The sequence below is a fragment of the Mauremys mutica genome, chromosome 3 (assembly GCF_020497125.1).
Source record: "Mauremys mutica isolate MM-2020 ecotype Southern chromosome 3, ASM2049712v1, whole genome shotgun sequence".
In the NCBI taxonomy this organism is placed as follows: domain Eukaryota; kingdom Metazoa; phylum Chordata; order Testudines; family Geoemydidae; genus Mauremys; species Mauremys mutica.
In genome coordinates this window covers 206,221,693-206,510,050 of record NC_059074.1, presented here as the reverse complement: position 1 = coordinate 206,510,050, position 288,358 = coordinate 206,221,693, and the positions used below count along the sequence as shown (strand labels likewise).

At 43.0% G+C, this 288,358-nt stretch overlaps 3 protein-coding genes across 6 annotated transcripts; 1 reads left to right on the top strand and 2 right to left on the bottom strand.

Annotated features, from left to right (window-relative positions):
• The first annotated feature begins 47,440 nt into the window (after window positions 1–47,440).
• Window positions 47,441–49,335, top strand: NKX2-4 (NK2 homeobox 4). Its single transcript, XM_045011617.1, has 3 exons — window positions 47,441–47,825; window positions 48,656–49,116; window positions 49,195–49,335. The coding sequence occupies exons 1-3, from the start codon at window positions 47,441–47,443 to the stop codon at window positions 49,333–49,335; spliced, it is 987 nt and encodes a 328-aa protein (XP_044867552.1).
• A 6,737-nt stretch (window positions 49,336–56,072) lies between these two features.
• XRN2 (5'-3' exoribonuclease 2) lies at window positions 56,073–144,384 on the bottom strand. 2 transcript variants are annotated; one of them, XM_045010820.1, is made up of 30 exons: window positions 144,239–144,384; window positions 129,864–129,991; window positions 129,669–129,780; window positions 125,472–125,583; window positions 123,914–123,972; window positions 123,745–123,834; window positions 122,505–122,577; window positions 122,338–122,388; window positions 121,804–121,961; window positions 121,260–121,334; window positions 121,030–121,163; window positions 120,844–120,901; window positions 120,639–120,746; window positions 118,006–118,050; window positions 116,355–116,492; window positions 112,104–112,222; window positions 109,472–109,607; window positions 94,861–94,968; window positions 94,690–94,779; window positions 94,123–94,195; window positions 90,548–90,631; window positions 88,176–88,273; window positions 88,008–88,087; window positions 86,151–86,207; window positions 81,783–81,851; window positions 81,563–81,697; window positions 79,911–80,044; window positions 69,208–69,277; window positions 62,535–62,679; window positions 56,073–56,666 (listed from the first exon to the last, which is right to left on the bottom strand). In XM_045010820.1, the coding sequence occupies exons 1-30, from the start codon at window positions 144,311–144,313 to the stop codon at window positions 56,604–56,606; spliced, it is 2,877 nt and encodes a 958-aa protein (XP_044866755.1). In that variant the 5' UTR covers window positions 144,314–144,384; the 3' UTR covers window positions 56,073–56,603. The 2 variants fall into 2 exon arrangements, with proteins under 2 accessions (XP_044866755.1, XP_044866756.1); XM_045010821.1 differs by lacking the exons at window positions 129,669–129,780; window positions 129,864–129,991; window positions 144,239–144,384 and adding an exon at window positions 127,988–128,125.
• Window positions 144,385–164,907: 20,523 nt separating this feature from the next.
• Window positions 164,908–259,158, bottom strand: KIZ (kizuna centrosomal protein). Of its 3 annotated transcripts, XR_006578501.1 has the most exons (15): window positions 259,037–259,158; window positions 245,855–245,917; window positions 242,704–242,863; window positions 235,849–235,938; window positions 227,594–228,221; window positions 222,202–222,493; window positions 213,439–213,573; window positions 209,618–209,782; window positions 204,488–204,638; window positions 196,525–196,690; window positions 195,385–195,450; window positions 181,106–181,205; window positions 177,930–177,965; window positions 169,679–169,719; window positions 165,102–165,177 (listed from the first exon to the last, which is right to left on the bottom strand). XR_006578501.1 is itself a non-coding variant. In XM_045011795.1 (14 exons), exons 1-14 carry the CDS (start codon window positions 259,141–259,143, stop codon window positions 165,074–165,076), a joined length of 2,268 nt encoding a protein of 755 aa, XP_044867730.1. In that variant the 5' UTR covers window positions 259,144–259,158; the 3' UTR covers window positions 164,908–165,073. The 3 variants fall into 3 exon arrangements, 2 of the variants coding, with proteins under 2 accessions (XP_044867730.1, XP_044867731.1); XM_045011795.1 differs by lacking the exon at window positions 177,930–177,965 and having other exon boundaries at window positions 164,908–165,177; XM_045011796.1 differs by lacking the exons at window positions 177,930–177,965; window positions 235,849–235,938 and having other exon boundaries at window positions 164,908–165,177.
• Between the last annotated feature and the right edge of the window lie 29,200 nt (window positions 259,159–288,358).

Sequence of the window (288,358 nt, the reverse complement as noted above, 5' to 3'; positions counted from 1 at the left end):
AGTAAGCCTAGCGGTCCCAACCAGGATAAAGGACCTACTGTGCTGGACTTTGTATGCAGCCCGGAAGAGTTTACTATCTAAGATCCTGATTCAGTATTCACTGAAATCAGTGGAAAGATTCCCCAGGACTTCAATGGACATTGAAACGGGTCCTAATTAAAAGACATGACACAACCAGTGAACTGGTAAGTATGTAGCTATAGCTTAGTTCTATAGACAGCCCTGTATTTTTACATTCATTGGCCCCTAGCGATGTAACCAGTTATTCTCTCAAGTCATGAGGATAAACTCAACAATAGAACCCAGCAACATGATATAAAATCAAGTGGAGCGAACAACAGCTGTAGCCCAGAGTACTTCCAGTGGTACTTATTATATAACTACGAGTTAGGGTTGAAAGGGACAAGAACAGAGTTATATTGAACAATATTGTTAGCTCTGTAAGGATTCAGCCTTTGGGACAGTTGGGGCACTGCTCCACTGAAAAAAGAGAAAACAAAATCAGAGTAAAAGAGATGTACCTTCAGCCCAACCTCATTTGCCATTCAGTGGTCATTTTTTACAGCAGGATAGCTCTTCCAATGGAAGGCTCCATATACCCTAAATGGGCACTTCCCAGTACAGGATTCTAAAACCTGGCATTCACGGTACAGAACAGGAGGCGGGAGGGGGGAGGTTCAAAGGTGTCTTTAATGAAGCTACTTGAAGCCAACATGAGTAAGGGTGGGCAGCACCTCAGAGGAGCAGCCCCTCCCCCCAAATATGCATAGTTACAGCTAAGTTGTGTCCGATCCCAAATTCTGACCAAGAGTGACCATTAAATTAAACAGCACAGTCAGGTGGACTGAAATAGATCCTCGACTGAGCATATCCAAGAAGTTATTCATGATACACATGACTCTCTTGAGCCTGGGGGGAGAAGTCTTAGCAGTGGGGAACTCTATATCTGTGAAATCATCTTCTTTGTCCAATCTTTATGGTGCCATTTTCCACATATTGCTATTTTTAGCATCAGCTCAATCCCAGTCAGGGGCAGCTCCAGACCCCAGCACACCAAGCGCGTGCTTCGGGCAGCATGCCGCGGGGGGCGCTCTGCCGGTCGCCGGGAGGGCGGCAGGTGGCTCCGGTGGACCTCCCGCAGGCGTGCCTGCGGAGGGTCCACTGGTCCCACGCGGCCTCAGGACGGCGAAATGTCTAGAGCCTGCTTGGGGCAGCGAAATGTCTAGAGCCGCCCCTGATCCCAGTTTCCACAGCAGGTGAATTGGGCGGGCCTGGCTGATTTTAGCACCGTGCCCTTTCGAAGTGCTCCTTTCTGCATATTGATAATGTTTGGGGATAGTAAATAATGAACAGCTAAGAGTTATATAGCACCTTTCCAACCATACCCCCCACTATTATCATTCCACTGTTTCCTATCTGCTGTGGGTCTTCGGTAAAACTTTGAAGGCCTGTTGGCTGTAGTCATCTTCCTGTATCTTTAGCATTCTATCATCATTAGCAATAGTCCGGTCTTCTCTTTCCCCAAGCATCTTCTAAGGTGGACTTCTGGGTCAACTCCCCACAGACAGCAAAAATGGGGCAGTCTGGTGAATTTGTTTCTTCCTCAGACAATGTCCTCAATGAGCAGCCCGGTGAATTCATTTTGCTAATCCATTCTAGCATTATCATTGCACAATGATTTCCTCCCCTATCCTGCACCAGCAGGACCTGCTGCAACAGCTGTTTGGAAACAGAGATTTCCATTCTGCAGGAAATGTCCACTTTCTAATGTGGGGGTGTGTTCTGAATCAGAATGACAAGCTGAAATTTCAAAATTTCTTGTGAAATGAACATTCCAAACCACTGCCACTATCCTCATCTTGTTTCGTTTTGAGAAGGTAAAACATGTCATTTTGATTTTATCATTTCAATTCCTTTCAGTTTTACATTATATGAACATAGAGAATATTTAATATACTATGAATGACTAAATTAATCAAATGATAAAGTCAAAACCATGCTTTTATGTCACCGGAATGAAACATTGACATCAAACCAAAATGAGACACAGTTTGCGTCAACTTTTTCCTATAAAAACTTTCAGCAAAATAGACACGTTCCTGGGAAATGTTTTGAGTTCAACAAAATTGCAGTTTTTGGCAGAAAGCTGTTCCACTGAAAAAAAATTGGCCCAGCATTAGCTGCTAACGCCTCTTGCATGTGGCACTGATCTGGTGCTTCAAAAGCAAAATGACAATCTGGAGCTTGGGTTGTGAATTTCTTACAAGCTTGTCCCTCCCATGTAAGGACAGCAGAGCATTGCAATGGAAATACAAATGTACATTTTAGCTCCTTCATCATTTCATACAGAATGCTGAACTATAGATTATAGTGTATATGTCAGAAACCAGGCTGTAACTGAAGGGGGTTAAGCAAAGGGCTGGGGCAGGTAACCCCAAAACTGTTTCTGAAACCTTTCTCTGAGGCACCTGGCACAAGCCACTTTTGGAGACAGGCTACTGAACCAGATGATTCCACTGGTCTGATCCAGCTTGACAGTTCCTATGTTCCTGTGAATATCATTCATTCGTTGTTGTGTTGTGTAAATACTTCTGCCTTATTTCCATATGCTGGAGGGAAAAACAATATTTGAAAACTGTAGTGATTAAAATAGATAATATCAGAAACTGACTCCCAAAGATCGCTAATAGGTGAATGGGAGAAGTTGTTTTATTTATTGAATGGCATTTTGGGCACAATGGTTTACATATTAGATAATCCAGCCTATCACCTGTGCAACAAAAGGAGTTCAACAATGCCATTGTCGATCTTTGAGCAGAATGGATCTTAATTGCCACAGAGGCATTTTTGCCTCCATATCTTTGGATCTGCACTTCTTGATTTCATTCTTTGAGCCTCAGAAAATTGCAGCTGCTTCCTGATTAAGTGCTTAATTGTGGTCAGTGCTTTTCAAAGTCTTTCAGCACTTACTTTAAGTTCCACTTCAGACACAGCGCTATCGACGTCTTTATCAACTCGCACCATTTCCCCGCATCAAATGTTTTCTGAAGGATACTTGGTGGACCTTGATCACATCACTGTTTCATAGAGACTTGAGTGGAGAGGCACATGACCAAAGTGCTGGACAGGGCTTGATGGGCAGGCTTCCAATGATACATTTTTCTATTAGACGACACAGAAATTCCTTTAAGGCCTTTTTTCCCCCACTCTTCTTAAGTAGCAGAGTTACACTTCACCTTGTAAATAATTGACAGGCAGCTCTCTAACCAAGCTGAAATCCCAGCATGCCAATCCATACAATTTAAATGTCCATCAACTGGTTTTCTGCACTCTTGGGAAACACAATACAATAGAAATTATCTCCACACTGGCCTTTCCCATCTATTTAATATGGGGAAGCCCCAGTTTTCCACTTAACACCTGCTGTAATTTATTACGCTTTTCATCATGAGATTTGTCCTAATGCAGTATTTTCTCTGAAGCCGAGAGGAAGACAGGTCTTGTGGTTAAAGCATTAGAGTGGGACTCAGTAGCCCTGAGCACTTCTTGGCTCTGCCTAGGCTTCCTGTGTGACCTTGGTCAAGTCACTTAACCCTGTCTTTGTCCCTACATTCCCAATCTGTTAAATGGAGCTATTAACACTCCATTTCTGTTCTCCCCACCACTTCGTTCAGAGCTGATATTCTTTGGGGAGTGGGGACTGTCTTTTCCTATGAGTATGTACAGAACCTAGCACATTGGCCCACCGATCTTCGTTGGGAGCATGTATCAGTTACTGTAATATAACTAATCATAAGGGCCTGTTACTTTAAGGGGTTCTGAGAGGGGCTGAGCTCAGTTCAGTGGGCACTGAGGACACGCTTACAAGATCAGGCTTGTAGTGAAACCTAGAGCCTTTCCCTTTTCCCAAGCGTCTAAATGCCCCCAGACCTTTAGTAGGGTATGGAAATAGCGAAGCTCTATAGATACTGTACCTGCTAGAGGCCTTGCTCTAACAAAGAGCACATGTGCATGTTGTTAAGGGCGGATGTAATGACATGCACAAAGGAAGCCATTTGCTATGCACAACAAGTTTAATTGGTCCTACAAAACCCCAGAAACTATGCTATGTACTTTTGAGCACCATCAGCTGGCACCTTCTCTATTCTCTATTTACACAGATGTAGACATAGAATCATAGCATCATAGAATATCAGGGTTGGAAGGGAGCTTAGGAGGTCATCTAGTCCAACCCCCTGCTCAAAGCAGGACCAATCCCCAACTAAATGATCCCAGCCAGGGCTTTGTCAAGCTGGCCTTAAAAACCTCTAAGGAAGGAAATTCCATCCCTGCCCTAGGTAACCCATTCCAGTGCTTCACCACCCTCCTAGTGAAAAAGTTTTTCCTAATATCCAACCTAAACCTCCCCCACTGAAACTTGAGACCATTACTCCTTGTTCTGTCATCTTCTACCACTGAGAACAGTCTAGATCCATCCTCTTTGGAACCCCCTTTCAGGTAGTTGAAAGCAGCTATCAAATCCCCCCTCATTCTTCTCTTCTGCAGGCTAAACAATCCCAGTTCCCTCAGCCTCTCCTCATAAGTCATGTGCTCCAGCCCCCTGATCATTTTTGTTGCCCTCCGCTGGACTCTTTCCAATTTTTCCACATCCTTCTTTTGTGTGGGGCCCAAAACTGGACACAGTACTCCAGATGAGGCCTCATCAATGTCGAATAGAGGGGAATGATCACGTCCCTCGATCTGCTGGCAATACCCCTTCTTATACAGCCCAAAATGCTGTTAGCCTTCTTGGCAACGGAGCACACTGTTGACTCATATCCAGCTTCTCATCCACTGTAACCCCTAGGTCCTTTTCTGCAGAACTGTTGCCTAGCCACTGGGTCCATAGCAGCGCATGGGATTCTTCCATCCTAGGTGCAGGACTCTGCACTTGTCCTTGTTGAACCTCATCAGGTTTCTTTTGGCTCAATCCTCTAATTTGTCTAGGCCCCTCTGTATCCTATCCCTACCTTCCAGCATATCTATCGCTCCTCCCAGTTTAGTGTCATCTGCAAACTTGCTGAGAGTGCAGCCCATGCCATCCTCCAGATCATTAATAAAGATATTGAACAAAACCAGCCCCAGAACCGACCCTTGGGGCACTCTGCTTGATACCAGCTGCCAACTAGACATGGACATCTGTTATAACAAGGAGATCCTTCAAAGCTCCTAAGGTTTCTTCAACTAACTTTGGGGTGGGGGTGGGAATTATGAAATGCAAGCCTCTGAGCTGCCCTGCAATTAATGTTTCTACACTGGGTGAATTCAAAAGAGCTCCTAAAATAAAAATCAAGTATGTGTGTTTTAGTAGGGAGTGAAGCATGGCTTACGGTAACATTTTCAGAAGAGACTAAGGCCCATATTTTAAGAGTTGCTTCACTCAGCGGTACAAGGCCTAACTGACTAAAGAGCCTAAGTCTCAATGTCAAAGGTGACTTGGGCACTTGGGTTGAGTTTCATGGGGTGGGGAGGGGGGCTTAGAGCCCTGCACCCAGTGGAATTCACACCCCTGAATTAGGCACTCAGGCTCCCAGCCCAATACATGGGAAGACTAAGAATGGGAGTCACAAAAGCCAGCAACCTGAATGGGGAGCCACCTAAAATGGCTACTAGGAGAAGCAAAGGAGATGGGTATTGGCTTAAGCTCCACCCCTCAAAGGGACTATAGTGTCTAACTCCAGGCTGGAGGGAGGTGCCTAACTCTGCTCAGGATTCCCAGCCAGGGTTCCTCTCCTGGAGTTGGGTGCTTAAGCCAGGTCAGCCATTTTTCAAGAAATATTGAGGCGATTCTTCCCACCCACCATTATAACTTTCTGTGGCTAGAGAATTAATCCAGGATGTGGAAAAACGGGTTTGCATCTCCCCCACATACCTGATGTGGAGCAGGGATTCAAGCCCAAGCCTCCCATTATTATGGCCACTGGACTATAGGGTACTCTGGGGAAAGGGGGTGGGTAGCTTCAGTCTTTCCTGGTGCAGTTGTTCCACTCTGTAGAAAATAAATAGTCATTGGAGCAAGAACTTGCATCTTCTACACCCCAGATGAGTGCTCTAAGCACTGGTTATAGAGTTACTCTCTTGTTCCCCCGTCTAACCCAAGCAGACATAGGTCCCTATTCAAGAAGGCACTTCAGCACGGGGCTAAATTTGACTTCAATAGGATTACTTGCATACTTAAAGTTAGGCCCATGCTTAAGTACCTTGCTGAGTCAGTGCCTTAGGCAAGGAGACCTTTAGCAGGTATCTATTGTCACTGGTGGATTAAATGTACATGCAGTTGCTCCAGAGCAACACAGTTGCCTGTCCTAGTTATAATTCCAGTTACCAGGGCCACCAGAGAAATCTCTATTGACCCCATTTGATCCCAAAGACCTTCATGATTATCTTTTTTCTGGGTTTATTGTCAAATGCCTGATTGTGTTTGTAACTATAAAGCTGAACATAAAGTGCATGGCCAGAAGCAGGGCAGGGGAGGAACAAGGTTCTTAAGAATTTGTTAAATTCAATGCTTAAAAGATAAAGTTTTATAGCTAAGATTTCTTAACATTTTCTACCTATATAGCTGTACATACAGATGCTTTCTAAAGAAGAATCAGGTTCGTTATGTGCAGAAGCTGTGGCTGGCTCTGACCTATGTTCCAAACAGAAATATCTTTGTCAACAAGCACAAAACGGGCCTGCATAGACAAAGCCTAACAGAAGGGGACTCTTCGGATTGGTGGACGCTGCATCATGCTAAGGCTTTTTTGGTTTTTTTTCCCCTTGAACAAGAAAACTGGGCATGGATTAACCCCTTGGCCACTGGCTTCTCTATGCCTGCAGCTGGGCTGCCAGTCATGTTCTGTTGATGTTCCATTGAATTCCATCATGGCAGGCCTAGTGCAAAGGTAGCCCTGAGGGTGAACTTTGCCTCATATGCCTGGAAATATGGCTAATGCAGCCTTTGGGCATTATGGGCGAGATTGCGATTGGAGCTGCACATCCTCACAGGGGAATAAGAACCTCCTTCTCACCCCTACACAGGAGTAAATAGATTCTGTGTAGCCACTTCCTCCTTCCGTGGAGCCGGTGGGTGAGGAGAAGGCAGGGAGTCTTGGCTCCACACACCCCTATTAGCTGGCCTGTGCATCTGCACTGGGGCTGGAGCTGTTGTAATCTACCGTTGCCCCAAAATTACCACCTTCCCCTCACTTCTCCACTCCCCTGGACACAAAGGGGAAGCCGGGCAGGGGCTGTTCCTCAGTGGTATGCCCAAGTCACCTTGCCTCTGGGGATGTGACTGAGCGACTTCTGCAGCCCTGTGCCCAAAGTCACAACTGAGCCCACAACCCGGGGGGGGGCAAACTGTTTGGCCCGAGGGCCACATTGGGGTTGCAAAATTGTATGGAGGGCCAGGTAGGGAAGGCTCTGCCTCCCCAAACAGCCTGGCCCCTGCCCCCTATCTACCACCTCCCACTTCCTGCCCCCTGACTGCCTCCCTCAGAACCCTTAACCTATCCAACCCCCCCTCCCCTGCTCCCTGCCCCCGATAGGCCCCCCAGGACTCCTATGCTTATCCAACCCCCCCATTCCCCATCCCCTGACCGCCCCCCCTCCCGAACCTCTACCCCTTATCCAACCCCACGGCACCGGCCCCCTTACCATGCCGCTCAGAGCCGCACTTCTGGCAGCTGCGCCACCCGGCCAGAGCCAGACATGCTGCCGCGCTGCTCTGCAGGAGCTCGCAGTCCCGCTGCCCAGAGCGCTGCCCGTGCGGCTGCATGGCTGCTGGGGAGGGAGGACAGCGGGGAACGGGCCAGGGGCTAACCTCCCCAGCCGGGAGCTCAGGGGCCGGGCAGGACGGGCCTGTGGGCCGGATGTGGCCCACGGTCCACAGTTTGCTCACCTCTGCCATAATGTTTTACCAGGAATTTCAGCCACAGGCAGATGGCTTTAAAAAGAAAAAAAAAACAACAATGAGGGCCATCATTTGCCTCTGTCTGGATAAAAACCCGTGTATTCCTGAGAATGACATGTTACCTACAAAGACTTTGCAGTTAGCACCACGCAAATGCCATTTTTCCTCCTACGATAGACTGAAGCCGTCCTTTATCTAATTTATTTCATGTCGTAGCTGTGAAAGACGACAACATACAACCAGCTCCACAAGTGGAGCTATGCAGATAGCAAAGCACGATTAATATCAGCCTTTTCCAGAAATGTGAGCTGGACATTAATGACTGGCTACTCACTCGTTTGCCATAGACCCCCATTATTCCGGTCTTTTGACCCTGATCTTATGGCAGTCTTTTTACATGGCAAATACATAGCACGTCCGTATAATGAATGACACCTGCATTCAGAATAGCACCATTCAATCAAATACTGAGTCTTGAGTCACTAGCCATGAGGTATGCGTGATTATTTGTTAACACAGTAGACACTGAACAAGGATTCATAATTGTATTCAGGTCTCTTAAAAGATAATACAAACATTTTGCTGAAGGGCAAGAATGTCTATATTTGAATCAAGTATCAGAGGGGTAGCCGTGTTAGTCTGGTTCTGTAAAAGCAGCAAAGAATCCTGTGGCACCTTATAGACTAACAGACGTTTTGCAGCATGAGCTTTTGTGGGTGAATACCCACTTCTTCAGATGCACCCACAAAAGCTCATGCTGCAAAACGTCTGTTAGTCTATAAGGTGCCACAGGATTCTTTGCTGCTTATATTTGAATCATCACAAGTTGACAAAAAATATGACACATGAAAATGTTATGGTCTGGAATATTTTCCCATAGCTTTAGGTTAATACACTTGTTTTATTAAAGCTTTCATTGATCCCTGTGTTACATTTTTAAAACAGTATTTCATGTTATGACATCGTCTAGTTGTTGAGTGCAGATTTGTATCCATCATATCAGTAGAGATGTCGTTGGGTAGGGTCTTTCAAGATTTCTGCTACCAAACACTCATTTTCTGGGAATTACAACTATATGACAATTCCCATTGGTTGAAAAAACAACATCTATGCTCTGAAAAGAGGGAGCACTTTTTGGCAACATTGAAAAATAACTAGATTTGGGCAACCTCTGTTGTAAGAACACCAAAAGAATGTTTTAGGCCCCACTCCCGCACACACACACAAATAATCAGTCCATAACAATTTTGAATAGTCAGGGACAAGAATCGTGCATAATGCTGCCTGAACTTACAGATCACGTTTTTGAAATACACACTTGAATGCATAGAATTGGGCCCCATAATTGCATGCCTCCATCTGTGTGCGTAATGTTGTGATTGTCAGGGCAAGCTGGTTATAAACACATGCAAATGTCATTTGGAGCCAATCGGAGTCTTTCCATAGACTTCAATGCGCTTTGCATCAGGTCCTGAAGTCTCTAAAACACCATTAATAGGTGCAAATATAAACAGCCACTATCTTAGCTGAGACAACCCCCCAGAGCTAAAAACATCAGCTTGAGCTAAAGAGTCATGGCTTTCCAACTGTGGTGGGACAGACATATCGTCTGTGGATGCAGCACAGTGGAGACCTGTAACACATGCTCACCAGTAGGATACACAAATACCTGGTTTGTGCATAAAATGCTGCATTCCATTTTGTGCATGAAAACTGGCCAAAAAAATTGGAAATGGGACTCTTAGTGTCAAACTTGATGAACCTAAACTCTTCTCTTCCCTCTCTGATTACATGGTAGTTTGGTTTAAGACCCTGATCTAGATTGGTACTGGTTAGCCGCAGACCCCACTGGCTTCACACAACATTCTGGGAGCTTACTGCTTCCCTAAGTTAGGTGTAAAACGATCTTGTTAGTGTTCATGGAACTGAAAGCAAGAGCACATGTACCTGAGCTCTAACAGCCAAAAGCTACATAAGACAGCTCCTTGTGAGCTGATAAATCAGTGAATAAATGAAACCAAATGCAGACAAGTAACACAGCAGTGCTCAGATCAGAACAGCTCAAATTCATCTTCACAAAAACAAATTGATTTATTTTCAAACCTTACATGAATTTCTAAGAACCTCTTGAAAAGTTTTATGACTGCTCTTGACTGGGATTTTGAATTTGGTGGGTCAAGAAAGGTCATAGTTGAGACCAAGTCTCACTCTGGAAACCTCGAAGTATCTCACTGATTTAGTTTAACTGCATAGTTCTGAAAAGTTTTTCATAAATTAGATGTCTGGGATCAGTTAAGTAGACCTCAGTTACACCTCTGACCATGGAGTCTTGAAGAGGATCATCAGGAATTAACTCTTCATTATACTTGAGTGAAATCACTTTCTGGTAGTTCAGTGTCTTGCACGAATGGCTTTGCAGACACAAAGGCACTTTGCTACATATGTGAAAGAAGTGATGGTCCACATTCTCTCTTTGTAAAGGCTAGGATCTTTCTAGCTACAAGAGAACCCGATTCAGAAAAAGCACGGTTGGCTTCTGACAGCACCTCGGCCAACTCTGCAGAGTGAAAATACTTTTGGGGGTTCCACTGTTTCCTTGAGTGTCGCTATGAAAGTAGCAGACCTGGCTTTGCTGGGTGCCTACAAATCATGCAACATACTCCGATGGAAAGATCCAATGGCTTAGTCTGCATGTAAACAGACATGAACTCCTACTTATTTAACAGCTAAATGTTGCAAACATTCTTCTTGGTCTAATAAAACATCCACTCATCATAGAGTTTAAGGCCAGATGGGACCACTAGATCATCTACTCTGACCTCCTGCATACCACCACCCACTAAACCCAACCACTGAAATTAGACCAAAGTATTACAGCTCACAGGAGACTAGACTATCATGTGCCACAGGCAAAGAATAGGCAGGATCAAGATACACCAATGCTCAAGGCCTCTGCACTGGCAGGGAACCGATTAAGTGAGATATTCCCAGGTGAGCTCACCAAGCACCCTGTTCCCCATACCACAGAAAAAGGCAAAACAGAACAGGGTCACTGCCAATCTGCCCTGGGGAAAGTTCCTTCCTAATACCACATATGGCAACCAGTTAGACCCTGAACATGTGAACAAGACCCCAGCCAAGCACACAGGAGAGAAAATTCTCAGTACCACCTCAGAGCACCAGTCCACCTGGCCCAGCATCCAATCTCCAGCTGTGGTCATCTCTAGTGCTGCAAAGGAAGGAGGAAACACCAAAACAAAACAGAATACTTTGAGGGAGGAAATCCTTTCCTGACCCACTGCAGGAAGGGACTGTACTGTCTATCAAACCCAGAATTCCTTTCCCTCCGTTGCAAGACAAATGGTTAGATTTTCAAAAAAGCACCTAAATGAACTAGCTGGATACTCAAAAGTACTCAGCAACCAGCAGGTGCCGTTGATCCCATTTACCCATGCCACAAACCCAAAAAGCAAAAAACAACCCCCCACCACCACCTATATTGAACACATGTGTTCAACATTGCATTACAATCAACAAGCTTCAGTCTAGGTTTCCAGAAGACCTCAGCTCCCACTTAGGCAACGAAATGAAGTGGCCAAGGGCAACAACTGCATGCCGAGCACTTTTGAACATCTGGCCCTAAAGCAGTGGTTTATTGCAGTGCTGATCCTGAGTTTCAACAGAGCTTTTTCCTTTTCACTGCAACCTCCCCTCTTGCTGGTCATATGCCCTGAAGCAAAGCAGCCATACCCAACAGTTGGTTGATGTGAAATCTCGACATGGTCGGTCATTGTCGCTTGCTGTGTAGCGCCATCTGAAAGAAGGCTATCGACGCCATTTCCTGAGAGAGGTACTAGTCCTCCAGTACTATAGCACATGCAATTTCCCCTCCATGGACATAGGCACCGACTTCTCCTGCCTTCCGTGGATGCTCGACCCCTGCTCTGCCTCTGGCCCCACTCCCACTCCACCCCTACCATGAGGCCCCACCTCTTTCCACCCCTTCCCCGAAGTCCCCACCCCAACTCCACCCTCTTCCTGCACCTATTCTGACTCCTTCCTCAAACCCCCACCCTGGCCCCACCTCCTCCACTGAGCACACCATGTTCCCGCTCCTCCCCCCACATTCCCGGAGCATGTAAAAAACTGTTTGGTGGCAGCCAGGCGGGAAACACTGGGACGTAGCTGGAGGATCGGGAACGCAGCACACTCTGGGGGGAGGAGCTTGGCTGCCTGTGGGTGCAGAGCACCCACTAATTTTTCCTCGTGGGGTGGGGCATACAGCCAGGCAAGACAGCCCCAAAAGTGAGTATCACTGGCCAGGACACATGGAGGGACACATTGATTCAGCACATCTTCTCAGCAGGACTCCTACTTCACGATGCTCTCCCTCTGGTGGAAGTCAGGACGGAGAATGATAGTGCAAAGCCCCCCTTGCCCTCTGCCAATGGTGAATCCCCAGTGCACATTAAATTCTGCAGGGAGAAAGCACTCCAACATGCTACTGCAATTTACAAGTTATGTAAAAGGTTTTACAATTCTGGTATGACCTGGTCTTACTGGGAAATTGCACTTCTAGACTGGCAGGCGTCTCATGTCACACCTCATTTGTGTAGAATTCATCTCACCGCTCATTGCTCCTGTTAAATAAACCTTATTGGGTCAAACCCACTTGCGGTTGCAAGCATGTACCTGAGGTTAGAATCTAGCCCTTTGCTTTTAGCAATATCCTTGTAAATCAAACAGCTGAAATGCATCAGTACTAAGAGAAGGGTCATCTAAGATTTCCCTAGAAGTTTCTGGCTAGAGGGAATTTTTAGAGTCACGATCTAAGTTCCTGAAAACAGCCGATAAGGTTAGAAGTGATGACACAGCCTAGTATTCACACGATAGATTGGCTAACTGTTAATATGATAATATTTTTGTTTCATCATGCACCAAAGATAATTACTTTCAGGGTTTAAGAACTGAACGTGTTGATCCAAAATGTAATCTCTATATTTTAGCATTTGAGCATTACATTAGAAATATAAATGTCAATGGGCTGTACCAGCCTAACTTATCTAAGACGAAAGAGAATGTGCTATTTAAATTAAAGGAGATAAGAAGAAGGAAAGAAACCAATAAGGGGCTTGTAACTTTTTTTTATCATTAGGTCTGAGAAGCATTTCAGATGCTGAGATCCTCATTTATTTCCTCGAACAATTCTTTTGTTATCTAAAGGCTTGTCTACACAGCTGGGTAATGTGCTGTACATTGTGTTCATCAGTAAGGTCTACCCAGAGCAGTTAATGCACAACACATTAGTTAGTGCATTTTAGACATGACACCCCTATAGAGCACATTACCCTACTGCGTAGACAAGCCATTAGACTTAGAGAAACCAGTCAAGGAAGGAGGACATAGCTGTAGTCTTCTTAAACATGTATTCAGTTCAAAAAGCACTGTGTTATTATATAACACTTATTATCACTGCTGCTGTTATTGTGGTAATGCCGAGGAACCCCAGTCATGGACGACGACCCCACTGCATCAGGCGCTGTACAAAGAACAAAGACAATCACCATAGTAACCACAGCTCTGATTCTGCCATCAGCCATGTGCGAGCAGACCCCTGCATCCATTCTGAGCCCTACTGATGTCAACAAGGTTTTACACGAGCACCCAGTCCACCACCACGGATGTGATTGCAGGGTCAAGGCGTAAGCCTTTTTGGTAAGTCTGTTCTTCTGTAATGACAGGCAGCCAGGTTAGTTATTACCAAAAGAAATAAAACATCTTGATTCTAAATTCAAAATCCACACACACTACGCATCGAAGAGAGAGGGGGGCACATGACTCTCAGCTCCACCTCCTGTGCACTCAAGGAAAGCCACAGAAGAGAGGTCAAAAAACACAGCAAGAAAGCATTCAGATAAAGAATATTGATGGTAGAGAAAAATCCTTGCCTCTCATTGGTGATGTAAATTGCAGTAGTGTCAACCCAGAGCAAAAGAGAGAGCAGACATTCAAACGCAATAAAAGTACAATGTAATGAGGGTATGCAGAGTGTCAGCTGGTACCTTTATGCATGCAGTGACCATGAGTTTCAGTGCTAATGCTGGAAGCATCAAAAGATAAAGCAGACACAAGACAAAGCAGGGACACAGCTGCTCTCACTCAAAGATCTTTTTTCTCCTACTGCTAAACACCAAGTTCTTCCTACCTTGATACAGAAATTCTGTTTAAGGCATCACGTATTTCCTTAACTAGGGGACAAGTTTATCAGTTCACCTGTTTCATTGCTGCCAAGGCACAACTTGGTCCTTGCTCTGTTCCTGGAGCATCTCAGCTACGTGCAGCTCAGGACGGCTTGAAAGGTTCCAACTCCGTCCTCAGTTTGACACTGATGAAATTGTCTGATCCAGCGCCTCTGCTGATGGAAACTGGTGGAGCTCCACAGCAGCAGAGAATCTGGTCCTATCTATTTGAATCCTAGATTGGTGCATTTATAAAGGATTAATGCAAAAGGCTTCATATGAAACATGCTGTCCAGCATTATTAAAATGACATTTTTGGACGATATTTCAGATGAAAACATTTACTCAGGCCTTGTCTACACTACAAGACTATTTCGAATCTACTTAAGTCGAATTTGTGGATTCGACCTTATGAAGTCGAATTTGTGTATCCACAGTAAATACACTAATTCGAATTTCTGAGTCCACAGTAACGGGGCTGGCGTCGACTTTGGAAGCGGTGCACTGTGGGAAGCTATCCCACAGTTCCCGCAGTCCCCGCTGCCCATTGGAATGCTGGGTAGAGCTCCCAATGCCTCCTGGGGGAAAAATGTGTCGAGGGTGCTTTTGGGTAACTGTTGTCATTGAACCGTCAATCACGCCCTCCCTCCCTGAAAGCTCCGGCGGGAAATCTATTCGCGCCCTTCTCTTGTCAGTTACAGCGCGTACGCCACAGCACTGCGAGCATGGAGCCCGCTGCGATCATCGCTGCACTTATGGCCGTTGTCAACTCCTCGCACCTTATCGTCCACCTCTTCCACAGTCAGCTGCTGAGAAATCGGGCGAGGAGGCTCCGGCAGCGCGGTGAGGACAGGAATTCACAGAGTTGCGCAGACCTCTCACAAAGCAGGGTACGCCGCGCCGTGGAGATCATGGTGGCAATGGGTCAAGTTCATGGTGTGGAACGGCGATTCTGGGCCCGGGAAACAAGCACGGACTGGTGGGACCGCATAGTGCTGCAGGTCTGGGATGAATCACAGTGGCTGCGAAACTTCAGGATGCGTAAGGGCATTTTCCTTGAACTCTGTGACTTGCTGTCCCCTGCCCTGAAGCGCCAGGACACCCGGATGCGAGCAGCCCTGAGTGTGCAGAAGCGAGTGGCCATAGCCCTCTGGAAACTTGCAACGCCAGACAGCTACCGGTCAGTAGCGAACCACTTTGGCGTGGGCAAATCTACCGTGGGGGTTGCTGTGATTGAAGTAGCCCACGCAATCGTTGAGCAACTGCTCTCAAAGGTAGTGACTCTCGGAAACGTCCAGGACATCATAGATGGCTTCGCCCCGATGGGATTCCCAAACTGCGGTGGGGCTATAGATGGGACTCACATCCCTATCCTGGCACCAGCCCACCAGGCCAGCGAGTACATTAACCGAAAGGGCTACTTTTCTATGGTGCTGCAAGCACTGGTAGACCATAGGGGACGTTTTACCAACATCTTCGTTGGGTGGGCGGGCAAGGTTCATGACGCGCGTGTGTTCAGGAACTCTGGTCTGTTTAGACGCCTCCAGGCAGGTACTTTCTTCCCGGACCACAAAGTAACGGTTGGGGATGTGCAGATGCCTACAGTGATCCTCGGGGACCCAGCCTACCCGCTAATGCCCTGGCTCATGAAGCCCTATACAGGCGCCTTGGACAGAGAGAAGGAACTCTTCAATTACCGGCTGAGCAAGTGCAGAATGGTGGTGGAGTGTGCTTTCGGACGTCTCAAGGGGAGATGGCGGAGCTTACTGACTCGCTCGGACATCAGCGAAAAGAATATCCCCGTAGTTATTGCTGCTTGCTGTGTGCTCCACAATCTCTGTGAGAGCAAGGGCGAGACCTTTTTGTCCGGATGGGAGGTTGAGGCAAATCGCCTGGCTGCAGTTTACACTCAGCCAGACACCCGTGCCGAGAGAATATCCCAGTGGGAAGCGCTGTGTATCTGGGAGGCTTTGAAAGCAAGTTTCCTCGGAGAGCAGGGTAACCTATGACTCTCCACTTGCTTTCAAGAGAAACTGACCCTGGGCCTGTGTCTGTATGTGTCGATTTAGATCTGCGGTTACATACCCCGTTCTCCAAGTTTCCCCCACTTCCAAAGCACGTTTTAAAGCAAATTAATTGTTACACTCATTATTAATAAATCTTTGTTTTACTTTGCATTTCTGTTCAGGTGTTGAAACATGGACGCATACTGTGCTGGGCACGGTGTGCACTGATGTACAGACCGCTTGTTCCATAGAGGAATGACATCCTCCTGCTCCTACATAGGTCTCTGGGGTGGGGGATGGTTGCAAGTGGTTGTGCATGAAGGGGAGGGTTTGCAGGAAGGGGTGGGTTTGCAGGAAGGGGCGAGTGGTGCCTTCTTTGGATAGGGGTTTGGATGACGGCAGTGGGCTGCAGGTTTGGGCGTAGGAAGGGGTGAGGGGTGTGGGGGAAGGGTGAGTATCTGTCCGTGGATGAGGGCTCTTGTTGGGGCTCAGGGCAGCGGAGAGGCTCGTTGCTACGGTGGAAGTGCATGGTAAGGGCAGCGTGCCTTAACATTAAGGGGGTGGCAGGCGCTAGGACCCTGGACAAGCATACACATTACAGAATGACCCGGGGCAGCATACACCACACAGAGTGACCCTGGTGCCTACTGACTGCAGTGTGTGTGTGCCCTGCAGTTGATCATGCCCCCAAGTCTGTACCCTGGTAATGTAGGCTATATCGTGCAATTATAAATCCCCTCCCCCACCCATACACAAAAAAATCCTCTGACACGAAAGACGTGACCGAAACAGTGAATAACAGCAAACAGCTTTTAATAATCTAATACACACTGGGGGGATGAAACTTGGATTTGGGACTGGGTGAGCCTGTAAGGGAAGCACTTCTACAAATGTATAGCGTGAGAGGTGTGTGGTACATTAGCGCTATGCAGTGGTGCAGTGACAGTTCTCACGGCCCCTACCGCCCCTCCGTCTTGTACTTTTGGGTGAGGGGGGGGCAGGACTTCTTGGCGTTGGAGGGTGGTTGCAGATACACTGCAGGGGGGCTCTGTCCTCCTGCCTGCGGTCCTCCAGAACATCAACAAGACGCCGGAGCGTGTCCGTTTGCTCCCTCATTAGCCCAAGCAGCGTTTGAGTCGCCTGCTGGTCTTCCTGCCGCCACCTGTCCTCCCGTTCGCTGTGTGTGCGATGCTGTTGACATAGGGTCTCCCTCCACTGTCTCTGCTCTGCCGCCTCAGCTCTGGAGCAGGCCATCAGTTCCGCGAACATCTCGTCCCTAGTCTTTTTCTTTCGCCACCTAATCTGCGCCAGCCTCTGCGAGGGGGATGCCGGGGCAGTCCGGGAAAGAGCCGAAGCTGTGTGATGGGAAAAGTAACTGATTTCCTTGAACAGATACATGTTTGCGAACAGTGAACACAGTCTAGTCAGTTTCACTGAACAAGACCATACAGGGCAACAAGTCTCACGAGATCTCAGGACAATTTCGAGATTTCGGAATATGCTCTCATTGGCTGCGGCATTGCACAGGAGAGCGGACAAGTGGGGAGAGACAGCTGAATCCGTCTAGCAGACAGTCCTGGTAAGCCTTACAGTACATTCTGCTTATCAGTTAATGGATAGCTGTGCCCTCCCGCTAAAGGCAATCTGGAAATCATATACTCTGACCCTTTTCCAGCCACTCCCGCCAGTGCACGGGAAAGATCAATGTATGCTTTTCCTATGTGGCCTACAACACGTGGCTGTTAAGCGAGGGTCATTGTTATGCAAAGTAAAAGTCAACCATTCACAACAGTAACAATACACTAATTGCCCTAATTAGATGCAGCATTTCATGAACGAGATCACCCTGATGCGGGTCCCTCAGAGTCACAAAGAGCGGATGCTAAGGGAAGCCCTGCAGAGACCAGGACCATATGCGGCCATGCTTGTGGAGGCGATGATTCCCATCTACATAAGGATGTCCTGGCGCGGAAGAGTGTGCTTCCACGGAGCACCCAACAAGGCACCTCTCCCCAGGAACCTCCTGCGGAGGCTTTTCGGGGACCTAAATGAGACCTTTCTTGAATTGTCCCTGGAGGATTATTGTTCAATCCCTATATGTGTGGACCTACTTTTCATATAGTTTTTCATTGAAAATTTTATATATAGTATTTCTATTTTTTTATACCTGTTTTATAAAAAATAAATGTTTACATGTTTCTAGCACTTACCGCCTGATCCTTCCCCTGATTCAGAGTCCGGGTTAACGGCCGGGGAGGGTTGGTAGGGGATCTCTGTGAGGGTGATGAAGAGATCCTGGCTGTCAGGGAAAGCGGTTTTGTGTTCGCTGTCGCCTGCGCCGTCCTCCACAGACCCTTCCTCATCTTCCCCATCGGCGAACATCGAGGAGGAACTGTCCAGGTTCACTATGCCATCCACTGAGTCCACGGTCACTGGTGGGGCAGTGGTGGCAGACCCACCTAGAATGGCATGCAGTGCCTCGTAGAAGCGGCATGTCTGGGGCTGGGCTCCGGAGCGTCCGTTTGCCGCTCTGAATATTTGGTAGCCTTATCTCAGGTCCTTGATTTTCACGCGGCACTGCATTGCATCCCGGCTGTATCCTTTCTCTATCATTGCTTTGGAGACCTTCTCGAAGGTCTTTGCATTCCACTTGCTGGAGCGCAGCTCCGACAGCACAGACTCCTCGCCCCACACACCGATCAGATCCAGGTCATTTCCTGTGTGGCTGGTCAGAGAATCCAAGCTCGGACTGCTGTCCAGAGCGTCAACAGAGTGGTGCACTGTGGGATAGCTCCCGGAGCTACTAAGTTCGATTTGCATCCACACCTAGCCTAATTCGAGCTAGCCATGTCGAATTTAGCGTTACTCCACCTGTCGGGGTGGAGTACCAAATTCGAACTAAAGAGCCCTCTAGTTCGAATTAAATGGCTTCCTGGTGTGGACGGTTGAGCGGTTAGTTCGAATTAACGCTGCTAAATTCGAATTAAAGTCCTAGTGTAGACCAGGCCTCAGCTGCACTTAATTGCTTTGAATTCATAGTTTCTTAATATGAAATAACTTTCAATTTGTCAGCTCAGTTAAAAACCATTTACATTTAGCTTTGCATGTGGCCTTGATTCCTTTTTCGGCTGTGTTACCTCTCTACGGTCAAAATAACGCTTCGCACTGGACCTGTAACTTTCATGTGTACGAACAGGCCATAAACTTCTGACGCACGAGGAGGTCAGAATAGCATCTGAGACAGATGGGACTTGGGACTAGACTAGTAAGGGGAAGTATGGAGCAGCACCCCAATGAAGGCAGAGTGACTCTGGGAGTCCCAGCTCCTTCCCTACTCCTCCCTTGTTCCCACGGTGACAGTAATTTACAGCTGACTTTTACTAGCCCTAAATTGCTACATTCTGGTCCCACCCCCGCACTAGCCAATGAGTGTAGGAGGGAAGCCATGCTGTCCACCCCCTCCCTGCCCATCTGTTCTGGAGGACACAAGCACCCCACTTACTCCAGTATGACTGAACCTAAGACCCAGAGCAATGGGATGGCCCAGTGGTTGAGACATTAGCTTGGAAAACAGGGCTTCGTTTCCCTGCTCTGCCAGAGTTTCTTGTATGATTTTGGACCAGCTCTGTGGCAGGGGAGAGACCCCCCTCCTTTCCAGCCTCAGCTCTGTGGCTGCTGTGGTAGGGGAGAGACCCCCCCTCCTTCACAGCCCCAGCTTGGGGGCTGCTGCGGCAGGGGAGAGAGAGGGCACATCCATCGCATTAGAAAGGTAAGACTAGGGATATTAAAATGTGAGTTGTGTGCTTTTATTTGTAGAACAAAAAAAATTAATCATTATTAAGGTTATTTTTACGCTTTACTGTAGTTAGCTAATATACAAACAACATTTGGAAAGATCATGAAGTGGTCCGCCGAGACCCTCAGCAATTTTCAAGTGGTCCGTGGAAAAAAAAATAGAGAACTGTAATGAATACACCCTGCGGCTAGGCTCCAAAAGCAAGATCCCCACTTTGTTTCAGGCATTTACATCTCACCTTACAGCATATGCTCACTGGTATGTCTATGAACAACTCCAAAGATGAAATGACCATTTCATATCCATTGCTTGTTTTAAGCTAATTCTGCTTTTGCCTCATAGGATGGGTACCAACCCTTCTGCAGAAGTTTCTTCCTTTATTCTTAGGTCCAGTTCTTCTATTTATTTGTCTGCTTGTCCACTTCTACCTTCTTCCCAGTTAATGACCATCACATTATTTTTACTATTATTTATTTGTATTGCCATAGCACCTGGGAGCCCTATAATGGACCAAAATCCCATTGGGCTCGGCCCTGTATAAACACAAAACAAGAAGACAATCCTTGCTCCAGGATACAACATCACATTCTCTCCTTTTAGGAGGCTAGCAGGAGACTGCAATAATGCCAACTCCAAGTGTGCCAAAATCATGATTCAGGTCCCAGAAAATCATGAGAAGGACTGGGGGAAAAAAAATCAAGATTTTCTTAAATATAATAATAGTCATGTTTTTTTTCTTTGTCTTCTTGTCAACGTAGAGCAAACCTGGCCAAACCCCCCCCCCCCACACACACACACACAAAATAAAGACTTAAGGACATCTTCATTTTCATTCTTTGGTGACTCATATCAGAAGAGCCTTGTGCAGGGGTGACTGAACGGCTCAACTTTGATAAACCAACACCAAATTGGAATCATTCAGTTCCCATTGAAAATGGTCTACGTTTATACGAACCTGAGTATGAATGACATGCGTCTGAGGTGGTGTAAACTGGTATCTCTCTATCGACTACAGTGCAGCCATGCTGATTTACATCAGTTGAGAACACGGCCCCACTAAAGTTTTTAGGAAAAATCTCCCATATGCTCAAAAGGAATGACGGTGATTTTGCTTCTTTTCTCAATCTGTTGTGATCAGGTGGCTGTTTCGTTCAAGGGAATATTGACATTTTAATTTCCTTTTCCCTATGATCACACTGGTGTGCTTTTCCCCTCTATGCTAAAATTCTCTTCCTTATTAGTGAATTGTGCGTCAAAATGGTTCTTTGCTTTTGCCAGAGCCTATTCAACACAAGACAATGTAATTTCCTATGTAGGACTGGAGGGCAAAAGTTGGTGAAGAACATCTATAAATGGATTAGTAAATGGTGTATTGTCCTGTATGAAAGCACTCCCTTTCCTGGCTTTATTGCTAAAAGCATCCAACCAGAACTAGAAGCCAAGACTCTGTATATAATGGTCAATAATATGCCATGGCCAAGGATTGATTAAATGTTATGTTCTGAATGTACTGTTGAACAAAAGCTATTACCTTGATTTCTCAACAAAGTTCAAGTCTATAGCAGACTGATGTTTTTCCCCAGAGAGAACACCACAATATCTTTCATTGGACCAACTTCTGTTGGTGAGCGAGACTTGTTTTCAAGCCACACAGAGCTCTTCTTCACTCCCACTAACTTTCCTTGAGCTTCTGTAGTTGTATGAAGTTATTACATTGATGATCTCAATGGCTATTCAAAGCTTCTGTGCCTTAGTGTCAATGATGAAAGGGAAATCAAATAAAACCTCCCTCTTTTTCTTAGGTTTTTTCCCAATAAAATGTCAACTCTATTGTATGTGTGTCACCTCTCTTACTGTAATGCCAGCTCTGGAACCTTAATATGTTTCATTTGTAACAATTTTAACAGATTTGAAAAACCTTGCTTATGACAAATCAACCCAGTCTGCTGGAGAAAGTGTCTGCTTATCCTCTTTTGTGTTATTTTATTTGACTAGTGACCCAAAACATCCTAGCACCTCACACACAAAGAAAGAAGAAACATCCCTTGCCCCAGAGAGCTCTCAGTAGTAGTATTTATCAGTTCCATTACGTTAGCGCTTAGAGTCCCCTCTTGAAGCGATCAGGGCCCCATGATGTTAAGTGCAGTTCACATCTAGATGGAGAAGATGGTCCATGCCCCACAGAGCTGATAATCTAAGGCCTGAAGCCAAGGGAACTACTGACGTGTTTAAAGTTAATCATGATCTAAGTTTATGAAAAGAGGCAATAGGTGAATAAAAACAATCAATACGGCAATATGAAGACCAATTAACAAGTCCCAATCTCAGAAATCTTCTATCTTTAAATCCAAATATACACTAACAAAACCTCTTTCCCATCTGACTGGGATACCAAGTATGGAAGATGAGTAAATCCACAATTTGTTGGTGGTGTATGTCAGTGCTGGAGAAAGATTTAAGACGACAAAGGGGAATACATATTTAAAAACAGAAGGAAGAAACCCTTCCCGGATGGGAGTTGCTTAGATATTTGATTTCCCTTGGATTCACAAGCTCTAAATTACACCCACTCAACAACGTCACTAAAATAACCTTTGCCCTCAAACCTCTCTTCCAAGGGGTTGCCCTTTGACAAAAGCATCTTTCAAAGTACAAATCTAGCGAGGCTCGAGCCAGCTCACAGGTAAGACCTTTCTGAACGAACAGAATGAAGTTTCCTCGAGAAAATAGTTTCCTTACTATCCTTTGTGTAGAGAGAGCTAATTAACTGCTTGCCAGCTTTTACAGCTTCGCAGTCAAAAATGACTAGTATAAAAATGTCATAATTAATTAGAAGTATAATGCTAGAATGAACACAATAAAGGTCCTATCAATATTCAAGCAACAGACCAAGTCTACCCACCAATAGACCTGATTCTGCAGGGTAAAAAAAACCCCAAAATACTCATAGATGTCAGAAGGGATTTAGGCCCAGATCCCCAGAGGTATTTAGACCTCTAAATACCATTGAGGTTATGGGACTGAGTGTGTCTAGGCTGCAGAGCGAGACCCCAAACCATTGCTAGGCAAGATTCACGAAAAAGGGCTCAGAAGCCCAAATCATTTCCCACGTCAGTTTTAAAGCTGAACATTATAGCCAATAGGTCAGCTCCCCAGCGGGTAGAAATTGGCCCAGCTCCACCAAATGGAGAAGTGTTAAGTTACATGCACTGGGGATCTGGCCCACTGACTTCAATGATGCTTCCCTGATTTATTCCTGCTGGGAATATGACCCTCAATTTCCCTCTGAACAGCGGCTTGGCCTCTCTTCAATTTGTGCCCATAAAATACTAACCTGTGCGGGTGTCAATCAGCGTTCTTGTTCCTCTGACTCGGTGATTCGCTGTCTATGAAGCGACTGCAAATACTCAGCTATGCACCCATCATTCTAATATAGGGCCAGGGTCTCTGCTGGTGGGAAATGGCGTGGCATCATTGAGGTGAATGGAGCTATGCCAAATTATACCACCTGAGGATTTAGCTCATAGCATGCATGTTGACAGGAGCAAATTGCATGATGAAAACTTGCCCCATGGAACTGTGGAACCCTGATCCAGCAAAAAACACTTAACTCTGAAAATACAAATTGCCCCACTGAAGTTAGTGCTTAAAGTTTAGCCCATGCTTAAGTTCTTGGTTGGATAAGGGCCTAGAGACAGGGCTGGCTCCAGGCACTAGCCAAGCAAGCTGGTGCTTGGGGCGGCAGATTCTAAGGGGCGGCTTCCTTCCAATCCTAGGGCGGCATGGCCGACCTTTTTTTTTTTTTTGCTGCTCTGGCCGCCCTGTAGGGGGTGGCAGCGCGGAGGAGGGGAGCACCCTGCTGGGAGCCGGCTGCGCTCTCCATCTGCCCCAGCCGGTGCCAAGTCTGCAGCAAACCTGGCAGCCCGCGTCCTTCCCTCCCCGCCGACCGGAGCGGCACCGAGCCCTCCGCCGCGCCGCCTGCTGGGGAAGGACCGAGTGGTGAGGACCCCGGCTGAAGGAAGCCCTGGCCACCCGTCTTCTCTCTCTCCCCCCTGCTCCCTCCTCCTCCCCGCTGCTAACCGAGGTGCGCACTCCAATGCTCGGGACACGCCTGCAGCGCAGGGAGTCCCGCTAGCCGAAAGTTTGCACCCTGGCTCCGGCCGCCCTGCAGGGTTTTCCACCCCCCAAAAAAAAGCCAGAGCCGGTCCTGCCTAGAGAAGCCCTGTGTTGGCTCCTAGCAGCCTTAGAATCAAGGAAACAAGAAGATGGTTTAGAGCAACTTTCCCTTCCCTGCTCCCCTTCTTCAGCTGTGTCAAGAATGTGTTCAGCATAGCTGAGGATCTGGCACTGTGTAGCTGATCTACATCAGGCTCCATATCTCATTGATCCCTGAACTGGCTGGTCTCATTGCGTCTTTGTTGCAGTTCTGTTTTCTTCTCCTAGCTCAAGGTAACGATCCCCCCCGCCCCAATGCTGAGATAACTTTGCAGAAAGCACTTCCATGGTGATGACTGAGCTGAGAAACCTTGTGACACTTTCTGTTTCAGATTCATCCCCACATACACACTGGAGCAGAAAGAACTCAGTTCATTAGCATGATGATCGAATCCAGGAGAGAGAGAAAAGCCTTGAATATGGGAAAAAATAGATACCAGAGAAGTAAAGGTGCTCAATTTTTTTTAAAGCATGAAACTTATCTTATGAAGTCTTAACACCAGCCAGAAGAGGCCTGGACCTCTTAGCCACCTGATTGTTGTTTTGCTGAAACTTCAAAAAATCCCACATATTTTAAACCTACATAAGTGCCACTGGACCGAATAATGTAATTTTTTTTTAAATGACCTTCATGTTTGTTCAAGGCTTTGCAGCCTGTGAATTGTTGCATGCTATTGACACATTCTGAATAGCTTCCGCAGTTTTAAAAAAAAACCCCACAACAAATAAGCTTGTTGGCTTGGCTTGTTAGAATTACCCTGTGGCACTCAGTAGCAGTCCTCATTGCCCTTGGGGCTTTTCACGGGTTTCAGTTACATTTTAGGGTGACATTTCTAATAAATATTTGTAGACCTTGGCAAAGGGTGAAGCTCTCTGGCCCAGATCTTAAAAGATACTTAGGCACCTAACTAGGGTGACCATATGTCCCGTTTTGGCCGGGACAGTCCCCTTTTTAAGTGCTGTCCTGGACAGCCTGACTTTTTTTTGGACAAAGACATTTGTCCTGTTTGCTCTTCCCAACTCATCAGTTGGGAAGAGCAAATGAACAAATGCCCAGTTTACCAAAAAGAGTCAGAGGAACCTTGTGGGGGGAGGGCGGTGATGCGAGGTGCTGTGCACTGAGGTTCGAGGGGTCAGCGCCAGCCCCAGACAGCATGGAGCTCAGGGGGGTCAGCCCCATCACTGGGCAGTGTGGGAGGGCAGTTCTGGTGAGCCCCCGGCCATCTCATTTTTACTTTAGGAAATATGGTCACCCTACACCACGAGGTCCCAAACTTGATTCGTGGCTTGTTCAGGGTAAGGCCCTGGCAGGCTGCAAGATGCTTTGTTTACCTGAGCATCCACAGGTACGGCCGCTCGCAGCTCCCAGTGGCCGCGGTTCACCATTCCTAGCCAACGGGAGCTGAGGGAAGCGGCGCGGGCTGGGCCACCACTTCCCGCAGCTCCCATTGACCAGGAACAGTGAACCACGGCCACTGGGAGCTGCGAGCAGCTGTACCTACAGACACTCAGGTAAACAAAGTGCCTCACGGCCTGCCAGGGCCTTACCCTGAACAAGCCGCGAACCCTGCCCAACACCTACTCTGAGTTCAGTTGGAGTTAGACACTGCCCCACACAGGCCTGTTAGGAGTTAGAGCCCTTGGGAGGCCGCACAAAAAGCAGCCAATAGGAAAGGAGCTGCAAGAAGCAGCCAAATCAGGGCCAGGCAGGTCCATATAAGAAGAGCAGCAGAGAGAGCAAGTCCAGTAGCTGACTGGAGCTTGATGAGGGAAGCTCAGGCTCCTGGCCAGGCAGAAGGGAACTAGCACCCTGGACAGAGCAGTGCTGCAAGCAGTGACTGGGGGTGCACCAGAAAGCTAAAGATGGCTCCTTGTTGGCTGCAGGGATTCGCAGGCCGAGGTCCTGAGGCAAAGGTGAAGGGGTTGCTCGGGGCCATGGGGAAGTGGCCCAGGGAAATGAACTGAGGAGTCAGAGGGGATGCAGCAAGTGGCAGCCATCTACAGGGTCCCTGGGCTTGGACCCGGAGTAGTGGGTGGGGTGCACCCGGGTCCCACCCGCCTCGGCATGGAGGAAGTGGCCAGACAGTTGGCTGCAGTTGCCCGTGAGGGAAGTGGCTGGAGAGCGGACTGCAGTTCTCCCAGAAGAGGGGAGAACAGAGCACGCTATGGCTGGAGGCCTGTGTCATGAAGAGGAAGCCGTGGTCAGGGGAGTGATGTGGTCCTGGAGCAGGAGTGACGACAGCGAGACACCACCAGAAGAGGGCGCACTGGCTAGACGAACTAATCCCCAGGACAGCCAAAAGGAGGCACCGCAGGGATGAGTAAATCCCATCACAGATACCTAAAATACCTCAGAGGATCTGGGCCACTGCGTCTAGAGTCGAGTGTGGTTTGTCTGTTCAAGCATCTATGGTTGATATACTACTATGTGAGGTGCCATCCAAGCGTTTCTCTCCTCCCTGAGTTACTTCTGAGCTTGAACCTGCCTGATGAGGCATCCCAGAGCCAGAGAGAGCGAGGAGTCAGAGGCAATTGTTATAGGCCCCACACCATTCATCTAGGGTTCAACCAATCCACAGGTCAGGACCCACCCAGGGGATCCCAAGGCAGGTATATAGGCTCCTCAGAACAGCCGTCTCTTCAGTCTGCTTAATGTCGCAACCTGACTGGGAGCACTGATGCTGGCTTCTTCTGATCACACCTGTGCTTCTGCCCCAGCTGGCCCCATGCTCCTGCTCCAGCCTCCCGCTACTCTTGCCACCCAGATTAAGCCGGGTATTGATTTATTTTATACCAGTTTCCCACCTAATGTAACTCACTGAAATCAATGACATTACTTCTGACTTGTGCTGATGTAATTGAGATTGGAACCTGGTCTCTATTATTCCTGATTTGCATTGTCCATGCTACGCCAGTCTTCTCTTGAGCAGAGATTGCCCGGATCTCACATTATAGGATACATTAATTATCTAGATTAAAATCCATGAGGGACTAGATTAATAGTGTGATACCACCTTTTATTTCACTTGAGACCTAAACCACATATGATCCCCAGATCTAGACTCTGAGATTAACAGTTTATGCATGAAGTAATTGCACCATCCAGAATTCAAAGCACTTATGCTATTAATGAGAATGAGACGGTGGGATTTTTCAGACAGATCTAGGTGCCTCGGGAGAGGAGTTAAGCCCCAGGGGACTTTTGACAGTGACTAGGCACCTATCCACATTGTTAGGCACCTAAATGTCTTTGTAAATTTGGCCTTAAGTGACTTGGGAACAACTCCCATTGATTTTCCATGGGATTAATGGGCCTAAATTACTTATCAGCTTTTGAAAACCCCATTTGTATTCTTTGAGATGTTCTGAAAGAAATTCTGTTTCAATACATATGTCTAGAAATTGTCATAACCTATTGAATTAGCTTGTAGATTTTTGCTAACCATTGTTACAGATTACTGTGTCATACGCCTTTTCCTCGACTGAGCAGGCACCTAGACATATGAGTGATTATACACTAGCGTGAGTATGTACCTAGTGGGCCAGATTCTTAGTGCAAATCAGTGTCACGCCATTGACTTGGCAGAGTTACGCCAACACTGAACTCCTTTGAAAATACCACCCTACCTACACAAAACCCGTGTAGGGAAATGAGTCAGTCTTCCTGATGCAGGGGAAATCCAACAAGCTCCAGGCACTGATATCTGAGTTGTCATGGAACCAAGCCACTACCATCTATTTTTACCTGCAGCTCTTAAGTCTACTAGTCTCATGCACAGTAATTCCTCCATGGGAAAGACTATACATGAGAGCATCAGAGATTCATCTCAGGGACCTTGACCCTCCTTAACAAAAGATGCAGAAAAATGAAGTGATACTATTCAGCATGAGCCAGCCTCTCTGCTGGTGCAAACAGGAGGTCCATCCAGTGAAAGGATCCTTTGGGATCCTAACTGTCAAAGTCCTGTACATAGGTGCTAGCTTTAGGATGGGGAGCTCACCTGTTACTCCACTGTCAAGCTGTCCTGCAGCGGCTCCAGAGCATGAGTACCAACTTCAGGGCAGACTGTTAGGGAACAGGACACAACCCCCAAATTGGCTGTGAGTTCTGTACTTAGATCCTTGTGTCCTGCAGCAACATCAGATGTTCTTCCATCTCAGTCAGTCTTGCCAAGAATGCATTGCATGCAAGTAGCCTCCCCAACCTTCTTACAGAAAGAGGAACGTCACCCATCTTCCACATTGGGCTGCTTTAACTTTAATGGTGCCCATTTCACCTCCTGGCTGATGATGCTTCTTCTGGTGATTGTCTCTTCCCTCACTGGAGCCTGTCCAGGTCAATGGCATATCTCCTAAGCCATAAGGTCTCTTTACTGATGTAAATAGGTACTTTTGCTGCATAAAGAAACTGCATCCAATTTGCATGTACATGCACATACCCGTCCTATGAATAAGGTTAGCAATGGGGTTTTACGGTAGCACTGTACTTGTGTATTTCTCCTTACAGCATTTTTTAGAAACAGAACATAACTACTAGCTACATAATGAGCAAATGTTTCTGGCTTGTGGCTGGGATCACTACACAGCCCATAGGCTTGCAGGGGCTGACCAAGATGTCCAAGGGTGTGCCTGGAGTGGAGCTTGAAGGTGTCATTTCCTGCTGTTGGAGACAGACCCATGCTAGCTCTGATCAAGCTACTGCACTAAAAATAGAAGTGCTAGAGGCTGCAGCGGGAGGGCTGGGTGGCACCAGCCGCCCCACGTACAATCCCGTCCAAACCCCTAGATACCTTCTCAGGGTGGTTAGCCCCTCCCGCAGCTGGCTACTCTTCTATTTTTAGCAGGCAGGCCCAGTTAGAGCTAGCAGGGGTATGTCTACTTGGGCTGGAATTTACACCTTGCGGCTCCACTGTAGACACACCCATAAACTCTTTTGACTAGACTGACTGTAGGCACAGCCCTCAGCAAGGCGTGATGAGTAAGCTGCCTCACCTGAAGTGGCGCAGGGAGGCCCTCCAACCACAGACAACCCTACGAGTCCCAGTTCCTCCCCTGCTGTCTCCTTGCTCCCATACTGGCCTAGAACAGGGAATTACAATACCCCTGCAGAGCTCAGTTGCTCTGGCCAGGCACCAGGGGAAGTGGAGACACAGCTCTGCCTATTTCCCTCTCACCCACTTGCTCCAGAAGCAGAATAAATGGGTGAATTTCCCCACTTCTCTCTCCATGCCCCTCCCCTGGCCCATGCAGGCAATAGCACTCGACATCGTATGCACATTCCACATGGTGCGTACCACCAGCAGGGGCAGAGCTAGGGACGGCAGCCGCTTAGGGCTTGGCGATGGGCGATTCCATTTTGTTTCCTTGCTCTGGGCTGTAGTTTTGTTAGAGAAGAAAACTTGGGACTGGAATCCCCAGAGGCGCCGCGCATGGTGCCTCCCATGTGAAACAACTCTGAGGGTGCCCCTGCCTGCTGGCTTATCAGAGGAGTCCTTTCATTTTCATCGAGTCACACATAAGGCCAGAACAGAAGATTACGATCATCTGGTCTGACTTGCTGCATAACACAAGGCACAAAATTTCACCCAGATGAAGTAGCTTGTCCAAGGCCATCAGCGGGTCAGCCAGGAATAACACGTGGGGCTACTGAGCCCTATTCCAGTGCCATAATCACAAGCCATTCTTCTGTCTCATCAGTGTCTATCCAGCCCTCGGAAAAAATCACTCACACCCTGCCAGCATCTGATTTTACTAGTCAGCATAAGCAGTGTTCTCACCTCTCATGAAAATGTTCCACTAACGCCACTCATGCCCCGTCTGTACTGCCGTTCCAAAGTCCCTTTCATTTGGCCTCTGAGCTCAAGATCCAAGTAACTATGGTTACTTTTAATTTTATATAGAATAGTATTCTGAGTGTAAAGCCAAAGGCAAGGATTCTTCAACAAATCTATTTTATGATATCCTCTTCAATACTGTATCGAAACCTGAACCAAAGAGTCACCTTGACCATACTGACATTGGTACGATAAAGGAAATCAGTAGCGATCATTAACTCGGAATTCTTTTCTGCATTTTTTGTTTTTCCTCAAAGAAAGAACATGTGATGCTTTCAGTCCTATTGGAGTTGTACACGTGAACACTTCTAGATTTCCCTGCGTCTGATAGAACTGAGGGAAAATTCATCCACAACACTTTCCAACCAAAAAAAATACAGACACCAAAACGTTTAGCAAATTTGTGTCTGATTCACCAACTTGTTTGCATTGGGGGGGAGGGGGAGGAGAAATCAGAAAAAGTTGAACCATTTCATTTTGACATTTCCTAAATGAATTTTTTTGATTTTTTGTTTCAAAATTTTCTTAAATTTTCTTTCAAAATAATTAAAGATTTTTTTTAAAGCCCCAAACTGAAACAAAATATTTAGTTTCTGGCTGAACAAGAACATTAGTTCAACATAAAATGCATTGTTTTTAACTTTTCCATTTGCCAAAACTTTCAGAAAATTTCATACAAGGGTCAACCCGAGACAATTTTTTCCCCTGAATTTTTTTTTTCAGAATTGACAGTGAACTGAAAAATTGGTTATTCACACAGCTCTGGTCTCTGGTGACTGGGTGAGTAGTTTCCTAACCTATGACAGCAGTGTCTGGAGCTTTGGGGGGGTGTACTTTATGGGAGCTTTCTGTAGTCTGTAAAACTCATTGTGTGGTGTTAAGTGAGTGAATCTGCTTTGAATAGAGTATGAAAGTGTCTCCCCCCTGTCCCATTCCTTTCTTCCCTCTGCTTTATGGCCATCTATGCTACAGAACATCTTTGTTTGAGTTCTTTTCCCTGGGCCAGCAGGAGGGCGCCATGATAACTGGAAGGAGGGTCCCAACTACGGGGTCTTTTCCCTCCACTCCAGCCTGATGTTCTCCTTCCCAGAGACTTTTATCCTCCTCAACAGGGCCAGCTCCAGGCACCAGCTTAGCAAGCACCTGCTTGCGGTGGACACTCCAGAGAGGGGCGGCAGGTCCAGCTATTTGGCGGCAATTTGGGAGAGGGTCCCTCACTCCCGGTCGGAGCGAAGGACTTCCCGCTGAATGGCCGCAGACCGCGACCGCGGCTTTTTTTTTTTTTTTGGCTGCTTGGGGCGGCAAAACTCCTGGAGCCGGCCCTGCTTCTCAACAGCACAAAGGCTGTCAGACTGGGGGTGGGACCACTCTACCGTGTCCCTGAAAGTCTTGTCTATGTACTTCTCCGTCCCCACAGTAGCTCATCTAGTTCAGCCACTCTGGACTCCAGAGCCTGTACTGTGTCTCTGCGGGCCATGAGGTGCTTGCACCAAATGCACACATATGCCACCTGCCCCCAAGGCAGATAATCCTACATGCTGCATTCAGTGCAATACACTGGATAGTCCCCACTCTGCTGCTGGACTTCTGGCTGCAAGGTGTGGGTTTGGTTTTTTTGTGAGGAGGGTTGTTGGCTTAAGTTTAGAGTATATTTGTTAGTGTATCTGCTTCTCACGTGCCCTCTCTAAACTCCCTCGCAAAACTCCCCGGGGTGCTAGCTCCTCTGGTCGCTTAGAAACTGCCTTTTTAATCCCCTGTTCTCCCTGGGTTAGCCCTACCCCCTTGTCAAGGGCTCTTAAAGGGTCAGGAACTGAAGGATGGCAGGCTAGAGCCTCGTTGGGAAGCTCTCAGCCTGGCCTAGCAGGCTGCTAGGCTCAGCACACAGCCGCCCCCAAACAGACCGTGCGATCAGCTTTAACCCAGCAAGCAAGCAATGAACAAACGAGCAGACAGACTGACCTGAAGGGTCATGTAGCCGCTCCTCCTCCACCTGGAGAACTCCCTCACAAAACTCCTCCGCTTGCTGATCCTTTTCACTAGCTTGTGGATGGAATGTTTAAACTTCTGGATACAGCCCTACTTGTTAAAGGCAGAGTGGGTAGACGGATCAGAGTTGGCATCCCTGCATCAGGCATGCCATTACCTGCTTTGGAGTTTGGCAATTCAGAAGCACAGGACCTGGAATGATTATAGATCAGTGTGTGACAGTTAAATCACAAGATGGGTTACGGGTGGCGTCTGTTATAGACACCGACTCAGACAAGAGAGCAGGAAGAACTGTTCCTTAAGCATCTATCTAGACTGTGTAGAAAGAAAAATTGCATTATCATGGGAGATTTCAATCTGGGGGGCATGTTTGAGGATCCTCATGTTGCCGCTAATAAAACATCCTTGGAAGATTATAGATAAATTTTTAAACACAAAAAGTATTACACCCAACTCAGAGTAATTCTAATTTAGACCTCTTTCTGAAAAGATGAATTGATCACTGAACTAAGTTTTAGTGGCTGCCATGGTACAAGTGATTGGGAGCTAATTACTTTCATTATGTGCAAACAGAATGCAGTTCAGATCAGTGTGTGTGCACATGCACACACAGGGACCAATTTTCAAAAGCTGAAAACAATTATGAGCAAAATTAGTTGGTTGGGTAGAAAATTTTAAATAAAAAATATCTGAATGATAATTGGAAGTTGTTTAAGAAAACTTTATTAGATGCCCAGAAAAAACCCTCACAATTCCATAATCGTGAAAGAAGGCTTCATTTAAAAATACCATCCTGACCAAGAATGGAAATGAAAGCTGCAATTTAAAAAAGTAAAAGAACAATATATAACAAATGGAAGAAGGGTAAGTTAATAGCAATGACCATAAATTAGGAGTGAAGAGATATAGACAATTGATAAGAGAAGCTGAAGGTCTCAATGAAAAATCTCCAGCCAGTAAAGTTAAGGACAGTGTAATGGAGTTGGCACCCACCTCTTGTGAGTGCTCCCTTTCTTTGGGTGATGTACATGCAATCACAGTTCTTTTCAGGGGCTTCACCCACCTCTCACAGCTAGCCTCCTTTGGTTGATTCAGTGTGAGCTTGCTTTTCATTTTAGTTCTTATCTCAGGGTGGCACCCACCTCTCATGAGCACCCAATGGTTCTCTTGGTGGGTCTTCAGCAACTCAGCCCTCCGGCCAAGCTACGTACGCAGTCTCCCCTTCCAGGGTATACAGTCCTGAATTCTTATCACTGCCCTGGTATGGGGCCATAGCTCTTAGGCTTCCCAGAGGCCCTGCCTTCTTCAACCACCCAGCCAGGGCCCATCTCGGTACCCTCAGCTGGTGTCCTTTTCAGCACCCCTCCCTGGGCTCAGTCTGTAACCAGACCAGTAAGGCCCATCTCGGTAACCTCATCTGATCTGGCCAGGTTCTGTGCTTAGTTCCCCCAGGCTCACTCTACCCACGCTGACCTTTTCATGGTCCTGCTGCTATTCTATCCGGCCAGTCACGCACCTGGTCTACGGCAGCCTTCCATGGGCACTGCTCAGCCTGGTGAGCGCTCTGCAGTGAGCTGTCCATGGTCCTGATGTTCCTGATCCTCCCTCATCACGTCCACACAGCAACTGAAGGCCCTGCTCTGCTGCTTGCCTTTTATCTGGCCTTCCTGGCCCCTTATTGGCCACTCCAGCAGTCCCTCTGATTGGCTGCTCCTCTGCGGCCACTCTAGGCTGCCTGGAGGACTCCTAGCTGCTCTATTCTGGGGCAGGGTGACACAGGGCCATGAGACCTCCAGCAGGGCACCTCCGGACCTAGTCCACCCTGTCATAGACAGTAAAAAGGAATCCTTACAATGGGATAGGTCTATTGCTAGATATGGATGGTATAATCTTCAATAAAGATGCAGAAAACAAGTAAAAGGCCGACGTGCTTAATAAATATTTGTGTTGTATATTTACAAAGACATTGAATGAGGTAGTCTGCCTTGGGATATATATTTTTTATTCTGTCAGTAACCAGGGAGGATGTTAAAACAGCAACTATTAAAGTTAAACTTTGTTAAATCAGCAGGACCAGGTAACTTGCACCCAGGAGTGGCTAAGTTGCTCTCTAGACCATTGGTGGGGTCTTTTTAGCAAACCTTGAACCAGTGGGGCAGTTCCAGATTACTGAGAAACAATCCAAAGTTCTGCTAGTGTTTAAAAACTGTCAGTCGGACATCAAACCCGGAGAAAGGCTGATGGGGGATGCAATTAATAAAGAAGTAAAAGATGATAGCATAATGAATGCCAGTTAACATGGCCCTATTGGAAATTAGTCTTGTCAAACAAATGATGTTGCACAATGAGATTATAATTTGTTTAATAAAGGTACCAGTGTACTCAGCCTTCGGTGAGGCGTGGCATTCTAACTAAACACTACCAGGATCCAACATCAATGGAACCTATAGTAAATGGACTAAAAATTGATCTCAACAAGTAATTGCAAATGAGGCCTCATCAGCCCATAGCTTGTTTCTAGTGGGGTTTCAGAGGGAGTTGTTCTTGGCCCAGTACTATTCAATATCTTTATCGATGATGTGTAGGAAATATAAAATCATTGCCGGTAATGCTTTGAGACGGCACAAAAATTGGACAAATGGTAAATAATTACCAGGACAGGCCAATTATGCAGAGTGCTCTGGGCGGCTTGGTAAGGTGGGCTCATTCGAACATGTATTTTCATGAAGCCATATACTAGGTCTCTACTTCTAGTGATAAAGACTATAGGTCATGCCTGTGAGATGGGAGACTGCATCCTGGAAGGTGCTTTGAAAAGGACGTAGGTGTCAGAGTGGATAACCAAGTGACCATGCGCTCCCAGGATCTTGCTGTGGCTAAGAGGGCTAATGTGAGCCTGGGATGTATAGCCAAGAGCAAGCGGGAATAAGGCGGTAATATTGCCTCTGTATATAGCAGTAGTGAGACAGCTGCTGGAATACTGGCCAGAAGATGTGGTCAATTTACTTTGGTGGGTTTTGTATCAGGCCTTAAAAAAGCAGCGGATAGTTTCTCTGGTGGGTCTACCAGAGGAAAGCTACTGCCACTTCCTTAAAGCAAGAAAAGGGTCATTCCATTTGTGAGTCTAAGAATGCTTTCCTGTCAGCATAGAAAGGCCTTTTTGGGGTGGTATTTCCTGTAGCAAATGTGAAATCAATAAATACCTGCCTGCTGCTAAGTCCTTGATTTCGCCTTTCGATAGGGGCAGGCAATACACACCCTGACTCATACATTAAATATCTGTGACCCAAAAGAGGAATGTCTTTATGACAACATTTTTTGTCTTTCATGAACAGGGTCATTAAGCAACACTTGTAACTACTAAATCTGGGTTTTGTGTGAAAATGATTTCAGCGAGCACGAAAACCCCAGGTTTCTTTTCAATCTACTGATGTCTTTTGAAAGCAATTCCTAAGCCTCCATTTCAAAGCCTCTTTCAATCTCTGAAAATTGTTGGTAACAGCTGAATCCAGGCAAACAGATCATAACACTGTAACTCAACAATAAGCACTATCGCTGATTATTTAGAAAAAACTGTCGCTTTTCAGAGCACTGCCACAGGAAGAAATTATCATATATACTGGAATATTTAAAAAAGAATTCAGCCTTCATCCATATGTCAATTGCATCTTGCAAGGTCAGTATCTTTACTGTAATAGACACTGGCAAAAATAGCAACAGCAACCTATGTATGAAAACAACTATAATCCACCATTGTGGTCAGAAGGCCAAGCTGATGGCTGAAATAAACATTGTGCTTCCAAACATATCTTTAATCCAAGGTGATCTTTCCCATGACACGTGCAATGCTTAATGATTCAATGATAATTCAGAGAATTCAAATCTAATAGTTGACTTCTTGCTGTTTGATTGGTTGGTTGTTTAGTGTTCCTATTCTTTGGAATCACATTTCACAATGCAGTCCTTACAAACTTCAAAAGAAACAATCCATTTGTGTGCATTTAATGTCTGATTAAGACAATTTGCCTTATAAATTCTGATTATGAGAATGATTTTCAGTGAAACTTCTGCCACACTAGTCAAATGATTTTTATTAGAGCAGGTCAAAATCTTCAGTGTTTTTCCTCAGAAAATGTTGATTTGACTAAAAATTGAACTATTTCATGGGAATGTATCGATTTTGTCTAAATCAGGGGTCGGCAACCTTTCAGAAGTGCTGTGCCGAGTCTTCATTTATTCACTCTAATTTAAGGTTTCGCGTGCCAGTCATACATTTTAACATTTTTAGAAGGTCTCTTTCTGTAAGTCTATAATATATAACTAAACTATTGTTGTATGTAAAGTAAATACAGTTTTTAAAATGTTTAAGAAGCTTCACTTAAAATTAATTAAAATGCAGAGCCCCCCCGGACTGGTGGCCAGGACCCAGGCAGTGTGAGTGCCACTGAAAATCATCTTGTGTGCCACTTTCAGCACGCGTGCCATAGGTTGCCTACCCCGATCTAAATGATTGATGAAAAATTATCAAAAATATTCATTCTGATAAGCTTGAAAGGCTTCATTTTTGACTGCCATTTGTATTATATAGTAGTTGAAATCTTTGCCAAACACATTGTGTCGACCTTATCAAAGCGCAAAAAAGGCCAAGATGAAAAATCAAGGAAATATTGTAAAAATATTCCATCTCAGTTCTAGATTAAACAACATTTCAAGCTCTTGGGATTTCCCACTGGACAGAATATCTGTTTTCTGACCAGCTCTAATTTTGATTCAGTTCTTTGGATTTATATTAATACCTACCAAAAGGTGTGTAGTAGGATCCTTGGTGGGTTGGGTGGCCAAATGGTTCGCATCCACTCGGTCATGGGGTAGTGGTAAAGGAGCCCAGGCCTGCCCATGCCACCGGGCAACGACCCAGGGTCCTAGGAAGGAGAAGGAGTCGGACCCTCTGAGTTACCCTCCGTGGGTCACTCCCTCCACTTCTGGTCCCAGAAAAGGGAAAATGAAACCAAACCATTAGCCACAGCCGTGCTCGGAATACAGTCCTGGTACTTCAGGGAGGCTCCCCTCTCCTCTTTTGGCAGGAGCTTGCAGGGGGAGTCTGTCCTCTCCAGCCTTCCCCTTCCGAGCTGGGTTGCTCCCTTTTCAATCCTGTGTCCAGCTGGCGCATGCTCTGCAGGGATGGAGGGGCAGGGCTCCCTGGGCCCTGTACTGCCCTTTAACCCCTTCCATCCCAGTTGCAGGAGCCTAATTTTATGCCCCCAAGATCAAAAATGTAAGTCTAAGCGCTTAGGCTTTGCACCGTGCCCTGAAGATTCAACAAATGGCCAAGCAAGGAAGGGAATTCCAAAGCTCAGAGTCCCTCCCAGCTCTCCGCTCCTGCCAGTCCCCCACGTTCTTTAAATTGTGGGGGCCCCAGATCTAGGATCCCCACTGATCACAGCAGTGGTGTGGCCCAAGGAGAGAGGTGGTCTCTCAAGTAGGCAGGTCCTAGGTCATTTGGGCTGGGAGGTCCCCAAGGCGCTTGGCACCCATCTCCCATTGAAAGTGAATGGCGTTTGGGCAGCTACCTCTCACAGGATTCTTTTCCAAGTAAACAAAAAGACACCTTAACTTCCACCCAAATAAGCAGCCAGTGCAGATCCTGGAGCACTGGGGTTATGTGCCCTGGCCTAAATATGCTACTTCATAAGAGGGTTGCTGAATTCTGCAGCAGCTTAAGTTTTTCATCCTGCCTTAAGTGGCCCTGCAACCCTGTGTGCAAGGTGGCAACGCCACTCATTCAGATTTGGCCTGAGGGCCCCTCTGTCATGATGGAAGGGTGGCTGAGCCAAATCTGAGCCGCATTCCGACCCCATGTGACTGCTTGGCACCGCACCACCACCTGGGCAGGCCTTCCAGTGTCCATGGGCACCAGCCACCCTCAGCTTCCTGGGAGAAGCGAAGCTGGAACCCCCAGTACCCAGGCAGTGGGGAGACTGGCTCTGCTTCCTGGGGATGCAGCGGGAGGATGGGGTCTGAGGCTCCCAGCACTGCCTGGCCCCTGCTGGGGACACCGCCCTTCAGCCTGACCACCTCGCCAGGTAAGAGTTTGGGGCTCGGTAGGGGGTAGCAGGCAGACAGTGTATGTGAGATTGCAGGGCTGGGTGCAGAGTCAGCAGAGTGGGAGCACAAAGTGGAAAATGTATGGGGCTGGGGGCAGCGCAGGGGAGGCCCTCGGGAAAATTCTGGTTGCCCCCCTGCTTCAGAGCAGGGCGTGTGTCTCTCTGTGTTTGCACCATGCTGAGCACAACGGAGCTCGGATCTTGGGCGAGGGGTCTGGGCAGTCCTGTAATACAAACAAATAATTACTAGTCGCGTGGCATCAATGGTATCCCTGGGGCAGCGCCACCGACTCCAGCCATGTTCTTCCGCAGATGAACTTGACCCAGGCTGCTCAGAACTCGGTGGCCGGGGAGAGCACACACATGGGCCCTCGGAAGAGGTCAAACATTTCTTAGGCCTTGATACTTCCCAGCACAATACACTGTCCAAAGTAACCGAGCTGCCCTGGGTTGCTGCACAGCATGCGGCAAGGCAGTGTGAAGTGCTTGTTACCCTGTAAGGAGGAGCAGCTTCCGTAAGAGGAAACCCGCCTCTGGGCCTTTGCCTGGTCTCATCTGGTGTAAAGCAGCACAACCCCACAGCCAGCCAGACAGTCGTGCTGATCGACACCGGGCCCATTGTATTTTTTTATAGTCACTCACTTGCAAGTCATTTTCAATGCCACACTTGTTCAAAGGCTTTACAAATGCTTCTTTTCAACCACCCGTCGAGCGCTTTCACCTACAGCATGTCACTCATTTATAACACAGTTAAACTGTGACTTATGTGCAACTCAATCTCTCCATTCCATTCAAATGCTATTGCCTGGCTATACTGACAATATAATGTAGTCCCTGCCCAGCCGTCTATGGACACAATTCTCCTTGAAAGCTGCCACTCCATAGCCCTCGCCATCCATGGCCTCAGGTCTTGCCTTCTTCTGAGGATGTCACTACTAGGGGCTATTATTATTGCTTTTAATTATGATGTATAGTACCAGAGTACTTAAGAACCCCAGTCATGGGCCGGGACTTCATTGTGCTAGGTGCTGTACACACACCGAACAAAAAGAGTCTCTGCCCCCAGGGGATTACAGTCAAAGAGAGAATGGCCAGAGGGAAGAGGGAGTACAAGCACACCATGAGACGTTATTGGTCCACATGGCAGGTGGTGGGCTCTGCACACCAACAGCCTAACCTAAGAGAGAGCACAGCCTGCGGAGACAACATCCCCGCTGGTGGGGCTACACCAGAGACCTCTGAGCCAATGGCCGGATTTTCGTCTAGGCGCTGAGCGCCGATGTCAGTGGGAACCATGAGCATGCAGATGAGGCCGTGCACTTTTTATGCAGGGACTCTCACGAGGCCAAACCAAAGCTGGGTTGTGATTTGTGGGGATACAGCACCCCAAGGTCACTGAAGTAAGAGTCTTTCCATTGACTTTGATAGGCTTTGGATCAGGCCTATAGCCTGACTACCTTAGACGTTCATTGCACATGTGAACATCTGAGGGGGCGTTTCTGTTTTGTGGTCTCCATGTTGCTAAATATCTCTCCTGTGCAATCGATCGTGCCTAAAAAGCGCAGCTTGGCCGCGAAGCATCAACAGCGAAGAGCGGCGTGGCTAGGGTTGGGTGAGAGAAGAAAGTGGCCGAAAATATCGGTGTGTCCTGTGAAGGCTCTGCCTCCAGCTAGTGACAAGTGTAAGTGCGACACTGGTTTAAATCCAGAGCACGGGGGAAATACCTTAGCTACTTTATACAGGTTAATCCCCACCCCCCAAAATGTGATGAAATGAGACACCCTCTGACTGCAATGAAAGTTCGCTCGGGCCCCTTATGTATCCCACAAATAATGTGAGGGAATAAATCGAGACCTGTCGGTCTGCAAGGCCGATGGCTTTAGAGGGTATGAACATGGGTAGGGCTCAGCCATATGACCCTTACTCACAACCGGTACCTGACTACACGTGCCCTTCTGTGAGATCCTATTCACTTTACAGCTGGCAGAACAGGACGCCAAGTCTTTTGGGAGAAATATTGGACCATATCTTTGCTCTGCCAGTCCCTGCTGTGCATCCATATCACCTTCCAGGTGCCTCAGCTCTGGCAAGTGTTTATAGCCAGTGGGAAAGAAATTGTATCAAGCCCTTTCCAGGTGCTTTGCAACCTATTGGTGATGGCAGGTTTAAAAATAGACTCTGTCAAAGGGGAGAAAGGGATCTTTCAAAGGAAATTGACATTAAGAATTCTTTACGGGGCAAGTACAGGTTCTTAAATTGAAGTTTTTGAAACATTACAAGCAAATTAAGTGCTTTGGTTGCAATTTGTTTCTGGTAAAGTTCAATGCTCACTAATACCCAATCCTGCTAAAACTTAAACCCACAATTAAGTTGAAGCATGTGAGCCTTCCCATTGAAGCCGGCAGGATCATTCGGGATATTTAACGTTATATATTTGGTTAAGTGCTTCGCTGCATTGGAGCTTAGAAGATCAGAAGTACACCTCTACCTTGATATAACGCTGTCCTCGGGAGCCAAAAAATCTTACCGCGTTATAGGTGAATCCACGTTATATTGAACTTGCTTTGATCCACCAGAGTGCACAGCCCCGCCCCCCCAGAACACTGCTTTACCGCGTTATATCCAAATTCGTGTTATATCAGGTCGTGTTATATGGAGGTAACGGTGTACTTATTTTTAGATTTTAATCATACAAAAATAATTGTGTCATCATGGACAAGATGACAAAAATCTCTGAGACTGAGGATGATTTTGAGTTGGCAGAATTGTTAATTTGACACTTCCCCTTTCATCTTAAAAGACTAACTGGTCTTTAAAGTGATTTACAACTGGAAACTTTTCTACTCTGGAATATCTTTGGTTATAACGTATTATAGAAATCACTGGTTTGCATTTTATTTGTGGGTAGTTAACTCTGTAGTTCTATTATTAAAATGACTTATTCTTCAAGACTGTGTGTAGCATGTGACTCATGTAAATACATCAGTACAATTTTGGGCTGTTTTGTTTTTTAAAAGAAGGAACCTGCAACTTCAATCCACTCTGGTTTTGCTTGAGTAAAGCTAGAAAGCTCAGGCCCTCTGGAATTAATGTTCCGCGATGTCTTTTCACACATAATATCTAGTTCCTCAAGCTTTTGCAGAGCCTGATCCACAGTCTGTTGCAAACAATGAGCCTCTTTCTGTCAACTTCAAAGGGTTTTGGATCAAGCCCTCACAGTCTGCACCGGTACAAGCCTAGTGTTCAATATTTTCAAAGAGTCTCTTTGGTTGGTTTTGATTTTGATTTTTTGTTTTTAGTGGATAATAAAAGGTTCCAAAGATGCTCCCATATCATATTGTTAACCTACCCCTTCGGCTCTGATTCAGAAATTCAGGGCAATCCAAACTCGTCAACCAAACATGTTTGATGGGTTTTTCCTGTCTTCATGAAAACAGCTGCACCACAAGTCAGTGTGGGCTGGTGACTAGGGCACATGAACTTATCTAGCTCTTTTTAGCACTGCCATGCTAACACAACTTGCAATGAACAAGATCTTACTTATTTATTTGGTGCATGCAATCTGAGCAAGCCAAGCCACAGCGTTCTTATCAACTATGTTCAAGGCATGAAGACCTCCAGGAAGTTGGGTAATTTTGCAGTCCTCCACAATCTGTGTCATGGTTTACGGCTGCCCACATTGACATAACTGGACTGTCTCTGAAACACCACCGAAATTCTGCTGCAGCACAAATTCCATGTGTAAACGTGCCTCAGTGGGTCACAACCGAGGATGAACGGCTGAGAAATAGGCAGATACACCCCACAACTGGTGGCTAATCCCCCATAAGATCTACCAAACCAGCAACAAAAGTAAACTTCTGTTTCACCACACTGGCTAACAAGAAGTCATAAAAGCAGTTTCCTCCAGCATTCCAGTCCTTGTATTACCACCAGAAACACTGGATGTAAAGGTGAGTGGTTCTTTACAACCAGTCTCGTCAACTAAAAGGTTCTTCTGATCCCAAAGGACCAGCCACACATCCAGGTCAATATATAACTTAGATCTTACCCAAAAATCATGCTGATGCCAATCCTTTAAGAAAAGAAAGAAAGAAAGAAAGAAAGAAAGAAAGAAAGAAAGAAAGAAAGAAAGAAAGAAAGAAAGAAAGAAAGGTGAGAGTTAAAACTGGTTAAAGGAATCAAATACATACAACAATTGCTAAGTTCTTGGTTCAGGCTTGTAGCAGTGATGGAATAAACTGCTGGCTTAAGGCAAGTCTCTGGCTGCTTCCAAATCATTGGGAGACCCTCAGTCCAGCGGTTAGATGCTCCCATTAGTATAGTTCATGGTCCAGAGGGCAGGATAGAGGCTGGAGCAGGGTAGAGGCAAAATGGAGGGGTTTCCAGGGCCATTTATATCCTCTGTGGTGTGGCGGGAAACCCATTGTTTCAAACAAAAACCTCAGCCCAGCTAGTGGAGACTCACAGGTGACCAGATAGTGTTTGGAGTCACATGGGCAAGTCACATGTTCATGCCCAATTTCGCTCAGTCATTGCAAGAAGCCATTACCTATATTCTAGACAACACGTTTACTGGACAGTCCACTCAGTGTAGATGGGCGTCTCCTCTGGTCCACCGTGAGTTAAGTGTCCTTTTGATGGGCCACTCAATTTGAATAGTCCCTCCAAGATGTGCTGGCTCACTACTGTGTGGGTGTTACCCCGGGAGCAAACATTTGAAATCCAGGTATAGAGTCAATATTCATAACTTCAAATACAAAAGTGATACATGCATACAGATACCATAATCACACTCAGCGAATCCTAACCTTTTCAGAGACATCTTACATGCCACATTTTATACAAGATTTGTTGCAAATCTGTAACAGTGGTTGCAACAATGATCTATGTGGTCGTACTTTAATCAGATACGGTCACACCATTTCCAGTAGGAAACCGATTCGGAAGGCTCCATTGCCTTCACGGTAAATCAAACCCCGGTTGACATTGAGTAGAGGCCAAGACAAGATAATTATTTATCACTTTTTCTGCTGACCATAAAGCTCATCCTGTGGCCTCTACCATCAGTCCCTCACCCTGTAAACTTACCCACAAGGGGGGTGAGGGCAGATGACCATGTGCATCCCCTGTACATACCCATGCGGTCTGGAGAAACGGACTAGCCAACTAGCTACTCAGCTGGCTAGGAGAGGGGATGTTCCACCCACCCCTGAACCTTTGATTCTACCCACGGGGGTGGCCTGCCATTGGGACACATGGCCCCAGCAGGATAGTAAGGAAAACATCCCCGATCTCTGCTTAGAGCTTGACCTGGGTTTTATCTCCAGATTTCGGTGGCACTCTTCCCTCGCCCTTCCGCAGGAGTCAGGTTCCGGCTATTAGCATCACTCAGCCCAAAGGAAATGGTCTTGTCACATTGCCTGGGTGTCTCCTGCCTGGGAAGCCCAGCGTGTGGCCTTCAGGTTCTTCTGCGGCAAAGTCACACTCTTGCTGTCAGGTCGGTTCCCTTTCCAGCTTTCCAGCAGCAGTTAGGAGGCCCTGGCTTCCTAGTTAGCTGGAATCCCCCTCGAATGGCGCATCTCCTTAAAGAGGAGAGAAACCGGGTTTTTAGCGGGGAAATAAACACAGATCCGTAGAGGGGAAAGCAGGAACCTGGGAACGAACTGGAGGCAGGACACCAGGTGTGGAGAACAACCAACCCCAGCTCGCGGGCCCGAGCCTGCAGATTGTACTCAGTGGGAGCTGTACCTGGAGGATCCAGCCCGTTCCTTGTGTCTCTGGCTCTTTGTTTTGTTTTATTCCGTTGCTGGTTTGTACCTAAGTGACATTAAATGCCAAATGGGGCCCGGCCGGATGTCCCACATCCACAACCCACACGCACCGATGTCTCTGCGGCTCCCCGCAAAGAAAGGAGGCGCGTGACTTTCTCTGGCCCCGGCTCCCGCCTCCCTTTCGCACTTGGAGACTGTGGGAGTTTGGGGTGGGGGGGCAGGATGCAGGATCGGGCCCTGCGAGCTTTGCCAGGGCAGTGGGTTGTTTGCAAGGGGGGACCCGGCCAGGACCCGCTTAGGGGAAAGGAGCGGCAGGCTCAGCAAATGGAAGGGGAGAGGAACCGGGACGGATCCTGCTCTCGCCGAGGGAAGGCGGCCTGCCTGCAGCCAGCAAACTATTGCAGATTGCGCGTGCCTGCCGCCCCCCCGGGAAACGTCTTGGGTCACCTTAATGACCAGGGGCGGCAAGGGAAAAGCTCCGGGGGAGGGAGTGAATGCAGGACACCTCGGGCGCCTTGCTCTCCCGCGCCTAAAAACTCCTGCCTGCAGCCGCGCGGCGCGCAGAGCTCGGCGAAAGGTGACCCTGGGGGGCGTGCAGGTCCCCACAGCCGCCTCTGCCTTGCGCCAGTGCAGCGCGGGAGCTCGGTGCCCGCAGTTGGCAGAGCGGAGCGGGCCGCAAAGTGGGTGTGAAGCGGAGAAAACCCGCTCTCAAATAATCGATCTGCTTCAAAAAACCCCCCGGGGCAGGCCGGTAGCACCGACGTGAGCCTTACAGAACGTGTGAACGTGTACGAGAGACCACACCCGGGTGGCTGTAGTCGCTATTACATTCGTACTTTTCTATAAATACACACAACACACACGCTTGGGTGCAATATGCAGAGTATTGCATCCCCTTTCTGTACATCACATCTCAATATTCTCTATGTGCATAGACGTGCAAACACCATTGGATAATTCCCGTGTAAATACCACTGGATCGTTGCCATATACGCAGCAAACAGACTCCCGATGCAGAATATAGCACTGCCGTGTGGTGCATGTATTGGGCTGGATTGGGCTGTGTCCACACAGAAACGGCAGAGAGGCTCCGTTGGCCTGAGAGGGTTAGAAAAGCTGCCCGAGCGAGGGTTGCCATTTAGGCGATTCGTTAAGAACCATTTGGGGGTTGTTTTAGCCGCAGTCAGCCCTGATCCCTAGAGGCTGGTTTTGGGGGGCTTGTCTGGCTCTCCTGGATGCACCGGGGAGAATTACATCATTAACCAAGTGAATTCCAGGGCTTTGGGGTGACGGGGCTTTTCAGAACCATTCGCGGCGCGTTCATTGACCAGGGAACTACGCACATTCAAGCTGATGCGCTGTTCCAAGCGCCAGTCCCGCAGTGCGGAGCGGGCCCCGAGCAAGAACCGCTCCCTGCTGAGTGTGGGGGCTCCTGATCCAGGGGCGAACCGCCGGGGCCGGGGGGTTGTTTTATTCCTAGCCAGGGGTTAAACTTCCTGCGGGCGGCGTTAGGACTAGGGGCAATCCCACGCCCCTCAAGCCAGGCACGTGGGCTGAGCTGACCGCTCCCGTCCGAAAGTTCATTTCGTCCGCAAAGCAAAAACTTTTCCAGGGGCCTGGGCCAGTTCGCGTTAAATGGGGGGGGGGGGTATTGCTTCGCCTGCAGGAACCCCCCCCCCACACACACACACACACACGAGTTTTCAACTCCCAGAGATGAAAGTCGCTCGCTGCTCAAAGAATTAGCCCGGGGTGGCACAGAATTAGCCCGCACCGCACCTGTATCTGGCAGGACTGAAAGTGCGGGCATTGCTGGCGGGTTCCACAGGGGCCAATTCTCGGCCGGGTTCTGGAAAGTGACCCCGGGTCACGGTTTCCACCACCCGCCCCGCAGGTTTCGTTCTAAAACGCGCCGGGAGGCGCAGGGCGCGGGGCTCTCGAGTGGATGACCCGAGCCTGGGGCGTGGGGGGAAGCCCTATATTCAGACGGGCTGCTGCGGGTAGGAGGCTGCCCTTGCCGGCCCCTCTTTTCTGGAGTAAAACCCCAGTGTACTTGGAGGGAACACAGACCCGGCAGAAACACTAAGAAAAACTGAGCCCGGAGAGAAACGAACAACGTTCGTCTTTACCCAGCGCCTGGCGAGCTCTCCCCGGTACCTGCGGGCACCCTGGGATCTTTCAGGTGTTTATGCTCAAGTCGGTCCGAGGGATTTTCTCTTTTGAAGACCAAGACGCATCCAGGCAGACATCGGGCTCGAGCCAGAGGGCACCCCGCTGGGCGAATCTGTGCAGAGCTGCTGGTTTAATAATATCACCCCCAGGGCTGGGATCTGGGTGGGCAGAGGAGTGTCTGATACCGTCTTGTTCCCACACTTCCATCACGGCTTGTCCCTGAGGGGACTGAGGTCTCCGCTCTCTATTTTCCTCCACAGTCTTATTCCCACGCGGGGTTTTTTACTCATCCCCTAGAAAAACAACACTGGATTCAAATCTAATCGCCGCGGCTTTTCTGGGAGTTGTTTGGGGCTCACCGTGTTCGTGCTCTTAAATCCCAACTCTGCAGCTTTGCCTTGAGTTCCCGAACCGGACGCTCGTTATCCATCGCCCGGAGGCTTCTCAGTGACTTTCGGGGTGTTTCTTTTCTTACGGCTTCAACGAAACCAAAACGCTTTAGTCCCGTGGGTGAGAGCCGCTGGTCGGGGAAGCCGGGGGAGAGAGGAGAGGGTGGGGTTTACACGCCTCGCGGGAGGCCGGATCGCCGCTATAACGCCTGGCGGCGTAGAAGTGAAACGGAGCCTTCGCCACAGCGCGCCCTGGCCCCCGCAGACCGGGAAAGTAGGCAGCCGGGGCCCCCAGGCAGAGATGCGCCCCCCCCCCCGCCCCAGTACAAGCAGATACTTACAGGAGAGGGTCTCGGGGTGGGGGTTAGTCTCGCTCGCCTCTGGGTTTGGATACTTTGAGCTAATTTGGAAGTGCCCCGCCGCTGCCACCAAACGCTGCTTAAGAGCCCCAAGGACGCATAAATTAGGCGCCTCTACAATGGCAGAGGTGAGTCCTCGTAACCTCGTCTCCTAAGCTCCCTTTGGTGCTTGTGCGAGGGAGACTGGGGGGGTGGGTGGGACCAGCCCACGGGCTCTTTCCCGGGGCGGGGGAGGCAGCGGGCTGGGGGTTCCCACTCGCCCTCGGCCCGCCCCGCCGGAGCCCAGCGCTGCGCGGGGACCTGGCCGGGCGCGCAGGGGCCGGAGCGGGGCGCAAGGCGCGGGGCGCAGTGGGGAGTGAACTGGATTTCCGCCCCTGGGCACGGCCGGTTGTTGGCTCCTTGGGGCTGTCGCTCCGCCCCCCAGTGTCTGTCGTAAACCTGGCGCCGGACTAAAATAAACCCGAGATAAGAGAGCTCAGGGCTCGCCTCCCTCCTCCTTCCTCCTGCGCGGCGAGCGCTCGGCGCGCTCCGGAGCCCCCCTCTCTTGGCGCAGCCAGCCGGCCGGAGGGGAGCCGGCAGCCGCCCCGGGCTGAGCCCCCCCGAGCTCCCCCGCTGCCCGGCGGCCGAGCCATGTCGCTGAGCCCCAAGCACACGACGCCCTTCTCCGTCACCGACATCCTGAGCCCCATGGAGGAGAGCTACAAGAAGTTCGGGGCGCTGGAGGGCGCCGGGCACCTGGGCTCCCCGCTGGGGGCTTATCGCCAGGCGCAGGGCGCGCAGGCTGCCCCGGCCATGCAGCAACACGCCATCGGCGGCCACAACGGGGCGGCGGCCGGCGCCTACCACATGCCGCACGGCGTCTCCCAGTTCCCCCACAGCGCCGTGGGGGGCTACTGCAACGGGGGGCTCGGCAACATGGGCGAGCTGCCCGCCTACCCCGACAGCATGCGGAACAGCGCGGCCGCCGCCGCCAGCGGCTGGTACGGGGCCAACCCGGACCCCAGGTACTCCACAAGTAAGTGGGGCGCAGGGGGGAGCCGGGGACGCCGGGCTGGGGGGGCTTTGCCGGGAGGGGGGGAGGGCAGAAGGTTGGAGGCTCTGGGTACCCCACAGCCCCCAGGCTGAGACTTTCTTGGCTTGGGGAAGCCACAGGTCCTTACCCCAAATCAGGCGCGGTTGGTATTGACTAGAGAAACGGGGGATGGATGGATAGATAGATAGATAGATAGATAGATAGATAGATAGATAGATAGATAGATGGAGTGTGTGTGGGGATGGATGGATGGATGGATAGATATAGGGACGGATAGATGGGTGGATGGAGTGTGTGTGGGGATGAATGGATGGGTGGATAGATATAGGGACGGATAGATGGGTGGATGGAGTGTGTGTGGGGATGGATGGATGGGTGGATAGATATAGGGACGGATAGATGGGTGGATGGAGTGTGTGTGGGGATGGATGGATGGATGGATGGAGGGGTGGATGGATATAGGGACGGATAGATGGGGTGGATGAGGCTAGATGTTTAGATCACTAGAGGTGGAAGGGGCTAGACAGACAGGGGTCTGTGGGACAGGGGTCTGTGGGACAGACAGACGCGCTGCATGCGGATTAGATACAGCTGTTTCCCTTGCCCTTCGGCACCCCACGCCCTTGCGAGCCAGCCGAGGTTTCAGACCCGGTGGCTGGGGACAGGTCCTCCCGCCACCCCCGAGCCCTGCCCCAGGCCCGTGCGCTGCATTTCGCTGACTTGCCCGCCCCAGCAGAGCCGGAGCCAGAGGCAGCGCCGGGGCTTGCTGCTCCCGTCGGGCCGGCCTAGCTCTCAGCCTCCCTTCTGCTCAGTCTCCAGGTTCATGGGCCCCTCGGCCGGGATGAACATGGCTGGCATGGGCACCCTGAGCGGCATCGCCGAGGCGGCCAAGACCATGGCCCCTCTCCACGCGGCGCCCCGGCGGAAGCGGCGGGTGCTCTTCTCCCAGGCGCAGGTCTACGAGCTGGAGCGGCGCTTCAAGCAGCAGAAGTACCTGTCGGCGCCGGAGCGGGAGCACCTGGCCAGCATGATCCACCTCACCCCGACGCAGGTGAAGATCTGGTTCCAGAACCACCGCTACAAGATGAAGCGGCAGGCGAAGGACAAGGCCACGCAGCAGCTCCAGCAGGAGCCCAGCCTGTGCCAGCAGCAGCAGCAGCAGCAGCCCTCCCCGCGGCGGGTGGCCGTGCCGGTGCTGGTGAAGGACGGGAAACCCTGCCCGGGCAACCTCAGCAGCACCCCGGCTGCGCCCAACCAGCCGGCGCCCCAGGGCGCCTCCAGCGGGGGGCTGCCGGCGTCCAGCAGCGCCGCGCACCAGCACCAGAGCCAGCCGGTCAGCTCGCTGAGCCAGGCCCCGGAGCTGGAGGAGATGTCGCCCAGCCCCCCCTCCCTCCACAGCCAGGTCGGCGGCATGGCCCAGATGGACACGGCCAACGTCGATTACAGCAGCAGCCTGGTCAACCCCAACCTGCTGTACAGCAGGACGTGGTAACGCGGCGGGGGGGGGCGGCCTGGGACTGCCTGGGGAGCGGGCTAGGAGCACCCCCCGCCGCCACCCACCCCAAGCGTGCTGGCGCCGGCGGCTTTCTTCCCTGCGAGGCCGCCCCTGGAGGGGGAGATCCCAGCGCCTTCCTCCGCTCTCGTTGTCGTGGTTGAGTTTATTTTATATGATTCATTATTAAGTATGATGACGATCCCTTTTTCTAAAGACTTGAATTGCAACCCGGTCTCTGACGCCGAGTTGCCAGCGCTGCGGCAGACCGTGTGCGAGCCGGCGTGGACTCCTTCGGTGGGGCTGAAAGGCGGATCCGAAGGGAAGGGGAGAAAGAACTAAAACAAACCCACAGAAAAACCCCTCGTTGCTTTAGGAGATCTGAGGCCACTGCCCAGAACAGGTGCGGGCTTCCCTCCTGCGCGCCTGACTTCGGCTCTGGTGTAATGTACCAGGAACCGAATTAAAAGCTGACGCAGCAGATTGACAAGAGTTAGTGTTTACCACCGTCAAGTCTCCGATTTTTTTTTTTTAGGCTAGTTAAAAAATACAAAAACCCAGTTGGTTGGTGTCTCTATCTTATAAACCAATTGAAAGCGAACAATAAAGCGTTTGAAGTGCAACTTATCTGGTAGAATTAATTTTATAAGGATGCCCCTTAAGTGCAATTTCATTATTATTTGATTGAAAGTAAATTGAATTGTAACTCAAGGTCGATGAGGCAGACAGCAATGTTAGCTGAGAACAGTTATTGCCATTTAGGTGACAGGGAAAGAAAAGCAGCGGTAACAATCAGCTCGAGGGAAAAGACTTGTATTATACCCGCTGAGGATATTTTTACAGAAGAGCTTTTGAACTTTGATGCTCAGATTTAAAAAAAAGTTTTATTGTTGTTAATTATTATTATTTAGTAAGGATTTGGATGTATGTTGACAAACCAACCACCCCTCTCACTACGTGTAATATGTGACCCGTCCCAACGGTGAAAGGTCGCCGGTTAAGTTACATTTGACCTCATGAAATAAAGAAACTCAGAAAAATTCCTCCAAAATGTGTGACCTGCTCTTGGTATCCCAGTATAATTTTACCCGAAGCTAAATATTGTTAGTAGAAAGCCCTGAATTATTGCCAGCAGCATAGCTACAGCTATGAACGAGGGGGGAATTAAACAAGACCAAGAACCTGAAATGCACAGCAGCCAGACCCTGAAAATGCCATCGGCTAGGGAGAATGCTCAATATTATGCTGGCTTTAGACAATTAAAAAATCCAGGAAAATAAATTACAACAACGTGTTTTCTTCCTCACGCCTCTTCCCGAATACAAAAAAATACAGAGAAACTAAATAAACCATAGACTTTTTCAGCAATTTTTTATAATATAAGAAATCGCGGTTGCTCACAAAAAAAATCTGTTTTAATTGTACAAAAGACGTTTTTGCCTCTTAATATGAGCAAATTTTGTTCCAAAGTGATCTTTAACTGTCACTTCAGAGAACCATACATATTTTTTTCTCTCTAAGAAGTGAAGGTGATTCTGTTACTTTATGTTACGTAGGTCTATTTAGGGGTTTTATTTTATGTTTTTATTTATTTAGACACTAGTATGTTTTGGGTGTTCGATATGAAAACTCAAGTTGCAGAATGATTTAATTAAATAAATCATGACTGGAGTTAAATATACTCAGAGCAATTTGTGTTATTTAATTAATGCAAATAAATGGACTATCAGTACAAAGGTGTGCTTTATAAATTATCAGAACAAATTAGTGAAATCTATTCTCCACCGAAGAGATATAACCTCAACATGAGAGGTTTTATAGCTTATGACGTTTTTACTGAATGTTTTTGGTCTATTTTCAATCGAAAGATTTCCATACCGCCTTGGATTTTTTGGGGGGCGGAGGGGAGGTGGTGGTTTGGCTTAAATATTTATTATCTAATATTTTAACTGAATTTTTATCAGCTGCTTTTTTCCCCTTAAATATTTTTGGTCTAAATTTTATAGCTAAGAGATTTTATAATCTGCCTCGCGCTCCCTCCCCCTCTTTAAATAATGTGGCTATAACATCCGAAATGAGTGTTCGGCCAAACGGATACTTTTAAACATTTAGTTATTTTGTTATTTGATCGCGAATATTTAAAAAAGAAATAATTTTTGGATTCCTCTAGAAGTACGCAAAAACCCAAACTGTCTGAGGAATAAATGGCCCGTAGTATAGACCCATAGAATGATCTCTGAATATATATATATATATATATATATATATATATACATACACACATACAACTGGATACCAACGAAGGATCTGCAAATAACATAAAGGTGTATGCTTGTGAATGCAGTGAAAGGATATGGAAAATTCTTGTTATTTTGATCAATGTACTATTCGCTTCCGGGACAGAACATTAATTTCAGAATTTATTGTTTAATAGCTGATGGTACTATTTCAGTGCAAGATACTCATGATTTGACAAGGAAGATGCATTTAAAAAAAATGGCTGGGGAAATAGATTAGGTAGATATAGACATATAATCCGTCCATTTTGCAAGCCTGATTTTTTTCCTCTTGGAACAAAAAGCTTTGTTTACATAAAGAAATGCGGTGGAGAAAGGGAGCAGATTGAAACCCTTTGAGAATATGACCTTTTACAACATTTCCCGGTTAGACTAGAAACGGCAGGACTTTACTATAACGGAGAAAAGAGACGACAGAAAGAAACAGTCTGTTGTCACCATGCTATGCGGTGATTACGCATTATGTTTCGCTTGCAGCTTCCAGTGAAATAAGAAGGAAATATAAATATAAAGCGATTACCTTTTCTCTACATATAACAGAGGGGAAATAGGTTTATGTACAAAACTCAGTGATGGGTTTGTGTATATACACACAGCCTATTCGGATTCGGTGCTTAGATAGATCGATTGAGTAGACTAGCTACCATCCCTGAAATGTGCATGATCGAGTCAGGGCTGGGTGTATTTGTACTTTCTAGCAGAGACACAGGTGGGCGAGGCAATATTTTTGTATTGGCCCAACTTCTGCAGGCGGCAGAGACAAGCTTTCGAGCTGGCACTGGGCTCCCGTGCAGAGCCCGGAGAAGTTGGTCCGGTGAATGACCTCACCCACCTTGTAACGTGTCTGCCTCAAAGTTAGCAACCCCCCTGGCCAGGAGCGGGGAGCTTCCCCCTTCCCGGCCGTTGAGCTGCGTTTTCTGATCCGTCGCCAGCGGGGGCTTCCCACGCCCTGAGTCCGAGTAAAACGCGCGGCGTGGGGGCAGCGCGCTAGCCGGGGAGCAGGAGAAGGCTCTGCAGAGAGCCGAGCGGGAAAGGGGCTGGGCTGAGCGGAACAAAGCCCCCCTGGAAGTTTAGGGGGGCCCAGCGGCGGCTCAGAGAGGGGCTCGTTGGCTGCAGCGGAGCTCTGGAAAGAGCCTGGCCGGTCCGGCGGCGAGCGGGCAGGTGCGCGTGGAACAGACCAGGACCCGCGGTTCCACCCCACGCGCCCTCTCCGGTCTAGGGCGCGTCGTGGGCCAGGGCAGAGCCACGTCCCTGGTGGCGAGAGGCGATGCCCGGCCACGCCGGGCGGGAGCGCTCGCCCGCGGGCCGAAATGCAGCTCGGTGGGGGAGCGAGGGAAGCCCCAGGTGGGACTGACTAGCGGGCAAAGCCCAGCGCTGGATTTGGAGATCGGACGTGGCGCTCAATTGCTAATTCCCCCCCGGCCTCTGTTCTCCTGTCGGAGGGACGCAGCCGGCTCTTACGCCCTGTGCTCTGCCCGTCCCCTCCTGGGAGAGCTGGGTCCGTCACGGCCAGGCCGTGCCCCCCACGCGGTATGTCCTAGCGCGCGTGGGTGCCCGGAGGCCACACGTTGGTTAGTGGCTACGTGCTGTGCCCAGCCAGGCAAGGGGGCCCCGGCTGCTGCCAGGCCTGGCCAAGCGGTGATGATCGATCGGGAGTAGCCGGCTGCGGAGAAAAGGAAAGTCCCCCCCCCCCCAGCCCCACTCTCGCCCCCAGGGACGAGTCCTGCCTAGTCCCTACTTTAAAGGACTTTTTTTTAGCCACAGCCAGGCCCGACCGTGGCATCGGCTGGAAGCCGGAGGACTGTGAGCTCGGCGGCAGGACATTTGCGGAAATAATTCAATGGCAGCAAACGCTGTTTTTAGAGGAACGCAGGGAGCGAGGCCGGTCCCGGGCGCCCCGCAGCGGAGCCTTTCCCCGCCCGGTGTGAACGATCAAGCTCCGTTTAAACCAAAACGGCGGTTTACACGAGCCCGCTCCGGCCCCGCTGGAAGTGCAGGGGAGCTTTTCCCGATGACTTCGGTGGCTCTGGGGTCATTGTGGTTGACGAAGGCGGCTTTGCAGAGGGCTGCCCCCCGTGCGGCTCTTGTGAGGATCCAGAGAATTCATAGAAAAGCGGCGTCTGCCTTTCAGCGCACCGGGTATGGCCCTGCTCCCCTGTTCCGGGCATTCGTGGAAGCGGGGGTGAGAAACGGGCCCGAGGAGCACTGAGTTGACCAGCAGCCCTTGGCCATGCTGCGTCCCCACTACAGCTCCAGGGGCTGTTCAGACGAGGTGGCACCGAACCGCCCTTCGTTTCTCCAAAGCCCAGTTCTCAGGGCTCCCTGCTCCCATCCAGCCCGAGTCCCCTCAACCTCCTGCCTGCTGCCGGCTCCCTCGAGATCCATCCCAGGGGCTCCATCGAATTCTAGCCCGAGCCTCTCTCCCCCCTCCCACGGCCTTAGTGGCCCTGGCCCCAGGGTAGGAGCAAAAAGCTAGAAACTAGAGCAACTCAGCCAAATGCAGGGAGGAAGGTGCGGTTTTAAGGTCAGGACTGACCCAGGGTTATGAGCCATTGTAAGCAGCCGCCTGCAGAGAAAAGGAAAGTCCCTCCCTCCTCCTTGAAAGGCCTTTTTTTAAGCCAGGGACACAGCAGTCGCTTTGGTTGGAGGGTGTGTAAACATGTTCCTAGCTGTTCGAAACATTCCCTCAGGGCCAAGTAGCTCCTGAAAGATTCCTGCCCTGAAACGGTGCTAAAACCAGCTCTCCAAACCCCTCTTCCCTCCCCAGAGTTTGTCGTGCTAACCTGGGAGGCTATTTCTTTAACCAGACATTAGCAGGTTGCCAGAGGAGAAGGGACGATTCAGATCCTAGGACCTCATGCACTACACAGCCAGTCTATGGAATTTCAGCCAGTAATTCCTGCAATGGAGGGAATTCTTCATCTCTAAGTGAAACTGATTTGGGCAGGAATAAATCTGAGTTACATCCCTCTCCTGAAAGCCTTATTAAAGAATGGACGGTCACAGACTGGAACCTTGGCCAAACTCAGCCTGTGTGCAATTGCACATCTAACTATGCACACACAATTACTGCACTTGCAATTTTGATGCTTGGAGACAACTGGCCATTTGCACCTGCCCCACACACTAACCCCATGTGTTCATGCAATTGTAAGGCCGTGCCAAAAAAATGACCTTCTGAAAGTCACACCAATACTCCAAATGCACCATCAAATTATATATTCCTGCTTTGCAGGAAACAATGACACTTGTGTGAAGGGGTTAGGGAGAAGATGCAATGCACAGAACAAGCAAATAGACAGTAAATGTACATGCAATTGCACTTATTTGCCACAAACACCAGAAATTCCCGACACGTATACTAGTTGTGAAAGATGCGAAGCCCAGGTACAAAGGTGCATTCAGTTTCCATTTGCAGGTTTATTCTATAACATTTTAGCTGTCAGTCACATTTGAAAAGGATAAACAGAAACAGACATTTTCTTTAGATTTGATATTAAAAACACCCATACAGGAGGTGAGTGCTTTGAGAATGCCTGTATGTCTGAAAATTGAGTTTCACTGCTGCTCCTGTTCTGTTCAATAGCAAATGTTTATACCCACACAACATTTTAATGTAATGCACTATAGGCCATTGCAATCTGATGGTATACATCAGTTTCTAACAATATGACTACTCTTTGAATCACAATAAGTATTCTGCTCCATCCCCAATCACTTGCAAATGAATCTAGGTGCAGGATTTCGTCCTCTCAAGGTTACGTTGGTCTGGTCTTTTTCCTTATATTTGAGTATTAACATTTATGCCCTTGAAGAAGGACACAGCTAAACTGCCTATATCAGATGGTCCAGGAGAGACCTTTTCTTATAACCTTGTGTAAGAGTTAAAAATACTTGCATAGAAAAAGGCTACAGTTATGCATACATACATGTGCATATTAAAGAAAAATATAAAATGGGATACTTAGCGATATTGCATCCATTTTTAAATAGTTTACTTAACCTGATGCACGGTGTATGTTAGGAGCAGAGAATTGTTTACTTTTTATGGGCAAACTAACAGGTTTGGAGTCTTTGAAAAATATGGATGTTTATAGAGGAATTTTCCAAGTTATTAATACCAAACAAATAAAAGCGTGCATCTGCATTTAGATAAAAACTACACAAATATTCCAGAGGAAAGAGTCATAAGCCACTTAATACCAGTGCACATTTTCAAAAGCCACTTCATAGGGCAGTCAAGTAAAAAGAGAATATTTCAATATTCAGTACACTGAATACAAAACCCTTTGAAAATTACTAAAAATGCACCCATTTACTAGCCAGCTAATGGTTTGTTAACCTTTGTTTGAAAACGTGATTTTCTGTAAAATATCTGTTAATTTCATATTCTATGAGGTAAAAGGCATAGAAGAACAAGAACACACCAGACAAAAGTTGTAAAAGTTGAAACATTTTTACTTAGAAGTCCAGAAATCAAACTCGAGAGACAAATACATCAATGAAGTGTTGTTAAAAAGAATACGGACAAAAGCGTGTCTTTAAATGTTGTGTTTCTTAGACTGCCTGCTGTGCCTACCTTCACAGCTAATAAAATCCTATTTCTAGGCATTCTTTAAAAATCAGTATCTATTTTGGGGCTCTTATGTTGTGAATTAAAGGATGTTTTGATTTGCAATTGACAGGCATATGCAATTGATGCTTAACTAGTAATAAAGGCAGAACAGTACTCCTACTTCATGAAATGTCTCTCTCAAGCACATTAGTAAGTGCTTTACATGTCTTCTCCAGTACACTGTTTCAAAGCAACATAAAAACCCTTCCCCCCCAAAATCAAATCTTATCAGTAAGAAATATACACAGTTAAAACACATATTGCAGTTTAAAAACTACTAGTACGTTTCTTAAAGATGCCTCATTTTTCCACAGCTGTTGTAAAAACAGGTTTTGATGATGGAAGACTTCAAGAGTCTAATTCCAGTTGTATCTTCCAGCGGGAGGTGGCAAAGGGTAGGGCCTCCCAGGGCCATATCCCTGCAAACAAAAGCAAGGGTTTATTTTCTGGATTACTGTCACAGTAAACAAGTTAGCCTAGCTTCAGACTCCATGCAAAACTGAAACAATACAGCAGTTACACAGAAAGAGACCAAAGAAAGAGCTAAACATCTCTTAATAGTGTTTACAAATGCTCTCCTGGATACACACACTTCAGCTCCTACACAAGGAGTAAATTCTGTACAACACCAACCTCACACTTCCATGTGTGTTGGAAAAGATTTAATAATCCTAAACGAGAAAGCCAAAAGGCAGCATTGAGGGTGATTTGAGCTGCAGAAGTAACTGCTAACCTTTTGCTTCCAGTGATAGCGGAATTTAAAAGGTGCAAAATGAAAACAAGAGCAGGATTTGAAAAGCAAACTTTGTAAATCCATGAAGAAAACGTGGCTCTGCCATTACAGAATATATAGACACACACGTGCACATGCACATTTTACGCAGACTAATAGTGGAAAGTAGAATACCTTCAGCATGCACAGTAAGGGTACGCTTTGACACCTAGGAGTCATCTTAACCTTCCCATTATGGTTAATTTATACAATGTTTTGTCTGTATATTTTAGTTGTACACAGCTGATCTTCTGCCAAAGCAAAAACCATATGTTTTTACAGATACATGAGACTTTTCTTGTTGGATGCATTTCTGTTGTGCTGGCTTCTTGTAGGCATCAGTTCCGTTTTAAGTAGCATTTAAAATACTAGGTGACATGATATCAATGCATGTCAACAGACTGAGTACTGAAAGTACAGAAGACTTCAAGGAAAGTGGTTACCACTTTAGACATACATTTGTATTTAATTTAGTTGCCACACCCAATACATTAGATTCACGGTGATAAGTTTATTTGAGGGGATTTAGAGAGACAGTCAACTTGAATCTCCCTCCAAACTGAAAATTTGATGACTAATAATCCCAAACTTTACCGTAAGAGGTCAAAGGAAAGTTACAACCCTCTATTTTCAGTTTACTCTGGTGATGTGACACACTGGGTAGATACCGTCTGTCAGTTCTCTGGGAGGGATGGTGACAGTTCTTTCCCCAGGCTTTTCCAGAGGGTGATTAGGAGTAAGAGCTGCAGCTAAACTGACTCCAAAGGGCAGCAGGCAAAGAAATGCAAAAGGAGCGGCTCATGCAAGCCTGGTGGTGTTACCCTTGGGCAGCCCCCAAGCCCTTTCTAAGCAGAGCTCCACCCCATCCATCCCTTCATTTAAAAGAGATTGAGGAGTAAGTGGTTTAAAAACATGCTCTAACAGGAAGCTTTTTTTTTAAATAAAATCAATTTAAACAAAAATCATGTTGAGTGCATTCCTTTAGAAGTCTCTTAGTAGAATAAAATGGTGCACCAAAGAGAGTGAGTGAGTGAGAGAGTGTGTGTGTGTGTGTATATATTTTGCAAAAAACATTGTATATGATCATACAATTAGACACTGATACAGAGTTGCACAGGAAAGAATTATTCCTAATGTTCAATTCCTATATTATAGGCTAAATATTAAGTTCAGTATGTCTGCAATACAATGCATTTTATTCTTTACATTTCTGGGGTGTTTGTAAGGTATATTTACAAAAGTCTGCTACAACAGTGATCTGCACCAAAGACAGTTACATCAATTCTGTGAGCACTCCGCGGCAGCGTATGTATTAACCCCTGCGAGCCATGCCGTTGCAAAGGATTTAGGGGATGAAGGGAGTTGATAATTACTTATGCTACTATAAAAAGTGTGTCCACTTTCATTTTAAGCCTTTTTCAGGGCTTTAAAGCTTCGACATTTATAGATAACACCAGTTTCAGATGCTGTTTTGCACTCCTAAAACTCTAATGTGGCTAATAATGTAACATCAGTATTTACTCGCCCCAAGACCATAATGTGAACTAAAACCTCATTTAAAAAAAACAAAAAAAATCAAAGAAGGCTTAATTACTAAAATTAGACAAAGCAACCGTCTTAAAAAGGGGTTACACAGAAGGGCAGTTGACATAAGGATACTTCTAAAAAAGTAAGCCTTCTTGGCCAGAAGTTGTGTCTTCTCTACTACTATCACATATTAGAATATGACCAAGAACGCCATCACTGCCTGGATTGAACTTCACTGCAGGATCAAGCAGAAGATAATTCCTGCATTTATGACACCAGACTTGAATATCAGAAATTCAGTAAGTCTTCTATCTAATGTGGCTTCTATCTAGTGCAACAGGGGAACAATTTGCTAGAATTGTGAGGGGACAAGGAAAGATTTAAATAATTTATTGGCTTATAATAATTTGGTCTGTCAGAGTGCACCATGCCAGACTTCTCTGCTAGCTCCATCAATCCTGCAAACCTAGTTTTCATAAAATATCCTGTTTTGAGCTCTTAAGATCACATATGGAAGGTTTTCTTTGTGAACTGATGCAGGGCTCCTTTCTTGAGTCTACAATACAAACATTTTTTCTGAGAAGCACCATCTCTACTCTTCTCAGTGGACTGTTAACCCTTATGTATAGTGACTACAATTTTAATGCCAACAATGAACTATTCCAGTGCTCACTGATCCATTTAGCAGAAATATCTGGTGATTCTAGGGTTGTGGAGCAGAGTTTGGGATTGCAGAGGGAGGATGAGTATCCAATTTTCCAGTCTGATTTCAATGCTTTCCCCTCCCTTCCCAAGCCCTGAGAATACCTCATTCCTTTTTTATTTATCATCACAACAGCTCATATTGTGGACTGGTGCAATTACGCATTTATTCTTTGTTTTCAAGCTTCTTGGTGAAGATCCATTTTAAGTAATTCCATTAAAGCTTTCCAGAACTCACCCTGTCAATACACATCTTTTAGCAAAATTCAGCCACTATATTTAAGAAGTGTGGTGTAGATTAAGACGGTTCTAGTATGGTTTAGCCAACCAGTGTAGACAGAAACACACTATGTTAAAAGATGTGACAGGCCAGTCAGTGCCCCAGGCTAGAACCCACGGAATCTGATCTCCTCCACACAGGCCAAATAGTGTTAAAAAATGGCTTGTCTACACTAGGGTTTCAAAGCCATACCTGAGTGTTTTAAACTTTGCTAACAGGCCTATGCCTGATAAGCCTACTTCTTCCCTACCATACTCCAAACCAGAGAAGCAGCTTGAACGAAAGACATTACCAAACTGATCTTTAAAGCTTTTTCAGAACGGTCGCTAGTTCAGAGAAAGATCCCACTGTTGCTAATACAGGTTCAGCTGAACGAGTGTAGAGTTAGGAGCACTAGGGTAGCTCATCTGCTGGCTGCAGATGTTTCAGCATCACGTAATCCTGCAAAACTAAGAGACGTGAGGATGGAAATGGTGTTGGCAGCTGGCAGGCTGCCTCCCCCGGGCTCCTATCACTGATTCAGCCTTGGTAACAGTGGGAAATTTATCAAGAATTTCCCTAGAGCAGAGATGGCCAAAGCAGCTTCATTGTTGTCACACACTTTGGTTGATGCCACATTTGAAATGTCCATTAAAAAAAAATTACATCTTCTTGAAATAGGGCTATTTAAATGAGCTATGTAAACACGACTACCAGAGGCTCCCACAAATGTATATTATGCTGGGGTGTGTGTGTATATATATATTTATATATTTGTTTTCATAAGTTGCTTTAAACAGCCACATTACAAATCATCAACTCATTTATAGAGCAATCAAGTAGAAATGGTCCACTGTAATAGAGAAGGGAAACATGACGTGGAGAAAAAGCCATAGCAGGAAATTCACACTAGCAAGCACTAAATGACAACTGTATAATGCTCTGAATAGGCTTATTTGAGAGAGAAGGTGGGTGAGATAGTATCTTTTATTGGACCAACTTCTGTTGGTGAGAGAGAGAAACTTCTGAGCTACAGAGCTCTTCTTCAGGGCTGGGGAAGGTACTTAGTGTCACGGCTAAATACAGACTCAAGCAGGTGTTTAGCGTAAGTGGTTAGCACATAGAAGTTGATCCAATAAAAGATATTACCTCCCCCACCTTGTCTCTCTAATATCCTGGGATTGACATGACTACAACAATATTGCATACTGAATAGGCTTGTAGGCTAACCAAATGGAATTTTCAGAATTAAGTGCATAATTTTCTCATTAGACACTGAAATATAAGTTTGTATCCAAGCAATTACCCCAGCAAAGCAGATACGGATATTGACTCATCGTTGTATTACTCGTTTTACACTGGCATACCATTGAATTCAATGAAGTTACAACAGAGTAAAACTGAAGTAAGGCAGATTTAATGCAACTGATTCATCACTATTACATTCCCAATTAAATGGGTTTTATTTTATATTTATAAAATGGGAAGAACAAGAGGCTTGGGTAGTTATCCAGCATGTGTGGTACAGGACAGAACGTATCCTTCTGATAATAACTATATCCTTCTACAGTTGGGAGCGGGGGGGGGGGGGGGGGGGAGATGAGAAACTGCTTTAAAATTAACAAAAATAAGGAGGAAAGTATCCTCAAGTCTTATGGCTTTCAGCCACATGGGGGTGGGGGTGGGGGAAGGGCACCACGCACAGCATTTTTAGTGCATGGTGGGCAGCAGAAGACACTAAAAAGAGAAGAACTGTTCCCCTCCTTGGGAGCTAGCTGCTAGTAGTATTTCTGGGCCAGGCCCTACGAAAATAAGGCCAAGGTATACTTACATTCTTATTCATGGCTCACACCTTTGCTTACACATGTTGGAAAACAACATGGGTACCCAGCAGGTAAGAGGGAGATCATTCTCCCTTACTACTTCTCCAGCTGCTACTTGGTAGCCTGCCTGCCAGTTGAGCACTACAAGCTCTGGTTTCCAAAAGACAGCATCTGCCTCATACTCAAATAGCTGCCTAAAGTGTAATCAGGACATCAATCGTGTGTTTTACTACTGTGCTATGCCACACAGTTTCTGTACCCAAGGTTTCTAGTACAACTGCGCATCCTGATGTGTTACCTATTTATTGGGAAACTGGAGGAGAATGTGTGCGGAGAACAATATGCTGTTGTTTTTGGATGTTTAATACATTTATATTGTACTTTTAAAATGATGGCAAGACCACCTAAGGTTTGAATATGAACTCTCTAATGTTTGCTTACTTAAATCTACATAAGTAACTGGTGTGGGGTGGGAGGAAGGGGGGGAGAGAGACTTGGTGGAATTCAATTAGTTTTTTTATAATTTCAACAGATAACTGATATTTAAGCCCCCTTCCCCCCCATTTTTATCAATTTAAATGTTCACAGTTGAAGTAAATTATGGGGAGCTCGGACAACTTAATGACCGATTTTATATTAAAAACATTAAAGTTTTATAACTGTTAATATTAATTGTCGGCACTACATGTCAAAAATATACAAAGTAAATATCCTTTGAATCAAACTCCCAAAAGTTCTCCAGCAGCATTTTTTTCTTTGCCTAGCTGTAAGTTTTGATCATCACTGATGGAAATATTTTATTTATCTGTTTGTGTGTCTAGAGTGAAATCGACAGTTACCAATGAAAATCAAATTCTTCCAAGAGTAGCTAGCTACACACACGCGTACACCTGTACATCTTTGGCTATTAGAATCCAATAGCCCAGTAGTTTCCAGTCTAAGTCAAATCAGTATCTTTCAGCAAAAAGAAAAAAAAATTAACGATAGATGCTTTAAATGTGGGGGTTTGATATGTCCTTCAATTCACCTATGAGGAGGTGTCAAAGACAAACCCCTAAAACAGAACCATGTTAAGCTTTAAAATTAAACAGAAGATTTTACTTGCAGAAATATTTGCAGTGAGTATTTTCCCTTTTCCCATAACACAGATATTGCACAAGTGACCCAGAAGAAAACAATGTACAATCACACAGTACTTTATTACCTGTCTTCCCCTATCCATTCGATCATCAGGTCTGTGGGGGTAATTCATTGGTCCACCTACTCCTTGGTACTGATTTTGCTGGAATGCTGCACCCTGGGATTGCAGCATGCGGTTCCAAGATATAAGAGGGGCAGCCCCAGAATTTCTGCGTAAAGAACATGTGTATTATAGCATGTTATTAATTTATATATAACTTCATATCACAAAGCCCAACCTTTTGTAGACATGTATAATAAATGGTTCGATCTGCTTAAGCCCAGATCTATCGTGTTAATTGCACAGTCATATTACAATCTATGGGAGCTACAAGTGCCTCTAAATGATTTGGTTCACACTGTGTAAGGAAGAAGCCCTGCACAATTTTAACTAACAGACCATGTTTAACTCACTGCTTCGCTCTCAAACATACTAAGGTGGAGAAACAGATGCTTTTGAAAGAATGCAAATTCAATTTTGCAGAGTCAGGGATTGTTTTAACTCCCTAAAAGGATTTTGCTCATCCTGTATTTTAGAGGCAGGTTTGCCAGTCTGTTTGCAGTGACTGCCAATGTAGATTTGAAACAAAACGTCACTGAGTTAGCTAAATGTAACATACTATCCAAAGAGTAAACATGTGCAACACAGGAGAATGAAGCTTTATTTTCTAAATGTCCAGACTCTTTCTGGGAGTCCATTCTTTCTAGTTAATTGCAGGTTGCAAATGAATTCTTACTGCTGAGTATTTTGAATCTAGGGTAGGGGCCTTGGCTGTTTTTTCCCATCCATTATTCTGCTCAATATGTCAGAAGGTCTGATCGGGAAGAAACCTTTTCAAGTTCTATTGATGCAGTTTTCAATTGACCATGGTGACCTAGCAACATAAGCACTAATTGGCATGGACTGACTGACATTTGGTGTACAGTTTATATGGGAACACAAATTCAACATTTATTTTAACCTAGTTTCTCATCCTAGATTACTAGCAGCAAGAAATATTTAATTGCCTTCAAGTACCTAGTCTAAAATTACAAATATAAAACAGGCACATCAAATCCTTGTTTTATTACAAATAGTCACAAAAATGATATAGCCATGTACTGCTTAGGACATGATCTCTCCAATGCTAGAGAATTCAAAATCCACATTTTCTGCAGAGAACACATACCACATTGTGTTGAGGGGAAAGAGACTTAATTACAAAATTAGATATTATTCACTACAATTCATATACAAATTCTGTAAATTTAAATCTGTTTTGGTTACTGTTCAACAGGTATGCACTGATATTCTATTATGATCTCTGAGCAAATGAGGAAAGTAATTAGCATAAAATATCAAAATGTTGGACAACTGGTGTGTAGGGTAATCATTTAATTTTAAAATTGACACTAATGTCAGTATTACTTTCCTTGTCTTTGAAAACCTCTGGCTGGATCCATTTGGTTAAAGATACTAAAGTCATCCCTGCCAGAACTCTACCAAAGTCAATGAAGTGACACCGAGGCTGTCAAGCAAGCACTCAGGGTTTTAATAAGGTGATCACATTCTCCTTCTTGAAGATTATAAAAGCATATTACACATAGCCGCCTGCACCACAGCTGAAAGATCAGTGTAGGGCTTATGAGGGAAGGATTGGTGGGGGTGGGGAATGTTTTAATGCGGTTTAATATGAACTTCACTGATAGGAATGGAGACAAAGTCTATATTAAGCCAGTGCATTGATCATGGCAAGCTGTTTCTGAAAACCCAAAACACAAAAAGGTAAATATAACAAGATGGGGGGAAAGTACACATTTAAAGAAGGCTTTCATGTTTAAATTCCTATTCCCATTCAGTTTAGTTTTACACTGTAAAAACTGCATTATGTTTACTTTATCTGGCAAGATTTTAAGAACAGTTATGATGTCCAAAACCTAGGCAATAAGAACTCTTACTGTCCACAGAGATAAAAGAACAAGATTGCTAGTATGAAGTATGACTCTTTCATGCTGGATGCATAGTTGGCACTTATAAGCAATATGCAAAATAATATTTACAGAAACAGAACTAAACATTGCACAGAAGCAAAACCTTAATTACTGCTGAATTATACACCCCTTTTACCAATTTTCCATCTGAAACATTTACTAGTCAGACCAATACTGTAAGTATTTAAAATCAATGGCAGGGTGAATTAAGCACCCAAGATCACCTAAGACTAGTGCGGAGATATTCCTTTTGTTTAAATACACGTTTAACAATATTTTTATTTTATATTTCAAGGAAATAATATCCTCATCTTAAGGCAAAACACTGGATTCAAAATATGTCTTGATATTTTGTCAGATAAATCATAGTGGTGACAGGAGAAAATTCCATCAAAACACTATGAACATTAAGTAGCATGAACTTTGGTCTTTCATTAACTCACAATCATTTGATTTCAGTAAGTTTGTAAACATTTCCATTATAAAGTCACTTTGCCACAAAAGTCTATGTAGGCTTAGGCTTCTGTAAGGTCTCTCAATAAAATTTAAAAAACAGATTCCATTTAAATCAATATGTTTAAATTCTATACAAATGCCAAGGGACTGTGGTTAAAAAGCATTTGTGCTTTTGTAACTCAAGGTGATCTTAAACAAGTTAAATTATTCAGGCAGTAAGTGCGTAACATGAATTTGGAGTATTTAACTCCCCCCAAACCATCCCACGCAGTAATTAAATAGCCAATATGTTGATTTTTAATAAGACGATATGCATGTACAGCAACAAGTATTCAGAAAGGATTTTGGCAATTCAGTTATTGCATACAGAGCAAAAGTTCACAATATATTTTTGTATTAGGCAAAACGTACATTAAACTTTAGCAGTGTAATTTTGTAAACTGCATATTAGGAGTGCTTACTAAGATGGACTGACAATGTACTGTGAGTGTTTCATAGATTTAAAAGCTTGTTAGATATTTCTATTGTTTTCAAGCCACTGTAAAAATGAAACAGAGCTATGTAGTATAATCAGAAGATTTTAGCTAAACCTGTTAAGTTACTGAATATTTATATAACATCTAACATTTTCAAAATGCTGTGCAAGTACTACATAGTATTAAAAGTAACAAAACCAGCATCCAGACTTCCATTCTGTCCTTCACTCATTAGGTTATACACCTTATTTATATGCCACAACAGTATTAATGCAAGATTACAGTTGACATTTTAATCTGACAAATCAGGAAATTCAAAGTTACAGTTCCTGCAGGAATAAATTCTGTGCTATTGTGCATATGTATTACCATAGGATCTAGGCTCTGTCTTAATATAGAGCTTGACCCCTTAATATACATGCAGTGATACAGAGTCACAGACAGAAGGGCAGTGCCCTTTGTGCTGTATTTGAATTAGGACAAAACATGATACACAATCATACAATACTGGGTAATGTAATGAAACCCTAATACACATGGTAAGTGACAGTTATAGTTGCTTTAGGAAGGTGTTCTATAATAAGAAAATGTTAATATGTTTCAGACCTCAAACGATCTCAAACAATCCTAGCTTAGTTTAGATTTTCAAGTTATGCCATCAACACTCAGTGAAATGATCGTGTTCTCCTCCCTGAAATGCTAGAAAGCAAGGCTCAAACCCAGATCTCTCAAGCTTTCTAGTGGTATGATCAACAAAATCCACAAATAACATTAAATATATAAAGCTTCTAAAATACAGTAATTAAGTCCAGCTACTGCCATTGAAAAAAAAAAAAAGCCTAGAACACAAAGCATTCTCACACAGTGGTGCTGGAACAATTTTTATAGTGGGGGTGCTGAGAACCACTGAACCAAAACTGTCAACTCTGTATATAATGGAAACCACTTCAAGCCAGTGGGTGCAGTAGCACCCCCAGCATCTCTAGTTCCAGCACCTATGTTCTCACACGCTTATTCAGTATTAATCAGGCCTCAAATGCTTTAGATTTTAGATTGACTGTATCAGAACTCCTCAGATCAGTAAGACTGTGTGTTTGCAAGTATGCAGCAGCTGCTCTGTTCATCAGTAACTTCCTGCGGTTTTAATAATTTATTCCCCCTACATATACTTTTGAGACTGTTACACCACTGGCTCTAAAAACGTACACACTCCTGTACAGATAACATGCTTATTTTGATTCTGAGAGAAGCATTTTATAAGCACCAAGTTTCCCTCTCGCAAGCCAAAAATCTAACCACTTTCTACCCAGCCTTCCAGATATCTTTGAACCGGCTTCACTGGCTCCTCAAAAGATTCATTGGCAGGGATGGGACTACATCCACATTCCCTGCTGGCTGTTGTAAGTGGAGGAGGTTCCATTCTCCCAGTCCTGCCCCTTTTAGGTGAAGAGTTTCTTCCTGGTTGTGTTGCTCCCCCGGTATGTTATGATTTCAATGCCTATTCACTTCCCGATTTGCCCCAACCCAGGCAGAGCAAGAGGAGGAACAATCAGCAGGAGCAGGCAGTGGCAAAACAGCACGTGGACAGCAGCCTCACAATGCCACAAAAACTTGATGGCAACTTCCCTCCTGCTGGGTAACTATCCACAAGCTGAAAACCACGACTCTGTAGGGCATTAGAACGAATAAAAGAGTCCCAAGGTCTAAAAAAGTATCAGGTCTATTACAACCAACTCTCCCCCAATCTCAAGTCCTTTAGAAGCACTGGCAGAGAGTCTGTTCAAATATGCAAATATTCAGGCCCATCACCTTTTAGATGCATGCTTAAATCAGTAAGGCAAGTAATTTAATGTCAATGTTCAGTGCATTTAAACATTTTAACTTTTTTTTCTTTCTAATCAAGTATCTTCAAGAACATGGTGGGTGTATTTGTCCTCATTGCGGAGCTAAGTCTGGCAAGCTAGTGGTTTTATAAATCAAAGGGGTATGAACACAAAAAAGTACCAGAAAAAAAAAATCTTGATTTATGAAAAGCCACCTTACTTTCATTTAAAAGCTGGAAGGATTTTCTGCAAACTTTCCAAAGAGATTCCCTTCTTGGCTAAGCCATGGCATGAACGACTTCAGTCCCATCAAGTAATCGGAGGAAGGTTGAAAATGGAAGTTTAAAAAATGAACGGCGATCTCCACATTGTGACATAACTAGCACACTGCACAATGTTCACACATCCCACCCCCTACATTACTGAAAGCACACTGGGTAAGGTTAAGGAGCCAGTGATGCCACCATATACTATACTAGTGAGGCTGTCCAGCCAGATGTCTGGACCCTAAGTACAGGCAACTTTCCAATGTTAAAAGGAAACTAAGTTCTGTACCCCCATGCCAAGACCTCTCCACTATAAAAACTATAATACACACGCGCGCGCACGCCAGCATTGGTTGAAGAGGTGGAAGTGTGAAGTTGGAAATCCAGAAGCCCAAACAGAAATTTTAGTTCAATTATACTGAATCAGTGAAATTAGCAGCCCAACAGAATGACATTCTAGAATAGAATGAAATTCCTACCATTGTAAAAAAACATTACAAGTTACCAAAGTGCATAGTACTGTTTCCTTAAAAAAACAAAATAAAAGCTATTTGTGAACCTACTTTTATAGTTAAGATCAGGTATTTCAGTTTGTTACATTGCTGAAGATAACCTTGAAAATAAAGTTTATAAGGCAAGATTCCACATTAAACATGGCAAATTAAAGGGAAATTGGACTGATTTTAAGAGAGAGAAAAATGCTTGCCATGGAAGGTGTGCATATTTGTTAACAGCCCAACAACTTTTCCCCAGTCTGATTCTTTTCAACATTAACAGCTGTAAGTAAACGTAGCATATGTCAGTTAGTGTCCATTTTAAATATGTATTCAAAAATTGCACTATATATCTTAATATAATTATTCATAGCACCAGATATCCTGGAGTTTGTAAAGTCCATCCGACTTAAGGGAATACAACTTATCAATGAAGGAACACATGTAAAACATCCCTTATTATCAAACCATGTCACATTCTTTCTATTCCATGGTACTTATTGGACTGCAGATTCTATAATCCTCCTCTGAGTCCCTTCTGCATTTAATTCAGTTCAGTCTTAAGTAGTTAAAGAAACTGTTTTCAGTGGCAACTAATAACTACTGACCTACAGTGACACTGCCCTACAATAGGCTTGTCAGGCCTGAAAAAGTTGTACCAAAGAAGCTGATTAGGACTTCAAGAGGTTTGTAGCAAGAATCAATGGCTAGTCTGTACTAATGCTGTGGTTCCAGCACAGAAATGATAAAAGTGGAACACCATTAGTTATGCCTCATTAAGCTCCACAACCCTCCTAAAAAGAAATTTGTTTAGCCTGTACAGAAATCTAATGCAGTTTTAAGCTCTCTGTGTTGAATTTCATGGTATCTCAAAAGCTTCAATAAGATAAAGGCCAAAGATCCAAGAATGGTAACCAAAGCATCAACAGTAAAGTTAATTTTGAAGTTTCTGGTTTTTAATAGAACGTGTTTTTTTCTTTTTCGCTTTCCTTTTAGCCAGAAACTCAATCTTTTAAAAAGAAAAATACTGAATTTTGCACCCCACAATAAAAATACAGCATGGATTTAATATCTTGTAACAGTTTGTTTTTAAAAGTTAATATATTTAAATATAAAATAAAAAGCCTAGTTTTAAGACTAACGAATAACATATTGTGGACTATGAGGAAGCTAAGTATTTAAAAACTTTTTACAAAATTTAAGTGGCCATACCTTTCATATCTCTGTGGTGGCTGTTGAAACAGAGGTGTGGGACCTCGCCATGATTCTTGGGGCCGTAGATCTGTATAATAAAACAAAGAAAAAGTCAAACAATATGCAAAAACCAGTTCCATATATCACTTATTGTCAAATATGTGTTAAAAACAAATTTTTAAAAGTTTCAGAGAACTAACAAAAAACCCCAAATTGGACTTGCTGCCAAATACTTTTGGGCCACTTTTTTACTCTATGCTGGTGTAACTGTAAATTAATTCCACTGACTTCAGTGGAGTAACTGTGACTTGAAACTGGTGAAAGAGCAAAATTTCTCCATTTGTATCTTATTAATATACACAATGGAAAGCTAAATTTCAGGTAATCAAGAGGAAAAAAATTAACCACTGTATTGGTCCCAGTCATTGTAATGTTTTAAACGTCTGAATGTATACATTTTCTGGAATATTTACAACAAAAGAAATCATATGACTCCAACCACAACTTTTGAAAAGCCTCTTTCAGACAACATTTAGTGTTACCACGAAATACATCCACCAATATACCAGTATGTGTGATCTTTGTAATGGGGGGGGGGGGAAAGCAAATTGATAATAAATTGCAATATTTTTATAAGCATCAACCAATAATTCCATCCTCTTTATTAGGCTGAATTATTCACCATACAATCTGAAAGCTAATAGGGTGGAGACATGATTTAAGAACACTGTATTTTCAACTTTGTCTGGCCACCAGAATATTATGATTTACTATGGGTCCTTCTGAACAGTTATTATACAGATGGAAAAAAATCGGTAGAATCTGGCTCAGAGCACATGGCATTGCAGCAGTAAGAAACGGTAATGAAAGGGACCACCCACTTTTCAATTGTTTTCTTGTAGTCAAGCTCTAACTCTGTACAAAGATGTACCAGCAACAACTTTGCTTTAATAAGACATGCAATTAAATGGCTGCTGTTCTTCTAAATAAATTGACCAGTAAACAGGATGAAAGAAACATCTAATCAATAGCTCCCTGGTCAGTTCACAACACAAATTGTGTATCAGTCAAAAGCTTCAGTTTCAGTGACATCTTTGATTATGTTCAATGGTGTTTAAGTGTGACCTAATTACAACAGCTGGTTCCAGAAGTTGTCTAATGGATATGCTGTGATAGGATAGTAATACCCCGTTAAACTGTCAATATTCAAGGACACCAAAGCTTAGCAATAATTTGATAGAACTCTACATTTACTTTTTCAATTGAGCTTTTAAGAAAAGGATGGATGGGGGAAATCTGAGCCTCTCTTCCAGGAACTCAGACTGGATTGCTTGTGCATTTTAATGGTCTGACCTGAACAGAAACCTTTTATGGTAGCACTTGAGAGAACTCTGTAGTGCGGGCAGGTCCTACTGAAGATAACAGCTTTGCTGGTAGAAATAAATTCTGATCTCCAACAGTTCTGCTCTTCCTGCCTTGGGCCTCCTTTGATCAGAATGAGTCACGCTCACATAGGCCAGATGACAAAGTTACTTGTAGTGTGGACAATATATCCATTAGAGACTAGATTGGGATTCCCCAAACTCATTTCACTTGTAACTAATTGCTAATTTGAAGATATTGCATTATATATAAAAATAATGGTTTAGGGTGGCCAGAGAGTGGCTGGGGAATTTATGGGATCAAATTAGGAAAAGAAAAAATTAAACTAATCAGAAAGTTTAAACAGTGAGGTCTATTATAGAGGATAGGATACTTTAAGAGAAGTAGATTCATCATTCAAATTAGGATAGTACCAAAGCACTTGAGTATGTATTGTAGGGAACAGTACTGACCATTTCAATCTTCCATGATCCATAATTTCAAACCTTTAATTTTAAAGGAACTCCATTTGAAAAGAGATGCAAAATGAAAGATCTGCATTTCAGGATTAAATATTTAACCCAAAAGGTATGCCCACAATTCTTTTAATTAGACTGTCCACCTGGTGTCTCATAGTCCTGGTAAATGGCCCCACTTTTCTATTCATAGCTGTCAAGAAAACTGTCCCCATTCCTGGGCTTGGACTCTATCATGGTGATCCAGCCATACAAGACCTCTAGGCTAGATTCCTTAGTTCTCAGTACCTAAATAATACGGTCACCGGGTTCCTAAACTGACAGCTGTTCCATATGCTCAGAAACATCACCCCAGCACTCTGAACTCTTTAACTGGCTCCCTATTGAACACCTCATCAAATTAATGGTTTTGGGCCCTGTTTTAAGGGCTCCCCAGGAGACTCTTCCCCAAATTACTTCAGGGATCACCTCACGATGTGCTAACATGACCTAGGCACAACAGACGCATGCCACTGAAACAGAACTAAGAGCTTCACAAGTCAGAGTTGTGTTCAGGAGACAGATCTTTCAGCAACTGACCCACAAACCTGGAACTCACTGCTGGAGGAGGCTGGGATGAAAAACTCCCTTTCATCTAGCTGTGCCACAGCCACCCCGCAAAAAGAACCAACTAGTGAACAGAAATTATGTCCAGTCCTTGCTGACTATAGGGAAGAGGTTTTTTTTTTTTTGTTTTTTTTTAATGTGTATGCTTTATAATGTTGGGGGCCACTCAGATACAGCTGTAATGGGTCCTGTAAAAGAACTCAGACAGCCCAACCAGATTCTTGTGTCACTGCTGATGGACAGCAGCAGCAGTATGGGAGTCTAGGGGGTGGGGAAAAAGGAGGAGGAGTCAAACTGCCCTTTCCTGTCTAGTACACAGATGGAGAGTGGGGGGGAGGGGAAGGACACGTCACACTTCCAGCAGCATGGAAACGGGGTGCTCTCTCTTTTCTTTGCAGCCAGGAGGCCATGCAGATGAAAGAAGCTGCCCTTGTTCCTAGCAGTTCAGGGCTACACATTTAATCCAACACTCACGTATAAAAACCCCATGTCCTCTGCTCCTCCGGGAAGTCCAAGGAAAGCCCTCCAGTGAGAGGAGATTAGTCCCCACCAGGTATAGGGTGCATCTTTCATATTGACCCCCGAATCACAAGCACCTGCTGTATGTGTGTTTCAAGCTCTGTAACCCTCCCCTCCAACTGAAAAGTTAGGACACAGCCCCCTTCAGGAAGTAGCTCTGATCACATCTCCTTGTACAGCACTGAGGAACACACAGATTAAGTATTCACAAGCAGGAATATCTTAATAATGAAGTAGAGTTTAAAACAAACTTATTACCATTCTTTGCATGGTTCTGACAGAAGATCACTTTAAGAATGAAAAAAAAAGCCTGAAAGTGAATTGCACTTCAAAAAGGTAAAAGCAGGAGAGGAAAAAACGACAGTTAATATTTTCTTTGGTCTTTACAAATTAGGCATTTCCTAGAGCTATAAAGGCTATATAAACTGCCTTCTCCAGCAACTCCTCAAGTAACAATTTATCTAATCAGTGTAGCAATCAAAGACAAGATTTCATGTTTACTGATTGCACTAATCAAAATCACTTTTCAAATGCAGCTAATTGACAAGTTTACTGACTGAGATGAAAGTCATAAATCACATACTCTGGATTGCAGAAACCAAATATGCCATTCACACAGTACCACCAGACTGCACTTGACTCCCCCAAGTTATCAGCACACAGACAATTATTCATCAACTGAAAATTGGCACATCAAAGTCAAATCAGAGAACAACGGTAAGAAACACCCCCATCAGGCTCTTGAAAAAGAGGTGGTGGTTTGATTGACCACATTGCTCTTCTAGAGTCCCATTTTACCTCATCAGATATAAAATACAAATCTCCTAAAATAAAATCCCGCTTCTTCAACCCACAGGTTTAACTGCGTTATCTCTACTTTTCCCAATACATTTTAAACTACACAAAAATTGAGAGAGAGTTTTCCAGAAGCTTTTTAGTCAGATTACTATCTTGACATACAATTATTTCCACTCATCAAGGCCTATCTTCTGGCCTCATCTGTGGTTGTTTTATAGTAATAGAGAAAGAAGATGATTAAATCTGATTTTGATATAATCCGTGTGTGTGTGTCTCATTTAGAAAATCTTTTCTACGTGTCAGTTTAGGACTGCCCAGCTGAAGACTTCTGACTTTCCAACATCATCTCCAAGAACTCCTGACAGAAGAAGATTTTGTCCTCAGGCTTATTTGAGACACCAGTGGAAGAGCCTTTGGATTTCGGTGAGGCATTTGTCCTTGAGTTTTGAGAGAGAGAGTGGTATAAGAAAGGTGCCACAGCTAGATCCAGAAGCCCACAGTACCCAAAAACCCTGTTTAGCCAGAATTACAGCTAGCAGTAGGATTAAAGCTCAATCCTTTTTTTATTGCCTTGGGAATAATTTGTATTGCAGGAAAAACATATGGAATGTTTGCTACAGTTCAGTAAGAAGGCTACTGTCTACTGAAGGAAGACAAATGCTAGCTAAATTGCTCTCAGCTTGAATATGTGTATGACCAGAGCTCCACAGAAGCCCATCTACTGTGGGTCATCTGCAGGCCAGATGTGGGCCACATTCTCAGAGGCATCCATTAGTAGGACCACAGGAAAAAAGTGATTTGAAGAGAGATTTCTTCTGAAAACATCAGGTTAGAGTCTGTATGGTATCTTGATGTATCATTACTGGATTGCAGAGGGCTTCATTCTCTACCTGGCAAATGGGAGTTGAGCTAAGATACATGATGCCATTAATTCCAGGAGCCTCAGGAACACAAGAACTAGGTATTGACTGGACACCACCAAGCATTTCCTGAGATCCTTCTTGAGGAAGGTCAACTTTTGCTATTGTTGATACTATGCATTCTCCAACTAGGGGTCATCTTTTGAGTAGAACTGAAAATGGGTTTCTCTTGGCTTATCCTTACACCCTGTAAGTCTTTGGCAAACCAGACTGTACACTCCACAGCATCTGCTCCCTCACTAACCAATCACTGAAGTATTGGAAGAGGTGGATACTAAGCCTCAAGTGAACTGCCACCAAATTTAGGGCAGTTAGGAAATAACTTGAGTGTAGCAGGAAGGTCAAACTAGATTTTCATGGCTTGAGCTAAAGAGATCTCCTGGAAGGTCTCAGTATCTTCAACAGAAGAGAAGGGGATAGGCAACACAGAAATTGGTAAAGAGTAAGGAAACTTCTCAGTCTTCTGTCCCTCCTCTTCCTCCAATTCAGAAGATACTCTGTTCAGGATACTTAGGAAATAGCAAACACAGTGGCAACATTTTTACCTTCCTTGCTTTTTGAAAGATGCCTTTAAGAGGACTGAAGATGGCAACTGATGCTACATGTTAAAGGAAAGCTGAACTGTCCATAAGATTGTTAACTTGACATCTCTTTTCCCTACATGGGTGGGAAAGTCCAGGGGCACAAGAATCAATCTTCATGCAACAGAAGAGTAGGGAAACCGGCACTAGGGAAGTAATAATGACAGAAAAGGAAAATCTAACATTAGGAATAGACTGGATTTTAGATTTGCAGGACACAAAAGAAGGGGAGAATTCAACAGCATCAAAAAAAAGCTGAACTATTATCCTTGGAGATAGATGCTCAAATGAGAATAGGAAATGTTCTTGTCTTGGCAAGTGCTGGATCTGAGAACCAACCAAATCCGAGGACCCATTCAAGGAACAATCTTCTCTTTTATTGAATCTTCCAATTGGTAAAAATAAAATAAATAAATAAAATAAAATAAAAATAAATAATTGGAGATATACCAATCTCCTAGAACTGGAAGGGACCTTGCAAGGTCACTGAGTCCAGCCCCCTGCCTTCACTAGCAGGACCAATTTTTGCCCCAGATCCCTAAGTGGCCCCCTCAAGGATTGAACTCACAACCCTGGGTTTAGCAGGCCAATGCTCAAACCACGGAGCTATCCCTCCCTCACTATGGGGCTCCTTTGGGAAAACGTAGAGGAAACCCCAAGATCGTTCCTGAGGCAAACCGATGGACTGGAATTCCACATTGATCAGTGGATTCAAGCCTCCTGAATTTGAAGGAATGATGGTATTTGTATCTGGAGTGTCTTCTATACAACGAGATGAACTCAGATGCTATGGTGATGCAAGCCACATAAGTACCTAAATGAATAGATCAGCTCCATGTATATAAGGCTCAGAGGACTGCTTTGAGAGTTCTCCCTCAAAGTGCCAAGACATGATCTTTAAAAATGCAGAAATCAGTACCAGACACTCTTGGTACTCCAAATGGGTTATTCAATCCCAACATTTGTTTCCTTTTCTCCCTTCAGATGAACAAAGATTTGAAGTCTAAGTATTTCCTATGACCAAGGCAAAAGACAGTTATACCTTTCATTCTGATTATCACATTCTTCTTTCCACACCATTACACATTCTCTTCTATTTCTGATTACTATAAACACTTTTTTTAAAAAATCAAAGTTAGTAGTTAGGGCTGGTGTCCTTAGCCTTTGTTTGCCAGAAGCTGGGAATGGGCGACAAGGGATAGATCACTTGATGATTCCCTGTTCTGTTCATCCCCTCTGGGGCACCTGGGCACTGGCCACTGTCAGAAGACAGGACACTGGGCTATATGGACCTTTAGCCTGACCCAGTATGGCTGTTCTTATTCTTAGTAGCCACAGCCACTCCACATTGGTTAGAGCAGCTGGGAAGGCATCATGTGCAATGTGATACCTCATAAATTTAAAGGTTTGATCCTGCAGTCCTTTACTTTGGGACTGGACAATATGTTTAATTTAAATGGCTACCATTATTTTATCTCAACTGTTCACTTCCACTTCCTGGGACGTCTGTTATTACTGAAATATAATAAAGTTTGACACTCTCCCATTCTGCAATTAATTTGATCTCTCTCTCTCTCTCATGAATGCGTGCAACCTGGCTAAAAGTACCGCAAATTTATAACATTATTTTCCCATTAGCTTTTTGCCCTCTCGTCTGCTTGTCCCAACTCTTCAAAACTAGCTTGGTCACTCATCTGTTTTCCAAAATGGGTTTTCCCAAGAATTCAATAGAGAAATGAAAGTCATCATTTCAGTACCTTTTCAGGCAGTTCACCTAACTTTCCTCCTGCCTCTCTGAGGCCCAGTTCTCTCCATACATCTGCTACCATTATTGCCCACTGTAAACAGATTGAGCATGTAGCAGTGTCTGATCGTGGGAGAAAGGAAGGTAGAAAGCTTAAGAGTTTCAACATATGAATGATTAACCATTTTAGGGTAAAAAAAAAGCCTACTTTAAAATATAACTGCATGATAGCATGATAACTGGGCCTGAACATAGGAAAGAAAGTCTTACTCCCTATGCTCAGTCTCTTCTCTTGCTGTTCTGCTCTGTTGTCCAGGACACAAAATCCCCATCTGACATGTTTTCTGCTGGTGCTTGAGAGATCAGGATTCTGGCAAAGCCTGTAGGTTTCACTGTTGTCCATGAGAGGTTATCCACTTAAGTCTAAACACACTACATGTTTAGAGCCCACCAAGTTTTTCCCCCCACTCCTGTTTCTAACATTGGGATGTGTGCTGCCAGTCAACAACACAATCCTGCTTGAAGAAGTAGAAATGCAGTTTTACAGAAAAGATCTTAGAACATTTTACTACACTATCACCATGCAGAATAGCATCAAAGCGGTGCAACAAAAAGAGCAACACAAGATCAATCATTTGGAAGTGAAACCCCTAAGTGACATAGGCCTTTAAAACAGATGAATACTGAGCAATTGTGGGCACATCAAACATATTGGCATGTCAGGTTAATGCAGAGTTTGTAGGAGGAGACTAAACTCATTTCAAATCATGACTATTAATATTTAACCCGGTGTAAGGTGAGAGTCAGGGAAGTTTATCCATTATGCCACATAGCTCAGACACTTTTTTCCAATCATATATTGAATAACCAATGATTAAAGTAAAGAGGACTTTTTAAAGATTATCTTTTGGAAGTTTTTCAATATTTTCTAGGATTGTAAGTGTCCATATTCCCTTTAATAGGATTTTGACTACAGCAGAACCCCATTTACCTGAGCCTCCATTTTCCAGCTCTCTGCATGAATTGAACCACCAGTGTGCGCACACAGGAATACGGAAAATTGATGCTTTAGTCCCGGCCCCCACCACCCAGGGCTGAAGCATATAACTTAGCTTCACAGGGGCCACTGTGGTGTGAGGCCCCAGGCAATTGCAACAGAAAGGTTGATAAACACTGTTGTAGACAGTCGCTATAATGTTCAGGGTTAGAGTGTAAAAATGACCAGTTCCTGTACAACTTGTTAAAAACTCACATTGGTTTTCTTGTTATTAAATGAACAAAACATTATTTGAAAGAACTAAGGGTTGGTATATTGTGTTAAGAGAAAGGGGGTAATGTCTGAATGCTTTTCCAAGATGGGGCAGCTAGTTTAAAAGCAACTCCGCATCTTAAAACAGATAAAACTCTTTGCCCAGTCTCCTGATTAGCTGAATTTTTTATTATCCAGTCTGGCCCCAGTCCCAATTAGACCGGATAAACAGGGTTCCACTGTATTTGGTGCTACACTGAGCAGGTTTTTCCAATCTAGACAGTTCAATCAACATCAGTGTAACTTTTATGCTAAACATCTTTGATGCAAAGTGTCAGTGTTGACATTCGAATGGCGACCTCAAAAAGTGCTGATGCTCATGTAGTGCTAAAGAGAGGCACAAAGGAAAAACCGTTTTTTCCTTCCCCTTTGAGTACAAGGAGATGGTCAAGTTTCTCAATCCTCCTGTGTAGGACAGAACAGTTTAAATAGGAGATGTTGCAAATCTCAAACTTAGTTTACATCAACACAAGTAGTTCCAGACATTTCTTTCACACTTATTTTAAAAGTGAAATGGGCTCAAAATTCAGAACCCCTTGAGTAATGAGTCTTAAATAACTGACAGAGCTTTGAACAGGAATAAAGTTTCAAATTCCCACAATACAACAGTTTAAACTCTTTCTTTCTGCCTCATACAGAGAAAAGTTTTCAAAGCACTAACACACAATGCAGAGGTAACAATTTAAGGAGATTAAAAAAGTGAAATCTGTTCAATATTCTAGTTCTTGGCAAAGACAAAGCAAGCAACTAATTTTTTTTAAGGCTGTATATAATGGTAGTTGCCTTGAGACATGTCTTAAGGTCTTTTTGGACTGAAGCCACGCATTACAGTGATAGACTCAAAGCGCTCAATCTATTTAGCTTAACAAAGAAAAGGTTAAGGAGTGACTGGATCAGAGTCATGGGGAACAAATATTTGATAATTGTCTCTTCAATCTAGCAGACAAAGGTACAACAAGATACAATGGTTGGAAATTGAAGCTAGACAAATTCAGATTGGAAATAAGGCATGAATTTTTAACAGTTAAGGTAAATAACCATTGGAACAATTTACAAAGCATTGTGGTGGATTCTCCATCACTGACAATAAAATCAAGTTTGGACATTCTTCTAAAAGATATGCTCTAGTTCAAAGATAAATTGTTTCAGGGAAGTTCTATGTCCTGTGTTATATAGGAAGTCAGACTACATGATCACAGTGGTCCTTTTTGGCCTTGGAATCTATGGTAACTCTACATCAGGGGTAGGCAACCTATGGCACAAGTGCCAAAGGCGGCACACAAGCTGATTTTCAGTGGCACTCACACTGCCTGGGTCCTGGCCACCGGTTCGGAGGGGCTCTGCATTTTAATTTAATTTTAAATGAAGCTTCTTAAACATTTTAAAAACCTTATTTACTTTAAATACAACAATAGTTTAGTTATATATTGTAGACTTATAGAAAGAGACCTTCTAAAAACGTTAAAATGTTTTAACGCGAAACCTTAAATCAGAGTGAATAAATGAAGACTCGGCACAGCACTTCTGAAAGGTTGCCGACCCCTGCTCTACATGCACAAATGCACCTGCTCCAATACTAGAGTACAGTATTAATATTGCAGAGGTTGGCCAGTGGAACCCCCCACCCGCACTGTGCTTAGTAGCACAGATGCTTGTGTCACTATCTCCAGTCCCTCCTAGTTAAATCTTTTGGAGGGACAATATTAAGGAATGCTGATGCTAGATTTTAGTAGTTGCACTTCTACTTTCTGACAAAGCATGTTCATTCATAGATTGAGAAAAGAGTCTTTTCTTTTAAATTAAATTGATTACCTTTCTGTTTCATATTGGCAGGCAACTAGTTTTCTATTTTGTTGTTTTCTGCCAATATAATAGAAACACCATGAAGTGAATTTTTAAAAATGCTTTCCTCAGCAGTGACTTAACAGGCTGGCTCCCAATGTAAGAATACAACTGAGCTAACATCCAACATCAGCTCCGGTAGCATCGGGGGTTGGGGAGAGGAGAGAGAATGACAAGAAACTGAAAAAAAAATGTCTGCACCATAGTCACAGACTGGGCACTGGCCCGTACAGTAATGCACAGTTATAGCAGTTGTCACTTTTTGTTTTATAAAATGGTTCCCTTCTCCAAAGCAGGACAGTGGGGAATCTATATCAGAACCCAGGAAGAAGCAGAAACATAATTCACTTTACTCAAGTCTTGTAACTCCTAACCATTCTAAGTGCCTTTCCTATAGTCAGCAACCCATGAACGTGCTCTTAAACCAAATAGCCTTTTAATTTTATCATGAAGAATTCTATGTAGTTGTAGCAAAATAAAAGTCAGACAGTTCAATTTTAAAATTCATTAAATTTGATAATGGGGGGGGAGGGAGGAAACAAAACAAAAAAAAAAAAAACTTACTTGACAACAATTTAGGAATCTGTGGTTGGCCACCTAGAAGTGGTCTGTATGGGTTTCCCTGATAAGCCCCAAGTGGTGCTGCATTACTGTAGACTCCACTTCCTGACTGTCCTCTTTCCCGTGACATTGCATGGCTGTAATGTAAAAGAAATGGAAAGTAGTACAAACGTTATTTTCTCAACGTCTTCTTACTAGAACAGCTGCTACCAAGTCAATCAAATATGACAGCTTCTCCAGTGTACTGATGGAGATGCTCATGAGCAGTGCAGCAATGCACCACCTGTAAGGGTCCCATGCACAAATGTGAAACTCACATTTTATGACCTAGTTGGTTACTGTGAAAATTATCTTATGCCACAGCTTGTCAAAGAAAAGTAGTTTTTTTTGGGGGGGGGAGAGGGGGAGGGAGGGGGAGGAGGGGTTTGCACAAACAGTGTAAAAGTTTAGGTAACTATCATACGTATTCTGTAGAAAAAAATGAAAATGCAGATACATTTAAGAGCTGTTTCATTGTTTCTGTGTAGAAGTACCTTCACTAAGATTTTGAAGTTGGTTTGTTCGGGAATTTTCTTGTATTTTTAATTAATAAGACGTTCTCAACATAGCTATCGTTTTGTGACTGCAAAGCATGGCAAGAGGGAAGGTGATTCATGTGCACTTGCAGTGAAACAATTCTATTTCCCAGGGTGTGAATGGGAGGAAGAGTGTTGCTTGCAACTTGTCACTCCTCATCTTTCTTCCAGGCCACAATTCAATGGACAGAGGCTCCCACTTTCCTACCCCAAGCCTCTTATCTATCTCTAGTGCCTTTGTCTTCCTCCTTGAGAAAGAGGTTGAAGCCCAGCTGTTCAAACGGTTGGGACAGTCTGGACTGGCTGTTTGGTAATGTTAATGTTAACCTCCTTTAAAGCATTTTCTGTACTTCTACACCGATAATACTCAATAGTGGCTTGTTAGCTCTACTCATTCTCCCCAACAAGCGGATTCAAAATTGTACATGCCTGCCTGTGCACCTCAGCTTAGAAAAATACAAACCTAACCATTAGTTTCCGATGTATAATTTCAGATCATTCCCTTTGCTTGCAGCATTACTATACAAGATTCCTAAATACTCAGAAAAATCATTTGGAATTTTGGAGCCACATCATCGGTTAAGCTTGGTGAACTGACTTCCATCTTTGTTCAAAGTACTACCAAAATCAAATAGATTATGGCAGACCACATGAACTTTGAACGAACGTCATTTAAGAAAACAAAAACATGGAAGACATCCCAGTTCTAGTTACACAATCTTAACTATTACTTCTGTGTAATATTCTCCTTGTAATCTCCAGTACTTCAAAGGAGTACTGGAGAAGCAGAAGTTGAAGAAACACAGCAGGAAAGCCAATTAGAAATACTTTACAGAAAAAATTATCAAACAGAAGAATGTAAGCCTACTATAAAATTCAAGTATTTAAGAACATTTTGAAAATGTAACTCATCAGTACTGATTTTCAATATATAATTGTTTAAATGACCTACATATAAATACCAACTTTAACCACAGATCATTGTATATTCCTTTATTATTAAAAAAGGGAAGATAAAAGGCATCTCAGCAAAGCAGTTAAGGACAGCTACTTTCACTAAGTGTTTCCACTGCTACTCACCCTAAAGTTCTGAATGCCGACTGGTCCAAATGAACTGGCCTTCTGTCTCGATTAAAACCAAGCTGGGGTCTCCAAGGCCTGCCATTATTGTTGGTTTTTTCCCAGTCACCCGGCTTCAGAACTGGTGCAGGTTTTCTGAATATTAAAAAGAAGAGACAACAATAGTTTGTTTCTCTATGCAACATTATAAAAATGAAGGAAAAAAATGACAATTACTTACTTTGCTCCAGGTAATACTACAGCCTTGAAAACAAAGTCTTCTTGAAATTGTGGATCTTTGAAATTGATACTAAGAGAAAAAAATATTTGAGATTGTTATGCTGGATATACATTTGGCCTGATAAGTAAGATTAAACTATCCTAATGAAATAGCAGTTTGCTGCATTATTTACAGAAGTGATGCAGCGTACTTAACTGAATTATTTTTTCTAATTGCCAAGTTATTGGTGTGCTGTTTATCCATCAACCCAAAACTTCCAGCAAAAAGTGCAGGCAAGGGCATATGGGATACACTGGCTCAAACAGCCCCCAATATACTTCAGAGAGATGCCTCTCGCCCTGCACTAGATGTCAGCCCAGGAATGGATGTGGAGTTGTTAGTCCCACATGCAATAGGGAAAGGGCACCTTGCAAGCCCTTAAACATGGTAGGCCCAAACCAAAGCTCTAGCTAAGAAGATCATTCATTTTAGAGCTCATCTTTGGGGATCCTATGTACCAATAGAGTGAAAACAATCCTGTGGTGCAGAAGCACATCCACCAGCACCTGAGGAAAAGAAGCGGACTGAAGATCCCACACGGTATTTCACATTCTAGCAGAAATTAGCAATGCACAGAAGCAGAGTCAACCTGTGGAACTCCTTGCCAGAGGATGTTGTGAAGGCCAAGACTAACAGGATTCAAAAAAGAACTAGATAAGTTCATGGAGGATAGGTCCATCAATGGCTATTAGCCAGGATGGCAGGAATGGCGTCCCTAGCGTCTGTTTGCCAGAAGCTGTGAATGAGCGACAGGGGATGGATCACTTGATGATTACTTGTTCTGTTCACTCCCTCTGGGGCACCTGGCATTGGACACTGTCGGTAGACAGGATACTAGGCTAGCTGGACCTTTGGTCTGACCCAGTAGGGACATTCTTATGTAATGCTTGCTTGGTGGGCAGACTGAGAGGTAAAGAGACTTAGATTGTAAGCTCCTTGGTTCTGTGCTAGTACAGCACCTAACATAATGGGATGTCAGTCTCTGACTAGGGCTCCTAGGTGCTACGTGAATACAAATAATAAACAAGGAAAGGAAGCAAGAAAAAAAGAGAGTAAATAAAGGAAAGTCTTTATTAATCAGTATTTAATATTCTTGTATCTGCATATTTTCCCTCTGGAAAGGGAGGGGGAGGGAGTACTGAAAGAAAGGGCCAACTGTGCACTCGAGGAAGAATCTTCTGGCCAGCTAGCAAAGGGCTGGTGGGACTCTTCCACGGAACGGTACCATTTCCCCTTGCATTTGATGAAGGACGCCCCAATTCCCAACTGAGCTGCCTGCCGTTCCCATACATGGATATGTACGTTGGCTTCAGTGGCACTCTATAGACTCAGTACTGTAAGCTGTTCACGGTGACGGGAGCACACTATTCTGGCTACCCTGGGCCAGTGGAACAGCCCCTGGAATTGGGGAGGGTGGGGTGGAAAGGTATACCCCTTCCCCCCAAGTGTGCTGGGCACAGCTCTGGCACACCTGAGGATATGGCACTCTGGCTCGGCCTTAACCAAGGAAGGCCTGGTGCCAATTGATGCAAGTCACTCTGAATCATTCTGAAGAGCTGTTGCATGGGAAGTGACCAGAGCCTAGTTTCCCATCTCTTCTAGCCCTTGGTGACACACAGAGTACCTGCTGAGAAGCTTAGCCTCACCCAGGCATCAGAGACAATGTATGTGTGGGTCCAGCATCGACATTGTTGAATCACACGGAGCGCATCATTTGAAACCTGTTATCTCACTGGCTACCTTATGACAATGCAGGGTACCCACCGCACTGAGAGGAATAATGAAAAAGGAGAACTAAGAGGGAAACAGCAATAAATCTACTCTAACTATAATAAATGTTTGTTTTCAACATGGAAAACATGTCAGAAAGAAAACCAGCTGGAGGCTAGAGGGATTCTGACTACATGCTCAGGTGGCTGGAAAGAACTGCAGGGTGGTGCCATGAGTCTTGATACAAACTAGGGTCAAAGCCTTTGGTAATCTCACAGGAGCACTGCACCAAGGAAGGAAAGGCTTACAGCAGAAAAAATATGCTGAGGCAGGTATAGTACTTGAAGCTACTTTTAACTTGTTACTAGAAAATGACCAAATTCCCATTTGACCATGTCGTCCTTTTAATAATATCCTGAACATTTCAGTCTTGGACTGCCTGCAAGCAGATAGTTCTATCTAACTGAGCCATGCTATACCCTATTTGAGACTAGGGAGTACACAGACCATGACTGATTTTCACTATCTCAAATATTTTATGTATCTCCAGAAGTGAAAGGTTACAGGTGCAACATTAGACACCCACTATTGTAATGCAACAACTTAAAGCAAATCAGAATGACCTACAGCATTCTGGTTCTAAATCAATTTACTGTCAAGTGCATGAGTAATTCAGTCTTTTGTGACTAAAGATTTACCCTTGGAAAATTTGTATGGTTCTGGGAGGACAATAGTATGCTTCATGATGAATAAAGAACATCATGGTTAAGGCAAAGTCAACATTTATTCCTACATATGCTGCAACAAATAGTAGGCCAAATCGAAAGAAATGTGGCTACAGGTGAAGATTTCACAACGAGTGGGATACTTGTTTTTTCTGTCACTTGGTCTTCTCTGAGAAGACATCTGTCAATCTGTACCAACATTACTGGTCGGGCCCCGCACACATAGATGCGGCCCTATGCATTCAAAGTAGGCCCATAAACACTACCAGGTGCCACCAGCCTCAAAGAGAAAGCTGGAATGACAGAATACAGGAGGACTGCCATGCATTAGCAGATGGATTATCTGTGAAGACTTCAATTTACAGATGAAAAGTGGTCCCATTCTCATAGGAGAATCCATCTGTCAGTCTATGGCTCTACTACAGGGACAGAGAAAGCCATAGCACAAAAGGCATAGAAAACTAAGAAGAGGGGACAGACATCCTTTAATCATCAAATGAAGGCGTCAAGTCAGAACAGCAGAAAAGATACAGGAAAGAGAATGAGCTTCCAGCAGTGATGGTATTTATTATTTTTGTTTGTAATAAAATAAGGGAAACGGCCTTCAGGATCCAGTGACCAAAGGAGTTTTCAGAGGATGCCTGTACTGTGGTATAACAGCCCTTTAAAGGCTTGTCATGGGAGCATGTGGGTCTGGCACTGCCTTATTCCAGCACTTTCTACCAAGAATACAGTTATAGGACTGGGAATTTGAGTGTTCAGGGAGAGGAATTGCTCTAGGGAGGGCAGTAATCCAAGACTGCTGCCTCTATTTAGGACCTGAGACCAGTGTGCCCAGTGTAGGGCGGTTGGTAAATCCCCATAGCACTTTGGAACTGCTAGGATAGGATATGATTACTGGACAGGGAAATTAATTTTGTCTTCTGGGTTTTGGTCTCTTGAAGGGTCTTCTTATAAAAAAGTAATAAAACTTTGCCACCAGACCCGCTGGGGAGAGTAAAGATGTGGACAAAGAAACCCAAGTGGAGAAAGTCTGTTATACCATAACTCCATAGATGTAAGCCCTTTGGTTTGCTTAAGCCCTCAACAATGTCTAAAGTGAATGAGTGGAAGGAAATGAATCCCAGACAGAGGAAAACATTTTAGACCACATCAGACCGACACTGGGTTTGACTCACTGAGAAACGTTAACTTCAGATGACCTTTGCATAGCACATGGTGCTACAAAAAGGGTCAAGCAGTAGGTGGCTTTCTAAAAAGCTACCCTATTAAGTTTTACCTTAAGAGCCCTAGAGTCATGGAGGAAGGAAAATTCCCTGGTTAAGGTAAAAAGGAGAACAAACCCTTAGAACTACTCTTCAGCTTACTGGGGAAAGCTGTAGGAAGGGTTTCTTACAGATCAGGGACTGTCCAAAGAACTGAGACGCCAACCTATTACACCGCAGTTTAACTTTAAAAAGGGATACTGTCAATTTGACTTTATTGATCTTTACCCTTACAAAAATCAATTCAGTTTGATAGAGCACCATTATAAGCAGTATGTCATGAATATTTCCTACAATATTTTTTAAACGTAAATGAAGATTTTAATATGACATGTTGGATGCATTTTTACTTGTTTATACTGTCTGAAGGACAACTCAGGTTCTGCAACCTACCATGACAAAGTTCATGCTTCATGTCAGAACACAAGTAAAGTTAACAACATTTTGTAGCTTTGGTTAACTTTAATGTTTTCTTCACATGCATATCTATGACAAGGGGCTAATTCTGTAGCAAGTTCAACAGCTACAGAACCCCAGATTACACTGGGCTTGGATTGATACATTTCAGTAAGCAAAAAAAACCCAAAACACTCCACAACCACCAGTACATTCACACAACATTAACTCACCTGATGGCAGAATTCTGTGTCAGATCACGCAACAATGGAACAGGAGACTCTACTGTCCTAATGAAAGGAAAAAAATTACCAACTTCACTTTCCCTCATTTGAGACTGTTGCTATAATTCACACGTTCCTGTCTGAACAAAGCAGTCTATAACCCACACAAACTGAAGTTCTGAAGAATTGTATCGCTTTACAATTTAACCAATGGCTAGCTGTTCTTACATCTTTTTAACAGCAGTTTCCAAAAGATGCAAGAGTTTCCTTTCTAATTAAAGTAGAGTACATTGGATGCACAGTTCTAACTAAACTGTGCCCCTTTAATCCAAGCAGTCAACAACTTGACACGCAGAAGGAAACTGCCTTTGTTATTAATCAGAAGTATGCTCCTTCTCTGAAGACAACAGCAATAAAAGCCCCACTCCCTGCTTCATACTCCTGCCTGTGATCAGTTTCAGAGTACTACATAGCTTACTGGATCAACCTTTAGGTCATCAACAAGTGCTATGCACCCCCTGGTTGGGCAGTCATCACCATCTACTTGTTAGTTCCTTTTGACCAAAAACTGCAGCTTCAGTAAACCAAGGTATAGGCAAGTGTGTATTACCACCCTCAGAAAACATGAATTCCAGGAGAATACTTCTAAGTATAAAATGGCAATAGATCCCTTCTCCTGGGCTGCATCTATGCTAGGAAATTTTAGCAAAAACTTGCCACTGATTTACAGCTGCACCAATGATAGACTTATGAGAGGACTCGTGTAGACAGTGCTTCCATAACTTGGTGCCTTGAGTGCACTACAGGTCCCACAACTGCTTAGCATTCAATCTTCCAGAGCCTCACCTGCACTACCGCTCCCTTCGGTGCAGCTTTAATTCGGCAGGAAATTTTGATAAAATTCCTCAATGTTTACATGACCCGGAAGTGGGGATCTATATTAGCCACTCTTGCCTAAGTTACATTAGTTGACCAACACAAATCAGGGTGACTGGGAAGAAGTTATTCTTAGAGGAGCTTCCCTGTTGTGTTTAATCAAAGTTTATCAGAGCTTTCAGCATCTTATTTACATGGGTTTCACAAACTAACTTAATACATCATTTAAAAAGCTCTGTGTTAATGAATGTTTTAAAAATTACGCATCGAAAGGGTATGCTCCTAATTTACTGCTAGGCCCTAGACAGAAAACTAAGCATGCTTTTCTCTGGGTTATTCTCTAGTGAATTTAACAATAGTATGAAGACAAATGATATAAAATTTCGATGGGCATGATCCAACAAAGCACACAGTGCTGCAACCTCAACATCAGACTGGAACAAGATTCTCCTGATGTACTGAAAGATGATCAGACACCCAAACACCACAAGATTATTGAAGACAGTAGGCCCACTTATGATCTCTCCCTCCCTCCCCCCCACCGCCACTAGCTCTTCATCTGTTAAAGTTTATCATATAGTACGTGGTGCACAGTATTCTCTTCATATCAAATACATAAGACAGGTCTCTCACAGAAGGCAAATAATGAAATTAGGATGACCTCAGTTGATTTCATAAGTAATGAAGACACTTTCTCGAGCATGTTAAAGCCCACTACCTTCCAGAGCTCTTAAGCCAAACCCTTCCAAAGCAGAGCAATGCAATGGGACTGGAAAACCATAAACACTAGTTGAAGTTTTATATGGATAATAGCAAGCAACCTGCTTTGAACTCTAATGGAAACAGTACTTAATTCCAAAGCCAAGTATTTAGAGACATCAGACTTTTCTGGGTTTTTGTTGGGGAGTGGGGGAGTTTTGTTTTAGTTCAGACACAGCTAAAGGAAGTATCCTTCAGCGGCAAACAACTCAGACTGAAAGCTATACTCACTGATCTGGAAGAACTGCATTTTCATTCAGAGTAAGTTTTCCCTGGATTCCATGGCACAGTTCAGGGGGTATATCCATTGGCTACAGAAAAAATATTTTTTCAGCTGAAGCAGACAACCACACCACTCTCTCCCACAAATGCAATAACCTTAGAACAAATGTAACATACCTCTGTGCTACTGGATTTGTACAGTTCTAAAACAAAGTCACAAAGCAAGTGATGTTTTCCAACAAACAGAACATCGCCACCAAGACTATTTCTTCTGTCTAGAATAGGAGAAAAGGAAAATAGCATGGTAATTCAGCATGAAGGAGATTTAAAGCAGCAATATATGCCAAGACAGCACCATTTTGTTGACAGGTGTGTGCAGTAGCTCACTAACTCTCTACTGAAAGTTTCATTTCTGTTAAGAAGAGACTGTAATGCACACTCCATTGATATAAGTCCAAATTCTTCTCTATAGCTTGCACTTTTGAGGGGGATATGGGTCTCAATCAAGGAAATATTTATCTGTTAATTATTTGCAATGGTGTGACCACACTTGTACAAACAAATCAATGTGGCCCTATCTTCTGTCCATCAGAAAGGAGATATCCAATCGGAATTAGGAGCTCATGCTTAGCTCTGACTATCTGCTTTGTGGAAGAAGTCTCCTAGGTTAATGACTTGCAAAGCTGCAAAATATAGATTAGTCTGCTCTTATCCTGTAGGGATCTGTGTGTTAGTATGCCCTAACTTTCCACCCAATAGGCCAAAATGCAGAGCAATATGAAAGCAGGGAGAGGTCCTAGGGAAGCGACCTTTTCCCCAACTAGCCCATAAAAGTAATTTCTTCACCATGACTAGGATCTGAACGCAGGCTTCTAGGTTCTTCTCCCCGGCATCCAGAAGCAGAGGAACTGCTGAAAGGTCTGAGAAGGGAATTGTCTCTATGTAGGATCAAACACATGTCTTGAGGCTTCCCTGGGCCTCTGATGACTGACCCAAGTTTCAGGATTTTTTTTCCCCCAAGGATGGCAACACTTTTCCCCTCTGTGGTATTGTTTGCATCCAAGTGCTTTTACCTCTGTTCAAGAAGAGTGCCAGAGAGGGAAGAGGCTTGGAGTGAGATGCGCTACCAAATCCAACCTCAGGTGCAGAACCAGGAGGGCACGAAAAGTTTATTTATGATTGTAATTTTTTTGAAAATGTAAGAATGACAGCTGTTGTGTTCAGGACAGAGCACTATCTGGATGACAGTGAGATGCATGGAAAGGACTCTGAGTTAGTTTTCTTTGTGGATCCTTTACTTAATAGGAGAGATTTTGAGTCAATGCCATGAAACACTGGAGAGGTCCATGCATCTAGTGAGACCACCTGTAAATTCTAAAAGGGGGATAGGACTGGGAAAGAGAAGAGATAGAGCCTTCCCATTCTTTGGCCGATTCATCCCCTGGAGGGGAAGCGGGAGATAAACACAGGTTACAACAGCCACCTACGGCAGAGGAGTCCCAGCATAGGATGGAAGAGGGACAGAAGCGAAAGCAAGCTGAAAGGAGGCTGTATGGAGGAGATTGTTAGACTGGGGAAGATAAAGCTCCAACCTACCCCCTTTGGAGCATTGGGAAGGAAACTGCTTAAGCTTGGCTGAGTCGGAATAAGGCCCTTGGATTTAGTCTCTCTAGGAGGTTAGGGCGGGAAAAGGTAATCTTGACATCCCCCTCCAAACTACTTTCCTCCTTCTCCTGTACTCGGGCATGGTGGCCAACTGCGAGATGTCCCACCCTATGGAGGTATGTTTCCTGACCTGCTGTGAGAGCACCTGCACCAGTCCCATTCCCAGTCATATTGAAGCCACCAGGGAAACTTGTAGCAATGTGGACCTGATGAACTCTGTTCATAAATGGGTCCACAACAGGAAGCTGAAGGGTGGCACTGACACCAGGGCAGAGTCTATAGTTCCTGACTGGCTTTTTTCCTCCTTCCAGCTTCTTATCCTGGCTTTCCACCCTGAAGACAGAAGCAGACTGAAAAAGCCACCTTGAGCTGGCACCTCACCTGGAAGAATCTGCCTACATGGAGCTTAGAAGCTGGTCATGAAAATTCCTGTATCCTGATTGGACACAAACTGGACCAGTGGACAGAGGACAGGTGTATCCTCATTCAGTTTTACCAGTCTCACCACAGAAAATAATTGAGTGCATTCTTTTGATTAAAATGTGTTCATCTAGCAATTACTCATTCAGGTAGGGCGTACCAGCTGAATCATTTCATACAATAACCTGAAAATTACATTTTGTGTTAAAATTCTGCTATGGATCTGCTTAATTTTAATAAGTGCAAGTGAAGGCTGATAATTCTGTTTTTATAGCAAAGATCACTCCATTTACAGCCACTGAATTATTTGTGGAGCAAAGGTTGCGGTTTGACATAAGGAAATCAATAGCAGCCATCTATTATACCCTGTTCATTTGAGTTTTAATACTGCATGAAAGATAAGTACACTAATAATGAAAGCCTTAACGATCACAGTCATCATAATGAAATATCATAATTCTTACTTTCATCGGGAGTGAGGTCAGGGTAAACCTCTTCCAGAGCAGCTCTCAGACGGCGCTCATCAACGAATGGCAACAGAGCAACGCCTAATTAAAACAAGCTATTAGTATTGATGCAAAACTTTCACAATCATTGAGCTAAGCCACCAAGTTACCCTGCTTATCTAACAACGAAAGATTAAATTGATTTCTTCCACTGAAAGGGAGAAAAAAACCCAAGCAATAGTCAAAAGGATTCAGTCAACACTGAAAACATTTTTTAATTCCAGTTTGTTCCAGAATTTTCCAAATACTTTAGGGAAAGCGTTAAAAAAAAAAATCCACCACAACACAAGCAGCTTTGACAAATATGGCAATTTTCTACAGTATCTTACTGCATTAAGTTTGTATCATTGTGGGCCAAGGACTGCATGTAATTCCATGGGGGAGCCCGTCCAGGAATTAAGAACGGTACGGGGGTTGGAGTGATTAGGAAACGGGGGTGGGATGAGTGATCTCTGATAAGCTTAGTAACATGCATGCAGGTTCTCTTATTGTTTTAATGTTTTCTCTGTAACGCTTTCACCTTCAGAGTAAGTGTGCTTGCTTAGGAAAAGCTGTGTGGTAACTTAAAACCATGGCTAATCACACTGTTTAAAGCCTCTGAGAAGGCAAAGCAGGACTGCTCTGGCAGTCTGACTTTCTATAGAAATCCCTGTAGGAAGGGGACTGGCAGCCTGGGAAAACCCCAGTGAGGAGGCACAGATGCAGGTCTCTGCCCGAGAGAGGTGATGGCTCAGGATCCTAAAAGCAGTGCCCTTGGTGGGAGGGGGAATACAGGTGCAGCATCCCTTAATTGTGAGAGCAACAATCCTAGGGTCATTTTTATATTGCATCTATTTTTACATGTTAACATTGTATGTTATATACAAGAATAGCTTGATTTTCAGATTTCATGCTGTGTTTGCAATGCTGACATTTAATTTAATTTTAATAAACTAGTATACAGAAGTCAGAAAATATGTATGGAATCCCAATTTTAGTCACTTCTGATTATAACCATACTCCACAAAAGACAGAAATGAAATTCTATATACTTAATACAGGAATCTTAACTTTTTAAAGCAATTATTTCATTTAAAAACTTTAATCTTTAGTATTTACTTGCTAAACTGAATTGATTTTTTTTTATTTTTTTTTTAGAACTGGACCATTTCAGAAATAAGACTTAAAACTCTGATTTATAGTAACACACGGCATTGCACCATTCCAGGTACCCATTACCACATAAGCATCCTTTACATAGTTCAGCTCAAGGTTAACACATCATGCCCCTCCAAATAGGGCCGGCTCCAGGCACCAGCTCAGCAAGGGGAAGGGGAAGGGGAGGCATGTCAGGCTCTTCGGTGGCGGGTCCCTCGGTCCCTCTCGGAGGGAAGGACCTGCTGCTGAATTGCCGCCAAAGAAGAAAGCGGTGTGGTGGAGCTGACGCCGATTGCGCCTCCCCCCACTCCCCCCCCCCCCCGCCCGCTGCTTGGGGCAGCAAAAACCCTGGAGCCGGCCCTGCCTCCAAAGCAAGCAAGTCCACTTCCCTGAATGGATCAGAACCAGGGGGAGGGTGCATGTGTGCAAAGAGTAACAACTAGGAGAGCAAACTGCAAGAGACTAATTGTTAAGGGGATTTATACACCTATTGTTAGTAGAATGGCTGAACAAAGATCCACTGTTTTGCACTCCACTATGAAAAGCGGCTAGAATGAGCCAAGCAGAGCCAGCCAGACAGGCAGAACTGCAGGGTCTCAATGCGTGGATGAGACAATGGTGTAGGGAGGAGGGGTTTAGATTTAGTAGGAACTGGGGAAACTTTTTGGAAAGGGGAAGGATGGGCTCCACCTAAACAAAAATGGAACCAGATTGCTGGTGCTTAAAATTAAAAAGGTTATAGAGCAGTTTTTAAACTAAGGGCTGTGGGAAAGCTGACAGCTGCAGAGGAGCACGGGGTATGGATATCCCTTAGGGGAGGATCTATAAAGGGAGATTCCCTATGTCCTAATAAGGAGGAGAGGATGGATGATGATAAAATACACCTCTCTAACAACATTTTCAGTGTTTCATTTGGAAGGTTCTATTTATCTCCCGTCAATTTTTGGTAACTATCCCACAGGCTCGCTCTCTCGGTGCTCCCTCAGTGGCAAATCTTATTCACTTGCATGACTTTGACCATCAACTTTGTGCAAATAACTCTCAAACCTACCTCTTCACTCTCCATTCAAACCCACGTCCCTGCCTGTCTTTTTGACATCTCCTCATGGCTGTCCAAGTCCCAGAACTGTGCTCTTTGTGTCCTGCCCCATTCCTTGATGATCTCTGTCACCATGGACAACATGATCATCGTCCCAGTCTCTCAGACCTGTAATCTGGGCATCATCCTTGAATAAGTTCAGTCTAGCTCTAGATCCACCATATTCAAGCAGCATCTAGAACATTGCTACTACCTGACCAAGATACCCTGAATTTCCATCACAAGCACCATTCCAATCTCTGTTGCAAACTTAAGCACCTCTCTCCATTACACACCAACCAGGTCTCACCTCCTCCAGGCCCTACCATGCCCACATAAGCTTGGAGGGGGCTACAGACAGGAAGGTGGTGAGTCAGAAAAAGTGCATGAACCCACTGGGGGTGAAAAGGGAGAGGACAGTGGAGATCTAGGTTCAGATCTGGGGTGTACACACTCCAGAGCCTGGGGAAAGGTCTCTACAACTGTTTGCACCACGGGGAATTGTATTTTTTCCTCACTATTGTCTAATGTAAGCAATATGCACAGGAATCATTACTAGCCATTTCTTCTAGAGCAAAATCATTAGCAGCATCTATAATTAGTAGACCAACTAAACTAACCGAGTTATTCTATACGAATTTGATTAACTAGGGAAAAAATTATGTTTCGTTATTTCTATTTTTGGACACTTGGGAGGACACTACAATGACGGAGGGCATGTAATTGCCTAGCGGTATCATGAGAGGGCAATGTTGTATTTAACTGGCAAAAGTCCTCATTTAAATATTGACAGAATAATACAACTGATACTTTAAAGACAAAAGAGAGTACATTAAGTACTATAAATTATTTCTTTGTTCTTAGTTTGTATGTACCTGAAATGTTTCTTTATTGCCTACAGCATTGTTCGCAAGGAACTAATGAACTACTGATTGAACAGAATATGATCCATTAATTAAATGCAAAGGAGACAAAAGACATAATTATATAGTAAGGCTGATAAAGAATAGAAAAATGATTAATCTATTTCTGGCCAAAATTAACTGGTCCAGAATGACTGCTAAAATTACTATTAATCATTGCTAATCCTGGATCAGTTACTGAATCATAATTGGCTCTTCACATGAATTTATTTATTTTTTAAAATCTGCTGTAAAATGCTCTTTCCTTCCTTAAATAATGCATTCAAATATGACAGTAAATCTCATTAATCATTATCTAATTAAAACTCTTTCCTATTTTGTTCACATTTTTCAGACACCCCCCAATACGAAGATTAAGGTTTCAAGTTCAAATAGAAAAAGATCTTAAATTTCACCTTGCCAAGCAAATTTCTTCCCATTCAAATCAATAGCAAAATCTTCAGGGTAGAAGTCAATTATACTTGATTCCTGCATTTGAGAAAAATCAAAAGACCATTAAGAACAATTAGGAAGTGGATTCACAAGTCTGCATAGAGCTGGATGAACCTTCTCTGTTCTTTGTCCTGCTTAACACAAAACTGTTTAATATGGCTAATGAAAAGGAATACACTGTATTATAAAATACCATCCAAGCTAGAAGGCTGTAGGGGAACTCCCCAAGCCCAATAGAGAGTCAAGGATTGACTAAACAAGACAAGCAGGGTAGGATTTTGTGGGAGTTCAGGAGAATGGCGCTAGGCCTCCACTCCTGAAATAATTTGCAGGGTTCTTGGAAGCAGAGGAGATTTTGGTTTGTCTCTACGGAAATGGGCTCAGGAAAAGTCATTTAATATATTCAAACATTTGAAACAAAAAGATTCACGTTTCACAAAGCTGTATGACCAGACAAGTAAAACTGTTACTTTCCCCGGTCAGTATTATTCCTTTAAGACAAACCAGTAGCAGAAAGAGAGGATTCTTACTGGATCAGTCATGAGCTTCCGCCATGTTGGTGGTAGAAAGTTACCACTAGCAGCGGGAAATACTCCCATGAGTTGTTCAAGTGGTCTGAACTGCCAAAACAAAAAAGGGAAAAATGTGAGCGACTTCCAATAACCTATTAAAAGACAGAATAATAAATGAATGTCTCTTACCGGTTTTGTACCCTTCTCAAAGTCTGAGGGCAGGTCTGCAATACCTTCAAAGTCAGAGGCAAATGGCGCATAATGGAAAGGATAGTACCACTTCCAGGAAGCACAACCCTAGTTTTGCAAGACAAGAGACTAATAAATGACACAGCTCAGAGGAGATAAATAGTCACATATACTATTAGTGGCTATCTAAAGATGAGCACCAGTGTTATAGCCATGTGGCATGGAGAAGGTTAAGATTCTGTCAAGGGTATTTTTAGTAAAAGTCACGGACAGGTTGCAGCAATAAACAAAAATTCACGGAAGCCTGTGACCCATCCCTGACTTTTACTAAAAATGACGGGGTGGGGAAAAACAGACAAAACAGAGCACAGCCAGAGGCTTGCAGCTGCTCCTGCGGCACAAGGGCTTACCGCCAGCAGCTGCACCAGCCCTGCTGCTGCTTCTGTGGCAGGGGCTGACCGCTGCTGCTCCAGCCCCAAGGTTGCTGATCCAACCCCAGCCACTGCTCCTACTCCAGAAGTCGTAGAGGTCCTGGAAAGTCACTGAATCCATGACAGACTCGTATCCTTAGTCACAGAACTAGGAAAGTTACCCCCATGTTCACTGAAGAAAGAGTTGCTAGTTCTAAATATCTTTTAGAATTGGGCTACTCCACCAAAGTTCAGGTCAAGGCTGAAGAGATGTGTCCCAATAATTCAGCACAAGGCTATGTGGTTAAATTCAATGGGCAGTGAAGGAGACCGTAGGGACTTCCTGAAGAACTTCTGAGAAAAAGTCTTATGTCAACACATCCCTTTGTGCCTGTTACCAGAGAGATAACTGCTTCATCCACAAACACATCCAGAAGAGATTCTCTAAACAGTATTCCAACAGCCACTCTTGCCAAAGTAGCGACCTTACTCATTAAAGTATGACTTTTCCGACATTGCAGGCACACTCCCCCTCTCCTCACAATGCATACAAGCACATACGTAGTTCTAGTCCTAGTTCCTAATCCTTGGTTGTGTATACTTTGTCTGCAGTTTGTGTGTTAAAACGAACAGAGGTCACTTTACCAGAAGTAGTTACTACTGAGTGTAGTTTCTGCATATTCCCCTGGAGCCATGTGTTTCTGGAACAACAGAGTTTCAGAACCTTCTAACAAGCCATGCCACAAGCCTTCCTTGCAGCACTGAATGTTTGGTAGCCACGGTTATAGGAGGGGCATGCAGCCCCAACTGCAACAGTATCTAAGAGTAGAAATCTCAGGAAAAGGATAAGGCAGGAGAGAAGTATGAATGTGTGTAGGCAACTATCTTGAAGAACTACAGTTACAAGTAACCTCTTCTTGTATATGTAAGGTGGCTTCTACATATCCAATACCTTCCCCAAGATGGTAGGCTGAGGTGTTCTAGATAAATAGTGATTGCTAAGCTGCCCTCTTATGGTATCTGTTTGAGATGTCATGTCAAAAAAATAGTGTTTGTAAAGGTGTGAACAGAACTCAATGTTGCATCCTGCAAACATCAAGTATGGAAACATTACTTAGGCAGACAGATGCTGTCTTGGTATTAGTTAAATGAGCCATAAAAGAGAGAGGTATTCAGACATTTTGTATTGAAATCTGCTACTTATTATATAACGTCTTTCTAAGTGGATAAAATTAAGTGGAAACGGTATCCCCTCAACACTAATCCCCTGTAAATCTGGGGATCTGAGTGACTTCAAAGTCTTGGTCCCATTTAAGAAAAAGTTTAAAATTCCATATAACCTTTCAGTGTGAAGTCATGTCTCCCCAGGATGCATGTGATACTTTGGGGAGGAGCAAAGAGCATAGATGACAGCTTTGGAGAGGAAATTAGTATGTGGTCATTGGACAACTTTATCAATCAAATCTCACAACTCACTCTCCTCACAAGTGTAAATGTGATGAAGAATGTTCTCTTAAGGCAAAAGATGGAACAAAGATCCAACACTCAAGGACTCATAAGGTGTCTCCACCAACCTGAACAACACTAACCTGAGATCACATGTTGGGAAAGGATCTTTGACTGATAGAACAGAAGCGAGATTATTTTCATGGCAACAAAGTTTGGCTTATTTTGAGAAAGAAAAGTTAACTTCTCTTAATATTGGGGGTTTGGGCCCAGAGAAGCCTGGGATGCCACACATCATGCCAAGTGTGAGAAGGCACAAACCACCTTTGCTGCAAAGTGTTGCTTTCGTGTGCAATATAATTATTACATGTACCTCAAATTACATTTTTCCTTATCTTAAAGGCACTGGAACAAAGGGAGGTATTACAAGTGAATTCACTCACTTGAGAAACACAGTAGTCCTATAGAAGAGTATCACAAGAGAAACTCAAACATCTAGGAATATGGTACAACATACAAAGGAAACGTGTCTCTAAAAAGTCTGTGTAGAGCTTCCCCTCCCTTCCCCCAGATCTTGGGTTATTTTTCTTAGTAGTGCCACTTGAAGCAAAAGTCTACTATTTTAAATTCCAACTATGCCTAAAGTAAACGTTGGTGAGTGTGTTATTGTACCCCAGGTAGGTCGTTTCTCTACAGACAATTTTACATTTTTTAGGATTGTCCGTTAGTCCAGCATCCCATACGGCTCGTAAGGCAGCGGCAACTTGGTTGAGGCGATCCCCCAGTTGCGGCTGTAGATCACCATGTCATCAAGATAAGCAGCTGCATAGGCTTGGTGCGGCCGGAGGATCCGGTCCATCAGCCTCTGGAAGGTGGCTGAGGCCCCATGAAGGCCAAAAGGCATTCGTGTAAATTGATATAATCCGGTTGGGGTTGCGAAGGCTGTCTTCTCACGGGCGCTCAAACTCAGGGGGATTTGCCAGTACCCCTTTGGGAAGTCCAGCATGCTGATGTACTGGGCATCTCCAAGACGATCTAGGAGCTCGTCAACCCACGGCATTGGGTAGGCATCGAACTTCGAAATGTTGACGACCCTTCTAAAATCAATGCAGAAACAGATGGTCCCAAAACCAGATGGGACCAGGACGATGGAGCTGCGCCAGTCACTTGGTGATTTTTCCACTACCCCCAGTTCGAGCATGGTTTGTACCTCCTTTTCGACTAGTTCCCGCATTCGGCGTGGCAACGGTCTAGTGATCTTGCGTATAAACTTCCCCTGGCATAGTCTGTATCTTGTGTTGCACCAAGGTTGTTTGCTCCGGCCTTGAGGTGAAAGTTTTCGGGAAGGACTTCAAGAGGGCTCTGGCCTGTTTCAGTTGTTCCTCGGCCAGGGTATCCCACAACTGTGGCTCTTCTGAGTCAGCGGGATCTGGTGGTTCTGGTCCTAATTCAGGGTCGGGGGGGGATACAGGGTGATCAGGAGCCCCTTCTGCTCCCGCCAGGCCTTTAGCAGATTGACATAGTATATTTGTTTTTTCTTTTTCCGTTCGGGTTGGGATATTTCATACGTGACAGGTCCGACCTGTCGAAGGACGTCATACGGTCTCTGCCACCGAGCTAGGAGCTTCGACTCCTCTGATAGGAGGAAGAGCAGGACCCTGTCGCCTGGCACAAAGGTCCTCCCCTGGGATCCCTTATTGTAGGTTCGCTCCTGGGCTTCTTGTGCCTTCTGTAAGTTTTTTCTTGCCAGGTTCCCCACCTGGGTCAGGCATCCCTGGAGCTGAAGAGCATACTCGAGGAGGTTGTGGGTGGGAGACGGTGTTTGCTCCCAGTTCTCCCGCATGAGATCCAGTAGCCCCTTGGGCTGCTGGCCGTACAGCAGTTCAAAGGGTGAGAATTTGGTGGAAGACTGAGGTACTTCCCGGAGGGCTAGCAACAGGTGGGGAAATCAGCTGGTCCCATTGGCGCATCTCTTTCGGGGGGAACTTCTGCAGCATATCTTTCAGCGTCCGATTAAAGCATTCTACCAGCCCGTCTGTCTGGGGGTGGTAGACTGAGGTCTGTAACTTTTTTTATCCCCAGGAGGTCGCAGACCTGATGGAGGAGCTTGGACGTAAAGTTTGTGCCTTGATCCCTCAGGATTTCTCATGGGAGGCCGACCCGAGTGAAGATCTTCAGGAGCTCGGTGGCAATTGTCCGGGCAGTGATATTCCACAGTGGATGTACTGGAACCCCACAACACTCTTAGGCAGGGGCCCCACGATGTCGATCCTTTCGAACAGAGTGCCCATGACGGGCAATGGGACGAGAGGGGCCTTTGGTATCCCCTTCAGGGCATGAATCACAGAAGTCTCGGACTTCCTTATGTACTCCAGGCCAGTAGAATCAGGCCAAGGTCCGGGCCAAGGTTTTCTCATGGCTCAAATGGCCAGCCGCGGGGACATCATGAGCCAGCTGTAGGACCGCTCGGCGATGGCAGCGGGGGACCACAAGCTGTGCTTGAGTCTCATTCGTTGGGGACTCTTGGGTGATCCGATATAGGCGGTCCCCAATCAGCTCAAAATGGGGGTAAGTAATGGCCTGATGGGGTACCATCAGGGTCCCGTTAGCCCTTACCAACTGTTTAAAGGCACGACTAAGGGTCAGATCCTCCCGTTGATCGCAACTAAAGTCTGCCCCTAACAGGGGTGGCCCCTCAGGGGGTGGCTGTCTGGGTTCCCCCCCTTCTTCCAGGGTATCGCGGTTCGGGCCACCCGCCCCGAGTTCCTCCTGGTTGGGGTCTGCTGGGGCTATGTCGTCTCCCGCTAGGGGTTCCCCTTTGAAGGCTCTTCGCTCCGGTAGGGCCCGGCCTCGCATGGCCAACAGGATCTCTGTAAAGCCCCTCCAGTCCCATCCCGTCCCAGAATGACTGGATATGCCAACCTCAGGGCCAGCCCAACCGTCAGGGTCCGGGTCTTTCCCTTTACAGTCAGGGTCACTGTGGCCTTGGGGAAAGGCCACACGTCCCCATGTACACACTGGAGCTGAACCACCCCAAGTGGCAGGGTGGGGAGGGGGACCAGGCCCTGTCGGACGAGCGTTTGGCCACACCCCAAGTCCACAAGTGCGGACACGGGGGCTCCACTCAGCATGACGGGGATAGTCGGTTTTCCCGCAATTTGCTTACAGACACGGGTCTCCCCCGAGCAGACCTCCCCAAAACTGCAGTCCATCATGGGGCACACCCGGTGGAGGTGTCCGAAGCGGCCGCAGGTAAAATACGGATCCAGCTCCGGACGTTGGGGCTGGTCTGACGCCACAGGTGTCCTGGGGAACTTCTCCGTAAGCTGGGGTCACCCCCCGGTTGAAGCATCGACCGGCGGCCCCCGTTCCCTCCGAAACACCCGCCGGCTTTGCCGATGTCCCGTCCGTCAGGGGATCGTAGGTCTGGCCGGGGCTCGCTCCTCTGGCCTCAAGCTCTCTCCCCCTGGGACCTGGTGAGTACGGCTGTTGGAGGCCAGGGCCCCGGTCCTATGGGGGCCTCTGCCACTAGGAAGTCTTCGATCAGGGCTACGGCCCGGGTCAGCGTTGTCGGCCGATGGCACAACCCACGTTCTTCCGCGAGCTGGCAAGATGTGCAAAAAATGCTCCAGCGCCACTCGTTCTGCTACCTTGACCCCCGTATGCTGGTCTGGTTGTAGACATCGCCAGCAGGCCTCCTTCACCTGCTGGGCTATCACCCGGGGACAAGGATAGGTCTTCTCCTGGAGCCGTCGCCGGAAGGTTTCAAGGGTGATTTCCAGGACGTCGAGGATCACGGCCTTCAGCTGTGCATAGTCATGGGCCTCGGACCCAGGAAGTGCCCGGTAGGCGGCCTGGGCCGGGCAGATACGGGGCTAGTAGTGTGGCCCATTGGGCCGTCGGCCATTTAGCGGCGGAGGCGACCCTCTCAAAGGTGACTAGGAAGGTCTCGGGGTCATCATCAGGCTTCATCTTGGTCAGGCGCACGGGTACAATGGGGTCCGGAGGTCCCGAGACTGCGCTGGGGTGAGGAGGCCCTGGGGTTGCCCACAGGGCCACAAGTTGTTGCAGACATTGCTGCTGCTGTTTGTGGTTCTGGGTCCCCAGCTCCCGAACCAGCTGCTGCTGTTGGCTGCCGAGTTGTTGCAGCAGTTGCTGCTGGCTTTCTGCAAGGCACTTAATCAGTCTTTCAACCTCCATCTTCTGCGTCTCTCAGAAGGGGGAGGGGAAGCGTCTACCCCACTTGGCGGTCGAGGCGTCCCCTTATCTCAGGGGAGGGGACGACAATCCCCACTTCTGGTGCCACATGTAATGCTCCTTCACTCACCACGGAGGTGGCCAGCAACTCTGCAGCACCAATTCTCCAGGGCAGGGAAGAAATGAAAATCTACACTGAGCAGCGGTGCAGAATTCCCCCAGGAGTAGAACATGAAAACTGCTCCAAAAGAATTAACTTATGAGCCCTTACCTCCTTAGATACAGCAAGCTGAGTTTTATAACCCTTAGCTAGGTGTAAATACTTCAGTCACCTCTTAAATCTTCTCTCAAGACTATATAATTTCTGTTTTGTCACTCTCTCCTTCTATAAATCTCTTCATTCCATTTATGATTCACATTGCCCTTTGTCTGGGCTGCACAATCACAGCAATACTGAACGCCACACTGGCAGTGGGCCAGCCATTCACACCTAATTTGCATATTCATTAAAAAAAGTAAAGAGGAGAGAAATGGACATTAAGAGAGTTCTAAGAGTCCACACTGCTATACTAAACAGAAAGGCAGTTGGCTTGGAGCAGGGCTTAACACAGAGATCTGCACAATTAAAGGCAGTCCTGACAGAAGTGTTTTGGACTCAGGTGAAAGAATCCCCCTCTTCAAGAAGGGCCCCACAAGCGACGGTGGAGCTCCACTCCCCACTCAGTTCTTCAGCGAATCAGCCACACAGCTTCACAAAAAAAAATAAGCAGCTTGTCCTCAGCAGCTGCAACTCAGGCCTGGACTACACTACAGAGGCAGGTCCACATAAGCTGCCTTGCGCAGACCTAGTTGTGCAAGTGTCTACACTTCTTGTCTCCCACTGATGTAAGCTCTCCTTTACGCTGACATACTGACCCCACCTTCCTGAGCGGCGCTGAGCCATGGTCCATGTGCTGAGGTTGATGCAGTGTGAAGGCAGATACTACTTTCACTAATGTCAACTCTAACAGTCCTCCAGCAGCTAGCTGTCCCCCAGTGTCCAACACTGACCACTCTGCTCACAATTGTCAACTCCTTTACCCAGTGGTCACAGAGACCAGCAGCCCCCTACTCTTCCTTCCTCCCCCTTTAACACCCTAGGAATTTTTGAAATTTTCCTGATTGTCCAGCTTGGTGAGCACACCTAGCAGCTCTCCATTGTTGTGTGCAACTGCCCAGCTGATCCTGCCGGCTACGTGCTCCAGGTGTGCACTGGCCCAGGAGATCCAATATGTCCTGTCCGTGGGGAGAAGCACAGCTACTGGCCAGCCATAGAGACAGTGACATTTACAAGCAGACTGCACAGGGGATCCAGGAGAAGGGGGTATGACCAGGATCAGCAGCCGTGCTGCATGGAAGTGAAGGAACGGTGGCAGGCATATCAGAAGGCCCCAGATGATCTGATGCCAAGCTGCAGACTGGCTGCTTTGACAAAGAGCTACACGCAATACCACCCTGCACATCACTGCCAATAGCGATGAGGAGCCTAACTCATGGGCCATTGGTGTGAACAGCGAGGAGGAGGATGGGACAGGACAGAGCTCTTCACTTTTCATTCAATCACTCGTACTAGAAAAGAGAGCAGTACAACAAAGAGGTAGTGTTATCGGCTTTTCATTCCCCTGTAGGGCTAGGAAAGGGGACCGTGCGGAGCAGTTTATGTATATAGGGATGTGTCCTGAATCCTCCTGAGAGATCACAATGAAAAACTTTCATGGAGGTGCCCAGTAAAATCCTCTCCCAAAAGATTTCTAGGGATGGCAGCCTTATTTCTTCCTCCACAGCAGGCCACTTTCCCAGGCCACTCAGCGATTACTTTGTCAGGCCCCACTGCAGTACACAGGGTAGCAACATACAGGCCGTGGCAGCTTCGAGTTACCAGCAGCCGCTGTGCTCTTGCCTGTGTTACCCTCAGGAGCGAGATACCAGCGAAAATCCCCACTGCCTGTGGAAGGTGGTCCCAGCATTCAGTGCCATTGTCGGATACACAGTTTCATGCAACCTAGCAATTCCCTCCTCATTTCCCCTCACCCCGGCAGACCATACTGACCATGGCTGGAGCTGTGAATTGCACCGTACACAAGAACTCGAAAGAAGTAGCATCAATAAGCATGTCTTGTTATAAGGAGGAGAAAGAAGAGGACTCGGGATGACATGTTCAGCGAGATCCTGCAAGCCAGTGCTGCATCGGACCATGAAGAGAGGGTCAGGAGGATTAAAATGGCATATTGCATGGAGAAGGAGAGAGCGGACAGGAGAAAGGTGCAGGAAAAGAAGAGGGAGAGGCACCAGGACATAATGGGGCTTCTTCAGCCGCCAACACAGACGCTGCAGATTCTTGTGGACCTACAGCTTCAACAGTTATGGGCTTTCTTCCCTTTGCAGTCCATGGAGCATTCCAATGTAGCACCCCCCTACACACCAGCCCAAACATTCCATGTGCCATCAGGGGGCCACATCACCTACCCCCTGCTCCCCCATCACTCCACACCAGGGGACAGCTTCACATACGGACCTGAGTGCGCCACAGTTGACATGTGTAGCGAAAATGGAAATGACTGTTCCTTCCCCTTCTTTACAGCCATAAGTCGATGTATTTGCTTTTAACTTGCACAGATATTTTTTTTTAAAAAGAGTTTTCATTACTCAATAACACTAGTGTTTGGAAAATAATACATCTTTATTAGTTCCCAACTGGTGCTGCAGAATGCCTGCCAGCAGTGAAAGCACCCACTTGTTATAGTAGACTGGGACAACTCATAGGATCAGTGACAAGCAGCATAATCATCGTAGATGTACACCATGCACCACACAACTAGCAGGCCTCCAAACTGCAAGGCCAGGTAGAGCACAGTACACCACACCACACCGCATTACTGTAGCTTGCTCTTAAAACGTGTTCTTTCAAAGCCTGCCTGAGCCATATAGCTCTGAGTTGAGCTCTTCTGATAGCCGTTGTCTCACTGATCAAACTCAGCACCACCTCTGCTCTCCACCCCGGCGGGAGCTTTTTCCCCCTTTGCTTCACAGATATTATATAGGTCACAACTATGCAGTTATAACCACTGGGATACTGTTTACTCACAAGACTGGATGTCAGTGAGAACAATGCCAGCATCCCTTCAGCCTACCGAATGCACACTCAACAGTCATTCTGCACCTGCTGAGCCAGTAGCTGAATCTCAGCTTGGCACTGTCAAGGAGGCCAGTGTACAGCTTCGTAAGCCAGGGGAACAAAGGGTAGGATGGTTCCCCCTGGAAACTATTGGCATTCCAACATTACCAATGGTAATCTGCCAGTCGGGAATAAAAGTCCTTGCTTGGCGCTTTCTGAATAGTCCTGTGCTCTTAAATATGTGCGCATCATGCACCTTCCATCATGCACTCTGATGTCTGACGAGTCCCCAGTGATCCACCAACATAGAAAAAATTGCCTGTCAATTGAAGTACTCTGTGACAAGGTGGTCTGGTGCCAAAAATAGGGATGTGCGTGCCATCTATCGCTCTACTGCAGTTTGGGAACCCCATTGCTGTAAATCCATCCACTATGTTCTGAACACTGCCAAGAGTCAATGTCCTGCGTAGCAGGAGATGATTAATGCCCCTGCACACTTGCATGACCACAGCCGCCAGGGTGGATTTTCCAAATACAAAATGAGTTCCCACTGACCAGCTGCAATCCAGTATCAAGTTTCCACAGTGCAGTCGCCACTTGCTTCTCCTCTGTCAGTGCAGCTCCCATTTTGGCAATGGAGGACTGGGGTAAGCTCAGCGCACCATCCCAGGACTGTTGCCTTGCCCATCCCAACGTTCTGCAGCCGCTGCTCATCATCCCAAGCCTGCATTACAGTGCTATCCCACCAGCCAGTGCTAGTTTCTCAGGCCCAGAAGCAGCACTCCACGACCACCACCAACCACCCAGAATTGCTTCCTGCTACGTCCCACAGCAATCTGCCCACCAGGAAGTCGTCATGTTCCCCGTGGCTCTTCCTGAGGATCTGCAAATACTAAGGAAGGAGAGTCCTGTGCTTGTAATGCTCATGACGATAATGTCCAGCTGTGCAGGCTCCATGCTTCTGTCAGAGGGCAGACAGTGACAAATCTCATGTGGGCTCATGGGATTTTCAAAATAGGAGCTAAAATTATGGGATAGTATGGAGTGGAGAAAGCTGCAAGATGGGAACTGGACCCCAGAGTCCCAATCACCCCTGCACAACTTGTTTTTGCCCTACCATACACTGCCAAAACTTCTCAAAAAAGACAGTTCGCTGACAGTTGCGAGTTGCACACTGGGATATGTACCCATGGTGCTCCACACTATGCATCAAAACAAATACTCCTGGTGAATATGCACAGCTCTCATGCAAGGAGCCAAGCATGAATGTGCACAAGCAATACACTAACTGCATCCAACGAGGGTAATGCCACAGCACCGTGGATTGTGGTCACGCAATAAAGGCAGACCTCAAAAAAAAAAAAAAAAAAGTCCACTCGATTCCTTGCAGAAACTAGATCCCCTGCTGCAAGTCTACATTTTCTTTGCTGGTTGGTAATGCTAATGAGAGCTCCTATGCATTTAAGGGCAGGGGGGAGGGATAGCTCAATGGTTGAGCACTGGCCTGCTAAACCCAGGGTTGAGAGTTCAATCCTTGAGGGGGCCACCTAGGGATCTGGGGCAAAAATCTGTCTGGGGATTGGTCCTGCTTTGAGCAGGGGGTTGGACTACATGACCTCCTGAGGTCCCTTCCAACCCTGATATTCTATGCTATGTCTACAGGAATGTTAAACCAAATTAACTTCAGGTGCTTCAGAGTCACACATTAAACACTGGTGCAGATGCTCTCAGATGCTGCAGAGGAAAAAAAGACAGGTACTACTACTGAGCTACATTTCCAAAATCCAGTTTTATAGAAGCTGGTCAGACATTTCTGAATCTATTAGGCAAGTGAGAATTTTGATTTCTTCAGAAATAGAAAACCGCTCTTCACAAACACAACTATTTCCAGAAAGGACTTGCATACACAGCAGCTGCCTTCTGTAACTATGGATAGCTGTTTCACAATAGCTATTTCTGGAAATCAAGGAAGTTTCCTACTTAAAACTTTGATCACAGCATTGTATATCATTCTATTTTACCTGTACATATGCCTGTGCTTCTTTAGGTATAAAACTCAAAATAAGATTGCAGTCAACCTGAACAATAGACACATTGAACAGTTTGGAACAGTTAAACCTTGACATTTCTTGATCATTTCAGCACACAGAATCTTACTTTCGAACAGGTCTTAACAAGCTGGATATAGAAGAGATTACTTCAGTGAGACTGTCCATTAAAAAGCTTAAAGATGCAAGCAAAAAAAAGGCTGTGCTCCCTTTTTAAATCTAATCTTTGTAAGTTTCTGAAAAAAGATACTTTTGTCAGCTGTTGATAATCAAAGGAAGACTATCAGAGTGAAATCCTATGGAAAGTGATAAAACTTACAGAATGGAAGTGGTCTCACAAATTCCTGAAGAAGGTGGTAAGCCTTGCAGAGTTAGCTGCCGAAAAAGTCATTCTAACTGCTTGGCTAGCTTTTGAATCTTAAAAAACTGTTCACTCCTCCTAGCAAGCACAGGTTCTCTTTCCTACTGCTCCATTCACTTGTCAGTGTGCTGCTTCTTCAGACACAGGACACATGCAGAGGCACTAGGTTGAATGCCACAGTCCTAATCGGTTTAAACGTAACTAACTTCAGCTTCATGGTCTTCCATAGGTCTAGTGAGACCATCTCTGATTTGATGGGATTTTAACAGACAAGAGCACATTAAGTGAATGAGACTTGATCTGCTGGGCTGGTTACTCTGTTCACTTTTCAGAATGGCTTTGCCTTCATGAATTTGCAAATTATGTCATGGAAACAGTAGTATTACTTTTGACTTCCTTTACAATTGAGGCAAATGGACACCAAGTTTTTGTATTGCTGTCTGTTAGATGGTTTTACACCACCATTTTTTCTAGTCTTCTGCTTTTATTCTTCCTCTGATGCAGTTTATCGGTAAGCCAGTGAATTTCATGACATTTAAACTGTCACCCTGAGCATTATTTCTTCTTCAAGTGTAAAGTGATCCTTTTCATATCCTAACGGAGGGCTCTTAGCCTGAGACTATTCTCATAACACAAGAACTAGGGGGTCACCAAATGAAATTAATAGGCAGCAGGTTTAAAACAAACAAAAGGAAGTATTTTTTCCCACACACCACACAGTCAACCTGCGGAACTCTTTGCCAGAGGATGTTGTGAAGGCCAAGACTAACAGAGTTAAAAACAAAACAAACAAAAAAACTAGATAAGTTAATGGAGGACAGGTCCATCAATGGCTATTAGCTAGGATGGGCAGGGATGCTGTCCCTAGCCTCTGTTTGCTAGAAGCGGGGAATGGGGGACATCACTTGATAATTACCTGTTCTGTTCATTCCCTCATGGGCACTTGGCATAGGCCACTGTCAGAAGACAGGACGCTGGGCTAGATGGACCTTTCATAAGAACGGCCCTACTGGGTCAGACCAAAGACAAATTCATCCACACAGCTTAAGTTTCTAGAAGCTATGCTTTAAAAATAAACCAGATAGAGTTAACAATTAGCCTACTCACAAGTCCACTACAGGGAAAAAAAAGATTGTGGTTATTAAAATGAGCAATGTTTGTTTGCACAAGAAATAGCATCTTTATGGGAATAGGAATTTCTGGCCTACAACGCGCAAACATGTTTTCTAACCTTCCTACTTAGCTGTCATGCAATCTCAAAATGTAAAGAATGGCAAGCACCCTGCCTCGTTACCTACATAAAAGTGAAAATGCTACACCAGATGCCAGGCCTTTTCAAGATTCCCTGAAACCTAAAACACTGTTCACTCTAACCTCCACCTCTAAATGGAGTATTTCATTTTAAAATACAAATTAAAATCAGTGACCTAGCAGACTGATCTAAACAGCAAGAAAAACTGGTAATAAATTTTATATTTAGTTAATATAACCCAATTTACATATCATGTTTTCATATTGAAATAGCACTAACAACAATTAAACAGGGAACACACCCTACAAACAAAAAAAACACCACTGCATACTATTTTTGCTACTTGATATTATTTAAACTATCTATTCCCAGTTCATACAAACTTCAGCTTGTTTTGTTCTCAGAGCACGAAACTAGTTATTAACCATCACTGCTACAATCCCCAATATGTCTAACTAATCTCTTGCCAATCTGACATCTCAATTATCAAAAGATTTAAATCAGATATAGATTCCTTCAATTATAATACACTTCATGTAACATCACTACAATCCACAGAGAAGACTGACAATTCTGTACCTTTCAAATTCTTACAAGCATTTTGCATTCTTTCCCCTTCGCTCATTTGGTCATTTGCAATTAGTTTTACCAGCCCTTGCATTGTTATCTTCTTCAATTCAAAGAAAAAGCTTGGTAGCTTCAGATATTTGCAGTGCAAGACATTTAAATGAGTATTTACTCAAACAGTTTTTACACCCTTAGAAACAATCCTCTGCTGTTCAACTACCATAAGAAAATATTAAAATGACTTATTGATGTTATGATTAAGCGTTAATTTTCTGTAATATTTTATGAATCCTACATGTGCCTCAGTTCCCTATGTATTTTGCATGGCTTGCTCGTGGGGAAAAAGGATTAAGTTTGCCTGTAGCACAGGCTAAATAGACATAGGGCTGTGTGTTTCCTGGCTGTGAGAGCCTGAATGTGTCATTAAAAAGGACTGGCCAAGGCAAACCCTATATCAACAGAAAACCCGAGAAGATAGTGGAAAACCCAATCATCAGGACACTGACATACCAAAGGACCCAGGGGGAGATGGATTTCTCTGCCTCTCAGCAAGGAAGCTGAGTAAAGACCCCAGCTTGAGAACAAAAGGACTGGAAGGTATGACGGACAAGAGTTGGCTTCTGGAGGAAGCTGGGGGGCCCTTGCATCTGGAAACTGACTAAGAACATCCGACAGAGCCTGAAAATGGAGTTTCATTACAGCTTGGCTGGGGCTCTGCGTTAACCAGAATGGACTATGCTTTAACCATCATTTCTCCGTGCTACCCTAAGGATGTCCTATGCTGTGTCCAGTTGACTAATAAACCCTGCTGTTTTGAAAAGCTGTTAAGAGTGTCATTGTAAATACTACGTGGAGGCGCCTTAATCCCTGAAGAGAATACTTGTCTTTACCTGGAGGTTTCCCTCAGCTGGACTGACTGAACAGAGCTCAGTGTGAAGAAGGGCTGCAGCCCAGAGGTTCAGTCTCAGGAGGCGGTGAAGCCTACCCTGAAGGAAGAGAGAGACCCACTTGGGAGTCTGGCTCATGGAAGGGGTTCCTCCAAGGTACTGTTCCAAAGCTGGGGGCGTAGCACCAATCCTATCGAGCCGTAACAGATTACAGCCACTATCGACTGAAAGACAGATGGGCTGCAAACATGGAAGAAAATTAAATTTCATAGAATAAAAATTTAAGTACCTGATAATAGTATCTGAGAACCCAGCACAGCCCTTCAACATAAGACTGTACAACTTTACGACGGAATTTCTCATCAGACACATCGACATCAAATTTGTTCTTATAATAGCGCTGTTTCCAACCAGATTCCCATAACCTACACAAGAAGCACAATTAGATTTTAGTCTATAATTGTTTTCATATTATATATTTAAATGTCACATATTTTGCAATGAAAGCTAAGGCAAATGCTGTACTAATGCGAGGGTAATGGTATGGCGAGCACCACAACTCAAGAGATGCATCAATTTAAAGTCACTTACACCCTAAATTACCATTTGATGTTTGACAATGTCTTCTACTAATTTAAATCTGGGCTTGGCGAGGGTGGGCAGGGAACTGACGGAGACCCAAAAGCCAGAGGAGTAAACACATTGGCCAGAGACTGAGATAAAAGTTATGATTGGGGAAGCCAAACTTGAAAATTTAGGAGTAACACCCTGAGAAGCAGTTTAGTCCTTATTCTCTGCTGCTTGGACAGCATTTTGATTTCTACAAAAGGTGCTGTCCCTGAACCTTGCTTGAAGGGGTAAAGGTTGTTTTAAAAATTTTTTAAAAAATTAAAATACATTTTTATTTTTAAAAGTAAATAAACCTGTTTAAAATTTGAAGCTATGACAACCTATGTTAAGACCTAATCTTACTACAATCTATTAAAAGCATTTAAACAAAGACATGCTGCATCAGAGAGCTCGCCTCAAGTTTTAAGGACTTAACAAGGGAGCTCCTTTTCACTTCTGAGGTCAACTCAAGCTCATGTACTGCATTATCTGTCTATACTAGTGGTCCCCTTGCAACCCAATCAGCATACAGCAGCAGCCCATGTGACATTCTCGGGACCATACAGGTAGTATACATATTGCGTGGCTGCAGCCCACATAACACAGAGCTGCATATGCAGCCCACAATGGTCAGTAGGTTGAGAACCATTGAGCTATACTATTTTCAGTCTTTACAATGGAGGAAGTGCTGCTATTTTTCCAAATGCAAGTGCTTCCAGTTTGTTGTGCAGCAATGCTTTTGCTTTAATTACTTCTGGTTTCAGTTTAACTAGCAGTTTGTATTTTCATTTGGACTAGTTCAAAGTTGAAAAACCAGTTGGCAGCTGATAAAGTAGGCAAGCTTGTTTCCCTCTTCCAATCTATGAATAAAAACCAGGTGAGAGGATGAGATTTACTAATTCTAGAAACCTGAAGGACACGGGGGCAATTTTCAAAGGTATTTAGGCATCTAAATATGTAGATAGGTGCTACTGAAAAACCAGCTAGGAGCCTAATTTGCACTGATTTAAATGAGAATTAAGCATATAAGCTTCTTAGGAACTTTTGAAAAACCTAGTAGGCACCTATCTGCATCTTTAGACACCCAAATACCTTTGAAAGTCTGGCCCACAGTGTGTTCACTAACTATAGTTAATACTTCATGTGGCTTGCACAAATTACAAGTAAAATGACAGTCTAGTAGATAAGAAATGGATTGTTCAAAATTTTCTAACATAATAAAAATGTAAAAATTAAGAACATGAATAAATGTATGATGAGCTATGTATTTGCTTAAATAAATATGTACAGACAATGCATCCTGGTTAGCAAAAAGTAACAACCAATTTAGTGTAATGGCTATATTTGGTCAATATATATATTAAAACATGTTTATTTGCACCAAATAAGAATAAACCTGTCTTTAGGAAAATTAATAAGTATAAATGCAAAAATATCACAAATATTTAAATCAAGGTTTCCTGCTTGCTGATTTATACTTCAGTGTGAACGCACAGGAAAGAAAAGAAAGAATAGTTTGGCATAAGATCAAAGGACACTGATCAAATATGGAATGCAGGATGCAGTGATGAATTTGTTACCCAAACTTTGCACCCTACTAAGATTTTAATGTGCGACACTTAAATAAACTTTTCTTCTTCTCTATAGCTAGGTTCCCCTGCCCCCGCCGCAAAAAAACCCAAACCCCAATTGGTACATTTCTCATGACACTATTCTAAATAGGGAATGAAGTGACAGTGGACTTCTCTAGCCTTTCACCTTTTGAGACCTTGGTTCAAACCTTATGTGAGTTGGCTAAACCTGCTTTCACCTTATTCCTACCTTATTCATTTATTTAATCAAAGGGCATCTTGCTCATAGCTAACACACATACCCAATATAAAATCAATATTTAAAAAAACCCAAAAAACATATTTTGGTAATCAATATAAATAAAGCTACTCACCTAGTATAACTGAACTTTATGGGTTAAATAGCTCAAAAATTCAATTGCAAAACAGTGGCATTCAGCTCACATAATCAAAGCTAAACACTGAATGTCTAGCCAATTTAGCGCTTGGTCTCAAAGGGAGTAGTGGCTTGGAGGACAAAAACCTGTATGCATACTAATCTAGATACTTAGATTTAACAGCTATAGCTTACACATCTCACTGGAATTTACTGAATATTCTAACCCTCCACATTAATTACTCATGGATAAAAAGATCATAGGAAAGCATCTGAAGGCACTGCTGCTCTAAGCTAAATAGCATTAATTAGGCTGCATCTACTTCAGCAATTTGCTAACAAAGTGCTACAAAAAATGGCTTCACCTGATATTATCCTCTGGCTCAGGTTCACTGTCACTGTCTTCTGCTTTGCGCTTAATTCCTCCTGCGGGGGACGGGGTGCCATCAGAAGTGAAACTAGTATTAGGAGATGAAGAAGGAGTCTAGGGATATAATCAGATATAAACACAGGAAAAAGGGGTTTTATTATGCATTTCATATTCATTAAAAATTAATGGTTTTGTGTGAAGAATTAAGAAAATTTGTTATTTTTACTTAAAACAAAAAACTACATGCTACACAATCCTAAAATATTAGGAAGTCCACTAGCATAAAATAGGGCTTTATAATAGGAATCAAACATTGGAATGTAAAAACAAAAACCAACGAAACATGAAATTCTGTGACAAAGCACAAAACATTTGGTATAGTCCAGTCTAACAGTAGGAATAAAAAAAACAATTGGATACAAGCCTTATTTTATGACTTCTGTTTATGACTGCAGCAAAACAGGTCACATGTGCAGACTATAATATAAAGATGACTTAGAATTTACAGAACTGGCAGCCAAATTTAAAATATTTCTGCAAATTGCAAGTGAGCTCTATTCAAATAAAAGTATCTTAACATGGAAGAAAGTAGAGTTTTAGGAAGTCTCTCTCATTTCTGCAGCTCACAGTTAGAAGATATTTAAGATAAATAAAACAAACACTGAAGATTGTGACAAACTGACAAGAGCTAGGAAGTTAAAATTCTGATGAAAGCCTCAAACGAACAATTTTTGTGTGTCTTTTGCTTTAAAATACAAAATTTCAGGATTAAAGCGAGTAGTAAATTAAAATGGCAAACTTTTATTTACCCAGGCTTACCAGACAAAAAATACTTATTAGCAATAGAGAAATGTTTATTGAAATGTACATTTACTGTTTGGATGGGCAAATAGAGCCAAAGGGGAATCCTCACTATACAATGCATATGAGTGACTTTTCTATAGTCAAGTCTGGTTAAATGTTTCCATAACAACCACCTCTAGTTTTCAGTCACTCAACTTTCCAAAAGTTTTGCCGTAGGCAGGTATGGGAAATCTGTAACTAAATAGATAAATTTTTTAGAAAGTATAAATAATTAGCAGTTCAGTCTTTATTTTTATATATTTGGAGCAGCAGGGAAGCTATTCCTCTGCATTATAGAAAATTGATTTTTGAACATCACTATAGCTGAAACAGAATCTAGGAAGTTCAAACCTGGCCATTGTGAAGCGAGCCTTTGCAAAAACTGGTTGGAACTTGGCTAAGTTACAAGGCACTAGGCAGGGGAGAACAATTTGCACATACACAGTAGATATTTCTTACCACTAGTGCTCAAAAGGGAGACTGTACATAATGTAGAGCTGCCTGACTTAGGTGCATATTAAGTGTGGACATCTTCTAAGGTCCACTGAACGAAGCAGAGCTAAACAGCTTATGTGTGTGCAAAGAGTCATTCAGTATGTAACACTGACAACCAATAATAAAGTATGCAATTGGATGAGTATTTTTAATACACTCTACTGCAGTGGTCCTCAAACTTCTGTACTGGTGACCCCTTTCAGATAGCAAGCCTCTGAGTGCGACCCCCCCATAAATTAAAAACACTTTTTAATATATTTAACATGATTATAAATGCTGGAGGCAAAGCGGGGTTTGGAGTGGAGGCTGACAGCTCATGACCCCCCATGTAATAACCTCGCAATCGCCTGAGGGGTCCTGACCCCCAGATTGAGAACCCCTGCTCCACTGCACTAAGATTGAAAATAAGTTGAAAGGTACACTATTTGATAGTTAAACTGCCATTTTTCCTACAACTTCACAGGTGTATTCACTCAGAGCACAGGGGAAAAGAAACTAAAATACTCTCCACTGGAGAACATCCCACTCTAAACCAAATAATCCTACAAAAAGGACAGTCTACAGAATTGTTCCAAGAGACAATAACTACCCATTTTTCAGCCAGCCTGAATGCTATCTCCATCTGTTGGAGACAAGAAAAGAACCCAGCACATTCAGCTGTGACAGACATTTCACAGGGGTGGGATTGTAAGAGGTTTCTTTTTTCCTGCCTGCACTGGAGTAGAAGTTGGATGTTATACCCATTCCTGGGCTAGAATAGAGACTACATGGACCAGCACAGTGTGGTGTTGGTTTTTTTTGGCAATCACTATAGAGACTACATGGACCAACACAGTGTGATTATTTTTTTGGCAGTCACTAAAGAATACAGAAAATTAAAGCTAACATGACTAGCTCTGGCATCAGCCAGCATCATACAAAATATGAGCATAGTATAAGAACCTATACAGAATAGATTATACATTGATCCAAATTTAATGGCTCCAATGAAAAATATTTTCATTTAAAATTAGAAAAAAAACCCAACTATGTAAAACTGGGGTTTCACTGGTCTTGGGAGATAGCTGGGTTTGTTTGTTTTTTTTAAATCTCAAATTTCTAACCTGGGATGGATTTGAACTCAGGTGTGCTGCTCAGGTTCAGTGGCCAGAACATTTCCTTGGAGTTACAGAGGCCCTGTTTGAGCTCAGGTGCCCTGCAACGTTCTTGAACTCTCACACTGCACATGCGCGGTGTAATCCATGAGGCACATGAACCTTCAAATGCTTGCTGGAATACCTAACTGGGGAAGCAAACTTTTTCTAATAGCATTGTAATTTGATCTCCCCAGAGGGCAAAATGAGTGGCATGTATTCTGTTGGGACTAACCCTCAAGCACTGGAGGTCATGGTGCAATGATCTGAGCCCTGGTTTGATCACTATCTGTGCTCTAAATATACAGCCAGAATAGGCCAGCTTTAAGACACAGAGATCAAGCCAGGGCTCAGATCATCGCACCAGTGTCTCAAATTCTTGAGGGTTACCCCAAAAAAGTGCAGGGCACCCACCAGCCCTTAGGGGGGGGGGGAAATGAAGTTTAAATGTTATTTGAAAAAGAATCTGCTTCTCCAGTTAGGTAGGCTAAGGCTCATCTACCGACTTCACAAGTGTAATGGACCACAGGGCTCTCTCTCACAAATCCCTTGTTCAAACAGCCCCAAATTTGGATCACAAATTACTCCTGCCCTACAACCCATTCCATTTATCCCACTGCCCTATATGCAACCCCAAGCCCCTCTCACTCAGATTCACCCCCACCTCCTCTACTGCCAGCAAGCATCCAACACACACAACCCTGACAGATTTTAGCAATATGCCTTTCAACCTTTTTCAAATTCCTGCCCAAGATAGGACTCAGAATGACACTAGGTGGGATGGGTCAGGTTCAGAAGGACCACTGCGTATCACCTTCAGCTATCCAGCGAGGGTAAAACTTTGAAGACTAAAAATCCTGTTAACCCCTGTCTGCACATGCTCACAGTAATCCATCAGGCTCCTGAACACACATGTGAGGCTTAGCACGCAACTGTATTAGAGATCACCCTCAAGCATTTGAGACCCTAGTGCAACAACCTGAGCACTGGTTTGATTGCTGTGGGGGAAGACGGGGGAGGAGGTTGGGGGAGAGTTGCTAGAAATTGTCAACTTTAAGAAGAGCTGTTTTCCAGGGGCTCAGGAATCCCTTGGCCAAAGGGCCCCAAATTTGGACCACTGACATACCCTGTGCCTCTATGAGATGCAACAAATCTCCTGGCAATCTGATTAACCACACAGATTTTAAAGCACTTACAGTGACTGTTCTATAACCTCAAAAACCACCACAAAAAGGTTGTGAACATATTCCACCAACAATTAATTAATCTAATGCTAATTAGAGATTGGAAAGCCCTACTGAACTGGCATTCAACAGGTCACACACCACAACAGAAGTAAAAATGAAAAGATCAGCAAAATGAATAATTAAAAAAAAAGTAACCCCAATTCAGTTGCTTAGTTTGATTTTATTTTTCCTACATTTCTATGTATGGCATGTTCTTAAATCCCATGCTCACAACAGCCTCAACTCCATAATCTTGCATAATGATTCAAGTTTGCTTAAAAGTACTTATTTTTGATTGGAAGGGCATTCTTTGCATTATATTTACCTTTTCAGAAATATTTAATCAATGATATTTGAAATATGAAAATGAACAAAACTTGACTTAAGTAGCCTTGGAAAACTGATTAAAAACTTGACTAGTTAAGTTGGTTCTTCAAGAAAGAAAGTAAAAATGGAGTGATTAAGAGCTTAGAAGTAAATTGTAACATTAGTATATTCATTACTTTTTTCCTTCTTACATTTATAACTAAAATCTAAACATTCACTCACCGAGTTGTGTTTGTCTTGCATTCTCATTTCATAGGCTGTCTGCCTGGGGTTACTGATTGCCTGAGGACTAGATCTATTTCCTCTCCCCAAAGCTTGAGGGGAAAACTGGCCACCAGGAATAAAAGAAGGCTGATCTCTCTACAAAAGCAAGCAAATACACACACAGTGATATAAATCTAATATTGGAGATTACAAGAATAAAAATTAGCACATATATCTGATATTCCTTTAGAGTTCTTAGATTATCAGTTGCTAGAATGTAAAATGAGCAGAGTTCGATCACAATTACTTATTCAGTTCCGCTTAGAACAAGTATGTTTAAACAAGATCTTATACATGTAAAATATACCCTTGGATAAGATGGCACTTACAATTTCAGGGCTTCCTATTTTCAAGGGTTTTATTAAATGCTCTCTCAAAAAGTTACATTTTTGTACTGAAGTTTCAGAAACATCAGAAGAAAAATAAATATATATTACTAAGAAAAACTCCATCTAGCTACTAAGAGTGTGAAAAATAGGATTTACATTTCAAGGAAAGTGATAAATCATTTTCTTGCACTCTGATAGCAATACTCAGCTGATCCTTATTTTAAAGCTTAGACTTGATATGCACATAACACTCAATGAAAAGGGGCGCTATAAAGTTTGAAAAACTTTGGTTAAATGAAGTGACAATGATCCTATGACACTCCTCCACTGTATATCTAGAGTCCTTGTGCCTCAAGGAAATAGAAAGAGACATCAAGCTCTGGGAAACGGTTGGGGGCTTCTGACATATTAGAAGTACTGCACAGAGACGCTGTCTTGAAGCCAAGGGTCCCAGCATAGTGAGGCCCTGCTGGGTTTCTTGGATCATTAGATCACATTGTAAAGAAGCTCCACCTATTTGAATGAGCTATCAAGTAACATGTTTATTGTACAAATCCTAGATTCAAATGAACATGCAAGAATCTATTCTAAAAAGTTAGGAAGGACATTTAATACAAAAAACGTAAATTAAATGCAATTTTAAGGGTTTAACATGCACAAGTACATGTTAAGGCTGTCAACAATCAACACTGCCTTTGTGAATAAGTGGTATTTTGTATTACTGTGAATAAATCTGCACATATATTTTAGTCACAATGTAACCAAGTTACATTTGCAGAGGAAACCTTGCTGTGGAATTCTGATATGCCTGTTTAAAGGTTAAAGCTTGATTTAGCATTAACTGTTTAATTTTCTGTAATCAGTTTACTAAACTCTTAATCAGGCTCTCAAGTGAGAGGCGCATCTTCTGTCCTCTGTGCTGACACACTGTAACCCAATGGCACAATCCCTCTGTGCAACTGGTACTGTAAAGTATTTGATACTGTAGTCACATTATACAGATGTACCTATATTCCAAAGGCCCCAATTTATTGTTATCCTTGAGCAACTTAATTCCCGCCCCCCCACCATTTTAAATAGGTTTAGATTTAATTATGTGATTTTTCCATTCAATGCTGCAATTTTTAAAAAAAGAAAAGGTTTTTTTGTAAAACACTGTAGGACAGTAAGGCAAAAACTATGCAATTGTTACAGCAGTTTTATCTAATTTACTGAAATGAGACTAAACTTCTGTTTGTCACAATATAAAAATGCCTGTAAAAGTAAGATCTTAAATTTACCTTCATTCTTTTTCTTTTTTCTTTTTGTCGTCTTCTGAAGTTCTCCTAAAACAAGAGTAAAGTCAATTAAAGTAACCTAGTCTTACAAGTCTTTTAGGAAAATATTTCCTGAGTCCCTCCATTAATCACCACACAAAGAAAGATTAAGTAGCAAGTCTGAGTAGGCATCATGGCTACTGACCTATGAGGCTTGCTGAACTGAACTCTTCCCTGGCCCCTACCTAGGATTACTGGTCTATGGCTTTTCTAAGCTACACTAGCATCCTATGGAAAACGTCCCCCAAAACTGAAGGGTTTTCAATATGGCTCACAATACTCAGTAAATTGCACTGGGACAACAAGGCCTTTAAGGCACATATGTGAAGATGCCAAAACAGAGTTTTGCCCGTCTTTCCACCTGGGTGAAGATACTACAGAAGTTCAGGTGCTACAGGTAACTCAGCACAGATACACGTTTCTTGCCACAGTTGCTAGTGGCTCAAAAAATTCCTGCCCTTCTTTTTTATTTTAAGAACCTGGATCTTGCTCCAAAGCCTGTTCTTCTACAAGTGCTAAGTTTGTACTGTAGTTTGGTATATCATATTGAGCGAATTGTAGATTATGTTATGACATACAAGACATCCTGCCAACATTGAAACAATGTTTTTCTGACTGGATACTTAGCACAGTCCTGTTCTCTTGATTGAGGGGTTTTATTACTCTCCTTTTTATGAATAAGCTATTTAGGATTGTTTGCTTAGTACTTTCTAGCAATATAACCCAATGTGCTAGGAATATGCTGCAGTGTAGTGAGTTATTGTTGACCAAGAAGTCGAATTTGCTTGAAACAGCTGAAGGATCCCTTCGCAAAAAAAACAGCACTGATTTACTGATTACAACACAAACATAATACATTTCTCTAGAACTTAACTAAGTTTAATACAACGCACAAAGCTGCCACCAACACATTTAGCAGGAAATTTGTCAAAAATCTACCCCCTGGAGGAAAATGTAACTGAAAATCCATAAAAGTAAAGAAGCTTTAAACAAGTGATACAAGACTGAACAAGTGCAATATTTTTGTATTCTAAAAAGCATTAATAGTTAATGCTTTTAGAATATGAAAATAGTCATTGGTATATTAAATTCTGAAGAACCCTTCAGTGTAGCTAACAGATTTGATACAAAGCAGAAAAGTGAACAAATGGTCAGCTTTTACACAGAAGTAAGTGCTCCGAGTCAAGGACTGCCTTTATAGTAGCGTTATGTACTGTGCCAGCCTCATTCCCTGAACTAATGTAATGAATGAATTATGGAGGGCTTGAAAATCCACTCACCTACTGGCCATTGGCAAGAAAAAAAAGCTTGTTTTTTAAAAGAAGAATTTTCAAATTATTATGATCGAAAAGAACTAAATATGAACTGAAAAATACCCAGTGGAGTGAAATCTTACCTTTTAGACCATTCCAGTGCCTGTTAGAGCTCAGAACTCTCCCATGTTGCCTATATCATTGTACAATACAATGGACATCTTCAAAGTGGTAACTGTGATGATGCTGGCAAACCAGATGCCAGCTCTTGCCATACTAAACACTGATAGATGCACAGCTGGAAACTGGCCTGGTTTGCCTGTGTTAATGTTGTTAAAACTGATAGAGTTATAAGAAAGTATTTAATGTTTAGACTTTATGAAATGCTTGTCTAATCCTGCATCCTTATGTAGGATGCTTATAACGTGTCCCATATTATAAGGTAATATTTAAGTGTTTTCTCTGCAACTATAAAACTCCAGTAAGGAAAGAAGCATTACCAAGTGTGAAATATTAAATTTACCACAAGAGGTGTCATCACCTCTCCTACAAAATGTGGCTTATAGACACCAAACAAGCCATTGTGGAACATCAGCTGACTTGGCTGACTGCTTCCCCAACACCCACGAAGAGGGTACATGCCCAAGCTCTCGTCCCACTATTTGAACGTGGGGGGAAGGGCATAAAAATACTAGTCAAGAAGGAATTGTTATCACTATGTTGCTTGGAATTCAGACAGGGCAAAAATTTCTAAGCATAAGCAAGGGATCCCCAAGCTGCTTGGCTTGAGTCAACCGTAAAGGACATACAGAGCTAGCATATTATAGCAGCTATTACCTTTTGGAACCTAAGACTCTCATATGTACGTTGATCTGCTTTAACCTTATCAATAACTCATTTCTTAGTAAATAAATCTTTAGTTAGTATTATAGGATTGGCTACAAGCATCATGTTTGGTTTGAGATGTAAGGTACAGCTGACCTGGGGTAATCGACTGGTCCTTTGGGCCTTGGAGTAACCTCAATATAGCCATGATGCCTGGTGTAAGGGACCATCTATCACAAAGGTAAGCTTACCCGGCCGGTAAGACAGATCGGAGTACCCAAGGGGGTTGTCTGTGACTCCATATTACAGTGCTTTAGGAGTTCATACTTGTTACTTGGCTAGTGAAATCTAGTTCTACAACATACAGTGAGGTGACACTCTGCCCAGAGGTTGGCACTCATGCTTGCGAGCCTCTCCGGACAGCTTGACAGCAACGTGTCAAGGAAAACTGTTCCTAAGTTCTACTAAACACTGCATAAAAGCCATCTAAGCTGAACTTCAAAATCATAAATGCTTTACCTCATCATCTTTCCTCTTTTTAAAAATGCTATCTTCAACTTCTCCAACAGCCAACATGATCATCTGTACTCTCTGGAGGTTGACATAACCACTCTCTGTGAGGTACCCCTGCAAAACAAACAAGTGAATACATGTGGCGGAGGGGGTTCCGCTGAAAAATTTGGATTTTTTTTTTTTAATAGCAACACAAAAAGTTGAAATGTACCCCAGTTTTGTGCACCACGTTTTTATATATGCCAACCAGACGATCAATTGCTCCCTCCCTGTGAATAAAGAATAAACATACTTAAATACTAGTCTATACGCCACTCTTGTTTACAGCTATGCTAGATATATCTACAGAAACAAATGTATATAAATCTATTCTTGTATATACAGTTGCTTTACATACCTGATCTCTAAAGATGGCAAATGAGGAAGAAAGTCATTCCCCACGAAGAAACACATGAAGACCCAGTCATCTACGCTTCTCTCAATATCAAAAGTAAAAGGTAAACTGGCCATAGTTAGTTCTTTTTCCAAATACTGCAATAAAAAAAAACCCCAGACATTGGGAAGCTTGTCAGATGCTACTACAAATAGATTTTACATAAAGCAGCTTTACAAAACAATTTTGCATACCTCTCGCAGCACACTTAATCGGATAAAGATAAACTCTTGTTCAGAGCCAGGAGGACAATCTGCAAACTGATCATGCTGCAATACAAAAGAATATGGAAAAGTATTAATCACACGCTGGCCCACCTTAAAACTTTTTGGCTTAATATTAAAGGTTTAATCGAAAAGGAATTAAGAATAGAGGTACAAGTCCAATTCCTGAAGTCTTTATACTATTTTTCCTTCTGTTTTTACTTTGACAAATTGCCTATCAACTTTAATGGTAGTTTTACCCAGCTAACTAGTAACGAAAGAATGAGCAGGTTTCAAATTAGCACTGCACTGACACTTTATTGTGGTGCAAACTTTTTTTTTTTTTTTTTTTTTAGTAAAAAAGAGGAGTCAGGCATTCCATTGATATTACTGCTATTGTACTTCAGCAAACCCCTTCCTCTCTCCCCTTCACCCCCCCACGCCAAAAAAGCCAAACCCACCATCTGTGGACACTAAACTTTACTACAATTGAGCTAACAATCAAATAACTACTGCAAACTGTTAAAACTCTTACCTCTCCTTGTTTCTCTCTTGGCAAGCCTTGACAATCCTTAACCTCATGGCCAAACTGATTACAAAGACCACAAGGTTTGGGTTTATTTGGTTTAAACTCTTCTCTGATTATAGTGAAGTTTGGTTCATGTGTAGCTAGTCCAAGCATGATCAGATCAGCTATCAAGCAGAGCAAGAAAGAAAAGTAATGAAAAGTAGACATTAAGGCTTGTATATGGAGTTAAAGAACCAAGTGTATTCCATTTTAAACAACTGCGAGCAAGGCATGTGGGTGCATTCAGTACAATTTGAAATACTGTCCTGTAAAAATCAGTGTCGTTTGACACTACAGGTATAAATTAGTTCTTCAGCTAGGGATAATACTGGATCTTGCCCCCAAAAGTAAAATAGAGCTTCCAAAAATACATTAACCAATCCATGGGATACTTTGAATGCATCCATCAACCTAAGAATTTAACTTATTCACCATCTGGAAACTGCCAGTGTTAAAAAGCTTAACCAACAAACGTATTGCTAGCAAAGGAGGAGGACTTACCATCAGCCCCACACAAACAATGATGAGTGTTTGGGTCATGGTTTGGTTGAGCTAAACAAAAGAAAAATAAGTGTGTTCAAATCAAGCTATTATATACAATTTCATCGATGCTTCTGAACAAGTCTTACAAGTATACAATAGAAGTATGCACATTTTAGTTAACTTACCTCTCTGTCTCCTAATGTAATCCATGATTTTGTGTTCCCCTTCACCAGGAGCACTCGCATCAGATAAAATAACCTGTAAAACGTTTAGAGCTATGTAAACTTTTTTTTTTAACTATGCTGTTGACATTAAGTAGTGAGCAAACGTTTAAGATCTGTGTGTCTTGACCCTATGAATGCCAAACACTTGAAATGTTTAGTAATTTCATCTAAACTGCCTTTACTTCAATATGAATTATACACTCATTGCACCCAATTTAAGAGTCGCTTGTTATTTACACTCGTATAAATTACTTTATTCAAACAGATTTTCTACCAATTCTATTAAAATAATACACTAACTTCATCATAGAGTACATAAAGTTACTAGGACTGACAGTTAGCTAATGTATCCAATGTTTTCTAAGCAAGTTTAAAAGTCAGTTAAAACTTGCACTGGACAATCAGCAGTGTAAGCATGAGACCCCCACAGACCTCCTTTAGAACTCTGGAATCCCAGACACTCAGATACCACTGTGATGAGGACCATACAGGTACCCAGACAGACCAACAGTGAAGTTCACAAACTCAGTTGTTGATGGAGGGAAATGCCCCTCCCCCCATTAGAACACATTTTAACAGCCCATCTAGGGTAAATGAAATGGTCAGCTGTCTCTAAAGAGGCTGATATTCTGCCCTCCCAACACAGGGTAAATGCAGTGCTATCAGTCAGCAGGAAGACTTGATGGGAAAAACAGGAAAGCCAAAAAGACAAGATAATAAAATTGATAGGAATCATTTTGGTTGCTTAGTGTTCTCTTCCAATCACTTGCAATAAGTGAGAAAGAACTCAGGCCTGAGACCTACAAGAGGCAGAACACAAGTTAAAAATCCAATACAGAAAAAAAAAAACGAAAACCCATTCTCTAAGAATGTGGGGGAAAACGTAAGGGTAGAGTCTTAACTCATACAGTCTTTAGAGACAATGTACCTTGGCTTCCAATATCAAATCCTATTATAGTGCTCCTTAAACCCCATTTTTATATAAAATCATAACAAATGGCTCTACTGGATGGTGTTATTAGGATGAAATGTATCTCTTAGGTGAAAAACCTTGATGTACAAGTTACCCCATCTCCAATAACACCACAGTGCCAGAAGACAAAGCTAATCTACTGTTTAAATTTACACTGTTCAATCATACTATAGTTCAGACTAATACACCCACCCTAATGTTTTTGAAGTAGGAAAGTGTGAAACTTACTGTCAAATTTTTCCACCCTGGGTCATTGTTTAAACGATCAGCAACGTAATAGCGAAGGCATTTAGCAAGATTGTCCATAAACTCGGTTCCCTAAAAGGTGATAGAAGAAAATAAATTAACCCATCATTTAGGTGTTAGCAGTAGCTGGTTAAAGTACAAGACTACTTACTGGTGTAATACAATTGCTGTCAAATCTCTCTTTCACTTCTTCTGGAGGAAGAAAGCCACCTAGAGAAAAAGGTTTAACAAAAACACATCAAAAATAAATCATAAGAAATTAACGCCACTTTTGTAGGATTATCTAGAAACAAATCGCTTATCTGAAACAGTGAACAAAAAACATGAGCCCTTCTAATAAAAGCTATTTTTTGTTCCCACCAACCCAAGAGCAAGCTGCTGTTACCACTGCGTTATCTTCCATCAAAATAAGCAGAGAATTAACAAGGAACAAGACTTAATGATAGTCATGAAGTAGTTCAAACAAGGTGGGTGAGAAGAAAAAAAAAGTGTAAGCTCAAAAGCTTGTCTCTGACAACAAAAGATGGTCTAATAAAAGAAATCACCTCACTCCTCTCTCTCTCCTATCCTGGGACCAACACTGCTACACCATCACTGCAAACATGAAATAGTTCATGCAGGTAGCTGCAAAGATAACTTCTTCTCCCTGCTACAAGATGCTGGGCAGAATGTGCTAGGAAGCGACTTCCTCTAACTAAAGCTGTTCTTGGCTTCCAAGAACTTTCCTCCTATAACTTCCCCACTATCCCATTTCATTGTTGGCAACACTAATTATCCATCTGGTCACTCAACCTCATAACCTTGGGGTCACTTTTGACTCCTCCCATTCTTCTATCTTCACATATAAGCTCTCACCAAATCCAGTCACTTCTCCCTCTAACATTTCTAAAGTCTTCCCCTCCTTCTCCAAGTCCAATGCGAGGACACCTGCTCACATCATAGTGGTCTCACATGGACTGCCCGTAGCCACCCAGCCTTGCCAACTCACTTCTCCAATTCAGCCAGCATGTTTCAGCTAAAATAAATAGCCTTTTACTTTCATTCAGATCATGTCACATCAATCCTCAAGCTCCTTCAGGGGCACCTTCCTTCCACATCAAGTTCAAGTGACTTTCAGCATCAAAACAATACACTTCACTACAGCTCACCACTCACGCCCAGCTGCTCTGCATTTCACAATACTGCTCCCCATGTCTCCTTTCCCTACTTGCACCGCTGTGCCTTATACCACTGCCTCTCATTTAATGCGACAAGCATCTTCACTCTTCCTCCACGACACTTTTGATTAGCTCTCCATTACAACAACCACTCCTCCTCTCCTAACGTAACTTTAAAAAAATTAAAACAAATCAAGAGGTGCATGGGAGAAAGAAGGGACATTTTTCTTTTGCACAATTTACTTTAGATCAGGGCTTTGGAGCGGAGCCAGAGCTGCAGGTTTTTGCCTGGAGCTAGAGCGGAGTTGCAGCACAGCTCCAAAGCCCTGCTTTAGATTGTAAGTTCATTGGAATAAGGATGTATTTTCATAAGTTACTATATCATGCATGCCTGTGGCACTACATAAATGAAAAAACAGTCATGGAGCCCTTTGTTTTTCTGTAGTATCTAGCCTCTGCTATAGTTAAAAACTATGTCTATTTCAAAACAATTTCTCACACTTAAAGCCATCAGTTACTGAGTAGCATCAGATATGAAGCAAACATCTGTACCTTTTGTCAAAATTTCTTGTCTTATTCTTTGCTTCTCTTCTGCACCTTCTACTCCTTCCTTTGACGCTCTGAATCTCCTGGATCTCTGCTGATTCATTTTTGCACGGGGAGCCTAAAACACGTGTTATAGTATTTTACTCAACATTGTATTTGATTTTTTTTTCCTTATCTGCTCAGTTGTTTTCTGTGAGTTGGTAACACCCAATACAGCCTTATGGGGTTATTCAGACAATGCATCAGGGTGGAAGCAATCACGTAAAAAGTTTTGCATATTCCAGCTGGCTCTTTCCTTCTTTTACATGTTCCCTCCTCCCCCAAATGAGTTCCCATAGTTGTAAGACCACAGGGAGCCAGCACTAGTATCACGGTGTGTCCTTTTGCTGAGCCAACTTCTGAGCAAGTTGTCTGCAACTTTCAAAAGGGAAGGGGGAAAGAATGTTGATACTTGGCCGTCACCATCACTGGCTGATAAAAGTCAGGTGAAAACTAAATATGTTCTCCAAGAAGCTTCTGAAGTGTCACAGTGGTCTGCCAGGTCCACTGCAATTGCAGTGACCCCAAACTAGCAGTAGTGACTTGGGATTTCCTGGCTGTCTCACGTGGTCTAGGATAAAGTTATGGACTTTGAAAATAAAGTCCTAGTATCTCCAGTCTTAGAACATTAAAGGAGACTAAGGGCTTGTCTTCACTACCATGCATCAATGTAGCATGTCTGATGAAAACACACTATTTCAACGGGAGAGCACGTTGCCATCCCATCAACGTAATTGCTCCACCTCAAAACACCGGAAGCGGTGTAGACTTCCATGGTAGTGTAGACAAGCCCTTAGGCTTCTGATCACTCAGACTTCAGCCATCCTTTTAGTCACCCATCTGTATCAACAGCCTTGTTCAGGTATCACCCCTAGAAACCTTAAAAACATCCATCTCAGGACATGAAACATCCGGGGAACCAATAAAGCCAACAGCTTCCCATAACTCTTAAGTAGTCACTAGCTCCTGAACAGTACTTAATTAGGGACCTCTGTTCCCAATTTTCTCGACACCGCGAGTCTCACGCCCATTCTTTTGGGGACTACCCTTCCTTCTCTCCCTTTGGACTGGGAGGCTGTATTAGCAGAAAGGAGCAGATCCACCCAAAAAAAAGCTCTCTCCTGTTCTGAAGCCGTATTTTGTATCTTTCAACTTCCTCATCCCTTTCCAGGGATTCTTCTCACAAGAGCTATCAAAAAGAAAGTCTCTCCCCTGTTACAGACGGGAGCAGTAGGCTGGATGCTACGGGCTTATATTGCTATTAAGTTTTTACTGCCATTACTTTCTCACTCCCAAAAAAGTAGTATTGGAGGTGCATAGCTCAAATTTCTAAAGATGATTTTGCATAATATCCACTGAAGAATTACAGTGCTACAATCTAGATGTTTCACTTTTCAAGGTCTTTGTGGCTTAAACACAATCGAGGATTGGATAACTATGTACTGATTGTTCTATTTCTAGCAAAAATAAGTTTTTGCATGTTCACTTTACAATAGATTTCCTCCCTTCTCCTTCAACATTGGTTTGAGTTCTTGATGGAGACTTGGAAAATGTGCGCAAGCATAAGAGAAATTCCTGAAGTTCAGGCTCTGAACTCCCAGTACAAGGTTCTCGCTCGTTATAGTTACGATGTCAGATCTAGAGATGATCCCAAAGCAACGGATTCCCTTGACTCAAGAAGCAGACTTGCCTCAGCTTCTGCTAAACTTCCAGCTGCTTGGCTGGGTGCCTACCCATCAGTTTCCTCTTCAGCTGTAGCTTATTCATGCCTATATTTCTAGTTTGATCAGGACTCAGTCTCCACATTCTCTGTGAAGCACCCCAACATAAGATCTTTAGAAATGGGGTAAACATGGAAGAGTCCACTTTGAAACCTACCAGCGTGTCCTCAACAAAATAAGTCAGAACACAATGCAGAGGTGACAAATCCAGCTGTTCCCTTAAACCATTCACTTGGCTGGCAAAGAACACTAGTGTTCTAACTGATCCTTGTACTTGCAGTTCAGCAAAAATGCTTTTTTGGATATTGCCCACACCTGGCTCTTTCAAGAATACACCACTACCCTGATATAATTCGGATACAACGCGGTAAAGCAGCACTACGGGGGGGGGAGGGGGGGGGCGGCCCTGGCTGCGCACTCCAGCGGATCAAAGCAAGTTCAATATAACACAGTTTTGCCTATAACGTGGTAAGATTTTTTGGCTCCCGAGGACAGCGTTATATCAGGGTAGAGGTGTACCTACTAACAACTAGATAATGCTAAGTGCTCCCTCCCCGCGCAAAATGGGCAAAGCTCCCATTTAATATTTTCTGCTCTACCAGGTTGATGGGCTGTCTTTACCTCTGTTGTTTTGGGATTTCTACAAAGCATGGCAACACATGATTCTGTTAGTCCCAACCCGGACAAGGCAAAAATTGTGCTTTGCCATAGGAACATTAGAGGTTACAACAAAGATCCCTGGAAATCAGAGGAAAAACATACCAACAAGTGGAAACGTTAGTATGTTGTAGAGTAAAGCATTAGTTAGCAGTAAACGATCAAGATGAGGAGGTACTCTCAAGATGATGCTTCTTAGGGACTTCCTTGAAGGAATATCTGGAGGAATCAAGTGAGCAGTCTGATAAGATCCTTGAATCCAAGCCAAGACTGATGTCACAAAGGAAGGCTGGGAATTCCTTTTCCTCTTGTGTCTCACCCTCTATTGTTGGATATTCCTCATTAGATCTTTGCCATCTCCCCGTGTCTTTAGGGGATGGGAAGGAGAAGGGAGAATGAGTGCCTGCCCAGATCTGAATCTACACTAGAGTTACCCAGAACTGTCTGTGGGTCTGCTGAAGCTTCTGCTGATTATTCGCAGTAATAGGAAAAGTTGCTGCTCACATTGATCACAGGAGTTCTGCGCAGACAGGAACAGCAGTCTGCTGCAATGCATCCCTTTATTTTCCTTATCCATCCCCAATTACTGCTCAATAATGCATCGATCAAAGAAGTTAGCCACTACATCATTGCCAAAGTTGATTTGATACATAGCATCTGCTAGTGAGGTAGGATGCAACTTAAGAGACATGACTGAAGGTAGAAAGGCCTTTTATAATGCTGCCAGGTGTCTGTCTCAGTGAGAAAACTCAGCAGTGGGTGCTAGTAGCATCCAAGTCTCAGCCATGCACCATGTGTAAGCATTTAAAATATCCCTGGCAACATACAAGAAACTTACAAGTGCTGTATAACAGAGAAATTTAGTATGAACTTTCTTTAAAACACAATTTAACACACAGATAATAGGTTTACTAATGACATTTTTTGCTGCATAATACTATAAACTGTAACACGAGGCACAGGATCCTAAAATCTGTAGCAGAGAACATTTTATTTAAGTTTGTTTGTCTTTAAGGATACACAACATAATTGAGTGCATATACAAACGTTTATAAGACCACCACAAATAATATTAAAGATCTACAATTTGGGGGGGAGGGAGGAAATCTTTCAAATAGATACACATAGGTACAATCCCGAGAAAAATGGATCTGGAGTCAGTGCAACAAATTTTAGTGTAACTGACAGGGTTACATAATCAGAAATGGAATACTTAGAATAATGCTTTTTTGTTGGATTGTTCCTTCAACCAAAACACCTGTATTAACTCGTTTCCCAGGGCACTGTATACAAGTCAGCCAAGGCAAGTTGGGGAAGAAGGTCAAACGACAAATGTAGCTGAGTTCTTTAAATCTTTTACAATACAATTAAAATTAGCTGCTAAATTTTGAGTGTCCATTTGTAGGCTTTTCTGATCTTTCACAGCCTGCTTGCGGCACAACCTACCACTGATTTCATAGATTCATAGGATTTAAGGCCAGAAAGGACCATTAGACCAGCCTTTATTTACAATGGACTTGTGCGCTGATGAAGCAAAGCAGAAGCTATCCCACACAACCCTCCACCCCGATATAATACACTAGACAAGAAAGCTTTCTTTGCTAACATTTCTTCGACATATGTCAAGGTGAAGTGTTAGCCAAATACTGGGTGTTGTAACTAAAACAATACACATTAAATGAAAAGCTAAATTATTGCCTACTGAAGTTTATGAAAGCAGATAGCATCAACCTTAGCATTGCAATTAGGTACTACATGGAAAGAGGACAAACATTTCAGTACTTACTACTCCATCTATTGCCATGTAGAGAAGTCGTCTTGGCCTGACAATGTTGAAAAGTCTGTCAATGTACTCAAAAATGGCAACCATCATTTCATCTTCATTTTTGGGAGCTGGTCTATAATTTAACAAGATATCCTGTTAATGTTTCAGATAATATATAATACAAGCTATTTATGAAGTGACGAAAGAGTCACTTACTTGTCCTCAGGATGTGTACATGGATGGATAATACCATTCATATCCAAATACAGGTTATCAAACTCCACCTCATTGGGATTAGGCTTGCTGGTATCAACTGGAATTTTGATGCCATTGCATTCTTTAGGCTGTGAACATAGGAATAACAAGCCTTTCAGTATTTGCCATATTTCCAACAATTTTGTTATCGAAGAAGCTTTAAATACATCAGACCCAAATGAGATTAAAAAACATAAAAATAAAAAGGTGAAGGAGCAAAGAGCAGTTGCATGTCAGCCCACAACACGATTACACATAGACCATGTCTACACTACAAAATAGGCTTTGTTTAAAAATGGTTCTGGGCAAACATTATATGTTGTTATATGTCCACACAGACAATAAAACAAAACACCCCCACTACAATTAGGTAACATAACCAAGTTTTAGCCAGGGTTAAAACATTGTTCTGTAACATGTTTATTTTTTTTCCCTCTGTCCACAAAAGCAAGAATAATGTTGCAAAAGAGAATGTTGTAGAGCCAGCAGGACCTTACATGGCTTCTGTAAATTTGATTGACGAAGAAGCCTGTCTACAGTTATAATCAGTAGGAAGTTTTACAATATCAGTCCTACTTAAGTCTTTAAACTTTATGCAAGAGCTGGACTGGCACGTTTAGATAAACCAGGGCCACTATTTATTTCTCCAATATTAAATATTTAGCTTTACAGCACAGATCAAACAAAAAAAGACACCAATACTTTTCGGTTGTCCCTCTCTTTTGAGAAGAGTCAAAATCATGGTGAACAGAGGACCAGTCTTTATTTTATTAAATGCGGGGGTACAGCAGAAGCACTCATGCCCATTATGCTAAGCATCTGATAGCTGTGAAGGGATAGGAAAGAAGCACCTGCTTTCCCTCTAACTTTGGGAAACATTAGTTAAGAACGGCCAGACTGGGTCAGGCCAAAGGTCCGTCTAGTCCAGTATCCTGTCCTCCAACCATGGCCAATGCCAGGGTGCTTCAGAGGGAGTGAACAGAACAGGCAATCATCAAGTGATCCACCCCCTGTCATCCACTACCAGCTTCTGGCAAACAGAGGCTAGGGACACTCAGAGCAGGTGTTTGGTATATCTCCAATTATTACCTTTATTACCTATCTCCTAGAACTGGAAGGGACCTTGAAAGGTCATCGAGTCCAGCCCCCTGCCTTCACTAGCAGGACCAATTTTTGCCCCAGATCCCTAAGTGGCCCCCTCAAGGATTGAACTCACAACCCTGGGTTTAGCAGGCCAATGCTCAAACCACTGAGCTATCCCTCCCCCCGATGTTGCATCCCTGCCCATCCTGGCTAATAGCCATTGATGGATCTATCCTCTATGAACTTATCTAGTTCTTTTTTTAAACCCTGTTATAGTCTTGGCCTTCACAAGATCCCCTGGCAAAGAGTTCTACACGTTGACTGTGCATTGTATAAAGTGCTTCCTTTTTTTTGTTTTAACCTGCTGTCTATTATCTTCATTGGATGACCCCAGGTCTGGTGTTATGTGAAGGAATAAATAACACTTCTTTATTTACTTTCTCCACACCAGTCAAGATTTTATAGACCTCTATTGTATCCCCCACTTAGTCGTGTCTTGTCCAAGCTGAAAAGTCCCTGTCTTTTTAATTTCTCCTCATATGGAAGCTGTTCCATACCCTTAACTATTTTTGTTGCCCTTCTCTGTACCTTTTCCAAGTCTAACAGATTACTTTTTTTAAGATGGGGTAACCACATCTGCACACAGTATTCAAGATGTGGGTGTGCCATGCATTTATATAGAAGCATGATATTTTCTGTCTTATCTCTTTCCTAATGGTTCCTAACATTGTTAGCTTTTTTTGACTGCTGCTGCACATTGCGTGGATGTTTTCCGAGAACTATCCATGATGATTCCAAGATCTCTTTCTTGAGTGGTAACAGCTAATTTAGACCCCATCATTTTGAATGTATAGTTGGGATTATATTTTCCAATGTGCATTACTTTGCATTTATCTACACTGATTTTCATCGACCATTCTGTTGCCCAGGCACCCATGTTTATGAGATCCCTCTGTAACTCTTTGCAGATTGCTTTGGAGTTAACCGTCTTCATTACTTTTATTTATAGTTCAAAGTGTGAGAAGAGTTTAAGCCTAGCCTTGAAAGATTAGCTTCCTCCTGATCCCTGTACACAGACAGATGTGATCCTGCCAACCCTCTTCCCCCCAGTAGTGAGCTTTCCCTTTTGTGGGGAGGGAGGGAAGACATCTCATTCTGCCCATTGGCTACCAGATGTTCTGGGATGCTCCGACACCATCCATCACCCTCCAGTTTGAGGAAGGTGTCTCCAAAGCAGATTGAAGCCTATATTTTTGTGACCAATAACAATACAAAATCAATTACTCTACTTTCCCTTGGCCAAATCAGTAGTTTCCAATTTTCATTCCCCAAGTTCTTCTTTCCAGTCCAGCATGCTGTAAAATGCCCTTATCTAATGAACAGACCCAAAACAAACAGTTGAACAGATTGCACTGAACGCCAAACAGATTACAGGCTGCAAACCCCTGAATTTTCAAACTTCTGGAGATGGTCATTCCGCTGTCTCACAATCACACATGCTTTGGTCCTGCCTCTTTACTATTTATAAGAGGAGCAGTCGCAGTCCTTTTATTAAGGACACCTAATGCTCTCCATTATTAAAATTTTACAGATCGTTTTTTAAGAGCTCTAGCACCACTATAGTACTATAGTGTCTTAAATCTTAGGAGGAGGATACTCCTGAGGGCCTGATCTCTGAAGCGCCCAAAATTAGTGGAGACTTTTGCGAGTTCTGATCTTAATCTTCCCATGCCACCATCCCTGCACCTCACAAAGGTGTTCCAAAGACAAACTGATTGTTCTTTGTGAGACTCCGGTATTATGGCAGCAAGCACCACAGAAAATCCCTTGAGGAAATTAATAATTCTGTATTCAGTGTAGCGGGAACTAAATAATGCAGTAAGGCAGGCATGGGGCCACACACACAATGATAAGGACAAAGATATTGAAAAGCTGCTTTATTCCCTCAGCATCATCCATCCTGTGCACTGAAGGAGAGAGATTCTGTTGAAAAAAAAAATGTATGGGATCATGTAATTAGAGACTCAATGCACAGGCACAAAGGGGCCAAATTACGGTTCCATAATCAATTACAATTTGTCATTAGTTATTTAGATTGTGGTAGCACCTGACACACATTAAGTGCATGCCGCCCAGAAAAAGACTGTACACCAAGAGCACACAGCCCCACAACCACCTGTATGCTCAGCCTACAAGTACTAGAACACCCAATCACCTTTTCTATTGAGATCTGCCTCCACAGCCTTGATTAGGACAACGCAATGTCATCCTACTTTAAAAAAACAAAAACAAACCCATACACATATCCGAGCAGCTCTTATACAAAAGAGCGATTCAATCAGCCTCTATGCTCCTCATGCAAAGAACTCATTCCCTCTTGGGCAGCAGACCTGGTAAATGATGCAAGCCATTATTAACAGCTTTTGCAGAGTGGCAATCACATTTTAAGTGATCACTGCACAGTTGTGTCTTGAGGCTTGATCCAAAGCCCATCAATGAGACTCTTTCCCTAGAAATACCCACCTTCTAGAAGTGTAGAGTAGGAGTGCGTACAAGAAAGAAGGCTGTAGGGGGAAGCGATAACCTGGTGTATAATAGTAAGGTGTTTGCATGTGGGTGGGAAGGTGGAATGGGTTTTGTCATGTGATAACTTCATTTCCTAGCTTTCTGTAGCTGAGTGTCAGGTACATTACAGACATAGCAACCAGAAACACTTCAAAATGAAGTTTGTGTAGTAACTGATATTAAATAGCAGGCTAAAGATTTTGCTTAACTTCCTTCTTGAGAATCAGTGTTTAACTCAACAGGACAAGTTTCAGTACTGGAAACTTTTCAGTTCATGCTCCTGAATGTTTCTGTTTTAACTCAGTAATGGTGCTGGTCATTCAACTGGTGTGTATAGCTTAAGATGATGCTATGGGAATCTTAATAAAGTGAAATTAAAGTTTGACTGTAATAACGGAGCATTAAACCCTAACATTTTAACCATGAAGTAAGTTTAGGGCATCACCTTCATTTACCTGCTGAGAAAAACACTTTCAGCATAAAAAAGTTGCATTGAAAAAGGGAGTTAAAGTCTTTTTAGTTATAAGGTACAATATATACTACATCTCAAGGCAGAAGTCGAGAATATTCTTAAATGGCCTGATACAATCACTAGGGCTGTCAAGCAATTAAAAAAAAAATTGTGATTAATCACACTGTTAAACAATAATAGAATACCATTTATTTAAATATTTTTTATTTTTTCTACATTTTCAAATATATTGATTTCAACTACACAGAATAGAAAGTGTACAGTGCTCACTTTAGATTTATTTTTATTACAAATATTTTTGCTGTAAAAAGCAAAAGAAATAGTATTTTTCAATTCACCTCATACAAGCACCATAATGCAATCTCTTTATCTTGAAAGTGCAACTTACAAATGTAGATACTTTTTGTTACATAACTGCACTCAAAAACAAAACAATGTAAAAGTTTAGAGCCTACAAGTCCACTCAGTCCTACTTCTTGTTCAGCCAGTCACTCAGATAAAAAAGTCTGTTTATATTTGCAGGAGATACTGTCTGCTTCTTGTTTACGTCACCTGAAAGTGAGAACAGACATTCACATGGCACTGTTGTAGCTGGCATTTCAAGATATTTACTGCCAGAAGGGCTAAAGATTCATATGTCCTTTCATTTTCAACCACCATTCCAGAGGACATGCATCCATGCTGATGATGTGTTCTGCTCAATAACGATCCAAAGGAGTGCAGACTGATGCATGTTCACTTTCATCATCATGAGTCAGATATCACCAGCAGAAAGTTGATTTTTCTTTTCTGATGGTTCAGGTTCTGCAGTTTCCGCATCGGAGTGTTGCTCTTTTAGGATTTCTGAAAGTATGTTCCACACCTCATCCCTCTCAGATTTTGGAAGGCACTTCAGATTCTTAAACCTTGGGTTGAGTGCTGTAGCTATCTTTAGAAATCTCACATTGCTACCTTTTTTGCGTTTTGTCAAATCTGCAGTCAAAGTATTCTTAAAACGAAAAGCATGTGCTGGGTCATCATCCGAGACTGCTATACTATGAAATACATGGCAGAATGCGGGTAAAACAGAGCAGGAGACATACTATTCTCCCCCAAAGAGTACAGTCACAAATTTAATGAATGCATTATTTTTTTAACGAGAGTCATCATCATGGATGCATGTCCTCTGGAAAGGCAGCCAAAGCATGAAGGGGCACACGAATGTTTAGCATATCTGCAGGACCGGCTCTAGGCACCAGCAAAGCAAACATGTGCTTGGGGCGGCACATTTCCAGGGGCGGCATTCTGGCCATCCTTCTTTTTTCGTAAAGATCCACCAATGTATGGAAAAATACATGAAGATCAAAAAATGTCCAGTAGTACGATAGGAGCGTGACATGAAAAATATTGTGTCACGTCGTGACACGGTCGGTCATAATGTGAACATACGTAAATCTGCAAATGTTAACAGTTACTGATTAATTAAACCAAGAATCATGATTACTTGTGTGTACCGTGCTGCCCTATCAGCGCCATGCGTGCCAATTTCCGTGTTGCGTCGGTGCCAGTGGTTATAGGGCTAAAATGCCGGGACAAAAACGTTCCAGTGCTGCCTACTGGCAACAAAGAGAGAAACAGCAAAAAGAATTAGAAAAACTCTCTCGTACTTCAAATAAGTATTTTTAAAAAGTCGCAATTACCAGTATCAGTGGCTTCTGGTGAGCGCAGTGTCTCAAAACTGAAATTACTAAAAAATTATTTGAGGACCACACCATATCTCAAAAATCATTTGTCAATTGAAAGTACCATTGCAAAAAATTTAGATTTCACTGAATTATTAAAAGACTATGCAAGTATAAAAAAAATCAGTTCATATAAATTTTTAATTTATGAGAAACTGGGCACACTGAAAGACACTAACGGTTTTCATTACAGTGTATAGTTGAACCCAAATTGTTTGTAATCGTGATTTTGTTAAAATTAAACGGAGTACACTAGTAGGAAATTGTTTTATTTCACTAACTACAAATTCTCTGTTTTCATTTTTTTTATTTTAAACAGTCAAAAAAAAAGAAAGGAAAGAAACATTTGCAAAGTTTTCTGTGTAAAAGCCAAAAAAAGGGGTGGGAGGGCGGCCAAAAATTTTTTTGCTTGGGGCGGCAAAAAACCTAGAGCCGGCCCTGCATATCTGGCATGTAAATACCTTGTAATGCCTGCTACAAAAGTGTCACGTGAATGTCTGTTCTCACTTTCAGTTGACATTGTAAATAAGAGGCCAGCAGCATTATCTCCTGAAATATAATCAAACTTTTTTATCTGAGTGACTGGCTGAACAAGAAGTAGGACTGAGTGGACTTGTAGGCTTTAAAGTTTTACATTGTTTTAGTATTGAATGCAGTTATTTTTTGTACATAATTCTACATTTGTAAGTTCAATTTTCATGACAGATATTGTATTACAGTACTTGTCTGAGGTAAATTGAAAAATACTATTTCTTTTGTTTTTTATAGCACAAATATTTGTAATAAAAAATAAATATAAAGTGAGCACTGTACACTTTGTATTCTGTGTTTTAATTTAAATCAATATACACCTCTACTTCGATATATCGCTGTCCTCGGGAGCCAAAAAAATCTTACCGCGTTATAGGTGAAACCACGTTATATCGAACTTGCTTTGATCCACCGGAATGCACAGCCCCGCCCCTGTGTGAGCGCTGCTTTACCGCATTATATCGGGTTGCGTTATATTGGGGTAGAGGTGTATTTGAAAATGTAGAAAACATCCAAAAATAGTTGTTAAATTTCAGTTGGTATTCTATTGTTTAAAAGTGCGATTAATCATGATTTGTGTTAATTGCATGAGTTAACCGAGATTAATTGACAGCCCTAATAATTACAAATATAGTTCAAACTTCACTTTATTATGCTCAGATTATGAACATGGGAATAAATGAGGGCAGTCGTTAGTGATGTCATCCTATGGATTCTCGAACTCATGTGGCATCATTCAGTAGTCTGAAAGAACCTTTATGAAATCTCTTCTGAGTTACTGTTATGCACTATCATCACTGACTGCATCCTTAAAATGAAATCATCAGTTTCCCATATCTGGATATTTTTGTTAAGACTTTACATTGCTTGTATTACCAGATTCAAATAGAGAACTGAAAGCACAAAATATCACAGATCATGCACCAGGTCCAGAAGAACTTGTACTCCAGTTTTAAAAGCCAAAATATAGCATCGTGCTTCACATCTCTTACAGATAGTCCATATTTCATGAAAACAAAGAATCCTGCCAGTATTTTTCTCTTGAAGCAAGAATGAATGTTTAAAAAATACTCAAGATTAAAGAAATCAGATGGTAAGATTTATAATCGGGATAATTTAGCCTTTTTTAAAGCTAATTTTTCTTTCTCTGATTCTCCCTTCTATTACGCATCCAGATCAGTGAAGGTACATCTCGGACTATTTGATTAATCATAAAATAAGAACATTATGTAATATGGAGAATTAAGCAAAAATTTATATCAGATGCATTGACAGGGTCTGTTAGCCACAGTTATTTTCTACCCAACTTTGAACAAAGATATAATATTATGAAGTTTCCTAGTCAACTGAGAGCTTCACTTTAAAAAAAAAAATAATTCTGACTGATTATATAATGGGACAAGACGGCTGTCTTCTCTTCACTTCTGTTGTTCTTTCAATCAAACATCTCACTATAGCTAACTGATTCAGGTATAAAAGGCTTACAACTATATGATATTGAACTATACGATAAAATTGCCCTCTGGCGATATTTTGCTTATATTCAGGCTCTTTTTTAAGATTTTGTAAAGTAGCTTGGTTTTACTTCACCCTTATATGCTCATATAACCAATACCCTGCCATCAAATTTTCAATGAAAAATAGTCTTGTAATGGATTGAAGTATCTGGGAATGATGTCTCTTGTGACATAACTAAATTGTTCAAACAACTGAAAATAGATCTCCAGCTATTGCTTTATTAGGGCATGTGAATTTGATTAATATTCTCCCCAGGATTTTGTAGTATCTTAAATCAATCAGTAAGAATAAGAGAGAGATTGAAGATTAACAAGTTTATTTCTCTCTCTTGGTAAAGTAAAAGAGCAAGGATCGACTTGTGGAAGCTTGTCTCTTTTTGAAATTAAACAAGATCCAACTCAACTTCTAAATTTATTGCCAGATTTAGATACCAACAATCACAAATATACTTTATTCCATGTAGTGTCCCATGGAAAATAGGATTTACTCATGGAGTAAGTCACTATTCAATGTAAGACCATCAGGATCTGACAAATTAAATTTGCCAAAAACTGTTTCCACAAGAGGTTTAAAATTCAAATGATCTGGACAAACTGGAGAAATGGTCTGAAGCAGATCGGATGAAATTCAATAAGAACAAATGTAAAGTACTCCACTCAGGAAGAAAATCAGTTGCACACATACAAGATGGGAAATGGCTGTCTAGGAAGGAGTACTATGGAAAGGGATCTGGGGGTGATAGTGGTTCACAAGCTAAATGAGACAGTCATTGTAACACTGTTGCAAAAAAAAAAAAAGAGCAAACATTCTGGGATGTATTAGCAGGAATGTTGTAAGCAAGACAGAAGAAGTAACGACACAGTAATTAGACCTCAACTGGAGTACTGTATCCAGTTCTGGGCAACACATTTCAGGAAATGTGGACAAACTGGAGAAAATCCAGAGAAGAGCAACAAAAATGATTAAAGGTCTAGAAAACATGACCTATGAGGAAAGATGGGGGGGGAGGGGAAATGGGTTTATTTTGTCTGGAGAAGAGAAGACGACATAACAGTTTTCAAGTACATAAAAGGTTGTTACAAGAAGGAGGGAGAAAAACTGTTATCCTTACCCTCTAAGGATAGGCCAAGAAGCAATGGGCTTAAATGCAGCAAGAAGGGTGGATTTGATTTAAATCACTAGTCAGGAAGACTCGATTTAATTATGGATTTCTACATAAAAGTGCATTCTTGTTGGTTCTTATAACCTTAACACATATTCTTCACAACTCAGAGATAGATGTAGATTTCATTTTTAGAAGGTATACACTATAAATTTTTAAACAGTGATTTTAGAAAAAAAATTCAGATTAGTTTTACAGCTATATCAGAAAATTAATGATTGTTTGGTTATTTCATTTGCCAAAAGGTAACTGAAACAGATATTTATGATCTCCAATTCAACAGATTAATCATTAATATTTGGAGGATTTTCTTGCCATGCTGTATTAGGAGACCACCACCAGACAGACATTTAAATTGTTTTATTTAACTAAAACATTAAGTACTCTGTTTTTTTCCTCCAACAGCACACATACAATATTTTAACAAAACAAGCATATGTCCCTCGCTTCTCACATTTATCTCCAGACTTCTCCTTGTCCAAATCTCTTCTGCCCCCAACAATCTTCTATTCATTCAACTTTTTGAAACTTTGCACTTTTAGAGAGAGGTAAGAGATTGACTCTGTGTACACACATTTACAGAGGGACAATAGGATTGAGATCTGTTATTTCTCACCTCTATGTATTATTTATTTATTTAAAAACATTTTTGCAGTTAACAAGCATGTTACCTCTGGAGAGAGAAATCCACAGTTTCAGAGCTACAAAACTAAGCATCTCATGATATCTTCTAGACTGAGCACTGAGTCCCATTGGGTAGATAGAAAGATTAATCTACATAATCTATACAGAAGTGTGTGGAACCCCATAAGATTGGGTCCCTAATGCATGAACTATTGGAATTCATTTACAAATTTTTCTTTAACGTTACATGAATACACTGTCTCATACTATAGAATTAGAATTTATAATCCCTATTCCATGATGAGAGATCTTTGAGCTGTAATGTATCTATCTTTAGATAGTTTTTTTTCCCCTCAAAAAGCATTTTACCAAAAAAAAAAAATCTGATTTAAATCAAAATATATTTTTTTAAATCATTGATTTTTATCAACCCTGGCAGCAAGGGAGGTTTAGGTTGGACATTAGGAAATACTTCCTAACGGTCATGACGGTTAAGCACTGGAATAAATTGCCTAGGGAGTTTGTGGAATCCCCATCACTGGAGGTTTGTTTGTTTGTTTTTGTTTTGTTTTTTAAGAGCAGGTTAGACAAACACCTGTCAGGGATGGTCTAGATAATAATCACTCCTGACAAGAGTGCAAAGGACTGGACTAGATGACCTCGAGGTCTCTTCTAGTCCCCATGATTCTATGCAATCTCATAATAGCAATTACTTTAAAAAAACACCCAATTAGTGTGGTCCCAAACATTAGTCACTCTCACAATTATACTTTAAACTCTTCAAAGAGCTGTCCAGGATGTGAAGATTGTAGTTACAAAAGATGGGAAAGTGATCACAGTCTTAGTAAGAAAGATTTTATGTATTTTTATTTTACCCTTACACAGATGTCTGATCAAATGAAAAGAGCTTTTCAATGATTTACACACAAACAAAGGCTGCTCTCATCAGTAAGCTAAAAACCATAATTAGGAAATACAAAATTAAGGTTTAAATTTAAGGATTAAAAAGATAGCAAAATCAGGTCCTTTCACATTAGGAAATACCAGAGTGAACATTGCCCATGCAACCTTAATTTAACTCCCTTGTGTGTATGCATTATGATACAGCCTTTCATTAGATGCAGAAGTGACTACCTGTGAAAAGTCTGGGGGGTAAGCGACTTACCCAGCACCACACAGGAACTCTGGGATAGAGGCAGGGATAGAACCCCAGTCTCTAGGGCAGCATTCAACTGCCCTAACCACAAGGCCGTCCCCCTTATTCCTACAATCCCCTGCCTCATTCATCACAAACCTTCAACGTCCGCAATAAAAAAAAAAAGGGCAGGAACCCTACAGAAAACAGACTTCTTTACTACACTGATCCATTCCCACAGCACATCCAGCCTACCCCACTCAACGACCTTGGGGTCCTGTTTGATTTAAAAGAGAGATCATGTCAGACTACCACAACGCATACACACAAGGGGGACAAATAAAGGTTGCACGGGAAACATTCACTTTGGCATTTCCTAATTTGAGTGCTTGACTTCGCAGCCTTTTACTCCTTTTTAATCCTTAAATTCCTAATTTTTTATGGTTTAGTTTATTTATGAGAGCAACCTTAACATTAAGTCAAGGTTTTTGCTTGTGAATTGCCTTAGTTTAATACAATTCTCTCTTCTGTAAGTGCTATTTAACTAGTAAAGTACTTACAAATGTCATCTTCAGTGTGCATTTTATTGTCATTGTTATCTTTGTGAAGCTCATTTGAAAAGAGAAGGGATACAATTCTGAAAACTACCAATCTGTGTGTTTGCCCTTTTTCCTTTATCATATATGGAGAGTACACAAAGTGTTTGGCTCCTATTCCAACCCAAGAAAAAAAGGAAGGTGAAAGAGTTGCTTGATTTTTCACAGTGAAGCAAGAAAAGCCGCAGTTTCTAGACCTTCATCTAGAACAGGGATGGGCAAACCTTTTGGCCCGAGGGCCACATCTGGGTATGGAAATTGTATGGCAGACCATAAATGCTCACAAAATTGGGGGTTGGGGTGCAGGAGGGAGTGAGGGCTTCAGCTGGGGGTGCAGGCTCTGGGGTGGGGCTGAGAGGTTGGGGGTGCAGGAGGGTGCTCCGGGCTGGGACCATGGGGTTCAGAGGGCGGGAGGAGGATCAGGGATGGGGCAGGGGCACAGGAGGAGGTCAGGGGTGCAGGCGCCAGGCAGCACTTACCTCAAGCAGCTCCCGGAAGCAGCAGCATGCCCTCTTTCTGGCTCCTGTGCGGCAGCATGGCCAGGTGGCTCTGCGCGCTGCTCCGTCCACAGGCACTGCCCCTGCAGCTCCCATTGGCTGCGGTTGCTGGCCAATGGGAGCAGCAGGGGCAGTGTGCGGAGCCCCCTGGCTGCCCCTACACGTAGTGGGGGCATGCTGCTACTTCTGGGAGCTGCATGGAGCCCCAGCATGCGTGGAGCAAGCCCCTGACCCCACTCCCCAGCTGGAGCTCAAGAGACAGATTAAAATATCTGAAGGTTCATATGCGGTCCCCGGGCAGTAGTTTGCCCACCCCAATCTAGAATTTATTACTTAAACTCAACTCAAGCAACTGCTGTAAGGGAAAGTTAATCCACCCCCACCCCACCGTTGACAGAAAAAAAACCCCAAAACTGTTTGACAATATTCATTATCGAGCTATTGAATCATCCATTTAAATATCAGAAGAATAGAATGGATAGGTAAAAGATCATGAAAGACCTGAAAATCTTCCAAGAGGTCAGAGCATAGTTATACCTCTCAATACCAAAAAAATTATTAAGAAATTGAAGGAAAGCCAGAGAAAACATAAGCACGATTAAGTGGTTTGAGGACTATATAGAAGAAAAGATTAAGTGAACAAAATGCGTCCAATCATTCTTCCTCCAAAATTTCCCATTACACCATTTCCACCCCTAAAGTATGACGTCTACAATAGTTACTTTTATATCATAGCCTACACAAGTTTACTTGTAACTGGTTATGACGAAACACTGACATTTTTGTATCAGTATTGTAAAACTACATCTAAGTTTGTTGCTTTAAAACCTAAAACTCTGCAGCTGAGAAGCGTTCTTAGTCACTTGTTTTGTACATGCTAAAAAACCTTGTGATCTCTCCACATCTCTGCAGTTTGCTAACAATTATAAATCTTATAGAATATTTTCTACTGGTTACTTACTGTACAGGCCTAACAGCCCAGAAGAAATCAGCACTGTAAACAGAACCCCATCTCCACAGCATCAGGCCATTCAACTTTCAACAGTACTTTTTCCTTTACATTTTTCACATTTTGCCAAAGTTTAATAGCAGCAACAGTGACCTCTAGGTCAGACATTTCACGCCAATTAATGACCAGACGTGCTAAAGACCTTCAGATTCACTTTTGGCAATTCATCCAGTCAGTCATTAAGCAATAATGATTTTCTGGTAGCTAAAGTTGAATTGTCATTAACGAGAGTGCCAACAGAAGATGGCATAAATAGAACTAAAAGCGCTTATAACAAATATAAGTAGTACTAGCTTCTGTGCCACACAAAATGAAAAGAGGGGGAAAGTAGAAAAGACAGCAAGGACTTACAACCCAAGGAGGGCCTGGGAGAGGGAAATACAAAAACCATTACTTGATACTAACTGTAGCTTAGGAGCAAAAAAGTTCAGTTCTCTTGAGTTTTGCAGAAAATACAGTAAGAAATGTTGCATAAAAGGTCCAGTTTTCAGAACATTTGGAAACAGCAGCAGCCACGTAATAAGAAAACTTCGAGCTTCCATTCAAAGAACTAACAGGCTGACGTTGGAATGGCACCACTCTTCAGCTTCTTCCCTATTATTTATTACTTGCACAGTGCCACAGGATTAGTTAGCACTAAATAAGACATGCCAGCATTTGCTAGATATAAACCAATCCACCAAAATGAATCAAAAGACAACTGACCCTGCACCTTAACACAGCAAGTAAGGCCACAAATCTGCAGTATACTAATGAGCTTTTCAGCCCTTTGGGTTTGTTCACAAGGAGAGAGGTGGTGTCTTTGTTGCATACTTGTACAGTGCCTAACATAATGGGCGGGCACCCCTCCCCATGACTGAGTGGGGGCACATCCACTACACACACAGTGCAATACAGTCAAGGGATCGGCAGATCTCCACGCTGAAGGATGCTGTGGCTGTATCCCCACACTCAGCCTGGACCGGGGAGACTCCCCCAGGGAGAGCTGAAGATCAGGCCAGAGCTCCCGGCCCAGAGGGAGAGGGGGCTCCCAGCTCCACCGAGGGGTTGGAATGGCTGCAGAGTCAGCCCCGGGTGCAGCTACCGGAGCCCAAGCGGAACGAGCGGAAGCCGGGACGGGGGGGGGGCCTGTGGTTCATGGGGGGCCGGGCCCCAGAATGCGGGGGGGGTTGCTGGGGGCCGAGCCCCGGGAGCAGGTGGCCGCTGGGGCCGAGCCCTGGGCCTGGACGGGAGATGGGAGCCGATCCCCAGGGCGGGCGGGAGGGTTGCAGGGGGGGCGGAGGCCGAGCCCCGGGAAGGGCGGGAGGGTTGCTGGGGGGACGGAGGCCGAGCCCCGGGAAGGGCGGGAGGGTTGCAGGGGGGACGGAGGCCGAGCCCCGGGAAGGGAGGTGCGGGGGGGGGGGCGGGACGCTGCCGGCCTCACCTTCTCCTCCACGCTGTTGACGATGATGGAGGGGTACTTGCGGCTGAGCCAGCGGAAGAAGGCCGGGACTCCCATGGCCCCGCCTGGGGATACAGCGGCGGCCGCGTCGTTGGAATTGGAAACCAGGCGGCGGCGGCGGCGGCGGCAACCGGACTTCCGGGGCAAAGGGCAGCGCGAGGCATGATGGGGAAAAACGTGCTGGGAGGCGCAGGCGGCGGCAGCGACCGGAGTAAGTCACGTGACTCCAGCGGCTCCGGGCTGCCATATTCGGGCATGCGCAGTGCGGGCTCTCCGCCCCCCCCTTAGAGGAGCTAGGGGCGGGGCCAGCCCTGTTCCCTGCTGAGGGCGGAGCTTCACTGCTGGTAGCAGAGTCGGGCAGCGCGGGGGGGCCTCAGTCCCGGGCACCCTCAGTAGCCCCTACAGCGCCCCCGCGCGCCCGGCACCGGCGGCCACAGGCAGCCCATGGCCGTTGGGGGCTCGCCCGCGCGGGCCCAGCCTCTGTCCGACCCCTATAGCCTGTCCGCAACGGCCTGACAAAACGGACCGCTGCACCGCCACTGCGCATGCTCGCACGGACTGAGCATGCTCGGTGGCATCTGCTGAAGCCGCTGCCCTCGGGTGGGCTTGAGACAGCTGCTCCCTGCAAAGGGGGAATCGTGGGAGGGGGGGATCTGACCGCACAGGCGGCTCAGGCAGCGGGAGGCAGGGGCAGAATCGGGGGTGGGGGCAGGGTACGCCACAGGGTTAGGGCGCTGCCAGACAGAGCCACAGCGAGGGGCAGAAAGGATAAAAGTTACCCCTGGGGGCAGCAAAAAAGAAGCCCCCCCCCTCCAGTGACCCCTTGTGGCTGTTGCAGTTTGTGACATTACAGTTTTATACATCTCATCGCAGACCCCATGTGGAATAGATTGTTTAGCAGAAGTAGTCAGTACATAGTCAAAGGCTGTGTCTACACTACGCAGCTTTTAGGGACACAACTGTGTCACTACAGCCAGGCCACTAAAAGGTGTGCAGGGTAGCCGCTGTTTGGCAGCTCTCCTGCGGACAAAAAACTTCCACCTCCAACGAGTGGCGTTAGCTTTGTCGGGAGGAGAGCACTCCTGCCAACAAAGCACTGATCATGCCTGTGCTTGTTGTTGGCAAAACTTTTGTCTTCTGGGGGTGTTTTTTTTAAACACCTCTGAAAGACAAAAGTTTTGTCCTTCACCTGTCAGTGTAGACATAGTCTAAGGTACCATTCAAGGTAGAGTGGCCCATTAGCACCCCTGCAGTGATAGGACAAAATGGGGGGTTGGTGAGTCACTGTTCCATCTTGCTTTTAGCTGAGATGCTCAGAATACCTTTCCCAGACATGAGTAAGAGCTCTGTGTGGCTCAAAAGCTTGTCTCTCTGAACAACAGAAGTTGGTCTGATAAAAGATACTGCCACACCCACCTTGTCTGTCTTACAATCTAGCCATAACCAATTGACCAACTTTTGGGAGGAATTGCTTTATTGGTTCTGGTGAATTTTAATTTTTGTATAATTTCCCAGAACCTGGGATCTATGATTGGGATTATGATTTCTTATTAGTAATAATTATAAGTATTGGCATCATTTTATATATTTAACTACAGAAAGAAATTGTATAAAATCAATCAGAAGGATTTTTAGAACAAGCTTGTTTAGAGGATGTGAGTTTATAAAGAAGAAAGAAAACTTCTTGAAAACTGAAAAGAATATTATTTTTTAAGGTCAGGATTGTTGCTCACGCTGCATACTGGTGCAGGGGAGTACGGGAGCATAAGGTACTGCTTTTATCCCCCATGCAGAACACCTTCATTGCAGGTAGCAGCACGTGAAGGCGAAAAAATCCCCAAAGTCACTGCCAAGCTGACTTGGAGGGAAATTCCTTCCTGGAACCCAACAGGAACCACAGGTATTACTTACCCTCTGAAGCACCCACAATACTTTCACCCTCTTCTACTCCTAAACCCCTACACCACCACCCCAAGCAATCACAAAACAAAAAACCTTACCCCAAGCGGAACTTTTACCCTGAAAAAGAAGTTCCAGAGACTCCATGAAGTCCATTAGGACTCCATTGCTATTGATTTATGTGGAAGACGATCAGACACTGCTGAATGGCAGAAGTATAAAACCTATAGACAGCAAAGGGGGAACCAGGAACCCAATTTTGACTTCTGTGCATCTATGCACTGCCCCTTCCTCAGTGCACGCTGGGTAATTGGCAATCTTGCCTTAAGTATAATTTCCAACTAACTACAAACTATGTAAAAAAATGTCTCCGCTGGCTCTGGCTATATGACACCTTTCATCCCGAAATCAGTTGAATAAAGAAAATTAAGCAAGGTGTTGCTACCAAGACTTATTACGATTTTTCCCCCTGTTCCACAGAAAGGATATAGCTGCACAGTAATGAAACAGGTTTGAAACGTAAGAGGGGAGGGTTTTTTTTTCCCCTTCAGATGGGATTTACGGAAATGTTGCCTCTTGTGGTGATTCACAAAGCGAGCAGCAGTCTTTAAGAAAAGTCATAATGATTATAGAGCATTGAAAGTACATAACTGAGCTGATGCAATTTCAACAGAAGCACAAACTGGAAAATTGGAAAGCACGATTTGTGACAAATACAAAGAGCAGCAATAAAAAAAAACCCTTGTCACATCATTTGTACATTGCATAAGCAAATAAAAATAAATTAGCCATTTGTGGATGTTGAAACTGAATTAAATCTTCAGATATTAAATGGGATTAACGTGATCAAGATTCTGTACTCTACCATGTCTTGGTGACAATATGCCGACTTCATTAGGGCAATGACATTGGTGAGGATGTAAGAAAGAGTTTTGGGGAAACGTTAATAAAAATAATCTCAGTACTGGGTATTGAGTCGTCTACACTGATTGGAGGGAGAGGGGGAAGGAAAGAACCGCAGATATTTACAGTAAAACAAATTAACCCAATATTGTACTTCTCATTATTCATAGCTTCATTTACTTATGATATTAAACCATGTATGATCATATCTCTGTTTTAAAATCTGTGACTTGAATAGGTTACTCAGTAACCTCAGATTGGTACTACATCTGTTCTTTGAGGTAAAGATAGGCCTTTATCTGTTCCTTCAAAAATGTCCCCTGACTGAAGCATGTTATTGTAGCAGTACTACTCCTAGAAATTAGTATACTTATCACATAGAGAGGTGACTTAATACGAACAGTTTCTGAGCATCGATAGTTTTTCTGATAATAAAAATGACAAATGGACTAGTAAACAAAACTAATCATCTCCTTTCCTTATACTTACTGGTTTAAATTATGGTTGAAATTCTTGTTCTTCGCTAGCTCCAAACATTTTTAATTCCTCAATAAACATTTCACTGAAAAAGTCGACCTACTTTTTGTTGCAAAAGTGTAGCCCTTGCTACATATCCTAAAACAAACCCTGCCATGTGCAGAAATCTATTATGTGAAATCCCTCTTTAAGGAAATGTCCACCAGTGCTTGCCAAACAGAAATGCACCTAAAGGAATGAGAGACCCTGCATTTGATCCAAATAAGCAGTCAGTTGAATAAAAGACCTAGTGCTGTTGTGCCAGATATGTGCTTTTGCACCAGTGAAAATGTAGAAGCAGGTGCCTGGGGCGGCCAACGGAAAGGGGCGACACGTCCAGGTCTTCGGCGGCGGGTCCCTCAGTCCCTGGGAGCAAAGGACCCGCTGCCGAATTGCCGCAGAAGAATGAAACGTCGTGACTGAGCTGCCGCCGAAGTGCCGCCGATTGGCTTTTTTTTTTTTCCCCCACTTCACCGCTTGGGGCGGCAAAAAAGCTGGAGCCGGCCCTGCATGTGATCATGTCACCTGAACTGGAATCCATCTTTAACCTGGTGCCTTTCCATTGGGAAGGAGGGGTGGGAACCCAGAGGGACAAAGGATTCCCGCCTTATGCCAAAGAGATAGAAGTGGGTGGATCAGAACCCAGAACCATCTGAGCTGGGACAAGGGCTGCACCAGAGGAAAGGATTGTGCCTAACTAGGAAGGCTCCAGTCTGTGATAGCAGCTTATTGAAACATCTGCGAGTGAGGTTTTTCTGTATTCAGTTTTCTTACTGTATTAGACATAGATTTGTGTGTTGTATTTTATTTTACTTGGTAATTCACTTTGTTCTGTCTGCTATTACTTGGAACCACTTAAATCCTACTTTCTGTATTTAATAAAATCACTTTTTACTTATGAATTAACCCAGAGTATGTATTAATAGGTGCGGGGTGGCAAACAGCTGTGCATATCTCTATCTCAGTGTTCTAGAGGGCGAACAATTTATGAGTTTACCCTGTGTAAGCTTTATACAGGGTAAAACAGATTTATTTGGGCTTTGGACCCCATTGGGAGTTGGGCATCTGAGTTTTAAAGACAGGAACACTTCTGTTAGCTGCTTTCAGTTAAGTCTGCACCTTGGGGGCACATGGTTCAGACCCTGGGTCTGTGCTGGAGCAGACGGGCGTGTCTGGCTCAGCAAGACAGGGTGCTGGAGTCCCAGGCTGGCAGGGAAAGCAGGGGCAGAAGTAGTCTTGGCACATCAGTTGGCAGCCCCAGGGGGTTTCTGTGCTCCAACCTATCACACCCAGGACCTCGGTAACCCTGATGCACCCATGTGCCCTCTCCCGACTGGCATCAAGAGGTTCTTGGGTCACAGGTCTCCTTTGTCTCTGCCCCATGCCACAACTGTACCTCTTCTCGGGATGGGAGAGGCAGGGGCCATCAATACAAGAGCCAGCTCCCGGGCTTGTTGTGAGGCCCATCACCAGTGGGCACGCTGGACCTCCTTTCTCTCACAGCCCTTGCTCCCTACCTTCAAGCAGGCTGGGGTGTGCTCTGCAGGAGCGAGGATCCAGCCACCCCACACTTTTGTGTGTGTGGAAGCCCTTTCTGACACCATCTCAGCCGAGCCACTGTGCCCCATAGAAATACAGAGTCCTCTGCTAGGGTGGTGTCAATGGGGTTAAAGTTCCCTTCTGGACGACAGACTGTATATAGGCAACTCTTTCTTAAATGGATAAAAGTAACCTTTTGACCCAATTTTCCAAACACAGGTAGGGACTCGCCTACAAAAATGTTCATGGGCTAATTTTACCCATGCAAACCAGCACAAAAATCCAGTAATTGCACTGAAAGTCTGATGCTGTAATGCAGGTTTTTGTCAGCATGCATCCTCTTTTGCACACTCGATTATTGTGGATGCCTTTCAAATTTGGTCTTAAACCATTAAAACCTAGGCAGCGATTAAATGTCAGGACGAGATGTTTCTGTAGTGGCACAGTAGTTTCTCCAAAAATAATTTAGCAATGTGTCATTGTGTATAAACTGCAGCAATCTATTATACTTTGGTGGATAGTACTTTCCCTTAGATGAGTGGCATGCAGCTTTAAATCTGTTACAGCTGTAAAGATTGCAATCCTACTGTCCATCAGCATCATCTGTCATAATCTTTGGGCTGCCAGTATGACAGCTGTGGAAGTGCAGAATAAAGTTGACTGGCAGAATGTTTTACATCTAATGAGTTTGGGCACAATAATAGTATCATAAATAATGCTCTAGAGGAACTCGGCTCTCACTTGAATTCCAAAAGTGAGATATTGCCGTACCAGGATCTCACGGAGCCATCTGTCATCAAATATTAGTCTTTTTGTCAATGACTGGCCTGGACTGAGGGACTGGAAAACATCTAAGTGTGGTGGTGACTGCACTGCCTCATTCAGAGAGATTTAAAATGGAGTTACCTCCCGGAATCAGTGATTTCAAGATGATTCTGAAAGTGCTAAAAACTACAAAACCCTGCCAAACCATATTGTGTCAGAGCTCCACTGCAGAATGCTAATGAGACTGTAGCCAGATGAGTTCCCTGGAAATTATTTAGCAGCAAAATCTTTGGGTCGCATGATTTGCTGGCACCTTTTTGATAGGTTTGCTATGGTGCATAAAAATGAATAACTATGGCTTAAGGACAGTGTAAAAACAATGTAGCGAGGAAGTATGAGCCAGTAGTTAGGGCACTAAAGTCTTGGGTTCAAATGTCTGCTCTGCTACAGACTTCCAACGTGACCTGGGGCAAGGCACTCAAGCCCAGATCCTCAACGGTCTTTCAATGGGAATTAGTCTCCTAAAGATCTCTAAGGATCTTAGCCTTAGCCGCATTGTGTATCGGGGGAGGTCTACACTTAAAAAGCTGCTGCGATGCAGCTATTACTGCCCTCCAGTCGCTGTAGTTAATCCACCTCCGCGAGAGGAGGTAGCTATGGCAACGGGAGAAACCCTCTCATCAAAATAGCGCTATCTACACCGGGGGGGTTAGGTCAGTATAACTCTGTTGTTCAGGCGGGGGGTGTGGATTTTTCATGCCCCCCCCCAGTGACATAGTTATACCAATGTAAGTTTGTAATGTAGGCTTGGCCTCAGTTCCCATCTGTAAAATGGGATAATATTGCTTCCCTAGTCACAGGGGGGTTGTGAGAAAAAAATACATTAAAGATGAAGATGTACTCAGATATTAGGGTAATGGCAACCATATAAATACCTTAGCTAGATAAATACGTTCGTCTCCTTGGTTTTGTTCACAAAGTATCCTTCTATATTTTATTGAGGGGAAAATTTGTCATTCTAAAGGCCTGTTAATAGCAGTATACGTTTCATTTTGTTCCTCAGCTGGTCTAATTCAATATGGCTCTACTGAAGTCAATAGCGCTACACCAATTTACACCAGCTAAGGGATCTGGCCCGGGTGGAAACCAATTAGACCACATAGGGAGGAAAAAGGAAGGGGGAGAGAGAGAGGATAGGATTAAGTTAATTTGTTCTTTTAAAAAGCAGAGGAATACATTCAGATAGGGCTCATCAGCAAGGGAATAGATAAGAAGCCAGGATGGCAAAGAAATATAATAGACTGTCTCTGCACTGGGCCAAATTCGGAGGCAAATTCCCAGATAATTTCTAGGGAATATTAGAGCTAAATTCATCTGGCTGAAATCTCATTAGCATTCTGCACAGAAGAATGTATACAATGTTGCTTAGCAATGTTTGGGCATTTTAGTACTAGCAATGCTGGTTACTCCTTGGAAAAGGAGCCAGGCTTACTGAATGAACATTTGCCTGAGCATGGGGCTGAGCAAAATCTGGGGACCAGATCATCCTTGAATAGAACCTGTCCTGAAGTAAAATCTGCAGGAAGGGCTTTGGAGAAAGATGTGTCTCCCTCTCGGCTGGCCGTGTCTCCCTCCCCACCCACTTCCCCGCTGGCAGAGTCCTGCATGTATTGAACAAAGGGCAAGTGTCAGTTCTGCTCTTTTAAATTTCCTTGGATTTCTTCTCTCTCGTCTCATTACGTTTAGAGACAGGGGCTGACCTGAATCCTGATCCTGCCCCCTCATATGTCTATCACAGAGGAAAGCATTTTGCTGAGGATCATGGGTGGGAAGTCTGGAGATTTGCATTTGAGTGGGATGTGGTGACCCTCGTCTCTGTGAGACACACAGTAGATTTGAAGCAGACTCTGTGCTTGTGGATTGCACCTTGGAGGGCATCACCTGGTCCTATGTCCACCAGTGAGTGTCTCTACTAGGTTTTTTTCCTTAATCCCATCTATTGCGTTCCGTAAAAGTTAAGGTCAGACTGAGTGAATGGCCCATCGTCGGCTCAGTCTTGAAAACTCATATTCACATGCTCATGAGTAATCTCACTGCCATCATTTAAAATTACACTCATGCCTAAGTGCAGGATCAAAGCCTTCAGTAATATCTCCAAAAGTGCCTGAGGTTCCTAAGTCCCATTTTCAAAAGTGACTTAGGCAGTTAGGAGCCTAAGTCTATTGACTGTCCATGAGATTTAGACTCCTAAGTGCCTACATTACTTTTGAAAATGAGACTTAAGGCCAGATTTTCAAAGGTATTTAGATTCCTAAAGATGCAAATATATTGCATATATTTTATGTATTGTATATTACATACAAATATATTGTATGTGTATATATATATAGAATATATACTACATATATAACAATACATACAATATATTTATGCATATTACATACAAATATATTGCATGTATTTTATGTATTGTATATTATATGTATTTAAGTACCTAAAGATGTAAATATCTCTATCTATCTATCTTAGGTGGGGGGAAAAACTTGGGAAATTTAAACCCTTTGTCAGAGGAATATTAACGCTTCCAAGTGAAGCACTCAAAAGTGAAGAAATGCCAAAGTAATGGGATGCCCATCAACTTTAAAATCATAGAACATCAGGGTTGGAAGGGACCTCAGGAGATCATCTAGTCCAACCTGCTGCTCAAAGCAGGACTAATCCCTGGACAGATCTTTACCCCAGTTCCCTAAATGCCCCCTCAAGGATTGAACTCATAGCCCTGGGTTTAGCAGGCCAATGCTTAAACCACTGAGCTATCCCTCCCCTTCCTGCCCTTTTGGTGTTCACTGACTCTATTCTGTTTTCTCGGCAGGACTCATTGCAGGTCATCTTGTGATACCCTCACTCACCTCCAGTATCACTTGACTCCTTGAATTGTTTCTGTTGGGACTGTTTGAGTCAGATACTATTCAACATGAGAATGGGTAACAGTCTGTGGCAACCCTCTGACAATGCCCAAGTTTGAAGGCGTGCTGTGAATGAGACAGAAGTCTTGCAAATCTGCGCTTATTCTTGGGTCAAATTCTCTTTGCAGTTAGCACAGTATAAATATAGAGCAGTTCTGCTGAAATTAGTGGAGCTGCTTTAAATTTACACCTGTGTAACCAAGAGCACAATATATTCTGTTACACTGGTATAAATTCAGAGTAAGTCCATTGACTTCAATGGAACTATTCCAGCATGCAAGTTGGATGGGGTGCAGCGAATAGTATGCAAATAGGAAGCGAACAGCTCTCACATTCATTGCGCCCACCCAGCATGGCTACTGAATGAAGCAGGGGTCTTGAAAAAATTACATTAAAGACTTTGGACCAGATTTTCAGCTCGTGGAAATCAGAATAGCTCCATTGACTTTAGTGAGCTCTGATGCTTTACGCCAACTGAGAACAAGGGGACAGAGTTAAGTTGCACAGGAAACCTTATCGTTGGCATTTCCTGGCGTTCGAGTGCTGGACCTTGCACTGTTCATGTTCTTTTACCATCGATTTTTGGGACTGTGTCTATATATTGGTTAAACACTGGCCTTTTGCTGGCGTATCCGAAGTGCAGATCTGCAAACCTAGCCCATAGCCAGAGCTATATGGTAAGCGCCACGTTTGTGAACAAGCCTAAACCATTATTAATTTCTGCTGCACTGAGAGTGCTCAGAATGATGCTGAAATTTCCAGCTGAGGCACTTTTGTGTCTGCCTAAAGGCAGCAGCTAGCCCTTCAAATTGGGTTTATTCCTTTGCAGGCATGTGTTTAGCAGCTTTGGAAGAGGTTTCTGTCAAAACAGGGCTCTGCAAGTACAGCCGCATTATCCACAGGCATAGCCATGACCACAGTATTGCGCACTGGTTTCTAGCCAGAATAAGCAAACCAGATTGAACAAACTCAGAACGGACTCAAATCTGGGTCAAAACTCAACCCAGAACCTAAACCTTGTGGGGACTGATCTCTTGTATTTGCTCTCCATACCTCTGCCCTTGCTGCCTTTGTCAGAGACCGAGGGCAGAAAGACTGAAATACCATCAGCTGTTCTTATTCTTTTACCCAATTGAACCCACATTCTGCAAACCCTTCATGATTAAAAAGAAGAAGCTATAAACAGGATAGACTTTTTAAATGTAGTTATTAGATTAGCATGTGCTTGGGTGGGTCTCAGGGCCTGAATTGACCCAGGATAACTCAGAGGAAGAGGCAGCCATGGGGAGAACGGTTGGTTGAATGCTAGCCAGGCCGCTGTGATACTTGAGTGGGGTGTGTGTGTGTGTGTTGTTCTTCCCATAGGATGTAACCCAGGGGAAAACAAGGGTGTTGCTTTTACTGGTAATACGATAATAGCTGGGTGACGTGCTATGGAGATTCAGGGCATGAGGGCAGGTCTGCACTTCGGTGCAGCTGTTCTGATGCCGCTGGAGCACTGAAGTGAAGATGCTCCTCAGCTGAGACGTGCCGCCGCGAGAGGCGGGCAGGTCAGTATAACTGCTCGGCGGCCCACAGTGTAATTGAGACAGCTCTGTCCCTAGTACAAAGCACTGCCTGCGTTCTCTGCAGTGCAAGACGCTCTGGCCCCAGCATGCATGCCCCCTACACCAGGGCTTGTGAGCAGAGATGACCCACACCTGCTGATGGGGGGCGGGGGGCAGAGTGAAAGCAGTGGCTTCAGCAGGATGACCGTAAACGGGACACTGCCTGGCGCTCGCCCAAGGATCATCAGTTCGCAAGAGCAAACGGGACAAACACCCCGTTTTGCCAAAAAAGCCAGGACAGGGATACGGCCCAAACGGGACATATGGTCACCCTAGGCTTCAGCAGATGGTACTGAGCATGCTCAGTACAAGCCAAGCAGCAAATCTGGGCAGGCATGTGACCCTGCGTCCCCTCCGCCATGCGTCCATGGAAGGCTGTCTTCCCCAGTGCCCACCCTGGAGAAATTCTGCCCTCACTGGATTTAGAGTCCTGTTCTGTTCCTCGGGGCCTTCTGCTCAGGGTAAAGGGGTAGGAGCCGCGGTGAGGATCTCGGCATTCACCCCGCCACCTCCACTCTGCCTCATCTGCAATTAGCAGAAACCTCTTTGCATCTTCTTCCCCACACTGCCCCCTCCTCCTGCCCGACATTTCAAATGGCTACTAGTCCGGGCACATAATGTAACGCAATCGCATTCCATGGGCAAGGCAGTGCTAGGAAGGTGAGGAAGGTATCATCTGATCCATAAAAATCAGCACACTCAGCATTTCAATGGTGTCACCCTCTGCTGTGTGGCAGGGGGGACTCGCTCCCCTCTCCCTCTCCCGGCTCCCTCCTCCAGGACCTCCAGTTGGTGGAAATTTTGATCACACAGAAATGGGTCGAGTTGGGTTTCATTCAAATAGCCCTTTTCCTATGGACACTATAGCACCAAGCATGACAAACCCAGAATAATGATGTAGATTTATATATTCAAGAAAAGGTTTAAAAATCAACATTTTTTTAAATTTTACTTTAGCACAGCGATGTATTGCTTACCTCAAAGAGACGTTGATCTTGGCTAATCCTAGGGAAGTTGTCCTTGATGTGTTGGACTGATACATTTATTCATCAAATTCATCATCAGTGTTTTCTCTGTCCTGGGTCACTGTTAGATGTGTTGTCACATTGATCCTCATCAACGCTGCACCTGCACATCTCCATACCCAGCAGGCTGCTGGCCAAACATCTGTGGGCTGGTGAACATCTGGTCTTTGTACACGACCACTTGATTAGCTGGAGGATTGATTCGGAAGTGCATGGTATTTCACACATAACTGGTGTGATCAGTCCATCCTCCAAGACCCACCCGTGCCTGATAGGATAGAATGTACTCCATCATCCCAAAGCCATTCCACTGTTTGACAATTTGCCCCCTTGAGAGCAGGTATAAATGCACCCCTTGACAGTGGCTGTTTTTCTCCATTCGTCTGCTTCTTGGAAAACATCCACTGACGTAGCTCTGCAAGCATCATAATGTTGGTCTTCAAATGGTAAACTAGGCATATAAACACCTCCAGTGCATTTATTACCTCATCAGTGATGGTCTCAGCCATTCCAAGTGCCTTCAGAGTGAGGAGAGTGTCTTCAGAGACTGCATCAAGTAAGATAATTTGGTCTTTCTAGTAGTGTCACATCCTTGAAAAGGCATGGAACCCTGGCAGTGTGGTGGCTTTTAATGGCCTGTGCGATAGGAACACATCTTGGAGGAATAGACAGTGATTCTCTTCCCCAGCAGCAGGAACAAAAACAATCTGGTGGAAGTCTTGGGTAGCGTCTCACAGCAAGCACTAGAACGCCTGTGTCTTGTGCCAAATCCAGAACTTAGTAGTACCTCTCCCTGTGACATTGATGGCATGCAAGATAATTTTGGTGTCAGCCTCCTCATGGGAATGATGAAGAAACTCCACTGAACAGTGTAAGGCAGCAGTTTCATTGTGCCATGCAATTCTTGGAACAATTCTTTACACGCTGGAGTGTTTTTCCTGTAAGATGTGCAGGGAAGTCATTCTGTGTGCAAGTATGAGACAGCATCTTCTTCACTGTGGCACTGGAGATGTTCATGAAGTCAACTCTTTTGTATTGGACAGGTGCAATACCATGGAGTTTCTTCTTTCTAGTAATATATTTTAATTGATTCCACTGCATAGGTGTGAAACATGAGGTAGACTTCGTCATAGGTCCATTATTTTTTCAGTAGCGTCATAATGAAGTGTTCAACCAAATCTCGGCAGGTGTTAACTGTTCCTGGTTTGCCAAGAGCATGTACTTTGGCCATTTCCCCACTCACTTCATATACCTTCTTGTCTTCTTAGACAAGCTCTTCAGCTGGTGGGGAAAGGAGCAGGATTGCCAAGCAGGAGACTGCTGGAGTAACTCCTGGAGCCAGAGGAGAAACTCCCATCCAGGAGGTCTTCACCCTGACCCTACGGGGAGTGCAGTGAACTCCCAAGGACAGACTTACGAACGCCCCCAAGTAAGGAACTAGGGTCTGTGCAGAAGCCTCCCACAGCAAGTGACTGGGTATGGTCTTTACATTACTACAGTCAGCATTTTTCTCATCTGGGTCCTTAGCCAAAGCTCACTGCAGCCAATGGGCTGATAGGTAGCACTCAGCTCAGAAACTACTAATAAAGTGTTGTCCGTTCCTTGCCCTGAGAAGCAGCAAGAGTGAGAATTACAGGACCTCTGGCAGTAGACTTCTTTCTGGTGGAAGATGGTAGCAAGTTTTGATACAAACAGGATCATCCTTAATATCCAGACGGGACAGAGCAGGGGTTTCCGTTTGTATAATGGCCACTCACTGCGTTAGGATCTTTCATCCCCGAAACTTCTGATCAGAGACTTTTGCATAATTTTCAAGCTGTTTGATCCACTCATCGTCCCACGGTCCATGGGCTGTTTTTAAAATAATTCTCTGGGTCGCCGTCACCACCCTTTTCCTTGTTTTTCCCCTACATGTTGCAGACAAGCTCACAGACTTTCCAGTCTTATGTCCACGATAGATAGTTTAAGAGGCAGAGCTTTGAATCTGCTTTCCAGCCTGGCAATTTAGGGTTGCTGGTTTAAAGCCTCCAGCAGTTCTTTAACGAGAGCTCTCCAGCTGCTGGAAAATAGAGGCAACTTCTTCAGGGACTGGGCCAGACTCAACCAATCCGGTGCTAGGAGGTGGAAACTACATCTCCTTGTCCTTATTGATCCCCTGCCTAAGCTGCAGTGCGATGCAGGGAATTCATCAGGGAAGGCAACTTTAAGTGTTGGAGATTCCAAAGAACCACCAGTTGTGGAGGCCAGTGAGAGGATTGAGTCCTGAGTACACCTCCTCCCCAACTAGCACTGCTCACTGCCTTGCTGGTTCATGCTTGGTTTTTTAGCACGTTCTTTATTTGTCTCCTTTCTCAGACAGCTCAGAACACTGTTATCAGTGGCCTGGTATAAAGAGGGTTCAAATAAGAACATAAGAATGTCCCTACTGGGTCAGAGCAAAGGTCCATCCAGCCCAGTATCCTGTCTTCTGACAGTGGCCAATGCCAGGTGCCCCAATGGGAATGAACAGAACAGGGAATCATCATGTGATCCATCCCCTGTTTATAAACTAGGGAAGAATTTGTAATGAAACACTGCACCCTTGCCAGCTATAGGCCTTCACAAATCATGCATCAGGCCCTAAAAACATCATGAGGTTAAAAAAAAAGTCATGATTTGTAAGCCAAATAATAAATGTCGGGTTCTTTCTTGCCTTCTAGTTTCTGAGCCTTTCGGCTGCATCCTGGGGACTAGAAACTTTTTGGTTTTTTTAAATGGAGGCGGAGACTCTTCTGATTTTATTATTGTTTGTATTACCATGATCACGGACAAAGACCCCGTTCCGCTAGGTGCTGTGCAAACCGAGAAGACACAAGGACAGTCCCTGCCCCAAAGAGATGAAAAGCCAAGTCGCTGTGAATCTTGATTCCAGGAGCTGGGGCTTTAACAAAAACCCACCAGATATTGCAAGACTTGTGCTAAAATGCCAAGAGCTGGCAAATGGGCATTGAGCCGCTGCCAGTTCAGACTCACAGCCTAAGGATTTGGCTGGAGTAGGATTTAAAGATGTGATGTTAGCTCATGTTAGCACATTGTAACACTCTTTAAAAGCCTAGTGTAGCTGAGGTACCCTGGGGCAGATCCTAAACCGGTGTAAACCAACCTAGCTCCAGCAATGGAGCTATGATTATTTACACCCGTTGAAGATTGGCCCCAAGGCTATTAATACATGCTAAACTAGTCAAATTAAACTCAAACCCTGGGTGTGGGAGCGGAGGGGGTGACTCAACCTCTTTAGTGCATTTTAAAGGCAGCGTCCTTTGTCTACATTACACTTTTCAAACATGTTAGTTAGCACGTGTTAGCCAACATGTGCTAACATCACACTTTCAGTTGTACTCTCTATAGGTCTGAGTTTCTTTTGAAAAGTCAACCTGCTTTTTTAATAAGAATATTGTAAATATTTTTCACGCTTTGCCCAAGACCTTTTATGGCAGATTTTTGACCAAAGCTTTTTGTACTATTCAAGTCAAAGCACTAGGAATTTTTTCTTTGATTGTTTCTAAGTGGGCTGACCCTAAACAACAAGTGGGCTAGTGGGAAGCTAGTAAATTCAAATATGCAGAACTGCTTTTCAGTAGACTTTAACTGGAGGGGTGCTGCTGTTTCTGAACCTATCATATTTATCTACAGATTTTCTTTAATTTGTCCTTTGGTTTCTTTCTTAGGAAAATCTCAGGTTTAATTAACATAGTTTCAGATAAAAGGAATTAAAGAAGAAAATTAAAAATGCATGAAGCTTCTGGAGTCATCCAATTACTGGGGTGTCCACATAGCTATGGCAGCATGAATTTTACAAAGCAAGTGGAAACGGAAATTCAGGGGTTTGCCACAATGAAATGCCATTATATTTAGAAATTTGCTCTATTAGAAATGTACATATGCATTTCTTCTTCTTGATGTGTCTCAGAATAAGGCAAAGATCAAACAGACAGGCTGTCCTGCAAAGTGTATGCATGCACATTGAGAATGCTTTTAAACCACGTTTTGCTCTTTACTCTTTTAATGCTAAAATATGTAAAATCATCAGAAAGAAATGTTCTTTTTGCATTCAGGACTGCCACAAGAATTTGCAAAAGCAAGTTCTAGGTAATATAGTCCCAGAAATGTGCTGTATGGATTGTAACTTTCCCGAATAAGAGAGGCTTCATTCAGTCACTAAACACTATTTCTAGGATACTGGGGTTTTTTGGCAAATACAGAACAAAAAATCAAGAAAGAAAACCAGACTGTTTGTCCAAAGGAAGGAGAAACGGTGATTGTATTTGTAACCGCAAGGAACAGAAATTGTCTGGTTTGAAATTGGCTTTTAACCACACCCTGCCTGTCCTCTCTGGTGATGAAAGGGCTTTGCTTAAGGTACAATCTCTGAGAGTCAGGATGGCTGGGGGGGTTGGACCAGATCTAGAAAAGTGATGAGCACCTGCAGTTCCCACAGACGTAAAGGGGGCTTGCAGGTGCTCAACACATCGCACGTCCACATGTCAAAAAGGATGTTGACAAATTAGAAAGAGCTCAGAAAAGAGCTCCAAGAATGATTCGAGGTCTGGAAAAACCTGCCTCACAGTGAGCCACTAAAGCAGCATGATCTATTTAGAACAGGGGTGGGCAAACTTTTTGGTCTGAGGGCCACATTGGGGAATAGAAATTGTATGGTGGGCCGGGTATGCTCACAACATTGGGGTTGGGCTGCCGGAGGGGATGCAGGCTCTGGGGTGGGGTTAAGGATGAGGAGTTTGGGGTGAAGGAGGGTGCCATGTGCTGGGATCGAGGGGTTTGGAGGGAAGGAGGGGGATCAGGGCTGGGGCAGGGGTGCAGGAAGGGGTGCAGGTTTCGGCTGGGGGTGCGGGCTCTGGGGTGGGGCTAGGGATAAGAGCTTAGGGGTGCAGGAGGGTGCTGTGTGCTGGGATCGAGGGGTTTGGAGGGCAGGAGGGGGATCAAGGCTGGGGCAGGGGGTTGGGGGTGGGGAGAGGTTCAGGGGTGCAGGCTCCGAGTGGCGCTTACCTTAAGCAGTTCCTGGAAGCAGTGGCATGTCCCTTCTCTGGCTCCTACGCGTGGAGCAGCCCCCGACCCTGCTAGCGCCAGAGAAGGGCCATGCGGCTGCTTCTGGGAGCCACATGGTGCGGTCCCCGACCCGGCACCCTGGCTGGAGCGGGGCTGAGCCGAGCTGTGCGGTGCGGTCCCCGACCCGGCACCCTGGCTGCAGAGGGGCAAGCCCCAGACCCTGCTCCCCAGCGGGAGTTTGCCCACCCCGATTTAGAGTATCAAAGAGAAGGATAAGAGGTGACTTGATCAGGGGTCTACAAGTACCTACCCGGCTAAGAGAGATCTGATAGGAGATGACTCTTTCGCAGAAAAAGGGATAATGAGATCTCTTGGTTGAAAGCTGAAGCTAGACAAATTCAGACTAAAAATATGTGAATATTTAACAGCGAGGGTAATTAACCATTGGACCAACCTATCTAGGGATGGGTGGATTCGCAATTGAAGTTTTTAAATCAAGACTGAATATCTTTCTAAAAGCTACGCTATTGCTCAAACAGAAGTTATGTCTTGATGCAGAGTTTAGTGGGGGAGGTTTTTTCGTTGTTATGCAGGAGATCAGACTAGTTCAGGGGTAGGCAACCTCTAGCACATGTGCTGAAGGCAGCACGTGAGCTGATTTTCAGTGGCACTCACACTGCCCGGGTCCTGGCCACTGGTCCGGGGGACTCTGCATTTTAATTTAATTTTAAATGAAGCTTCTTAAACATTTCAAAAACCTTATTTACTTTACATACAACAATAGTTTAGTTATATATTATAGACTTATAGAAAAAGACCTTGTAAAAATGTTAAAATCATAGAATCATAGAAGATCAGGGTTGGAAGGGACCTCAGGAGGTCATCTAGTCCAACCCCCTGCTCAGAGCAGGAGCAATCCCGATTCCCCAACTAAATCATCCCAGTCAGGGCTTTGTCAAGCCGGGCCTTAAAAACCTCTAAGGATGGAGATTCCACCGCCTCCCTAGGTAACCCAGTCCAGTGCTTCACCACCCTCCTAGTGAAAAAGTTTTTCCTAATATCCAACCTAAATCTCCCCCACTGAAACTTGAGACCATTACTCCTTGTTCTGTCATCTGGTACCACTGAGAACAGCCTAGATCCATCCTCTTTGGAACCCCCCTTCAGGTAGTTGAAAGCAGCTATCAAATCCCCCCTCATTCTTCTCTTCTGCAGACTAAACAATCCCCATTTCCTCAGGCTCTCCTCATAAGTCATGTGTTCCAGCCCCTAATCATTTTTGTTGCCCTCCGCTGGACTCTTTCCAATTTATCCACATCCTTCTTGTAGTGTGGGGCCCAAAACTGGACACAGTACTCCAGATGAGGCCTCACCAATGTTGAATACAAAATGTATTACTGGCCTGCGAAACCTTAAATTAAAGTGAATAAATGAAGACTCGGCACACCACTTCTGAAAGGCTGCCGACCCCTGGACTAGTTGATAAAAATGATCCCTTCTGGCCTTAAAATTAATGAATCTATGAAAATTAAGGTGTCTATTCCTACTGGAGGTGAATTTAAGTGTCATAACCTCTTGGAATCTCAATTTTCTCATCTGTAAAACTAAGCTAATAGTTCTTTGTGTGGGGCTTGTTTGTAAAGGGCTTTGAGATCCTGGGTCAAAACCTACTAAGTAAAAGCCAAGTATTATTAATTCTTTTTAAATAAATAATTATATTGCCACCAATCTTGCATTAAGCTGTATTAAGGTGTTATAGCCTTTAAATTTGGAGCTCTGTCCAAGGGTCCCGAGGGAGGAGCTTATGACTGGCCTGTAGTAATTCCTTCTGGCCTGAAGCTGCCTTAAAACGGGAACATGGCCTTTTATTAGTGTGGGTTAGTGTCCTTGTTCTGGGCTGTTAAAGCAAACCTACTGCCTCCCAGTCAAGGGAAATTAAGGTGGGCCCCACCTACAGAGCTATCGTGGGTCACAAGGGGAACTGCCCTCAACTTTACACCCAGTGGTGCTGGAACAATTTGTATAGTGGGGGGAAACCACCTCAAGCCAGGGGGTGCTGCTGCACCCCCCAGCACCCATGTCGCCACCAAGCAGGGCAGCACCAGCTACGTTCTCTCTCCTTTGCTAATATTTCCCCTTAGTTCACAAATGAAAGGTTCACGTGACCGCCCCCTCTACCTCCTCCCGCCCCAGATTGCTCAGCAGCGGCTCCCAGGCGCTGCCTCTGCCCCCCAGCCCCCCGACTCACTACAGCAGGCGTCTGCAAAGCAGGCAGCAGCACTGGGACTCCAGCAGCAGGGAAGGAGAAGCAGCAGCTGTAGGGATGAGGGGAGGAGGAACTCAGCAGGCAGCCAGCCAGCCACCCTGCTGCTTCCTCCTACCCTGGGCTGCAGGGGCACACAGAGATTTGGGGGGGTGGAGTGCCCCTGCTTGTGCATGCCCCTGGGACCCAGGGGGCCTTGCAAACCACTGCCAAGATTTCCATTTTTGCACCTGATAGAAACTAGCAAAGTAGTATCCACTCCAAACACAGCTCTCCACCCCTGGCATCCTAGTCAGGGTTCAGGCCTGGGCAGGGAAGGATAGTGTTGATAGTCTAGTGGTCAACCCATTAGGCTGGGACTTGGGACATCCACATTCAATTCCCTGCTCTCCACCACAAACTACCTGTGTGGGGAAGACGTTCAGGGCTTGTCTACATGGCACAGTCGTGTAGAGTAGTGCCGTGTGACATGGGACTACTTTAACACGCACCAGGAAACTGAGTGGGCACCAACAGCGTCCACACTGGCCAGTTGGTGCACAAGTTGGTCCGTCTCTGTGTGCTTCAGTAGTACCCATCCGGAAAATGGGATAATGGCACTGCCGCACCTCACAGCAGCGTTGTAAGGATAAAAAGAGAGTAAGAGGTACTCGGATTGTGTGGGAATAGGGGCCATGGAGGTACCTGAAATGGGTGATCTCTCTCTGTTCGTAGCCAAGGGGAGAACACCCATACTGATCCTCCTGGATCTGTCTGTGGCATACAATACCACTGACTATGGCACTGTATTGTCTCACCTCAGGGACACAGCAGAGGTTGAAAGGAAAGCTCTGAAACGGCTCCAAGTTCTTCAGCTCCAGAGCACTCACGTGTGGAATCTCACAAGGATCAAATCCTCCCCCCGCATCCTTTTTTAACATATACACAAAGCAACTGGGGAAATGATGAGAGGCCAATGTCTGAGACCGCAGTGATGGGCAGACCACACCCAGCTCTCCATCTTTGATGGAAATCGCACCATCTTCCAACTCTCTCTCAGGCAGAGATCAGCTTTTGGAAGAAAGGCAGCTGCTGCAGCTGAACCTGGGCAGGAGCAGGATATCAGCTCCAAGGGCTACTTAGCCTTTCCACTCAGCACACTGCCTCACGTCTCCAGGACACGTGGGGTTTCAGGGAGCTCTGCCGCCAGCCTCCTCACTACAGACTCTTTTCACACCAGGAGAGGTAGGCGACGACAGCCCCCATCCACCGGCTCCGTCCCAGTCCCCCTCCACTAACCACAGGGTCCCAATCTCCACCATTGGGTGATTTTACTGCTGTATTGAACATGTTTCTTACTGAGATCATATGTTCCCTCTTACCTCACTATGCTGCCCCCTCTTCAAACCAAACTTTATCTCCACCCCTTCCCCCACCCCTTTCCTGTACCTGGCCCAGCCCACCACTCTACTCTTCCGCTCCCACCTCTCTCTTTCCAACCTATTTATTCTCTGCCACCTCCTTTCCGCTCCCCTCCAGCTAACCTCTCCAGCAATCTCCACTTGCCTTTTAAAAAAAGTAGCTTATAAACAGGTTTTAAAAATCCACGGCCAGTACAGAATCCACTCCAGTTTGTAATTAGTGTGAGTAACCTCACGTTCATTTTTATTTTACTGGGCCCACTGCCCTCCCACCCGCCTAGTGTGTGTCAAACTCTCGTGAATATCGGGGCTCATCTCTTACTATATGTCTTTGCACAGTGCCGAGCACCGAGGGCCCGCAGGGGGGTCATGGATGTGGGCTGGGAGAGGCGCTGGCAGTGAACTGGCTCTGAGTCAGAGGAAGAGATGTGACATAATATGGACTGATCCAACCCCCAACCCCCACAAAAAATGTTACCTCAAAAAAGGTCCAAAACATCTGGAATAAACACCACCAACAGGGACTAGAACTGAGTCTGACGCTAATAGCACATGGACAGTTAAGGAGATACCATCACTTTCCTTCTATCCGTGCGGAATAGCCAACCACCACCACCACACACATTCTCATCAGCTGATTTTTGTTTAAAAAGTATGGACAACTTTAAAGAAATCTGTCTGAATTCAAAATATTTCTTAAAATATATGTTTAATAAAAACACATGTATGCAAGCAAAGAGAGACACTGAACATTATTTGTCCAACATTTATATGGCCAAACAAGATATTAGATACATTGCAGAAATATGGACCCAAACACACAGAATAAAACTGCAGTTTCTGCAAGAGAATACAGCTTACATTTTCCTGCCTAAGCACATGTTAAATATGTTAGTCATAGAAGTCATCAAATTCATCTGCATGTGTATCATGGGTTTGTGGACGCAAAGCAGCTTCAATTTCTGAGTTGCTGTCATCAGACTCACCCCAGAAAGCTAGGAGAAAAAAAATCAAAGCAATTATATAGATTGGGATACACACACACACACACACACATATATATACATATACATACCCACACACTGTAGAGAGCTTTCATGCATCAGATTAGAATTAGGACAGACAACAGCTTTCCAGAAACACTGTGTAACTCATAAGAACATAGAGCTTTCATATTGGATCAGACTATAGTCCATCTTGCCCAGTATCCGGTCTGTGACATTAGCCTGTACCAGTGCATGAGGGAGAGTGCACAGAACAGGGCAATTTTGGAGTGATCCACTCCCAGATTCTAGTAGTCTGATGTCTAGGTCACCCCGAGCAGGGGATTATCCCCGGCCATCTTGGCTAATGGCCATTGATGGACCTATCCATGAACTTATCTAATTCTTGTTTGAACTCAGTTACACTTTTGGCATCACAACATCCAATGGCAATAAGTTCCACAGTCAGTTGCGTGTTGTGTGACCAAGTCCTTCCTCTTGTTTGTATTAAACCTGCTGCCTATTAACTTCATTGGCTGACCCCTGGTTTTTGTATTGTGTGAAAGGATAAATAACACTTTCCTATTCACTTTCTCCACAGCATTCATGATTTTATCTTGACCTCTAGTGTATCCCTCCTTTAGCTGTCTCTTTTCTAAGTCAACCAGCCTTAATCATTTTAGTCTCTCCTCATATGGAAGCCGTTTCAGACTCTTGATCATCTTCGTTATCCTTCTCAGAATCTTTTCCAGGTCCACTGTATCCTTTTTGAGATGGGGCAACGAGAACTGCAGGCAGTGTACAAGATGCGGGGAGCACCATGGATTTATATAGTGTCATGATGATATTTTCTATCCCTTTCCTAACATACCATTAGACTTTTTCACCACTGCTGGGTATTGAGCGGAAGTTTTCAGAGAACTATCCACGGTGACTCCAAGATCTCCTTCTTGGGTGGTAACAGCTAATTTAGACCCCATCACTGTATTAGGCTCATTATATAGGTATAGTTGGTATTATTATACTCTTAGGTATGAATTTCCAACACACTGTGTAGCTTACAAGGCTTGTTATTTGTTAATTGGATTGTTGTGCACAAATACTGCACGCTGATTTAGAAAGTCCCACTTCATTGTTTCTCAAGGTAGTTTAATAAAACATTTCCACTCAAAGCAATTTACTTGACATCTGTTGTCTGACTGAATAGGAGCTTTGTCTGTTATACTCCACTTTTCTGTATCTACTCGACCCTGAAGTGAAGTCACAATCACAATGACATCACAGCGCTGGCATGGAAATGGCAGTGATGTCACAAATAAAGTATCACAACTTTTCTGCAGGATCAAATAGGAACGTACCGGAGAAACAATTTAAACACAGATGATTTTGGGAATTAGCAAGTGTAGTGAGAAATTTACCTAAAATAATAGCGAGAGGAGCATTTTAATTCTGAAGTGGTCAAAAGCATCCCCTGGCATGGAATTCACTCATTTCCGAGCTAAGGAGAAAAGCAGCAGCATTACTGCAAGTTTAAAAATGTGTGTTGGGGGGGGAAATACAGTGCACTTGAAGGAGAAATGCTGACAAAGATTCGGTTCAAGCTGGTGAATTGTCAGCTTTGTTTAATAATTTTAACTCATTATCTTTCACAATAACGAATGCCATGTAATAACCTTTTCCCCCTAACATCTGCATGGTATAGGAGGGTTGCTCATGAATGCAGGGCTGGCTGCTGCTGTGAATATTTTTAATAGGAAAAGAGCATTGAAGCATTTGGTTTTTAAAATGATACACAGGAAAGTGACATGGACTTTACAAAAAGCCAGAAGGAGACGATGGGGCAAATTCTGACCCGACCGACGTTGGCAATGTTTTAATATAGGGTTAAAAGCTCCTCTCTGCTGCTGCAAGCATAGGGGACGGCCTACAGCAGCAGAACCCAGCATAGAAATGAGTATGCTACCTCCAGGGCACATTGCTCCTCCTCTTCCCAGTTGCATGGAAGCCCCATGGAGGTTCAGCCAGGCTCCACCAGGTTCTTCCCCCTCCAAACTTGGGGGGGAAAGTGGCAGGAGCTAGCACAGCCCAAGTGGGCAGTAACTACTGGAGCTCGACCCTCTGCCTCGTGCCATCCTCCACTCCGGATGGGCTTCTGGTGGCGGCTGCTTGCTCTCAGGAGCCCACACAGCAGCCATACTAGCCTGCCGCGGCAATGGGAGCAGGGATACGGCAACAGTGCAAAGGAAAGTGGCCTCCACATACTTTTCTTTTAACTCATTCATTCTACTAAAAAGGCCTCAGAGCTCGTAGTGCTTTGGGCAATAACTAAAAATACAAACCATCTGCTGCCCACAATTGCTGCAGGCTAGTCCCTTCCAGCGAGGGAGGGCTCCGAAGCTTCGCCTCTTCAGCTGGGGATGCTACAAAGGGGGCAAATCACCCAGCTTCCCTCGCCTAAACTCCACCATCTGGCACTCGCGGCCTTTCCGCCCCACTGCAGGGGAGTCACCAGCCTAGCCCGGTGATGGGAGCCTTCGGCGCACTTCAGAACAAGACTCGTCAACAGCATCCCCCGTTCCAGCACAGATTGCTCACTCCAGAATGCAGCCTGTGTGGTTAGGGACTAGATGGCCAGTAAAGGTGGACTCCAGACACAAAACACTCAGGTCCTGAAACTCCTTTCATTTGCAGCAGGTCAAATGTGGGTAACTCAACCGAAGGCAACGGCATTATGTTGGTGTCAAACCGCCGTCAGAGGAGAATAAGACATTCATTGTGCAATCAGTCTAGAAAAAGGAAGCTCACTTGCACATGCAAAAATGCACCATTGCGCACATACATTTGTGCACCCAGCTACGGAAATAGCTAAACACATCGCTGGCAACTCTACATCGGATTTACGTGTTCAGTTGTGAGCCGGCACATGGAAACTGACTGTTTTATTTTGTTGCTGAAGTGTGACCCTTGAGATAGGCTAAGCAGTACAAAGTCTGGGATCTTGCCGATCCTGAACCTGGTTCCAGGGCAGGGACTTGGGTATATTCAGCGGAGTCTTAGACTGCATCCAAAACAGCCCTGCTGCCAGAAGCTGGGAGAAGTCCAGGTCTGTTCAGGGTAAAAGACGGCCCAGGATGACTAATGGTGTGTTTCAAATCCACAAAACAAGGAACATTCCCCCTAGAACTGCATTTCGTCTCGGAGGCTGCACAGTCCCAGGGTCCTACAAAACTTCTATGGACCAAAGGCCATAAAAGTCCTTTTTATAGTTCCTTAAGAGTTAATGTCTTCAGATCCTTTTTGTCAATTGCCAAGGCTCCGTTTGCAAGAGGCTTATGATATCAATTAGATCAAAAGCACAACAAAAAAAAGACAACAGACGGAGGTAGGTGTATTGGGGAAACATCAGTAGATGCAAGGGAAGGAAGCTAAGTTTGCCTGTAAAGAACAAATCAATTGACTAGATTAATTTGCTGTGTCTCTTGGGAGCTTACGTAGATTTTTTGTTTCATGGGTGATTTTCACTCTTTACACGGCTATGCTTGGTGGATTGTGCTTGAAAGGCTCCAGAGAAAAACGGTATTACACAGAGGGCCTGGAAGGAAGAGGGAGGGCGAGTGGCACACACGTGGAGGGAAGAAGGCACAAATAGGAGAGTGGGAGAAGAATGTAAGGGGAGCCACAAGGCAAGAGGCTGGAGGGGAGCAAGTGGAATGTCAGCAGAGATGAGAGAAGGGACATTAAGCAGGAGCAAGAAGTTGTCCAGCACCCTGAAAGGTAAGAGCCACTCGCTTCAATCTGATGCTCAAGGGGAGAGGAGGGGCTCCCTAGGTGGAGCACACCGCATAGCTGTACTCTTAGGCTGAATGCGATAGCTCCCTGTTATGCAGCAAGAGTATTGCAACTGATGAGGGACAGAGGAATTGCCATATAGATCAGATCTGTGATCTATCTAGCTCAGTACATTGTGTCTGACAATGACCAGCACTAGATGCTTCATAGAAAGATGCAAGAAGCCTCTCATTAGGCAGATGTGGGGTGATCTGCCCTTTACATTACACCTCCTAATCCCTAATTGTTAGTGATTGACATACACCCTGATGCATGAGGTTTAATACACCTTTAAAATTTGTTAGCATTAACTTTTATAAGTCAGGACATTCTTGTTATCCATATAAATGTCCAGTCCTTTCTGAATCTTGTCAAGGTTTTGGCCTCAGCCACATCCTGTGGCGGAGAGTTCCACAGCTTAATTATGCATTATGTTTAACATTATTTCTTTTTACTGGTTTTGAATTTGCCACCTTTCACTTTCACTGAATCTCTTCTGGTTCCTCTGTTATGAGACAGGGTGGACAGAAGCTCCTGATCCACCTTCTCAATATTATTGACCATTTTATGTAGTTTTATCATGTCCCCTCTTATCCATGGTGCAGACCCATTACTTTGGCTTGCATATACAATATAAATTACATTGAGAAAGACATTTCTAAATAGCATAATATTTGTTTCTCACCTTTGGATTTTATAGTGGTTATTCTCCTTTTGCTTGTGTTCCTGCAAAACAAAGTGGTATTTACATATTCAGAAGATGGTAAAACGGTATTAAAAGTTTAGGAGTCAAGTTAATGCTTCTACCCAAGTTAAGACAGTAAATTTACTAAGTTCTATAACTGCATCTCTATTTTGGATAAAACACAAAAAGAAAGGGGTCAAGGCATTTTAGAACACAGGATGGTAAAGTTTCATGCACAGCAATGACATTCAGGGCTAGATCCTCAACTGGAGTAAAGCAGAATAGCTCCATTGAAATCAATGCTGATTTACCCAGCTGAGGATCTGGCCCTGAACGTCCTTGCCGCGCATGAAACCTTTACACCTTTTAAAATACAGGACGGGAAAGAGAAAAGACACAATCAAACAAAAACAATCCCCACCAAATTTCCCTATTTCCCTTGTTGCCAAAACTGTTCTCAGAACTTAGCTACTGGGTTCCCATAGCATCACCCATGTCCCTATGTAAATGTGCAGCCTTTCGGCCGCCTTTGATCTACCTTGATGCATATGCAGTTGCAATTCTGTTCTGTTAAATGACTGATCTTGTGTCTAGAGCATCACAAACCCTTTTCAATCTCTCAAACAAGCTGGAATCATTTTGATCTTTTGTGTGCAGCATGTGTATTGTGTTGGTGCTGTGAAATAATCACATGGGGGCAATGATGTAGGAGAATTAACTGTTATATTAACAATCCTGTGATAAGCACTAAAAAATAAAGCTTCAGTTGATTTTCTTAAGGAAGACTGAATAGGAGATGTTTGTGATATGGCTGTTCAAACTGTTGAAATATAAACAAATGTCAATTTGAAACCCTCACAGCAGTTAAAGCAGGATTTATTCTTAAATCAGTTATGTTAAGATTTTATACACCTGTAGTATTCCATTAAAGAAAACAGAGAGATCCTAAAGATAATGATTTAAAGCCAAGGGTTTAAAAGAAATATTCTAATAACTATCACAGGAAAGTCAGTGAAAAATCCTAAATGTCAAAACATTTGTACAAATAATCTCTGAATACTCCTTTAAAGAAAATTTACTATTTTACACATTTCGCTGTCTAATTACAGAGGCTGACACTGCAAATTCTCACTCAAGCAAGTAATCCCACTGGTGAGTCAGGGCTCAAGAACCAGGGCTACACTTGCTACGATCTACTAATGAACAACTGAAAAGATCAACTTAACTGAAGAGCAAGAGGGTAGTTTCATTACACTACAACTATAACATGTTTTACCCGTTTAAATAAAAGAAATATGTTGTGTCGTGTAATAGGTTATTTTATATTTCTGTTGAACTTAGGCAAAAATCCTAGAAGGTCTATAATATGGTAGCTGTCCTTACTAAAAATGTCTCAGTTAAACTTCAACCAAAATATTAAACTGAAGAGTTTACCTTCATATATGTTGTATATTACAAATGAAAAAGAACTGTTTAGTTACCAAACAGTCCATACATCTTGTTGAAGCAAATTATTTTAATTTATTAATCTTACAGCATTAATCTTACATTTTATACCATTCAAACGAAATCCATCTGAGACCCTTAGTCATGAATTTAAAAAACTCTTACACACACAAAGCAACCAATATAACATTTTGCCCTCAAGGCGAGGTTCATTAGACATTCAGCTTTACAACCTCAGCGCCAGTTCAGCAAAGCACTTATGCTGATGGCCATCCCTATCCATTTAGCAATGAACTTAAAGGATGTGCCTAACTTTAAGCACATGCTCAAGAAGGGGTCTGCACGTGTTGCTGAAAAGGGGCAGCTTGCTAAATCTGAGGCTAAGGGTCAGTCCTGCAAGGTGCCGAGTACTCTCAACTCCCATTTAGTTTAGAAGTTGACAGTCCTCAGTAGAGCTCAGGAGGCACCCGACACCTTACAGATTCAGGCTACAGAAATGGATTTCAGGAGATGCTGTCCTGGTTGCAGCATTATTTTTTCTTGGGACAGAATCAGTTGCCACCTGTTGCTAAGTGAGGTGACTTCTGTGACGGACTGTGCAAGAACCATTTAATCGTTCATGTATTTCAGCAAAGCAAAATCATCAGTTGATAGCCGCTGTTTATACTCAGTCTGCTTCTTCATCTTCCATTATCAATGAGAGAGGGTTGATTCTTATTACACCAGGGTAGAGAGTTCAAGATGCCTCCCTGTGCCTGGCTTTTTTCTTGCCTGGCCCAGCCCTGAATAAATACAAGACAGAACTGATCATCTGGACCCAGATCCTTGAGTATGCCTGATGGTCACACTGCACAGCTTGGTAGCGTGGATGAAAATTGGCCTTTACTTTCTCCTAATTCTAAGCTAGCTGGGTTTCAGTGGTCCCCTTGCAGAACTTAACGCAGCATGAAGCCAGCACTATGTTATTCTGGCTGTCCACGGCCTCAAGGGGACGGTAGGGTCAGCAGCCGCTCCAGGTACCAGCGCTCCAAGCGCATGCCTGGGGTGGCAAGCCCCGGGGGGTGCCCTGCCGGTCCCTGCAAGGGCGGCAGTCAGGAAGCCTTTGGCGGCTTGCCTGCGGGAGGTCCGCCGGTCCCGCTGATTCGGCGGCGGGTACGCCAAAGCCCTGGGACCAGCGGACCTCCCGCAGGCATGCCGTCAAATCCGTGGGACCGGGGACATCCCGCAGGCATGCCGTCAAATCCGTGGGACCGGGGACCTCTCGCAGGCGTGCCGTCAAATCCGTGGGACCGGGGACCTCCCGCAGGCGTGCCGTCAAATCCGTGGGACCGGGGACCTCCCGCAGGCATGCCGTCAAATCCGTGGGACCGGGGACCTCCCGCAGGCATGCCGTCAAATCCGTGGGACCGGGACCTCCCGCAGGCATGCCGTCAAATCCGTGGGACCGGGACCTCCCGCAGGCATGCCGTCAAATCCGTGGGACCGGGGACCTCCCGCAGGCATGCCGTCAAATCCGTGGGACCGGGGACCTCCCGCAGGCGTGCCGCCAAATCCGTGGGACCGGGACCTCCCGCAGGCATGCCGTCAAATCCGTGGGACCGGGACCTCCCGCAGGCATGCCGTCAAATCCGTGGGACCGGGACCTCCCGCAGGCATGCCGTCAAATCCGTGGGACTAGGGACCTCCCATAGGCGTGCCGCCAAATCCATGAGACCGGGGACCTCCCGCAGGCATGCCGCCAAATCCGTGGGACCGGGGACCTCCCGCAGCCATGCCGTCAAATCCGTGGGACCGGGACCTCCCGCAGGCATGCCGTCAAATCCGTGGGACCAGGGACCTCGCATAGGCGTGCCGCCAAATCCGTGGGACCGGGGACCTCCCGCTGGCATGCCGTCAAATCCGTGGGACTGGGACCTCCCGCAGCCATGCTGTCAAATCCATGAGACCGGGGACCTCCCGCAGGCATGCCGCCAAATCCGTGGGACCGGGGACCTCCCGCAGGCATGCCGTCAAATCCGTGGGACCGGGACCTCCCGCAGGCATGCCGTCAAATCCGTGGGACCGGGACCTCCCGCAGGCATGCCGTCAAATCCGTGGGACCGGGACCTCCCGCAGGCATGCCGTCAAATCCGTGGGACTAGGGACCTCCCATAGGCGTGCCGCCAAATCCATGAGACCGGGGACCTCCCGCAGGCATGCCGCCAAATCCGTGGGACCGGGGACCTCCCGCAGCCATGCCGTCAAATCCGTGGGACCGGGACCTCCCGCAGGCATGCCGTCAAATCCGTGGGACCAGGGACCTCCCATAGGCGTGCCGCCAAATCCGTGGGACCGGGGACCTCCCGCTGGCATGCCGTCAAATCCGTGGGACTGGGACCTCCCGCAGCCATGCTGTCAAATCCATGAGACCGGGGACCTCCCGCAGGCATGCCGCCAAATCCGTGGGACCGGGGACCTCCCGCAGGCATGCCGCCAAATCCGTGGGACCGGGGACCTCCCGCAGGCATGCTGTCAAATCCGTGGGACGGGGGACCTCCCGCAGGCATGCCGCCAAATCCGTGGGACCGGGGACCTCCCAGAGGCGTGCCGTCAAATCCGTGGGACCGGGGACCTCCCGCAGGCATGCCGCCAAATCCGTGGGACCGGGGACCTCCCGCAGGCGTGCCGTCAAATCCGTGGGACCGGGGACCTCCCGCAGGCATGCCGTCAAATCCGTGGGACCGGGGACCTCCCGCAGGCATGCCGTCAAATCCGTGGGACCGGGGACCTCCCGCAGGCGTGCCGCCAAATCCGTGGGACCGGGACCTCCCGCAGGCATGCCGTCAAATCCGTGGGACCGGGACCTCCCGCAGGCATGCCGTCAAATCCGTGGGACCGGGACCTCCCGCAGGCATGCCGTCAAATCCGTGGGACTAGGGACCTCCCATAGGCGTGCCGCCAAATCCATGAGACCGGGGACCTCCCGCAGGCATGCCGCCAAATCCGTGGGACCGGGGACCTCCCGCAGCCATGCCGTCAAATCCGTGGGACCGGGACCTCCCGCAGGCATGCCGTCAAATCCGTGGGACCAGGGACCTCGCATAGGCGTGCCGCCAAATCCGTGGGACCGGGGACCTCCCGCTGGCATGCCGTCAAATCCGTGGGACTGGGACCTCCCGCAGCCATGCTGTCAAATCCATGAGACCGGGGACCTCCCGCAGGCATGCCGCCAAATCCGTGGGACCGGGGACCTCCCGCAGGCATGCCGCCAAATCCGTGGGACCGGGGACCTCCCGTAGGCATGCTGTCAAATCCGTGGGACTGGGGACCTCCCGCAGGCATGCCGCCAAATCCGTGGGACCGGGGACCTCCCAGAGGCGTGCCGTCAAATCCGTGGGACCGGGAACTCCCGCAGGCATGCTGTCAAATCCGTGGGACCGGGGACCTCCCGCAGGCATGCTGCCAAAGGCAGCCTGCCTGCCATGCTTGGGGTGGCAAAAAAGCTAGAGCCGCCCCTGGATAGGGTAGCCAGGGATGATCAGGGCTATAGGGAAGCCACAATTGCAGGACCTTGGCCCCCTTCTATGGTGGCAGAAGAGAGAGGAGTGTCGGAGCCACTCACGTGGCTCTAAGCACCCAAGGATCTCTCCCCACCGGGATGATTCTCCCATGGCTGATTGCACTGACTTTAGGACCAGAACCCACTAGCAATATGGCACAGAGCAGCAGCAGCAAACCAGGATCTTGGCCTTGATGTGGTAGACCAGAGGATGGACAGCAAGGGACACAGCCACAGCAGAAGAGGCTTGGCAGAATGCTGGGACAAATTTGGAAAGTCTTTTCTGAAAACACTGGCATGTAAAAAAAGGCTGGGGCATCGTTAGCAAATGGAAATGGGAGACCAGAGGAATGGACAGTGGAAAACTACTGACTGTTCTGAATTCAGAGCTGCAAAAAGAAAACGTGACAAGCCTCATTTCCTAAACAGTGGCCTGAAATTAAAGGTTAGCCAATGCAGATAAAAGATACAAAAGCTCTCTGTAGTCCAGAAGGTTTATATTCTGAATCAGCAAATACAATTATGACAGTCATCATCCTCACAGGAAGCATATCATCATCATCCAGAACTGCTAGGGAAGAATTGTAAGAGTCTATATAAAGGAGATAAGTTGAGGCAAATTTATAGACTCGCATATCTCTCTCTACATGCTTCAATTTCTCTAAAATGCATCCCAGCATGGAACCAAAGATGTCAAGGTTCTATCAAAAAGCAGTTTAAGTTCCAAATGCTAATTTCCTCATCTATTTTTCTCTAGACCAAATCTCCTATTTTGATGCCTATTTAATCGGATAAGACAAGGGCCTATATGGAAGATGCTCTGGAAACAAAAAGGAAGTGAAAAGTGTCTAAAGAAGAATATTTGTCCCCATAAAGAAAATTTCGAGAGAGGTGTCTAGATTCCCTTTGGTACATACTAATAGAGTGAATCAAGTCAAAGAAGTTTCAGTGAAAAAACAGAAAACTTTCTTTTATTTCTGTGCTGGATACATCTCTGGCAGAGAACAGTTGAACCCTTATACTGGATGTTAAGTGAAAACAAAAAGATCTTCCATCAGAAAAACAAAAAACTGAAAAGAACCTAGTTATAGAAACATTGATATTCCATAAAAATATGCCTGGAAGTAGATTGGTTAATCTTGTAAAAGAGCTTGAAGCCTGTGTGAATCTCTCTCACAAAAGCATTGTTGAGACACAATACCATGCGGTAGACAAATAGAATTGTTTCTTTTTCACAAGGCAGTTCTTAGTAACCCTCTGAGTGTGAGATAGCAGGTATAGAATTTCTTCCCAACAATGACTTGGGATGAAGTTGTGGTCCTTCTCCAAAATTACTCATTTTTCAAAAATGACTAAAAAAGCTTATCACTGATAAAATGCAAGCCTGACTACTTAATTCCAGTCTCCATACTGTAACCAAATATCTCTATTCCTGGGTGGTCATATTTTTTTTTCTGTGAATTAGAATAAAAACTTGGGCTATTATTTCCTCCTGGAAAAATAACTCGTTCAAGATAGGTGCAGCTGATGAAGATATTTTTCTGTACTTTCAATAAGCATGAAAAAGAACAGTTGGCTTACTTCAAATCAATCATTTTCTGAAGAAAAACCAGACAAATGTACTTCAGGAAGATAAATGGAAACTTAAACAGAGAGAATTATGACATGAATCTCGCTTCTGTAAACTACATCCAATAATAATTTCATTAATAATAAAACTGAGGACTACGTTAAAACTAAGGCTTCCAAGTGCAATCATATTTGAATTATGATATAAAGATCTATGACAAGACAAGCTATGTTTAAGACCAGACTCTCTTTCTAGTTATCAAGCTGGCAGAGGATGGCAGAACATTTTACCCTCACACGCTACACCTGTAAGAACTGATGCACAAAGAGTGACATTCACCCAGGGCCCATACAAGGCCTGCTGTACCATTTAAACCCCATGGTGGGCCTGTGTAAGGGGAGCATGTGATGTGGGTGCAGAGAAAGCCTCCATTTTCCATGCATTTTCTCTCTACCAGTCCTCAATAGGCCTGCATCATAGGAGAAGAGGGGGTGTAGGGACCATGAGCCATCAGATCGGCATTAGGGCATATCTCAAAGCCTCTACACAAAAGACTCAGCAGGGCAGTGGTGGCTATTGCACAGCATAGGCTGGAACAGTGGCGGCTGAAGAGCTGTGAGTTTAGGGTGTGTGGGAATTTCTTCCTTTCTACTACCACTTAGTTCCATGCACAATGCTCATGTAAGTCTAGCTTCGTGCTGAGAGGGATGAATTTTCACCCAGCGCATCCTGTTTCCTTTGCTAACAGCAAAACCACAAAATATAAAATCGAGAAAGAAAGACGTCTCAGTAACTGTATAGAACTAGTATCAACTTGCTCTTTATAGAAGTTTTATGAAACGTCCTGGCTAGTCGACATAAGATACTAATGATATATAGTGAAGATTTAGAAATCATGCATTACAGTAAGTTTTGCATGTGTCATGCTTACACTACAATGTCAGGAATATAGCCCTGAAATCAATTATTTATAAAATGTTTACTTCTTTGCAAAGAGCTCGGAAGATTAAAAGCATTATACAATTAAATAAAGTTAATAAGTTAAAATAAATCAGTAATCAAAGATCTTAGTTAGGCATTCATTCCCTTATGTATCTCTGTAGAGAAGTGTAAATATGATAAATGATCTAGACTAAATATACTCAAGTCCTGTTACTTTCAAGGTTCTGGATCATTATTTAAGTCAACGTAAACTTTCTAGAAAATATATACACTTCATAGCCTCATACCCAAATTCTGTAGCATCTCCTTAGAACTTCAGACAAAACAAAGAATTTTCTTACAAATCAATTAAAAAATTGATAAGAACTTAAGAAAACTGAAATTAAGGGCCTCAAAACAGTATACATTATTAACTTGAAAAAGCAGGATGAAATTTGGAAGCTGTTTTAATTTAGCAAAGTCTGAGTGCCCCCTGATGGTCAAACTGGCTACCTACAATCCAGTATGCTGTGGCATTTAAGATTGCGTTAGTTACTCCCTCATTATTAAATACTTCTTTATAAAATAATTAAGAGGATGAATTGCAATTGGCAGATTATTTACTTAGAATAAACACAACATTAATAAAAATGCAGCTTTTGCTTAAGAAATAGTTTGTACAGAATATAATGGATTACAGAATACAATTTAATCACAATTAAAAATACTTTATAGAGTGTTTATATGTTGACAAATTAAAAATCTTATTTGGTTACCTTAGTCTACAATTTATCTTTAATCTTCAGATCATTCTGAAATGTGACAAAGCAAACAAGCCTAAGAAAAATAAACTGCCCGCATCAAAATACAGAATTATCCAGAATGCTAGTGACCTCCACTGGCTGATTCTGTTGCTACAGGACTACAAAATGCCACACACATCGTGTTCTGCCCTCTGCTTTAGAGAGATTCAGTCATGACCTTTTCTCCCAAGTAATTATATTACTTAACACATTCTTTTCTTTTGGCAAAATATTATACTCTTCAAACTAAAGTTACATCTCAGGCAGTTTAAACATTCTTGGTAGAGTAAATGAATCCAGGAAAAATAGTTTTATAGCTAAGGCAAAACAGGACAATATTTGTGGGAGAAGAGGAAGCTATGGCATGCACCTCTGAACAAAAGGGAACAAGTGGTCTTTACTCAGAGAGCAGCTTCCTATTAAGACTCACTCCTTCGTACATTATGCCTTTCATCCCCACTCAACCACAAAATGATTTTGCTGTAGGAAATACAATAGCAGAAAAAGATTTACATTGAAAGAATCTTTAATAATAAACTGTTGCAGATCTGCCTACTTCCCCATGATTTATAATACAATAAATATCGGATTCTATTAAGTCTCATGCACTGAAGACATTGCACTGAAAAACTGAATATGAAAGAACTCGATTCTTCCCATCTCCAGTACCATAATAGTGAAATGAGCATGTATAAATGTGCTAAGAGTATCTCTTTGCATCTTTTATAGCTTGTGTGTATTAATCTGTAAAGCTTATTAAGAAAGTCATTGCTATGCAAAGCAGCACCCAATCTCTTTCTCTTGCTTTTCAACAGAGTGCAGTGTTTAGCCAATAGGACTGGTCCTCTGCCCCTCATTCCGCATTCATAACATGCAACATTTGCACAATGTATCTCTCAAAGGCTGCTGAATAGAAAGCCTTAATACTCATGTAAACAACTGCAAACCAATTACTTAATGAATCAGGCCCACACATAATGAGGTGCCAGACAAAGAGCTATAAATGCATTTTTGCGCCCAAGCCTCTGCTTTAAAGTAAAATCCCTCAGCTGTAGTTTGGGCTTAACTGGCACATCATAATTATTGTCTCTAGGACATCAGAGGAAGCCATTTTTTGTTATTTAGGTCCAGCAGGGTCTTTTTCGAGGTCACTCATCAGCTCAGTGACAAGATAGAGCAAAGAAGAATTTTTAAAAAGTACCACAGCAGTACTACACTGTTATGTTTATTCTCAAGTACTGGTTTCGAGACCACTTGTAAAAGCAATAAAGCACAAGAAGTGACTGCAATAAGTGGAATCCTTAAATGTAAGCCTCTAAGAAATTTCACTGCATCCCCACCACAAATAAGCAACCACCTCAGCTCTCTATTTCCCATTCTTTCATACTACTTTGCGCTTCCAAATATCTTTGTAAGACAGATGTCAAGTGTCCAGCAGCAAGTGTTACTAATAGACTTTATGGTGAAAAGGCACTATTATTTCTAAGTTATTCGGGAAAATAACTTTATGATACAACTTTAAAAAAAACCCTTTAAAAATATCTCAATCCAGGATTTAGTTCTAAATGTTTACTTCTAAGAGACCAAAGGCATGAAATTATTAGGCAAAGTAAATGGTTTCCAAAATCTGCCTAGTGTGCATATGAATTTGAAAAGGTAAAATTAAGACTAAATAATTGTACATGAATAGCATTTAAATAAATGGTGAAAGTTGCCAACATACATTATAAACCAGCACTGTAACATGTTAAACAAAGTAAAATTAATGCTTGAAAATATTTTTGCATTGTTCATTAAATTGTACATATTTTCTTAAAAGACTTAAGACCTGCTTTTTTATAATCACATTAAGGGCCTGATCCTTCTCTCACTGAAGTCAATGGGAGCAGAGGCTAACTAAAAATGTATAAACATGGGGCTTTTAAAAAAATATATAAACAAACTCATTTGCACTTCATAATATTAGGTTTTATTTGCTTAGAGTTATCAGTCTCCCAAATAGAAATTAGGTTACAATACAGGAAAGTTTAATCATCTTAAAATGGAAAGTTTTATTTTAAACAAAAGCAAAAACTTACTTTGTCAATATTTTACACAAGTCTTAATCATTTCACATTAATTAACTTTATTGCATTGGAATAAGAGAAACTTGTGATTTTTTTAAATGAAATATAAATCAGCACAAAATAAGAAATTCAGATTTCTTCTAAAATTATCTTGGAACTGTTTCCTATGATAATAAATGTCAATAAAATCATTATGAATATTACGAAGTACAAAAGGACGTAAACATGCTGGAAATTTAGATAGGATTAAATAATTCATCAAAATGTTTCAAAGTATTTTATCGGCTGTCATAAATGGCAGTTTTCTGACAAGGAACCACATACGAACAGAACCCACTTACTGTGATGTTTTAATAAGCATCCAGATAACAATCTAAAGCCAAGCTAAAATTTCAGGAGATAGTTGTGTTATATTCCATTTTCTATGGTTTCTTGACCACTAATTTGACTGCCACTGTTTGATTAGTATTTCATGCTGATGACAAATTCAAGGAACATCTAACATCACACTGCTCAAAGAATCAAAAGGAACTGCTGCAGTTTTACCAGTCTAAAAAGATAAATTGCACCTTTAAGAAAAAGGCAAGGTCATTAATTAAACATACTCAATTTGAAAGTAAAAGAAAAGAAAGTAGCAAATACTCTAGCATCAAATACTTTTAAAAATATCCATACTGAGCTACAGTTAGTTTACTTCTCAGCTACATCTACAAGAAGAAACATGCCACTTTATTTCTTCGAGACTATGTTTTATGCCTGCCCTTTTCCTGACAACTTCTATTGTCTGGTCTCTAAGTAGCCCTACTGAGAGCAGCTGTACACGCTAATTTGTGGTTCACTGAGATGTCAATTGAGTCTTAAAATGAGAAAACAACAGCTGCAAAACAATACCTGACTTTGGTGCAAATATTTTCTAAGGTGTACTAAAGTTTAGGTTGTTATACTGAATAAACACAAATACGAACCTTAACCCTTGTACAAGTCACAAACAAAATAATATATATTCAGGGTTTTTTTCATTTTCTACTGGCACTTCTTACTCTGCTAAAGCCATTCAGAAATGAAATGCTCTAATGACTTTACCTTGACAAAGGACTTCTTCCTTCACTAGATGAAAAACTAGCTTCAGAACTGATTTGTTTGATTTTCTTGGTCTTGAAACTATTGCTTCCGATATTCAAACCTGTGGTAAGTATAAACACCAAATGTAAACATTTAGCAAACACTTAATTAAAAGGTAGTCCACACAGTAACTTTTGACTTACAGAAATCAATGGAAACAGATATTATTTAAGCAACAGAGAACAAGCAGGTGTCATGGACTCTGAAATCAATACTACATATTATAAAATAACTGTTCACTATGTGTTTTTCTTGTGATATTTTGGAAGAAAGTACAGTTGAAGAGTATCAAAGCGATACTATTTTAAGGGTCTATTTTAAAAATGTACAGTGACAGAGGAACAGAATGCACTAGCAAAATGTGTCCCTGATATTATTTTTAATAAACTGGTCAATTCAATCTCCATTGCTTGGGACAGGGACACTCCCATGAGGTAAGTTTACTTTATTTGTAAAACAAAATAAAAAAATCCTCATCCCTGACCCACAAAGCTCAGCCCCTTTACCACATGGGACTCTCTTTAAAACCTGCCAATGCCATTCGTTTATCAGTCCCAGCCTCTGTAAATCTGCGAAACAAGGAATTGACTCATACTTTAGTTCTGTTCCATTTGTTTTTACACCTGAGGTTTTATTCTCATGACTTGGCAGAACTGACAACAGTACAACACACAATCTCCTTTGGACAGGCAGAAAGTTATCTGTAGAAATAACGGCACACGATTAGTGCATTTTTGCACGTTTTAACTAATTTCAGAGAAACCGCCTTTGGGGTACTGAGATTCTGTTCCAATAGCTGTCATCATGTGTCAACTTAAGCAAAATCTCACTGTTATGTATATTTATATATGTATATTTTCTCTCAATTGTTTTCTTTTCCCTTTTCCTGAAGTCTTGTTTACTTAGGTCACTGGGTAGCGAATACATTTCTATTTGCCTTCCTCTTCCATTCGGATTATTTTCAGAGGGCTACAATTCTCTCTCTGTTGTGCTATGTCATTCCTGCTCCCTCTCAACTTCTAGAAAATACTTAATGTTGTGACTGAAACAGACAATAAACGATGTATTTTAAGGTTCTTTTAACGGGTTGCTTTTTTCTACATGCCTCACTTCCCCTCTGTGCTTCAATGAGTACAAATTGTATACCAATTTAGTTCCAAACTCATGAATCTAATCAGGCCTTTTCTTAAATAGTTCTGAACTACAGGGCTTGATTCTCAAATTATAGTACACTCACTTTAAGGCTTCTTTATACTGTAAAGTGGATTTAGTGTAAATGAGATTTAGGCCCTAAACATTATTTAGGTGAGATACAACTGAAAACCAAAATATGAACAACTGTAACTCTTACCAACTTAATTCTATCCCCAAAAGAATAAAATATAATTTCTAAGGCTCTGACAGTTCCCCCTTACAACTGGATGTGCATTACATAATCAGACACAGTTTCTATAACCTGAATCACGCATACAAGTCTGTTAACAGATTTAAGATACACAAACCCTCCTCACAGTGTGTCACGCACTTCCAACAATGAAGCCAAAAAAAGAAAAAAAATCTTATTCACGGGGGAAGACGAGAGGAGGTAAAGTCTAGGAGTTCTAGTGGCAGCAGTATGCCACTTCACGGGGAGAAGTCTGACCACTTTCAAAAGAGCTGGTGACACGAAAAGAAACTTTGCTGTGAGGGAAACAGTGAGGAACACATGCAGAGAAGCACATGTACCCGTGGGAGATCAAAAGAGGAGCTCCTGGATGAGAGAGTGAAAGCAGCTAGAGCTGCAGGCAGTAGTACTGGTACGGAGACAGGCACACATCAAGAAAAGAGGGGCTTTTATTTTTGAAAGCTTTATAATGCTAAGTTGTTTATTTATATGTTTCTTTGAGCAGTGAAGTATTACAACAATTTTAATCCAATTTGGATGAGTTAGGTCTCAATGGAATCAGTTTATTTCTAAAGAGCAGAGGGGAAAAAACAGATTGAAGATTTTGGCTTTTTTTTTTAATTAAAAAAAATATGATCTTAAGGACTTTTAGGGTCAGCAAATCTTGCACATGCAGCAAACACTGTAGGCAGGCCTCGTTTATGGGAACAAATGGGGTGTATTTTCAACAGAGAGCCAATAGGGAAATAAAATGTGGTGCTCTGCCCACGAAATAAGCTCCACTCTATCGAATTAAACGCCCCTGAGAGTAGGTCATGCAGATGTGAGTGGGCATGTCCTCTGAGCTCCTTGATCTCGGCTCCCAGTCAGTGTGGCATGAATAGGCCCCTGGGCTCTGCTAGCCTCCGGGAGCTGGGGGGAAATATGTGGTGGTCTCTCCCAGATGCTAGCCCAACTGTGGCACCAAAATAAGACCAGGCCCAGTAAATAGTGCAGATCTGTGATGCCCTTCTCGCCTTTCTTACACGAAGACTGAAATCGTTCATGTCACTGGGCAGCTGAGCAAACATCTCACTGAGAGGACTGGGGCAGTTCACACCTCCCCGAGCTATTGTTGCATGTTCTCTGCAGACTCCATAGGGATCTTGGGTGCTGTTACACTATGTTCAGTTTTTTGAAGATTTCTTTGCAACCATGACAGCTAGAGACTTCCTTTGGTTTTGTTTTATACAAGAAAGCTAAGATTCAGCAGAATAAGGCAGCAGCTTGAGAGAGGTGTCATTATGCCATACCGCTATTCAGCGGCCAAATCGGAGCCCTGATTTTCAGATTTATGTGAGTACAGTAGGCAGGGCTGAAAATTAGAATCATGTGCATCCATGGAACATAGATTTGGGGGGAGGGGAGGGGAGGGAAGACTTCTGATTGCTCAATTAACTATTCTCACCAGCAAGGCAATTGCAGCTCAGAGTGTCATTTTGCCAGGCCTTTTAACTCCTATTGAAGTTCTAATAAAAGTAGTCCCGGCAGTTCATCATCTAATAGCAGTAGCCAGGGATATTAATGTCAGCTTTAACCACATACTGAGCAAGCCGGATATAAATAGGTTGGATGGGTTCAAATCTTTACATTTTCCCATGAAGACCTTTACTTCTATATTAGCATCACTGTATCACCATCACAGGTCAGCGAGCACTACGTATTAGGGTAAATATGCTTTTTGGACAGAAGATTTGGTATGAGTGCTGGGGAAGGATGGAGTGCTAGACCTAGACTATCCCTCATTTCAGGCTGGAATTCTGCAAAGAAACCCTGACACTTATCCAGGTTCAAAGGAACTTTTTAAATGCCAAGGAGCAAATGGGGGAGAGGAGCAGGGGACTTTTGTGACTCTACCATCTTCTGGTTCTCCTCCCACCTCTTTCATTGCTCGTTCAGTGTCTCATTTGGTGGGTCCTCATCTCTTCCTTCCCTCTTTTAGGGGCAGTCCCATATGGCTCCATCCTAGGTTCCCTCCTTTAAAGCGTTTGCAACCCATCTTTGGAGGATATCGGCAATTATGGCTTCAACCACTCTTTGCCCTGATGACTCAAATCTAATTCTCTGCTCCAAATCTCCCTCCATCTGCTCAAACTCTTTTCAACCAGTCTTTAATATCTCATCATAATGTCTAGCCATCAACTGAAATTTTATACAGTCAAAAATGAGCCCTTGTTCTTTTCCCACCCATCTCCTCCCCTCTCTTGTCTCATAAGGGTTGTCAGACGGGCTTCATCTTTGACTTGCATCTCTCTTTTTATCCACACATACAAGCCACTTCTATTTGCTGCTCCCTCTTCCTGTGCAACCTTTCAAAATTCCAGCCTCGTTTTTCTGCCCACACTATTAAAACTCAAGTCCAGACCTTGAACATCTCGCATCTTGAGTACTGCCTTCTGCACTGCTCTAGCATCAACACTTGCAATCCTACCACCCTCACCAGACCCTTCAGCCATTCTTTGCATCGCTTCATTGGCTTCCTCTCCTCCACCACATCAAACACAAACTACTTGTCCTTCACCTTCATAGCTTAGCTCTGCCCTGCTTTTCAATTCTAATACAATATTGTGCCATCAATCCGCACTCTTGCCCTACTGATACCAGCTTTCATTGCCCATGTTTTCCACAAGCACGTGTGTGCTTTCTTGCACCCCACCCGTTACGAATGTGAGAAGTCCCTTTAAAATCTAAATCTTAATCTAAATCCACTACGTGATCTTTCTTCTAATCCTTCCTTAAAACTCATCTCTGCTGTGATGCCTACAAAACATTTGATGGGGGGAGGGGAGGCAGGCAATTGCTGATGCTTATTATATAAACATGATCCCTTTGCTCATACCTCATCTTAACCCCCACTTGGCTGTGGAATTGTCATATGCCAATATTGTAGGCTGTTATGGGAAATGTCTTATTACAAGCGTACAAGGGCCTACTACAATGTGGCCTTGATCCCTAGCCAACAGGGTTTATCGCAGTGCAAGGAAGTAGTAATAATTATATGCATTTGTAGTGTTTCGTCATTGTGACAAAACGTCGGTAATCAATGCAATGTAAAGGCACAAAATCTAACAGCAGCCAGAAAAAGACTTAATTTTTGTGTTCCTTATAGAACCGTGGCTTAGTTCAACATTGTCCCTTGGAAAATAATCCACTGTTGGCAATCACACTTCCCCAGTAAAACCGATCATCATATCTAAGGCTACATGTGAACTACTGCTAAGCATGTAAGGGTTGCTATATTTTCCAGCATAATCATTGTCCTAATAGGTTTCTTATTCACTGTATTGTAAAACATCTTGTGTACAGTAAAGCAAGCTTTGGGATAGTATAAAACACTATATAAAACCAAATTCTGTGCGGTTCTCTTGGGCTAAAACTCTAATTCTAGCACACTAATGATATCATGCTACAGAAATCCCTCAACTAAATTAAACCTTATTAAATGCAAAAAGCCATCCTAACATAACACTAGGCTGAACAGCACTCAAAAGTCAACAAAAGCAAAAATTTAAAAAGAGCACTCAACCATCTGCACTACAATGGCGCCTTTAATTACGTAATGGCATGCTTTTTCTTAAACCATTAAATACAATATTTTTTAGAGACTTAAAATATGTGTGCATCTTAGGTAACATGCAACTACCAATTTAAAGAGTATTATTAAGGGCGCGCGCACACACACACACACACCAGAGTTAAGGCTGCACATTCACTTTTAAGGCTGCACATTCTCCTGCCTTTTCAGTGCTTAATTGTACAACTTTAATACTTAATTACCATAGGGCCAAAAGACAACTTTTCACAAAAGAAAAATCCATGAAAGGGGAAAATGGGGAGGAAAACAGAGCATCTCCACACGGAATTCTTTCCAAATTGTTCTGTAAGGTTAGGGAGGTGAAGGAGTGGGATATATGTTCTGTCCCCCAACAGAATTCAAAGACTATTGATGCTTGGGGATTCCATGAAGGCCAGGGATCACCCCTCCATAGGCTCTGTGCTTCAGCCCGGACATGGAATCCCTGGAGCCCCCAGTCTGTCAGTGCCACGCCAAGGAAGCCACACTACCAGGACCTCCTCAACTGATAGCTTCCCCAAGACCCCCTTTAAAGTGGGGAGGGCTGTGGAAGGTTAGGGCTATCCTATCCTTTCTGGTGTAACTATGGAGGCCCAGCTGGGGAACAAAGTTCATATCCTCCAGCTGTGCTTGCCACTCCCCTTGTGCAGATTCCTGATCCCACACAGAGCAGGGTGGTGGGGGACACTGCTGCAGAAGTGGCTGACACCAATCCCTCCTTTCTTGTACATGGGAAGTGGAGATCCCCCAGGCACACAGGGAAAGAATAAACTGCCATAGCTTTTCAAAACCACCCACATACCACCACCACCACCCACAATAATCCCAAACACATGTAGCCCCTCACCACAGCACCCGCCCCTCATTCACCGCCTGCACAAATCAACACAATCTCTCAGCAAAACACACACACACTCCCCGACCCTCACTCATACTTACCATAAAACTGTAAACTAGATCAGCAAAGCCAGGGTGTGTATGGGGGTCATCACTACTGTGCAATAACATTAACTAAAACTACATACAAACGCAGGTAAAATTGGGGGGGGGGAAGAGTGGGGGAAGCAGTGGTATTTCAGCAAGCTGTGTCCACACACCAATCTCCACCCCCTTGGGGTACCCAAAGGGAAGTCACTTACAATAGTTCTTCTTGGTAACCGATTATCTTTCTCCTTTCCTGCATGCTTTGATCAATATCAGTTAGCAATCTTGATATCTAAATAGTCATCTTCAAAGTTAATCATCTCTTGAAATGAACACTATCAGAAACCACTGACAAACCTTACAGCTTTAGTTACCTTGTTAATTATTATAGATCATATATAATGATCTATAATAATGTATATACTATTATATTTATTATTTATATTACAGTAGCACTTGGGGGCTTGATTGGGCTTCCGCTTTGCTAGGTGCTACACAAACGCAATCTAAATAACCTCCACCACCACAACTGATTGTGATTGTTACATTTTTGGTAGTCTCAAAAGTGTAGTCAAGGATTAAATCGCCACAGACTATTATCTACCCTAACCCTGGTAGAAGTCCGCTCCCCAATGCGTGCAGCTGCTGTCTGTGCTGTTTTGTGGGGAGCACTTTGAGTGTTGTTAATCCAATACCCTTTTACAAGCACTAAATTCCCTTAATATAAAGGCAGAGAGAGAGGGAGAGAGGCAAACACACAGGGTGAGAATACTTCCAAAACTCTGATGGGAAATGGGTCCACAAATAGGAATCTTATGTGATACCTTCAAAGAAGCAAAGTTTAGAGGAAAATAATTTCCCCTTTTAAAAAAAATATCAATCACAGGATTCACTCTCTGGAGAATATAGAGCTGAAGGAAATCTCAGCATTAAAACACTGATAAAACACTTCAACAGTGTCCAAAAGCAGGCCAATACCCAACAAAGAAACATGAAAGTATCTGTGTGGGTTTTTTATTTTAATGAAGAGAGATATAAGATACCTCTAATCATAACAAGAAGCATAAACTGACAAAGCTTAAAGGACATGCTCTCACAAAAGCAAAAACTTTCAAAGATTGGCCAATTCAAAAAATCCCAAGAGAGAGAGAAAAAAACAAAACACTTGGGAGAAGACTGCAAGATCTAACAGGCATTTCTGCCTAGATGTCAAAACTAAGCTCATACTTTCAGTGTTTCTCAAACATACGTAGGAAGACCCACAGGCCTTGCGCCAAAACACCCCTGCAGCTAGCAGCCAAAACTTCTCTAGATAGCATGTGTGACTTGACCTTCCCGCTGCAGGACTGTCAGAGCACAACAGTAAAAAAATGCAATCCGCAGTCATTTACACATGAACCTTTTCATAACAGTGATTCCTAATGAAATGATACCAAATGAAACAAAAGTTGGGAAGACTTATTAAAGCCTTTATTAGTCCACTCCAACTGGAACCCCCAAGAACCTTTTAACTTCACGTTCAAAGAAGGACCTCGCCAAGAAGGATGTGCAGGCATGGGAAAAAAGTTGGCAGGATGATTGGCTCATTAAAGACAACCTGAAAAGCAAAACAAAATTGGATTTGTGCCCTTTTATCTTCTTTAGGATGTGAGAGGAAGGCCTAAAAAAAATTATTTTTTTAAAAAGATTTTTTCCCCCCTGCCTATTCTTACATTAGAAATTCAGGTCTTTTTGTCTCTCTCTGGGAAGACTGTAAAGATACCTGGAGAACAGAAGGATTATGACATTGAAGATGCCAACAAGTAAAACCTGATGACTGGAATCAGGAAGTAATTTATATTCAGACTCTTTGAATCTTTGTTAATATCTATTTAACTCAAAGACACAATCAAACATTTGGGAGAGACGCTATCTTTGTTAAAGATTGTTCAATCCTGGCCCTTCAATTAGGTGTAGAGTTGGCTCACAAAGCACAAACAAGACCTCCAAGCAGGTCTCCAGCAAAACCAAGCACAACAGATTTAATATTCTCTATATTTCAAGCCTTTTATATGCTTCATAAAGCAGCCACCAAAAAAAAAAAAAAAGTACAAAGCCTATATTTGACAGTCTCTCTAAGGTGAAAATCTTTAGGAAAGAAACTAGAATGGAGGATGAATCCATAGCATCCACCAGTTTATCCTTGTACAACCTGATATAATATGCATCAGTCACTATGGGTATGTCCACACTGCAATGAAAAACCTGCCGCGCCGAGTGTCGGAACCTGGCCACCTTGGGCTGCGGGGCTAAAAACTGCAGTGTAGATATTGCTGCTTGGGCTGAAGCCCAGGCTCTGAGACCTGCCCCCATCACAGGGTTTTAGAGCCTGGGCTCCAGCCTGAGCCAGAGCATCTACACTGCAATTTTTAGCCCCATGAGCCTGTCTCATATGACCTGAGCCAGCTGCGGCCATGCTGCAGGTCTTTTTCTTGCAGTGGAGATAGCCCCTATTAGACCTGAAAGTTTACTCATTCTGGGCCAGGCTGTGATTCGCTTGCTCGTGCTGTATAATACCTTATGCCATAAGTAGTCCCTCTGAAGTCCAAGTGAAGTAAGGAGCTACTTAGTAGAGGGGTATTATAACATGGCCCTCTGTGAGCTTAAGTCAAGGCTCTCAGGAAAATGACTTTCAATGTAAAAACCTTCAATCTTCTCCTTTCGAGAAGGGTTTAAAAAGCCCACTTCTACTGTCATGGAGCGGCAGGTGAATTGCTCACATCTTCTCCACAACGCAGGGCTTGCCACTAAGAGAGGCACTCTCTCTTTGGAGAGATTTGATTTCATGCAGCATCACTTCCTGATAGATGCACAGCAGTTTTTCCAGGAGGAAGAGCAGGGTGAAGTGAGAGTCATCCATCATAACTAGGGCCATCGGAGGCAGACAGCTTGAAGCTTCCTTCTGAAATGAAGGTTCCAGCAGACTACTGAGAATGGCTGACTGGCTAACTGCTATGGAACCCTTTGAAAACCATTTAGTTTACTGGTGCCTTGAGAAAGGGGACTTAGTCTGTTTTGGTTTCTGCAACTGCTCTTGAGCTAGAGGACCTGAGAAAAATGTTGGAGGTAATGGGCAGCTCTGAATGCGGACATCTTCTTAGCAGGTGCCTTTTCCTTTCCTCATGGGAGAAGGATGAGGACATTGCGAGCCCAGAGAACACTGAGTGGTTTAGTCTCTATTGCCTTCTGAAAAGCAACCTTGACCTAATCTCTCAAAGTTAAGTCCAAAGCAGACTGCAAACAGTTACAACGGGATCTCCTAAAACTGGGTGACTAGGCAACAAAATGGCAGATGAAATTCCATGTTGATAAATGCAAAGTAATGCATATTGGAAAACAATCCCAACTATACATACAAAATGATGGGGTCTAAATTAACTGTAACCACTCAAGAAAGAAATCTTGGAGTCCTTGTGGATAGCTCTCTGAAAACATTGGCTCAATGTACAGAAGCAGTAAAAGAAGTTAACAATGCTAGGAACAACTGGGAAAGGAATAGATAATAAGACAGTAAATATCATAATGCCACTACATAAATCCATGATAGACCCAAACTTTGAATATTGTGTGAAGTTCTGGTCACCCCATCTCAAAAAAGATATATTAGAATTGGGAAAAGGTACAGAGAAAGGCAACACAAATGATTAAGCATATGGAGATTAAAAAGACTGGGACTTTTCAGCTTGGAAAAGAGATGACTAAGGGGGGAAATGACAGAGGTCTAAAAAATCATGAATAGTGTGGACAAAATGAATAAGGGAATGTTCTTTACCCCTTCCATAATACAATAACCAGGGGACATCAAATGAAATTCTTAGGCAGGAGGTTTAAAACAAACAAAAGGAAGTACTACTTTACACAATGCACAGTCAACCTGTGGAACTTGTTGCCAGGGGATGCTATGAAGGCCAATGAGTTCAAAAAAGAATTAGCTAAGTTCCTGGAGAATAGGTCTATCAATGGCTATTAGTCTAGATGGTCAGAGATGGAACCCCATGCTCTGGGTGTCCCTAAGCCTCTGACTGCCAGATGCTGGGACTGGATGATGCAGGATGGATCACTTGATGATTGCCCTGTTCTGTTCATTCCCTCTGAAGCATCTGGCATTGGCCACTGTTGGAAAAGGATACTGGGCTAGCTGAATCATTGGTCTGACCCAATATGGCCATTCTTATGTTCTAAAAGGAACGGAAGGCCCTCAAGGTTTTTCTGAATCTGTTGCAAACATGAATACTTCTGGGCATCTAATCCTGAGGAAGCAGCCAGCTCTGACATGTAGTGTGGGAAGGGGTGACAATTGAATCAGGGCCCCCAAAACATCTGTAATGTCTGTTATTTAACCCATCAGCCCTAAAGCTCAGTGTATAGTAGGGGTGAAATGGGAGGGGATGGGGCCTCCGCGAACATGGTGTACCAGGCCCCAAATTTATCTTGATGGGCCTGGAAGCAGCTCTGATAACTATCGTTCACACCAAAGTATGATTTTACCTATTGCCAAGACAGATCAACAACTTCCTTCCTAGCTTGATCTGCCCTTTGATCACACAGGCCTGGTAGTAGCTGCAGAATAGTAAACCTGATTATCAAACAAATCCCATCATCAAGTTCAGGGTTTTGGCACACTGCTGTGAGTTCAACTGTTCTTCCCATTGGCAATAGCTACCTCAATCACGAATGTGTGTGCGGAGTGGAAGATACAGCTGGAAGTGTCCTCAGATAAGGAATATTTTTTCCCCAATCAACCAGGACAAGGGAAGGAGATCCAAGGCACCTTTCAAAAGTTCTCCAGCAAACTCATGAAGAATAGGATGGGAAGTCACAGCAATCCCATTCAAAGTGGGCTCCTCATCAAGGTACTAGTCAGTCTTGGCACCTGAGGTACCTGGACAGTAACTAAATGAAGTCCATTTGTCTTAGTTAGCATCTTTAAAAGTTGCTAGAAAAACAAACCCATTAGAGCAGAGTCACTTTTTTGCTGATCTTTTGCTGTAGAGATAAAAACAGCTTCATCCGTGTCCAAAGAGCACTCATTAACTTCAGAAACATACCCCTCATCCCACTCTAAAGCATCAACACCAGCTGCAGAAAGACTTTCAGTCTCATGGTCCAACGGGTCTTGGCACAAAGAATGACTCTGCCTGAGTTGATGAATCGATTTCTGTGCCCTGGCCAGCAATTTCTGATGGTGCTCTCATGGTATTGAGATGGTACTATTATTTCGGCGATACTAAAACTAGGGAACCTAAAGCACTTAACAGTTCACTCAACAAGGTATCAAGATTCCTTAACTTAGTCTCTAATTGCTACACCTGGAGAGGAGTATCCTGCAGCTCCAGTTTGGAGCTTCTACAGTGATGCATCGGAAGGTGTCTGGCTCTCACATGGTACCTTCTGTATTTGGTACTTTCATGGAAGTGATGCCTCATTAACTGAGTCAGAGCTCAGCACCATCACCCTGGTGTGGCAATGTGCTGATGGTATCAAAGCATTTACACACTTAGGAGATCTTAGATTCAATGTGGATAGTTGAAGTGGATCGGCTGGTCCTATTGGGAAGTTAGGTCCAATTGTTCAGCGGAGCAGAACAACTGAGGCCTCTGTTTAAAAGACGAATCCTATGAAGCACTTTCAGGTTACCACTAGGAGGCTTAAGGTGCTCCTCATGAAAACAGATTATCTCTGGGTAACCCCTAGCACCCATATACATCACGCTTGACTCCAAGCCAGAGTATATAGCAGTCACTCTCATCTTCCTGAAGCCACAGACGCTCCTTCACAGGTGGCAAGGGCGAAGAGAACATTTTGGAACAAAAGCAGAACAAGAGGAATAAAATAGAACTGCCCGGGAGCTTTGTCAGGTAACCATGAAGTTTCAACACAGACTTCATAAAAAACACGCTGAAGCCCCTCCTCTCAATATTGGCAGTAAGGGCAAAAAGACCATCAAGAGCTACAATGATTCCCCAAAGCCTCAAGTGCTTCTAAGGTCTCAACACCTTGTTGCAATGAACCCCCATCGGAAAGTGGTGAATTGAGTGTTCAAGACTGAGCTTGGACGCATTAAGCTCAGTATAGGTAGTACAGAAAAACTGTAACAAAGTATCAGAGACATGAACCATTAAAAAAAGGTTAATCTGAGCTCAAAATTTTTTCTCGTAAAACCAGTCTGAAAATTCTAGTCTAAGCATCAAGTGGGCTCAGTGTTCCAGGGCCACAAAGCCTGGAGTATAAAAGGACAAGCAGACAGACAAAACTTACAGGTACTTTATTAACAAACTAACAGGAGGGTCAGGAAATCAACAAAGGACAACTGAAACCTGTGGCAGATCATGGGTTGAAGATGTATCACATCTGAAAGAAGTAACCTAGCTTTCAAATGGCATATCTCATGCTTTGAGAAAATGACAGAACACTAGTTGACGAAATCACACTGGAACTGGCGTGGAAAGCAAGGCATCAATCGGCATGAACTGATTGTAAAGCACAGGGGTCAATTTATTAAAATGATTTTTCCAGTATTTTAGTATTTGAATATTGATTAAAGCTTCTCAGTAGTTTCACAAAGAGAGAAATAGTAATATTTGTTTTTGTTTATATTTGACACGAACATTTAATAAGAAAAACCTAAAGGGTGTCTGCTTGCACAAAGAGGTACGTCTGCTTTTGCCTGCACTTGCAGCACAGCAGCCCAGTCTTTGATCTACCCAGTGCCCCCTGGAGTGCTGGATGCTAGCACTTTGACTCCACACTTGGGTCAGTAGTATGCAAGACTGGACCCCAATCAAGAGAGTCTTTTAAATAGGATGGTACTTAGAAGGCACCTTTACCCCAGAGGAATCTATTGTACAAAGCGTTTCAGACCTCACATCGAATGTACCTTAAAATGAAAAGAAACTGAAAAGTAAACTGAAAGGTTCTCAAACTACTAAGATGCAAATTCAGGATTCTGTGTTCTCCTCAAGGAGTTATTAGTGATGTAATTACATAGAGAAAATGACCATTCTTTACACTGGTCTATGTGTTAGTAATATCATCCACTCTTTTCAGGAGAAACAGTGAACTCAGAACGTGGATCTTAGTAGGTTTAACTAACCACCCACCCACGTTTTCAAAGTGCATTTGTCATTTTGAGGCTACACATTAATTCTGTTAAAGTTGAAGGTTCCTAAACTGTGTGTTTTTTCCTCTCTAAAATTCAGTTCAGTTATTCTGTTAAAAAACAAAGCCATGTTTGGATACAGGACAGGAAAAACAGCACACAAAGCCAGTAAGCTTAGGTATTTTCCCCTCTCTCCAAAGTGGAAAAAGGTCAAAGTATGCCTTTAATTTGTTTGTTTAATAAAGGGAAACCACTCTTAGGGTGAAATCCTAGAATACAAGGAGTAAGTCTTTATATTTGAGCTATAAAACAGGGTTCACAAAAGAAATGTAAAAAAAACCTCCACAGAAGCATGAGTTGTTCTCCTTATGAAAGAACACTGTTTTTATATTTAAAAAAACAAGCCAGAAAACCACCAACAAATATTGTATATGCACATGTATGCCTCATCACCTCCATATCATTGTATATACACCTGCATAAACATTGAGCCATACACTTGAATTTATAATGAAGTAGTCCACACTTTACAAAATAAGGTAATACATTTAGACAGATTACAAATACAGAGTTCTGTCCTGAATACTAGTGTATGCTATTGATACCTTCAAACTAAAAAAGTAATGATATTTTTCAAATTCCATCTAAACAAGCATAATACAGCTGCTACAGGGAGATCTTAGCACGTCTTGATAAACCTTATTGATAAAATGTTTAAATTACCAGACAGCCTTTATAACAGAGGCACAAGCAGCATTTCCTGTCTAGCACAGTTTTTTCTGCTCTTATTCTAATGATACACGTTCAATTACTACAGAAAAGAAAAGAATCAAATCAGAAACATCTGTAGTTTGCCATATAATTACTGGATCTTCCCCATGGAGACTGACCTTTGTAACACCGATACTAAGACCTCAAAGGCTAAATGACAGAGGATATTCACATGGTTTAAATGTATAACATGATTACAAGGAATTAAATAGGCACTGTTATTTTTCCATCTTGGTTTATGTTAACATAAGCGTGTACTTTATGATCTTATGTTTAATCTCTGTGCTCAGTATGTAGTAGCAGAATTTACTCACTATTAGTGGATCCACAAACCACTGAAATGCAATGTTTTGATTATATAATAAAGTTGAATACTGTATTTGAGGCTATTATGCAGCCATTACTTTTACCTGTAATAGGAATCTTTTCTGCCAAGCTTTCTTCCTTGCTCTCATCTTCACACCAGCTTGTGACTTCTGTATGTGAACACACAATAATGAAAACACATTTCAAAGCCACAATGATCAGACTGGTTTGTTTTCTTTTAAGCCCTATTCCCTTTAATTTTTCACTTTTGTTATCTCTTATTTATTGATCTAAACTGTCCATTACGGTTCTTAAAAGAGGAGCCTACTGTGAACTTTAGTCAAATATGATGCTACTGTGTCTCTGTGTAGCTTCCAGAGAAAGCAGTGAGCTAACCAAATATCTTAAATAATGTAAGTCCTGATGAGATTTTTAAAAAACCAACAACAAAACCCAAAACCTATAAACACTACAGTCTTGCCCAATAGTCCAAGAGCAATAGTATACATTATACTGGAAAATTAATTAGTTTAAATCAAAGTATCTCTCTCCTCCCTGGGTCAGGCTAGCAGGAATTTAGGAGATCTAACTCTGTTTGTTTATGTTTGCTGTGTAAAGAGGACGGCATCCTAATTGCCTGTCTCTTTTAGTCTTTCATGTAAGGAATGCTCTGAATGCATACCAAGCAAGTTACCATATTTTAGTCATTGCAAGAGACTATGTTATATGACTTTTCTTTAACTAAAGATATTAACCAGACTTTTATAAACGTATTCAATTCATAACTTCGAAAATGCAATGCAGCTTTTCTTGTCATGGATTTTTCATTTCCAAAAATGAAAAAAGAAAAAAAAAAGTCTATTCCCCAATCTGGGTTTATAAGTAAACAATATTTACCTAAATTTTGATATGGCAAAATGTGTTTTATAAATGGCAGACAGATTTCAACACAGGGCTTACATTTCTAACTTACCTTTAAAAAGGAAAAATAGAAATCTAATCATTATAGAATGCTCATTTAAAATAAGTGAACAGAAATAATAATTACTACTAGTGGACATTTGAGCATGTTATATTACCCCACGGTAAATACAAAAAAGAAATTTGTTAATTCCTCAGAACTGCAGTAACACACACAGTTTTCTACAGACTTTGGTATTACATTTTATACATATATCTTGAGACACCGAGAAGACAATAACTTTGAATGCATTTGTTTCTGTGGCTCTTTTAACACTAGTTACCTTGTTCCCTTGTACCAATGCTGTCAAGCCATTGAGCATGTTTTGTTTGCTTTATTTCCCCATTGTCATTTAGAATTGATGGCAAGCGGTAAGATGATTCATTACTATGAATAGATGACCTATCACCATACTCTTCCGGAAGGACCTCTCTCAATAACTGTGTAACCTACAGCATTTAAAATAAATAAAGTCAATAAATATGTAAAAATAACTACAGCACGCTATTATCCTTAGTCTCAGAACTACATTATTTTTCAACATAAATGAAGGTTAATCTTTACTTAACAATATAATCTGTTGCCAGGATATTTGTTGTTAGATATTAAATTATCTCTGAGTTAAATTGCTGTTACTTTACTTCATAGTTTAATTTAATTCCTAACACAAACTTACAACACCTTTTTTTTTTTTAAGCAATACATTTTCCAGAAATCATCAGTGTTTTGTCATTGATGAGTTACCCATCAAGGAAAGAAAATACAATGTGCCATCACCTATGCTAGGCCAGAAACACCATTACAATATTTTAAAATTGGTTCAGACTAACTGGGTTTTGAAGCATTTTTCCTCATCCACTTTGGCCAGGCAGACCATGCCCAGAGTTTACCTAAATTGTTCTAAACCACAAATAAAATAAGACTAGGTAAAACTATACCTAACCCAATGTACTTGGGGCTGAAGGACCTGAGCCAAACCCCACTGAAGTCAATGAGAGTCTTTCCACTTATTTAAATGGGCTTCGGTTCAGGCTCTAAACGTACAGTATTATTGATTGTCCCCAGACAGTTTATTCTGTCTTGTGTATTCATCTGTATTTCAGCAGCACCATTCATATCTCTATAGTTAAGGATGTATTAGCTTTCTTTTTTGCTTTTTCTATCTTTAATTAAAACCTACATTTTCCCAGAAGGCTATAATTGCCAAAAAACATATCTCCGAGCTAAAAGCAACTAGCAACGTTCTAGAAGCAAGTTTAGCGATTTTTTTAAAAAGTTATTTCTGAGCATTAAAAGCTTTTTAAAATGGAAATTTACATATTTTTAATTTTTGGTTGTATAACTCAAAAATGGATTTGATCCAAAACTTAAAATCAAGTACACAACACACACACAAGCAAATAACAATTTATGCAGTATTTTCAAATGAACCTTTTATCAATATAGAGCATTGTTTCTATTTTTTCCTCCCTCCATCTGTTAAGGATTTTTATTATATAGTGTGCAAATCAGGGGCCTGATTCTGCAAATCTTACTAGATTCAAGCTCTAATTATCTAATGGTTCAATAAATGAGAGAACCTCCAAGGATCTGGACTGATGTCTCATGGAAATAATCCTAGATTTTGTGACTTTCTTTATATGTTTACCTGTGAGAATGGAATGGCTCCAACTGGAATCACTCAGGTCCCATAGGTAAATATTACTCATTTGCTTTTTTTCTTAATCCACTATTTACCCAAGAGACCACAATGGCTCTTTTTGAGTCGTAAGCAAATAACTTTCAATGAAGGTTTTGTTTTGTTTTTTAAATTAACCTCATGCACAGGATTTCAATACATGAAAACAACAAAAGCACATTAACACAAATCAGGGAAATTCTAAGTGATTGCTTTTTGTTAATGTTAAAAATAAATTAGGTTATATAGCCAGGGTCACAAAATATTTTTATTATTGAAAAGACAGACTTGTTTCCAATTTAGAGTCCATCACAATGCAAATCTAATGTATTATATCAGAAGCAAGTCAACTGACATAAAGGTTCTATCAGTAATATATTCTATGCTGTTACTGATGGACATGTGCACCATCACAGATTCCAGGCCAGAAGAGACCACTGTGATCAACTAATCTGACCTGTATAACACAGGCCACAGAATTTCCTCAAAATAATTCCTGGAGCTTAATGTTTAGAAAAACATCCCATCTTGATTTAAAAATGGTCAGTGATGGAGAATCCACCATGACTCTTGGTAAATTGTTCCAGTGGTTAATTACTCTCACTGGTTTTTTTTTTTTTTAAAGGTATGCCTTATGCCTGGTCTGAATTTGTCTAGTTTCAACTTCCAGACATTGGACCATGTTATACCTTTCTCTGCTAGACTGAAGAGCCCATTATTAAATATTTATTCCCCATGTAAATACTTATAGGCTAATCAAGTCATCTCTTAACCTTCTTTGTTAAGATGAGTAAGATTGAGCTCTTTAGGGGTGGGACAGATAGCTCAGTGGTTTGAGCATTGGCCTGCTAAACCCAGGGTTTTGAGTTCAATCCTTGAGGAGGCCACTTAGGGATCTGGGGCAAAAATTGGTCCTGTTAGTGAAGGCAGGGGGCTGGACTCAATGGCCTTTCAAGGTCCCTTCCAGTTCTAGGAGATTGGTATATCTCCAATTATTACCTATCCCTTCTCTTCCCCCTATCCCACCAAATCTTTTTCAGAGTCATTGCTCTCAGGGACAGAGTCTCCTATCATAGAAGTATGGCAAGTTCTTTGTGCCTAGATGTACACATTTAGCCACAGGAAAACCTATATTGTTTGCTTGCACCCAGTTTATCAAATAATCCAGATCAATCTATATCAGCAACCAGTCCTCTTTTTATTTACCACTCCCCCAATTTTTGTGTCATCTGAAAATTTTATCAGTGATGATTTTATGTTTTGTTCCAAGACACTAATAAAAACGTTAAATACTGCGGGGCCAAGAACCAATCCTTGTGGGACTCTATTAGAAACACACCCATCAAATGATGATTCCCCATTTACAATTACATTTTGAGACCTATTAGCCACAATTTAATGTGTGCCATGTTAATTTTAGATCTTTCTAGTTTTTTAAAGTCAAAATGTCATGAGTACTAATTCAATGCCTTGTAGAAGTATATTACATCAACACCTTTATCTTTATCAACCACACATGTAATATCATAAAAAAAAAAGATATCAAATTTGACTAAATTTATCTGCCATAAACTCATGTTGGTTGGGCATTAATTATATTAACCTCCTTTAATTCATTATTAATCGAGTCCCGTATCAGCCACTCCATTATCTTGCCCGGGTTAGATGTCAGACTAACAGGCCTATAAATTAACTACATCATCCTGTTTACCCTTTTTAAATATTGCCACAACACTAGCTTTCCTCCAGTCTTCTGGAACTTCCACATTGGGCCAAGACTTATTGAAAATCAACATTAATGCTTCAGTGAGCTCCTTAGTCAGCTCTTTTAAAACTCCTGGATGCAATTTATCTGGACTTGCTGATTTAAAAACATTTACTTTAGCAGCTGCTGCTTATCATACTCCTGGGATAGTAGACAAATAGAAAGAGTGCTATCATATGAGATAACTATGTCATCTATTTTTTCCTCAAATGCATAACAAATATTTATTGAACACTTCAGCCTTTTCTACATTATTATTAATAATTCTACTCTTTCCATTTAGTAATGGATGAATACTATTGTTAGATTCTCTGGGTTCCCAATATATATTTCTAAAAATTCCTTCTTATTGTCCTTAACTCTACTGGACATAGATTTCTTGTGTCCTTTTACTTCTCTTATCAATTTCCTACAATTGCTAACTTCTTATTTATATTCAACTCCCCCTTTCTTCCATATGTTAATATTATATAATTATTTTTTGTAGCTGCCTTCACTTCCCCTTTAAACCAAGTGGGTTTTTTGTTTGTTTGTTTTTTTTACCAATATGGCCTTCTTCCTTCACGTGACTTTTCGTGCCTCTGGTAAAGTACTGTTAAACCATTCCAAATTATCATTCACAAGCAGTAAATGGAAACTAAATATTACATTTAGGAATCCAGATAAAATGGGATGGCTTCCCATCAGACATCCCACAATGAAATCTCAGAAAGCACAAGGGCTGATGCATGGACCAGCAGGGACCAAACCCTCACACCCTTATTAGGGTCTCCAGCTTGTCTGGAGAAAGGCCTTCTTAACCAAAGTCTGGTAGGATCTACATCAGGCTAAAAAGATGGCTCATGTTCTAAAATAAGCTGCATTGTTTCTATATTTACTGGAGTGTAACTGAGTATGAAGAACTCTATCAGAAATACTTTTTAGAAAGTTTCTTTCATAAGTCAAACCCTAAAGTTTCAAGGTCAAGATGCCCTCAAAGACCACCAAAAGAAAAAGGGAGAGTCCCATCTGAGGAAAACTTCCTACAACTAGCCCTAAAACCACAAAAGGAGCATCAGGTATTCTCAAAGTATATAGCAATGAAAGAGGAAACATCCATGGCAAGGGACAGGGAGGGAGACAAAGAAATGGATGGTAAGACATGCGAGGGGCGGAGAAGAGAGAAAGGAAGGAATCCAGGCAACACTACAGGCAGGAAGGAATAGGGACACTCCACAGCTTTTTGAGTGGAGGAGACCACATGGAGGAACTGGACAAAGGTAACCTAGGGTTGGGGAAAGGAGAAGGAGAGGAAGAGAATATGTCAAAACAGAAGGTCACGACATCTGCCTTCTGACAATGATAGAAGGGAAATTAGGCTTACTGGTCACAGCCAAACACTTCTGAGACCATCAGGCCTGTTGAATAAGGAGCGGGCTGGTTGTGTGATGGAGGGGTACAGAGACTGATGGGAATCTCCTTAAGTTCAGGATGCTTATTTAAAGCATTCCCCACTCTGCTCATGGGGTTCCTCCATAAGTGGATTTATATGCACGTTTGGAATGCTGATAGGGCTTTTCATGCTCTTGGATGTTTTAGCCATGCTGTGACAAAACATCACAGTGCAATACATGGAGCCAGCAATGTATGGTTTGGTGGAATCTTCATCTGTCAGCACAGTAAAACTTCAAAAATGGCCTGAAAACTGTATTAATCTTAAAGTCCTAATAATTAAGAACCTTAAGTGCACATAATGGGCAAAGTAATTAAATCACACCTCCACCTGGCCTCTTTTTGTCCATTTGGAATTTCTGAGTGCAAATATTTCATTTTTTTCAACATGTAGATATTTGTACTTTAAAATGCAGGTGCGTGTGTAGAGGCGGGATAAACATTTAGCATAAAATGTGTTCTATTCTAAAGAATTTAATAGCAGGTTGTTTAAATATTTCCAGGAATCCAACTAGCTTTAACATATGTGTTTTATTTAATGAGCTGTGTGCCTTTGTATTTTATCCTTATTTATACAGGTTACTGCATGGAAGCCTATTGTCCTGTGCAATTTCCTTGTAAATAAGAGGTTTCCAAGGTAAATCTATCCTGAAGATAAATTCCCTTGAGAATTTATCCTGATTAGTAGATATAATACAAAAATAAATGCATGTACACATGGGTACCAGTGTAACACAACAGCAAACAGATTATAGTGCATATGTTGAGCAATAAAGTTCTTATGTTACTTAACTCTAAATATAAATCCTTTTTTCTTTACTATCTTTATTCAAATTCTCACCTGATTGTCATCATACACTCAATGTTCTAGCCTCATTGAAATATCTTCCTCAATGCTATAACCAAATATAAAAGGTGTAAGAGTAGCTCCACAAAGATGGTAAATATATTTATCATCAGTTCAAAGATACATCCCTTGACTGGGTCTCTGTACAATTACCTTGACTACAATTTAAAATATAGATCCAAGGTACCAAAATATTACACATTATTGTTTGGGTCATGATTTTACTGAAATAAAAAAAAATCAGTTACCTCTGGAAACTGCATAAATGAGGGGAAAAACCAAGATTTGTAAATTATTTGTTCAGTTTATTTTTTGAGCTATGAACTATCTACGAAAAAAATTGGATTACAAATCTAAATCTGATTAACCCTTCATAATATACCTGCTCTCTGTGATGTGCAAAGGGCTGATTTTGGATTGTGGATTCATGCAAAAAAGTCTTGTTATAAACTCATAATTTAAAGGTAGAGAAGAGAGATACCCTGGATGACAATAATGATCCATCTCCTCTTGAGGAAACAGTCCAGTTTAGCAGATAGCGCTAGGTCAGGAGACCTGGGTTCTGTTCCTTGATCTGACACTAGCCTGCTGTGGATGCTTAGGCACGTAACTTTGTGTCCATTTCCCAATCTGTAAAGTGGGGATAATGATTCTCACCTTCTTTTGTAACAAGCTTTGTGATCAACAGATGCAAAGCATTATGTAACAGCTACATATGATTAATACTAAATTTTAAAAAGTCACCACAACATACAGACAAATGCCACCATGTCCTTGCCAGCAAGGACAGAAAGCCTCAGTCACAGATGGAACCAGCAATGCTCCCCTGCACAGAGGGAAAACCACGCAGGGTATGAAAGTAACTACACTTTCCCTGCAGAGGGTGTGCAAGAGCCCCAACTATTACTACGGCTCTTGGGCTCAGTGACAGCCCAGCTGTCACACAGCTAGTCCAATCCAAGCTGCCAGGCTGGGGCGGGGGTTTCTATTCTTCTATCCCCTCTTACGGCTCTGTGCAAAGCCCATTTACTCGAAATTTGTGGTAGGATTGGTAGGGGCAGTATCTGGTCCATCAAACTGCCAGCTCTTTTTACAGGGAGCTGGTTTATAACCATATATATAAAAGTTTTAAAAGTGTACACAATGGCCTTGTTTGTAAAATTGTCCATATAAATTTAGTATACCAAGCATTACAATGCTATTTTAAGAAAGAAAAAAGCTATCACTCATGATGAAAAACTATTAATCTAGAGAGACTGATGGACAGAGAACAATGAGATACAATGGGCTTGTGATTATTTTTTTCCTGGTTTCACTACTGCACATCTATTTAATTTAAAATATGGATGTTGGGGGGGCTGGGGAATACTGATGCCCTACTGAAAAACTTGAAGAAATTCTTTAAAATGCTTTATTCCATGAAGAAAATAAATGGAGACTCCCTCTTTCTTCTCTCAAAACACCTTTCAACTATCTCAGAGTCTGATTAAGAATGGCAATTTTTTTCTGACATTCTCGGTTTTTTTTAAAGAAATGTCAGATGGGGTTAGTGACTTATATTTGTTTGTTTTTCCTCCAGTATGATTTACTACATAGACATTGCCACTGATTTACACCTTATATATTTTTCTTCTGCTGAGATTACAAACAAAGGCATACATTTATAAATAGATAGTACATGGAACAAGATAGAGGTCCTGAGAAAACAACAGGAAGTGGTTATATAATTTGGCATTTCTTGATTCTTGCAACTTTAAAGTACTGATTTTTTGGTATGGAATTTCCTGGTGTTTCTTTTTAAAATGAAAAAGGGTAAGACAAAAATGTGATAGCTGATAAAGCTGCAGCTTCCTTGGGGCTTTTCTAAATAATTTTTGCACTACTTGAACCATAATGGTTTAGTATCAGAGGGGTAGCCGTGTTAGTCTGGTTCTGTAGAAGCAGCAAAGAATCCTGTGGCACCTTATAGACTAACAGATGTTTTTGCAGCATGAGCTTTCGTGGGTGAATACCCACTTCTTCGGATGCAAGTGGGTATTTGCATCCGAAGAAGTGGGTATTCACCCACGAAAGCTCATGCTGCAAAAACATCTGTTAGTCTATAAGGTGCCACAGGATTCTTTGCTGCTTCTACATAATGGTTTAGAAACTGGTACGGGTAAAGTGGTACAAGTGGCCACTGCTATACAGGTATAATGGTGCTTATACAAATATTGCTTATTCCTATAAATGTATGCATATTTCTAAATAGCTGTCATCAGTGCACAAGTGGGAAAGGGAAAGAGCAAAAGAGTAAAGATTAAACTTTCACAGTAGTGATCACTGATCACAAGAATCATGGTAGGGGACCACTGTGACAGCTGATGTCCATTTGTAAGTCTAAAAAGGCTTTGCAACAAAATAATTTTTTATTTCTATTTTTCTCCAAAACCTCAGGCTGTGGCCACAGACACACATTTGTGCGCGCACACATGAACAGTTTGATTACCAGTAAGCAAAACTGCTGAATGATCATGAGTGCTAACCTGGCGACCTTGTGCATTTTTTCCTGAAATCAGTAATGTTCCAAACATCTCTTTTACTTCTTCCTTCAGCAAAACATGGTGTTTTTTCAAGAACAAAATGTGTTTGCACAAACGTTCCCATAACATGGCAAAATCCAATGGTACATCAGGCCTGGAAAACAGACATACATGCAGTAAATATGACAGACATAGGGTGTCAATAAAATGTAAAATCAGCCCACACTATTCATATCTTTTTGTTTAGTGCAGTATAATCAATGAGATATTAACTACTTTTTAAAAACTCAATTTGTAATATCCTCATGGAGAGTGGAAAATAACATTTCTGTGTCTACAGACTTTGTCCCTTTACACTTGACAAATCCTTGCCCTCCCTGTCTTACAAATTTAGATGAAATGAATATAAACTCCTTTTATTCTGATTACCTCTTCCTTCGTGCACTAACATTAGTGCTCACATAATCAATGATGTTGCCATAGTTTGGGTACATTTAATAATACACTACATAGAACTATCAGAGATTATTAAAACTAGAGTATAGTTGTCAATGTGCATGACTGTGAGATGCTTTACTGAGGCTTTATGGAGCTTGTTCACTTACGTAAGGCTGCAGGGACTAGAACCTGAGTCTGCAGAGCTTGGGATGGTTGACTTTCCCACAGTGCCTCTGGGAGGCCATGCTGAGCCACAGCCAGGGTGCACTGTGGAGAATAGGTGCTGCAGGAAGTACAGCCCAAGGGACCCAGCATGACAGTATCCTGCAGCCCTCTGGTTGGCCAGCAACCCTATTTAACTCTGGAAGGTGCCCCAAGAAGTTTGCTGGTCAACACCACAGATTTGGGGCCTGGTGCAACTCCAGACCTCATCTGGTCTTCTGATCAATGGTCTCTGATCCAAGCCTGACCCTGACTCTAGCTTAGTACTACCTATGATCCCCGGTCACTACTCCGGCCTGACTCTGACCCCGATTCCTGCCTACCAGTTCCAGCCTGGTACATATAAGAACATAAGAACGGCCACACTGGGTCAGACCAAAGGTCCACCTAGCCCAGTATCCAGTCTTCCAACAGTGGCCGATGCCAGGTTCCCTAGAGGGAATGAACAAACAGGTAATCATCAAGTGATCCATCCCCTGTCACCCATTCCCAGCTTCTGGCAAACAGAGGCTAGAGACACCATCCCTGCCCATCCTGGCTAATAGCCATTGATAGACCTGTCCTCCATGAACTTATCTAGTTCTTTTTTGAACCCTGTTATAGTCTTGGTCTTCACAACATCCTCTGGCAAGGAGCTCCACAGGTTGACTGTGCGTTGTGTGAAAAAATACTTCCTTTTGTTTGTTTTAAACCTGCTGCCTATTCATTTCATTTGGTGACCCCTAGTTCTTGTGTTATGAGGAAGAGTAAATAACACTTCCTCATTTACTTTCTTCACACCAGTCATCATTTTATAGACCTCTATCATATCCCCCCTTAGTCGTTTCTTTTCCAAGGTGAAAAGTCCCACTCTTATTAATACTACAACCTCTGGTCTCCCGTCTCCAACCCTGGCCTGACTTTGACCCCAACCCTTGCTTCCTAATACCAGCTCTAATGATTCCTCTGACCCCCGCCCACCAACTACCATCCCTGATGTGCGGACCCCTACCCAGCTGTGATTGCTAAGCCACACCACCTATGCCCTGGTCCCTTACATCTTACTTGGTAATTTGCAAAATTCAGTGTTCCATAATAGACCTTCCAGTCATTACTATAAATTAGCAACATTCTACTGCACTGATACACACTTTACAAATATTCCTAGTCACATGGTATACTGGATTAAGTGTGGTGCTGGGAGCCAGGAGGTTTTGAGTTCTATTTCCCTTCTGCAACTAACTGGCCCTAATAATACTTTGCTTACCCTACTAAGCAGCCTAATAAGGAACACCTCTTTCTCCAGCAGCTTTTTCAAAATCCACACTTACAGGGATTTTTGAGCAAAAGTGGCTTTTCCATTTTTCACAACAATCCATATATTGAAAAATATTCCCTACTACATCTGGTAAAAAAAAATTATTTAAAAAAAATTGCTCCAATTCCAAAGACATTTCACAAATTCAAGAAAAGGCAAGTTTCATTTAATGCTATAGGTGTATTTCCTTGAGAAACAGCTTCGGAAATCCTGCAATGATACATCAGAGCTCAGAGATGTATCTGTCTCCAAAGGACAACTAAATCCTGTGAAATGAATGGTACTTCACTGCTAATAAGTGCCCTGATCCTGCAAACACAAGCATTCCTGTAACTTTACTCATGTTATAGATTAGGGCATAACCGTTAAGAGTAAGGCATGAGGAGGGAGTTCTGTTTTCGTTACTGTGCCAGCAAATGATCTCACTAATGAAACCTTCCCCTGCCTTGTGGCATGTGCATGAAAAGGAAACATTCTAGACTTCTACAATAGTATATACAAAATAATTAACCATTAAGGGTTCACAGTTACAATAAAAATCAGGGAATGCAAAAGCTAAAGGTTTCCTCCAGCAATGTTAACTCAGTCACATGGCATATAGAGTTGATTTTATACTATATATTTAAATACTAAAAACAAATCATAATAATATGTTAAGCAATTAAATTAATATTTTTTATTTCTGTTGTCCTTGCTACAGACCAGTAAAAGCATCGTGACAGAGTTAAATTTCTCTTGGGAAGTTACATTTTTTTTTATTTGAACTGTCCATCCTTTAAGGTCCATTCCTATAAAGTTCCATTTTAATTTCAATTTAGTTATCCCAGCCTCTGCATTAAAGGAACCAGGGATAGGCGTTAAATCCCAACCCACAACTGGGGAGGAGAGGACAAAGACTGGCCAATCAGGGATGCAATGGAGGACCATGAATTTCAAATTTGTAATACAAAGCCTGAGTATCTGTGAAACACGATCACACATTCAAATAAACTCTATTGGGGATGGGGGTGAAGGGGCATGAGTGAGAGGAGAAAAATGAATAAGGGACTTGAAGCTGGTCAAAAATATAAATTTAGTGGGAGGGCTAGCTCAGTGGTTTGAGCACTGGCCTGCTAACCCCAGGGTTGTGAGTGCAGTCCTTGAGGGGGCCACTTAGGGATCTGGGGCAAAATTCAGGGCCACCCGGGGGCAAGTGGAGCAATTTGCTCCAGGCCCCACAGGGACCCCCACAAGAGTTTTTGGGGCCCCTGGAGCGGGGTCCTTCACTCACTCCAGGGGCCCCGGAAAACTCTTGCAGGGCTTGGGCCCCTGGAGCTTCTTCGGTGGCAATTCGGCAGCGGGGGCCCCTTCCGCTCCGGGGCGGAAGGACCCCCCGCCGCCGAATTACAACTGAAGCGGGGGGCCCCCGCCACCAAAGACCCCAGGCCCCCTGAATCCTCTGGGCGGCCCTGGCAAAATTAGTACTTGGTCCTGCTAGTGAAGGCAGGGGGCTGGACTTGATGACCTTTCAGGGTCCCTTCCAGTTCTAGGAGATTGGTATATCTCCATATAAGAAGATGCTAAACAGACCAACTGCTATTCCCTTCATCTGTTTATTTAAGTGCATGCATCCTGCGCAGCACACAGGGGCAGTGAGTCTACCTGAAAGTACACACTTGTAAATGTGCATACTCAGCACAAAGTTTTAATATGATCATAACTTTGTTAAATTTCAAACCATTTTTTACAAATCCAGCAAAGACACTATTCACCATTGAGGGCTACGTCCAATTAAGTTTCAAATTTCAGTCAATTTTAATTGTCTAGTCTAATAAAGAAGTGTTTTGTTGTTTTTTTAAAAGTGAAACTAGTATTATTTCCTCTATTTAACTCAAATTATGATTGATAGAATTTTCCTCACAGTTTCCAAACTAATTCAGCTTGAAGCCAAGAGCAAACAAATAGTTTCATCCCAAAAATGTGTTTTTATTAAAAACTGGCATAAACATATGAAAAACAGAAGTTTATAACTGAAACAAGTATCAGAGGGGTAGCCGTGTTAGTCTGGTTCTGTAGAAGCAGCAAAGAGTCCTGTGGCACCTTATAGACTAACAGACGTTTTGCAGCATGAGCTTTTGTGGGTGAATACCCACTTCTTCGGATACAAGACAGTTTGCACCATTTAATTCTAACTTTCACTGCAAAGTGAATGATTATAATAATGCACCATGTTTTCTGGGACACAAATAAATGTCTCCATGCTGGCCATGTGTTTCACAACCTGGGCTCTCAACAGAATTACCAGATTATGTATGTGTATGTATCTTGCTTTTTAGAAAGATACTTTGTATAGTATTTCAGATACAGCATATAAACCAGACACTGAGCACTCTGTTAGAAGTAGCTGCGTTTCCCTCCTCTTCTCCTCCCCAGAAAGATGCATCTTCTGCATCTTTGTAAGAACCCTTATTTACTCCTCAGATTTATATCCCACATCCTCGTGGTTCCATATTGCAATCACTCGCCTTTCAAACTATAAAGGACAAGTATATGAAATCCCTTTGAAGTTTAATACTATTCCTCAATCAGCAAAAGGAGTCACTGTTGAGAAATTCAATCAACTCGCAGCCCAGGCTGCAATACACTGGGAATCCAGTGCAAGTCTTCTCCCTGACAGTGCAGAGTCTATGATGATGAGGCAAACCAAAGAGCAGCTTTCTGCTGTTGAAAGTCAGTTCACCTACCTTTCTAGGTGAGGGAAGTGTATCATGTAATTGACATATTTTAATGGTACATTTTGAAGTTGACCAGTGGATTTTAGCCACATGTCTCTCTTTGATGCAAATGGCAGGCAGAGCTAAATCTACATAATGTCTCATTTAGAACGAGAAAAAAACTTTACACTTTACATGTAAAAAGCAAATAGGTGCACAACCTTTTAGTGAGAAGAGCTCAACTGAAGTGATTTTAAAAACTGACTAGTAAAAAAAATCGGCATAATCTGCTAATTTAGAATGCTTGAATCACATGGCGGATATTGAAGTGTGTGTAGATCACCTCTTGGAATTCTGAAATTTTAATGTCACTCAGGATTTGACCTATATTCTGCTTTCTTTTCGTGAAACATTCAGAAACAAATTCAGACAAAGAGTAAGAACATTAATTGTATGATTGCATTAGTTTTGTGACTATGATACCTGACTTGCTTTTCATCTGTAGATCTACCTCTGTCATTAAGTGTTTTCTCAGGTAAGAGGCATCCATTCAATGTGTTCTGCAACAATCCCTGAAGCTGATGAAGGACAACTGCTTCACATGCCTCAAGGTCTTCCTCTTTCAAATTGCCAGTTTGATTACAAAAGCTATAAAATAAAACAGGTGCTGCATGAAATGTTTATTTAAGCCCAGACAGACAGCTAAAATAGGTTTGGATATAGAATCTGCAATAATTCTCATGGTTTATGGAATAATAATCAGTAATATAATCTAGACATAAAAATGCAGCCATGACAATCTCTCTTGACAAAGACATAAAATAGAGTGATATAGTTAGAAAAAGATTTTTTTTAAAAAACCCAGGGATCAAATCCAACTTTTTAACTCCTTAATGCCCTTTGGCTGTGGATATTACACCTGAAAAATAATTATTCCCATGACAAGAAACACCACATGAATATTCCAGGTGAGCTAAACCAACCTATCAACCAATCTTTAAAAAGGTAAAGTTTTATATTGTTGATTATATCAAGATTAGTTCTTGCAATAACTTTTGTCACTTGACAGTTTTGTGAATCCTGGATGCAATAAAATATACCCACCAGCTGTTTTTTGGGAGATAAAAGACTGGATGCAAACTATTAAGATTGAAACAACACAAATTTCAATACCCTCTGTTGCAGTGGGACCATGCAAACACTTACATGTGTGCTTAACTTTATGCATATGAGTAGTGCCACTGAAGTCAATGGGCCTATTCACATTCATAAAGTTAAGAATGTGCATAAGTGTTAGCAGGACTGGGGCCTCGACATCAACAGTAGTTAAACTGATAAATTAAACAGTAATAAGTCATAGGACCAGACAATATGACTCAACAGTGCCGAAGGACCTAAAATATGAAATTGAAGAACTACTAATTCTGCTACGTAACCTATTGCTTAAATCAATGGTTCTCAACCAGGGGTACACATCCCCTGGGGATACACAAAGGTCTTCCAGGAGGTACATCAAGTCATTCAGATGTTTGTCTAGTTTTACAATAGGCTACATAAAAAGCACTAGCAAAGTCAATACAAACTAAAATTGCATATAGAAAATGACCTGTTTATACTGTTCTATATACTATACACTGAAATGTAAGTACAATATTTATTTTCCAAATGATTTATTTTATAATTATTTGGTAAAAATGAGACAGTCAGCCATTTTTCAATAATAGCATGCTGCGACACTTGTATTTTTATGTCTGATTTTGTAAGCAAGTTGTTTTTAAAGTGAGGTGAAACTTGGGGTATGCAAGACAGATCAGGCTCCTGAAAGGGGTACAGTACTCTGGAAAGGTTGAGAACCGCTAGCTTAAATCAGCCTCTGTACCAGCTGATTGGCAGATTGCTAATGTAACATTAATTTTAAAAAAGGCTCCAGAGGTGATCCTGGCAATTACAGGCTGGTAAGCCTAACTTCAGTACCAGGCAATTAGGTTGAACCTACAGTAAAGAACAGAATTATCAAACATAGATGAACACAATATGTTGAGGAAGAGTCAATACGGCTTTTGCAAAGGGAAATCATGTCTCACCAATTTATTAGAATTCTTTGAGGGGGTCAACAAGTGTGTGGACAAAGGTGATCCAGTGGATATAGTATACTTCAGAAAGCCTTTGACAAGGTCTCTCACCAAAGACTCTTAAGCAAAGTAAGCAGTCATGGGATAAGAGGAAAGGTCCTCTCATGGATCAGTAACTGGTTACAGGATAGGAAACAAAGGGTAGGAATAAATGGTCAGTTTTTACAGTGGAGACAGGTAAATAGCAGGGTCCCGCAGCAATCTGTATTGGAACCAGTTCTGTTCAACATATTCATAAATGATCTAGGAAAAGGGGTAAGCTGTTAGATGGTAAAGTTTGCAGGCAATTCAAAATTATTCAAGATGGTTAAGTCCAAGGCTGACTGCGAAGAGTTACAAAGAGATCTCACAAAACTGGGTGACTGGGCAACAAAATGGCAGAAGAAATTCAATGTTGATAAATAGGAAGTAATGCACATTGGAAAACATAATCCCAACTATATATACAAAATGACGGGGTCTAAATTAGCTGTAACCACTCAAGAATCTTGTGGATAGTTCTCTGAAAACATCCACTCAATGTGCAGTGGCAGTCAAAAAAGCTAACAGCGTTAGGAACCACTAGGAAACAGATGAACAATAAGACAGAAAATATCATAACACCACTATATAAATCTACGGTACACCCACACGTTGAAAGGCATGCAGTTCTGATTGCCCCCTCTCAAAAAAAGCTACATTAGAATTGGAAAAACTACAAATAAGGGCAACAAAACTAATTACGGGTATGGAACAGCTTCCATATGAGGAGACATTAAGAAGACTGGGACTGTTCAGCTTGGAAAAGAGATGACTGTGGGGGCGGGATCTGATAGAGGGCTATAAAATCATGAATGGTATGGAGAAAATGAATAAATATGTTTTATTTACCACTTCGCATAACATAAGAACAAGGCGTTGTCCAATGAAATTAACAAGGCAACAGGTTTAAAACAAACAAAAGGAAGTATTTCTTCACACAACGCACAGTCAGCCTGTTCCCAGGGGATGTTGTGATGGCCGAAAAGTATAACAAAGTTAAAAAAAGAATTAGATAAATTCACGGAGGATGGGTCCACCAATGGCTATTAGCCAAGATGATCAGGGACGCAACCCCATGTTCTGAGTGTCCCTAAACCTCTGACTGCCGGAAGCAGGGACTGGATGACCAGGGATGCATCACTCAAGGGATGCCTTGTTCTGTTCATTACCTTTGAAGACCTGGCACTGGCCACTGTCAGAAGACAAGAGGACACTGAGCTAGATGGATCATTGGTCTGACTCAGTATCATCACTCTTATATTCTTAAATATAGTTATAAGTATACGGATTACTAGAGTTGCCACAGTGAAGGTAAATACCATGTTGATGCAGGAAACTATTTCTAATTATACCCATTGTACGGGCAAATAATTCTAACTTGTTTTGGAAACCTTCCTTATGACTCCCTAAAATAAACAGATCTTTTTTTATGGCAGCATTTAATTAAAGATGCCAATCTTTAATAAATACAATAAAGACCTTTCACTCCCAATGCCTGCTTTTGTAGACATAGTGAAGTGCCAAACGATGTGTTTCATAGCTGCAGACAGGCACAGGACAATATCATACCACTATTTACATACATTCTTCATTACTGTTTGGCTTTTGGTGCATTTTCTGCTGCCAACCTAGAAAGAAGAATGAGGTATCATCACTTTTTACACTAATCCCAGCACTAATGGCCATTTCCAAGGGCTAGAGTAACCTTCTGAACATTTAGGCTGAGTAGAGCCCTTATTTATTAAAATTATTTGGTGGGCCGGGATTCCTAAAGTCATATTTCAGCTTTTTGCTGACATCAGAAGTGTGTTTTTTTGTTAACTACTGTAGATGTCGGATTGGAGGAGGTCCTTCTCTCTTTGCTCCTTTTCACCAACAGAATGAAGACCACAGACCACCAGCTTATATCTCAAAGATCACTGAATAGCTGCCAGGGGCAACAGCTTCCAGTCACCAGAGCCAAATTCAAAGCTAGTAGCCAACAAACAGTTTAAAGAAAATTTTATTTATAGATGTTACAGCTAGGGACACTAAAGCAAGAGGCCAATACAAATGAGATGGGACTGGGGAAGAGGAAATACTATCCATTTCTAATTTCTACTTTTTAATTTAGAGTTTTGTTGGAGTAGAACAAATGAAAGTTGCACCAACCTTATTAGCTTCTTCATTTCTGCCGAACTTATGGTTTCACTTTGGTATAAAGCCAAGCATTCAGGTGCTGCTTTCGCCACCAAATCTTCTATGAACTGGAGTAAATGGGAGAATCCTTCAAATGACAAACAATCCCTGAAGACAGATAAACAATGTTTTAAAGCTTTTAAAACTGCATTCTACTGAGCACAAGTCAAATATATGTATACATTTAGATAGAATTTGCCTTTGAGCAAATTCTAAAATATTTTGATTTGTATCCTTATTTTAATCTTTCACTCACACTAAGAGGTTTACAAAAAAGTTAAAAGTCTTGACAAAAAAGACAGAACTCAGACAGACTCCCAAAATAAAGTAAATGAATATGGTAAGAGGAAAAACAGATATGAAAGAGAATACTACATAAACAGCTTTTTAGAAAAGCGCTAAATCTACATTTATATTGCTAGAGAAACTGAGAATTACCTTTCAGCAAAAACAATATTGCTGTAGCTCTGTAGAAAAAGGAAAAAAAAAATCTTGAACTCCACCAATTCTTTTACATTTCTGCCAGTTGTCTCGGTACACTTTGGACGCCATGTTTCAATAGCACCAATGTGTGTTTTATTTTGAATTAGGGTGAATGCATGTCCCTGTTTTCAGGGGCTGCCTTTGTGTTCCTGCCAACCTCACAGAAAACAGTGCTTTGCTCTAGTTTTTAGAGACCGCTGTAGACTTGGCCACATAAGGAATAAAAATCCATAATTATAACCCAGAATCAAAATCTATAATCCATAATCCTTTTATGCCTATACAGCACTTCTCATCCACAGATGACAGAGAGCTTCACAAGGACTTCAATGGCTACCAGGGTCAGTGAAATTGGCAACAAGATGGCTGGGCACATTTGCACTTCCTGATATATGTTGTCATCCTGACCTTCCCTCCATCTGCAAGAAACCTCAAGCCAACGATCCTCCACATGTAAAGGCAGATCAATAAGCAGGGAAACAAACATGTATGAGCAGGAAAAATATAAAACAAGGGCTTAGGGTGAGGGGAAAAAGTAATAAAGGGGTAGGAGAGGGTTAAACACTGTTTTCCCCCATTAACTGCAAAATGTCCTAGCCCTTTGAGAAAGAGCGGCAGAGATGGAGGAGGAGTTACTCTCTCTTTCAAACACACACTACTGCGATGTTTGGCAAAATAAAGTATCAGAAAAGGAGTTTTACAGCCATGGGATGTGATTTTCAATTTACCACTCACTTCAATGGGATCAGAGCTAGGCCAACGCCAAGAGCTTTTGGAAATCTTACTCGCGGTGTTTAAAAAATATTCACCTCTTACTGACTTTTGGGACGTTTTCTTAACTTTTTTCAGCTCACTTCATCTCCAAAATGGCTTGTCCTACAAACGCCAAATTTTGTTTATTGCCCTTGATGTGGAGAGGTGCCTTTTGGTGTTTATTTCAAATGGGGGAGTAGATGAAATTGGGTCAGGACTAGCAAAGATACATAATATTAAGCACTTGTGAGGGAGGGTAATATATCCCACTCACCAACACAATAACTTTGACAAATTAATCCTTCCTTTCCCCCAAACCAAAACCACAGCCTAATCCTTAACGAGGGACTATTTCCATGTCAAATTTCACCTTTCACAACTTTCTCGAATCACGGTCAAAAACACACCAGAATTTTTTTTTTATAGGGCTAAAGTGTATTTTTTCCACTCCCTTTTACTCAAAAATGGCTGAAAGGAATGGACTTAGCTTATCCGTTTACATACACACACACACACAGCAGCCCCTCTTTGAAAAGTGAAGCAGCACACAACATTTCAGCCCCAAAAGTGAGTATTTCAGAAAGCTATGAGTGCCTCTGCAAAGGGTTTAAAATAGAAAATGCACTGCAACTTTAAGAAAGGCCTGCTAAGTTTTTTTACAGAATGGGTTTGTGCCCTCCTTTGCTTCTTTACGACGTGTAAGAAAAGGCCAGAAAGGCTGAGATTAAAGAGATATTTTCTCTTATTGCATGTGTTTTTGGTTGGTTGTTTTTTACTCTAGGAATATCTGGAATGTAAACTCTGGTCTTCCCTGATTTAACTGGAGGAACCCAGGGATCACGATCCGTAATTGAGTTGCCAGAATGTGTCAAAGGGGCACGTGGGAGGCCTCACACTGACCCCGCAGTGGTGACTCTCTGGTCCAAACGGCTAGCTGGACTTGGCTCTCCACTCCAGATGTTGCGACGTGGTGCATGGGGTTGTAGCACCACTCAGGTCTGGTTCAACTGCATTGCTGTCATGATGATGGGGGTCCTGCCAGGCCAAATCTGAGTGAATGCCGCTGTGACCCCATGCACCAGGTCGCAATGTCCGGAGTAGAGTGCCAAGCTCAACCAGCCCTGTGGTATAGGACCCATTGCTCTGGTACGCACAGTATACTTATTTAGTACCTATTAGGTTAACGTATATATTATAGATCATGGTAAAAAATATTTAGTGAGCCAGGTGTTTTTTGCACGAAAGCTATTTACTGGGTTGCAGCAGGCCACCAATGTCTACCAATGGGTCCTGAGTCCAAAAAGGTTGAGAACTACTGCACCAGAAGGCTCAGAACATGTATTTTGTGACCTCTTGTCCTTTATCTGAAGATGTGAGAGCGCTGAATGTAAAGGCATCTCTTCTCCAGAACATTTTTTGATGTTGAAGTTACATAGCTGTTCACAAAGTATTTAACTCTCTTTCACTCTTTGCTCATCTTTCACGCTCTTGACTTTTGTGATGTAAATAAATACTTTACTTGTTATTCAACCAGTCTGCCAGTTAGAACCTGAACCTTTAATAACAGGAAAAAAATATGTACATTACATATATGATCATCTGATCATATATATACACACATATATACACACACACACGTCTTTTTAAAAACCATTCATAATGAAAAAAAGAGCACAAGCCCTCTATTTCCTTTGCAGGTTGCCTTTAGCTGTAGCGGGTTCTACTGGCATCTGCTATAATGAAACTGCCTGTGAAGTTGACTCCCAAACACAAAAAAATTTCTTGGCTTTCTTTAAACTCTGATCATCTTTCCCTGTTACCAAATGAACTTTATACGTATGAGTCTATAGTATCTACGTGTTAATTTTTTTTTAAAAGGTTAAAAAAATGAATCTGTTTTTCATACAAAGTGGTTACAAAAGTGTTATTTGTACTTTCTATGAGACCAGGGGTTCTCAACCTTTTTCTTTCTAAGGCCCCCGCAACATGCTATAAAAAACTCCATGGCCCACCTGTGCCACAATAACTGTTTTTTGGTGTATAAAAGCCCAGGCTGGCATTAGGGGGTAGCAAGCAGGGCAATTGCATGGGGACCCTGCAAACCTACATTGCTCAGGCTTCGGCTTCAACGCCTGGTGTGGGGGCTCAGGTTCCCCAGGCTTCTGCCTTATGTGGGGGGACTTCGGCTTTCTGTCCTGGGCTCCAGCGACTAACACTGGCCCTGCTTAGCAGACCCCCTGAAACCTGCTCACAGCCCTCCAGGGGGCCCCGGACCCCTGGTTGAGAACCACTTTACTAGACTATATTCTCCCAAAGGAAAGTAACACAACAGTTTCAGTTTTTAAACATCCCTTGCACAGAACATATGATGCTCATATATATTAAAACCAGAGACAGGCCTGAATTGAAACTTCAGATCTGAGTGCTGCTGGAACAATGGGACAGGGGGCTTTCAAAATCCAGATCTCAACTTTGCAGCTTGGGCCAATCTATAGTGAAAACATGTTCCTGTAAATCCGAATGGAAATTCTTTAAATGATATATGTACAAACTCCACAGCAACATACATACATTCCCGTCCTATGTATGGGACACATCTTGCAACTACATGCAACAACAAATATATAGTAATAATCTGCAATAGCATTTAAACTATCCAAAGTCAATTAGATCCTGAGATAATTTCTTAAAATTACTGACACATTGAGCAATTTAATTCCTTTACCTCCACTAACAGAATAAATTTAATGACCACCTACAGGTCCAAAAACATAACTGGGACCTACCAGGGATTTGATGAAGCTACACCTCTATAATGATGCAAATTAAGATTTAAACATTGTAACAATGCAGCATTGCTAATCCTTTTACAGAGGTGTAAATAGCCATTCAGATTTTGATTTCAGACGGCCTCCTTTGTTAAGGAGTTTCAACAGAAGAACTCCACGAAGCAACAACACAGCTGGGCTACAAGCTCTAAGAAGTGTGGTAGCCAAATCAAGGTTTTTATAATATATAACAGTTTATTACGTTTTGTTCATTTTGCAGTGATGGTTATAGTCCCTCATATATAAAGCTGCAATATGTTCTCACTAAACTTTGCTAAGCTTTGCTTGTTCTGAAAAATACTAAAGCCCTGTCTTCCACTACAAAGAAAAAATAAATTTAAACAGCGGTGCATGCAGTTTTTGGACTTGTAATACATACAACAATACCAGAGATCACATATGTAGTTAAACAGTACTTTTTCTTTTACTAAAATCTTACAAAACCTGTATGTTAGTGGCTAGCTCATTTCTTATTGTTTTACTCCCTCTGGGTGGTCTTTCCAGGGTGCCACTTGAAGGGACTACAATAACAAAAAGAAGGGGAAGGAAGGGACACCAACATAAAGAGAAACAAAATGTATGACAATCTGCAGCAGGCTATGGATCAGAGGTCAGCAAACAAGGGATCCTTCTCTTTTACAGGTTGCTTCCTGGAAACAGTCTGATTAAGCTGACAGCTTGAATTATGTGTTACATTTTGTAATGCACAATCCATCTGTGCTAAGTCCTCTTCAATGCAGCTGAAGCAGCGCTGGCAAAAGCTCCGTCTCCCCCCGCCCCCCGCAACATAGGCCTTAAAATAGTCATCATCTTTCTATGCACTAATTCTCTGGGGTTTTCTGTTTTGGTTTTTTAGCCCTTTAAACAGAGGACTGGATAGCTCTGAGGAATGAAAAAAAAAAGATACGGCGCTTTTTGCTTCTAGTTCACTGGTTCAAATCTGTTACAAATCAGACGAGAACAGCCGTTGTTATATGATAACTGTTCAGTACTTTATGTGAAATGAATTACAGGTCTAAGTACCACTCACAGTAAACAAGGTGACATCACCAAAACTACAACCAAAATTAGCAAAATCTAGAGCACTTGTTGGCAGGCTCAGCAGAGAGGCCAAGAAATGAGTAGTCTGTTCTTTGCACCTGTTCATCTCTCCTATTTGGTTCCCACAATATAGGTTGAATTTACGGTGGAATATTTTAAACATATGTGCACTGTCACACTCTGGCAGATAAAGAGAGAAACTCATTCATCAATCTGTCCTATGAATTAAGCTCACTACTTTTTATATTTTATTAATTTTAACAACTTGAACATCAAAATTGTCTCATTCAGCTGTTTAGGAAAGTAATGAATATAAAAGTCTGCTTCCTTAAACTAGATTACAAGCTTTTAAAAAAACCTGTTATCATAGCAACATCACTCACGTATTTCCACAGGTAACAGCTTGTCAGTATATCCAAGATAAAAATCATACTTTAAGCAGTTTGTAACTGCGTTGTAATAACTCACAGTAAGCTAAAATGTGACATTAAAAGACTCATTTGGAAAAAAACGACTTTTTACAAAATATATTTGCACAACAAACAAAAATTGAAAATTTAACTGAGGCTGCTCCACTGTTCTCCACTAAGTTGGATGCAGATGTCACCTGAAAACCAGTGACTTGCTGATGTGCAGTGAAGATTTTTGTTTTGTTTTTAATTCAGTGAAACAGCGGCCTCAAAATAGTCTGTCTCTGTGATTTCCTTTCCACACACCCCCTTACTACTTTTAACCAATAGTAACTCAAAGTATACTCATGAACCCAGAGGTAAGGTGATAAATGGTAGAGGTGGCACTGCTGTCACAATACCATGCTTAAGAATTAACGAAGATACAAAGAGACTGACGGCCCAAACTATAACCATTTCAGTTCAATACCCAATCATAAAATTTTGCTCAATAACAACCTAATTTCTTCAAATACAACCTGTGCACTAGTGTTTTTTGTTTGTTTGTTTGTTTTAATAACTATATGGAAAGTTTGACTAGTTTACAACAAAATATTTGGAGGGTAGAACAGTAATAAATGTCACATCTTCAGACCACATTTCAAAAAGAGGTTATATTTTTATAGAGGCTATTTGTATCACAAACTCATTTATTAATCACTTTAAAACTTTGTGAAAAATCTCTTTCCATTTGAGAGTTACTCTGAAAAATATCAAAACATTAAAGTCTGAATTTGAGTGACTAATAGGGCAGTGGGGTCTAAATGCTTACTACTTGCAAAATTAACTATGAAGAAACTACCTGTCTCTCCATACACTCTTTCTCAGATGCAAATATTTTGTATTCTATCTGTATTTTAAATTTTCAAAAACAAAAGCAAAATAAAATCTGTATAATTCCTGTAGAAATGGATCAACTGTGATCACATTTTTATGACCTTGAAAAACTGAAAGACTTGATAGTTTGAGGCCATTATCCACTTTCAGCTTTGAGTCAAATTCTAGAGATAACGAGAACAATGAAATCTTTCCTATAATTTATCCAGGCTTAAGAACAACATGCAATATTTTCCATCAGTTTATATCAGCAGCTGAAAGTCACTAAAATCTATAGGGACAGGACAAAAGGTTACATTTCCACTGGTCAACTCTGACTTTTCTAGCAAAATCAACCACTCTATACAACTTTCTTATCAAGTGCTAAGATTAACAGGTGTTAAACAAAAGGAAAACTCTATAAAAGCTATTTAGATGTAAATTAGATGTTTCTGTAGTAAGCAATAGTCCAACACATGGTTTGAAAAACTGAAATGATAACGTTGCAGAAATGTATTTTAATGGATATATATGTTTTTCTGCTTTTTTGTCATCTATTAAAATATGAACCATTACTGAAATCATTCTCTAATAAGATTATATGTGCATATACATCGCTACCTCATATAACACCACCCAATATAACACGAATTTGGATATAACGCGGTAAAGCAGTGCTCCGGGGGGGGCCAGGCTGCGCACTCTAGTGGATCAAAGCAAGTTCAATATAAAATGATTTCATCTATAACGCGGTAAGATTTTTTGGCTCCCAAGGATAGCGTTATATCAAGGTAGAGGTGTATTAAAAAAAGCAGAGATATGTTAAACATGTTAAAAAGACAAACGACCAAATAGATAAATGACCAGTGGGGAGATTGGTTTAAAAAACTCTATAAGCCTCATTCATTCTTGCTGGATAACAAATGCTATTTTTCTTGGCTATATAGTCTTCTCCCCAAGCTAATATAACAGGTTTTATTTCTGTACTAGCTCACATGCCTCTAATCACCACCTGAATATGTTTAACCACATCAGTCCTAAACATTTTGCATGTGAATTGTTCAAGGATGAAGGAGGGGAAAAAAATCAGACAGGTAGCACCACCTGGAAGACAAGTGGAGACGTTAGGTGGGCAGTAGAAACAGAGGAATGTATGTATTTATGAGGGGGGCTTTTCCTGATCATGGCCACTGGGAGGCTGCTGGGATCCAGAACAGTAAGGAGGCTGAGCAGTAGGGGGAGCAGCATTGAGTGAGAGGAGGAAGGGAGGAAGAATACTGGGAAGCTGGCAAGGCAGGTAAATGGCAGGCAGCCACTGGAGAAGAGTGGGTACAATCAAGCAGGCAACAGGGAGAACCTTTGCAGCTAGGGACTAGGAGGAGCAAAAAGAAGGAAAGCCAGCAAGTGGAAAAGCAAGGAAAAGGAGAGACTATGTGGGCAGGAAACCTTGCAACAGGAGCCAGGGAGACTAGCAGCAGTGAACGGCACATCCAGATGAAGTAGGAGGTGGGAAAGAGCTGGGAGGAGAGTGTGGAAGGGCCATCCCTACAGGAATGCAGCTGAAGAGGCAAGCAGAATGGAAGAGCTGCACAACAAGCTGGTTAGGAGCTCAGAGAGACAAAGCTTTATGAGATCAAAGGTTCACAATGCAGAAGGAGTGATATTCTTATTGGTTTACACCAAGTGCTCCATCAGGGTGAAGCGAGTAAACCACAAGATATGATACAAGAGACAACAGATTCAGGCGACCTGGATTCACCTCCCGGCTCTGGCACAGGTTTCCTTTTTGACCTTGGGCAAGTCCTTTAATATACCTTGTGCCCCAGTCTCCTGCCCCGCCACGTAAAATGGTGATCATGCTTCCCTACCTCACACGGGTGTGTTGTGAGGATAAAAGCCATTAATGATTGAAAGACACATTGATACTACAATCATGGGGGCCATAAAAAGTATCTAAATAGAATTACACAGAGAACAAACAATGCATTTCTAAGAGGTAGTTGCACACCTCTCAGGTGTTGCTTTAAGTTGTTAGGTTGAATACCCAGGGAGTTTAACCACCTGAAAATTTCTAATTAACATGAACTGTACTGTTTAGTGAGTTACTTCTATTATCCAACTGAACTGATATACTAAAAAACGAAAAACAGTATGACATCTGCATTTAATGGAAATTATAGAAACAGGCATCTCAAATTGTTTGAGGAGTTCCGAAGTTAATTAATCATTAAATTAAATGTCTGCGTGTAGGAGCAAAGTTGCATATTCATATAGATATTTTACAGTAATACAGATTGTCAATAGGACAATCTCCAAAAAAATGTCCTAACTAAATAATCACAGTGAGAAAATATTTAATGGCTTACTCTGTTGTTGCTGAATTAGCCGAAGAGTCTTCATCTATCGTATGGCGGTTTACTGTTTGCAAAGAAAAATGTTCTTTGGTGGATAGGGTTTCTTTTTCTTGTTCTGAGTTCATTGATTTTAAGGCCATCTTGCAATCCATATCTCCTAGGCTCTGCTGTAGTTCAACTGTGTTTATTATCTGATCCTCTTCACTCACAGAAACTGTAAGGTCACTGCTGCTATCTAAACTTTCATCTTCCAGCTCTAGTGTGTTTTCAGCGGGCAACAGACCATCTGTGTGTTGGGCTAGACCTGGAATAAAAATATGACAAATATTGCCAACATAGTAATAGGAGCATGACAAAAAATATACATTGCACTGTGTTACAATGAGACCCAGACAAGTACATTTGATATATTCTCCTATTCCACAAGAAATATGTAATTCATACAGTCTAAAACCTCTGCCCCTTCTGCACATTTTTCCAGGGTTCTCCAAATATCCGTTTTCCATTCCTTTATTCCTTTCATCAACATTCTTGCCTAACGGGGATGGATACAGCAGGGCCGGCTTTAGGACATGCAGGGCCTGATTCGAAAGAGCGGCTGCCAAAATGCCGCCTTTGGCGGCAGCTCAATCGGTTGCCGCTGTTTCCGGCGGCACTTCGGCAGAGGGTCCTTCCTCGGCAGCAGTTGTCTTCCGGGGCCTTACTTTGCGGGGCCCCCTCTTCTGGACGCTGCGGGGCCCTCTTAGGCACGGGCCCCGCTTCATGGGAATCAGCCTAAAGCCGGCCCTGGGATGCAGCTTTCTCTGGAATCCATCAATGTGGCACTGGAGTCATTCTCAGGGTTCCCGAAGAACATCATGAACCTCTCTCTCAATGGATGTAGCACTTGTTCTGCAATGCTCAAAACTCCTCCTGACTTGGAAATGAAGAACTAAGTTTGAGTCTTGTACTTAGATTCCTCCCCTTAAGTAATATGTCAAATTATTATTATACGAGGGACTTGCATGCTACATTATAGCACCCAGAAATTTCCCCATGACATACTCCTAACCCTGCAGGTACTCTCCCTACATGCTGCCCCTGCTCTCCATTTTGGAGAAACTCCCTTGTGACCTGGGTTCAACCTACTGAAACCCTCTCTGAAGCTGCTATGCTTCTCTTTCTTTAGGGACTGCCCCAATAGGAATACTCCTAATGGACTGGCCCCGCTTCTTAACCAACCACAGGAATATTCCACGGCCTGCCAGGCAGTAGAGACTTCCCAAAGCCCTTAGACTATTTCCTTCTGGTCAGTCTCATGTGTAATGTGTTCATGCAATTGCATGAATGGCCACATATTTCAACATTTTGCCAGGAAGCTGTTAGTCAGTTAGTGCTGCATAAATCCACAAAAATGATCATTTCCTTAATATCTTTCAACTCCCTAGCTTGTCCACCTACTACCTAACCTCCTTCTTCATATCGGTGTATTATTCTATGCTTTCCTCACAAGGGGAGTTCAGTGGATCCCCTATGCCTCCTCTGGGCTGCAAGTGAAGGGATCCTCCACAATTTAAAACAGCAACAAGGATTAAGACAGCCTCCTCCAGCAAACCGCCTCTGACATAATGGGGCAGAATGGCCTGAAAAACAGTCGGGGGGGGGAGCAGAAGTGTGTTTGAAGAGGAGGCAGCTGTTGTCTGGGGCTTCTAATCCATGCAGGAGCAGAGCTCTCTGCCTGTTGGCTTGGAAGTTGAGCATGGCAGCTGATTCCCCTTGCTGCTCAGCAGAAGGAGGTTGCATTAATCTTCTAAGATACAAATAAAAATAGGCACTACTAACATTTTCACTTTCTGGTGCATTTTTAGAATTTCATGAAAATGTATCAAACAGTTCTGTAATCAATTAACATTGCCATGAAACTCTCAAGTTCCCACAAGATTCACTGCAGTATCAGTTATTTCTAAATTACCCAGTGTTCACAGGGTCTTGCGTGTGCTGCAAAACAGAACATCTTCTCCCTTCCATACGCTGAGCTTCATTTTGATTTGAATTACGGTAGATTTCAGAAAAATAGTATTTGATACAAATAATGACAAGATCTTATATTCTATTTTCTTTTTCCAGCATTCAGGATATGAATAAATGTAAGAGATAAACTATTACTTTTATTTATTTCATGCATATTATGCTACCATTTCTGAACAATAGAAAAGTACTCAAAGGAAAAACAGCTTCAAGTAACAATGCACTGCATAAACACCTGCAGCTTAAAGCCTAGCTTGCATTCAGTTGTGGTACACACAGCAGAGCCAAACTTCTTAATCACTTCCCTGTAATTCGGAGCATGAAAGATCAACCTTTTATGAGAACTAGAACAAGAAATTCAAACCTGGACTACTTTAACCTTAGAACTCTGTAATGTAGGTTTGATATTATAAAGACTTAGAAGCTCTCCCCTTACGCTCAGGGGAAATTTGAAGTGGTCACTGATCATTCTGATTTTGAATCAAACTTATAGTTTCCCTTAAGGTAAAAGTATTACATTCCGAAATTAAAAGTATTTTTCCAAATATGACACTGACTACCTTAACATTTATTTGGGGAGCAAAGGAGAGAGAACAGACATTCTGCCAAATCTGCTATGCAAAGTCCTAAGGCTAATATAAGCCAGGTTGGTGTTGTCTTGTTAGACCTCAAAATAATGACAGTCTTTCATTAACTGGAGAAGTGGCAAATATGTCAAAGTGACAGTAAAGACAATGAAAAACAACAGAGTCCTGAAAGCAAGAGAAATGGAAAAACCACAAAAAAGGCAACAACAGGATGCCAAAGAAGAGAACAAGAAGTATACAGGGTAACATGATAAGGCTGCCAGCTTTTGTCCAAAAAAATTGTGATCATTATATTGAGAGGCAGTAGCCCTTCCATCATTAAGGTTGCCAGTAATTTCCATTATAAAGCTCCATTTTAGCAATCCTTATATGGCTTAGAAAATTGGGTTAACCTGAAAATTGCCATATTTACTGGAAAGGCAGAGGAGAATATTTCTGCAAGCTCTTAAGAGCAGTATGATCAATTTTCTTGAGTTACTCATCGCTACCACTTGAGCTAAAAATAATAACTCCATTAGCAGATAATAGTGGGTTGTTATCATTTGTGCACCAAGCCACTAGAGGGTGCTAAGACAGTTTCCCAGTAGGTAGTTTTCTAGATAGTAGCACAAAACTGGGAATCGTGGTTCCTGGGTTCTGTTCTCGGCTTTGGGGCAGGGGGAAGTATGGTTCTTCCACTAGGCCAAAGGATATTTTGATTGTGGGAAACAGCGTGTGTGAATGATATGCCTATGAAGCATGGTTCTCAGCGGGGCATGGGACATTCAGAGAATAATGAGTAAGCATGTAATGAATTCATCTACATGTACAAATAGTCATTCCTAAATTTTATAACAAATCTTGTCTACACACAAAAGCTGTACTGCTTTAACTATGCCGATACAGTTAAAGTGGATCAATCCCCCTAGTGAGAACGTAGTTATATGGTATAAAGGTGTCTTATAGCAGTACATCTTATTCCCCTTCCAGTATAGTAGAACTATATTGGTATGCAGGGTTTGTGCCAGTATAACAACATTAGTAAAAGAAGAAAAATCACATGTATAACTGCCATATTGGTGTGCAGACCAGGCCTTAGTCAAATCTGGATGGATTTTCACAGTGATAGCAAATAGCACCTCTCTGCTCTCAGGACAAATTCCCTGGCAAATTTCAAGTTTCTCTTCCAAACACCTAAGGCACTAGATACATACGGTATATTTTTAATTATCTGAAAATATTGTACCATTGGCAAACCTACCTATTTTTCAGTAGCTTTATTCTCAGAAATAGATTAACTATTCTGCACAAACATTCTGAACGAAATCAACCTGAGGCAGAGACCAAGCATGTTTTCCCAAGTAAGTAAAACAAATAACATTAGACTGGTTAACAGAAAGATCTGATACTACAGTACCTTAGAAAAAATTGTGGACATAGCAATAAAAACACCTTGCTGCCCTTGTGAAAGGCAGTAAAAGAAGGATTATCAATGAGGTCTTAGATCTCAAAGACTTTCCTACTAGCTAAAGTTATGGTCAATAGAAAGATCACCTTCAAAAAAAAATATGGGAGAGAAAAATCACTTGGTGGTTCAACGAAAGCACCCAAAGGCCTAGTGAGAACCATATTCCATAGTCACATCCCTTGTTAATCTGTGGGTACCAGTGTATCAATAGGCCTGACTTCCAACACTTGACCCGCACTGAAAAAAAAAAAGAGGACTAGGATTGGAAAAAATAAAAATATCAGTTCTTTGGAGAGATCTAGCAGATCTGGATATTCCAGAGGATGTGCCCATGCCAGGCCTGTCAGGTTAAACTGTGATTTGCCCTACCAAAAGAAAGGCATGTGTCAGCAAACTGGATCCCCATCTACTCTAAAGCAAATCCTTACATATTTGGTATCGAGGCTGGTCACAGAGAAAAGCCTACTTGGATTAGCTAATTTGGCCAGGATCAAGTTCCTCACAGAGTTCTTAATGGTCCTTTGTGTGGTTGGTACTCCTGTGAATCACGTCTTTGGTCACACGAATCAGATGCACCACTAATGGGGACACTGTTCCAAATGCACCATTCTCACAGACAACCATTGTAAGAGGGGAAACAGAGAGCCCTTGCTACCCCAAAACCAAGACAAAGTCCAAGGAAACACTTCTGTGCTGGGATCAAAGAAAGGGCACAAAAAGGGAGTCCTCTTAACTCCTCCACAGCTAAGCAGCTTGGTGTGAAACAGCTGCAGAACTGTTCTCTTGCCAGGGCCAGTAGTAGCAGTTGGGACCTCTGCATGCTCCGTGTGGAAAGTTTAGGCCTTTGGAGCTGCAAAGTGGCAGATTCGTTGGCTCAGCTTCAGCACTTCCCCAGCACTGCAGCTCACAGACACACTGCAGAGGAGGACTCTACAGTAGCGTCTAGCGATGCCAACCAAAAATCAGGGCCCCACTGTGGTAAGCAGTAAGAAAGTGTCAGAGACAGTCCCTGCACTACACAGACAGACAAGACACAAAGGGAGAAAGGGGAAACAGAGGGAAAGTGACTTGCCAAAGTCACACAGCCAGTCAGTGGTAGAGCCAGGAACAGAATCCATGTCTCTTGACAATCAGGGGAGGTCCCTGTCCACTAGGCCACACTGCCTGCTCCATAGCACACAACAGCTGCAGACTCCTCTTGAACTGCCCTCCACAGCCTGTTAAACCGAGCCTTAGCCATTCCTTTCCATTTGGGGAGGCACTCAGACCCTGTGGTGATGAGTGTACTCTGAAAACCTGGATCAATGGGGGAAGACAGCACTTTGCCCACAGCAAGGCCATCACACAAATACCATCGTCATACCTGGGAAACTGTCTCTTGGCTGTTCGTTTCCAGAAACAAGTTGTTCAGGAGCAGACGCCAATCGGATTGGCTGTTTAGATCTTTCTTTATTTGCTGCAAAATGCTCCTTTGTCACTATTTCTGCTACTGAGCTGCTGCAACAGTCACTCTTTAAACCAGTGATTCTGTTCTCTGGACTTAATCTTTCATGTAACAGGGAGCTGAGTTGAGCAGATTTTTTGCTTTCTACTAAATTAGTATTGTCATTATGCAGGTTGCTTTCTATCTCTAAGCAATGAGTTCTTCCATTCTCAGATGATACACTGGATGTGACTGGCATTTTCTCACCCATCTGGAGAGATGTCTTCCCATCTATTTTGTCAGACTTATTTAAGCACCGTATATCACTATTAGTTTGTACTACATAGCTGTCTGTCATATTACTGCTCTGTGCTGCCTGTCTGCATGAATGTGGGTCAGAAACTGAAAAGCTCTTTGTGGGCTGGGAAGATTTCTGCTGTGTACTGAAATCTTCAATGCTTGAGATGGCTGACATTTGGCGGCCCATAAAGATTGTTGCTGGATGATACAATCCTCTTGACGTGGCTGTCCTGGTGTTAATTCCTGCCTGTCTTGCAACCGGCAGCATCTGAAAAACAGAGGTTGAGATGGCTTAAGAATGAATTTCATGTAATAAATGGCATTTCTTAAAGGGTCTGTGTTAGTCTTTGAGGAGCAAATGCTCTATATAATTTAAATATTTTTCTATCGTATTATGCTAGTCCACATATAAAACATTCTCTTTAGTTTTATAAAATAAATGGACAAAATCAGATTGAATGACCCAATTCCTGCAAGATATTGAGGGCCTTGTACCAGGTACTAAGTACCGTCCACTTCCAGGGAAGTCAAAAGGAGATTAAGTCTGTCAGGACTTCACAGGAGGCAAACAACACCTTGCAGGATCCAGACCAAAGGTAGCTACGCCAAGAGAGAAATATTGGCAAACAAATATGAAGCCTATATTTAGAAAAAATGGACAATGCTAATGTTGCCATTAGGTTTGTTAACTGCTGAACTACAAGAACAAGAAAGCAGCTTTAACTGCTGTTAAGTCTTCATGGCATTTCACTTAATGTACAGTATTTTGCATGGAAGGGTAAGAACATTCTGTCAAATGGCATATTAAACAAAGCTTAAGTCAATTATAGTAGTTTAACATTCTGGGCAATCATTTATTCTCTGTAGTTTTACACACAGAAAGCCCATAAATTGGAAGCCCAACTGCCCAATTTCACTTTTTGTAAAAGAGTGTTTATGAAAGGTTCTATAGTGATAGCTAGAAACTGAAGTCTGCTATCCAGAAAGCACGTACTCCATACACAGCTGTGATAAAAATTCTCCATATTCTCTTTCCAACTCGCCTGAATCTTCGTCTGGAGGATCTACCTTCAGTTTGGTGGTTGCAGGAGAGAAGTTAGTCATGTACTCTTCATAACAGCAAAATCACAGCAATGAAAGGTAGAGTGCAAACTATTTTTGAAGTGTTTCTTTCACAAAGAAATGGTTACTTTATATATATATAGAGAGAGAGAGAGAGAGTTGCTTTTATACAAATGTTAAAATTCACTGAAATGTAACCGTGATTCACAAAAGCAGCATGTGTTAAGGCATAAGCCAAATGCTAACTACCTGGGGCTAAGAAGAAGTTTACCATCACACCACTGGGCCACCTTTTTCTGATTCTGAAAGATCTTTTGACCTGACTGAATGAGAAGGATGCAGATACCACCCCCACTCCTACAGCTGAACCCTACATAACACATTGGATGTAAGTTTTAAGATTCCCGATAACTCCATTCTTTCCGTAACATTATTTTATTCTCTCTCACACCTATACTTCTTTGGAGTTCTGTCTAATCAACTTTTAAATTAGCCAAGCTCCATATCATCATTATGATCAGCACAAAAGGCTAAAGCAGTGTAAGCAACCTTACCCCAGAATGAAGAAGGACCAAACCCAAACTGGGGAATTGAGCTGGGTACAGATGTTAAAGCACACCTGTTGAAGACTGACCTGACTATGCGCTCGCTATAGCTTGCTTGCACCACATCAACAAAGCAAGCATTAGGGACAGAAGTCTTTTTTCTTTCATTGCTGCCATTTTCTCCCTCTTGTATGTTTGTCTCAATAGGAGGAACAACAACAGTTGTGCCAAAAATCCACCAGTGAATCAATTCTTTCTGCTCACTACAAAAGACTTCTGGTAGCCGCATAAATTTCAAGTACTTTAAAGTTGGTTTTGGTTTTCTGTGTGTGCTTAATAAACAGATTTCTATGGAATGGTTACTAGAAGAAGTAGTATCAGAGGGGTAGCCGTGTTAGTCTGGATCTGTAAAAACAACAAAGAATCCTGTGGCACCTTATAGACTAACAGACGTTTTGCAGCATGAGCTTTCGTGGGTGCATCTGAAGAAGTGGGTATTCACCCACGAAAGCTCATGCTGCAAAACGTCTGTTAGTCTATAAGGTGCCACAGGATTCTTTGTTGCTTTTAGAAGAAGTAGAAGGCCAGTGTCAGTATAAACAGACCTTGAACCAGAATTAGCTGATTAGCTATAATAGTAAGTATAGTTAGTATTCTAATAACATCTTAACACTTTTGAGCATAACAACATAACAGAATCCCATTGACTGCATCATTGTTGCATCCTCCATCCTTTTTCATTGGGTGGTCTTATTTGTCACACAGGTTCAGCTACTACCTCTCTGTGGAAGGGTCTTAAATTTACCTAGTCTGGTAATGTGACAAAACTTCATGGTACAGCTCATTTTTTTAATACAAACAAAAGAAAATCTAATAACTCCATAAACTAAATTATTCGCAGAAAGATTCAGAGTATGTTACTCAGATTAAGCTTACAATTTATTTCATCACTACTACTTTGGGTTCCTCTTTATTGTCCTTTGGGTCTGATTTTCTGCTCTCAAATTTATCCAGCAAATGTTTTATGGATTTAGTGGCTCCTGGATTTAGTGTTCCAAAACAGAATTTATCAGAATTTATCAGCTCTGCATGTTATAGCAAAAGTTGCCTTGCTAGCAAACTCCTTTTTGATTGTAAGAATCTCTCTTCATCTGCTTTGAATTTTAGAATTTGAAAGAGAAGGATTGGTCCCTGTGTAGTTTTTCACCAAGCAGCAAAATAAAATGAAAGGAAAAGGAGGCACATTTGAGTGGGAAGAGATTTAGCTAAAATTATAAAATCAGTTATAGAATCTCACACAACTCTCATTGGCAGCTAAGACACATTTGAAGTCAACTCTCCACAGGAAAACAGCAAATGAATTTACCCATTATGCCCTCTCAATTGCCAGCTTTTCTGTTTGTTTTACCCAGGTATTTCCTCTCATTCTCCACAATACACACACAAAATATTGCCCTTCTCAAAGCACTTTTCTTTAACAAGAAAAAAATGTTTACTTTCCTAGTGCATCAAAATTAAGCTACTTTGCAATGAGGACACAGTCTCACCTGGAGTGTTCGGTTGACATTGTACTAGATGAGACACCTGAGAAACAGCCCAGGCCAAACTTCTCATCACTAGATCACTACAAGTCAGCATTAATTCCCAGTGAGCCATTCCAGGGGAGGTGGGAGCATGAAGCTTCATTGGTCAGCACTAAGTCCTATTATTCAGCATGAATGCCCAGCAGTCCAAAATCTCGTTGTGCCTAGTTTGATTCCTTGATGTCCTCTGATATTTGGCACTACAGCAACCTAGATCATGGATCTGGAGAACCTTGAGTTTTATTCAGTATAGAGTTTCTGTACTTTGAAGGTTAGAAGCTTCCATATTCTGTGCTCCATTTGTTAAAAAGTCTATGCTGGAGGCTGAGTTCCTTCTCTATGTACGTCTAAAAGCTCTGCCATGACTACTGGAGGGTAGCTAATGTAATGCCAATTTTTCCAAAAAGGCTACAGAGGCAATCCTGGCACTTACAGGCCAGTAAGCCGAACTTCAGTACCAGGCAAATTGGTTGAAACTATAATAAAGAACAGAACTATCTGACACATAGGATTAACACGATATATTGGGGAAGAGTCAATGCTACTTCCGTAAAAGGAAATAAATAGATTAAATACAAACTAAAAAGTTTTATATCCTACTAGAAGCCAGGGAACTTATCCTATAAAGGATACCAGGCATCTAACTCAAGTGGGATGGGCAATGAAAGCCAGAGCTGCAGTAGTTGGAAACTGTTGTACAACTCCAGGAGGGAGATCCTTCATTGGCTGCAGTCAGACAGGAACAGACTACAGTATTTCAAGACCTCTGAAGTACCTGTAGCTGGAGCATTTTCAGAGAGGGTTGAGGAAGGGTTGACTCAGAGAACCAAAGGCTTATAGAATTTAGGGAGTTCTCATTTGATTCATACTGTAGGCACAAAACCCACAAGGGAGAATCCTGTAACAGTATCTTTAAAGGAATTTATTTTCTCCCCACAACACCATTCTTCAGTCTCTCTTACTCTGGCTACCAAGGTGATGTTTTGAGAAGGACCAATTCAATTAGAATATAGAGTAGAGCACACTTAATTTATGTTGCATCCTCTTCTCCTGGCATCTCCAAAGAAAGAAAACACAAAACATACCAAAAAAATGGGGTTTAATCTTATGGATAGAAAAAAAAGTTTGTGTGGACTTGTGGGCTGTTAGTTTTATTTTATTAACAAAAAAAATTAGCTAAAATCATCACAAAAACCCTTCTTGGATTCCTTAACAATTAGATGTTTCCCAACATATGATAAGAGAAGCTGACATATGTTGGATTGGAACAGTTAGATAAATGCAATAGGTAAGTTGTGACATGGGCTATCTACAGGATGTTTGAAGAAAGGATGCTAAAGGCCAGATGCCTCCTCCACTTCCAGAAACAGTAGGCCCATGATGGGAGGCATCTCATAGCCACTCTACCCCACAGAAACACTTGCTTTTGACCTTCTATCACATTAAGCACCTTTTATAGAAAGGAAAAAAAAAAGGAAAATAAAACACACCTATAGAAATACATTGCTAAACAGACACTCAATTTAGTTATAAAATTCTAAAATATAAACCTACATCAGCTTGTTTCTTCTGACTCGTCAGACAACAATGCAAGAGCTTCTCAGGGCAAAGTGCTGCTAGAAAAGCCAAATCTGTGTCTGTTTACAGTTAAGCCCCCCAGATGCCTTCAGTCCAGTCCTGTCAGGCTTTTGAAGTCCAAGTATTGCATGTCACCCTTCACATTTGGAATTACATTAACATCCAGTGCAGTTTATTCAAAAACCCAACCTGTTCCTTCCAAATACCAGTTCTGACTGACTAATGTTTCTTCCTGTCCCCAAATATATATGAATATTAGACAATATTCTCTTGAAGTTTCTACTTCCAAATGTGTTCTCTCAATAAGTTCCATACACAAAGGATATACATCTTCTTCACCTTCATGTCTTGCATTAGTATCCTTAATGATTCTCAGATATCACATTTAAGCAAGCCAAGCATTTCAGATCCTGTTAACTGGGTGACCTCTCCTCGCTGTATTTCTCAGACTAAACAGTAAAACATGATGCTTATTTTCCTCCAACACTACAGTTTATTCAGATAAAAATAAATCACGTAAGAGCCACATACATCATTTAGGTAAAGGCAAACAGAATTAAAATCAGATACACTGTCATTACTTGCGACAACCTGCTGTACAATTTTCATAAGGTCTTGAAAAAGATGTGGCACTTTCTCTTTGGCTTTTGTATAGAAATACTGTAATTCTACATAGGCTATGATCCTGCAGTACTCAGCCAGGCAAAGAGAGGAATGCGGGTCAGGCCCATCACTCTGTTGGAGTGCTGGTCCAAAAGGCAATTGTTGTCAGGTAAGCCATAGTAGGCAACAAATCAATCAACACAATTTGCACACTAGATTTGTATGAGGTTATGCTTTGGGGATTATTCACAAAAAAAACAAAAACTGGACTTTCTGCAGGAAAAAAGTGTAGGCAAGGGCAGTGGAAGAGGTGAAATCCAAGTCCTTATCTACTTATCAGTGTGCAGTGCAGCTCCCTGAGGCCATTGCTTTGGCCTACAAGTTGAAGAAGCTTCTGTTGCCTGCCTCCAAAATGTATGTGGGTAGTAGGCTCCAAATAGTGGCAGAGTCCATAGCCCTTCCCATCCACAATACCACCCTGTGTGCCATCTGCGTCATAGAGAAACCTCCTGTGCCACGACTCTGCTAGTGGCCTTGTCACAGCTTCACCGCAGGACTCTAGAGTGACGCTGATGGCACTGCACAAGGCCCAAGCACCAGAATGAATTTCACCTTCTTTACTTATCTGAATGAAAGAGATTTAAAGTCAACTTAAGAATGAGGCGGAAGAAGGCATGATTAGCCTAAAAAAATAGAGCCAAATTAAAAACATTCTTGAAAATGAAATGTGATGTAAACAAGTGGGGACATTCTTCAGGTTATTTCTTGCAGAAAGATCCATAAAAATCAGAATTACAACCACCAACCAAAAGGATATTTTGTTTTAAGTTGCACTATGTGTTCATGTTACCCTCTTCTCGGATAAGCTAAAACCTCTCTCTAAGCATCATAACCACAGAACAATGTAAAAGAAGCCATCTTTGTATTTCACAGCAAATAAACCTCCCCCCGCATTTTAACTACAATTTTAATGCAATGTAAACTGACAATTTTTGGTTTGTATTAAGCTTCCTAATATTACCCAAAATGTTTCACTATTTTGAATGGGAAAAAACTTTTTTTGGAACCATAGCAACGCTAGTATTCTGGTATTTATGTAACAAGTACAATAAATGAAAAAAAATCTATAGATTAAAATGTCTATCTTCTATGCAAATTATTTTCAAACCAAACATTACTTAAAAATTCAGCATTTGAGAACTAACTCTATGACTTCCTGTACATCTAGACAGAATATACGTAATTCATGCATTCTTAAAGGCCTGCTTATATAGCTCAAGGTTGCCGGATCCATTGCTTTGTATATTATAGTTTAAAGAATGCTCTAAATTCAAGGTTTTTAACTTTTTAATCTATGGGGGAAAACTTCCCATAAACTCAGATTAATGCCTGCTAATGCACTGAAGAAAGAAAAACGAAAACCTTCCTCCCACTATAAAAACAAAATAGTGTGGCCTCTGTTTCTTTTCTGATAAGAGTCTTAAATACCAAACAGTTAACTGCATAATAACATTTACTGGCAGCCAGGCAGCCTGCTTAGCAGATATATAAAGCAGGTAAAAGGAGAAAAAGTTAATTTCTTGGCTGAATGATTCCATCGGTAGCTATAGGGCAAACTAGAAAGTCTTTTAGTAAAGTAGCAGTTGATTCTTCTATCAATCTGCAGCACACATACTCTTCCAAGGAATGCATTAAATATGAAAATCATATCCTGTTATCATCTGTTTCCAGCTTTCAGCCCAGTAAGCTTTTCTTAATGAATGCTGTAGCCTAAGGGACAAGCATGCTGTTGGCTTTTCTGAATAATGGAGTGATTCTACCATTTTTGCTTATTACAATATCGACTAGCTGAGGGGGTTTCACACATAGTCACAAGTGACTACTCTTGCCAGCATGCTCCAAGTTATTACAAGATGTTTTTAGACATTTCATCTAAAAGAGCTTTACTGCTTTTAGTGAAGAAAACAGCTATGGTCTTGAACTGTATCATTTATACGGAGATAGGAGGAGGGATTAGAAGCCTGCATTACTGCAGATATAGAGCAGAATATATTTAAGTATTCCTTGTCAGTCTTTTTGTCTGTTGCTTAGATATGCAATCTTTTTTTTTGCTTCTTCTGAGAAAAGGTCAAAATGTACAAAATTATGAAGATGACATAAATCAATTACTATATTTTGTGTACTTTCATTAAGAATGTTTTTCAGAGGTTAAAATTGTTTTCACAATCTTTGATATTAAAATATAAAAATAGCAGCTGACCAGAAACAAACATCGGTCTTTTTTTTCAGTTTCTTATGGCTCTCTTTTTACCCTGATAAAAATATTAGCACAATTTTTTCAATTAATCTGCTTGATTTTGTTGTTAAAGCACTGTTTCACAAAATAAATGATATGGCAAAAATTCCACACTAAAAAGGCATTTTGCAACAGCCACTATTTCCTGAAAGGTGCACCTTAGAGGAAAACATCTAAGTGTTCTTCAAGGGACAAAATATATATAATTTTCCACTTATTTTCCATTACCTGCTCATCGTTATCTTCTTTGTCACCTTTTATTGGCATGCTATTCTTCTGAAGTGACAGCATACTTTTAATTTCTCCTTCATATTGTACCTACATATAAATAGATCCATCATATAAATGATTTATGTATTATAAAAATGTAGTCATACATACACACACAGATCAACAAATGCTTATATGGCACAATTTGTAATCAAAGAAATCAAGGGCATAAAAGTAATGAACTGGAATCTATTAAGATTTGTTATTCACAAAGATATAATCTTATCTGAGAAAAATAAAGATGTTTATAACAGCTCATAAGAAAACATCCGAAGACATCATTCCTTTTGAAATATGTTTTAGTTTCCAGGAAAAAATATGCTGTATGTGGCTTGTGCATCCTCCTGTAGGTTTTCATGTGTTCACTCATTTCATGATTCTAAAGAGTAACAACTTGTGGACTCAGACATTTATTCATAATGTTTTTTATAATTCCAGATTATTTTGGCTATACCTACATAATGACTTAGCTGCTTTGCAGTGAAATGCTGAGCTTTAAATTTTGTATTGGTTTATGTAAGTCAGTTTACAATCCGCTGAGCTATTCTAACGAGAAAATATACTGCAGATGTTACAAAGAGCAACACAGCATGAAAAAAACAACTTGCTCTAGTGTTACTAACAAAGAACTACATAAAAATGTCTTCTCCTCCACTACATTGTTTAATTGACCAAAAGTAATGCAGTCATAGAAGGACTATTGCTTAAAAGCTAAGCATATACAGCACCTATAATTAGTACTGTATGTTAGTAATTGTAAACCTTAAGAACAGATTACACTGGTCCTGAGTGGGTGCACTTCACTATGTATTTTGAATCGGGTATTATACAGGGAGAAATACATCTGATAACTAATCAACTTGGACAGCTCTGTACTTTAATTCTCAATCTGCATATATAAAGTGTTATTTTCCAGATATGTTTGTTCATAAAATTTGAAATAACACAAGGAAAAAAAGTCTATATTCAACCAAGCATTTTACATCTGGTGCTCAAAACTGATGAAATGTTTAACTACTCAGTTTTCCCAAAAGCTTAAATAAATTATTTCAGTTAAGCTTCCAACAGTTACTGAAGAAACTGCAGGAGTATACGGAAACAAGTTAAGCTTTTTTTGTAAAGAAAAGTAGTTGGTAACAATAGCCATTTAATACGCTGTACATAGAGTTAAGCTAATTCACTCCTAAGGGCATTCTCTCGCCACCAAAAAAAGTGTTAAAAATTAATAACTTAATTTGTGCCTGCACATCTATATACCAGTTTGAATGATTACTATTTTCTATTTCAATACTATTTGAATGATTACTATTTTATTCTCTATTAAGCCATTTAATCCTGAAAATTGCCACAAATAGGAAATCAGACCGTGGAATCGTTCCAACAGTATTGCACAAGGGCTCTATGAGCTGTGCTTTGTCCAACGAGCGGAGTAAAAATGGCATCAACCCAGTAAAAAATGAAATGATGGTATAAGAACTTCTAAATGGGAGTACTGAAGACATCACGTACAGAACAGTAAATAGAGTAATTGGGGCCCACATCAGTTCATTTATAACATTTCTCTACTTATACTAGGCCCACTTGAAAAAATAAAATAAACAACCCAAGATCATAATGTGTATCACATGTTGTTTATAAGGACATACTGAATAATGCACCAGTCTGAAGGATATCTATAACCTTAACCTTAGGTGCCAATTTTGCCTGACCCAACCACAGGTGCATACGGTCTGTAGGCAGAGCTGTTAACAGTTCTACTCTGCAGAAGAGGTATGGTGCAAGTCAGCCATGCAAGGAGTTAGAAACCAAGCATGCTCCACTAGATACCACCTACAGCAATGCATAAGTGGGATTTGGGGCATAGCTAACAGATCTCCAGCTATGTGGGGAAAGAATGTTCTGCACGTGCAGGTCATAGACTTAAAAAAAAGTGAACAGATATAAGCTAGAGGTAGCTATGAAAAAACCGTTATTAGAATGGGGATGTAGGCATAGCATGTTAGCAGCATGCCCTGACTTATTAAAGTGGAAGTCAATTGCCACCTATGAACATATCCTACATGGGTCAGCCACTAGAACCTGAAAATTATTCATTCTGTAAACTGAAGTCACTGCCATCAAGAAAATGACCTTCCAAATCAGAAATGTAAGCGCAAAGGTATTAGAGTTGAAAAGGAATTTTCATCAGCATGAACAGTTCTAATCAAACCATTTAAAAAATGATATAGCCGAAATAGAGGGTGTTCCAAAACGGGCAACAAGAATGATTAGAGGGATGGAAAACTTCCATATGAAAAGAGAATACAAAGCATTACCTTCAGATGAATAGGCCAAAGTGTGACAAATGTATAAAAAGTAAGGAATAGTATAGAGAAGGCAGATCAGGCATTTCTAGTCACCCTTTTTATAATGCAAAAACAAGGGGGCATCAAATGAAATGAAAGGCAGCACATTTTTTTAAGTGATTACAAAGAAATACATTTTTACACAGTGTAAAATTACTGAGTGAGACTTTTTGCCACAAAAAGCTTTTCTTTGATAAACAAAAAAACAACAAAAATTCAGGTTTTGTTTTGTTTGACAAAAAGTAAAAAAAAAAAATCATAAAATATTTACCTGACTGGTAATTATGATGATGATGCATTATTACGGCCTCAGTAGATTATAGAATCATAGGACTTGAAGGGCTCTTGAAAGGTCATCTAGTCCACTCCCCTGGACTCATGGCAGGACTAGGTAATATCTTCTAGACCATCCCTGACAGGTGTTTGTCTAACCTGCTCTTAAAAATCCCCAATGATGGAGATTCCACAACCTCCCAAGGCAATTTATTCCAGTGCTTAACCACTCTGACGGTTAGGAATTTTTTCCTAATGTCCAACCTAAACCTCCCTTGCTGCAATTTAAGCCCATTGCTTCTTGTCCTATCCTAAGAGGTTAAGAAGAACAATTTTTCTCCCTCCTCCTTGTAACAACCTTTTATGTACTTTAAAACAGTTATATCCCCTCTCAGTCTTCTCTTTTTCAGACTAAACAAACACCGTTTTTTCAATCTTCCCTCATAGGTCATGTTTTTTAGGCCTTTAATCGTTTTTGTTGCTCTTCTCTGGACTGTCTCCAATTTGTCCATATCCTTCCTGAAATGTGGCACCCAGAACTGGACAATACTCCAGCTGAGGCCTAATTAGAGTGAAAGAATTACTTCTCGCATCTTGCTTACAACACTCCTGCTAATACATCCTAAAATCGTGTTCTCTTTTTTTGAATAATGTTACACTCTTGACTCATATTTACCTTGTGGTCCACTATGACCCCCAGATCCCTTTCCACAGTGCTCCTTCCTAGGCAGTCATTTCCCATTTTGTATGTGTTCAGCTGATTGTTCCTTCCTACGTGGAGTACTTTGTGTTTATCCTTATTGAATTTCATCCTGTTTACTTCAGACCATTTCTCCAGTTTGTCCAGATCATTTTGAATTATAACCCTATCCTCCAAAGCACTTGCAACCCCTCCCAGTTTAGTATCATCTGTAAACTTTATAAGTGTACTTTCTATGCCATTATCTAAATCATTGATGAAGATACTGAACAGAACTTATCCCTGCAGGATCCCACTTGTTATACCCTTCCAGTGTGACTGTGAACCACTGATAACTACTCTCTGGGAACGGTTTTCCAACCAGTTATGCACCCACCTTATAGTAGTTCCATCTAGGTTGCATTTCCCTATTTTTTTTTTATAAGAAAGTCATGCAAGACAGTATCAAAAGCTTTAGTAAAGTCAAGATATACCACGTCTACTGCTCCCCACCCTCGACACACACACGGCTTGTTACCCTGTCAAAGAAAGCTATCAGGTTGGTTTGACAAGATTTGTTCTTGACAAATTCATGCTGACCGTTACTTATCACCCTATTATCTTCTAGATGTTTGCAAATTGATTGCTTAATTATTTGCTCCATTATCTTTCTGGGTACAGAATTTAAGCTGACTGGTCTATAATTCCCTGGGTTGTCCTTATTTCCCTTTGTATAGATGGGCACTCTATTTGCCCTTTTCCAGTCTTCTGGAATCTCTCCTGTCTTCCCTGACTTTTCAAAGATAATCACTAATGGCTCAGATATCTCCTCAGATGTCACACAAGTATTGCTTAATAAATCAACTAAAATTAAAGTAGTACTATCTTATCAAAGATAGCTATTAGATTTCAGCTTTTCCAAATTGCTCAGTAGTGGGTATTAAGACAATATGTTAGAAACAGCACAGATCAATACACCTAAAGAGCAAGGATTGTTACTTCCATTGGCTCATTTAGTGTAGATCTGAAAGTATTTCAGTTGCAAAGTTACCATTTTTAAAAACTACATACCCTCCATTATATATACACAGTTAAAAAGTTATCTTTCTGTCTCCATGTGCGGTATGTTATTTACAGTTCTGATCCATTTCACTAAAAACATTTCATTAAGATAAAAACAGAAATATTCATTCATTCATTCACTTTACTGTAAGGCATAAGATGGATCATCATTGCTATTTTAGTAAGAGCAATGCAATCTTAATAATCATTCAACCTATACAAAGAGCAAATATTAAAAATACACAATTACAATAAAAAATTAGGGAGAGGAAAAAAAGGAACCCCATCACAACTACATACACCCAAAGCAACTGGACTACATAGGAAAAAGTAAAAATCGACTTGAGTTTGTGAATGGAGGAGATTGGCAGCCAAGTGGATTCATCAATTTTTTATTTAAATGTGAAAAAAAATTATGGAGATTCTGGGGCTTTCTGATCTTTCTTTCTCAGAGTACTCATGAAGTGAATATTACACATTATTTTTATTCCTACAAGCATAAAGTTTCTTCATTACCATAAAAACTTTAGGGTCAGATGAGTTGTATGTTCATTACCTTCCATAATAAGTTACTGATGACCAAAATGACAGAGCCTTGGGGCATCATGTGAGCCAGCAACCAATAATGCAGATAGTAATGATATCTGCCTCTCTAAAATTAACTGCAACATCCCACTCCCATGGCTTCAAATAAAATTGATCTTTCTAGTGATAGACAGAGACCAGGAAGCAATACATTAAGAAGAGAAGGGCTGTGGTTGTACCATGTCACTGGCCAGTGGAAGGAGTAAGAGAAGACTATTTTGTTTTGCACATTACATAATAAATGCCTTTAATTTGTAAAAAAAATGAAAAAAGCAGAACAGGCTTAAGAGCTAGTTTCATAATTTCCTTCATACTAAGAAAATGTCTCTCTTTATAAAACTGGCATAATTTGGTTACATTACATTCAGTGAGATCAGCAATGAGTTCTTTTGAGTAATCAGGGCTGCAAACATAGCTGGTAAGGGGTCTGACTGGGGAGAGAGGCTGGGAGATATCAGATTTCTTTTTGATTCTACATGAAACAACCACCACAGGTAAGATTAAAAAGTGTAAATTCTACACTTTTTTGGTTCCACATAATCTGGTCATTTGATGCTAAAATGTTCCTTATTAGTTCATTTTCCATCTACCTCATGTACTTTGAGTATAAAGCATCCCACAGGGCTATTTCCCTACATTTATCACTCCAATAGCAAAGTTTATAGTTCTCATCAACTTTGGAAAAGTGTGGTTTCATCTGAATCACATTTCTCTGTTGCTGTACCTGCCATCAAAATGTTAGCACAGAACTGGCTTTTAATGAAAAAATTATGGCATTATAACCAGCAAGAATGAAGCATGCAGATAAATTGCAGAGCTAATCTGAGGTCACAATTAATCTTGTCACTAAACAATTAACTGGTGATAAATCAGCAGCAGTAAAGAAAGGCAGGAAAAGGCTGAACTACATCTAATATAACAGCCTCATCAGTCAATTAAGGCTGAGTCCACACTACAGACCTGTATTGGTATAACTACATCGCTCAGGGCATGAAAAATCCACACTCCTGAGCAATGTAGTTGTATCAACCTAATCCCCCATGTAGACAGAGCTATGTCAATAGGAGCTTTTCCCATCAACATAGCTACTGCCTCTCAAGGAGGTGAATTAACTACACCAGCCGGAGAAGCTTTTCTGTCAGCGTAGTAGCATCTTCACTAAAGCAGCGCAGCTGCACCAAGGTAGAGCTGTAAGTGAAGACAAGCCCTTAAAACTCTTCAGATGGCATCAGCAGAGGCAATATAGAAAAGTCAGAGGAAAAGTAATGAGCAAAGCAGGACAACACCAATTATGGCCATCCTAGGATGGTCTTCCAGCTGGTTTCATTACGTTTTTAATTTTGCTATGTCAAATGTAATGATGTTTTGTTACAAAAGTGGAAAAATATCAAGTGAAAAATTAAAAATCTTATAAAGAAATCATTAGAAAAATTTTGTATAACCTTCCCAATGTTCCGATTTAACTGATCATAGAACAGCAGCATCTACTTGGCTAATAGTTGGCATGATAACATTGAACTACAGCATTATTGCAAACACATGGTGCAATCCTGCAAGGTGCTGAGCATCCTCAATTCCTCCTTGCTTCCAAGGGATTTGAGAGCACTTGGCACCTCACAAGAGAAACTCGGCACTTCACAGAACTAAACCCACAATCTATAATAAAGCATTACTAACTACCCATTTGTCTACAAGGTCACATCAGCTTATTTCAGTTTTCCCTACTCCCAAAGAGACAAATATTAAGCATTGCAAAAATATGTTACTAGAATTCACTGACATCTGAAATCTTGATGTGCATAACAAAATCAATCCAGTTTCCCCTATGTAAATACCATAATACAACGGTTGTAATAAAACAAGTATTACCTTCAATTTCTGAAGTGCCTCTGAGCTTGTAAAAGTCCTAATATGAGCTTCAACACGATCAAATTCCTTTAAAAATTCTTGGTTTCGCAACACAGCATTTTTCTGTCGTTCACATATTTCTTTCAAGTATTTTTTGAGTTTTATGAAGTTTATTTTAGCTCTAAGGGAGGAAAATAACACTTTTTATGATGTAAAATGAAATCAGACATGTAACAATTTGAATCAGTTTATTTGTGAGAGAGAGATTTTTAAAAAATGCTAGTACAGTATTCAGTATTACTCTTTTACTCCTAAAAGACTAAGTATAGATCTGAGCAATTTATTCAAGGCTACATTATCAATAACAAGATGCTACACCTAAATAACTTAGATTTAAATTTGATTTTAAAATAGTGTTTAAAAGGACACAAAAATTAGTGGATTAACAAATTTTCCCCCCAAAAATCCACTATATTTTCAGACTTCATATATTAAATTTCTAATGCTAACCATCTTATATTAGTTCACATTAAAAACAAGTTGTGTTTGTAAGGAATGGTGTTTGTTGAATGATTGTCATATAGACAGAAATGTTAAAAGTCTTCCAAACTGCCAGTGTTCTCAGAGAAATTCCAACTCATCTAAATTAATATCAGATAAAAAAGAGAAACAGTCAGTCAGTCTGTGGGAGTGAATAACTCAGTATATTTATTTCTCCCACCTTTTCAAACATTTATTTTCCAGTATATGAGCCCTATTCAGACAAAATACATACAGCATCATGGGAAAGCTATCTGCTCTCTCCTGGAGAGAAGGATGGGTTTCTTAGGGCCAGACTTTTTAAAAACAAGAAGTCCTAGGCTGACTGTCCAAAAGCCATGGGAGATCTCATCCCAGTATTAGAGCATCAGGACTGAACATATTCTCTACTCATCCATCACCATTTTCATGAGCTTCGTGATCTAAAGGACAGTCATGCTCCGTTTCTTTCCCAGAATTTTCTATGTCATGAGAGGTATCTCCTATTTCTATTCCTCAAACTTATTTTAAGAAATTCAATATTTTCAGAACATTCCTTTGGGGTACAGGTAAGAAACCTAGACTGACTCTGAACAAATTACAGCTCCCCCCTATCTCTCGGGGAATTTTGTTTTCCCAACTTGGTAAACTATATCTCCTTTTTGTTAAGCCAGACATCTTTGTGGCTGTTAGATTTGACCACACAGACCCCACCTTGGGTTCAGATTGAATGAGAATTAATATACACTCTCCCAATTAACGTCATTATGGGGTCAAATTATTATAGATTTGATGGCTCCAGAGCTCCTACAATCACGGCTGTGAGGCAAGCTTGGTCAAACCTAACTAGAAAATTCTGCTTCTATCCCTACAGAGGCGGAGCAATCCTAGCCTTAAAATCAGTGGCAAAACCTTCATGTGGAAGGACTGGATGGACAGAACCCAGAATTTTTATTATTTTGGAGGAAGCTTCCTAGATTTATTCAGCCATGGTAACCTTTTACTATTTTTGGCCCAAAAATCTCTGCCAAAGATTAATCATTTGAGTTGCTTGGAATAGAGATTTGGATACACAATTATCTCTGTCCATTGGAATACAATTGTATCTAATGTCAAAAAAGCAACTATAGACCTGAGTTTACAGTTTATTGACCAACAGACACTTTTTTGAATATACTGGTCCCCACACAGGCTAATGGTAATGGGCCTCATAAATGCTGACCACTGTTGGAAATCTAACTCCCTTGGTTCTACATTAGCGTATATATTGTGGGAGTGCCCCGTATCAAGAATTTCTGGTCTGAAGTCAGGCAAAGGACCAATTTCATATTTGATGCTAAGTTGGAATTCTCCCCCTTAAGTTTCATTCTGCTGGAAGTAGGAAAAAGAAAAGTTTTGTGAATACTACAAGGCTGTTCTTCCTGCAGCTGTCCCTGATGCTTTGACTCCTCCACTCCCAGCTCTGTGCTTCTCTTAGCACAGCATGCTCATTCCCACTTGTGACTATGCAAGTTGTAGAAGAGGCAGGCAGTCATCTCTGCTTCATCAAAATAAAATTCTATCCTCACCATTAAAATATTTCCTGGGTGGCTGTGGTTTTTCGGATTTTTTCATTTCGGTTATTTAAAAGTCAAGTACAAGAAGCTATCAGCAGGGACTGGCACCGCCTTGTGCGAAGTCCCAGTTAGAGCAGCATGGCTCAGTCCAGGACCTGGGCAACAATGGCTTAAACCCCATCAACAAGAAAAAAAGGCAGAGTCAACAAACATAACAGAACTGAGCCAAAAAGCCTTTGGCCCTCAGCACTTCCATCTCTGGTTACCTCCCTTGTACTCCAGAAGGTTATAAATCTCTCAGTCTGATGGAGTTGCTACTCCCTTGAAGTCTCAAGCTATTCTACCTTTTCCCTTCCTCTTCCTCCCTCTTGAGCTTGCCCTCATTAGCTAAAGCAGCTGAGGGTGCATCTCTCCATAACTAACATTTCTCACAACTGAGCCGGGACAGGGCTGGTCTTGCAGTCTGTGTTTTGTGGGGGATTTATAGACCCCGTCATACCAGCACACACCTTTTAGTTTCTAGTACTGGCAGTATATACTGTAGAAAGAATATTCTCTTATTGATGTCCGTGGGTTAATTATATTTACTTTAATGGAATTCATTCACACGCATCATGGAAAGAATTTGAATTCTGGAAAACTGAATGTTGGGTCTATTTGCTCAGGGACAGTTTCTGTTTGTTTTTATGGGACATGTAAAATATCAACCTTTTTTTAAGTTATCATAAAAGACTACACTTTCTGCCCAGGGTGGTAAACTTCCATGACAACTGTCTGAAGCTTCCTCATATGAATTAGATCACCAAGGTTTCGCAGAAAGAAAGTCTAACAAAGTCATACACAAAGTTTCAGTAATAATACAGAGTAAGGAGAATATGGTTACATTTCATTAGACACTCAAGGCATTTTTCATCAACTGTTTTTACTACTGTAACAAACAGACATTTAATAAGCTCTTATATTATACTGAACATGTGAATATTAAATTCTTTTAAAAACTGACAAACTTTACAATGATATTTCAAAAGCATTTAGTCATCTCTACATTGTCCCAATGAAAATAAAATAATGCATAAGTAGTATTTTAATAGGCTTACATGTATGTATCAGATTTGCTGTACTCAAACAGTTTTCTTTCCAATTCCAGCCTCTTTGTTTCACTAAAGAAAAAAGAAAGGAAATACAGAATGATCAAGCCATTGTTCAAATGTACATCTTAAGCTGCCAAAGAGTAAAGAAAACACAGTATAAATTCTTTGGGGCAGGGACCAGCATTTTTATTACATGTTTATACAGTGCCTAGTACAGAGGCCCATGATGCAGCTGGACCTTAAATTGTCAGCAAAACAGCTTTCCCTTGAGAATAAAGAGTGAATCCTGAGCAATGCTCTTCAGGCACATTAACAGTTAAATAAATAAGCTTCTCTGTTTCCAGCTCATAGCAGTGGAAAATTTACTCACATTATGTTTTCTTCATAAGAAACAAATCAACCAATCATAGGACACTGTTGGGCCTACCAACTACATTACCCTCCTGAAGTCAGAGCCCCACAGGAGGGCTTCCAAAACTGGTGACTGGACAAATACATTAAGCAAATAAACTTTTTCTAACAGTAATAAATTTGCAAAATTGTAACTAGTAAGTCAACGCAGTTACATTTTTGCTAGTGGATGAAAAGGTTTCTCCAGATTTGTGCATGAATTCATTATAATCAAACAAAAGCATGCAATTAAAGTAGTTGTTGGAGAAGGTGAACACCAATCCACCTGATAATGCTGTAAATATGCTATTTTTGAAACAACTATATATAATTTAAGAATCCAAAAATACGTCAGAAAATTCAAACATGTTAAGATTCATAATCTCTAAAATATTCAAACCAGAACTGAATTAGCAAATTACAAAGATATTACTAAAAGGAAAAGTCTTTGGCGGTCTTAAGTATGATGTCACTGATGTACCAAAATAAGTGTGATTATGAAGAACCACTGGTGAGAGCAGAAGCCTGCAGAACTATAGGAAGTGGCTGACAAGCATGACATGAAGGCCTTCTGCGAAGGACTCTGAGCTGTGTATGGCCCAAAATCCAGTGGTACAGGCCCTGTCCTCACAGCAGATGGTAACAGGCTGCTCACAGAAAAAAAGTGCTATTCTCTCTCGCTGCGCAGAACACTTTGATAGTCTCCTGAACTGTCATTCCACTACATCAGATGAAGCCGCTGACTCACTCCCACAGGATCCTGTCCTGGAACCCTTCTTTAGATGAGATTACTAAGGCCATACATCAAGCAGCGATCAACAGGCAAGTCTGCAGGCCCTGATGGCATTCCACCTGAAGTGTACAAATGCGGACATGCCCACATGGTCAGAAAACTCACCAGCCTTTTTAAGGCTATCTGGGGAAAGAGTACCATGCCCCAGGAGTGTAAGGATGCATGCACAGTTCAGCTATACAAAAGGAAGGGAAGCAGATCTAACTGTGACCACCATTGCAGAATCTCACTGCTATCTATAGCAGGGAAGATCCTTTCATGGGCTGTGCTCAACGGGCTCATATCTCACACAGTGGACTTGGTGTATCCAGAGTCACAGTGCAGTTTTTGTGCTTGCCACGGCACAATGGACAAGTTGTTTGCAGCCCAACAAATACAAGAAAAGGCTCATGAACAGAACAAGGGCCTGTACATAGTATTTGTTGACCTGACAAGGCCTTTGATATGATGAATCGTGGGGGAGCTCCTTCATAAATACGGCTGCCCGAAGATGATTGTTGTCATCCACTCATTTCATGATGGCCAGGGTGATGGAGAGTGGTGATTCATCAGAAGCCTTTTCTGCCACTAACGGCACCAAACCAGGATGCGTAATGGCTCCAGTCTTCTTTGCCGTTGTCTTTTTGGCCATGCTCTTGTTCGCAATCCAGGACTTTGACAGAGGTGTTCACTTCTGGTTTAAACTGGAGGGAGATCTATTCAATCTACATTGACACAGGACCCGCACTAAGGTAATTGAACAGCTAGTTAAAGAGCTCTTGTTTGCCGACAACTGTGCTCTCATTGCACACACACTCGAGGACATTCCATTTATTGTGCACCTCTTTGCCTATGCCTCAAAATGCTTCAGCTTCACAATTAGCCTGAAAAAGACAGAGGTCATGTACCAGCTAGCACCAGACCACCAGCATCACAAGTACCATGATCCCATCGTCACAACTGACAACACACTCCTCAACTCGGTCAGGCAGTTCTGCTCCCTGGATAGCGTACTTTCCAGCAACCATGCTGGATGATGAGATCATTCAGTGCCTGGCAAAGGCCAGCTTGGCATTTTGGAGGCTCACCCACAGGCACTAGGGGGAGTATGGAGTCTACTCAGAACCAAGATAAAAATCTGCCATGCTGTTCTACTCACCTCACTCCTCTACGGCTGTGAAACATGGATGCTCTACCAACATCACATCAAAGCTGGAGAGCTTTCACCCCCACTCCCAAAGATCCATCTGCAATAGCATGTGGCAGGACAGGATCCACAATATTGAAGTCCTTGAGAGATGCCAAATCCATTGCACTAAAAGCCTGGTCATCAGGACTCAACTTTGTATACATGGTCCACATGGAGGTTTCCCATACACTGAAAGTGAGGCTTTAAAGTCAACTGAGCATGAGAACCTACTCTAAGTGTCGACCTAGCCTTTGATATAAAGACACTTTGAAGGTCATCCTGAAAGCATGCAAGATAGACATTAGAGCCTGAAAGCTTGTTGCACTGGACAGACCCAGATAGAGAGATTTGGGCCATGAGGGCATGTCCACTTTTGAGGAGCAGCATGAGAGGTCTCTGAAGGAGAAGAGAGCTCATTGTAAGGACATCATCTCAAACCCTCCCCCAAACAATGAATACACTTGCAAGACATGCAACCACATTTGCAAATCCAGGACTGGACTTGCTTTCCAGGTGAGAAGCCATAAAAACAAATAAACCCAGAACTCAAGTCAAAACAACCTAAACACTCATCCATCAAAGCGACAGGAGAATCCAACAAACACCATCAACAACTAATGTACCAAAATAAGTGTGATTCAAATACAGAACACAGCAATACCTCTGTGCAACAACTGGGCTTCGAGGAAAATAAACAAATACTTCAAATGCTATGAAAGAAACTCTGTAGCTGGTTTATGGACAACCTTAATCAAGAAAAAATAGCGTAACAGAAAAAAAAAAAAGGTCAAAGGGTGAAGATGATCACCTGATCGCACAGCTAAGACTTGTGCTTGGAGGGACTGGGTTCATTCCAGGAGCAACCTCGCCATCGGAAGCAAGATTTCTCCCAGACCAGGATACACCAACTCAAAGCAGTTCCTGACGCTGCCATAATAGATGCAAAACCTGCAAATATATCTCTACAGCTACAATAATCAATATCCCCCACAACACACCTTTCAAAATCCATGGTTTCAACACATGCCTATCATAACATGTGGTGTACATCATCCAGTGCAAATGCTTCAATAACAACTATATGGGTGAAACTAGATAACCACTATGCTTCTGAATGAACTCTCTCAGAAAAATGATAAAAGACAAAAACACCATGTCACCTGTGCGTGAACATTGTTCAGAAAGCAATCACTCCATATCTGATCTATCAGGCCACCATCCTCAAAGGATATCTGCACAACCAATATTATAATAAACTCTTTCAAGATTTATTAACTAAGGAAAAGAAATAGGACAGTTATTTATAAGGTTAAAGCAGGTAAACATACATCAACAAATGAGTTACAAGCCTACGTTCCAAAAGGTGGTAGAAGCTGCTGTAATATGCAAGATCTATATGCCCTTTAGGGCTAACCCGGGCGAAACATCTGGGGATCCCTTGCTTATGTTTAGAAATACTGTCCTCCCAAAGTCCAAACAGCATAGAGATACAATTTCTTCTTGTTAGGGATTTGTATTCTCTTCCTCCCACAGTTCAAGCTGATGGGATGAATTCATGCATACATCTCCTCTTCATGGGTTGAGGATGAATGCAATTAAAGTCTTTGCCCTTTGATGTTCCACAATGGTTCATTTGGTTTCAATGGGTCTTCTTGATGGGGAAGGACCTAGCACCTTCTGTAGGAACCCAGCATTTTACATTAATTAATGCCTCTTTCCTGTTTGATGACTTACACAAATACAGAAGGTTACAATGCAAACACTACCACCTTATAACAAGGGGTACTAATGTTATAAATGAGATTATTACATGCAACATCCTACAAGTGATTCATTAAGTCTAAACACCAAACAAACACAAACACCTATATTAACAATACTAACATACAGGTGAGCCAGACTGGTTTCCAGCTTTGCATTTCTCAGTGTTCAGTTGAGACCTAGGACCTTGTGTGATGCTGGCAGGCCAGGTGCCAGCACATGCCACGTACTTCCTTTTGTTTGTTTTAAACCTGCAGCCTATTAACTTCCTTGGGTGACCCCTGATTCTTGTTATGTGAAGGGGTAATTAACACTTTCTTATTCACTTTCTTTATATGATTTTATAGACCTCTATCTAATCCCCGCCCACCTTAGTCCTCACTCTTCTAAAATGAGCAGTCCCATCTTTTTAGTCTCTTCTCCGACTGAAGTGGTTCCATACCCCTAATCATTTTTGCTGCCCTCTCTATACTTTTTCCAATTCTAATATATCTGTTTGAGACAGGACAACTAGAACTGCATGCAGTATTCAAGGTGTGGCCAGCCAATGGATTTCTGTAGGGGCATTATGATATTTTCTGTCTTATCTCTCCCCTTCCTAACAGTTGCTAACATTGTTAGCTTTTTTGACTGCCACAGCACATTGATTGGCTCCTGATTCAGTCACGAACATCTGATCCCAGCCTGATGGTTTAAGCTACAATACCATTTCCCACTCTCTGATACACTCGATAAAATGTCAACAGGAAATATATTGCTTAGTTTGGTTTTTGAGGATGTTCATTTTCCTTGGTCCCACTTGGGCTTCCCACCATCCCTATAACTGGCTTGTATGTCAGGTGTTTGATTTAACAAGGGTTTTACTGAAAGTGGGATGTTCTTGGAGTTCCATCACACAAAAATGCTTAAAGTGTTAGGGATCAGACAGTCAATGTCTGGAGTATCATCAGCTGGGAAATTCTAAATGGTTAGTGTAAAAGCTTAGAGTAGCCTGAAATGTAACTTTGCCTAATAAACTAGGTGCAAACCTGATTCCCTATATATCAGTTGGAGACAGCAGCTTTAGCCCTTGCCTAGTTTTTTTTTTTAAAAGCAGGTGGTATCAAGCCACTTACTGTGTCTTTTTCTAAGCCACGCCATACTGAGGACACCTTTATTTTCATGTAAAAGACCAAGTCAGCCAGCCTGAGGCTTCCCTTTGGCTCACACAGTTTTGCAGTACGTAGCACTGGCTCTTCACAATAATGTAAAATATTGTGTTTAATAGGCAAGACTAGCACTCCCGAGCATTCTACCAGTGAGTCCCGGGGAATCATTTTCAGGCCACACAGAATCTTCAGGTTCTAGAGAGGAAGGATGATCAAGTGGTTAGGGTGCGAATCTGAGACTTAGGAGACCCAGATTCAACTCCCTGTTCTGCCACAAACTTCCTGTGCGACCGTGGGCAAATCACTTAAGTTCACGGCAAGCCAGGGTGTAAATCTACCCCACCCTAGCCTGCCACACAGTAAGCGTCCATGTGGATGCTGCTTTCGCACACTAAGAAGTTCCCAGATGCACTTTGACCTACCCGATTTTGAAACGGGAGTAAATCAAAGAACACTAGGGAGCTTTTAGTGTGCAGCAACAGGGTCCACATGGATACAGTGTGTGGCAGGCTAGTGCGGGGTAGATTTACACCCCCGCTTGCTGCAAACTAAGTTTGTGAATAGACAGGCTCTTAAACTCTCTGCCTCAAGTCCCCATCCATAGAACAGGGATAATAGTACTTCCCCTATCTCATACAGTGTTGTAAGAACAAGTACCTAGAAGATTGTGAGGTGCTTGCATACAACAGTAACGAGTGCCATAGAAGTATGACAGATCGATTTGTTTTACAGTTGCCTATTCTGCCATCCTGATATTGACTAATCAGTGTTTCACAACCAAAGTAGCGTCCAAACTAACTAGTGTAGGGCTGCTTGGGGGAGCCAGTTCAGGGAGCATTAAAGTGGAGGACACAAGGCCGCACTGAGCTCCAGCTGAAAAACTAATATTTTCTGATGCCTCAAAGTTGCAATCTTATACTGTTTTAAAATAAGGCAAAGAACCTTATATTGGGCAAGAAATTGGATTAAATTTCAAGATGAAAAGTATGATTTCTTCAGAAGTATGAAAGTTAACACTCTCAGAGAGAGCAGTTGAGACTTGAGAGAGGCAATGAATTGCTGGGACAGTATGACTGTTCTAATTCTCAATTCCAGGAAAGTTGTTATTGTTAAAATCTCCTTTAGCAAACTGTTCTTCTGCCTGCATGTGTGAACTGGGACAGCTATATCAAAGCCTGTGCTGCAAAACTGCATAGGCATGTTGCATGCAAATATCTGATAAAATGGAAAGATAATTAGTAGGTCTATAGTTTGAAATCCTGCTGTAGAGGGCAATTAAATATTTTCCCATATGCTAAGTACAGCACTTAGCTATATAAGTTATTTACTTGATTTTTCACACCTCTCATATAAGAAGATTCTGATTCTCACCAACAGTCATGCAAAATTATTTAAGTGTTGAGTAATCACAACCTGCTCAGATCTGTACATAAGACGGAAGACAGTCCATCCTCCAATGAAGAAGAAGTGGGTATTCACCCACGAAAGCTCATGCTGCAAAACGTCTGTTAGTCTATAAGGTGCCACAGGACTCTTTGCTACATCCTCCAATGAGCTCACTGTCTTAGACACCAAGGGCTTGAATCTCTACCGCCTTGCACCTAGTGTAGCAAGTAACACCTGTGCACAGTGACTTACACAAATGGTAACATTTTATATCAAGTTATCACAGGTTGACATTACTATACAAGGTGCAGCAGGGCCTAAGAGAATGAGGACCAGACAATACAGTCCAAAATATAATCTCATACATTCAACAATACTGTACACTCTTGTACACCGGGGGAGGAGGGGAGGGAGGGCAGGAATCTTCATGCAATTGGTGGATTTTTATTGTATGTTCAAGTCTTAGTGGCTTATTCTTAAAATGTCTCACTAAAAGAGTGCGATTTGAGGAGGGATTTAAAGGAGGAGAAGGGAAGTCACTTGGAACTCCTTCCTTCTTCAGCAAAAATAAGATGGGAGGAGAGAAATATAACCAAGCAGCAGACCCTTTTTACGCACGTATCTTCTTAATACTGTCCCACTATTATGTTTGAACATAACCAACCACTTAAGGGAAGAATGTAAACAACTACAGGATGATGCAACGCTGTCAGGCGATTTAAATGCAATATTAACATTCTTTGAACTTATAGATACAGGGTAAAATTTTCAAAAGCACCTGTTGGGACTTAGGTTCTTAAATCACTGGGGTGCTTTTGAAACTTTTAGCCTTAATCTAGTGAGAAAAATCCTCAGATTCTAAACATTTTTTTAAAGTGCCACTTAATCACTACAAACTTTTGAAATGGCCAGTGTTCACATAGGACCCACCTAAAGGCAATGTAGCAGAAGCCTTTGCAGCACTGGTGTTAATATCATTGACAATACTAGTGCAAACACAAAAGTAAACAAACGTGCTAATTTAATTGCCTTTAGCCATGGGAAGAAAGGGAGGGGAAGAGTATGTGCCAACTGGAGACGGCCCACTGGATATTACTCTTTTTAGACATATTGTTAAAGCAGAACTAGATAGAGCAGTTCAGCCATATCCTGAGTCTGGCCAAGATATACTTGGCACAGGACCTGGAGTGGAGACAGAAGTGACATGATGCCACCTTTCTGTTCCTGATCCTGGGGAGAGGGTCACTTAAAGTTGCTTTAAATTACAGCAGCTGGTGACAGCATCTTAAGGGGGGTGGTTTCAATGGCACAGGATCACCAGCATAACATTTTCCAGCGACATTCGCTGTAGCAGGCGTCGGGTCAGGGAGAGAATGTAAGAAGCAGATGGCACAGAGCCAGCTCTCCCGGCTTTATGCCACCCGGGGTTTCCCCTATGCAAGAGGAATCCCCACCTGGCTTTAAGCCAGCTTTCCATCCTTCTTTTCCCCTACAGAGTGATGCTAAGAGGAAGGAACTTGGCCAAGTACTTGGTCCATGGCTTTTAATCTTTACATCAATATTGTACTAGAAACAATAGATGTGGAAAATGTTAAGTTGTTAACAGTATTTTTTTAAGGCTATGATATGCTAGCTACAAGTAAATACTGTCACTTAGGTATCGGGGGTAGCCGTGTTAGTCTGGATCTGTAAAAAGCAACAAAGAGTCCTGTGGCACCTTGTAGACTAAGAGATGTATTGGAGCATAAGCTTTTGTGGGTTGCCTCTGATAAAGTGGGTATTCACCCACGAAAGCTTATGCTCCAATAAGTCTGTCAGTCTATAAGGTGCCACAGGACTCTTTGTTGCTTTTTACTGCCACTTAGGTTTTGCATTACCACCAAGATCTTGGACAGGTGGATTTTTTAAATCCAGAAACACTTTCTAATTGAAGCAACTTATTATATCCAGACTCACTATCCTGGTTTCAGGAACATCTACACCAGGGGTCTCAAACATGCAGCCTGCTGAGTTATTTGCTGTGGCCTGCCAAGTTCCCCGTCCCGCCCCCCCGATTTATTTCCTGTGGCTGCCAAGCTCCCTCCGCCCCCGCCCCCCCAGCGCGCCACATCCCCGCTCCTCTGCCTACCTCCAGGTGCTTCCTGCTCCCAAACAGCTGTTTGGCAGCGCTTAGTGCTTTCCAGGAGGGAGTTGGAGGAGTGGGGAGCCACGCTCAGGGGAAGAGGTGGAGAAGAGGCAAGGCAGGGCAGAGCAGGGATTTGGGGAAGGGGTGGGGCCTGATGGAAGGGGTGCAGTGGGGGTGGGGCTGGGGGGGCTTTTGTATCTTTATATGAAAAGGTGTCAGTGGTGTGGTCATCAAGCCAATGTACTAGTCCTCATGTGGCCCTCGTGGCGATTTGAGTTTGAGATCCCTGATCTACACTGTGCTTAAAAATCTACTCAACTAGACAGCCTTAAAAGGTTCTTCTAAACTATTCATATATGGAGATATACCTCTCTCATAAAGCTGGAAGGGACCCTGAAAAGTCTTTGAGTCCAGCCCCCTGCCTTCACTAGTAGGACTAACTACTGAATTTTGCCCCAGATCCCTACATGGCCCCCTCAAGGATTGAACTCACAACCCTGGGTTTAGTAGGCCAATGCTCAAACCACTGAGCTATCCTTCCCCCCCAGGAGTCAGATTTTTAAAGGCTCCCCTTCCAGGCTTTGTAACCTGGTGCATGGGGACACAGCCACTCAGGCTTGGCCCAGCCATCCCTCTGTCATGACGGATGGGCAGCTGGGCCAGATTTGAGCGAGGTATTCAGGTGCACAAAAATGCGGATAGGTGCTTTTGACAATCCCAGTAAACACCTATCTGCATCTTTAGGAGCCTAAATACCTTTAAAAATCTGGCCCAAGTTGCCTTGGAAATAGTTAGGCCCAGCCCCCCTCCACAAGGGGTCAGAATTAGGGTTGAGGTGCTGGGGCAGAGGGTGCATGTATTTAATGGTGGGTGTGACATTCCCCTGGTGTTATCTGAACCAGTGATCTGCTGGGTCACTCCAATCCTTGACTCTAGGAGCCAGCCCTACCCTGCTCTGCTGTGAGAACCCCCCTCCTGGACTGTTCACACACAGTCTCTGGCATGTAAGCTGCAACTTGGATTGGGCAATCGAATGACACTAGCCAATATCTCTGGTCCCAGACACAACCCTAGAAACCTCCATCTTGCAGTGTCCAGTTATGCCCGCTGGACGCTACAAGCTTATATGAGTTTGTCAATTTAACAAAGAAATTGACATGTACCAAGCTTGTTATCCCAAGGGGAGTCTCTGACATACTTCAAACCAAACACACGGCTTCAGGTAGAACAAATAGATTTATTAACTATAAAGATAGATTTTAAGTGATTATAAGTTAAAGCACAACAAGTCTGATTTGGTCAAATGAAATAAAAGCAAAACGCATTCTAAGCTGATCTTAACACTTTCAACAAACTTAGATGCTTCTCACCACGGGCTGGATGGTTGCCCTTCAGCCAGGCTCTCCCCTTTGATCAGCACTTCGGTCACTAGGTGTGGTGTCTGTAGATGTAGGTGGGCGAGAGAGAGGAAGAGCCTGGCAAATGTCTCTCCCTTTTATCATGTTCTTTCTTCCCTCTTGGCTTTGCCCCCTCCCCCCCCCGAGTCAGGTGAGCATCACCTCATCACAGCCCCAAACTGACCAAAAGGAAAGGGGGTGACTCACTCGAGAGTCCAACAGATGCTTTTGTTGCTGCCTAGGCTAGCATCCTTTGTTCCTGTGAGGCTGGGATGGGTTTGTCCCATACTTGCCTTGATGAGGTGTGAACTGCCCCTCTGCTCTTAGAGAGTTTTTGCCTGAGCTTATTTTAAGCCATGAAGATACATTTTCAGACTCAATTATATATATGAAATTACAGCCTATAACTATAACATTACTGTAACAACAATTACTATAACATCACTATAACAACAACGCTCAGTGCATCATGAGCCTTCCGAAGACACCCAACATGACAGATTTTGCATTGGATACCACACGATCATTTTACAAAGATGAACATGGGTGTGCTGGGTGTTCCCCCGAGGTACAGAGCGTCACAGTGGGTCACAAAAAGACAAAAATGCAGTTGGTGGATTGCCTTAGTAAAAAGTTCAGGAACCTCTGGCATAGACAGCAACAATACAAATTTCCCAACAGTGCTCCATCAATGTGACTCTATGCTCTCAAGGGACCTTTTTTGTTCAGACTCCATGATCTCTCTTTTCAAATTGCCAAAACCACCTGCTAATTAAAGTCAATTGTAGTAGTGTTTTCTGCAATTCATTTCACACAGCTTGAGGTATTACTAAAGCCAAACTTTTTTAAAAAGTGACTAGTTATTTAGGGTGCCTCAACCAGAAATACCTTAAAGAATCCTGATTTTCAGCATCTCCTGAAAATCATGCCCCTTTAAAGTGTGTCATGCTGTGACCCAAAAACCGAGGGCACCTAAAATCACCAGTCTTTTTTTTTAATTTAGACTGTAATTATAATAACTTGTTACAGAAGCATGCATATATGTGGCCCTTTAAACATGTGTATGTCCTCAAAGTGTTGGTTTCTATTTTTGTTTGTTTGTTTAAAAGTGGTGTACCATTTTGAAAACAGGGCCAAGTCAAAGGGCCACTTCACTTGAAAAGCTCAGAATATCAGCAACAGATCAGCAGCTGTTATAGATGTTATTCACAATACCAGCCTATACATCACAAAAGTGGGGTGTTAAAGAAGCTAAATAATTAAGAAGTTTAACAATCTGTATACATACTTCACACTCAACAGCAAAAATATAACTGCCTGAAATGAAATACCGGTAATAAAACAAAAGGAAGTGGCAGAAGTATCATCCTTTGAGACATTTAAAGCGACTTAGGCCAAAATGTAGTTCTGTTTAAAAAAAAATTTTAAATACACCTAATAATAGAAGTGGTTTAATGACTTTTTCCAATGAGTTCTTTTTAAGTTTGCATTTAGATGTTCTCCTGCTGCATGTGCAACAAACACTGTAGCACTGTGCTAGGTTACCAAATGCAGGAACATTACTTAGTGCAGTAGCCATCAGACTTTTGTGTAGGCTAATTCAGAGTAGGGTGACCAGATGTCCCAATTTTATAGGGACAGTCCCGATTTTTGGGTCTTTTTCTTATATAGGCTCCTATTACCCCCCACCCCCGTCCCGATATTTCACACTTGCTGTCTGGTCACCCTAACTCAGAGATCCCTTCTTAGGCCCTGGCTCGGAAACTTGCTTGGTGTCTATGCAGTATCCAGCTGACTTCTGTGAGGCTCCACACTACCAAAGGAGTCTACTCACACAGAACAAGCTGCCAAGGCCAAAGACACCACCCACCTGAACTCTCAGTCCCAATTCTGCACTGTCCACTGAATAACCAGTTCTTGGTTACATAAAGACATAACATTGGGACAGTATTAAGGCAACGTGAACATTAAGTGGTTTTACAACAGCGGCTTGGTTATGATCAATTTAGTCTCTATGTTGCTTATTTCCTTTCCCTGGACTTCCTATTTATTAGGGCCAGCTTTGGGGTGAGGGGCTGGGGTAGTGTAGGAGGAGGGAAGTCAGATGGATAGGAGGAGCTAGAGGTCTACAACAGTGTGTGAGGCTGACTGACAAATAGAGGCTGAAGGTGGGGAGGCGAACAGGGTGCACGGGGAAGGACAGACAGAGAGGGAAGTTGGGGGGGGTCAAACAGAACAGCAAAAACGTGCAATTGATCGTGACAGAGGAACAGACAGACAAGGAACCTGGGGAAGGAAGGACAGACAACAGGGGCACAGGAAGACTGGACAGGCAGAAAGGGGGCCTGGGGAAGGACAGACAGACAATGGGGGCACAGGAAGACGGGGCAGGCGGAGAGGGGGCTGGGGAAGGAAGGACGGACAGACAACGGGGGCACAGGAAGACGGATCAGGCAGAGAGGGGTCTGGAGAAGGATGGACAGACAGACAATGGGGGCACAGGGAGACGGGGCAGGTAGAGAGGGGTCTGGAGAAGGACAGACAGAGACAGCGGGGGCACAGAAAGATGGAGCAGGCGGAGAGGGGGCTGGGGAAGGACGGACAGACAGACAATGGGGGCACAGGAAGACGGGGAGGCGGAGATGGCGCTGGGAAAGGACGGACGGACAGCGGGGGGCACAGGAAGACAAGGCAGGCAGAGAGGGGGCTGGGGAAGGAAGGAAGGACAGACGGACAGCGGGGGCACAGGAAGACAGGACAGGCGGAGAGGGGGCTGGGGAAGGACGGACGGACAGCGGGGGCAGAGGAGACGGGCGGGCGGAGAGGGGGCTGGGGAAGGAAGGACGGACGGACAGCGGGGGCAGAGGAGACGGGGAGCGCACGGGGGCAGACAGGGAAGCTCACAGGGGACCGACGGACAAGGGGACTACGGGGCAGAGACGGGCCCCAGCGCCGGGCGGGCGGGCTCGGCTCCCCCCGGGCCCGGGCGGCGCTAAGCGGCGCCGACCCCGGCTCCTCACCTGTCCCGGAGCCGCAGCTGGAGGCTGCCCAGGATCGCGCAGGAGCCGCCGCCGGGCTGAGGGCGCCGGGATCCCCCCGCGGCGCCGGGCCCGGGCGCCCCGCACATGCCGCCCTGTTTACACCGGTGTCCTAAGCGACGGCTCCCAGCATGCATCGCGGCTGAGCGGACCCCGGAAGAGCTGGGCGGGCGGAGGAGCCTCGCTCTCAGTCCCGACCGCGGCCCAGGCCCCGCCCCCCGTTGGCGGCAGCCTGGGTGGGGGCAGGGCCTCGTTCTGCTTCCCTCCCCCAGTGGACCGCACCGCGGGAAGGGCAGCCCAGGCCCCGCCCCTCGCGTGTCCATAAGCCCCGCCCCTGGCGTCCCTTGCTGCTGGCGGGTGGGGGGGGCAGTTTCCCCCCCAAAGGCCATTGTCAGACTTTAGTCACCTGGCCCCAGCCCTCCCTGGCCTCTGCTTCTAGCTGCTGCCCCCAGGGCTGGAAGAAAATAAGGTTGTGCCCCCCCCACCTCAGCATTGTTGCCCCTCACTGTGGCCTTATGGCTGGTCCCTGTCCAGCTGCCCCAAGGGCCTGTTTCGGGGCATTAATCCCTGCCATAGGATTAGGTCCCAGAATCTCAGTTTCCCTCTAAAAAAAATTATGATTTTAAACCTCTTGGTGGTGGGGGAGAAGGGTGACCAGATGTCCCAATTTTATAGAGACGGTCCCCGATATTTGGGGATTTTTCTTATATAGATGCCTATTACCCTCTGTCCTGATTTTTCATACTTGCTGTCTGGTCACCCTATGGGGGAGGTAAGCCTGAAAACGTGAGCGCAGTGTTACCAAGGTAGTAACGTTTGCCTGAGTCTGCAGACAGCTTGGTCGCAGAGCTCCCTGGAGGTGGCTTGCCCCAGTCACCCCACTCCGTGCCCTGTGGACTATAGTTCTTTGCTCACAGATTTTGGCTTGGTTTTTTTCATGCTGCCGTGTAAACCAGGCATTTTGCTGCAGCCATTCATTCAACATTTTGCCTTTAGCGCCTGCCTGCAGCGGCCTCTTGCTCCCCACAACTGCGAATTGATTGGATTGGATTACAATGCACGTGCCCTGTACTGTTCTATGAAACATACTGAACCTCCCTTACATTCCTGAGACGCTGTTTGTGATGTCCCCATGCCACAGAGCAGGGTTATGTGTTTTCCTTTAACCGTTCCCATTTTTTCCTTTTTATTTTTTTATCGATTGCTGTTTAATAAATTGTATTTGCTTTGAACTGTATGAAATGATCAGTGAGTCAGGGAAGCATCCAGTGCAGAGAGAGCATCCTAGAGTGGGGACACCTTAGCCCCTGCCCTAAGTGACCACGACCATGACAAGATTGGGGGTTGAGCCCCACCCCAGGAATCCTGGGGCCATCCTTGTTGGGGTTATGAGGATTCAGCCACACAGGATAGTGGAAGGGGAGCCCTCGAGGTCAGGCAGGCCTCTGGGTAAAGGGAGTGGGAGTGAGGAGTCAGATCCTTTCGCTAGCCCATTTCAAAGGGGTAGTGTATAAGCCAAGAAAGTTTCACCACAACAGGGGTGCCATTCTGCTTCTTACATTGGCATTGTTGATAGAATAGAGGTGGTGGTCAATAGAGCTGACTGGGAGATGCCTAGTCCTGCTACTCACATGAGTAATCTTTAAATACAGCAGTAATTTTGCTGAAGTCACTGGGCCTACCCCTGAGAGGAAAGGTCTGAAAGATCCAGCTTCAAATCAACTACACCTCTACCTCGATATAACGCTGTCCTTGGGAGCCAAAAAATCTACCATGTTATAGGTGAAACCGTGCTATATTGAACTTGCTTTGATCCGCTGGAGTGCGCAGCCCCACCCCCCCCGGAGCACTGCTTTACCGTGTTATATCCAAATTCGTGTTATATCAGGTAGCGTTATATCGGGGTAGCGGTGTATTAGAGGAGGTTCTCCCTTACAGTTAAGGATCTGGACTGGGACTCACAAGAATTGGGTTCAGTATTCCTGGCTTCTTGTGTACCCACGGGCAAGTTTCTTATTCTTTTGGTGACTCATTTCCCCATTTGTAAAATGGTTTAAGTACTTTCCCAAGATGTTGTGAGAATAAGTCCATAAGTAGTCAGGAGGATGCTCAAATACTATGGTAAAAAAAAGTCCAACCTCTAAACCAGTGGTAACTCAAACCTATAACAGAAGAAATGCTACATTGAGTGGAGGTGCAGACAGCTCCAAAAGGTTTAAATGTATTTAGAACAGAAAAGTGATCAGTACACATTGATAATAAAATGATTAATGGCATTAGTCACAATCACCCGCCATTAGAATAACTTTCCTAAAGCTAACACACTAAAGCATCAGTATTTACCTGTATTTGTTGATTACCCGTGCAACACAGATAGTGTGTGTGTGTGTATTTTGCTTCACATTTCCTTGACCCTGCCCCTGCCCCTGCCCCCAGGGCAATAACCACATGGCAGTCAGGGCTAGGGTGACCAGACAGCAAGTGTGAAAAATCGGGACGGGGGTGGGGGGTAATAGGAACCTGTTGGTGGCACCAGGCATGACCCAGTGTTGACAGAGGGGTGGAAAATGACAGTGCCAATGAAGGCTCCCTGTATTAGGCCTCTGCTTGTCTGAACTGCTTCCATGTTTAAACTTTAATTAACCCCACAGGCTAGATGGAAAGAATGGAATGTGTGGCAACTAGTTATCAGTACCAGGAGGCAATTATACAGCCTGCTTGCACCTGGCTAAAGGGAGTGAAACAGAATGACCGGTCAAGAAAAGTTACTAACGAGATAATATGTTTTTTGCCAAGAATGATCTAACCTGTTTAGAGTAATTGCTGCTTCATAATGTATTTGCTGTATGGGAACTAAAAAGGAGGGAGAAGAGGGGGGCGAAGGGGGAAAGCTGGGCATTGGGGGTAATAGACATGCTTAGCTAAGATCATGTATAAAGACAGAGAGCTGCTTTTCTGGGGTGTGCTTGATCTGAGACCTGACTGTGTCTCCGAGCACGTGCTTTGAGATCTCAAATAAACTTTTTTTGCTTCTCCACCCTGGTGTGTCTAATTGGAGCGAGGCACTCCGGGCAACGAATCACTGTTTGCTGCCTCAGGCCTTTTGGGCCGGCAACAGTTTTGGCGTCCCTGGGTGGGCTTGAGGCTAAATTTAGCCTTGCCCGGACCCCTCCTGGAGGTCGACGGATTGCGGCAACGACCGATGCCCAGCGCGCACCGGTGACTTCATCGGGGGCCTCGGCAGAGACGCGGTGTGGTCGACCCCGGAGGGCACTACGGTGCAACGCGCTCAGATAGTGGAGAAGCAGCTACGGGCGACGGTGGGGAACCGGTCTCGTGGACAAGGTAGGAACAGTCCAGTGCTGTTAACCTTTTGTTTGCCTGTTAAGACCTGGGGACGCCCAGTGTCTTCCCATAGGTATGGGGCAGGGACAGAGTACAGGCAGGGTACGGTGTACACCCTTAGAATGCATTCTGATGAATTGGAAAGTGTTTGAAAAAGATCCATTGACTAAAAGTAAACTGAAAAGATTCTGTACAGTAAACTGGCCTCAGTATCAGCTAGAGGGCCAGGAAAGGTGGCCACCGGAGGGATCACTTAATTACAACACGATCCTTCAATTAGCTTTGTTTTGTCAGCGAATGAATAAGTGGAATGAATTTATGTATGCACAGTTGTTTATGTTGTTGAGAGATAGGTCAGATCTGTTGCAAGAGTGTAATCTGACTCCGACAGGCTCGGCAGTCACTGTTGTTAGTTCCCCGAACCCCTCCCCGGTTGTAATGGCAGAGTCGGTGTCCCCTTCGGCTCCTACACCCCCACCGTATAAAGACCAGGTGCCTCAGGTTTCAGAGATTGCTCCTTCAGTGGGATTTTATCCGTTGATTACTGAGACTGTGGTGGCTCGCCCGGGAGCAGAGGGGCGCCGGGCCACTACTATGCTAGTTTACTCACATGTGCCTTTTAACCCAGTGGACTTAGCAGCCTTTAAGGCACAGGCAGGGGAATTCTCCACGAATCCCAGCAAGTTTATTTCGGTTTTTGAGGGATGTTTTGCCAGTCACAAGCCTGACTGGGATGACTGTAATATCCTTATGAGGACCCTGTTGTCTGAAGTGGAGAGGAATCAGGTTATAGCTAAGGCAAGAGAAGAAGCACAACTAAGGCATGATCGGGATCCAGCTAATGTTGCCACTCCTGCCAATATGGTCCCCCTAGCAGATCCTAGGTGGAATCCTAATGAGCCTAATGGTCAGACCCGCCTCACTGTGTACAAGGAGCTGCTCTTGCTAGGACTCCGACGCTCAGCTGTTCGCCATAACAATTGGGCCAAGCCTTATGAGCTCATACAGGAGCCTAAGGAAAGTCCGGTCGCTTTTCTGCAGCGCATCCGGGATACCATTCGGCAAAACACTAACGCAGACCCTGATAATGCAGCAACTGAGGCAATTATAAAAGGTATCTTTACCAGCCGTGCTGCCCCTGACATTAAAAGGAAATTGCAGAAAAAGGAGGATTTGATGGGCATGTCTGTGGCACAGATTTTGGAAACTGCAAACAAGGTTTACAGCCTTAGAGAGGGAGAGAAGGAAAAAAGGCAAGTGAAGATGATGGTTGCAGCAGTACAGGCCAGTGACAAGAGGAAGTTTCAGGAAGGTGGTGGAAGGGGCCGGGGGAATGAGAGGCCGTGGACGTGGGTGCCCTGGCTCACAGGAAAGGCGTTTGGGTCGCAATCAGTGTGCCATATGCCGAAAGGAGGGACACTGGAAAAATGAGTGCCCCGAGAGGGAAGATACCCCTATGATGGCAGCAGAGAATCAAGACTAGGGGTGTCAGGAAAGACGGACTATCCTGCCCCCGGAACCCCGAGTAAAAATGCGGGTGGGAAATTCTGAAATAGACTTTTTAGTAGACTCTGGAGCAGCTCGAACCGCTGTAAATCAACCCCTCCAGCTGCCTGTGGCAGATTCCCTCACTGTGGTCGGCGCTACAGGAAAAGGAATCAAATGTCCAGTGTATGCCCCCGCAGAATGTGCTTTGGGAGACAGAACTCTCTCCCACAAGCTGGTTTACCTCCCCGACTGCCCAACGCCTCTACTGGGACGGGATCTGCTTTGTCGCTTAGGTGCCACCCTGCACTTCACCCAAGATGAAATCACCCTCACCTTGCCCCCAGAGAATGCCTGGATAATGACTCTTGCAGTTGAGCCCTCAGCCATGCAAGCCCCAGAGTGGAGCCAGTGGGAGGACCAGGTTTTTCCTCTAGTATGGGCATCGGGGGTCCCAGGAAAGGCAGTACATCACACCCCCATTAAAGTTCAGCTCCTGCCAGGAAAAAGTCCGGTGCGGATCAAGCAGTATCCAATAAAGAGGGAGGCCAGAGAAGGGCTGCAGGAAACTATAAATCAGTTTCTGAAGTACGGGGTACTGCGAGAATGTCAGTCAGCCTGGAACACCCCCATCCTGCCTGTTCGAAAGCCCAATGGCACCTATCGGCTGGTCCAGGACCTGAGGGCAGTTAATGAACGGGTTAAGACTCTGCACCCCCTTGTTCCAAACCCATATACACTGTTGGCATCTATAGGAGGGCAGTACACCCACTTTTCAGTCCTAGACCTGAAAGATGCTTTCTTCACAATTCCGGTCGACACACAATCTCAGGAGATTTTCTCCTTCGAGTGGAAAGACGACCGAAGGGTTAAAAGGCAGTTTTGCTGGACTGTGTTAGCCCAAGGATTTAAGAACTCCCCTACGCTTTTCGGCCAGGCTCTGGCCAAAGACCTGGAGGAGTGGAATACTCCGGACGGGATTCTCCTCCTGCAGTATGTGGACGACCTGTTAATTGGGGCTGTGGGATTAACCCCTTGCCTCCACGCCACTGTGAGCCTCCTGAACTTTGTTGGACTCAGAGGATACCGGGTAGCTCAGAGCAAGGCTCAAATTGCCCTCTCAGAAGTACAGTACTTAGGATTTCACATAAGACAGGGGGAGAGACAGCTTTCAAACGAGAGGAAGGAAGCCATCTGTCAAATTCCTATCCCAAGCAATCGTAAACAGCTCAGGGCTTTTCTGGGCATGGCAGGCTTTTGCAGAATATGGATCCCAGAGTTCGGACTGTGGGCTAAGCCCTTGTATGAATGTGTTAAGGGAATGGATCACGATCCCTTTCACTGGTCCTCAGAAGCTGACAAGGCATTTAAAGTGTTAAAGAGAAAGCTAATGGAAGCTCCAGCACTCGGTCTCCCAGACATCTTTAAGCCGTTTCAACTGTATGTGCATGAAAGGAAGGGAGTGGCTCTAGGGGTGCTTACTCAATTATTAGGCACTTGGAAACGTCCTGTGGCATATTTCTCTAAACAACTGGATCAAGTTGCCAAGGGGTGGCCAGCTTGCCTGCGAGCTGTCGCGGCAACTGCCCTAGTGCTTGGTGAAGCAGAGAAACTGACTTTGGGGGGGACTGTGCAGGTGTATACCCCTCATATGGTTCAAGCCCTGCTGGACACTAAGGGTGGTCTTTGGCTCACACAGGCTCGGGTAGCTCGGTACCAGGCTAAACTCCTAGAAAATCCTGAAGTTACCCTGCAGACCTGCCCCTCCCTCAACCCAGCCACTATGTTACCAGAAACAGAGGAGCAGGAACATGACTGTTTAGAAATCATAGATGCCCAGTACTCCAGCCGTCCAGATTTAAAAGATCAACCGCTCTCAAATGCAGACTGTGAGTGGTATACTGATGGGAGCAGTGCTGTCATAGATGGGCAAAGGAGGGCGGGCTATGCTGTTGTGACCCTCTACGATACAGTGGAAGCAGAGAGTTTACCTGCTGGAACATCTGCCCAGCTTGCTGAACTTGTAGCATTAACCCGTGCACTTGAACTGGCAAAAGACAAACGGGTTAATATTTTTACTGACTCAAAATATGCTTTTGGGGTATTGCATGCTCACGCTGGTCTGTGGAAACAAAGGGGAATGCTTACAGCTCAGGGGTCCCCGGTCAAGCATGGGACACAGATTCTCCGGCTTCTGGAAGCGGTGCAGCTCCCCTCAGAGGTAGCAGTGGTGCACTGCAAAGCTCATCAACGAGAAGACCAGGACGTAGCCAAGGGCAACGCCAGGGCCGACAGGGAAGCCAAGCGGGCTGCCACCCTGGAACCATTGGAAGCTGAGGAGGCCCATGTGCATGCCCTCATCCCATCAGTGGGTGAGCTCCCAGCCCCTCGGTACTCTCGTGAAGAAAGGAATCTGGCCGACTCCCTTGGGCTCCAGGAAAAGGAGGGATGGCTCCACTCCACAGAAGGAAAAATCCTCCTACCTAAAAGCCTAATACGGCCAGTACTACAGAAACTACATCAGACCACTCACGCTGGAAGGGAGGCTCTCACCCAGCTTATGAATAAGTATTTTCTAACCTCTGGATTAAGACCCCTGGCTTCCCAGGTACAGGCTGAGTGTTTAGTCTGTCAAAAGAACAACCCTCGACCAGGAGTGTCAGTGCCACCAGCCACTCTGGAACCTACCCCAGGGCCAGGATTGGTGTGGCAAGTAGACTTCACTGAATTCCCCCGGACCCAAGGGTTCAGGTACCTCCTTGTCATGGTGGATCGATTCAGCGGATGGCCTGAAGCCTTCCCATGCCGAAACAACACTGCCAGAACTGTGGCTCTCAAGTTTGTCAAGGAGATCATTCCTCGCTTTGGACTCCCCCAGTGGATGGAATCTGACAATGGAACACACTTCACATCGCAAGTCATTCAGGGGATTTCGGATGTTCTACAAATCACCTGGAAGCTCCACACTCCATGGCGACCACAGGCCAGTGGAGTAGTGGAACGTACTAATCAGACACTCAAGCGGCATCTCTCAAAGGTCTGCCAAGAGGCTTCTCTTCGGTGGCCTGATGCCTTACCCCTTGTTTTGCTCCGAGTTCGTGCTCTCCCAAAGGGCAGGTTAGGGCTTAGTCCCTTCGAGATTATGTTTGGGAGGGCATGGCCTATGAATGGTACACCGGTTCTGTTAGGGGAGTGGGAGGTAGGCTGCGGTTTCTTATCTCAGTACATGTGCTCTCTGTCTGCTGTTCTCTGTTCTCTCCACAGGTATACCAAAGATTTGCAGCCTCTCCCGCTGGATGCCCCTGTCCACTCCCTGCAGCCTGGTGACTCCGTTCTCGTTCGTACCTGGAAGGACGAGCCTCTCCAAGAGAAGTGGAAGGGACCTCACACCGTCCTGCTGATCACCCACACAGCAGCAAAGGTCGAGGGATACAAGAACTGGATCCACTACTCCCGTCTGAAAGCAGTGCCAGCTCCTGAACGGTGGACCGTCCAACCTGCGGAGAAGACTGCCAACGACGATCTGGGACTTAAGCTGTTATTCAGGCAACAGTAAGGCCTGCTGGGAATGCCCTGTGACCCCTTTGGACAGTTACAGCGCAGTCCCCGTGAACACTCTGAGCGTTGGCTGTGTTTATTTTCACAGGGCCAGCCTAACCTGTGGGCCTGGTCCCTTTTGTTTTTAATCTGCTTGTTGTTAGTAGTAGTAATTTTGTGGGTATTTGGGGAATTGTAATTGTTAGGCCTTAGGATCACTGGCCCAGTATGGATCCAGGCCTAGGGTGTGCCACAATGTTACTCTTTGCTATGGGAACACTCCTCTCGTTGACTCCCGTTTCTCCCCAGGCACATGCGGGATGGAGGGGAACCCCTAACAAATTAGAGTCAAATACGTATGAGAACCTGAAGATTTGCTTTGCCCAAGAGTTTAATCTCTCTAACTGCTGGATATGCTCCCAAATCCCGCACCATGCAGCTGGGTTGCCCTGGAGGGTGATTCCCCAAAATTGGTCAGATCTCTGTTGGGGATGGTTCAGTAGGGGAAAGAACACCTCGGGTACCCTCTTGTCACAAAACTGTACTATTGAATCCCAGTATGCATTGAGGGACGACCCCTGGGAACCGCAGGCCAACTCGACACGTATTCCTACCCCTATTAGGCTACGGTCAGTGGACCCCGGGTTAGTATGCTATCGACAGTTCCAGTCCGACAATCACACTTGGTCTGCTGGAAATAGCACCTGTCAGTATTATGTCTCCCCTGATGATAATGATTCTCTCCCAGTCTATGTTAATGGCAAATCCAACTCCATCGCCCGGTTTGGAACTCTCAGTGGTGCCAAAGCAAGACAATGGAGAAGTGGGAATAATGGGTTGGTAGGAAATGGCCACTCCTTTTATGTTTGTGGTACCTCTGCCTATAAGTGGCTCCCAAATCGGTGGTATGGAAGCTGTTATGTAGGATATCTTGCCCCTCCCCTTCGAGTGCTCCCTAAGCTGCCCCCTGGTCGCCCCAGGCAGCGTAGGTCCTTGTATGCCACCCCAGAGCCCATTAGGGAGGGAGACAGACTTGGCATGATCCTCCTCCCATCCTATGGGGTGGGCCGGCTGTCTCAAATTTACCGTAAGCTCTCTACGTTTCTCACCAAGTTTGCTAATGAGACCCTGGCCATAGAAAAAAGTCTTAACTCAGAGCTTTATCAGCTCCGGTTGCTGGCCTTGCAGAACAGACAGGCCCTAGATTATGTTTTAGCCTCTCAGGGCGGGGTATGTGCCCTTATTGGGAACGAATGCTGTACTTATGTCCCAGAAAACTCACAGGACATTAACAAACACATCCTGTCAGCCGAACAGGCTTTCGAGGAGTGGAAGGCCCAGGAAAGGGAACCCACAATTTTTGATTCCCTTTGGAGTTGGTTGCCCAACCTAGGAGGACTGGGAAGTGGCCTTGTGCGTCTCCTCCTCACAGGTGTGATACTGTGCCTGGTCACCCTCCTCCTGCTTGCTTGTTTTAAACTGCTCCTCCGTAAACTTTGTACCCCCCGTGTCCCGAAGGTCCCTATGTACCCTCTCATTGACAGCCCCAGCTCCATAGAACTCAATTACGTTTTGTCCACAGTATATGAGAACACTCAGCCAAAGGTTTGTTGAGTATTCTCAAAGGAGGGAATTGTTGGTGGCACCAGGCATGACCCAGTGTTGACAGAGGGGTGGAAAATGACAGTGCCAATGAAGGCTCCCTGTATTAGGCCTCTGCTTGTCTGAACTGCTTCCATGTTTAAACTTTAATTAACCCCACAGGCTAGATGGAAAGAATGGAATGTGTGGCAACTAGTTATCAGTACCAGGAGGCAATTATACAGCCTGCTTGCACCTGGCTAAAGGGAGTGAAACAGAATGACCGGTCAAGAAAAGTTACTAACGAGATAATATGTTTTTTGCCAAGAATGATCTAACCTGTTTAGAGTAATTGCTGCTTCATAATGTATTTGCTGTATGGGAACTAAAAAGGAGGGAGAAGAGGGGGGCGAAGGGGGAAAGCTGGGCATTGGGGGTAATAGACATGCTTAGCTAAGATCATGTATAAAGACAGAGAGCTGCTTTTCTGGGGTGTGCTTGATCTGAGACCTGACTGTGTCTCCGAGCACGTGCTTTGAGATCTCAAATAAACTTTTTTTGCTTCTCCACCCTGGTGTGTCTAATTGGAGCGAGGCACTCCGGGCAACGAATCACTGTTTGCTGCCTCAGGCCTTTTGGGCCGGCAACAAACCTATATAAGAAAAAGACCCAAAAATCAGGATTGTCCCTATAAAATCGGGACATCTGGTCACCCTAGTCAGGGCATCACTCAAACTTGTGAAGAGAGCCACATTCCAGGCTCTAAAGAACCACATGACCCAAAAGCTGCAGATTGAGTAGCCCAGTTCTAACAGTAACTGACCACTTCTGCAGTTCAGGATACTTCTGTCAGTTTTTAGTGTTCTGTAGCACTACTCCTAGTGAATCTCAACACTTCTCAGTTTCAAATTTGGATAACAAACTTTAAATTTAAAGTAAAAGGCATTACTGGATACCTGCAGTAGTACTTAACAGCCCCTAAATTAACTTCCATCACTTGAATAATCATAGCTGCTGCCTGGCTTAACCCTTACACATCCACTACAAATAAATGGCTCTCATAAAGATATGGGAGGTTTTAGCTCATGGAAATGCTTACACACAATAAGACACATATGCAAAGGATTTGCAGATTTGGGAGACTTTTATTATTGAATCCACGCAAAGTGTGATTAAAAGAAAAACCCTGCTGCTCTATTTTCTTTCTATTGAAACCACATAAATGCTATTCAGGCTTCTGTTGCAGGATGATTTCATACCTATTGACAACCAGAAAGGCAGTTTTGCAACTGACCCCTATCTCTACCATATTCTGAACAAAACCCTGGTCCTGAACATGCGTGAAATTTGGGAGGTTTGAAATCTGGATCCGGATCCAGACTTTATAAAAGTCAGGTCTATCAATGCTTGATGTTTCCTCCAACACCTACAGGGAAAATAACTGAACCATGTTCAGAATATATCAGGCTGCTTAAAATAATGAAATAAGTGCTATAATGTCTGCTCTGCTCCTGCACCATGGAAGTCTATGGAAACTTTGTCATTGACTTCAGTAGGTCCAGAATCATAGCCCCCCATTTGTTTTCTAACACACAATTTTCCTCACAAGTCTTGCTATATATGTTTTTTCTTAAAGCGCCAGCAGCTGGAGTCAAATGATTTTGTGACAATCTCAGCTTTCATTTTATTTTATTTTTTTAAGTAAATGTCTAGCTCTCCTGGTTGTGCAGAAAAAGTTGAAAATGTGATTCTAGCTAGACTACCCTAAAGGTTCAAAACCTAGAAGGCAAATAAAAAGAGGTCAAAATGTATTATTTTTAAATCTCATGATTTTTAAGCCAATCTCATTTGTTTTGGGAGGTCTGACTCATGAGTTTTGAATGCTTGAGTTTGTCCACACTACACACTGTGCAGGCTACATTGAAAAGTTCTGCAGCTCCTAACCATAAAAACACTTCCCCATCTGCACTGGGAGGAGCAACAGACTGAAGCCAAGACAACCCTCATCAGTTTCATGCTGATCTCCTGCTGAATCATGGGGGGGGGGGGGGGGGGGGAGGAGGTAAAGTAAAAATAAATAGCGGTGCTGCAGCAGCTCCATAATACAGCTTGCGTTGAGTAATACTAAATAAGATCTCTTTTACAGTCCTGGCTGCTAACACTGAAATCAGAATAAATACTATCCCACTTTTGATACTGTATAAAGTAAACATTAAAGTAAGGTGACCATTTTTTTCAAATTTAAAACCAGGACATTTAAAATAGCTCAGCCAGCATGAGTAATAGTCGCTGTCGTAGAATATAAGTTGAAAAAATATTGCGGAGTATGCTTATCTTTTTTTTTCTTTAAGTGAAAGAATATAATAAAATGTACTTCTTTTATTTATATTATATATTATGAAAGTAATTTTGTGGGAAAAAATAATTTGATATTTGTAGATTAGTACATAATTGTATACTTAGGATTTTGGGAACCAAGTAATAAAGAAACAAGTGTAGCAGTAAAACAAAATGGTTTTAATAAAAAATGGTACAAAAGTACTTAATAGACATTCCTAATTTTGCTTCTTATCTTTTTGTGAAGAGTGGATTGATTTTAATAATAATTCGTTTTCCTGGATGTTTTAATAAAATTCCATGCAAGTTTGGTTAAAATTATATTTAGTAATTAGCAAACATTTCAAAGTTTCAACATGTAATTGAGTTTTATCACTGGACCAGATATTGTTCATCAAAGAAAAAAAGACGTTCGGCAGGTGCATTGGTTCTGGTAAACAGAGACAATATTCTACCAATTTGCCAATATTTTTGTAGGAAACATATTTTCACTGAAGGCTTTGAATATTTCAATCCATCTGTTCGATAGTGGTACAGAATTTTGTCTCCAGTGAGTAATTTTTTCATCTGTAATGTAGCGCAGGACAAAGCAGGTTTCATCAAACAGTTCATCTTCTACTAAATTGATTTCAGAAAAATACTGAAGAATGTAATCACTGCAAACTTGAATGTTGTCATGGGTGAGTTTAGTGTTTTAACAAAACCCAATTGAATTTTTCGGTATGCTTAATAGATCCTTCCCATTCCTCTAGATATTGAATACATGTGTCATAAAATTCTACCACTTTTTCTTTGAAAATAGCAGGTTTTAATAGGCCTTCTTCCTCAAGCTGCTTCAAATTTTGCCACACCTGTAACGGCAAGAAAACATTTGCTTTTCTGTCAGCTAATTTTGTTTTTAAGTCACTGTAAATATTGCTAGTTTCTATAATAGAAATCTCCTGTCCTTCTATTTTCAAAATAGCATTGTGGAACATTGATGACACGTTATGCAAAAAGTAAAGCCAAGATTCTGTCTCTGAATTATCAAAATAATTTGTGATAATTGTGGGGCTCTTCTCGTTTGAGGCAAAATATGATTTTAAGGCAGGATATATTTGTAGGACGCGCTCAATCGCGGGTCATAACGCCAACCATCATGTGACACTGTATCCCAAGACGTTCTTATATTCGATGTCCATGAATTCACAAAATTCTTTCAATACATTAACGCACACTGTATATATATAAAAGTATGAATAAATCTTGGTGATGAAAGTTTGCACATCAATTGGTACACAGTCGGCTGCAGTTTGTATAGCATTGTTCAAAATATGAGCGGCGCAACCAATTCCCACAAGCTCTCTTCCACCCAAATTTGATTTCAGCTTGGTAAAAATGTTATTTTTCCCACTTCTTCGCATTCCTTCAAAGTTAGTATTGGTGTTATCAGCACAAAATCCAAGTGCCTTGGTATCTAAACGATACTTTTTTAACACTTCCAAAATATAATCAGTAACTATGTCAGATGTTTCGTCTGGCAAATCTCTTACTTCCAAAATTTTGACATGTATTCCAGACTGGTATGAAAAATATCTTCTTATTATGGGAATCAACTTTACTTCCTTGTGGTTTGATGCATCCGAATAAATAGAAATAAAATGTGCAGCATCTAAATCCTCTTCCAATAACTGTTTCGCATAAGGCACCAGCACATCGGTAACTATTGCCTCGCATTTTGTTCTAGAACATGTAAACCTGGCATCAAAACATGTTTTAATCAGTTTGCAGGTACAATCCATTGATCGGAATGAGTGATTATGCATTACTGTGTGGTATGCCCATAAACCTTCAGCTGCAGCTAGTTTTCTTTCAGCATCTTCAAATTGTTTTTTCTTAAAATATGCTGTCACACTCGTACTTGCAATTGCTGCAGACACGGCCCGTTTATGTTTGACTGTATGTGGTTTTCAATGTCGGTTTTTCCACTGTTTGCAATAGAAAATATACTTCTGCATTTTACACATTCCACCTCACTATTGTCATTATTAGTACTTGCTTTGATGAATGTATATTTCGATTTTAACTCATCATTGAAGATGCACTTTCATCGTTTTGGCGCCATGGGTGTCCAAAAATAAACAATTATTACAAACTTCGTCGAATGTCGGTCTTGGTCCGAGGGGGCGAAGTCACCGGTCCAGGATCGAGGGGGGCGAAGACGCCGGTCCTGGTCCAAAGGGGTGAAGGCGTCGATCCTGGTCCAAGGGGGCAAAGTCATCGGGTCCTGGTGAAGCAGCGAGGTGCGCCGTGAAAACGGCGGAGCGAAAAGCTCGAGTAACCGAGAGAGCGCGGAGCTCTGAGGGCCAGTGTCACGGTCCGAAGATGCCAGATCACTGGTGCCTGTCCTGTGCTGCGGAGGGCCTTTTATAGTCCGAAGCTAACACCGAATTGGTCGATTTTGGCGGGCTCTGTGTGATGACATCATCATCGAGTTCCCATGGTCGGGCTGTATGTAATGCGCGGGAGTATTATCAAAGAGTTGCCGCGGCCACAATATAGTGAAAGTGCGTGTGCTGAATGCTGAGTATTGCCGAGATCCAACGATGAGAACCGTCGTGTAAAATAAAACTAAAACTAGGATAAATTAATAAAATTGATTTAGGCTGGTTTATCAAGGATTGATTTGATGTACTCAATCTTTTGATAAATTAATAATTTTTGATTTTGTAGTCCTAAACTGTACTGGTTACATCTCACGACTAACCAGACCAATGTCCAAAAAAACAGTACTGTACTGGTAAAATCAGTACGTATGGTCACTTTACATTAAAGACAGAGTGTTATTCCAAAATGGCCTCCATGAGACACTGTCTGCAGGTTGAGCACACCATGATGGGGCACTCACCTCTTGAGTGCCACCTAGCAGCTGGCTGTGAAATCGCAGTCCTTTTCTCACTGCAGGTGCCCCCCTGCAGGTTGCCAACCAACTTTGGTAGGTCTTCAGTGACTTGGCCCTCTGGCTGAGTCAAAGTCCAAATGAACCCTTCAGGGGTTTTAAGGAGTCCAGCAAATATAAGTCTCTTTGCCTTTGGTAGTCTTCAGCCCTGCTCTGGACTCTTTAAATCCATCCCTTTGTTCGGGCTCCCAAAAAAGGCCCTGTCAGGAGTCTACCCTCACTTGAAACTGGGCGGTTTCAAAGTGAGGACCCGCATGTCTTCCCCCCACCCCAAAATCCTAGGGTAGGTCTACAGATCAATTCACAGAGGACCCCTCCTCCCTCTCTCCAGCCTGCTCTGGAGACAGAGGTGCCTGGATTCAAACGCCTTGAATCTCACAGGCCCCCTTTTGGGGTTTATGGCACTTTTCCTGTGGCCAGTAGGGAAACCCAGACCTGCACACTACTCCAGGTTCCAACACAGGGACCCTCTTCACAGCAGCCTTACTCCTTACTCCAATCTGTCACTGCTATTTCGCTGGGCCTCTTCCTACTGGACCCATTTTATCTCTCACCCTATCTCATGGGCAGTGTCCTCAGGTTCTTCTCTATATCCAGGCCAGAGAGGAGCACTCTTCCTCACCCCTCTGGTCCCAAAAAACAAACAACAATTGGAGATATACCAATCTCCTAGAGCTGGAAGGGACCCTGAAAGGTCATTGAGTCCTGCCCCCTACTTTCACTAGCAGGACCAAGTACTGATTTTTGCCCCAGATCCCTAAGTGGCCCCCTTCAAGGATTGAACTCACCACCCTGGGTTTAGCAGGCCAATGCTCAAACCACTAAGCTATCCCTCCCCCCAGCCAGGAACAGACCTGCTTTTTGTTTTTTTTTATCTTTTTTATGGCAAAGCAAACTTGACTGAATAGTCTATAGCTGCCACCAATTATAATTCCTCAGTACTTAGCAGTTTATAGTCTCTTGTGCTGCCTTGTGTCTTTCAAGTAACACAACACCTTTTTAATAGTACTCGATTGCCCCACTGTTTTTACTAAATAACAATGTGATTTTTGTTACCTTAAGACATTTGAATTCCCCAAAAAGCTTTTTCCTTTCTTTATCAAAGCCCTTACCTATGCATAAAAGATGATCAATTGTTTCTTCCGTCTTATAGTGTACAAATAGTTCACCTTTGTGTCTATTTATTTGAAAAAGACTTTTGTTTAATCCACAATGGCTTGTTAGTATTCTGAACAAAAGAACTTCATTAGAGCTATCCACGCCCTGAAGTACATCATTATCCTCAACTCTAGGGCACAATTCAAAAAATCTTCTTCCTCTTTTTTCACTAAGTCTAATTTTTTTGCCGTTCCTCTTTGACTTCCTGTTTATTCAAGGGTATTTCTATGTCAATCCATCCATTTCTTACGTCTTCAGCTGCTTTGTCTGCCATTTTGTTCCCTGTTGTCCCAGTACGTGCTGGGATCCAGGTTAGTGCTACATGTATCCCTCTGTATTAACTCTGTGATTAGAAATGGAATTTCATTGATCAAATCACTTCAACATACTGAGATATTCTGTTTTATTGCCAAAAAGCCTGAGTCTGAATCTGAAAAAAAATGATGCTGGGCATACATCCCAGATCCAATTTAATACTAGCATTATTGCTACTAGTTTGGCTGTCATGACAGCTACATAATCGGATATTCTTTTAGATGTACTAATTCCCAATTTTGGCATACAATATGCCATCCCTACTCTGACTGTTTTTTCTTCTTTTTTGGAACCCTCTGTATATATTTGACAAAACTGACTCCACTTTCTAACAATGTACTGTTTGGTACTTTCATCACTGTAGCTTCCATTAACTTTGGCCCAGAAAGTTAGGTCCAGTACTTTCATTCATAGTGTAACATGCATTTTACTAGAAGCTATCTGTAGCATGCATGTAGGTGGTGTAATAAATGCACCACATACAATGTGTAGTGCCTGGGCTTGTGTGTGTCAGGTGCAGGAGTGGCAGAACTAGAGGATGGTGGGGCTAGTCCCCCACAATTGAAATACTGGGGTTGGGGGGTCTGATTTATGTTTCTGCTCCCACGCACCATTCTGCTTCACCTTCTGGGAACCAATGTTCCTTGTAAACTGTGCTCACATGCAACTGAATAGGAAGACCAGGAGGGGTTGGAGCAGTTGCTGCGGCATCTAAGATTGGGGCAGGGAGCAGGTAGGAACCAGGGGATCAGGCTGGAGCCAGAAGCAGCTGCACCTGGCAAGAGATATGCAAAGTGCAAGGACCTAGCCTGGAGCCAGCTGCCTCCTCCCTGAGTCTTACTAATCCCCCTTGCTCCCCATGCACAGCGCATCCACCCCACTCCTCCTCTGCCCGACTTCCCCATTCAACAAAAGCTTCCACCACCTCCAATCATTTGAGTTGCATAGAGGTAAATGGGAGCAGATTTTTTGCCTGAAGTGTTTTAATCCTTCATTTACTATACTGCGGCTTTTTAAAGATAACGGGCCTAATTATCAATTCACTCAGGTGCCTTCATGCTGCTCCAATATTGTAAAGAGGCCTTCGTACAATTCAGTGAGACTTTATTGGCATGTCAAGCTGAAAGCAAAAGACAGAGCTTTCAGGTATCTGTCCGAGGCTGGCACGACCCTCCCAGGATAGGGTTACGCCTTGTGTTTGAGGTTGGATCCCAAATCTATTTGTCATTGTTGGTCATTCCTGCTTTGGTGGCAGGTAGAGTGATCTCTGCCATCTCTCTCCTTTCTCCCAGGGTCAAGCTCAGTTTTTCTTTGTCGCTTTTCATTGAGACCTTTTTTTTATGGTTCCTGATAATATGAGGAAATATCTTTCTTGACTGAACATGGGTAGTACCCTGATAACGCCCCTTGTGCCAGGAGCCAGCTTGCAGAGACCTGCAGTAAGAGCTCTAGGCAAGCTTTTTCCCCTAGCCCTCTGCGCAGGGGACAGATCAAGGCCATGTTGAGGGTATATCCCAAAATACGCTGCACTTTGGCTATGCTCTGCTTCCCACACTACACAGGGACTCATGGGAAGCACTGGCAAGCCACAGAATAGAAGGCAAGTAAAGGTCACTTAATTTCACTTCTGCCCCTTGCCCTCTTGTGAGCGAATGGACCCCTGTATTCACACCCTACACACTGTTGTAATAATCATTGTACAAAATATGCCTTGCAAGTTATTGTCTGAAAACTAACAACTTGCTGGTCAATAAGATCATAGTGAAATGTGTCTTGCAACATTATGTATAAAATTATGGACATAAGCTGAAATTATGACTGAAGCGTGGTTACCAGACAAGACCGGGGAAGGGGTAAACCTGTTCCTCAAAGACAAAGAACAAGCTAGCACTTTAGCCAGGTGTCATCAAAGCTGATGGACAAACACCTGTCAATTGGCCATCCTTGGGCAACAAAGGGGGGCAGGAACAGATCGATGTGCCTTTTAAAAAACAACAACATGGAACCTCTTTCACCACGAGCTGCCATGTCTCCATCCTCACAGGGGTAAAGAACTTTATCTAGGGGTAACCCTCAGGAAAATGCATTTCAAAGGGTGACTGGACTATAGAAGTGAGGGGCAGAAACACTCCAGGTATTCCCTCTTTCTTTCTTTCCCTCTCTCTCTCTTTCACCTAAGATAACAAAGAAACCAGCTATTAGACTTAGGGAAGGTTTTGATCTGAGCATTTGGTCAGCCCTGTTGCTGGGGACCTGTGGTAAGGATTTTACCTTTAACCACATCTAGCTAGTTAAGTTTTAGTTGCTAGAAAGCAGTATCTTTATTTCTCTTGTAACCATTTCTGACTTTAGTGCCTTATACTTGTACTCACTTAAAATCTCTCCTTATAGTTAAATAAACATTTATTCTTTGATCAAAACTAATCTAATATTGTGTTTAAATTGAACTGTGTGAGCAACTCCAGTTACAAAGCAAACTGTTGTATAGTGATCCCTTACAGGGACAACAGACCTCTAATATCTGAGCTGCCCAGGAAATGGCTGGACAGCGCAGAACATGTTTGGGGGGAAATTTAGGACTGGGAGTGTGTTGGGGTCACCCTGCAGATAGTAACCAAGGCTGCTGGAAGCCAGAGAGTGTTGCTCGAAGGTGTAGTCAGATGTTTGGCTGCATGTGTGTGTTCTCTCTGTGTGCCGTCCCAGTTCTGCGCAGACAGGTGGCACAGCACACCTCGATCGAACTGCCCAATAACCACAAGATCCGTTAAAGTACGAAGGCACCCGGTCAGGTTTATTGTCGAAGCACGGTAATAGCACCTGGCAGCCTCTATGAGGATACTAAGATGTATACCCGTGACAATGGATGCAGCTCAGTATCGGGACTTTCCATCCTCCCACACACTCCCTCTGAGATACCTCTTTATAAACATATTGCCCCTCTGATGTGTCTAGGTGCCATCCATTACCTTGTACATGTTGGTTTGATCAAAACATCTCTGTCCATTAAGCTGTCATCCTGACCTTATCTTTAAGATGGGTCAGCGTGTTCCTGCTATCTTTGGGGAACGTGTGGATAGCGAGGTGTTCTGGTACCACCCTTCTGGAATGCATTTGCATGTGTTCTGTGCCTAGCACTTCTTAGGAATGTGTGTTTCTGCAATATCAGCCTTGTTCTTGCCAGATTCTGTGAGCAGGGCCTGCCTCCAGTTCACAGCCTGACTTTGCTTTATATTAGCAAAGCTTTGACTGCTCTGCTTCAAGAGCTGATGTCTCAGGTTCTCTTCCTACTACAGCAAGCAGCTGAGGTCAGAGGGGCTGGACCCAGCTGTAGCTAGACAGACATTCAGGGTGTGATCTGCATGCTGTCTGGCTGTCTGAGCACCCCACATTGGGAGCTACAGCAGCAAAGCATTTTGAGGCATGTCACAGAATATACCCCTCATTAGCAGACTGGTGCCTCCTGCTAGTCGTACTGGGGATTAGCTCAAGACCAATGCGTATGCCTGTGGCCTGCACACTGGCATCCTCTTCTGGACTCAGCATTCTGCCTAGTTCATCATCATCTGTGTTTCCTCCTTCTGGGGCTGGGGGCAGCGGGTATCTCTGTCCAACAGTCCAGCCACTTCCCCAGTGGCAAGTGGGGGGCGGGGAGGGGAGGAGGACCCAGGCCCTCTCACTTCACTGGGTCCCAACCCAGGGACTTATAAATAGCAGCCTCCTGCTGCTGCTCCATAACCTCCGTCAATGCTGCTCTATTTCCCTAGGCCACTTCCCCATGGCCCCAGCACCATTTTCACCCTCACCTCAGGGCACTCAGCTCCTCAGTCCCAGGAGCCAGCCATTACTCTGTCCTAGGTGCTTACCATTCTCTCACCCTCCAGGGACACAGTCCTTACTCTTTGAGCTCCCAGCAACAACTCCCCCACTCAGCCCCGCAGCTCCATTTTATATAGACCTGCTGGGTCCTGGTTGGCTGTTCCTCACAGCCCCTCTCCTATTGGCTGCTTCCCACTCAGCCTCCCCAGGGCACTATTAACCCCTTCTCTGCCAGTATGAGGCGATCGCCTGATCACAAGGCATCCCAGATTTCAGAGCAGGTGGTGACACAACCCCTCACTAGTCTGGATTGCACCCTGCACTGTGATACCTCTGTCCCTGCCTCCGGGGCAAGAATGGAGTAACAGAGAATCAGTCCTACTCTTTTTAACTCTCTCTTATCTAGCAGAACATGTGAAAATGAGTCTGAAAAAAAAGTCATTAGCTAAAAAGGAGAAAGATTGGTCAGATCGGGGTTTTTACCATAAGACTGTTCTCCTTCTAGTGCCATCTACCCTAAAACCAGCTCTGATGAACACATGGGATTTGAAACAGGAACAAGGGCCAGTGAAGTTCCCTCCAACAGACGTACTCATTCATGTATATTTCCCGTTACGTTTATTCTTTAGTCTCAGGGAAGTGTGTGCTACTGTGAAGGAAAACCCTGAAGGAGGAGGCATTACAAACCTAGGTCTGTGCTGTGATCCTCCATGCTGACAGTGAAGGGCTCAGAACTGACTAAAGAATAATTACTCGCGTCCCTGCTAACTAGCATCAATGCACCATTTCCTGGTTCACTGAAAGTTTACAATGAGAAGTGATTTGTTTGTGCTCTTTCTTTAGTATTTAACACTTCTTTTAAATCGTTTTAGTTTAAGTTTTCATATAATCTGATACAAGCCATAAAACTGTCAAAGAAATTGACCCTGAGCAGTTTATGAAATGTACTTTGAATCAAATAATGGTTTTCCCTGCATAACACTTAAACTAAGCTGTCTCCTGCTTCAAATGAAGGGATTGATGCACACTAATCTTACAGTTTTACATGTTCCTTTTCATTTATGGGCGGGGAAGAACTGTGCGCTTTTAATATCCCACTTCTCGTTGCAGGTTTAACAGTGTTCTGCAGGGGGCAGAATGTGTTTCACTTTGGTTTCTATCTGACCAAGGGCTGACTCAGATGGAAAGAGTGAAATGGAAAAGAAAGGACAAGAGGAAGAGCGAGGAGTAAGGAAATGAATTAGAGAAGTGAGGGAGGAGGGTGTTAGAGAGAAAGAAGGAGGTGTGGGTATTTTGAGGGAAGAGAGGACTAAATAAGTAAGTGCCCACAAAAACTGTCCGTGCTGCTTCCTTACCCAGCAAAGGCCCCAGTGGTCTGAAGCTTCTTCCTCTGTCCCTGCATGGAATAGCACCACCTGTTTCTAAGCTGCATTTGGCTATGGTGAAGCAAGCATTGGTTATTGTACAATCCTTTTTCATTTTACACTGCTTCCTGCATGGCTCTTGAGGGGACTAATCCAGCCCCCATGGAAGTCAATGGAAAGACTTACTTACTTCAGTGGACCTGGGTCAGACCCTAGGAGCACAAAATATAGCACGAGGTTAAACTTCAGGCTCCACAGGCTGTTGCACGACCCAACAAGGTTGAGAAAATGGAGGGGGGAAAGCCAGTATGTACGTCTGCCTTTTTCACTCTCTGGTTCTTTCTTTTATTTCTGCCCTAACTTCCACAGGCCACTCATTTCTCCTCTTTTTGGTATTTTTGGTGATGGCTCCTGCCTAGTTGTACTTGTCATCTTCTTCGGGTACTCCATTCTCTCCTTTGGTCACTGTTGGCCTCTCCAGTCTGTCTCATCCATCATTTTCATATCCCCTAAGATTAACCCCACTCATTTGCTACAGTTTGTTCTTTGTCGTGGTTTTTGGTCTTTATGTAGTAGTGGGTTCAAGACTTTTCCTCCCACTTGCAGAGTCTACATTCAATGAAACTTTGATAGTTCACACTAACTGAGGACCTGCCTCTCTGTGACTCAGAGAGGCAGGTAACACTTTTACCTCCCAACCTTTGGCTGTTAAAGATAAAAGGGACGGCTGGTTACAAATGGCAATGAAGTTAATGATAGATACAAGAGACAGTTGACAATTTCTTCTCGCTCCCCTGCCACCATTTTGCTGTAGAAATACAGCAGTGTAGTTCTGACGCTGCTTTATTGAATACAGGTTTGCATAAATTGGAACTGTCATCTAGCAAAAAAGGGTGTTTTGTATGCCCTTATTTGACCTGTGTGCCGCTATTCATTTAGCTAAACCTTGCCCACAAGTCAGGATATAACTGAGTAAATTTTCAATTAGATTTATAATACATGCCCTGACAGCTGAATAAAAGATGCATGACAAGTTTACATAATATCCATAGAGGTCTTTTTGTTAATGAATCAAGTCCTAATTGAAGAGCACTAATAATACGTTAATAATCGAAACACAAACACGACTAGTGAACATATCTCTGCAGAGCAGTTGTGTGGATCTGTTTCCTACTGTCAGCATCAGTCCATGGCCAATAGTCATAATTAACATGTTGACTTAAAATTTTAACAAATTTAAATGTAATGAAATACTTTTATTAAATGTTACAATTCCTTCAAACCCAATAATTACTGGTCTCTAATGTATAAATAGCCAATGTATTGTCTTCAAGCAGACTGTGTTTTTGCATACTGCAGTACAGGTAAAGTGAGTTCTTGAAGCAAGGGCCTGGGTGAAGTAGAAGCTGATGGTGTTAAAGTCTGAAGAGCAAGACCATACTGTTTATAACTATGCAATGTTTATCAAGCACCTGAGGTCCTGATCCAAAGCCCGTGGAAGACGTGAATTTTGGATTAGGCCTATAGAATGAAAGTACAAATAAATGTCAGTTTATTAATACCTGTTGTGTCTGGGCTAACTCCTGCCTTGATCGGGAATACTGCTACAGTGGGTAAAGCGGTGTTGTGTCTCAGGTGGCTGGGAGCTACTGAAATCAAAGTGTTTAGGTACAGTAAAAGCATGAGCTTGATTGATCCTGTCTGCACCACTAGTACTAAGGGTGCAAACCTCTGAGCATGCTTAGTGGATGGGATCCCCTTCAAAATCCAGCTGGATAATGTTTAGCCCTGTGGTTAGAGCACTCACCTGGGACATGTGAGACCCAGCTTTGAGTCCCCACTCTCTGGCCCAGGGGAAGACTGGATTTGTACAGGGATCTCTCAGCACTTAAGAGGGTACTCTAACCACTGAGCGATGAGACAGTCAGATATGAGGGAAACCCTCAGTATCGCCTGTTGAAGCTGTTCCTTTGTGGATAAATAATGAAAGAGTGATTAGAGCACAGGGACTGAACTCAGGGTCTCCCACCTCTCCGTTGCGTACCCTGACCACTGGACTATGGAGAGTCAGTCAGTCTTCTCCCCTCGATCTGCCAGCAGAACAATCATTGGGCAAGAGAGCACTCACTGCTGTTGGATGAGTTTTACAAAAATCAACATTAGGCATCTTTCTTCACTCCTGGGGGCAGAAAGTCCCAAGAAGCAGCACTCCATAAAGCAGGAAGGCCCCAGGCCATTCAGGGCTTTGTAGGTCAAAACCAACAGTTGAAATTCCACCTGAAGGCCAATGAGCCTAGTTTAGATAATGGAGTGCTGGCATCATGCACTCAAGTGGGATACTCCACTTGACAAGCTTCAGCTTCTTGATTAATGGATTTCGTGTGCAGCCCTCATCAGAGCTAGAATCTACATGCCTCAGGGAATCTAACCAGACCCCCAAGTTGTGCACTTTGTGTACAAACATTGGCCAGATGCCTCCAATCAAGAGAGTCAATACGATCTGAGACACATTTTTCCAGGTGTATAAACAAATCTGTGTACTTGAGCATTAAGCTAAGTAATTTGTCCTTGAGACTGAAGTGCCCAGATTTACACTTGTAGTTCAGAAGTGGACCCAAAAACCAGGGTTGTAAGTTTTGCAGTTGAAAATTGTACCGTCATCAAATAGAATGCCTGCCATGTAGCACCCCCTGCTGGCCAAGCATGGTGCTATAGTGCCCTGCCTCAGTTTCCCCTTCTTTCAGGACACTTTCAGAATGCCACACACTTCAAAAATTAAGACAAAATTCCCCTGCTGAGGTTTTACTTTATCAAATTCAAATAAAGTTGAAATGAAGTCTCTCTGGCCTGTAGTCTCTTCCCTTGGCTTCAGGAGGTTGCAAAATCCCCCACCCTTCTTGGGGCCCATTTCCAGACTCTCAGGAGCTCACCACTTGCTTCTTTCAGGAACTCCTTCAACATCTCTCTGTGCAATTCTTTCCCCTACCTCCAGGTACTGAGAAACGCCCACAGGTAGCAGTCCTCCCATCTGCCACTATCTGCCCTGGTCGGAGGGAAGAGAGAAAATATATACAGCCTTCTTCCCAGAGACTGTTCCGATTGGCTGGGAGAAAGGAGAGCCTTGCCCCACTACAAGGCTCCTGGTCCCAGGCTCTTAAAGAAACAGTAGCCTGGGTTTTCCCAACAAGAAGATCTGTCCTTCCCTAGGTCTTCATCCACTCTAAAATTCCCAGGAATCTTAAAGGGATACACCAAGGAACTAAGTATTGACTGGCCATTAGGCATTACTACCCTTAAGGAGCCAGTCACTCTGTTACAACCCCAAAAGGGCCATCGTTTTGAACATGTGATCCTTTGTGTCATGTCAGGATTTTGACACATTTTATCAAGAGTCTGGTTCTGAATAAGCAGAAACTTCATAAACAAATTGTTCCTTCTTCTTTTTCCCCATAAGTATGTGAGCAGCTCAGCCCAGAATTTGGTTGGCCCTTGCATAAATCAGTTCCTTTGATTGGCATTTTAGATGAGTGAGTGAATGAATCAAATATTCTGAGTTGATTATTGAAAGAGTTTTACTTGACAAGTCATTAATTTTTTTTAAATGACTATACGTCATTGTAAAATAACAAATAAGCAATTCTTTAATTCAATTAGATAATGTTTTCCATTTACCACAACATTTTATACTAATCTGTTATGGAGAGAGTTGCTGGCTTTCTGTGATGATGGGGACAAGAGGCTCAGACAAGGTAAAAAGACTCAAAGATCCAAAACCCTGGACTCAAAGAAAGAATGGCTGGGCTGTTGTCTGTTTTGATTAATGAAGCCTTTTGCATGGTAAGATAATGTGCTTTCGGAACATGCAATGCTATTGCTCAGCAGAAATATCTGGAGTATGAATAATAGCCAATATGATAACATCAATAAATTAATCTATGTAAAACTTTATTCTGCTGAGAAGTGTCTCAACTGATATTTGTTTATATGATAATTGCCAGCAACTCTGATGCATTTCTCAGCAAGATCAACAAGTGCTCCAAGCTACAAGGGTTTGAAACAAAAGGAAGTACTTGGACAGTTTTGCAGCTTAGCAAAGTTAGGCATGAATGTAATAAGATTCTATAGCTAATTCCAGCTAGCCTCACAAGAGGTGAAATGTTTCTTTTCACACTGTATGAAGTCATAAACATGGATTACATCAACCTTTACATACGACCGTAAAGCAAAAGGGTTTTAAAATTTCGAAAGCCATTTTTATTTCTGTAGCACACCTTGTCAAAGTGGAGGGTAGCAATTCATAACATCCAAATAGACCAAATCAACAAAAAACATTGCATATTGCAAGTGCTAATGCAATCAATAAATAAATAACTTTAGTTAAATTAAATTAAATTAAATTAAATTAAAAAGAGCCAATTCTCTTGAATGAGACAGATTATTCTCTGTTCAGCAATAATTCCTGGTCATTCTCCCAATTTTATTTTTACTTTTGGTTGAGTTGTAAAACTGAAACCCTGACCACTTGTGATTATTAAAAAGCCCAGGGCACTTTTCATAAGAGTTTTAACTTCATAGTCCTGGCCAGATTTCAAGTAGGGTAATAATTACATTCTACCTCATTGAATTCTCCATCTAGTTTCAAGTGGACAAAGGGATCTTCACTTCCTGTCTTAACTGTTGCTCTGTGTTTCTGTGTGCTGTTAAGCAGCTGCTACCACCTACCCTGGCAATGACTGCATTTCATTGCGTGTGAATCGATCCATGTATATAGATTAGTCAGTCATTTGGAGGAAAGACTGCATGCAAATGTAAGATATTATTAAATTTATTCAAATGTGTTTGTACCGATGAAGCCTGGTCCTCTGGCTTTATCGGTATGAGCTGAAGTATGAGCTGTCGTAGAGGCTTAGGAACATGCCAGCTGCAATAGACTGACAAACTTCAATAATGCACTTTTAGAATTTTTTCTGGGGTAAAGTTCTTCCTAAAATGTTTCAGATCTCTCTTTTAAGTGATAGAGAATATCTATGTAGGTTGAATGATCACTTAGTGAATGATCAATGACATGTTGCATAGCAGTCATGACTAGCCATAATCCACTGCTTTATATAATTCATACTATGTCATCTTCCAATAATTGTATTTTCACATATGAAATCAGAGGGAGCTGGAAGCGTATGGGAAGGGGCGAGTACCACATTACTCTCAAGTGGCTTCTAGTGAAGGATCTAAACTGGCATTAAGACATGGCCATCTCCACTGTGACTATGAACTGAGAAGTTCGGTGTTGCAATGCAACAATGAAATATACACAAGGAGGAGATTTAGGCCCTGATTCATCAAGGAACTTAGGTATGTGTCTAACATTAAGCATACAAGTAGTCTCACTGAAGTAGAAAAGATTTCATTGGGACTACTCACTTGTTTAAGTTAGGCACGTGCTTAAGTTCCTTGATAAATTAAGGTCTTAACGTGGCTAGGTTACACATAAATCTTAATTCCAGGAGATGTGGGGGAGGAAAGAGAGTGTTTCAAACATTTGTTCAAACACATACCATACCTGAACTCTTAAAGATGGCAGCCACAGCCCAGAATGAAAGGGGTGAAGTGAAGCTCTATTACTATGGAAAGAAGTAATTCTGGACTATGTGAGAGTTTTCCTTGGCAAACTTCAGGGCCCAGCTGAGGCAGCGTAAGGGACAGATTACCTAGTGAAGGATTGGTCAGGGAAAGAGAAAATACTGCTGTGACAGCTAGTCTGCCTGGTTATGAAAGATTAGCATAATACTGTTATTTTCAGGGATATAGATAAATAGCAAATGTGCAATGGGTATCAATGGGATCTTTAATTTTCTTCTCACTGGTTCCTGAGTAATAGAAGGGAACATAGTCCATAAGAGGTTACACCTCATGTGAGTGATGTAGTCCTTCTTTTAACAAGTGAATCACTGAAGGGTGAAATAATAGTCCATACTTTATATCTGTTGTACTACCCTCTCTTCCGGAATGGGCTTTTGGCTAAGATCAAGTGTCGTATGAGTTTCATATCTGACATATCCCCTATGGTGAACTAATATCTGCAATTGCTTGAGGATAGACGTAGTGATCTACACTGGATCTTTGCTGTCTTTAACTTCTTTGATCCTGTGTTCAGTTAAAATATTGAACGTATTGTAACATGGGTTGGGTGTGGACAAAGAAGGATTTTCTTACACTTAGTACTAAGTATTGCTGAGTACTGTTTTAGACACAAAACAACGGTAGTCATAGATTTTAAGGCCAGAAGAGATCATTATAATCATCTAGTTGAACCTCATGATGATGTCTGTTACTAGAAAGTTGGGTCAGTGTTTCAGACAGTAGGTATTTGCGCATGCTGCACAGACAAAGTGAAAGTCAAACCTGAAGAAGAGCTTTGTGGTGCTCAGAAGCTTGTCTCTCTCGCCAACAGAAGTTGATCCAATAAAAGATATTACTTCACCCACCTGGTCTCTCTCAAAGTAAAAACTTGACAATATTATTTGTAATGTCAAGAAGATGCGCTGACTAGTCCAAAGGTCAGGCTTTCAAAAAGTTTAGTTGGAATGCTAAGTATTTACCTTTACCCTGGGATTTACAATAGTCTCTCCTTTGCAAATACCATCGTGAAATTTAATGCTAAAGGCCAAGTCCTTGGCCCCACTCTATTGGGGCAAAGAAGCTGGCGAATTTAAATAGCTCTGCTTTCCCCCTGCACGTGGGAATACCTGGGTGATGTAGGAGCCAGCAAAACCGGCTCCTATACCGTTCCCCCTCCTGACCACGGCCCACTTCATGTGCTGGTGCAGCGTGGGCCAGGTCCATTCCTTTCAAAGCCTGGTAGAGTGATACACACCACGTGAAGTGCCCCTCTCCTGAGCACAGGGACTGCAACTGGCTCTTGCATGGGGCCCATAAGAGAGTGGGGAGTGGCTCCTTGAGCTCCCTTACTCCCCACACAAAGGACAATCACAATATGGGCCATCACCATTACAGAAATTGGAATTGTCCCTCCGGGTGACTCCTTTGTTTATTCATGCCGACATATCTTAACTTTGCATCAACACAATAACAGCGTGGGCATAATGGCATCCTGGAATTAGTCTCGTGTGTGAAGGGGGCTTATGCAATTCCAGATTGAGGGGGAGGCTGCATAACTGTTTCCTTTCTGTACCATGACTGGACCTTTGAAAGGGATCTCTTGGTTACTTTCGCTAACAGCTGGAGCCTCCTCCATAAAGCCCTGAGGATGGCCAAGAAGCTGGAAGAATCCATAGATTCCTCTGCCACTTCTCTGCTCTGTGATGGGCAGCAGTCCCCTTACTCACTGATACCCCACCCCACGCTCCCCCCTACCCCTCAAACATATGCCTTTTTGTTTATCAGAACTCCATTCATGCCCCCTGCTAT

Excerpts from the sequence above, each read along its gene's own strand:
- NKX2-4 (XM_045011617.1), top strand. The coding sequence starts at position 47,441 with ATGTCGCTGAGCCCCAAGCACACGACGCCCTTCTCCGTCACCGACATC. Across the intron at positions 47,826-48,655 it reads GGACCCCAGGTACTCCACAA|TCTCCAGGTTCATGGGCCCC; the intron begins GTAAGTGGGGCG and ends CCTTCTGCTCAG. Across the intron at positions 49,117-49,194 it reads ACCAGCCGGCGCCCCAGGGC|GCCCCGGAGCTGGAGGAGAT; the intron begins GCCTCCAGCGGG and ends TCGCTGAGCCAG.
- XRN2 (XM_045010820.1), bottom strand. The coding sequence starts at position 144,313 with ATGGGAGTCCCGGCCTTCTTCCGCTGGCTCAGCCGCAAGTACCCCTCC. Across the intron at positions 94,780-94,860 it reads TTGAGAAGGGTACAAAACCG|TTCAGACCACTTGAACAACT; the intron begins GTAAGAGACATT and ends TTGTTTTGGCAG. Across the intron at positions 56,667-62,534 it reads GAATGGATAGGGGAAGACAG|GGATATGGCCCTGGGAGGCC; the intron begins GTAATAAAGTAC and ends TTTTGTTTGCAG.
- KIZ (XM_045011795.1), bottom strand. The coding sequence starts at position 259,143 with ATGTGCGGGGCGCCCGGGCCCGGCGCCGCGGGGGGATCCCGGCGCCCT. Across the intron at positions 245,918-259,036 it reads CAGCTGCGGCTCCGGGACAG|TGAAACAAAGAGGCTGGAAT; the intron begins GTGAGGAGCCGG and ends TTTTTTCTTTAG. Across the intron at positions 242,864-245,854 it reads AGCAAATCTGATACATACAT|AGCTAAAATAAACTTCATAA; the intron begins GTAAGCCTATTA and ends TTCCTCCCTTAG.